The 288,358-nt window shown below is 41.5% G+C and overlaps 5 protein-coding genes across 21 annotated transcripts; 4 read left to right on the forward strand and 1 right to left on the reverse strand.

Moving 5' to 3' along the window:
* Positions 1-9,888: 9,888 nt before the first annotated feature.
* tnr (tenascin R (restrictin, janusin)) lies at positions 9,889-154,486 on the forward strand. 4 transcript variants are annotated; one of them, XM_035788072.2, is made up of 23 exons: positions 9,889-10,179; positions 74,995-75,042; positions 95,899-96,502; positions 96,804-97,280; positions 102,244-102,507; positions 103,607-103,722; positions 106,833-106,983; positions 109,254-109,523; positions 111,146-111,349; positions 112,086-112,175; positions 114,302-114,565; positions 117,047-117,313; positions 119,523-119,642; positions 120,107-120,250; positions 126,062-126,181; positions 126,818-126,961; positions 133,158-133,288; positions 135,513-135,645; positions 135,938-136,089; positions 136,249-136,345; positions 144,536-144,697; positions 145,096-145,259; positions 146,548-154,486. In XM_035788072.2, exons 3-23 carry the CDS (start codon positions 95,986-95,988, stop codon positions 146,668-146,670), a joined length of 4,110 nt encoding a protein of 1,369 aa, XP_035643965.1. In that variant the 5' UTR covers positions 9,889-10,179; positions 74,995-75,042; positions 95,899-95,985; the 3' UTR covers positions 146,671-154,486. The 4 variants fall into 4 exon arrangements, with proteins under 4 accessions (XP_035643965.1, XP_035643967.1, XP_035643968.1 ...); XM_035788074.2 differs by having other exon boundaries at positions 111,164-111,349; XM_035788075.2 differs by lacking the exon at positions 117,047-117,313.
* A 29,097-nt stretch (positions 154,487-183,583) lies between these two features.
* Positions 183,584-222,018, reverse strand: LOC118394644 (tenascin-N-like). 14 transcript variants are annotated; one of them, XM_052463731.1, is made up of 21 exons: positions 221,780-222,017; positions 214,228-214,285; positions 210,040-210,465; positions 209,452-209,823; positions 205,361-205,624; positions 204,365-204,547; positions 204,001-204,090; positions 197,600-197,863; positions 196,052-196,315; positions 194,875-195,138; positions 193,620-193,883; positions 192,442-192,705; positions 191,078-191,341; positions 189,999-190,262; positions 189,513-189,643; positions 187,116-187,254; positions 186,674-186,825; positions 186,424-186,520; positions 186,038-186,202; positions 185,585-185,748; positions 183,584-184,387 (listed from the first exon to the last, which is right to left on the reverse strand). In XM_052463731.1, exons 3-21 carry the CDS (start codon positions 210,461-210,463, stop codon positions 184,262-184,264), a joined length of 4,155 nt encoding a protein of 1,384 aa, XP_052319691.1. In that variant the 5' UTR covers positions 210,464-210,465; positions 214,228-214,285; positions 221,780-222,017; the 3' UTR covers positions 183,584-184,261. The 14 variants fall into 14 exon arrangements, with proteins under 14 accessions (XP_052319691.1, XP_052319690.1, XP_052319695.1 ...); XM_052463730.1 differs by lacking the exon at positions 214,228-214,285; XM_052463735.1 differs by lacking the exons at positions 194,875-195,138; positions 214,228-214,285 and having other exon boundaries at positions 221,780-222,018.
* A 15,577-nt stretch (positions 222,019-237,595) lies between these two features.
* mrps14 (mitochondrial ribosomal protein S14) lies at positions 237,596-241,058 on the forward strand. The gene is made up of 3 exons (XM_035788077.2): positions 237,596-237,738; positions 239,625-239,789; positions 240,551-241,058. Exons 1-3 carry the CDS (start codon positions 237,667-237,669, stop codon positions 240,731-240,733), a joined length of 420 nt encoding a protein of 139 aa, XP_035643970.1. The 5' UTR covers positions 237,596-237,666; the 3' UTR covers positions 240,734-241,058.
* A 4,420-nt stretch (positions 241,059-245,478) lies between these two features.
* cacybp (calcyclin binding protein) lies at positions 245,479-247,902 on the forward strand. The gene is made up of 6 exons (XM_035788078.2): positions 245,479-245,643; positions 246,081-246,288; positions 246,410-246,506; positions 246,634-246,733; positions 246,833-246,927; positions 247,103-247,902. The coding sequence occupies exons 1-6, from the start codon at positions 245,626-245,628 to the stop codon at positions 247,281-247,283; spliced, it is 699 nt and encodes a 232-aa protein (XP_035643971.1). The 5' UTR covers positions 245,479-245,625; the 3' UTR covers positions 247,284-247,902.
* Positions 247,903-249,900: 1,998 nt separating this feature from the next.
* LOC118394648 (serine/threonine-protein kinase PLK3-like) lies at positions 249,901-259,441 on the forward strand. Its single transcript, XM_035788079.2, has 15 exons — positions 249,901-250,222; positions 250,991-251,098; positions 251,212-251,328; positions 251,430-251,559; positions 251,770-251,857; positions 251,962-252,057; positions 253,996-254,194; positions 254,532-254,658; positions 254,761-254,870; positions 255,316-255,439; positions 255,671-255,754; positions 255,877-256,039; positions 256,194-256,323; positions 257,775-257,885; positions 258,025-259,441. The coding sequence occupies exons 1-15, from the start codon at positions 250,013-250,015 to the stop codon at positions 258,217-258,219; spliced, it is 1,992 nt and encodes a 663-aa protein (XP_035643972.1). The 5' UTR covers positions 249,901-250,012; the 3' UTR covers positions 258,220-259,441.
* The last annotated feature ends 28,917 nt before the right edge of the window (positions 259,442-288,358 follow it).

A 288,358-nucleotide genomic window follows, 5' to 3' on the forward strand; every position in this document is an offset into this window, starting at 1 on the left:
GATGTCATCGATGCACTTATTGATGAAGCCAATGACAGATGTGGTGTACTCCTCAATACCATTGGAGGAATCCCGTGAACATATTCCAGTCTGTGCTAGCAAAACAGTCCTGTAGCTTAGCATCTGCTTCATCTGACTACTTTTTCATTGATCTAGTCACGGGTGCTTCCTGCTGTCACGTTCTGACCTTAGTTCCTTTGTTTTGTCTTTGTTTTAGTATGGTCAGGGTGTGAGTTGGGGTGGGCAGTCTATGTTTGTTTTTCTATGTGGTATTTTGCGTTTGGCCTGGTATGGTTCTCAATCAGAGGCAGGTGTCGTTAGTTGTCTCTAATTGAGAATCATACTTAGGTAGGCTTTTCCAACCAGTGTTTCGTGGTTGATTATTTTCTGTTCTGTGTTTTGTATTTCACCGTTCAGGACTGTTTCGTTTAGTTCTCGTTGTTTTTGTTTTGTGTTCATATAATAAATACAATATGGACACTTACCACGCTGCGCGTTGGTCCTCCGATCCTTCTTACTATTCCTCCTCAGAAGAGGAGGACGGGAATCGTTACAGAATCACCCACCACCAAAGGACCAAGCAGCGTGGTAAAGGGCAGCAGCAGCAGCGATCTCAGGACATGGGAGGAGATCCTGGACGGCAAAGGACCCTGGGCACAGGCTGGGGAATAGCGCCACCCCAAGGCAGAGCTGGAGGCAGCGAAAGCTGAGAGGCGGTGGTATGATGAGGCAGCACGGGAGCGTGGCTGGAAGCCCGAGAGGCAGCCCCAAATATTTATTGGGGGCACACTGGGAGTGTGGCAAAGTCAGGTAGGAGACCTGTGCCAACTCCCGTGCTTACCGTGTAGAGAGAGGGACCAGGCAGGCACCGTGTTATGCCGTGAGGCTCACGTTGTCCCCGGTGCGCATGCGTAGCCCGGTGCGGTACATTGCAGCGCCTCGTGTCGGCCGGACTAGAGTGGGCATCGAGCCAGGTGCCATGAATCCGGCTCAGTGCATCTGGTCTCCAGTGCGTCTCCTCGGGCCGGGGTAAATAGCACCAGCCCTACGCATGGTGTCCCCAGTTCGCCAGCACAGCCCAGTGCGGGCTATTCCACCGCACCGCAATGGCCTGGCTACGGGGAGCATTCAGCCAGGTAGGGTTGGGCAGGCTCGGTGCTCAAGACCTCCAGTGCGCCTTCACGGTCCGGTCTATCCGGTGCCACCTCCACGCTCCAGCCCTCTGGCAGCTCTTGACAGACGGGCGACTCTGGCAGCTCAGGACAGACGGGTCACTCTAGCAGCTCAGGACAGATGGGAGACTCTGGCAGCTCAGGACAGACGGGAGACTCTGGCAGCTCAGGACAGACGGGAGCACCTGTAGGAAGGAGAAGGAGAGACAGCCAGGACCAGGCTGCCAGAGTCGCCCGTCTTTCCTGAGCTGCCAGAGTCGCCCGTCTGTCCTGAGCTGCCAGAGTCGCCCGTCTGTCCTGAGCTGCCAGAGTCGCCCGTCTGTCCTGAGCTGCCAGAGTCGCCGGTCTGCCAGGAGCTGCCAGAGCCGTCAGTCAGCCAGGAGCTGCCAGAGCCGTCAGGGGGGTAATGTCACGATCTGATCTTAGTTCCTTTGTTTTGTCTTTGAGTTGGGGTGGGAAGTCTATGTTTGTTTTTCTATGTGGTATTTTGCGTTTGGCATGGTATGGTTCTCAATCAGACTCAGGTGTCGCTAGTTGTCTCTAATTGAGAATCATATTTAGGTAGCCTTTTCCCACCAGTGTTTCGTGGGTGATTATTTTCTGTTCTGTGTTTTGTATTTCACCGTTCAGGACTGTTTCGTTTCGTTCTCTTTGTTTTTGATTTGTGTTCATATGATAAATACAATATGGACACTTACCACGCAGCGCACTGGTCCTCCGATCCTTCTTATTACTCCTCCTCAGAAGAGGAGGACGAGAATCGTTACACCTGCTTACATTTTTGCTTGGTCATGGGTGAACAGGGAGTACAGGAGAGGGCTGAGAACACACCCTTGTGGGGTCCCAGTGTTGATGATCAGAGGGGTGGAGATGTTGTTTCCTACCCTCACAACCTGGAGACGGCCCGTCAGAAAGTCCAGGACCCAGTTGCACAGGGTGGGGTTAGGACCCGGTGTCTCGAGCTTAATGACGTTTGGAGGGTACTATGGTGTTAAATGCTGAGCAATAGTCAATAAACAGCATTCTTCCATAGGTATCCCTATTGTCCAGATGGGATACGACAGTGTGCAGTGTGATGGCGATTGGACCTATTTGGGCGGTAAGCAAATTGGAATGTGTCGAGGGTATCAGGTAGAGTGGAGGTGGTATGATCCTTGACTAGTCTCTCAAAGCACTTCATGATGACAGAACTGAGTAATTTAGTTCAGTTATGTTTGCTTTCTTAGGAACAGGAATAAATTGTGGGCATCTTGAAGCATGTGGGCACAGTGGACTGGAATAGGGATTGATTGAATATGTCAGTAAACACACCAGCCAGCTGGTCTGTGCATCGTCTGAGGATGTGGCTAGGGATGCCATCTGGGCCGGCAGCCTTGCGAGGGTTAACACGTTTAAATGTTTTACTCACGTTGGCCTTGGTTAAGGAGAGCCCGCAGGCTTTGGCAGCTGGTCGTGGCACTGTATTGTCCTCAAAGCGAGCAAAGAAGCTCTTCAATTTGTCTGGGAGCAAGACGTCAATGTCCGCGACGGGGCTGGTTTTCTTTTTGTAATCGGTGATTGACTGTAGACCCTGTAACATAAGTCTCGTGTATGAGCTGTTAAATTGCGACTCTACTTTGTCTCTATTCTGACCCTTTGCTTGTTTGATTACCTTGCGGAGGGAATAGCTACGATGTTTGTATTCGGGCATGTTTCCAGTCGCCTTGCCATGATTAAAAGCGGTGGTTAGCGCCTTCAGTTTTGCGTGAATGCTGCCATCAAGCCACGGTTTCTGGTTAGGGAAGGTTTTAATAGTCACAGTGGGTACAACATCACCGATGCACTTGCTAATAAACTCGCTCACAGAGTCAGCGTATACATCAATGTTATTGTCTGAGGCTATCCGTAACATATACCAGTCCGTCCACGTTATCAAAGCAATCTTGAAGCGTGGAATCCGATTGGTCAGACCAGTTTTGGATAGACCTGAGCATGGGTGTTTCCTGTTTTAGTTTCTGTCTATAGGCTGGGAGAAACAAAATGGAGTCATGGTCAGATTTGCCGAAGGGATGGCGGGGGACGGCTTTGTATGCATCGCGGAAGTTAGAGAAAAAATGGTCCAGAATGCTACCAGCTCCTGTCGCACATTCGATATGCTGGTAGAATTTAGGAAGCCTTGTTCTCAGATTAGCTTTGTTAAAATCCCCAGCTACAATAAATGCAGTCTCAGGATATATGGTTTCCAGTTTACGTAGAGTCCAGTGAAGTTCTTTCAGGGCCGTCGAGGTATCTGCTTAGGGGGGATATACACAGCTGTGACTATAATCAAAGAGAATTCTCTTGGTAGATAATGCGGTTGTCATTTGATTGTAAGGAGTTCTAGGTCAGGTGAACAAAAGGACAAAAGGAGTTCCTTGTTTGTTGTTATGATTACACCATGAGTTGTTAATCATAAGCCCTTCTTCTTACCAGAGAGATGTTTGTTTCTGTCGGTACGATGCGTGAAGAAACCAGATGGCTGTACCAACTCTGACAACATATCCCGAGTGAGTCATATTTCCATAAAACAGAGAATGTTACAATCTCTGATGTCTCTCCGGAAGGCAACTCGTGCCCTAATTTCGTCCATCTTGCTGCCTGGAGATTAGACATTGGCGAGTAATATGCTTGGAAGCGGTGGATGTTATGCTCGCCTTCTAAGTCTGACCAGAAGGCCTCTCTGTCTGCCTCTCCTGTGGCAACCGCATTGTTTTGGGTCGGCCTCTGGGATAAACACCCATGTCCAGGGTGGAGGTTCAAACAGCGGACCCGCTTCAGGAAAGTTGTATTCCTGGCCGTAATGTTGGTAAGTTGACATCGCTTTTATATCCAATAGTTCTTCCAGACTGTATGTAATAACACTTGAGATTTACTGGCATAACAATGTAAGAAATGATACATTAAAAAAACAAATTACTGCATAGTTTCCTAAGGACCTGAAGCGAGGCGACCATCTCTGTCGGCGCCATTCTCCAGTGCATGAATTGCCGTTGATAATGCCTCGTGTTCACTCCCAGATGAGAGCATGTGCCAGGGATGAGATGGTAGTTTTATATTATACAAAATATATTGGATTCTTTTGTGTGTTGTATTAGAATTTTTCCCAAGTACAACATATAGGCCCGTGGTGTGTTCTGGGAGCTGTTTTTCTGTGTGAAAGCCTTTGATCTCCTCATATTGATGCATTTTCTGTTTAAACAGTTTCTTTGTTAGGTTTATGTATATCCAGGTGTGGATGAAACATAAGAGATATTAATGTGAAAAATGTATATTCATTAGAATGAAAACTATGATTTCACTACTCTATACATATCTTGAGGGACTGTGTGGCTGTGATTTATTTGATCTATTCATATGCATTGTTAATTAGCCTGACATGGTGATCCTGTGAGTGGAATGTGATGCAGTAATACAGTAATAATAACCAAAGGTCTTCTCGTTGTTTCAAACATTACTATAATGTTTTCTTTATATCTCAAGGATTATTGCTACAGTACTGATACTCTATGCATCTCTTTATCTGCATCTGTAAGAGCTGTTTAGTTTCTGCACAAATATCATGCTGTTTAGGAATATGATTTTCCTCTCTGTAGGAAACACTATAGTATTTTGATTGTGTTCCAACTAAAATGCTTATGAAATGTACAGCACTCAGTGATTTTTGTTGCTTTTAATAGTATGTTTCTGCCCTGGAAAATATCCTCTATGTTTTGAATCACACTTCATTCACTGCTATTAAAATGACTGTCCTGTTCAAAGCAAGATACAACACTATGGTTGCTCAGTTGCATCACAACACCAGCTTCAAATACTTGAAAAGTATTTCAAATCAAATCAAATCAAATGTTATTTGTCACATACACATGGTTAGCAGATGTTAATGCGAGTGTAGCGAAATGCTTGTGCTTCTAGTTCCGACAATGCAGTAATAACCAACAAGTAATCTAACTAACAATTCCAAAACTACTGTCTTATACACAGTGTAAGGGGATAAAGAATATGTACATAAGGATATATGAATGAGTCATGGTACAGAGCAGCATAGGCAAGATACAGTAGATGGTATAGAGTACAGTATATACATATGAGATGAGTATGTAAACAAAGTGGCATAGTTAAAGTGGCTAGTGATACATGTATTACATAAGGATGCAGTCGATGATATAGAGTACAGTATATACGTATGCATATGAGATGAATAATGTAGGTTAAGTAACATTATATAAGGTAGCATTGTTTAAAGTGGCTAGTGATATATTTACATCATTTCCCATCAATTCCCATTATTAAAGTGGCTGGAGTTGAGTCAGTGTCAGTGTCAGTGTGTTGGCAGCAGCCACTCAATGTTAGTGGTGGCTGTTTAACAGTCTGATGGCCTTGAGGTAGAAGCTGTTTTTCAGTCTCTCGGTCCCAGCTTTGATGCACCTGTACTGACCTCGCCTTATGGATGATAGCGGGGTGAACAGGCAGTGGCTCGGGAGGTTGATGTCCTTGATGAGCTTTATGACCTTCCTGTAACATCGGGTGGTGTAGGTGTCCTGGAGGGCAGGTAGTTTGCCCCCGGTGATGCGTTGTGCAGTCCTCACTACCCTCTGGAGAGCCTTACAGTTGTGGGCGGACCAGTTGCTGTACCAGGCGGTGATACAGCCCGCCAGGATGCTCTCGATTGTGCATCTGTAGAAGTTTGTGAGTGCTTTTGGCGACAAGCCAAATTTCTTCAGCCTCCTGAGGTTGAAGAGGCGCTGCTGCGCCTTCTTCACGATGCTGTCTGTGTGAGTGGACCAATTCAGTTTGTCTGTGATGTGTATGCCGAGGAACTTAAAACTTGCTACCCTCTCCACTACTGTTCCATCGATGTGGATAGGGGGGTGTTCCCTCTGCTGTTTCCTGAAGTCCACAATCATCTCCTTTGTTTTGTTGACGTTGAGTGTGAGGTTATTTTCCTGACACCACACTCCGAGGGCCCTCACCTCCTCCCTGTACTGTAGATCTGTCTTACTGAGAGATAGGTCTATTAAAGGCCCAGTGCAGTCAAAAATGTGATTATCCTATGTTTTATATATATTTCCACACTATAAGGTTGGAGTAATACTGTGAAATTGTGAAAATTATGATAATGCCCACTTAGTCTAAGAGCTGTTTGAAAATATTGCCTGAAATTTAAGCCTGTTTTGGTGGGATGTAGTTTTGACCTGTCTGGTGACATGCTTCAATCTATAGCTAAAGGAATCCTGAGAGTATAAGAGTATAGTTTTTGGTCTTTACATGTTGTGGTCTAGTGCTGTCTTTTTTTATATATATAATGTCTTGAAACAGGAACAGTAGATAATTGTGAATGTAAATCATGTACTTTGCGCACCTGCATGCTAAAGGCCTATGCATGGCTTTGCTCCTCCCTCTGCACATATTAACTTTTACATTTTAGTAATTTAGTAAGACACTCTTATCCAAGAGCAATTAGGGTTAAGTGCCTTGCTCAAGGCCACATCAACATACTTTTCACCTAGTAGGCTCAGGGATTCAAACCAAAAACCTTACGGTTACTGGTCCAACGCTCTTAACCTTTAGGCTACCTGCTGTGTTCAAACTGGCGGTTTGAAGTGACTCAAATCCTATCTATTTGCATATCCAATTCCAATCTGTTATTTTTCCTGCAGTTTGAACAGTCAAATCTTATTTATTTGCCCTCAAGTGGTTTTTAGACAGTTATTTGGCATATCTTGTTGCTTGCTAGCTACTCTGTTAATTGTTTACAAACATTAGTGAATGTGCTACAATGCTAAACAGCTACCTAGCTAGCTAGTTGACTGCTGTGGCTAGCCAATAAGGACTCGTTTTGAAGGTTGGATCGATCGTCTTATCCTTTGAGGCTTTAAAAGTGATCTTACCCAATGATTTTGTACATTCAAAGCAACTGGAAAACGTCCATGACAGCCATTGTTGTCGCCATAGCTTTCTACATAACTTCTGAGTGATAGGAAGCACAAGCACCACCGCCAGTCAGCCTACACCACTGCACACACACCCGTTGTTACTAGTGTATTTTTGTCAGCAAATGACTGTCTGAACACATACAAATCTGATTGTATTGTTATTTGTTATTTCTATGTTTCTTTATTTCTATGTTTTCTGTTTTGTGTCTGCATCAGACAGAACTGTTTCGTTTTGCTTCACTTTGTTATTATGTTTCAGTGTTCAGTTTTAATAAATAATCATGAACACGTACCACGCTGCACCTTGGTCCTCTTCTTCAGACGAGCGTTACATAGGGTAAGTTTGGTGGCGTGAGTGAGGGAGGCTTTGTTGCGAAATAGAAAGCCGATTCTAGATTTGATTTAGGATTGGAGGTGTTTGATATGAGTGGAAGGAGAGTTTACAGTCTAGCCAGACACCTAGGTATTTGTAGTTGTCCATGTTTTCTAGGTCAGAACTGTCCTGAGTAGTGATGCTAGTCAGGCGGGTGCGGGCAGCGATCAGTTGAAAAGAGTGCATTTGGTTTTGCTAGTGTTTAAGAGCAGTTGGAGGCCACGGAAGGAGTGTTTTATGGCATTGAAGCTCGTTTGGAAGTTAGCTAACACAGTGTCCAAAGAAGCGCCAGATGTATACATAATGGTGTTGTTTGAGTAGAGGTGGATCAGGGAATCACCCGCAACAAGAGAATGAAAACATTTGGAATTATATTGGAATCAATTACACTTACTGGAGTATCTGACAATGGCTTTGAAAAAGCACATGTGAATAAGCTAACAGTAAAGCAAGTGCCAAAAGCTGCAAGGAACCCTTCTTGACTTGGACAGTTTGGGCACACCTTCTCATTCAAAGGTTTTTCTTTATATTTACTATTTTCTACATTGTGGAATAATAGTGAAGACATCAAAACTACGAAATACCACATATGAGATCATGTAGTAAAAAAGTGTTAAACAAATCCAAATATATTCTATATTTGACATTCTTCAAACATTCTTTGCCTTGATAACAGCTTTTAACACTCTTGGCATTCCCTCAACCAGCTTCATGAGGTAGTCACCTGGAATGCATTTCAATTAAAAGGTGTGACTTGTTAAAAGCTAATTTGTGGAATTTCTTTCCTTCTTAATATGTTTGAGTCAATCAGTTATGTGGTGACAAGGTATGGGTGGTATATAGAAGATAGCCCTATTTGGTAACGTCCATATTATGGCAAGAACAGATAAAATAAGTAAAGAGAAACGAAAGTCCATAATTACTTTAAGACATGAACGTCAGTCAATTTGGAAAATTTCAAGAACTTTGAACGTTTCTTCAAATGCAGTCGCAAAAAACCATCAAGCGCTATGATAAAACTGGTTCTTATGAGGACCGCCACAGGAAAGGAAGACCCAGAGTTACCTCTGCTGCAGAGGACAAGTTCATTAGAGTTAACTGCATGTCAGATTGCAGCCCAAATAAATCCTTCACAGACTTCAAGTAACAGACACATCTTAACATAAACTGTTCAGAGGAGACTACGCGAATCAGGCCTTCATGTTTGAATTGCTGCAAGGAACAACACTAAAGGACATCAATAAGAAGAAGATACTTGCTTGGGCCAAGAAACACCAGCAATAGACATTAGACTGGTGGAAATCTATCCTTTGGTCTAATGAGTCCAAATTAGATTTTTTTCCAATCGCCGTGTCTTTGTGAGATGCAGAGTAGGTGAACGGATGATCTCTGCATGTGTGGTTCCCACTTTGAAGCATGGAGGAGGAGGGGTGTGATGGTGTGGGGGTGCTTTGCTGGAAACGCCATCCCATCTGGTTTGTGCTTAGTGGGACTATACTTTTGTATAGGGTCAATGACCCAAAACACAACTCTTCACTATTATTCTACGGTGTAGAAAGATACTTACAAAATAAAGAAAAAACCTTGAATGAGTAAGTGTGTTCAAACTTTTGACTGATACTGAACATTTTTGCCAACACAACCAGCTAAACAGCCTCTTTCAGCAAAAATGGTTTTGGAATTACATTTCTAGCTAATAGACTATGAGTTTTATATTTCCTCTTCCAATTATAATGTAGGGAGGTCAGAATAATGAATAACTATCTACCAAATCTATTATTTTTAGAATGTTGTTTACTTCTTTCCATTATAATACACCTGATGATAGGACAATACGTGTTTTTGTTTTAAAAAGTAGACTAACTTACTGTGAGATAAATCCTAACCTTTTCAAAAAGTGTGACTATCTATGATCCCCTGCTACCAACTGGATTATTCTAGATGATAAGTGGAGTTTTCCTTTAAACCTCGTCACATTCAGATACTATCAGAATTGTGTAAAACCAGTCAGGTAGAAGCATCAATGAGTGCTTGTTCACCTTCATGTGTGTATAGTTATTTGGTTATGATTGTCTGCTGAAACATTAATTCACATCTCTGTTACATACAGTATATATTCTTGAAGGTAGGGGTCCTGCTGCCTGCTGACCGCCCAGGTTGCACCTTGTTCTTCAGAGGCATCATGCACTTGCCCAGGCACCCTCCTCCCTCCTGCCTCCTGCCTCCCCTCCCCAACTCGATGTGTACTGAGCTGGGTCAATCACAGTGAGATTGCTACAAGTAGTGTCTGGAATGCCCACTAGGGGCTGCACTAGTAGAGGAACAGCACAGAGAGATCAATACAGCACAACAAGAGAGAGAGCGAGTCAGAGAGCGAGAGGCAGAGAGCGAGTCAGTGAGCGAGAGGCAGAGAGCGAGTCAGAGAGCGAGCGGGGGAGAGAGAGCAAAAGCGAGAAGCACACGTTGCTTCCCCATTGCAGCTGTGAGAGGCAGGGAGAGAGGAGAGCTCTCATCTGATCAGCAGTAGTAACAATACAGGGCTACATACATACTTGGCTGAAAGATCAATACAGTCGGCAAAAGATGCTAGGAGAGTGAGAGAGAAGCCTCTTGGAGATCAGTGTACAGCGAGAGAAAGGGACCGGCACCAGAGGGAAGAGAGAGATAAAGCGAGGGAAATTGGGTAAGTTAGACTGCATGTTTTAAATTTTTTTTGATTGATGTCAGGTATAGCTTTGTTCCTGATGGGGGTTTGGTTGACGGGGGCAATATAACAAATATATCAATCGAAACATTATCCTGCTGAGCAGAGGGGCCACAACAATATCCAGCTAATGACTCCTCAGCAGGGACTAAACAGCAGACAACATCAGGAAACTAAACCCCTCTAATATTGTTAGAAACAGTTTCATCAAGCGCTAGAGCAATTTCATGTTACATTAATTGATACTGATACAATTTACAGGACAATGAGTACTCCAAAAGTAATGCAAAAGTACTGCAGACTTTAATGGCAAGCACATTCCATATCACAACAAAATCAGTACTCTTAAAAACTGTTTTTTTTTTTTTATGTACACCTAGTATATGGTTCCGTATCTAGTTACTCTGTATTTCACTGGAAAAATTTAATAAAAACAAAATAATAATCTTTATCATTACTTAACCTTTTCTAACAATAAATGACATGTTCAATTGATCACATAATGTAGCATGCATTGTATAGATGTCTAGATTTATTCCGTGTGCCGAGTATACAACATGAAACAAACCCATAACTGACTTGTTTTGGAGGAGCACTATCAGTGTCCCTAATTTCCCCCACATATTCAAGTGTCTCAACTAGCCAATGTCACACTGGGTTCTGAGGCTTGTGAATGGGTCACTTAGCAAGCAAATCTGGGGTTGTCATTAATTAATGTCAACAACAAGAAATATCAAAGGAACTTACTGTTTCACCTGCTGTGTACGTGTGAAAAGTGGTGGCGTGTCATATCAAACAACTCCGTTCTTTTAAGTTCTGTTTTTACTGCAGACCCCTTAACCACCAGGTCACTGAGTCTTGATCACATTGTTGTCTGAAACTAAACCACTGCTATCATTGTATTTTAGTTTTATTTCCCCAGATCAAATCTAAGCTAAGTATTATTGCTGTTGACTAAGAAAATGAATGTTTATACATCCAATCATTTGTTTAATGTTGTGTCAGATAAGGATGATATAGTGTGGTTTATATCTCCAGAAATAATATGTTTATCTCATGGTATTATTTTTTGGGAAACATTTAGCTATATATCTGGTGTTCTTCTAGACAGCATCACCCAGTGAAGGTTACTGTCATATATATCTCATGTGTCTAATTGGTCAAAGTGAGCTGAACATATTGTCCATGGACCAGAGAGTCAGAGGTTTGCTGTCAGATATTAGCATGATGTTAACATCTGGTGAGGGGGTGTCCTAGGGCATACTCTTTTGGATGATTTACAGTCTGTACAGAAATCTCACACCATTGCAAAATAACTCTGTTGGTCCATTCTGTGTTGTGACTGTGAGATATAATTTGGTTAATTTTAGGCACCACCTTTGAGTTGTGTTTGATGTGGATGTATGCTGAAAGAGTCTGGCGGTATCGAGTAGTATTCTTCTGTTCTGAGATATCGTTTGGTTAATTTTAGGCACCACCTTCATGCTGTGTGCGATGTGGATATAGGCTGTCTGTGAGTCTGGGGGTAGAAAGGAATCAGTCTAAGGATTCATCATACCTCCCAGCCTCTCAATTCCCTTCTCCCCTGTGACCCTGTGTCATTAGCATGAGCCATGCTTTCAAAGGTTCGCTAAGTCTGAAAATGTAGATAACATTCTCTCTATTTCATCTACTAAGTAGATCCATCCATCCATAAAGTGTGACTTAGAAGCTAGCTTGCTAACCATACAGTGATCAATGAATGTGTGTAAAATGGCTGAAAATCACAAGGCATAATATGTCTGTGCTATATGTTAAGAGAATTGATAGAAAAACATTGTAACCTATTCCTTGTGGACTTTTGTTCATTAATAACGCTTAGAAATAGACTCATTCATTAGGTTAGGTTAAAAATATTGACATCATTAAGTGGTGCTCTTTCTCTTTTTTTTGCCTCAGCTTGATTCATTACTCTATAGCTCAGGACGGTTTCTTTTTGTTCTCTATGTGAATAATTAATATTTACCAGTGTGCCAATGGGTAGCCAAACAACAAGATGATGTTAGTCTATGTGGTCATTAATCATTTACATAATGTTTAAATCCTGGGGATTTAGTTCCCTGTTGCGCCCAGTGGTGATTTTGTTAGAGAAGTTTCCCCATTACTCCTCATTATTCTGCATTCAAATGGAGGTATTTCATTCATTTGCATCATCAATCAAATAATGTATTCAGACAAACAGAGCTGCCAAAACACTGTTCAGGTGTACATAATACCAATAGCCAGATCCACCTAAATCTGTACCATTGTGTTTCTCTCGGGCCACTGTAATAAAGAAACTGACAGTGTGATGAACAGCTTCTTGCAAAAAAAATGCAACTGAGGACTTCTGAACAGTCTCTGGTTTCCTCCATCATGCTATCCCATTTCAAGCTTATTTTAGGACAATATTATTATACTTACAATCAAAGGTCATTAGCTAATGACAGTGGATGCATGCAATGCACAATGATGATACAGTATAGAGATGGTGCTATGTGGTTGCTCTAGATTATTCTACCAGTCTTCCACACATCCCTTTGGGGTCACCATGGTCCGTTCTGTCATATTCTCAATCTGTTTGATGAATGCTCTGTAGACCCTGCACTGATTTGTCTGCACCACACACAGAAAAAGCCACACAAGCATTTCCATTTCCCAAAATCAAAGTATAGAAAACAGAAAATAATGAAACACACAAACTCATGCTCATGCAAATCTTCCTACCTATGCAACCCTGTTTCCCTGGCGAGAGATAGAGTAAGAGCCCATTTGAAATGTACAATGTTACTTATTATCATGCACCCGTGGAAGCATGGCTTTTTTCTCATCACCAGTGGGGGAGTTAAAGTGCATTGGCTTGCAGTGGTGCCAGGCTTCTATTCTGGCCTGTGGAGAAAAGCTCTGGAGACAATCCTCTGGCACAACAAAGCACTAGTGTTGAACTTAGACCATGCCTGTCTTCATTAATGTTTATGATGAATATATTAACTATGAAGATCTTATTACACTATTTCAGTTTGGCTGCCCAAGGCAGGCTGCATACAGAAGTAGCGTTCTCTGTGCATCCTCTATTCGAAAGTCTGCATGCTCTTTGAGCACCGAAATGATACCAGACTCAGATAAATGTTAAGTGACAGTGGGCGAGCAACAAGTCAGCAGTTTGGTGGTCAGGAGTCTTATCCGGCAAGATAGATTCCGACTACCTACAGTTTGCTTTGAATTGCAGTGCTGGGCAGAGAAAATCAGCAATCGATGGAGGGCTAAAAAATCCCAGTTATATACTGCTCAGTGACAAAGAACGTTTGTCTTATCAGCTCTGTTTGATCATGCCTGAGCTAACCAGGCGATTGATTGTGCCATAAACCTGAAGGAAATGGGGAGAAAAAAAAAGCATAAATCAAATATGATTTCCAATAGCTGGACAGGAGCTTTGGATTAGCTTTAATTCTCCTCGGATTCACAACAGTATATTACTGCTTGTGTCGACAGAAAACCCAGAGAACACTTAAACTGAACCGCAATAAAAAGTTAAGAAGGATGAGGATGAATGAAGACCATCCATCTTTCAGCTAATAATAATTTGAAACATAGGCCCTCTTTAATTATTTTCGCTATTTCGTTAGGACCCTTCTTAGACCAGATCACTAAAAGTATAGTATGTGGACTTGTTCTCTTTATATTTGTTAAGGTGTTTTGTTTTATTTGATCTTCACAACAGTCATGGGATTTGTTCATCATCCCTAGTTGGGTATAATTTCTGCTTCTCTGATCCAGGTGTAGCAGTATACTATAGGGCGCTTCAAATAAATCATTTTGTAAGGAAGAAACAGTACAGTATCTCTTTAACAAGCATTTGCCTTACGGGTCTCTGAGGTTATTTTTATCCACATTTTCTCCTCCCAACGTTAGGGAACGAGGAGGGCCATGCTAATGACTTCTTATTAGTGGGATGAGAGCAGTAGCGTAATGCAGTGTCTCTGGTCAGAGTTCGCCCCCCCCCCACCACCTTACCCTAAAATCAAAATGAATTGAATGCGTCAGCCAGCCAGCCACTCACAAAATATAGACTTCCGATTGCTGTCCAAATTGCGACATGACTATGCATCTGCCTATCGAATTGATGATGGACTTTCTGTGGTGCCAGGGCATGTAGCCTATAGCTTTGCTTTAGCTAATAGACCAATGTTTATTGGTATGCATATTTGGTCGTGATTTTCTCATGTTAAGCCTAACATTTCACAATGCTATACAGTGCATTCGAAAAGTATTCAGATCTCTTAACTTAAAAAATAAAATAAAAATCTTTATAGCTTTATTCTAAAATGTAATAAATAAAAATGCTCCCTCATCAATCTACACGTAATACCCCATAATGACATAGCGAAAATAGGTTTTTAGAAAACATTTATTACAAATAAAAAACAGAAATACCTTATTTACATAAGCATGACCCTTTGCCATGAGACTTGAAATTGAGCTCAGGTGCAGCCTGTTTCCATTGATCATCCTTGAGATGTTTCTACAACTTGAGTGGAGTCCACCTGTGGTAAATTCAATTGATTGGACATGATTTGGAAAGACTCACACCTGTTTATATCAGGTCTCACAGTGCATGTCAGAGCAGAAACCAAGCCATGAGATCAAAAGAATCGTCCATAGAGTTCTGAGACAGAATTGTGTCGGGGCACAAATCTGGGGAAAGGTACCAAAACATTTCTGCAGCATTGAAGGTCCCCAAGGACCTCCATTCTTAAATGGAACAAGTTTGGAACCACCAAGACTCTTCCTAGAACTGACCACATGGCCAAACTGAGCAATCGGCATAGAAGGGCCTTGGTCATGGAGGTGACCAAGAACCTGACAGTCAATCTGACAGAGCTCCAGAGTACCTCGGGAGAGATGGGAGAACCATCCAGAAGGACAACCATTTCTGCAGCACTCCACCAATCAGGCCTTTATGGTAGAGCCACTCCTCAGTAAAAGGAGTTTTCCAAAAGGAACCTAAAGGACTCTCAGACCATGACAAACAAGATTCTGTGGTCTGATGAAACCAAGATTGAACTCTTAGGCCTGAATGCCAAGCGTCACGTCTGGAGGAAACCAGGCACCACTCATCACCTGGCCAATACCATCCCGACAATAAAGCATTGTGGTGGCAGCATCATGCTGCGTGGCTGTTTTTCAGCGGAAGGGACTGGGAGAATAGTCAGGATCGAGGGTAAAGATGAACGGAGCAAAGTACAGAGAGATCCTCGACGAAAACCTTCTCCAGAGCACTCAGGACCTCAGACTGGGGCAACGGTTCACCTTCCAACAGGACAATGACCCTAAGAACACAGCCAAGACAACGCAGGAGTCACTGAGAACAAGTCACTGAGTTTGAAGGTAGGCTTTGAAATACATCCACAGGTACACCTCCAATTGACTCAAATGATGTAATTTAGCCTATCAGAAGCTTCTAAAGCCATGACATCATTTTCTGGAATTTTCCAAGCTGTTTAAAGGCACAGTCAACTTAGTGTATGTAAACTTCTGACCCACTGGAATTGTGATACAGTGAATTCTAAGTGAAATAATCTGTCTATAAACAATTGTTGTAAAAATGTATTCTGTCATGCACAAAGTGGATGTCCTAACCGACTCGTCAAAACTATAGTTTGTTAACCAGAAATTTGTGGAGTGGTTAAAAACGTTTTTAAAAAAGTTTTTAAAAAAGTTTAAAAAAAAGTTTTAATGACTACAACCTAAGTGTATGTAAACTTCCAACTTCAACTATAAATGTGATTAGTTAAAAAAAATGTGTAATGCATTTGAAAACATTTCTAAAATACTGTTTTTGTTTTGTCGTTGTGGGGTATTGTGTGTAGATTGATTAGAGAAAAAACGATTTAATAAATTATTTAATAAGGCTGTAATGTTAAAAAAAGTAAAGTATTCTGAATTATTTTAGTGCACTGTACAGTACATGGTGTTGCAGGGTGTCCATTTAGACTCCTGGCTGGCCTCAATAATGTAATTACTTGTTCAGTAATTGAAGTTTGAAATTCAAACATTTTGGATAAAAAAATATATTTTCTATTCAACAGCATACTAATCAGCAGCCATTTAAAAAAATAATAATATACAACTGTCCTGTATAGCCTACCTGAATCGGCATGACAAGAGCTCCCCTTGTGCTATCATCTCCTAGCTTGGATAGAAGGTTGTTGTGTGCAAAACCAATCAATTAATGCCAATCTCAATTTGTTTTCTATGGAAAGGCCTATAGTAGGTACAGTAAGGCGCCGTCTTGCATTTTTGTGTCAAATGTTTTCACTACGGCCTATTGGTCTATATTGCAGGCCGACTATTTTCTATACTGAGTATTGTCATTTATCTCAATCTCTTTATTCATAGACTCATTAACGGACACTCTTACTGACAGTTGTGGCTGCTTTGCGTGATGTATTGTTGTCTCTACTTTCTTGCCCTTTGTACTGTTATCTGTGCCCAATAATGTTTGTACCATGTTTTGTGCTGCTACCATGTTGTTGTCATGTTGTGTTGCTACCATGCTGTGTTGTCATATGTTGCTGCCATGCTATGTTGTCTTTAGGTCTCTCTTTATGTAGTGTTGTCTCTCTTGTCGTGATGTGTGTTTTGTCCTATATTTTTATTTAATTTATTTTTCATTTTAATCCCAGCCCCCATCCCTGCAGGAGGCCTTTTGCCTTTTGGTAGGCCGTCATTGTAAATAAGAATTTGTTCTTAACTGACTTGCCTAGTTAAATAAAGGTTCAATAAATAATAACAAAAAACAATATTGACAACCCAGACTGTCTTCCCTGAGACATTGTGCATCATGTGTCCATTGCGCTGCACATAATTTAAACTTAGTCTTGAATGATGCATTATATTGCAACCACACAACTAAACCGCCAGTTCACCAGTATGAACCAAATCACAAACTGCTTTTTTTTGTTTGAGCCCTCAAGAACTGTTGTCCACTTAAGATGATCATCTGTTTGCATCTGCTGTCCAGTATCAGTACGACCTGTCCCAGAGCTTCCTATACAGTTAATCTCTTTCCTTAACGTGTTGAAGGCAGCAATTAAGGAGAATGTGAGAGGCTTAGTTAAAGATGTTGCAGAACTTCGGTATTTGAAGCACCACTCCCGTCTGTCTGGTTTCCCTGATGTTGCTACAGCAATCAAGCTGTTTTTAACCATCCCTTTAACTGTCACATTTGCAGAGAGGATCATTTTCTAAATAAATCTCATAAAGAACTACCTAAGAAGTATTAGGCTCTCGTTCTGATATGCGCTTTTGAACACCTGAGTAAGGTAAACTCATTGCACTGGTGGTGTCTTAGTCTTTACCACAGCATTTGTTCACAGATATTCTCCTACTTTCAATGATTTCATTTTCAAGGCCTGAAGCACTTCGACCAGTCACATTGAAGCTCAAGAAACAAGTACTTAGCTTGCTAGTAGATTTGGAAATTAAAAAGGGTTATGAATGACTTTTTTGAGGGTTACTGTCAAAATTATTTACTAAATGAAGAAAAAATATACCGATGTCAGACAGGCGCATGGGGCCCCAAGAGCTTGTTTGTCCATAGCATCATTATGCTGGTCTATTCTGTGTATAGCTTCTGACAAGAGTTTCCAACTCTTACACTTCTCTGAATCAAACCCATCTTTAAAAAGTTCTTAGGGATAGCCTCTTTTCTTTTCAATTTTATCCTAAAATTAAAAACCCAAATCTAACTGCCTGTAGCTCAGGCCCTTGAAGCAAGGATATGCATTTTCTTGGTACCATTTGAAAGGAAACACTTTAAAGTTTGTGGAAATGTGAATTGAGTTTCGGAGAATATAACACAATAGATCTGGTAGGAGAAAATACAAAGAGAAACAACTTTATTTCCCTACCACCATCTTTGAAATGCAACAAAGGTCCCACATCTAGCCATCACTCTGTTTGTAATTTTGATTTTCTTAGATGCAATTTTCTTAGATGCAAGAGACACCTGAGCCAAAGGGTAAATATGTTTTGGGTGTATAGTATCTTTACATTCATATCTGTATTGCAGTTTCAGATGCTGCTTCCTAATAGTGTGTAAATAAAACGCCTTCATTAAGTATTCACACCCCTTAACATTTTCCACATTTTGTTTTGCTCTACAACCTGAATGTAAAATGGATTCAATTCAGGGTGTGTCGCTACTCTACACACAATACACTATAATATCAAAGTGGAATTATGTTTTTACAAGTGAATAGAAAATGAAAGCTGAAAATGTTTTGAGTCAATAAGTATGTAACCCCTTTATTATGGCAAGCCTAAATACGTTCAGGAGTAAACATTTGCTTAACAAGTCAAATAATAAGTTGCAATAATAGTGTTGACTACCTCATGAAATGACGACCTCATATCTGTACCCCACACATACAAGTGAAGTTACAAGTGAACGTATTAATTACTCTTTGGAAGGTGTATCAATACACCCAGTCACCACAAAGATACAGGCGTCTTTCCTAACTCAGTTGCCGGAGAGGAACAAAACCACTCAGGGATTTCCACCAAACACCAGGAGATTAATTTACCTTTTAGCAGGACAATAACCTGAAACACAAGGCCAAATCTACACTGGTTGCTTGCTTACTAAGAAGTATGAGGATTCCGTGTTATGCACTATAGCACGTTACCATATATGTGATTTAATATGATCTGCTATTGGCTTGTGTGGATGTATGTGTTATGCAACATAGCTGACTTGAGACATTGTTAACAGTTTCAGGGCCATGGGCCTTTCTCATGATGGAGAAATACAGAATAACATGAAGACAGGAACTGTGCAATGAGTTGGGGGACACATTCAGAACGTAGTGTTGCGAGCACAAACGGTCTTTTGTTCGATAACAGAAGCCAGGTGCCTGATAACTGTATATTCTACACAACTACAACACTGACTGATGGAGCGCCAGGGGGCTGGGACCAGCTCTGCGCCAACAATCAACGATAGGCTGGGTGAGTCTAAACCACGCCCAGTTTCAACTCTGACAGGCCGGCTAGGAACCAGGAACTACTTCTGTCAAGAGTATATTATAATATCTTTGTCAGGAACAAGTCAGTTCTCTGTTTGCCCTGCGAGGTGGGACAGAGAGCCCGTATATATGAAAATTGCATTTACCAGGTATTGCTTAGCTAATAAAAAGTACATAGTTTACAATCGGTGACTCATTGTCATATTTATCCTGATACCAGATTCAATTGACGCAACCCTAACAGAAGACAATGGCTGAGTGGCAGCGTTTTGACTTTAATCTACTTCAAAATCTATGGCAAGACCTGAAAATGGTTGTCTAGAAATGACAACCAATTTGACAAAGATTGACACATTATTTTAAGAATAATAGGCAAATGTTGCACAATCCAGGTGTGGAAAGCTCTTAGAGACTTACCCGGAAAGACTCACAGCTGTAATCGCTGCCTGTCACTCCCTGACCTTAGAGAGCCTGTTTATGTCTCTATTTGGTTAGGTCAGGGTGTGATTTGGGTGGGCATTCTAGTTTGTCTATTTCTTTGTTGGCCTAGTATGGTTCCCAATCAGAGGCAGCTGTTTATCGTTCTCTGATTGGGGATCATACTTAGGCAGCCCCTTTTCCCACCTTCAGTTGTGGGATCTTGTTTTCTGTAGTTTATTTTGCCTTACAGAACTGTGCGCCTTCGTTTTTGTCGTTATTTTGCTTTTGGTGTCATCAATAAAAAGTATGATGTACACCTAATACGCTGCACCTTGGTCCAGTCATTCCACAAACGAGAGCTGTAACACTGCCAAATGTGCTTCTGCAAAGTATTGACTCAGGGTGTGAATACTTACAGTACCAGTCAAAAGTTTGGACACATCTACTCATTCAATGGTTTTTCTTTATTTCTACTATGGTAGAATAATAGTGAAGACATCAGAACTATGAAATAACACACATGGAATCATGTAGAGTGTTGAGGGGGGATATTTAATCTGAAAATGAACTGTTATTGTCAGAAAGGTCTGGAACTCTTTGTTATTGGTCTATATTATCTTATACCGCCTGGTGATGTCACCATCAAGCCACAACTCCACCCATCCAGAAGGTCCTGTGTATATTGTATTTTCAACCAGCAACTCTCAGGAAATTACATTTGGTCCACATTTCTTCACAGTTTTACAGTTTTTGTTTTATCAACTTTTCTAAGATATAATATAGAAAATTGGAAAAATATAATTTTGACCACACTGGGCCTCAAAGACATTTTTAGTCAGTCCAATGGCCTTGCTTATTTGTGCCAAATACGATCTAAATAGTTCCTGTAAACAAACCTTTTGTCACACCCTGATCTGTTTCACATTTTGTGATTATCTCCACCCCCCTCCAGGTGTCGCCCATCTTCCCCATTATCCCCTGTGTAGTTATACCTGTGTTCTCTGTTTGTCTGTTGCCAGTTCGTTTTGTTTTGTCAAACCTACCCATTCCCTATACTCTCGATACTATATACTTCCCTATACTTCCCTATACTCTCGATTGTTCCTGTTTCCTAGTTTTACCGGTGTTGACCATTCTGCCTGCCTGCCATCCTGTACCTTTGCCCCACCTTTCTGGATTACTGACCCTTGCTTGCCCTGACCCTGAGCCTACCTGCCGTCCTGTACATTGCCACACCTATCTGGATTACTGACCTCTGCCTGCCCTTGACCCGCCTATCCCTTTTCGATTTAATAAACTGTTGTTATTCGACGTTGCCTGCATTTGGGTCTTACCTGAAACGTGTTACCTTTATTTAACCAGGTTATTCTCTTGAGAGACCTGGACCAAGACAGCAGCATCAACACATTCGTTTCAGACAATTTTAATATAAAAAGCAGCATGGTTGTACACGACACAGGTTCGAGAAATAAAAGCATTGAAGTGCAATATGTCAATCACAGGGCCATTATAGTATCAAATATGAAATAGTATCAAATACTTCAACATGCTTTCTTACATAAGGCAACACCGACTAGTGACAGGGTGACAACCAGAAACAACTACATGCCTCAACAACCTGTTCTTCTATTTGTTGTTTGAACTCCTCTAGGGACACCAGGTCCTGTGGCTTTAGGTTGACTTGGAGGGAATTCCAACACCAGGGGGCTGAGTAATGAAAATACTTTTTTCCATGCTCTGTTCTAATGTTCAGGACTGTTAGCATACTCAGATTTGTGTTTCCAGTTTCCAGTCAATGATTCAATATTTCAGGTGGTCCTAGGCTATATAATTGTACATATTTGAGCCAATCGTTATAAAAAGTACTTGAGTAGATGTCACGACTTCCGCCGAAGATGGTCCCTCTCCTTGTTCAAACGGCGTTCGGCGGTCGAAGTCGCCGACCTTCTAGCCATCGGATCCTTCTAGCCTCTCTGGGATATGTGGGATGGTAGCATCCCACATCGACAACAGCCAGTGAAAGTGCAGGGCGCCAAATTCAAAACGTCAAAAATCTCATAATTAAAAATCCTCAAGCATACAAGTATTTTACACCATTTTAAAGATAAAATTCTCGTTAATCCAGCCACAGTGTCTGATTTCAAAAAGGCTTTACAGCGAAACAAAACGATTATGTTAGGTCACCACCAAGTCACAGAAAAACACAGCCATTTTCCCAGCCAAAGAGAGGAGTCACAAAAAGCAGAAATAGAGATAAAATTAATCACTAACCTTTGATGATCTTCATCGCTAAAGTGCATATTTATATGAAAAAAATCTCATTTTACATTGGCGCGTCACATTCAGTAGTTCTAAAACATGTGGTGATTTTGCAGAGAGCCACATCAATTTACAGAAATACTCATCATAAATGTTGATTGAAAATACAAGTGCTATACATGGAATAAGAGATATACTTCACCTTAATGCAACCGCTGTGTACAGCGTTCAGACAACAAAGCAGCCAAAAAGATATCCGCCATATTGTGTAGTCAACATTAGTCAGAAATAGCATTATAAATATTCACTTACCTTTGATGAGCTTCATCAGAATGCATTCCCAGGAATCCCACCATCTGTGGCCGCAGAGGTCACACTGACGGTCGGTGTCGGGTTGGTTCCTCTGGGGATCGAGGCAGCAGACCCATATTCCCAGCATAAGGAGCTTGTCGTTTCAGGCGCGGCTGTGAATTTTATTGACAGAGCTTTAGCCCATAGTTTAGGGATCCCCATTGTTCCCATGGATGTGCCTTTCCCCGTTCACGCCTTAGATAGTCGACCATTAGGGTCAGGGTTGATTAGGGAGGTCACCGCTCCTTTGGGCATGGTGACGCAGGGGGGTCATACGGAGAGAATTAGTCTCTTCCTTATTGACTCTCCTGCGTTTCCCGTGGTGCTGTGCCTACCCTGGTTAGCTTCTCATAACCCTTCTCTTTCTTGGCCACAGAGTGCTCTCACGGGGTGGTCGCGAGTGTGCTCAGGTAGGTGTTTAGGGGTTTTTGTTGGTGCTACTACGGTGGAGAGTCCAGACCACCGTGCGCATTCCCCCTGAATACGATTTTGCTCTCACCTTCTCCAAAAAGAACGCGACTCAATTACCACCTCATTGACGGGGCGATTGCGCGATAGATCTCCTAGTAGACACTGCACTTCCCAGGAGTCACGTGTATCTCCTCTCACAGGCGGAGATGGAGGCTATGGAAACATATGTCTCTGAATCCCTGCGTCAGGGGTACATTCGGTCCTCCACTTCAGCCGCCTCCTCGAGTTTTGTTTTTGTGAAGAAGCAGGAGGGAGGTCTGCGCCCGTGTATTGACTATCGGGTCTGAATCAGATCACTGTGAGGTATAGTTACCCGCTACCGCTCATAGCCACAGCGACAGAGTCAATGCACGGGGTGCGCTTCTTCACCAAATTAGATCTCAGGAGAGCTTACAACCTGGTCCGTATCCGAGAGGGAGACAAGTGGAAGACTGTTTTCAGTACCACCTCTGGGCACTATGAGTACCTCGTCATGCCATACGAGTTGATTAACGCGCCATCAGTCTTCCAAGCCTTTGTAGACAAGATTTTCAGGGACCTGCACGGGCAGGGTGTAGTGGTGTATATTGATGACATTTTGATATACTCCGCTACACATGCCGAGCATGTGTCCCTGGTGCGCAGAGTGCTTGGTCGCCTGTTGGAGCATGACCTGTAGGTCAAGGCTGAGAAATGCCTGTTCTTCCAACAGTCCGTCTCCTTCCTAGGGTATCGCATTTCCACCTCAGGGGTGGAGATGGAGAGTGACCGCATTGCAGCCGTGCGTAATTGGCCGACTCCCACCAAGGTAAAGGAGGTGTAGCGGTTCTTAGGGTTTGCCAACTACTACTAGGGGTTTTGGTCAGGTAGCGGCTCCCATTACCTCACTGCTGAAGGGGGGCCTGGTGCGCTTGCAGTGGACAGCTGAGGCGGACAGGGCTTTTAGTCACCTGAGAGCTCTGTTTACCTCGGCTCCCGTGCTGGCCCATCCGGATCCCTCTTTGGCATTCATAGTGGAGGTGGATGCGTCCGAGGCTGGGATAGGAGCTGTGTTCTCTCAGCGCTCAGGTACGCCACCGAAGCTCCCTGTCCCTGTGCCTTCTTCTCAAAGAAGCTCAGCCCAGCAGAGCGAAACTATGATGTGGGGGACCGGGAGTTGTTGGATGTCGTCAAAGCTTTGATGGTGTGGACACATTGGCTTAAGGGGGCTAGACACCCCTCTCTCATCTGGACTGACCACCGCAATCTGGAGTACATCCGGGCAGCGAGGAGACTGAACCCTCGCCAGGCAAGGTGGGCCATGTTTTTCACGCGTTTGTGTTTACCCTTTCAGATCAGGCTCCCAGAACACGAAGGCAGACGCATTGTCCCTGCTGTATGACACAGAGGAGTGGCCCATGGATCCCACTCCCATAGTGTGGGAGCTGGACACGGACATTGAGCAGGCATTACGTGCGGAGCCCGCTCCCGTCCAGTGTCCCGCTGGGCATCTGTACGTCCCGTCTGCTGTCCGTGACTGGTTGATCTATTGGACACACACGTCACCCTCCTCTGGTCATCCTGGGATCGGTCGGACAGTGCGCTGTTTGAGCGGGATGTACTGGTGGCCTACCTTGGCTAAGGACGTGAGAGTTTTTTTCCTCTTGCTCGGTGTGCGCCCAGTGTAAGGCTCCTAGGCAGCTGCCCAGAGGTAAGCTACACCCCTTACCTGTTCCACAGCGGCCAGGTTTCTGCGGTCCTATTGCCAGGACCAGCCGGGGGAGTGGGCGGAGTTCATGCCCTAGGCTGAGATGGCACAGAACTCGCTCCTCCACTTCTCCACTAACATCTCTCCCTTCCAGTGCGTACTGGGGTACCAGCCGGTTCTGGCGCCTTGGCATCAGGGTCAGACCGAGGTTCCTGCGGTGGACTACTGGTTCAGGCGCGCGGAGGAGACATGGGAAGCTGTCCGTGTCTACCTCAGCAGGCCGTGATGTGCCAGAAGGTTAATGCAGATTGCCACCGTAGTGAGACCCCTGTGTTCGCACCGGGGGACCGGGCCTGGCTCTCGACCTGAAACCTGCCCCCCCGCCTGCCCTGCCGGAAGCTGGGTCCATCTATTGGACCCATCTATGCTGCAGGAGTTCCACCGTCATTGTCCGGATCGCCCTGCGCCTCGCCCTCCGGGTCGTCCCCGAGGCCGGTGTTGACGCGCTGCTGGAGCCGTGCGTCGGGGGGTACTGTCACGACAGAGTTGGTCCCTCTCTATGTGCGGGCGGAGTTCGGGGGTCGAAGTCACCGACCTTCTAGCCATCGCTGATCCTCTTTTAATTTTCCTTTGGTTTTGTCTGGTCTTGTATCACACCTGATTCCAATCCCATTCATTATTATTTTTTATTTTTTAACTCTCCGTTCCCCCTTATTGTCCTTGTTGGTGATTGTTTGTTTGTAAGCTATGTGCAAGATATGTTCTGGCGACAGGTTTTGTACCCACTTGTATTATTTTGTATATTTTGGTTTTCTGAGGTTTTGAGCACTTATTAAACTGCTCCGTTTTATACTAAGTTCGATCTCCTGCGCCTGACTTCCCTGCCACCAGCACGCACCCTTACAGTAGACGCTAAAAGGCTTTTTTTTTTTTATCTCATAATGCCATTCGGGCTGCTGTAATATTTGGTAACATTTTACTTGACACCTAGTGTCATAAAATGTTACGAAACTGTCATAACCATGTCATAATATGTCATATGTTTGGTGTTCCTAATATTTGGTATACTCTGTGTATATAAAACATAGGAAAGTACATTTTTGATTGCACTGGGCCTTTAAGAAAAGGTCAAGGTCACAGTGATTCAACATGTTCAGTAGGTCCCATATACCCTTATAGTTAAGTAGGTTCTGAGGGAATATAGGGCTGAGAGAACAGATGTTTGAGGAAACATAAGGGTGAAGGATCATATTGTTGATGGAACATAGGGCTGAAGGATCATAGAGTTGAGGGAACATAGGGCTGAAGGATCATAGAGTTGAGGGAACATAGGGCTGAAGGATCATAGAGTTGAGGGAACATAGGGCTGGAGGATCATAGAGTTGAGGGAACATAGGGCTGAAGGATCATAGAGTTGAGGGAACATAGGGCAGAGTGAACATAGCGCTGAGGGAAAATAGGGCTGAAGGAACATGGGGGAACATGGGGCTGAGAGAACATAGGGTGGACCCTATTTAAATCTATATGAGCTTTAATCCTAAATCATTTGGAAACAAATCAGGATTGCACTGCCACTGCCACTCTCAAGTTAATTGACATGTGATTAAGGACTAAAACAATTGTTTGTTCCAGTGAAGATTCCATATGTCTGCAATTAGAGAGAATGGTATCATTAACCTAATAATGATCTTATTGCTCACAAATGGAGGCCTCATTCCCATTCTGAGTGCATGTACGCACACACACACACACCACTATTGTAACTGCTGTTCCATTTATCACACTAGCCACGGTATGAAAGCATGCAGGACACTAAAATATGCTTGCATAATTTGAGTTGTTTCAATTTTTAGTTACGTAAAGCTAAAGGTTTCAAGTTTCAAAGTTTATTCACCATGTGCACAGGATACAGCAGGTGTAAACATCTTAATAACAGAAGTATCTTAACAAATCAGATGTAGAAGAATAAATAATTGGCTAAATACACCAGAGTACAGTCTTTGTTGTCTGCAGTATTCTGTTTCAAACTTATTTTGTGGCTGTTATCCACCCTTTCAAACAGCCTCTGAGTGCCATTGGGCTTTCGTTGTCAGTGTCAAACCTTATTGCCAAAGAACCGAGTGAACCAATGTCCGTGTTGTTTACTGTGCCTGCATCAGAACTGACAATGAAAGCCAATGGGAAATAGAGTTTTCATTCTCCCCTGTCCAGTGTTCATGTTTTTATTGTGTCCACAGCTATCTTTCTACTGTGTCTTCTGTGTTGTTTCTACCGTTTCTCTTGTATCTACAGTAGGCGACTGGACCAATTAAAAGGTGTTGTATTAATTATTTTGGGTTTCAGCATTATCAGAATGGCTTAAAATGACTTCCTGATGGCTCCTGGGCAGTGGTATTAATGACAGCTGTGGCACTGATTTAAATTCACCCAGTAATTAAACAAACATCATTGATTTCCCAATTACACTTTTCTCTTGGCTCCCTCACTCGCAGGGGCCTTCATGCCTGCCTGGCTCACTGGCTTCCCAGCCCCCTGCAGCTGTAGGCCAATCAGATAATTGTAATTTGTGAAATGAGCAACAGTCAATTCCAGTTAGACAGTGGTCAGACACATTGATATTCCGTGCGCTGTTGAAAACCTTTCCTTCCTCTTGCTAATTGACAGTGGAAACAGGGGCATTTTTGCTTGAAACCAAGTTTGGTTTATCATAATGTCTGTGTCAAAGAGGAATACAACTGTTTTGAACAAAGAATACAACTCTCTTGAGCGCTTTATCAAGAGAATCTTACTATGTGGCAAAAAATGTATCTGAATCTATATTTGAACTACTCAGTTCTATTTTTCAACATGAGGATAAGTAGATGGGGTTAGGGCTTCACGATATGGGAAAAACATTTTATTAAGATTTCTCCCCCCAAATATTGCAATTTCAATTCTTCGCGCTATATACATCAAAATTGGGGAAACTGTTGGAATCATAGAAATAGAATGATTTATTTTAAGAAGCGAAGAGGAAAGCAGCGTTGTTCTTGTTTGAAACAATTTGTTGACAGTATTTCACCTAACAGAACAGCATGCAAGCTTATTGTGAATCTAACGAGGAGGTGGAACTGTGTTGCTTGAGTGACAGGGGGAGGGCTTGGTTTGTGCGGGAAAGCGAGAAATAAAAGTATATCATCAAAACGGATATTACACGTGGCTGAGATGCGTTTCAAAATATTGCATGTGATATGGATTTCTTGCGATATGACTACAGCACATGTCAATATTGCAATTTCGATGTGAATTTGATGAATTTTGCAGACATAGATGAGGTTTTCTTGTGTTGGTGGTCTTTTAGCAGTTAAGAGGATAAATGAGGTTTGCTTGTGTTGGTGGTCTTTCAGCTGCTAGTTCTCCCCATCTGTGCGGGCAGATGGAGGACAGCTCCCACATAGCTATGTCTGCTGCCAAGTCTTCTCTATCCTGCTCTGTAGTTAAAAGGAAAGGACTCGGCTCCTGCTCAGCATCATGGCTTCACCAGTATCCGTGTTTTGTGGTGTGGTGATTGTTCTGCTGAGGGTAGTGTAAAAAAATCTTAGTGCTATGTTAAGAGCCCAATCCTGGAGGTGAAAGTTATACCCCTGTGGGGGAAGTTGTAGACCTAGGGAGAGGGTGTCAGAGTCTAGGGTTGGATTCTCTTTCTTTTCGTTGGAGCCTCCAAGTTGCCTCATTGATGCTCAAAGAAGCTTGTGGCAAGAAATGCTTAGTGTTGCCATGCCAATCAGTTTGTGGCCTTTTAATATATAGTTGATGTCGGACGTTAACATACACTTAGGTTGGAGTCATTAAAACTTGTTTGTCTACTTTGTGCATGAAACAATACATTTTTATTTTCCAACAATTGTTTATAGACAGATTATTTCACTTATAATTCACTGTATCACAATTTCAGTGGATCAGAAGTTTACATACACTAAAATCACTGTGCCTTTAAACAGCTTGGAAAATGCCAGAAAATGATGTCATGATTTTAGAAGCCTCTAATTGACATAATTTCAGTCAATTGGAGGTGCACATGTGGATGTATTTCAAGGCCTACCTTCAAACTAGTGCCTCTTTGCTGGACATCATGAGCAAATCAAAAGATATCAGCAGCAAACAATTGTAGACCTCCACAATCTGGTTCATCCTTGGGAGCAATTTCCAAATGCTTGAAGGTACCATGTTCATCTGTACAAACAGAAGTACGAAGGTATAAACACCATGGGATCACTCAGCCGTCATACCACTCAGGAAGGAGACGGGTTCTGTCTCCTAGAGATGAACATACTTTTTTTGCGAAAAGTGCAAATCAATCCCAGAACCACAGCAAAGGACCTTGTGAAGATGCTGGCGAAAACAGGTACAAAAGTATCTATATCCACAGTAAAACGAGTCCTATCTTGACATAACCTGAAAGGCCGCTCAGCAAGGAAGAAGCCACTGCTCAAAAACCGCAAAAAAAAGCCAGACTACGGGTTTGCTACTGCATATGGGGACAAAGATTGTACTTTTTGGAGAAATGTCCTCTAGTCTGATGAAACAAATATAGAACTGTTTGGACATAATGACCATCGTTATGTTTGGAGGAAAAAGGGGGAGGCTTGCAAGTTGAAAACACCATCCCAATCGTGAATCACGGGGGTGGCAGCATCATGTTGTGGGGGTGGCAGCATCATGTTGTGGGGGTGCTTTGCTGCAGGAGGGACTGGTGCACTTCACAAAATAGATGGCGTCATGAGGAAGGAATATTTGGTGGATATATTGAAGCAACATCTCAAGACATCAGTCAGGAAGTAAAAGCTTGTTCACAAATAGGTCTTCCAAATGAACAAATACCCCAAGCATACTTCCAAAGTTGTGGCAAAATGGCTTAAGGACAACAAAGTCAAGGTATTGGAATGGCCATCACAAAGCCCTGACCTCCATCCTATTGAAAATGTGTGGGCAGAACTGAAAAAGCATGGGCGAGCAAGGAGGCCTACAAACCTGACTCAGTTACACCATCTCTGTCAGGAGGAATGGGCCAAAATTCACCCAATTTATTGTGGGAAGCTTGTGGAAGGCTACCTGAAACATTTGACCCAAGTTAAATTACTTTAAAGGCAATGCCACCAAATACCAAAATTGATTGTATGTACATTTCTGACCCAGTGGGAAAGTGACAAAATAAATAAACGCTGAAATAAATTATTCTCTCTACTATTATTCTGACATTTCACATGCTTCAAATAAAGTGGTGATCCTAGCTGACCTAAGATAGGGAATTTTTACTAGGATTAAATGTCTGGAATTGTGAAACCATTTGACGTGCACTCATCACAGAGGAGAGCTTCTGTGGCTGAAGTTTTCACATTGAGATTAAACAAATGTTGGTTGGTATACTATTTTAATAGATGTTATTTGTGGAGGGATGCCAACAATTGCTTAAAAACTTGATAAATGTTACCACAGGTATTTTTATTCTCTTGGTGACACAGGAGCAAAGTTGTCTTTATTGCTTGAACACATTTCATGTTCCATGATATTCAACATCTATTGCTGAAAACAGCAGGTATTTGTATAAAACCTGCAATGGTAATCACTGAAACATTTTAGATAACTGACCTTAGACTAGTTTGTCAAAAATAATTGTCCACGGAACAATATGTAGGTGTTTTGTGTATGCCGTTGCGTCCCCAACTTACAAATAATATCATACTGAAGTGGTTGTTATTATCTAGGAAATCTAACAAATAAACCTCACATTAGTTTGTTACTGTGAATGTGTGAATGTTACTAAAGCACCACCCTCTGCTCCATAACCAAAAACATGCAGTTGTGGTTCTTTATAAAGCAGATCCAGAGCCTGGATGGCTTTAATAAATTACACCTCCCACTCTGATCATCACCATTTAGAACCAGTCACACCTCTAGTCAGTCTGTGTTCATATTTCTCATTACATAAGCCAGTCCACCCAGAGAGATCACACAATGAGCTATTCTTCCCCTCAGCCCAGCACTCAGTCAATGGTGCACTCAAAGGGCTTTAATAGAGGAGAGGAGGACATTGGGACTGGCATGGAGCTTTGCTCCAATTAAGCTATTTGAACAAAAATCTGACCGGCCTCAGTGAGAGATGACGTCTTTCACAGATACAGTAAGACCAGCTTCGGTGTAGAGAGGATATAGCAGTCCACTGGTAAAAGACATAGATATTGAATATATTGATCAAAGACATTCTCCGGTGCCATTAAGTATTTTTTTAAACCTCCTGTTTTGGGCTGGATGTGTCAATGTGTAGTTATACATACATAATCTATGAGCAGAATTAGTGTCTTATCTCAATTAGCCATGAAATCCCTACTTTGAAAGAGTCTGTTTACTGTAAGCTGTGCAGCACCATAGCAATTCGAGCTCCAGCCAATGAGGCTCAACACCTTGCCATTTGAGTGACAGCTAGCAAGATGCATATATTATACAGCAGAGTGAGAGAACAATGATGTGAGGCACATATCTGCACATGTGACGTGGTATGCAATTTTCACGGACCACTTTTGGCTCGTGAGAGCTACTTACAGAAGAAGCATTGGCTAAAAAGTACACGAAAGAACCAGAGAGTTCTTGGGAGCTGGTGAAATAACATGGCATTTCCACTGATTTCATTTGATATCTGCTTGACCTCAATATGTATTGACTTTGTAGACGGAAGCGAGATGGAATTAGGGCACATGAAAAAGCATTGACCTTTACATTATATACTTAGACATCATGACACACACTAGGCAGTTCAATTCCAAAACTTCTCAAATCCTTCCCAAAGGAAAGCTCTGTGCTGTTCTCAATTAGTGTCTCTTCATGCATTGAGGTAGCACTGCTCAAAAAACATGAAGTAATGAAGCAGTACTGTTGAATAATTGACCGAGCAGTTCCCTCAAATTTAGACATACTCAAATTATAATATTTTAATTCATGGGTGTTTGTTTATATTGGCCTACTTATTATTTGTGGAATAGGCTTATGGAATAAGTGAATGTTACTAACCAAACAGTGAAATCAGCTTGCTGAATGAGAGAAGTCTGTCTGTGGTGATAAGACAGTAACATTTCATAGTAGGATGGCTGCCATTACTTCTCACTAGCTTGGGATGGCTTAAAATGCGAATCCCTTAGAAGTTTGATAATTCAAATTGGAATTGTCATGGGGAAAGCAAAAACAAAGGCATACTAAGACATAAAAAAACATTGTATGGGGAGAACATTTTATCTTAGACAATAAGACAAGGTGGTTAATTGGCTTTTTAATTTACAATTATCAGCATGAGCAGTTCAAATAATACAACACAACAATAGCTAGTCTACATTATTTGCTTAATATTGCATATTGTATGGTGCTTCATGTGATACTCCCTGTTTGCCTACCATAGTCACTCTAGCCATCAATACTAACCATGTCCAACTGCATGTCCATTGCTCGGTGAATGTTCCAGAGAGGATGTGGAAGCAAGGAGCCATGAAGCAAATTAGATAAATGTTTTCTGGGAATATTTAAAAAGGAATGTATGAATCTTATTGAGGCAGTCTTGCTTGAAATTGGGTAAGATCACATATTCAGAGGTACATGTAAGATCCCATACACTCCTATTGTTAACTCTGGAACACTTACCTTTGTCCTCATTCCTCTCTTGTAAGACCTGTATAAGGAAGAGTCTGGGGCTGCGTCCCAAATGACACACTAGTCCATACAGTACAGCAGTGCACTACTTTTGACCAGGGCCCATAGGGCTCGGAATAGGATGACATCTGGGACGAGACACTCCGCTGCATTCTAAAGCTATTCAAAGGTCAGCGATTTTGATTTTCCCCAACTGTCTGTAATTTTCGATACACCTGTGTTTCACAGCAATAATAGAATATAGAAAGCTATTGGAGTGTGGAGACAATAGTATAAGGATTGAATGGGATGGGAGGGAAAAAGCTTCTTGGTTTCAATCTATTTCATCCCCTCACAGCAGAACGGCTGTGTTGTATAGCTGTGATGTAGAGGGAGTGTTCGTGTCATTCATCTGACTGTTCAGTTTCTCTTGTAACTATGTCACATTAAAGAGATGTCACACCTTCATATTGTACATATACAGATTTGATGAATTCAAAAATGTCTACAGGCCATATAACTCCATCATTCTGTCCTCATAAGATTGAATTTGAAATCTTAGTAGTGAAATAATTCAATGTGACAAATGAACAGTGTCAAATGATAGTAACGCAGCATACACATGGTACAATATAGCCTGAGGAGTAGAACTTGCCAGGTTGGGTCTTTGTAATGCTGGAGTAGTAGCTAAATAAAATGGTAACGCTTTACCCAGAATGCAAGTAAAACATTGTTACTACAGCAATCACATTGTTATTACACAGGTAACTAAGCGACGTCATGTAAAACATTAAAAACACAATACCTTAAATGAAATAGTGTAATGTTTATTTGAAACTGTCCGTTTTATTGTTACGTTCCCAAAAACATAACATTATTGTCTGACAGTGATCAAGTAAAAACTCTCACTTCACAAGTCTAGCTTGATGAAATAAACTTCAGACAGCTCAACAAGGTAGCGGAGCTATCCCTCACTGAGATGTAACAGTATGATAATGGCACACTATTTCTTCACTTCATCACTACCACGACTTAATTAAATTCGTATTTGCATTTTCAAACTCTTGAGAGACGTAGGTAAAAGTCTATCTTCAAATCACTGCGTTTGTAGCAGCTCTCACTCATCCAAAAGGTTTAACTTCACAAGTTTAACAGGAATTCATGTCCACTTTCAAATACTAATTCACTTGTTATTTTGTGTGACGCGGCTGTTAGTCACAGCATGTTTGACGCCACCGCTCCTCTCGCTGACCTGCCAGACCTACAAGTGCCAAGAGTCAGTCGCTGAGGCACGCCTTAACATCCCTGGGCTAAAAACAAGCCAATCCATGTTTTTGTCCACCTTACCCGATGGCCAGATGGTCCCATGTATCGCTTTGTGTGGTTAATACTCTTATCACTTTTGTATCTCATGCAGCTCTTGTCATTTTTGGCCAACTAAATAGGGTGTTTTTTGTATACTTCCACTGCGCTAGTTACTAGTTACCTTCTTTATTTTCGGGCCACTGACTGCTCCAGTCCAAAGTTGGCCCATACTCAGTGGTGGAAAAAGGACCCAATTGTCATACTTGAGTAAAAGTAAAGATAACTTACTAGAAAATGACTCAAGTAAAAGTCAAAGTCACCCAGTAAAACGCTAATTGAGTAAAAGTCCTAAAAGTATTTGGTTTTAAATATATACTTCAGTATCAAAAGTAAATGTAATTGCTAAAATATACTTAAGTATCAAAGTAACAAAAATATGTATTAAGCAAACCAAACAGCACCAATTAATGTTTTTATTTTAATTTTACGGATAGCCAGGGATAGCCATTTACAAACAAAACATGTGTGTTTCACAAGTACGCCAGATCAGAGGCAGTAGGGGTGACCGGGGATGTTCTCTTGATAAGTGAGTGAATTGGACAATTATCCTATTCTGCTAAGCATTCAAAATATAAGTATTCAGACCCTTTGCTATGAGACTTGAAATTGAGCTCAGGTGCATCCTGTTTCCATTGACCATCCTTTAGATGTTTCTAAAAACTTGATTGTAGTCCACCTGTGGTAAATTCAATTGATTGGACATGATTTGGTACCATAGTTGAAAGTGGATGTCTGAGCAAAAACTAAGCCATGAGGTCGAAGGAATTGTCCATAGAGCTCCGAGACTGGATTTTGTGGAAACACAAAACTGGGGAAGGGTACCAAAAAATGTATGCAACATTGAAGGTGCCCAAGAACCCAGTGGCCTCCTTTCTTAAACGTTTGGAACCAAGACTCTTCCTAGAGCTGGCTGCCCGGCTAAACTGAGCAATCGGGGTAGAAGGGCCTTGGTCATGGAGGTGACCAAGAACCCGATGGACACTGACAGAGCGCCAGAGTTACTCTGTGGAGATGGAAGAACCTTCCAGAAGGACAACTATCTCTGCAGCACTACACCAATCAGCCCTTTATGGTAGAGTGGCCAGACGGAAGCCACTTTTCAGTAAAAGGCACATGACAGCCCGCTTGGAGTTTGTTTAAAGGCACCTAAAGGACTCTCAGACCATGAGAAACAAGATTCTCTGGTCTTATTACATCATGATTGAACTTTTTGGCTTGAATGCCAAGCGTCACGTCTGGAGGAAACCTGGCACCATGTGAATTTTTTGTTTTTACTACAATTGCAAAAATGGCTAAAAACCTGTTTTTGCTTTGTTGTTATAGAGTATTGTGTGTAGATCGATGAGGGATTAAAAACAATTAATCAATTTTAGAATAAGGCTGTAACATAACAAAATGTGGAAAAAGTCAAGGGGTCTGAATACTTTTTGAATGCACTGTATGTATTGTATGTGCCAGTGTGGGGGATGGGGGTGATACAGTAGCATCCCCATGGTAATACCAGTGTCCTACTTCTCCTCTAGCTCAAAGGGGTTTCCAAAGCATGATTTGACAGTTCCCATAGTGTCACTTTCTTACCTTTATTTCCTGTGTTTTGTAATTAGTTAGTATGGTCAGGGCGTGAGTTGGGTGGGCAGTCTAGGTTTGTTTTTCTAGGTTTTGGGATTTTCTATGTTTCGGCCTAGTATGGTTCTCAATCAGAGGCAGGTGTCATTAGTTGTCTCTGATTGAGAATCATACTTAGGTGGCCTGGGTTTCACTGTGTGTTTGTGGGTGATTGTTCCTGTCTCTGTCTTTGCACCAGATAGGACTGTTTTGAGTTTTCACATTTCTTGTTTTTGTTAGTTTGTTCATGTGTACCTTTACGCATTAAAAAAGAACCATGGACAATTACCACGCCGCGTATTGGTCCTCTGATCCGTTTCGCCTCTCCTCTTCGGAAGAAGAGGAGGAAATTCATTACACATAGTCATCAGTCAATTCCCCAGTGGATAATTAAGATTGGAAAATATGTGTTTTAGGTCAATAATACAGTCAATAGACAAGAACACATCAGTGACATTTTGAATTCAGAATAATAGTGGTTTAACTTGTAGGCACTGTAAAAGGTCAGCATTAAGGTTACATCAGTGTCCCCCTGGTCTGACTCTGAGAAGGTAAGTGATTGGCCCAGATGTCCCTGTTTATAGTGACACCATAGGACTCACCATTGAGGATGCTGATGTAGTGAATGAGTGGCTGCATTCCGTCGCAAATTATTATTCAATTAAAGCTTCTCTGTTTCGTAACATTTTCCATGCCACATTTACAATAGTAAAATGCAAAGTCACATTCAAGAATTTGACTAGCGCCATTAACAGCTGCAGTGAAAAATGAAACAATATTGACTTCATATGGCTGGCAGTAGGGTGAGAAGTTAATGCATATGGTATACATTGCATCCCTATGGTTGTAAAACCTTCAGTGCATCTGTCACTGGATGGGATGCGAGATATGATTAAGTACTAACACAATCTGAGTGTCTTGGGCACTCAACACCTCCCCTGGCAGAAAGCAGGTGGCAGAAAGGATTGGTATTCAGTGCAACACAATATGCTCGTCCTTTTGGGAATAGAAATGTGTTCCTGTACTCCTGTGGACTACATTATAAGGCTCGTCAGCATGTAGCCTGTAGCTCGCCTCCCCTGTATGGGAAAATGACTTATACATCTTCTCCCAAATGTCATGCGTTGCTTCGATTGTTTTTATGAAGGGCGACAAAAACAGAACCCTGAGGCCAAGACATTTATAGTAATGAAGTACATTTTACATCAAACATTGAATGTAGTTTAAAAGCGATGCAGTTACTAGCACACAGCAAGTGACCCAGCAATGAAGAAAGGCTCTCATGGAAAGTGTTATTTTGTTGTGTGATAATAAATGGTAACTTTATTCACTAGGTTTTGCATAAAAATGAAGAATTGAGAAAACCATCAGAAATAATGATATGATAAATGATTTAAAATTGCGAATTAATTGAAGAGCATTGTCTCTTAAAAATCCAATAAACCATTGTTATAATTTCTTAATGATGTCCATCTCGTTTATTCCACCATGTCATTTAAATAACGTCCGGTTCCACGTCCTAAATCCCTTACAATGCCCCTAAGTGCCTTTCTTGCGCTGTACTGTAGCTAGTTGGCATTTAAATATTTCTGGCATGAATTAATAATATAAGGACAGAAAGGCATGATTATGGATGTGTTGAATAACGTTTTTAGACCCTGTGGATATTGTATGGGATTTAATTAGCAATTGTTGTCACTGGACAATCCAAACACAGAAGAAAATAAAATGACCAATTTGCATAAACTCTCGTTTTCCATTACCCGTGACATCAAGAGTAAACAAAGCTGTAGATGTTATAGATGTCGCGATCTGTATAACTAGCTCCCATTCTTGCCTCAGATGTTAAGACTTTGTGACCACCCCACCCCCGATGCAGTTGCCATGGGAACTGATGTCAGGCCCAGATGAAGGGCACATGGGGTGGAGGGCCTCTGGAGTCTGCTGGACTCATCGGCTGTGACTCCAGCTCTGTAAATGAAGTGTGGTCAGCACTGTTAACACTGGTGTGTGGTGGACTCGGGTCATTGCCACAAAGCCATGGATTTGAATGTGGGGGATGCCTGGGGACTCATGCTGTCGTACCTTTGAGCAAGGCACTAAACCTCTGAACCTTTGGTTAGTGGCACCTCAGAAAGAATCCTCCATACAGTAATAAAAATTCAACCTGCATTTGAATGAGTCTGTGGTACAGTTCAGCCAAATCATACACTGCCAAGTGATCTGTCCAATTTGCTGGTTCATAGGGCCTGGGACAGCTGCACTAACTGAGTGACCAGCCTTAGCCTCTTGCTGGCTGTGGAACAGTCCATTGGCATTATAGACGCTGTGTCCAGACCTTACCACCTGGTCTGGGGTGCTTTAATAATAATAATAATATATGCCATTTAGCAGACGCTTTTATCCAAAGCGACTTACAGTCATGTGTGCATACATTCTACGTATGGGTGGTCCCGGGGATTGAACCCACTACCCTGGCGTTACAAGCGCCATGCTCTACCAACTGAGCTACAGAAGGACCATTACCTGGGCAGGCTGCAGTGGCATTACTGGGCCCAGACCATGCCACCTGCTCTAGTACCAGGTTTGGGGTCAGTGGAGGAGTGTTACCTGAGCATTATGTAGGCTGGGCCCAGACCTTTAGCCAGGTTTACACACACTGTCCTGATAATCCCATGTGGTGCTGGGAGTTACTGCCCCAGTTACTGCCCCAGACCTTACCATCTGCTCTAGTACCAGGTCTAGGGTCAGTGGAGGAGTGTTACCTGGGCATTATGTAGGCTGGGCCCAGGCCTTACCATCTGCTCTAGTACCAGGTATGGGGTAGGTGGCACTTTACCTTGGCTGGCTGAAGACATTTACATGTTTATGCGTAAAAAGAACCAAGTGTATCATGTTATAAAGAGAAATCTTACCTTGTGGTTCAGCTGTTTCCTTGGTCATCCATTGTGAGAAATGGTGACCTCCCGCGTACATGTGGAAGGCGGTGGGCTGGCTACATGGCCACTTTGCAGCAGCGCCCCGCCATAACGGAGGTTGATGCCAATAGAAATGAAAGATGTCCTCCATTTGGATGCCGCTGTGTCGGTTTATGACTTTTCGGTAGATGACGTCGGGGCTCCTAGAGACAAATGGTGGCACTCAAAGTATATTCCTGCTCAACGGGTAAATCATTCCACCTGAGTTACCCCATTCTCTGGCCTGCCTGGGGATTCAATCTGGCGGCGAGGTACTACAGTTTGACAGGCTAGGGATTGATCTTATCTTAGGAAATGGCTATTGTCTAGGCAACATTTAGCTAAAGCATCTCTTAATGGCTCTAACTCTATTATACTGATGGTGTCATCTGAGAATCCCATTTACTCCTGGATGTTAGGCTAAATCATGTTGCAGTGCGGGTCTCTCACTGTTTTATGAGGTCATAAGGTGTATGCACCAATTTGTAAGTCGCTCTGGATAAGAGCGTCTGCTAAATGACTTAAATGTAAATGTAAATGTATATCTTTTTAAAATGAGTTTACCAACATAAATGTAGACTTCTTTGCTGTTAAAGTAAGCCTCGTGTAATACAGACAAGTCCAAACAAACAAACAAACAAAAAGACAGCCTATTTATCCGTTTTAATTATGTATGGCTTCTCCAACAACAATCCTTTCTTTTTGAATCTAGCCAGCCTTCACTGCCAAGCAGCTGAATCTTTTGCACAGTCATGGAAGTGTTGTCCATAGACAGTGTCACTGCAGAAGCAGAAGCCAACAGTAGAAGCCTCATCCGTGTCAAAAAGTCATCCACCTTCCTGAATACAGCTGTTTCTAGCCTTGGACAGAGTCTATGGAGAGATACTTAGAGAAAGGTTAGCCGTTTCTAGCCTCTCCCCCTCGCCTTGGTCAGATTCTGTGGAGAGATAGCGAAAGGTTAGCTGTTTCTAGCCTCTCGCCTCCAAGCGTCTGTGGAGAGATAGAGAGGGGGGACTTGGCTACAGGACAGGTACTGGTTTTCATCTATTTTTGTTGGGTGAACACTTGGGGCATGTGTGCAGATGGGTCCGTTCTATTACCCTGTCTGCACCCCATTGCGTTGTAAGAGTTGTAAGAGGCTCCCAGGAGAGAATGTCCAGAGCCCCAGTCTCGCTACAGTCAATCTCCTCAGCTTTCTGGTTCTGGGGTGTCCCAAATGGCACCGTATTCCCTGTACAATACACTACTTTTGACCAGGTCCCATAGAGCTCTGATCAAAATTAATGCAGGGCCCATCAGGCTCCGGTCAAAAGTAGTGCACTATGTAGGGAATTGGGTGTTATTTGGGACTCAGCCTGGGTCTGGCTCTGGGTCTGTCCCTAGCAGGTGCTGGATGTCGTCACAGCTCCCATGTTCCCTTTAGTATCCCATAAGAGTGTCATATGGTCTTTCTCTCTCCCAAGATACGTCAGATACTTTGTGCTGTGGGAGGGTTTCATGGTATCATGTGATTTTATTCCTCATATTAGGGGCGCTAAGCTCTGCAATTAACTTCAATTAAGACAGTGTGTTTTTACACAGGCAGGTGGTAAAGAATCAAAAAGCATTTCAGAATTTCAACATATAGGCCCCTGTGGGAGTAGGGATGTTGTTGGTGAGGGGATGTAGTGAATGACACCACAGAGCTGTGAGTTGTGAGGGACGGAATCGTAGCTACACTCTTAGAAAAATAAAAAATACTATATAAAAATACTATATAGAACCTAAAAGGATTCTTCGGCTGTCCCCATGGGAGAACCCTTTGAAGAACCCTTTTTGTTTCCAGGTAGAACCCTTTTGAGTTCCCTTTACACAGAGGGTTCTACATGGAACCCAAAATAGTTCTAACTGGAACCAAAAAGGGTTCCACCTGGAACCAAATAGAGTTATCCTATAGTGACAGCTGAAGAACCCTTTTGGAAGAGGACAGGGCCATTTTGGTTATAAGCCCTGAATGAAAGTTTGCCTCCGCGAGAGAGTTTAACTGCCCTGGGTTATAACTGAACTGAATACTGTTTACAATGTACTTCTCAAAACAATTAAGGATACCCATTAATACTCCTAACTGGCACTGAAATTAATCAAACCCCTCAGGTTTAGGAATATTATGGAACTAATTTTGTGCATGCTCAAAGATTATACATTTCTGCATCCTCCCAGATCACTCTATAATTCTGATTCTCCTTATTTTGTTTTAATGGAATGGGAATAAATTGTTGCCATAAACTTGGTTACATAAACATAATTTAAACGTGATATAATTTAATTCAAAATGGGAGATTTAAACAAAAGGTTAAAACTAACCCCATACAGATGAGTCAGAATTACTTTTGCAATGTTTAGCATATCTTATTTTAGCATTGCTGTAATGAGAGAGGCAATATAGTGAGAGCTGAGATGGTGAATTAAGCAAAACACCCTCAGGATCTCGTTTAGAGTTTTATTTCATATCTTTCCGAGAAATGTTCAGTTTTCATATGCATCCCGCTGGTATACACTGTCTGCTTATTGATGACATAACACAAATGAATTAGAGAAGTAAGAAGTTCACTCTAAACCACCGTTCTATAGCCTACAGAGTAACATACACTCCTACCAAATCCTTCCCCTCCACATTCCCCACCACAAAATATTTCATATTTTTCTCTCAACCTATTTTTAAATGCTTTGCTTAGCTGCTGGTAAGGTTCATATTTATACAGTAAGATTTTCCTTGTTGGATCTTAGGAGAGTTAAATCCATCTCCTTTCTCCAGTATGTTTCAGTGACCTTTCCCCTCCTCTCTGAGCCACTGTGATTAATTACACGGTCTCTGCCATAAACAAAAAGGAACAGTTGTTCTGATGCTTGTATATATTATTGGCCAGCTTAATTTCTACAGTAACCTTTCATTTATCACTGGCCCGGCCCGGTGCCTGCCACGTACGTAAGCCTCTCTAATTAATATAATGGACTCTGGTTTTAATGCCGGAGCCATAAAGCAGTCATTTATATGCTGATTTGCCATTTTTCATCGTTGCCGGAAGCGACCCTGAAATCTCAGGGTCACTTCACCAAGCCCACAAAGCATATCTCATCGGGCATGTTTCACGCTGAGCCTAAACAATGCTGAGCTATTGACATTGAAGGTTGTGTTTAGTTTACGGAACACCAGTCAATCCCCTCGGCTCAGATTACTACCTTCCCCTGTATCATGAGGCCAAACCTGTAATCATATGAGGAACAGGCAGTGAGCTATAAACATCACTGGACAAAAGTGTAGATGTGTTTGTGAATAAACATTGATCAGAATAATATAGATGGTATTTGTCTTGGTATGAATGACAATATTTAACCTTTGAAATTATAAGTTATGAAAATGAGGAGATACATATTGAATTTGCGTTCTCTCTTCTGGTCCATGGCTTGTTTTCCCTATAGTGCAGTCCATTTGACTCTGATCGCTTATTTAGAGGATTATGAAAGAGACATGTTCATTTGGAGCAAGGTTAGAAAAGTGACCACCGAGTGCAGCTTGTCTCTCTCTGGAAAGGAAATTACGTGCACAATCAGAGTGCTACACCCATCCAACTATGAAAAGGGCCCAGGGTCCTTAATAGGGAGCTCTAACATACTCTGTTGTCAGTTTGCCATCTCAACAAGATGGGTCATTTATACGCTTGTATAGATTAAATGTCCAATACCACATATGTCCTTTATTACAGGAAGTACCCAGAGTCACAGACTAATGTTTTGATGTCCTTAATTTGTAGATTTGAACACTGTATTCCTCCGGCTTATGGTAACTAACAGGAGCTAATACAGAGTTACTTCAGCTCAGCATGAAACTAATGAACTAATTACCTAGTATTAAACATCTAGCTCTGATAAAGGTGCAATATGTAGAAATCACTCTGCCATTTCCTGGTTGCTAAAATTGGAATAGTTCGCCTAATTTCAATTTATGTGACAAAAGAAGCAATGTAGAGAATCATTGTACCATATAAATTGCTGTGAAATATATTTTCAATAACACAAAATATAGCATTTTCAGTTGTTAAAAGCTGGTGTACAAAACAGAAAGCAAAAACAAAACTTAAGTTTAGAATATAATAGATGTACAGCGTCTTAGATTTGTTTTCATTGAGAATGACTAATACACAGATATAACTCTGATTTCTATGTGAATTTGGTGTGGTCGCCCAAAAAGTTACATATTGCAGCTTTAACAGCATGCTTGTTGTTGCAACGGGTTCTAATGGTTTATATTGTATGGATTGCTTGCTTTCTTTCCTGTGTTGTAGTATTGTGCAGGGTGAAATATCCCCCCCCCCCCCGTCTTCTTTCAGTTAAGTCTTGCCAGATACTGTAACTAACTGTCTGTCATTGGCAAAACACCGGAACCATCTTATATTCTCTAAACCTCTCGAGACATGAGCTCTATGAAGAGTGTGTCAAGAAGCTACTCTTAGATTTTCTAAAAAGTATTGATGCATGCTGTACTTAGAATGGAGTAGGACAATTCTACGATAAACAGAATTAAGCTGAGAATCCGATTTTGGATGGCAAACAAAAACCATTGATTTCAAAGTTGAACAAATCATGCAACTCTATGCACAATGATTACTTTGAACAATTTACACAGTAAAATAAAAATGATTTACTGGAAAAACTGTGCAGATACAAAGTTTGGTATCAAAATTGAAAATGACCTACTCAGTCAAGGATATGTATTTATTTGTATTTATTTGGACTGAACACTCTTGGCATTCTCTCAACCAGCTTAACCTGGAATGCTTTTCCAACAGTCTTGAAGGAGTTGCCACATATGCTGAGTACTTGTTGGCTGCTTTTCCTTCACTATGCGGTCCAACTCATCCCAAACCATCTCAATTGAGTTGAGATCAGGTGATCGTGGAGGCCAGGTCATCTGATGCAGCACCTCATCACTCTCCTTCTGGGTCAAATAGCCCTTACACAGCCTGGAGGTTTGTTGGGTCATTGTCCTGTTGAAAAACAAATGATAGTCCTAATAAGTGCAAACCAGATGGGATGGCATATTGCTGCAGAATACTGTCGTAGAGCCACGCTGGTTAAGTGTGCCTTGAATTCTTAATAAATCACAGACAGTGTCACCAGCAAATCACACCCACACCGTCACACCTCCCCCTCCATGCTTGGCTGGTACCAAAAATAAAAAATGTGGACTCGTCAGATCAAAGGACAGATTTCCACCTGTCTAATGTCCACTACTTGTGTTTCTTAGCCCAAGCAAGTCTCTTCTTCTTATTGGCGTCCTCTAGTAGTGGTTTCTTTGCAGCAATTTGACCATGAAGGCCCGATTCATGCAGTCTCCTCTAAACAGTTGATGTTGAAATGTGTCTGTTACTTGAACTCGGTGAAGCAATAATTTGGCTGCAATTTCTGAGGCTGGTAACTTTAATGAACTTATCCTGTGCAGCAGAGGTAACTCTGGGTCTTCCTTTCCTGTGGCGGTCCTCATGAGAGCCTGTTTCATCATAGCGCTTGATGGTTTTTGAAACTGCACTTGAAAAAACTTTCAAAGTTCTTGAAATGTTCCGTATTGACTGACCTTCATGTCTTTAATTAATGATGGACTGTTGTTTCTCTTTGCTTATTTAATATGGATGTATTATTTTACCAAATAGGGCTGTCTTTTGTATACCACCCCCACCATTTCACTACACAACTGACTGGCTCAAACGCATTAAGAAGGAAATAAATTCCACAAATTAACGTTTAACAAGGCACACCTGTTAATTGAAATGTATTCCACATGAAGTTGGTTGAGGGAATGGGAAGAGTGTGAAAATCTGTCATCAAGGCAAAGGGTGGCTACTTTAAAGATGTTATGTTCTTTTATTTTTATAAAAAATGACAATCCTTGGGCATAATATCATCTCTGCAGCTCCCCAACAGGCTAGGGAGAGGCAAAGGTCGACTCATGCATCCTCTGAAACATGACCAGCCAACTGTGCTTCTTAACACCTGCCCGCACCAATGTGTCAGAGGAAACACTGTTCAAATGATGTCAGCCTGAAGGTGGCCGGCCTGCCACAAGGAGTCCCTAGAGCGCTATGAGCCAAGGAAAGCCCCCCGGTCAAACCCTCCCCCAACCCAGATGACGCTGGGCCAATTGTGCACTGCCCTATGGGACCCCTGGTTACAGCCTGTTGTGACACAGTCTGGGATTGAACCCGGGTCTATAGTGATGCTGCACCACTCAGGAGGCCTCATATACATTTTAAAGTGAAAAATCTGAGTCTTGGTGTAATTCCCTAACCATAGATTTTCCCAGTACCATTGGAATTACGCAACAAAAAGTGATGAAGTTATTTCAGTGGCTAAGACTTTGTAATAACACTCCTCGTTGTTGTCATTGGGATATGGAGGCCATTAATATATCATAGCCTTTGCAGTCCACCCAACCTCCACTTCTAATAAGCAAGCAGTATATCACTCTACTATTGCATGTCAACCGAGACAGGAATCTCTGTGACTATACATGTGAATGGTTTCATAAAATGCACTTCTAATCTACTTTATAGCCTGACTATAAATCACGAAGCCCATCTCCCTGCAACAATACCATATCGTGTATGCTGAGGTTTGCAAATGTTGAATTGTATTCTCGAAGACTGGCTGAGAACAAATCTTACATAAAGTAGGCCTATGTAAAATGTCATTTTTGGGCAAAACAACAAACACAGCAGGAGTTGGCTAAAGCACAAACTGATCTGCTACTAATCCAGTAAGGAGTTTTACAGGCTTTTATTAATGAATGATGCCCTCTTATCTTTAATTATTTGTGGAATATTTTCCTATAAAATTAAACATTGGTTATGGAGTCTTGCATCTATAGCAACTGAAACTAGTTTTCCTTTTTTTTTTAGAAACTATAACACCAACAAACATTCCAAGGATCTTGAGAGCTGTCACGTTCGTCATATGAGTGAGGCCAAGGCACAGCATGGTATAGGTACATTCTCTTTCAATGAATGAAACACTGAAGAAAAACTAAATCAACAAACGAAACATGACGCTATACAAACTAGTGCTGACAGGCAACTACACATAGTCAAGATCCCACAACACAAATGAGGAAAATGGCTACCTAAATATGATCCCCAATCAGAGACAACGATAAACAGCTGTCTCTGATTGGGAACCATATCAGGCCAACATAGACATACAAAAACCATAGACATACAAAAACTAGAGTACCCACCCTAGTCACACCCTGACCAAACCAAAATATATAGAAAAACAGACATATCTAAGGTCAGGGCGTGACGAGAGCAGAAAATATTCTTAAATATTTTGCATGATGTTACACAAACTCTCTTGGCTACGGTGCTATCACAACTCGAAAATGGTGCTTCTTTCATGAAATAGTTAATTATTTTTCATTTGGGGCTTTCAGTTCCCAAACGTGATTTTTTAAAAGGACAACATGAATAGATCAAGCTCTGGGCCTTCCACCCAAAAAAAGCATTTCCACAGTAACATATAACCTTGACATTTTACGGTCCCTAAGTAGACATTCAGGGGAAACCTTGGATGCCACTAAAGCATGGATGACATGCAAATTAAGGAAACGCTTACAACAGGGTAAGACAAAGCGATAGCTAGCAACCATGTAGAAAGCCCACCTTAGGACGAGTGTATTTGTATTATAATAACACTTGAACAGCTAATAAGCCATTCCCCAAGTGGGAATAGGGGAGAGTATTGACCTGTTAAGAATATGAGTATATCCCAAATGACACCCTATTCCCTACATAGTGCACTACTTTTGACCAGAGCCCATGGGGAATAGGGTGCCATTTGGGACACATCCCTGTTAAGAATATGGCCCCTCTCACAGTGAGGAAGTTGGATCAATGAGCAGAGAGCTCCTGGGTCCTTCCCATCAAGTTGGTAGCACAGTAGCAGTGAGTAAGATGAATGGGACACAAGCGCTCAATCAATAATTATCTGGACTACCGAACGAGGAGAGAAAGTGGGAAGGTAAACGGGGGTAAGGTAACATCTGTGTTTGTCGGGAGGAATTAATTGAAAGGCTTGTTGTAATGGCTGACATTCAGTGTCTTGCCATCTCCTCCCTCTTTCCCTCAACTTTTCCATCCCAGATAATGTAGAATTAATCTTTTAAATGTCCTGGATATAATAGGACTGAAAGGTTCTTAGTCATTAAAATCCCATCATCCAAGATGACATTGTCTCAGAATATTGTGAATGTCACTTTTTATGTATTTCACAAACTCCAAGCACTAAGTGACCATTCACCCATGCAGCATGAACCAATGTAATTGTAGCACTTTCTGAATTTGCATGGCCAACGAAATGGCACCACTGATCACCAACGATAGACACCAAGTAGCAATTAATAATGAGACATATTTAGTACATAAAATGCTAAAAAATATCATTTTGGCAGTTCAAAATAATGTAAAACCTTGCTGTGTTCATTGCTGATAGATTCTGATATGGCAGTGACCTGTCTTTGAAATAGTTTTACAATTTTTGAGAAAGGCTAGCAGATGGAAATGTTAAACAGGATCATTTCAGAAGAAAATATGTCAGTCCATTTGTTCCTAAACAGAGCTCCAAAGGTCATGTCAAGAACTCTGTCTGCTTGCCAAATGGCACCCTATTCCCTACATAGTGCACTACTTTTGACCAGAGCCCATAGGGAATAGGGCCATTTGGGATGCACATGAACTTTCTACAGACAACCATTAATCACTGCAGCATACGTCTGTCATCATGGGGGGCTAATGAGATATACACAGATCATTTCATCCTTTAGCCGCAGGGCACTGCTTCTCTTTAAAAACACTCCATTAAATTCTGATTTCAATGGTTCACGTACAATGTCCAGACCAGACACCATGTTTACTGTGTTAATTTCTAGTCCCTCTTTTTCTTTTCTTTCAATTGTTTTCATTTGTGTGTGTTAGAACAGTACCCCTCATTCATCAAATGTTCATGTATGTAATTGTGAGAAATATCTAATACAGTATAAGTATATCACTCAAACTGCACTTATTTTGAGTTTTAGCAGAAATCCTGTTTCAAAGTTTAAATATATCTACCTATGCTGTGGTCACTGGGAGATCTGTACTACTCTGTGACAGGTCATTGACATTTTGTCCCCCAAACCTTCAATCAGGAGGCTTGGGTATAACAGAATAAACAGCCACATTAATAAATCATCCAGTCAGTCAATCTGTAGATCAATAGAACTCTCATCGAACATTGTCAGCAAAGCAATTCGTCAAGATCTCAGACTGATTTCTCTTGGAAATAGACTTAGGGCTATACAAAATGACATATAGTAGGTAGATGGTCGCTTCTCTCAGCTGACCACTGGATGTGGTTAGATGTTTGTTGGTCAGAGGTCCCATTGACTTTTTGGGAATTTGCTGAGTAAATCTTGAAACCTGATGGTAGTTTAACCTTCACCTGTTTTTTTGTAAAGTTGATGTGCCAAACTAGATGCATCTACTATGATGAACCTGAATAATACCCAAAAGCAGCGGAGGCTGGTGAGGGGAGCACAGCTCATAATTATGGCTGGAACAGAGCGAATGGAATGGCATCAAACAAATGTAATCCATGTGTTTGATGTGTTTGATACCATTACACCTATTCCGCTCCAGCCACGACCATGAGCCCGTCCTCCTCAATTAAGGTGCCACCAACCTCTTGTGCTCAAGAGACAACTTCAATGTTTTGTCACAAAGATGATGCGCTAGTCATGCTAAAATGAATATGGTAACAGCCGGCCAAAAGTAAATAAAATATGTACCTTAGGAGTCGGTGATGTCCATCTGGTTATATAAACTGTTTTTGAAAATATATTGTGTCTGTCTCCATCACAGGTAATGATACCGTATACTCAGATGATTAAATAGCAGTCATCCTGGATAGGTGGGCCTAAGTGCTATTTCAATAGGCTTTGAGATGTTTTTCTTAATGGCAGTTCATTTGTGTTGGATGCTGAAACATAGCATTGTAGCAGCACGTGGTCTTTTATAGCTCAGTTGGTTGAGCATCGTGCTTGTAACGTCTGAATAGTGGGTTCGAATTCCAGGGACCTCCCCTATGTAAAATGTACCCATGCATGAATGTAAATGCTATCGATAAAAGTGCTTGCTAAATGCCATATTATATATATAGATGCATGGTTTAGGACTATTATGTGTACCACAAGATATGTTTCCATCAAATAAGCAAATATTATGAAAACAATTAAGCATTTGTCATCAAATTGTTGCCAGATAAATAGTCTGTGCGTGATGACAGTGCAGATAAATGACCATGTACAGAATAAAAAAGACACGTTAAATGGGTTTCCATCGCGTTTTCAACTAACTAATGGTTTTGTCACAAATGAATGTTGCTTTATATAGCGAATGTGTAACGATTATCGTCCTCGTCTGATGAGGAATATGAAGGATCGGACCAAAATGCAGCAAGGTACATGTCCATGTTAACTTTATTCATCTGAACACAAAATAACAAAGGTGAAACAATGAAAAAAACAAAACAGTCCTATCAGGTTACAAAACAACAAAACAGGAAACAACTACCCACAAACACAGGTGGGAACAGGCGACCTAAGTATGGTTCTCAATCAGAGACATCGATAGACAGCTGCCTCTGATTGGGAACCATACTAGGCCAAACCCAGAAATACAAAACATAGAACAAAAACATAAAATGCCCACCCCAACTCACGCCCTGACCAAACCAAAAATAGAGACATAAAAATAGGAACTAAGGTCAGAACGTGACAGAATGTGCCCACTCTGGTCTTGGCACATGCTCTCTAGCCAACAGCTCGCGGATACAGTGTGCCCCCACTACTTTTTAAAATGTAACCTTTATTTAACTAGGCAAGTCTGTTTAAGAACACATTGTTATTTACAATGACGCCAAACGGGGAACAGTGGGTTAACTGTTTACAGACAAACTAGCTGTTTCTATCAGGCCTGTCATGACATTGTTTTATCCGACATGTACTTTACTTGCATAAAAAGGTTGGAAACACAATTAGTAATTAGGTTTCCATCCAATTGGTGACAGATTGTCAAGCGAATATTCAAAAGTCTGCATAAAGAAATTATGTGAATTTCCCCACTGGTGGTGTTTCCACCAAAATGACTTGTTGGGGATAAAACTAACTGCGTGATGAGGTAGCACACAGCATTTACTTTTTTGGTAGCATACAACATTTACTCTTTTGGTTAAGTTTCCATATAAATAGAATACAAATCTAAAATGATATGTGTTTCCATGGCTTTTTCAACTCTACCAATAGTTTTGTCACAAAAACGGTCACAAAAACTGCTTATTCTGGTCTTGGCACAATGCGCTGTAGCCAACAGCTCGTTGATACAGTGAGGGTAAACTGTGCTGGTTGGGTAGTCTACATGATGAGATTATTATGGAAAGAGCAAGAATATTTTCAAAAGGCAGTCAAGCATCGATCATCATTTCACCAGAATCAGAGCCTCAATATTTATTGGAAAGGAGCATCAATGTCAGTGTACTTTTACCACCCTGTGAAGTTCATTGCAGGTTATTTCATCTGTAGCCTAATGAACTGCATGCTTTCCCGAGTCTTAGTGGGAGGACCACACACCATATTATCGCGTCACTTCAACTTCGATATGATGGTTATACTAATATTTGCGCATAAAGGTGTTTCCACCGCCATTTCTGGCATAATTCATTTTTTCCGACACAAAAGATCCCACCATGTCGAACGAACAAATGATCTGTCGGCATTTATAAAATTGTACCGAAACTTCCTGTTTCCATCACAACTGTCCTGAATTTTTGTTTTATAGGTTATGACTTTACTTGCATAAAAACTGTGGATGAAAACTTGGATACAGACAGCGGAGGCCTTTGTCCTCATGAAAGGACCTGATAGGGAGTAGCTAGTGCATTATCCCCCATCCTTTTGTTGACTTCTGAGAATGTTCGTATTTTCTTGTTTTAGACTAACTTAAAGCAAAGACATTACAGTGATTGCAGTTGTACTATTACAGGACATAAAGGTCTGTGCTGATCTAATGCTTATGCTGTTAGAACATTGGGTTTATTTGGTCCAAAGGCTTTGAACAACATTTTCGAGAGGTAGGCCTACTACGGCCAACTTTAAAGCCAAAGAACATTTCATTGTTTAATTAAATTGTTTGATTTTTGATTTCATTTGGATCTCTTTTAGTCCTAATTCGGACTAATTTTCCAATAGTCCTGTTGTCCTTTGGAATATAATATTTTGACATATTTAAGAAATATTTCCTAAGAAACAACTGTTTGTATTATTCATATTTCTTATACAATTAGTACATCAACACAGATGCTAAGTGAAGGTCTGTTAGTCAGTTTAACAGGTGCTTGCCTGGCCACAGCTGGGTAATGGCTGCTTTCCAGGATCATTGATTATATTGCACTAGGACTAAAGGGCAGTTCAAAAGGCAACCAACACAATCAAAGTTACATCAACTTGATACATATTTTTTCTAGCATATAGTTGAATAGAACTTGATGGTATAATGCTGCTTTCCATCATCCAACACTGCGTTTCTCTTGCCTCCTTGTGTGTCCTCTGTAGAACAATATGCTAACTTGGGGTAGCTGTCCAGGGTGCTGAAGCAGTGTGTTGCACAGATGCTTTGAATGTGATTTGTGCTCTTTGACCCCTCTGCCGCTCTAGCTGTAATCGACAGCCTATAACATATAGCTGAAGTGCGGTGTCAACAAGAGAAAGAACAGGGCATAAGAAAAGAAAGTTGGAGATGGATTCTGCTGCTGGCCCATAGCACTGTAGCCACTCCCTCACATACAGTATGTCAGTTACACTTAGTGGAACATCTCTCAAAGAATAAGGGCCATCAGTGAGTTGTGCATGGCAGAACAATAGTACCCTGTCTGAGATGTAATAGATTAGTGGAAGTAGTGTAAATACTGTGAACTATCCATGAAATCAATGGGCACCCGTGTCTGTTCTGTCTATTCTGTCTGCCGTGGCTCTACAAAGTAGACTTGGACACATAAAGGATGTGTATTAGTCTGACAAGGATACACTGGGGCCCTCTGTCATCTTCTGATAATAGTTCTGGGTTCCACCAATGGAAGTTCTATCAGCTGGTGAAGACACACTCGGGGAGAGGAGAGGGGAGGTAGTTAGTGCCTGTCTCGGGGGGCTTTCGTTCTATTTCGACATCACGCCCAGTGTTCTCAATTGGTGGTCGTCTTGTTTTTCCTTTTAGCACAAATCATTTAAAAAAACACTCTCACATCTCTCAGGGTAATTGTTTTTCCAAATACAAGTGGGGCTGGCTGATAAGTATGTTTTTGTATGGCATGAATACCACACTGTGAAGTGTATAGTTTGCATGTAGAAACATTTATAACAACATATATTTTAAGATGCACCTTATAGTTTACCATGTGATTTGACTCTAAACTCATAATGCCTTCCAGATGTATGATATAAATCAGTTTATCAATAAAGGTCAATGTGAGCCTTCAGACAATTTGCAAAGAAACGTATATGAATCGTGTTGTTATTATCTATATAATGGACAAGAGACCTTGCAGGAGGATATATATATATATATTGGGGGGTGGGGGCATTTTGGAAGGAAAACACCTTATTCATAGAGACACGTTGTAGAGTGTGCAGATGCATTATGTGTAAAAAATAATATCTTGTGATTTTAGTTTATACAAACGTAATTATTAATGTAATCAGTATTGGTATAATTGAATTCAGAATTACAATAAAATCAGTTCAAACCTCTTCCTCATTCTTAACTTTACAAACCAGGTCAAGGAAATCTATATATTTTTAAGCACGTCATAAAGCCTGCCTCCATATCTCTGAGGGTCAGTCCTTTGAATGAGCTCGCTGGAAGATTTGGGATCGTTATGTCATGGAGGACAAAAAGTAAAGACACTATTTTAATTCAAGCTGGCAGATTTACTTGTCGGTCAGTCCGGGCTGATCGAGGCCAGAATTCCGGCCATGAAAATGACTTTTCCCAGTCACTCCAGGAAAGGATCCCCTGAGGGATTGGTGCTAAAATTAGTGGAGGCATTTGGAGGCTGTTCTGTAATGAGGAAAAATACCACTCAGTTCATCTTCTGACAAATGGCAGAGTTGCCAGACAATCTTTCTTTTTTAAAATATATATATACCATGGTGACACTCAATTTCACCCAGTGAGCTTGGTATAGTATTGTAGGTGGCACATTGAGATTAGAACGGAGCAGAGAAGGACAAAATGAGCATTGCGCTCAGGGGGCTTTGTTAAGGCCTTCAGCTCTCCTTATCTGTGATCTAGGGCCCACTTTCACAATCTGTTTTTGTGATAACGATTCAGTGTACCAGCATGTTAAACAAGTGAATAATGGTCATGCCCACCGTTTTAGGTACATTGACATCCAGGGTTGAATTAAAATAAAACCTACAGTGCAGAAAATCTCATTTGACTTTTCTTGCGATGTGGATTTCCCTTCCCCTGTGCATGTTCGATTGAATTCCAGGTCCAGCCTCATACAATAACACCCTTACAGGTTTTTGGGGGGGGATCAAAAAGGGCTTAGGTGGTGGGCGTGGCAGGGAGGTGTGACAGGGGGCTTGGCAGTGGGCGCAGCCGGCTCGTCGTCGCAGCTGAATTTTAGATAACTTTTTAGAGGCCCCCATCTTGGAGGTGTAGAGAAATTTTTTCATTTTTAAGCCAATTTCCTACAATTCTACACATTTCTCCATGGAGCTGAGAGAAGATGTTGCAGTTTAAAGCTATTTGCCTGCAATTCTATACATTTGTCAATACTTAATGCTGTTCCTTTGCTGAAACATAATAACCAACTTAATACTGCTAAATGCATTGTTTTTGGAATTGTCAATTCTCCCTGACTGTCTAGCTTTTATTATGGTGATTGTTCTCAAATATTATATTATTTATAAATATACAGGTACATTATATTTTCTACATACTCTATATCTGGTTTGAATTGTTTAAGTTTACACTGAAAGTGTTTTTCCATCCCGAACATGTATTTCTAAAAAACGATACCGTGTTGGATGAATTAGTATTACCCAGGGTCATCATTAAGACATAAGTGTTCCAATAAGTGCAGGGGCATGTCTTGGTTCTGTTCTGTTCTGTTCTGCTCTGTTCTGTACTGTTCGGTGGCCTAGATTTCATTAATACATGTGGGTGGTTTCTCAGAGTCTCTAAGTGTTGCTGTTCTTCCTTTTGCTGGTACCCAGCAGTGGCACGTCTTCTTCTTCCAATGCAGGCTGTATGATTAACGTCATGCCTCCTTCAGCCCACCCACTCCAATAAACTGAGCTTCATTAATATGCTGTTCTTCACAAGAGTGGAGCAAAAGGAGTGTGATACCGAGAGGCGCGTGGCATGCCGACAAACAGGCATGGGGTTTGGAGAAGCACAGGTTTAATGTGCCATTGGCAGCCCTCAAACACACAAGTGTACTCGTGTGAAGTGCAACCCATGCAGCATCTGCTGATTGCCTCGCTGCCAGATTCCATGACAATCATCTGACAAGGACCCTCAAAAACAGCCTGTTCTTTGTTTCACTATTGTCAAGGATAAAGATGATATCAATGCTTTTATATGTATTGGTGTCCCTACCCTCTTGCTTCCAAAATAGTTATTTGGCTGTCCCCATAGGAGAACCCTTTATGGTTCCAGGTAAAACCCTTTTGGGTTACATGTAGAACCCTCTGTGGAAAGGTTTTTACATGAAATCCAAAAGTGGTTCTTCAAAGGTTTATCCTTTTGGGACAGCCAAAGAACCCTTTTAGGTTCTAGATAGCACCTTTATTTCTAAGAGTGTATGAAAGAGTCATAAATTGATTCCTGTGAAAATAATAATAATCCTATTATCTTCTCTCCCGCTGTCTGTGGGACAAGCTGCTGTGAGGTGTGATCGTATCTCAGAATCTGCATTGTGCTTTTTCAGTGATGAAATTTGTAATTAATTACCACCGGATGCCTTCCTATGACTTATTTTGCGTGAGAAACTTGCAGCAAACAGACTTCCTAGGCATCCTGCCATCATGAGGGTTTCAAACAATGATGGTACTGAACGATGATAGAGTGCCTTTTCACTCTGAGTTTAAAAAAAATAAAAAAAACACCACTCAAATTTGACGGAAAGACGAAGAAAATGCCTTCTGCAGAATGATGATCTTTCTTAATCTGTGTTTTGAACCATCACTCCAGCTGTCATGTGCTCTGTTGCTTTCTCATTTGAGCTCTGTTGTTTATGTTTGTAGTTTTGCGTTTGAACTCCAGAAAAGCAGTCAGAATGGATTCAAATGAGGTTTATTGATTTAAGCATGTATTTGTTCCCAGGTTAGGAGGGCCATTTCATGTAATAGGCATATGGGAATTTGCTGAAATGTATGATAGTGCCTTCAGAAAGTATTCACATCGTTTGATTTATTCCACATTTTGTTGTTACAGACTGAATTCAAAATGGATTAAATATATATTGTTTCTCACCCATATACATACAATACCCGATAATGACAAATCTCATTTACATATTTAATCACACCCCTGAGTCAATACATGTTAGAATCACCTTTGGCAGCCTTTACAGCTGTGAGTCTTTCTGGGTAAGTATCTAAGAGCTTGGCACACCTAGATTGTACAATTTTGCACGTTATTTTTTATTTATTTTCTTCAAGCCGATATAAGTCAAACTGTAACAAGGCCACTCAGGAATATTCAATGTCATCTTGGTAAGCACATCCAGAGTATATTTGGCCTTGTCTTGTAGCTTATTGTCCTGCTGAAAGGTGAATTTGTCTCCCGGTGTCTGTTGGAAAGCACATTGAACCAGGGTTTCTTCTAGGATTTGCCTGTGCTTAGCTCTACTCTGTTTCTTTTTATTAAAAAAACTCCCTAGTCCTTGACTATGACAAGCATACCATAACACGATGCAGCCACCCCAATGCTTGAAAATATGAAATGTGGTACTCAGTGATGCTTTGTATTCAGGTCATAAAGTGTATTTATTCGCCACATTGTATGCACATTTTACTTTAGTGCTTTATTGCAAACAGGATGCATGTTCTGGAATATTTGTATGCTGTACAAGCGTTCTTCTTTTCACTCTGTAAATTAGGTTAGTATTGTGGAGTAACTACAATGTTGTGGATCCATCCTCAGTTTTATTCCTATCACAGCCATAACACTCTGTAACTGTTTTAAAGTCACCATTGGCCTCATGGTGAAATCCTTGAGTGATTTCCTTTCTCTCTGGCAACTGAGTAAGGAAGGATGCCTGTATCTTTTTAGTGTCTGCGTGTATTGATACACAGTCCAAAGTGTAATTAATAACTTCCATTCTCAAAGGGATTGTGATGAGGCAGCCTTAGACTGGCCTCTTCACCATTTGTGTGTGGTTTGTATAAAGTGCACTAGTCCATTGCCATGCATAGCTATTTACCAGTTTAGGTGTTTCTGACCTTAATTGTTTGCTAAGGAGTTGGTTGCTCAGGTTTAAGCCATATGTGGTGAATTAGATAATTAGTGTGTAGTTCACCCATGCTTTCAGTCTCCCTGAGTAGTAATTCTAAACATGTTTTCTTTGTCTTTGTCTCTGTCTTTTTAACTAAAGTGTACATGACCAAACATGGTCATTTAAACTAATGAATGCAATTCACATAAATCATGTTTTCCAGAGTGTTACCTGGTCTAATTAACAAAGTAAAGTTATTCTAATTAAAGGCTCATTCTTATTGGTTAATCAGTGTGGGCAGGGTTGAGGTGCAAAGGGATAAATGCTGTCCTTTTCTCTCAGCTCATGTTGAACACCATTTAAAATGTGCTCCATAGCAGTTTGTTTGTTGTGTCCTGTATGTACAAGCAGTTGGTTTAGGCTGTTCTGGTAGACTCTCTTTAGTCCATGTAAGGGTAGAATTAGACTTGGTTTAGATCTGGAAAAGGGGTAATCCATAGTCATGCTGTTTTGCATTTAGGCCTAGTCTTAGCTGCAGAAGAAACCAGTGGCAGTCGGTGACGTTTAAAATGAGGGAGGACAATGTTTTTTTTATGAGCATGGCCTTATTTTTATTATAGCATATTGGATGACTGTCATTTATATCCCATTCACCCAGGTCAATGTAACATCTATAGTTTTAGGCCAATACATGGTACTCAAATGTTCCCTATACCCACCATGAGGTTGTTACAACCTAGCCTATGAATTAAAGTTTTCAATATAGGTACACAGTTCGAGAGAAACAGGTGACAGTCAGTGACACATTCAATACCGCCTTGCACACTCTTGCTGATCTAGGATGTAATCATTAGTTGAACAGTTGCAAATTAGTTTATCCCTGTTTAGTTCCGTTTGTTTCTATTTAAGAAACGTTTTTCAACAGAATTGGCAGAATGAAAACACCCAGTTCACTTTCACAGCAGCCGCATGCAAACAGCATGCACATTTTGCTTGTTGTATAATTCCTTCTTGCATCTGCGCATGTTCGTCCTCTCACCTTTTCCCTTAGCTTGTGGACTTCAGTGGATACACATCAGCTGTCTGTGACCAGGTGAAAAACAACTTTCCAAGCGAAATCTTCATATCATAACCGCTAACAATGTCATTAGCTAACGATGCTAGTGATGTCATAGTCAACATATATAGTAGAACTAATGTGTTAGTAAACCCACTACAATCATGCAGTAAAGTGTACAATCAGCAAGCAGTTTAGCAGTTATACCAGCAGACCCTGGTGGCAAAACAACAGTCTCAACGTCAACAGTGTAGAAGCAACTCCGGGATGCTGGCCTTGTAGGCAGATTTCCTCTGTCCAGTGTCTGTGTTCTTTTGCCCATCTTAATATTTTCATTTTTATTGGCCAGTCTGAGATATGGCTTTTTCTTTGTAACTCTGCCTAGAAGGCAAGCATCCCGGAGTCGCCTCTTCACTGTTGACGTTGAGACTAGTGTTTTGCGGGTCCTCTTTAATGAAGCTGTCAGTTGAGGACTTGTGAGGCATCTGTTTCTCAAACTAGACACTCTAATGTACTTGTCCTCTTGCTCAGTTGTGCACCGGGGCCTCCCACTCCTCTTTCTATTCTGGTTAGAGCCAGTTTGAACTGTTCTGTGAAGGGAGTAGTACACAGCGTTGTACGTGATCTTCCGTTTCTTGGCAATTTCTCATATGGAATAGCCTTCATTTCTCAGAACAAGAATAGACTGACGAAATTCGGAGGAAAGATCTTTGTTTCTAGCCATTTTGAGCCTGTAAGCGAACCTACAAATGCTGATACTCCAGATACTCAACTAGTCTAAAGAAGGCCAGTTTTATTGCTTCTTTAATCAGGACAACAGTTTTCAGCTGTGCTAACATAATTGCAAAAGATTTTCTAATGATCAATTAGCCTTTTAAACTGATAAACTTAGATTAGCTAACACAATGCGCTATTGGAACACAGGAGGGATGTATTGCTGATAATGGGCCTCTGTACGCCTCTGTAGATATTCCATACAAAATCTGCTGTTTCTAGCTACAATAGTCATTTACAACATTAACAATGTCTACACTGCATTTCTATTCAATTTGATGTTATTTTAATGGACAAAAATATATTTTCTTTAAAAAACAAGGACATTTCTAAGTGAGCCCAAACTTTTGAACGGTACTGTACATGCTTTGACATCACCGTATCTCTCTTCACTCCTTCACTCCACTCTGAAAGCACTTGTTTGACTGTGTTGTGTGTTGTGCTATCCGTTTTAGTGTTAAATAAATATTTCATTCAAGCTGAGAACTGACCTTGTAAAAGAGGAGGGAGGGAAATATATCATCACTCAAAGAGAAATGTGATCACAGATCTTTGTGACTTCAAGAGCAGGTTAAAGCACTCAGGAGGATTGGCAGCACATACTGTAGATGGAGGCTCTCAGGATCTCAGCACTGACTGAGGCAAGGCTGGTCTTCTATGTTCTACAAAAACCTTGTTTTTGACTTCTTTCCATTCCTTTCTGTTTCCCTGTTGTTCCTGTTGTCACTAATTGCTAGTAGCAGTAGCAGATTCATTTCAGTTGATGATCGTGTAATTTACACTGATGACTAGCTTAGCTCAATGTAGCCAAACACTTGTAATGTTAGTCGTGAATGGGGAAAATAACTTGTTTGAAACTGATATTAGCAGATGATTTATTGGCTCTGTCATCATCGGCTACATTTGAGAGGAGGTAAACATGATCAACTCTCAGTGAATGCATGGATTCAAATAAAATAAATATATGCCATTTAGCAGACGCTTTTATCCAAAGCGACTTACAGTCATGTGTGCATACATTCTACGTATGGGTGGTCCCGGGAATCGAACCCACTACCCTGGCGTTACAAGCACCATGCTCTACCAACTGAGCTACAGAAGGACATAGCATCTGACTATATGACCTGTAAAATTCACTTCTGACTATATGACCTGTAAAACCTATGGACCATAACCAGATATTTTGTCTCAGGCATGGCTAGCCAGCACAAAACTGACCAGTATTATTAGTCCACTCCCCCATTGTAGTGGGTACCTCACTCTCAGCGGTAGCACAATGGGTGGTATTAACCTTGAAAAGACATTGGTCCTCTGTAACACATATTCATGGCTACAGTGACTCCAAGAAGGATTAGTGTGCTCTTTTATCCAATCTGTTCAAAGAATGTTGAGCAATTTGATTCAATACTGTATGGCTAGTGCACAGAACTAATTTCAAGTAAGCGCAGTAGTAGATTCTGTTCTCCATTGTGATGGAAACTGATTCTAAAACACTCTCCCAATAATAAAAGTGTTAGCCCGAGGCAGGCAAGGTTTCTCACACAATGGATTGTACAGACACAGACATTACACCGAGCACAGTGCCCACATAGGTATTGCCTTGCAGCCATTCCAGCTATTGCTATTACCAATGGTATGTTTGATACGGTCATCAGTAGGTTGACACTAAAATCAATTATTATTCCCTGTACAGTGCACTACTTTTGCCCATAATACTGTACATGCCATTTATCAGACACTTTTATCCAAAGCGACTTACAGCCATGCATGCATATATTTTGAGCACAGGTGGTCCCGGGAATAAAACCCACTATCCTGGCATTGCAAGCACCATTCTCTACCAACTGAGCCACAGAGGAGTAGAGAGTCCAGGGGGGCTAGTGTTAGTGGAGAGGAGTGACTAGCCATCCAAGCTAACTATCACCAGCTCAGAGGACATGAGGGGGCACCCAGATGTACTGCTGAGGCTATGGGCCTGACTGGCTCTCTACTCTGACCGGCTCCCTTCTCCGCTCATTTGATAATCAGACCACCAATGCTTCTTCTGGTCTCATTGCCATCAGAGCTGCTTCCCTGTTCCTCCATCTTCCCTTCCAGTTCCATTACTCTCACCATTTATGATTTGTTTGTTTTTTGTTTGTACATGTATAAGCAATTGAGCTTTTCGCTAAATTAAAACATTTTAATAAGCCAATTAACTTGGGACACATCCCTGTTCTCCCTCCCTCCATCCATGTTTGCCTTTCTAATTTATATTTGATTTATTTTTATTTAACTAGGCAAGTCTAATTACTCCAGATAGGAATCGGCCCTTGATTGTTAAAAATGTGAATAGATTTGGGGTATTCTAAAGACGGATGACTCGAATGCCACTGATCCTGGTGCACTGCGAAGGAACCCTGTGCTTTTTGCTTGGGCCATGTCCCAGATTGTGAGTGTACATCCCAAATAACACCCTCTTCTTTATATTGTGCACTACTTTCGACCAGGTACAATAGGGCTCTGGTCAGAATTAGTGCACTATGAAGGGAGTAGGGTGCCATTTGGGACCTACACTGAGACATTGATCTGCCATGCAACTATGTGTGTGCTTGCCTTGCACATCCAGATAGCTCGATGGCTCAGGCCAGAATTGGTAAAGTGCTTGTTGTCATCTGGAAAAATCACAGTGATTTCCTCTAGTCCAAACAAATCCCTGGGAAAGGTTATGGTTGTGATGGCACGGCATCTGGTCCATTACCAATGACCAATTAGCCACTTTTGGATCAAACATTGCATCAATGCATCATACTGTACATACTTGAGATATAATTTGTTTTGATCGCTATTATTGCATTTGTATCTTGAGCTAACAGAGCTGGCTGGAAGAATTCATCAGAGGCGAGTGCCACTCTGGCTGTTTGTGAGAGTGATAGATCACATGTTAAAAGTGCAGAGGGTGAAGTTTCCTCAGCTCAATCCCAGTATGGTCGACAGCAGGATGGTTAGTCATTGGACGAATAGATGAATTGGCTTCCTCCAATCATTGATACACGATTGTGAATCAAGTCAGTGTGACTCGCAATTGTCCTTTTCCTAGAGGATGTATTCTTAGATGAATGCATTATTCTTGAATGTGTTGTTTTTTATTTTGAAAGATTGTTAATTTTTCGTAGGTTGTGGATCCTGTGTAGGGTGTATTTTGATAATAGTCATGTATTATTGTTTTCCAGGACCTGCAGTATGTGTAGCTACAATAGAAAACTGTATACATACATGAGTGTAGACGTGAATAATACCATAACAAAGTATTTGTTCCGACCCCTCTCTCTGGGTGGTTTTGAATAACGGAATACCTTCGATGACTGAGATTCTAATGTGACTGACTGTCAGCTCCACATAACCTGGAGAAGGAGTGTACAACAACTGAATATGGTTGCAAATCAAATCAAAGCGGATTTGTCACTCGCCCTGAGTACAACAGGTGTAGACTACCGTGAAATGCTTACTTACCATTTCTCAACGATGCAAATATAAAATTAATAAAAATAAAAATAACACTATGTTGGAATAAAATAGACAAGAATGATGATATACACAGTGAGTACCAACACCATAACAATGTGCAGGGATACAAGGTAATTGAGGTAGATATGTACATATAGGAAGAGGTAAAGACGAGATTGTATGTGATTTGCCTGCCTAATGAGACAGAGGCATTTGTCATTTCAGCTGGAGCTCTCTGCTCATCATTGTCTACTGCATTGTGTACCTACATCTCCTGCTTGATTGGTGGTTTATTTTTAGTTGTCTGGGAATGTCAGGGTGGCCTTTATGAATGAGACCTTTTTCCCATTGTGACAGGGGAGAAACCCACTGCTGCCTAGTTGGCAATGTTAAATAGTGGGACACAGTCAGAGAGGGATAGCCCTTTGTGTTTGGGTACTTTTGAGACTCTAGCATGGGCCAAGGTACAATTGACTCCGTAACTACCCTACATACAGCACAGATATACTGTATCTTTCCTTACAGTACTTACAGTACTGTACCTCACAGAGGCCTACACCTAGAGTGTGATGTCCACTGAATCAGATAACTACCCTATATATAGCACTTACATATTATAACTTAATATACAGTATTAAAGAGGCCTCCATCTAGAGTGGAAAATACTCTGAGAGGACACATTTGAGTACCTATAATTTCCTTGTAGGATCCCCATTCCTTCCTTAGTGAAAGTGATGCAGTCCGTGGCCCTGGTGAGAGGTACTTCATCAGCTCCAATTTCACAGGAACTGTCACAGTCTTTAATTCTCCATCTCCATTTCAAAGCAGAGCGACTAGGGGTCTCTGCTCTGAGACAAAGAAGGCATCCCAAATGGAACCCTATTCTCTATGTAGTGCGCAACGTTTGACCAGAGCCAGGTCCTTGGTCAAAAGTTGTGCACTGCATAGGGAATAGGATGCCATTTGGGGCTTAGCCAAAGTAGAATGGGCCAATAGCATTTAATTGCCTGGTTTTATGAGGGCTGCTGAGGAGTAATAGCCACTCAGCACTTCTGTCTACATGATAGATGCTGTTGATGGTTGTCTGGGTTGGTGGCGTTGTAGAGGGTGTAGAGTCAGAAGCACTGGGTTGAGGAAGAGCAGGTAGTGGAGTAATAAGAAGCTGTGGTTCACACAAGCCCAAAGCAGTCCCAATTGGAACGCACTCAAGCTTGGGTCAAAGTACAGAACTTTCTGTGATCAGTCTCACGATGCATTCCTATCAATGCAATGAGTAGTAGTCACAACATGCATACCGGTATGTCTCCATGCTGTATTGTGAGGGAAAGGTGTCTACACAATATGTGCAATCCATTTTAGTTGAATTACATCACATTTTCTGATTTTCTTTTACTTTTAATCTTAGTTGATATGACCTTTGCCTAACTGTTTAGACCAGCAAACAACACACAGTACAGACCATATTAGCACTTCAATTCAGTTGTTGCCACAGTCTCTTCCCCATAGTTATTAAATGGCTTGCAGAGGTCACCAGCCTGAAATACAATTCCTCTGCCATTGAATAGACAGAAAAAGCTCACAGTTACCACGGAATGTCTATGTTAGCCCGTAAAAATGTGAACTTGTGAAAGAGAACTGGGGATACTGCTGAACGTTAAGCACTCTCCATTCAAATGGAATCCTAATCTCTTCAAATGAAGGAGGAACACTGTAGACTAGACTACTTCTGTAGAATTAGAGAACATTGTACACATTTTCCGCCGTCCTGGCACTGCATATATTTCATTTGTCATCGTGATGCCACCATAGGTTATTATAGGATATTGTGAATGCTGTGATTGTATAAAAAATGATTTATGTGAATCCAAGACGTTATCATTGAAAAAGTGAAAAATGTAATCATATAACTAAAATGCACAGTCATGATTCTTGTTGTGGAAAGTAAAACATTTTAATACATATTTAATAATCCGTAGAAGGAAATTATGAATAGATCACATTGAATAAAGTGATTGAATGTTGACATGGTTGAATTCCAATCCAGCCATGAGACTAATTATTCTCCACGTCATTGCATTTTGTTAGTCTCTTCCTCGTGATAAAGTAAATTCAAAGTCTCAGTCCATGAAAACCAATTACCTACTTTGCTGCACGACATTGAGGAAGCTATCATTATCTAGTTAAGAACATTAATGAACGTTTTTCACATGATGGACTTTCATTGACTTATTTAATTAATGTCACACTGAACAGAGCATTTATCAGAATGTGTTTACTTCTCTTGGTTAAGTTTCACATTAAACCAATGTGATATGTTTCAGTCCATCAGCTGCAATGTACCAGTGAATTATGCGTATAATGTTTTAGACAAATAATTTTCCTGTTAGTGGTATACAAGTAAACCACTTAGTTCATCTATCATATTCTATTTTCTCCCCTTTTCCCTCTATCCTCTCAAACATCATTTAGATTATCATGCTGTAAAGGCACTTCAATCTAGAACACTCATTTGTAAACTTTCACATAGGCATATTGTTCTCATAACAAAATGAAATGTATAATGTTGAGTTTTCTTAGACTTTCAATTATGATTGCACGATTAGGTTGACAGGTGTGCATAAGAGCATATGAACATTAGAGAATAGCTGACAGAGTACATAGTAGCGTAGAGACAAAACACTATTTATATTCAAACTGAAGATACTTATCATAGGGTTAACTAGCATAGTGTGAATTATGGTCATTTATATGTATATTCTATCCTAACACCCTTAAAGCAATTGATGTGACTTGTTGGGTATTATCTTTTACTTCATGTCTTAGTGACAAAACAAAACAAAATGTATTAAAAGTGATCCGTTCTTTGTACTGTAATAAGAAAATGAATCAAGCGTTTTCATAGACATAACATATTCCTCTTGATCACATACATAGGAGCACCTCAGAAGTAGTGACAATGCAGACATTACACACTAACAGTGTCAACTAAGGTCACTGTTTTTACACTGTTACAGTCCCTGTGAGAAATGTGTTGATTTCTATGCAATGGATTACACATGTTTCTAACCCTTGTGTAGTCTTAACATTCGGTATACTCTCCTTGTCCTAAGGGTAAAGAAATGACCCGTCTTCACTAAACCCCTAATATAAAGTAGCTTAATTGAAGAAACAACCTGTCATTCATCACAAATGTTGTGAATATCTGGGTTTTCACTGTTCACAGTGCAGAAAGACTGCATTTAATCAGTGGACCACTCGTTTTTATTACAACACACCTGTCCTAATTGTTGTCTTTACTAAAGTAGAGGTTTATTATTATTATTATTAAATGCAGTCTTTATTATTATTATTGCTAAAGGTACTCGTACAAAAGGTACATTGGTGTAAACATGATTTCTTTAGCCAGGTATAGCACTTCTATAGCCTAAGATAGTAGCAGAAATGCGCAGAAAGTAGTTTGAATGCATTCTATTGAAGAGAAACAATAACAGTCTTGAACGTTTTTGGAAACATAGTGATACATTCTTATATACTGTACAATGAGGAATTCAACTACAAAATACTAGTCTTCTCCCATTTTCTTAACCATTGCCCCCACCCACAAGGTGTACAAACAACAAAAATAAATCATTATAAAATAAGATAATAGATACAAAACAAAAATGTGAAGAACATAAATCAATCAACTCTAATTAGCACATGTAGGACAGTATGCAAGTGTGTGTCCATGGACTTTGCAGATGTATTTCTTACATGTTTAGCACATAGTATTGTCTTACAGTACTTCTTTGGGGGGCAGAACTGGCATCTCCTCCTCTTGCCTGCCGCTGCAGACTCAGGTGGATCAGGACAAGAATCAGTCCACTGAACAGCTTTCACTCGCTCTCTTCCCTTCTTTGAATGTGTGGGGTTACAATTGACTTTCCCAGCTGCTCCATGAACACACTGGTTGATCTTGTTCCATATCACGACAGCATTGTATGAGGACACACCAATGATGTTATGCGCAGTCATCCTCCTGCAGCTGTAAGTTCCAATCACCTTGTCCAGGTAATCCACGCCTCCTTTGTTGTGGTTGTAGTCCAGGATGATGGCTGGCTTCCTGTCCTCACGATCACTGATCTCAGCCGTTTTGTGCAGTGTGCTCAGGAGGAACACATTTTTGTTCCTCTTTGGGAGGTAAGAAACTAGAGTGGTGGTGGGGGTGAAGGCAAACTTTGATGAGATGCCCTCTCTCTTGCTGGGAATATACTGCCAGAAAGGACAGCGACCTATCAGTAATTAGTATCAGTGTCACAGAAAGTCACATAAATCAATGATATTACAGCAATATATAATACAATTAACAGTGAAAATCACTTACATTACAGATATGAAAATAAAAATGTACCTCTGAATGGAACCATTCTCCACTGTTACTTCAGTTCCAGGGTTGTAGAGGAATGGCAGAATGGCTCCACCCACTTATCCCAGACCTCTCTTATGGCCGCCAGTTTGTCTCTCACATGTCTTGCCGGTCTTGACTCACGGTTATCAAATCGTAGCATTCTTGAGAAAGTGTGAAAGACTTTCAGTGGCATCATGGCACGGAAAAATGGCCCTTCTACTCTCTGCATCCCAGAGACTACATGTCGGGATCTATACACACCCACTAAGATTAGCAGCCCTATGTAGGCATGCAGGTCAATCTCATCCACCCTTTTCCAGTTGGCAAGTGCCATGGACATCTGAAAAATCTTATCTACGACCTGTTGGGCACTGAAAAAGTGTACTCATGGCTTCAGCAAAGAGAGAACTGGGGGACTGTCATCTTTTTATACATATTTACGGACACCCTCCAAATTTGTCATCTCCAGGATGATTTTTTCGATGGCTGGTGTGATGTCTTTGTGTGTGTGTGTGTCTTTGTGTGTGTGTGTGTTTGTGTGTGTGTGTCTTTGTGTGTGTGTGTGTCTTTGTGTGTGTGTGTGTCTTTGTGTGTGTGTGTGTGTCTTTGTGTGTGTGTGTCTTTGTGTGTGTGTGTCTTTGTGTGTGTGTGTGTGTGTGTGTGTCTTTGTGTGTGTCTTTGTGTGTGTATGTGTGTGTGTCTTTGTGTGTCTTTGTGGTGTGTAAATTATTTTATAACTGCCGGGTCAAAAATGACCCCAAGACAATCTTTGTACCCTGGTGGTGTACAGCTTTCATGGGAATATGAACAAAGGAGATGCTTCACTTTTTCTAATGTTTGGGTCACTCTTGGAAAGGTAATAACATTTCAAGTTGAAAAGATATAATTTAGGGGGTTTTCTCTGCTGTTAAACATAGTGGCGGGTCATTTCTGACTGTTAAGACCACATAAGGGTTAAGACAACATAAGGGTTAAGACCACATAAGGGTTAAGACCACATAAGGGTTAAGACAACATAAGGGTTAAGACAACATAAGGGTTAAGACCACATAAGGGTTAAGACCACATAAGTGTTAAGACAACATAAGGGTTAAGACCACATAAGGGTTAAGACAACATAAGGGTTAAGATTAGATAGTCCATTGAGTATCTCTTTTGGAAATAGCTTTGTATTACATTATATATTATTATATTATTATTATTATTATAAAATTATAGAAATTTGCCATGACTACGAAAATATAGTGTTCTGGATAAAATGGGTGCACACTAATCTAGAAAAGGCAAAACTATTTAGTTTTAACTATTTAGTCCCCAGAAGGCCATTTTGAAAGAGGGTTGATAGACACAGGACAACAGCTGAATGGATGCTTCGATGCTTTATGTGTGGTCCTTCTGTAGCTCAGATGGTAGAGCATGGCGCTTGTAACGCCAGGGTAGTGGGGTCGATCCCCGGGACCACCCATACGTAGAATGTATGCACACATGACTGTACGTCGCTTTGGATAAAAGCGTCTGCTAAATGGCATATATTATTATTATTATTATGTAGCTGTGGTATGGAGTTGATTGTCCAAACAAGCTTGTTTTCTCTGGTGAATGTGAGAAAGGGATGATGGCTTTTTACCCTTTTGTTCCCTGGCTTTGTGAACTTTATTATGGTTGTAGTCTACTCCCTCTGCTGGTGACAGTTGCCCAGAGTTCTTGTCATCCCTTGAACGTTTCTAAAGCCTGGATGCCAGTCTGTTTCTGCTCTCATACCAACTCCTAATGGAATTGCCATGCCATGGCAAGAGATATGGGACCAGGCTAAGTTTCTACCTGAAGTACATGTAGCACTCTCAGATTATTTGCATTCATTAAAGCAACATAGAATGTGGAAATTAAAGCAATGATTTACAATGCAGCATGTTGGAGTATCTAATGAGTCAGCAGATCTCTTTTGATATATTCGCATATAACATTCAGGCAAAGTTTGAGGGCTCAGAGTTTCCATGGTCATTCGGGTGAGTATTTCACACTGTATGGAAAACAGCCCCCAGTGAAAATGACTTTCGATCACTTTTGACCTTAGCAGTAACTGACTCGCAAATGGAATAATCCATTGATTTAAAAATCAACTGTGCCAACAAATTTGGTTGTGCGATAACAAAGTATCATCCTCCCCATGTAAAATCCTAATTCTCACTGTCAACTTTGCAGATGATAGTCTTGTCTACAACAGAGCCATATGCTTACAGGGTCCATCTGTGGGATCTTTTACATACAGTACAAAGCCAGCTTCTCATTTTCGCCAACGTGACTTATTCTTATGATTTGGTTCTCTGTGTGCCTATTTGAGCCCTCATTCTAAGCAGGGAGTGCAGGGAGTCAAAAGAAAACGTATATTTAAAAGCAAATAATATATCCTCTGTGGCTGTCTTGAATTAGAAGTTTAATGAACACTGATTTTAAAGATGATTTCATTACTGTGACTTTGCCAGTAGTTTGGAGGACAGCATCTTCCCAATAAACTGGAGTATTGTTGTTGGGTCTCACCATGTAAGTACTACTCGTTAAATGTGAAGAAAGCTAAATATCCAATAGAACTACAGGTGTCCATGTTTCCTTTAGTTTGTATCCAACAGAAGGTAACTTGTAACATATTTTTACCAAGGTAAAAATAAACACCATGAGATACTAGATGAAAAAATACTTCTTTCATCACATGATTCTTAATGAAACAAGCATAGTTTCAATGAGCAATTTCCGTTATACCAAGTGATGCTCTCTGAGTTGTTAGTTATATGGTATTGCTCATTCACAAGTGCACGTTGGTGATCCGTGAGGTGGAATTCTCATCTGATAACACATTTTAAAAAACAAATCAATGAAAAATAGACAGTCTAGTTCATAGTGTTTTTTCATTAACAGAGAACGTGTTATGGTACAAGGCCAGAGTACATAAAGTAAAATTTTAAGTTTCATTGGTCGTATGAATGGGATACACATGGTATACACCGTCCAACGAAATACTTACTTGCCTGTTTCTTTTCCACAATGCAAATTCCTGGTGTTCCAGTGTTCATCTCCCCCTTTGAGGAATGAGGCTGATGTTAGGACTGATTCACCAGCAGTTCCCCTGATACACATCCGTTCTCTGCGCTACATCCACAGACAAAACTGGGCCAACTGATCTCTGTTTAGAGACAGCATGTGTTCAAGGGCAGGCAACACCATCAATGCTTCCCATGCTCCCCCTCCACACAGCCCAACGGCCCAATGAATCCCAATGCATTGATCAGATCCTAGCCAGTTCTACAAGCTAGTCCAATATGCCAATCCAGATGTGACAGCCAGGCCAGCACAGTCGACTTCGTCACCCACTTTGACATCACAGCCAATAGCCTTGTCCTGGACGCTGATTAAGTGGAATACTGCCTGTGGGGAGGCATACAGAACATACATCTATAAAGCTCTATCACATCTATCTATTGCTGCCTCGTCCCAGCAGAAATCAAGATAAACCTCTTTGAGCTGCCTTGGTTTATACACTGTAATCCAAAGGTCAGATATTTGCGGGCTAACACATTGTCGGTCAGAACTCTCTCTATGAGCATACAGAAATCAATTTGGTTTTGCGCCATACTGCCTCCAGAGAGGCAATGTCGTCTCTGAAGTGATAGGAGCGCGTGTGACAGTTGTGACAGGAGCCTTCAGAAGTCTGCCTGTGCCATTGTCATGCCACTACCAAGCTGACTGGCAGAAGAAAGCCCTGATGTGAGTGTAGCTGCATAGGTCCCAACTGGGGAAGCCTGCTCAGCAGAATATTGAGAGATTATTTTCTCAGCAAATCATCTTGTTAAAAAATAGGTTTATTTAAGCGTGCAAACTTTTCAACACACTTTAAGAACATATCCTAACCAGAACTTCCTATACAGCTTCACCACAGGAAATGGTCTGTTGCATTTGCATTTCCATCCCAGATGCATAAGTTATATATAGAACGCAGAGAGCTTGTAATGCCAGAGCTGATTTGCTTAATTAATTGAGTGAGTCATGCAGGGAATATTCTGAAGCACAGGAAGGAATCACTTTCGGCATATTGGTTGTGGATCTTGAACACTACACGTGAATCCACCTGATTTCCTCTAATGTCCTCCACATGTACCTCCTCCAACCCTCAGGTCGGTGGCTACTGATCTTTGTAACTCACAAATCTAAAAATGAGTTTGGCAAAGAATGTCATGTATGCCTGTGTTTGGTCATTTGAGACTTGACTATTTGAACAAGACAGTAGAACTGGGAACCGAATCCATGAAGATTGTATGACAGCATCCGATCTGAAATCAATTGCTAAATATCTATGGAAGACAACAAAAAAGGCATTTGAAATTAATCAGAGATTTGAGGTGCCTTTGTGGGTTAAGAAAGCTGTACAAATAAATATTAAAGGCTAAATTGATTGTGTTAAGAGTTTCCAATTATCTTACCCAATCACTCATTCCTAAGGCTACTCAAGTAATGAACTGGCCAATTGCTGACCCAAACAATTCTCACAATGTTAATTGACAGGACATCTTACTTGTTTACAGAGGGTAGAAATGTGTAATAACACAGATGGTACAGTATAACAGACAGGGGTCAGCAACAACAACAACAAAAATACTTGTTTTTATATCAGAGGAAGGCATATTCATAATCCCTTCCCTACTGCAATAAGGGTCAATAGCAATTGATTGAGGAGTGCAATTTCACTCTCTCTCACACTCTCACCCTTTCTGTGTCAATCTGGAGGAAATATAAGACTGGCCTCCTGTCCTCACCTCCCAACCCAAACCTCTCTGCTCCCCACACCTCTCTGCTCCCTACACCTCTCTGCTCCCTACACCTCTCTGCTCCCTACACCTCTCTGCTCCCTACACCTCTCTGCTCTCCACACCTCTCTGCTCCCCACACGTCTCTGCTCCCTACACCTCTCTGCTCCCTACACCTCTCTGCTCCCTACACCTCCCTGCTCCCTACACCTCTCTGCTCCCTACACCTCTCTGCTCCCTACACCTCTCTGCTCCCTACACCTCTCTGCTCCCTACACCTCTCTGCTCCCTACACCTCTCTGCTCTCCACACCTCTCTGCTCCCTACACCTCTCTGCTCCCTACACCTCCCTGCTCCCTACACCTCTCTGCTCCCTACACCTCTCTGCTCCCTACACCTCTCTGCTCCCTACACCTCTCTGCTCCCTACACCTCTCTGCTCCCTACACCTCTCTGCTCCCTACACCTCTCTGCTCTCCACACCTCTCTGCTCCCCACACGTCTCTGCTGCAGTTCGAGGAGAGAGTGGGGGCTGAGGGGTCAGTGTTTTCTCATATATTCATGTAATCGTTGCTGCCACTGCAAAAAAATATATAATAGTATACATATATTTTTAAATGACTGCTGAGACGTGCTTTTAAGATCAGTGACAAGTTACAACAAATTACATATCTTCCTCAGATTCTTATCAGGTCATCTGAGAAACCTCCAAGGTAACTAACTATCTAGCTGGCTTGTAATCCTGGAAGTGTAGCCAATCTTATATATAGATGTATGTAGTAATTATTAGCTAAAATACAGTAATTTTATGCTAGTAAAATTATTATGGGGGTTAATATATAATTATTATGATGTATGTATATATATATAATTATATATAATTACTGATGTCAGTGAGAATTCAAATAAAACTGTCCTCGATTTTCAGAAGAGTTTCAAAGGAAGATAACATAATTTAAGTTGCAATAGAATGTTCTTTAAAGAATTCACCAGGAATGGGAGATACCTAGTCAGTTGCACAACTGAATGCATTCAACTGAAATGTGTCTTCCGCATTTAACACAACGCCTCTGAATCAGAGAGGTGCAGGGGACTGCATTAATCGACGCCACCGGCACCTGTGGAGAAGTTGTTGTTGCGGGTTAACTGCCTTGCTCAAAGACAGAACGGCAGATTTTGACACCTTGCCGGCTTGAATCAGTGAACTTTCGGTTATTTGCCCAATGCTCTTAACTACTAGGCTTAGTAACCTTCTCACGCCCCCAACCCCGCTCCAGGAATACCCCACATGCTCCCCTTAATTTCCAACAATTCTATAAACCTTTTTCTTGAGTATTGTAGATTGAGGTTGCAAGCAGGGAAACATTCTCAAAACCAAACCAATCTCTGATGTGCAGAAAAAGAAAATAAATTCAGGTGCATCGCTTGGTGGGTGTATACAGATATGGGATCTTAATTTGAGCCAGTTGGGGAAATTATCCTGCAACAACATGAAATGTGAATTATTATGTGGTTTATAATTAATTGACATTTCTATTAGTTGATGTATTTCTCGTAAGGGAAAATCAAGTCTGAAATGTCAAACCTTTTTTAAACCTCAAATACTCTACAAGTTTAAAATGTCCTGTTCTTCTGCAACAGTGTGATACAAATAAGATCCTACCTCTGTAGCATTTGGGATTTTTCCAGTGAGGGAATGGGTCTTGTATGCCTCCAGAAGGCTGTTGTTGTGCTTGCCACGGTCCATAAAGCCATTAAAAACCTCTTAATCAGATGTGGCTTGCCCACAGCACATTACTTGAACTGTCAGTTCTTTTACGCTGACTTTGATGGATACATTTACTAGTTGAAAGCATGGGAAAAACACTGCTCGTAGCGCCCAGCATGGAGTGCATGGGCTTATTTTAAGGTGTTGCTAATGTGGTGCATTTTAAGAAAATAAATAACTAACTGAATGGACTTGGCAGGTCAAACATTTACCTTTAGGATGGGTTTTAGGGTATACATTCTTGGGTTTTGATATGTAGCCCATTGCTAGTTCACTATTTGCTGCTTTCTGACAAATGAACTGTGCTTCATTGAAACCTGCCACTCAATGAAATGCAAGAGATAAAAGCACTTAGAAGATCCTTGAGTATAGCAGGAAGGTAAAAATAAAAGTCTCTGCTCCTGGGGTGAAGACTCCTTTAAAAGCTGAAACATGTCTGCTTTTTGTTCACCTCTAAAGTTAGAACAAGTGTAAAATGTCATTGTGCAGATACATTTTTCATCAATTATGTCATGCCCTGGCCTTAGTATTTTGTGTTTTCTTTATTATTTTGGTCAGGCCAGGGTGTGACATGGGTGATTATGTGTTTGTCTTGTCTAGGGGTTTGGTAGATTGATGGGGTTGTGTTTAGTATAGTATTCTAGGTAAGTCTATGGTTGCCTAGGTTCTCTATCAGAGGCAGGTGTTTATCGTTGTCTCTGATTGGGAACCATATTTAGGCAGCCATATTCTTTGGGTATTTGGTGGGTGATTGTTCCTCTGTTCCTCTGTGTTTTGCCCCAGTTAGGACTGTTGTTGGGTTTCACGTTATGTTTTTGTAAATTGTTTGTATTTTTCATCTTTCATTAAAGATGTATAAAGATAACCATGCTGCATTTTGGTCCTCCTCTCTTTCACCAGAAGAAAACTGTAATTATTATTTTTTTGTTCCCTATCACTCTGCTAGAAATTGGCTTATGTTGTTGCCTCTAACTCCAGGGCTCTAATTTGAAGAGGCCTGTGCTAAGATATTGATTTATGGATTTTAATCAGTTGTCTTATTTGGCATGCAGGAATGTCAGATAGTTGTAGATATGCACAGCCAATTTTTCTCGCACCCTTGGCCTGTCCTGCTGGGAACTGGCAAAGTCCAGATTAATGACTGTGGAAAGGGCCTGTGGTCTGCTGGGTTCAGGTTAATCATACCTGGTACTGCTCTGTGAGAGTTGGCATCCTGATTAACTGAGGATTCGCTTAACTAGCTTAGCTCTGTAAACACCCTTCAGCAACTATTTTGTTTCCTTCCATATCTCATGGACTAGGCTAATAGCTACATAAAATTAATTACTAAAACATGTCTAACAAGAAATACTTGGCCTGGCCTTGCATAAAACATGTATTTGTATCCCTGTGACATTTTTGTATGCAGTGATAGCTAGCGTATAGCCTGTTGCACACAGCAATAAACCAAGAAAACGTCAAAGACGATTGAAAGATCAAATGACAAAATAGCAAGTTTATGTAAATAAAGCCGATATATTAAGCCTATTCTTGGACTAAAATGTTTTTCTTCTATGGTTCAATAGACTGGGTTTTTCCTCCTACTGTAATGCTTAGAATACAACACACTGCTGCTGTACTGTGCAGTCTCCTAATTCAGCAAGCAAGTTGGTGAGTGTAATGGATTTTGCAACCAGTGTTGAATTCATTATTTCAGTTAGTAGTTTCTGAAATAAAAGCTTGTGTCAAAAGTCTAAGATACTCAGAGAGCTTTGAACCGCTAACAATGGCTCTTTCAGCTTGCAATTATCCCATCAGCCAGCCCAAAAGATCCTTTGTTTCTAGGATGAAAAATGTATCTTAAATTAAAATGCTCCATTTATCCAGTAAATTATTATGCATATAATCATTTGTGTATTGAGGCATGACGCATTTTCATTATCTAAAAAATAGTTTTCCACTAGCATGAGAAGTTGTCACATTGAGTGGCTTTTCATTTTCATTTCGTTATGCATTCTGAGGTTGAACTTGATATGTCATAGTCAAGGTTTTAAAACTCCAGTTGTGGAACTAATGGTTTCGATATTGTTTGAGGAAACCTTTAAAAAATACAGTTAATAACAGCTTTTATCCCCCCCCCCCCACCCCCTCCCGCTACCCGTTTTTTTGTTGGTAGAAACCGACAAAACAGGTTTTCCATGACAGGTGATAAATGGATGCTGTGGGGGAATCTATCTGCTGCATCAACAAATTGAAAATGGGATCTCCAAAAGATAACAAATTACAAGAAGCCAGCAATGATTCACACAGAGACCAGCCACAAGTAGTATGGTAGAGATCCCATTTACCTTCTCCTTACAGTCATACTGCTGGGAAAGTGACAAATTTCCCCCCAAAACAATCTGTTATGTATGATAGTTTGAAGTGTAATGCATTTGGTGTTTGAATTAATACTATGCATTTCTGTTTGCTCAAAATGACTATCATTATTATTAGCTTTGCTGACCTGCTCAATGAACACCAGGAAGCAGTATGAATTACATTTCGAATCCCTTTCTCTCACAACCATATATAAAACAGAATGACCTAAAACAGGATTATCTGCATCGTTCTCCTCCTCCAGGACTGGGACAGCAGAGAAATAGTAAACAGCGTGTGTGCCTGTGTCTGTGGGTTTGCTTTTGTTCATGTGTGTGTGTGGAGCACAATAGTACAAAGTGGACGGATGCCCTTGTGGCCAAGGGCCTTTCTTTTAGGAACACTGAGAAAGGTATCATCAGCACCATGTCGTATTTCAGATCTAACCCTGCTGCCGTCCTCAGTGTATAATAAAACTGAATAGCTGTCGGAGAGCGAAAATGAAGCAATTTTGGCATATTTGCAATTCCTTACAGCTGACAACACAAGTTGCAAAGGCTGTCGCTTCATCTCCCAGTAGGTGAGGAAAGGCCCTGAGGATGAGACAAGGTGAGGAAAGTAAATGAGGATTTCTCTTTTCATGTTGAGAGAAGGATTGTCTTCACTACTTTGTTTATTCCAACAGCAGGAGGGTGCTGGCGTAGTATGCATGTTCTTTACCCTGGCTGACAGAGAGCTCATGTGTAGCGGGATAGGCTATGTGTGTGTGTATGTGTGTGTGTGTGTGTTTTGTCTGACTATAACACCTCTCCTCTCTTTGTGTGTTGACAGGTGCAAGATTAGACATCGAACACAGGAGAACCACCACTTGAATTTAGGGTAAAACAGCATAATCCATAAAGCTATGGTTTATCATTCAGTATTTATGGTTTGGAAGTCGGCATGTATATTGTGTTGACACGCACAGTATTGACTTTTCAATGCATCCCTCAGTTAAGGAGATGAGTGAAAAAGCACTGGTTTGTTATTTTTTTTTAAATATGTATTTCACCCTTTCACCCTTCACACTTTATTTAACCAGGTAGGCTAGTTGAGAACAAGTTCTCATTTACAACTGCGACCTGGCCAAGATAAAGCAAAGCAGAGCGACACAAACAAAAACACAGAGTTACACATGGAATGAACAAGCGTACAGTCAATAACACAATTTAAAAAAGAAAGTCTGAAGAAATGGCATGAGGTAAGACAATAAATAGGCTATAGCAGCAAGTAATTACAATTTAGCAAATTAACACTGGAGTGATAGATGTGCAGATGATGATGTGCAAGTAGAAATACTGGTGTGTAAAAGAGCATAAAAGTAAATAAAAAACAATATGGGGATGAGGTAGGTAGTTGGATGGGCTATTTACAGATGGGCTATGTACAGCTGCAGCGATCGGTTAGCTGTTCGGATAGCTGATGTTTAAAGTTAGTGAGGGAAATATAAGTCTCCAGCTTCAGCAATTTGTGCAATTCGTTCCAGTCATTGGCAGCAGAGAACTGGAAGTACAGGCGGCCAAAGGAGGTGTTGACTTTTGGGATGACCAGTGATATATACCTGCTGGAACACATGCTACGGGCGGGTGTTGTTATCGTCACTAGTGAGCTGAGATATGGCGGAGCTTTACCTAGTTATAAAGCTATCATCCCTACTACTATACATTCGATGAAGCATTTAGAGACCAGTTTTCTTTCATCTTCAATTAAACCTCTAACTTTTCTAAACTGGTTGTAAAGTTATTACTTGTTGCATGCTGCAAAGTATCCTGGTGCTCAAGAGGCCAGAGTAACTGTCTGACTGACCTGGCCACGTTTAATTGTTACTAATGTGATCACAGCATCACGGCTGTAGACATTAATTGATTCGTTCCACACAATAGCAGATTAGGATTTTTTCTATGTATGACGGGAGGTAGCCGGCTCAGAGACTCTAGATGCCTCTGGGATATGGCATCTTTAACTTCTTAATGAAATACTTAGAGGGATTTGTTATTGTGACGGGGCGGCAGACATGAGATGAAATGGAAGTAAGCCACTGGAAGCCTTAGATCATGATGCATGCACCAGTCACACACACGCACACGCACACGCACACGCACACACACAGCCCCTAATGCTGATGAGTTGTCCTCCCAGGACAAGGTACACTAGACCTGGCAGTCTAATGGGTGGCTGCCTGTTAATGAATTAGACCTGGAGTCACCTCTCTGGGATATGTTGGGAACTGAACCGATCAGAATTCAATGCCCCTGGTACAGGCAGTGGTGATACATGAATAATCTAGCCAAATGTTACCGTGGCTTGATCAATAATGGATGATTGGGAATGGATTGGTTTCACTTTCTACACGTTCCGCTTCCTACACTGTATCATAAAGCTTGTTTCCAAACGAGTAGAGGTGTATCCAAATATCTTATTAATCATAACCAGTCAATGGAGGGATTGTGTCGCTGGAGCCAAGAGAATCCCAATATCACAGGAACCCGTGGAGACTCAACCAGCAGGAACTGGATGGCCTCGCTGTGGTTCCCAGACACACATAGGCTGACGGGGGTGGTCTGGTGGGTGACACGGTCTATAAAGCGCCCATCCAGCGATCTAACACCCATGAGAATGGAGAGGGGTTGAGTGGGGATGCCCAGCTCAAACGCCATGGTAACTTCCATGAGACTCACATCGGCCCCCGAGTCGATGAGTACCTGGAGAGACTTAGACTGGTTGCCCCACAGCAGGGTGGCATAGAGAGTGGGGTGAGTAAGGGGAGTAGAACGATTATATTTCAGACCCACCAGTGTACTCACTCCAACGAATGAGCTAGCTCTCTTGAAGGGACAGGTAAGACACAAAATGACCGGCAGTACCGCATTACAGGAAACTCTGGGTCTCAAGTCTGCGTATGCGATCGGCTGGTGGCAGCCTAGCCCTGCCGAGCTGCCTTGGATCGGGAAGAGGTGAATCGGCAGTCTACGGAGGCTCTTGAAGGGACTCGATTAAGCACGGATCCTTTCGGGGACTTCTGGAGTTTATTAGCTGCAAGGTGAGATTCCTGAGTGAGCGATACGAACCGCAATCGAACCTCTTCTCCCTCCTACCTTCCCGTAGCCGACCATCGATCCAGATGGTTAAAGCGATGAGTGAGTCGAGATCTGTCGGTAGTTCTCAGGCTGCCAGCTCATCCTTTACCACCGCCGATAATTCATATAGGACCGTGTCGAACAGCGCTTCCGGTGCCAGGTACCCTCCACAGCTAGCGTGCGGAACTCCTCCTCATAGTCTGCCACACTGAGGGTGTCCTGCCGAAGCTGGAGTAACTTCCGGGCAGCCTCTCTCCCGGGTCGTTCAAACTTGGCATACTTGAATTAGTCAGTAAATATGTAAAGGAGTTGAAGGCAGGCCTCGAAATGACTGACGATAAAGCTGTGACAATGGATAAAGAAACAAGCTAAAAGTGACAGTCAATACAATTGAAACAGACATTCATGAACTTAAAAAGAAGAACATCTTTCAGAGAGAAGCATTCCTTGATATACAGACCAGATCTATGACAGAAAATCTTACACTTTCTTCAGGAAAGAGAACGAGAAGTTCCTGAAATATTAGTGAATGAATTCTTTCTTCCAGCGCTTCAAATCCCAATCGATGCTGTCGATAAAATCCTACTCGAACATGTACACTCTTTCGGACAACGAGGACAGAGTTATGAGCGCCCAATCGTTGCCAAATTTGCTTTCTTTAAAGATAAATAATGGTTAAAAGCCTGTGTAAAATACTCGCTGGCACGAAAATAGGCATGAATGATCAGTTCCCGAGGGAGATTGCAGAACGGGGAAAATTTCTGTATCCAATCTTCAAGCAGAATAGATTAAAAGGGAAGCGTGTAGCTCTCGTAGTCGATCAACTGTATATTGACAACCAAATGTTCCGAGACACAAAGACTACTCCATTGCTATTCTAAAAATGTAAAAGTTCTCATAGATGAGTCGAATAATGGAACACCAAATTCTAGTCATGGTAGGGATTGTAATATATATTTATTTTTAAATAGATAAAAAAGCAATACAATTAAACAAATGTTAAATAAACTACAACTACACTATACCATTCAAGATAGGGCATGTTGTACAATAATAATTATTTAACTTTCCATTTAAAGCATTTTATAAGTGGATAAGACAGGATTAGAAGAAAGGAAATCTAGCAAAATAATATATCTTCAAATATAATGTATTGGAACACAAAAGTACTCAATCAACATGGTGGAGATGTGTGGATGTATTGTGATGGAAGGTGTGGTGTGTGTTTTTGTGTTTGGAAAAGCATGGCATTAAGTGAGTGAGTAAGGAAACTGTTGCATATCCCAGAACCAATGTGTATCTGTGAGCAGGGTTTGCGAGAGAGAGCTTTCAATGTTGTTCAGATGAGGGTTATACATCTTAAAATATTAATGTATTTATTGTCCTATCATGATGGAACGGTCCCCAACCCTATACCCCAGACACCCATACACTAAAGAGAAGTCCTTATCTGTTTTATGGGCTTACTGTAAATTGCCTATATGCAGCCAAAACAGAGAGAGGAATGTGGACAGAGACCTATTAGAGCAGCACAGGCCCCTCAAGATTCGGAGCATGCCTGGCAGGGTTGGTCCTATAAAGCCAGAGCACCCTGATGGGAGGGCATAATATACAAAGAAATTCTCAAAGCTGCTAATGAGAACCTTGACGACCTTGTACCTAGCCAGTGGGGATTCCGGTGGGGTATCCCCTCCCAGGTAGTGCCAGTGCTGGCAATACTTGCTGGAGTAACCCATGGGGAAGGGGTCACAGTCGGACAATCAGAGAGGGGGCATATTATTGTGACCCCTGTGGCACAAAATAATCAAAAGGTCTGACTCCACAGAAATGCTTGGGAAAGTGGTCACAACAGGGGACCAGTGTGTGTGTGTTTCAGGGAAAGGGGGTGTTTCTGATCTCTAGGACTTAGGATCTAGGACTTGACATTGGTCAATCAAATCACCCCATTTTTGCCAATTTTGCTCAATCTTGCATGCTTTCTCAAACAGCTGTAACTGTATATGCATTCTTAAATCAAGTCCTTTCTTGAGTTGACCGGAAAAAAACGGAAGGTTACTAGATTGAATCCATGAGCTGACAAGGTAAAAAAGCTGTCGTTCTACCCCTGAACAAGGCAGTTAGCCCACTGTTCTTAGGCAGTCATTGTTAATAAGAATTTGTTCTTAACTGACTTGCCTAGTTAAATAATAATCATATCTATTGTTTACAGGAAACTAATTTTACAATTTTAGATTAAGTTGTGTGGAAAAAGGACTGGGGGGGGGGTCCATATACTTCTCCCATGAGCAAAGGAACTCAAAAAGGGTGATGATATTAATTAACAGTAATTTTGATCCGGATGTGCAAATCGTCCAAACTGATCTGTAAGGTAGACGGATGATTTTAAATATGCTATTGGACCATTAACAGATTTATCTCATTAACCTTTACGGACCAAATAATGATCCACGTTTCTTTGAAAATATATAGAATAAATGATCAACCCTACAAGCAATACAATACTCTATTATTATGGGGGGAGATAATGATACTGTTTTAAATACCTCAATGGACTGTAAAGGAAATCACACTACAAACTATCACCCTCATGTTCTTAAGGAAATCATTAATGTCATGGATATATTGTAACTAGTGGATATATGGAGGCTTACATATCCTGACCTAGTGAGATATACATGGCGGAGGCTCAATCAAGCTAGTCGTCTTGACTACTATGTCATTCTCGTTGGCACCAATAGCTAAATAAGTGTTGATAGGGGGCAGAATTTGGTCGGACCATCAGATAAATTGGCATACACATTACACTTACTGAATTTCCACCTGTGATATTGGAGATTTAATCAAAGCCTATTGGATGATAACTTGTTTTTAACTAGGACAGAGGAATTTATAACTGAATTTTTCCGACATAACATAGGTACAGCAGATCCCCTTATTATATGGGACACTTTTAAATGTGCCTTTAGAGGCCATGCAATTCAGTACTCAGCTCTAAAACAAAAGCAATTTAGGTCAAAAGAGTCATATTAGCAAAGGAAATAGACGGTCTAACAGAACAGATAGATAGCAATAAAAACTGTACAATAGAGGCTCAGAATAAGTTAGAAGAAAAACAAAAATAAATGTATGAACTTATTCAAGAAATAGCACGTGTAATAATAAAGTAAACTGGATGGAATATGGGGAGAAATGCAGAAATAGCAAATATTTACTGAAACGTGTCACCCATGATTCACCAAATTATATTTTGAAAGAGGAAGCAAAATACTTCAAGCATATTTTTTAATTTCAGTCTCCTCCATCTCCTCTAACTTAGCTAATTGTCTGGATTTTTATTTATTAATAATGTAAAGTTAACAGCTGTACATAAAGACTCATGTGAAGGACAAATAACATAGGAGGAGATTCTTGATGCAATTAAAGCCTTTATTAAGTCCGGTAAAACTCCATGGCTGGATGGCATGCCAGTTGAGGTATACCAAACTTTTTTGATATACATACCGTTATTAGCATGTAAATGGTAGATTATCGGACAGTAAACAGATTTTTCACTTTTTACTGATCCAAGTGGTATATATAGAGATCCAGTCCATTAAAAAAATTGGAGGCCCTTTACATTTTAGTGTAATGATGCAAAAATTCTAGCAAAATGTATAGCACATAGAATTAAAGTAGTATTGTTGGATATTATTCATTCTAATCAGACAGATTTTTTACATGGAAGATACATTGACTGACCAGCTCAAATCGGTCTTACTGTAAGAAAATTTAAAAGTAGAGACTCAGAGCTACAAAACGATATATCATACACTACAGTTGAGGAACAATGGGAAAGTAATATTGCTTTGAAAGTTGATTAACTTGAAAAATCACTTTTGAGAAAATGGCCTTTGAATGTTTTGGGACTACGACTGGAGAGCCCTTCTGTGTCTACACCCATTCAGCATCATACACCCATTCAGCATCACACCCTCTTAAGCGTTAAATCAAATCAAATCAAATGTATTTATATAGCCCTTTGTACATCAGCTGATATCTCAAAGTGCTGTACAGAAACCCAGCCTAAAACCCCAAACAGCAAGCAATGCAGGTGTAGAAGCACGGTCGCTAGGAAAAACTCCCTAGAAAGGCCAAAACCTAGGAAGAAACCTAGAGAGGAACCAGGCTATGTGGGGTGGCCAGTCCTCTTCTGGCTGTGCCGGGTGGAGATTATAACTGAACATGGCCAAGATGTTCAAATGTTCATAAATGACCAGCATGGTCATATAATAATAAGGCAGAACAGTTGAAACTGGAGCAGCAGCACGGTCATATGGACTGGGGACAGCAAGGAGTCATTATGTCAGGTAGTCCTGGGGCATGGTCCTAGGGCTCAGGTCCTCCGAGAGAGAGAAACAGTTCTTTAACCAATTATGTGCACATTTCATTCCATCATGGAGACTGTGCACATTCTATGTGACAAATTTACCTGAATAGAATCAAAGTTAACCTTATCTGTTCCGTCTACAGTGTTATTGAAGAATCAAGTAAAACATTTTAGCAGGCATGACATAGGAAGGCGGTGGGCATTCTATAATATGGGAGGATCATTGTATAAATACATAATTATTGTATACATTACATACAGTATATACAGTAGACAGTGTGGGCATGTGGGCTGAGTAGACATTTATCAAAAAAAACAAAAAAATAAACACATAAAGCAAAATACGTGTACTTGAGATGCTATGCCTTTTTAGGGCTTTTAAAACCTGTTAGGGATGATGCGAATTTTCGCAGCTTTTTGTTAAAAATCGCGCAACATTTCAAAGTCCTGCTACTCATGCCAGGAATATAGTATATGCATATGATAAGTATGTGTGTATAGAAAACACTCTGAAGTCTCTAAAACTGGTTAAATCGTGTCTATGGCTATAACATAACGTGTTTAGGAGTAAAATTCTCTCGAAAAACTGTTCACCAAAAACACAAAAAAAATATCAATCCGCCAGTCAATGTATTGTCTAAGGCAACAGAAAATAAATGAGGATGCCCTGTAAACCCCTACAGCTTCCACACGATGTCGCCAGTACTGGCATTTCCAGTCAGCTTTATCCTTGGTTATATGACGTTTTGGCGCTTCCTGTTTTAGGCTCACCACAGGATGTTGTGAAATTGAAAACAATAGACGATGATTTCAAGACTTGCTGCTATCGAATACAGATCGCCCCGTGATCAATTTGATAGATTATTAACGTTTATTAATACCTAAAGTTGGTTTAGAAAAGTAGTTTGAAGTGATTTGTAAAAGTTTATAGGCAACTTTTGTAATTTTAAAAGTGACGTTGCGTCTTGTAAAATGGAATATTCCTGGATCAGACCGGTCTAAGGAAAACGACATTTTGGCTATACAATGACGGATTTAATCGGGAAAAAGACCCAATTGTGATGTTTATGGGATATATAGGAGTGCCAAGAAAGAAGCTCGTCAAAGGTAATGAATGTTTTATATTTTATTTCTGCGTTTTGGGTAGCGCCGGCTACCTCAAAATCTGTTGTTTTGTTGACGGTCTGGTATTCTGGGGGGTGCATGCTATCAGATAATAGCTTCTCATGCTTTCGCCGAAAAGCATTTTACAAATCTGACTTGGTGGCTAGATTCACAACGAGTGTAGCTTTAATTCAGTACCTTGCATGTGTATTTTAATGAAAGTTTGAGTTTTATCGAAAACTATAGGTGGCGCTCTTGAAATTTCCGCTGATTTGGTCCTGCCAGCGGAACCAAATCCCTAACAAGTTTTAAGCAACGACTCCTCTCTGTTTTAGTATGATATGTTGGATACAGGAATAAAGACAGACACCAATGTCAAGTTCAATAGCCTTGTTCAAGCATTGTACAAATCCCTACACGCGGAGTCCGGGGAACAGTCCGGCTAGTCGATTACCTATCAACTAGATTCCGTAACACTCTCCTAATGAGCCCCCCAAAATAACTGTGGATACATTGTACATACATTTGATTAAAGACTGCCACTTAAGTACTGTGGTTAGTTTGTATAGCCCTGAAATTAAATTATAGTAGAGTGGCTGGTGGGGGTCTACTTGGGGTGAGTGGGTCCTCCGAGAGACTGAAATGGGATGATTGGAGGCCCCACACACACCTCAGAGAAGTGTCTTATGTCCTCCCAGTCACCCCATCCCAATCCCCTGGACATAGCCCTTCTCCATTCTCACCAATAACCACCATTAAATTTAGTTGTAATAACAAACACAGAATAATAATGATTCAACATCCTTTTCTAATCTGGCCAGAAATCTTATTAATTTTAAAACAGGTTTACATTGTAATATTATTAAGTCCTTCTCTCTCTCTCCCAAACTAAATATATCTTTCTCCACCACCCCCTCCCAGTTTTCCTCCCTTTACCCCACCCAAGCAAAGCTTATCCCCCCTCCCATCTTTACTCACCCTTGCCCTTACAAACCAAACTTGTCCAAACCTTGCCCCCCCAACCAAGCTTATCACTTCCTTTCATCCTTGCCCTCCTTTACCCACCCAGACCAAGTTTATCTCAACCTCCATCTACCCCCTCCATTCTTCTCAGACACATTTACACCCCTCTATACATCGATTATTCATCCATTCTCATTCATTCACACACAACATACACCCTATTCCTCCGCACACCCATTCTCTCCCGCCCTCCTGTACATATACATATTCACGTTGTTCACAGACCCACACTTGCCAACATACACACACATCCATAGAACAATTATTCACAATTATTGACTTACATGCTATATTTCCTCTTATATTGTATTTTCAGTGACATGTATCTCATTGGCTAATTCTATTGTTACTTCCTGGAGAAGAACAATTGCATGGGTAATAGATTGTATTGGGGTGAGAGGGAAAGAATATTGTCTCAATTTACAATAAGCTGAGTTTGGGCATCACTGTATGTAGCCTAGTGTGCTTTTCTCTTTTTTTCTGCTTCTACCTCTCCTCAGGGAATTGAGCTTTCTTTCAATTGGAAAGGTTTTCTACAGCCTGTTCAGGGCTTCATCGGCGCTTGTGAACTCCATTCTCTGTGCTCTCATCCATACCCACAGTACTGCCGGGAATCAGAGTTGAGACTTGATTCCTTTTTTCCTCTGGTGAATCCGAATGCATTTCTTGCATTTTTTCCACAGTTTAGCAGACAGGTTCTGGACCAATCAAATGCACTTGCCATGGATTTTGATTTCCTTTCCCCCCTATGCCTTCAGAATGTTGACTTTGTACTGATAGTTCCACAGCTTAATTATTACCACATAAGGTTATGTAGAGTTCTTCTGTTTCAGATTCTCAACTAGTCTAAAGAAGGCCAATTGTATTGCTTCTTTAATCAGAACAACAATTTTCAGCTGTGCTAACATAATTGCAAAAGGGTTTTCTAATGATCAATTAGCCTTTTAAAATTATACATTTGGATTAGCTCACACAGGAGTGTGGAACACAGGAGTGAAGGTTGCTGAAAATGGGCCTCTGTACACCTATGTAGATATTCCATAAAATATCTGCCGTTTCCAGCTACAGTAGTCATTTACAACATTACAATGTCTACAATGTATTCCTGATCATTTTGATGTTATTTTAATGGACAAAAAATGTGCTTTTCTTCCAAATAAAAGGACATTTCTAAGTGACCCCAAACCTTTGAATGTTAGTGTACCTGCCAAGCTTCTCCGATATCAGCTTGAATACTTAGCTGGAAAGGTCTACTTTTTTTTCATCTTCCAGTAAAGACAATATTCTCATATTATTTTGTGTCATTCTGTTTTCTAACTGGTCAAGTTCATCTTCTAAAGTTTGCACATTTGTTTCCAGAGGCCAATTTAGTTGTCTTATTTCTCCACTTTTTTCTGTACTCTACTTTCCCTTCGAGCAAATCTACTTTTTTAACAATAGATTTTGACAGTTTGTTTTGGTGAGCATTGAGAGCATTGAGAGCATTTAGCAATGTTTTCCTGGATATCTTTCAGCTGTTCGTTGCTCTCATTTGCATCTCCAAGTAGTTTTTTCCTCTAAGGGAATCCATGTCTTGTTGGGTTCGAATCGCAGCATTGCTTTACCCACAGATTAGTACATAATACGTACATAATATATGTTTAAATGAACCTTTATTTAACTAGGCAAGTCAGTTATTAAGAACAAATTATTACTTACAGTGATGGCCTACCCCGGCCAAACCCGGATGACGCTGGGCCAATTGTGCTGCACCATATGGGACTCCCAATCACGGCCAGATGTGAAACAGCCTATAACTGACCACTCACTCTCTCCTGGTTGCTTGGGGATATATTGATCTATTGATTTTAAAGGATTAATTTCAACTATGTTGTCTGGCTGTTACATACAGTTGAAGTCAGAAGTTTACATACACTTAGGTTGGAGTCATTAAAACTAGTTTTTCAACCACTTCACTAATTTCTTGTTAACAAACTATCGTTTTGGCAAGTAAGTTATGACAACTACTTTTTGCATGACACAATACATTTTTCCAACAATTGTTTACATAAAGATGATTTGACTTATAATTCACTGTATCACAGTTCCAGTGAGTCAGACGTTTACATATACTATGTTGACTGTGCCTTTAAACAGCTTGAGAAATTCCAGAAAATTATGTCATGGCTTTAGAAGCTTCTGATAGGCTAATTTACATAATTTGAGGTAATTGGAGGTGTACCTGTGGATGTATTTCAAGGCCTACCTTCAAACTCAGTGCCTCTTTGTTTGACATAATGGGAAAATCAAAATAAATCAGCCAAGACCTCAGGAAAAAAAACTGACCTCCACAAGTCTGGTTCATCCTTGGGAGCAATTTCCAAACGCCTGAAGGTACCACGTTCAATCTGTACCAACAATAATACACAAGTATAAACATCATAGGACCACGCAGCCGTCATACTACTCAGGAAGGAGACACGTTGTGTCTCCTATAGATGAGCATACTTTGGTGCAAAAAGTGCAAATCAATCCCAGAACAATAGCAAGAGACCTTGTGAAGATGCTGGAGGAAACAGGTGCAAAAGTATCCACAGTAAAACGGATCCTATATCGACATAACTTGAAAGGCTGCTCAGCAAGGAAGAAGCCACTGCTCCAAAACCGCCATAAAAAAGCCAGACTACGGTTTGCAACTGCACATGGGGACAAAAAATGTTACTTTTGGAGAAATGTCCTCTGGTCTGATGAAACAAAAATAGAACTGTTTGGCCATAATGACCATCGTTATGTTTGTTACGACAGGGAATTTATACTAAGATTAAATGTCAGGAATTGTGAAAGACTGAGTTTAAATGTACTTTCTAAGGTGTATGTAAACTTCCGACTTCAATTTTATAATCACAGTTTTGATGGCACAAAACAGAGCTACTCCCTCCCCATGCATCCTATCGGTACACGCATGCTCCTCTGACCATTGTTGCATCCCATCAGGAAGTGTTCGATATTTATAACAGTCGACTCAATGTCCAACTTTTCTCGGAGCATGTAGACAGACTTTTTTCCCTTCTTCTTGCACTGTGTTATTTTTAACCCTATCTGAGTTGACATGTAACTTACTTTCAGTGGATCTTCACAAGGTGATTCTGAGTAGTTCTCACAGACAAATTTCCATTTACAAGTGTGAAAGAAAAGAGGCTTAAACATTGCTGGTTGCATACAGGAAGTTTGCACTTTAGGTCATCCTGGGACCTTCCCTTAGTCTCTTAAAACTTCATATAAAAACTGTTATTTAGCATTTTATTGATATCATTCCATAAAATATCATGTTACACCTTCCAAGTAAAATCAGTGTATCACTGTGATGTGTATAGAAAACTATTTTGATGATTGAATGAAATCCTAACCAGGTAAAATGATTTATGATTTCCTCTGGTTTGGCACCAACAACAAAACACATTTATCCCGTCTTGATTCCTGTATTTATTTGATCATGTCTCTGACACTTTGTGGTATCATGTTGTTGTGTTGCGCCCTCATTTCTAACTACCTTAATCCCTGACTCTTTCTCGTAGCACAAAGGCAGAGAGAAGACATTTCAAATTATAATGAAAGGAAGAACAATAACAGCCAGTTCTGGCCCACAGGAAACAGCGTCTTCTGAAAGGAGAGGGGGTTATGGAGACCGGGCTGTTTGGGTTGGATCAGAACAGTGATGTAGCGTAAGAGGGAGGAGGAGGATATTAGTGGTTGTCAGGCCACAGCATTGACAGATTATTTTATGCTTTGTATAAGTGAGATTCACTTTTTGCAAAGAAAGAGGAGTTACACAAACATGGGTTCATTGGAATGCCATAGTGTCTGACTCATTGGCAGTCATTGGCTTTACATATACTAAATGGGGATTCCCTTATCAAATACTTGAGGACTACACGTAGCTGGTTAAGGCCCAGCAAACTGCTGCAGGACGCAAGGGACAGAATTCCGTCTTTTAGTTAAATAACATACATCCACTCAAAAAGCCACCCTCTAGATAACACATTCATTATTTTTGCATCCATATTTCCTCGTACTGTAAATGTGTTATTTTAGGCTCGGGCAAAACAAACTTACATCACATCAAAATTAGCATAAAAAGAAAACAATACATAGCCATATATTTAGACATATCCTAAATATATGGCTCTGAAACAATAGATCACAATAGAAGAAGTAGTTCATCTAAAAGCCATCACCATGGCGCCCAGCCCCAGTATGCCTGCAGCCTCTGACCTGAGATAATACAGCCTTGTTCTGGTGATACAAATATGAAATTCAATTCATCCTGAATGATAGCGTCATAAACTCAGTGATTCTTCATTTAAATGCACCGTGGCTGTTTCCTACATGACACCATGTTCCCTATAAAGTGTACTACTTTTGACCACAGAGCCCTATGGGCTCTGGTTAAAAGTAGTGCACTGTATAAGGAAGAGGGTGTCAGTTGGGACACAGCCTGTGTTAGGTAACAAGGTAACATTTTTGTTGAGGCTATTGAGGACTGATAAGGTCCTTACTTCATTTGGAAATATAGAATTTCCATCATTTGTAGACAGAAAACTTCTCCAAATATAATTTGTTAAGCTATACTTTTTTTAAACAATGTGAGTAGTATTGGTATGTATACTTATGCAAAAAAGGCCTAAGGAGTGAGGAGAAGAAGAAACCTTCAACCCCTATAGGTCACAGGTGCTGACAATGAACAGTGGCCAATGATCCTGAAATACAAGGCAATTTGCCAAGTGCAGCTGGAGTAATGAGAATACACTCCTAACACCTTCCTAATATTGAGTTGCACCCTCCCTTTTGCCCCTAGGAACAGCCTCAATTCATCGTGGCATGGACTCTACAAGGTGTCAAAAGTGTTCCACAGGGATGAAGGCCTATATTGACTCCAATGCTTCCCACGGTTGTGTCAAGTTGGATGGCCTTTGGGTGATGGACCATTCTTGATACACACGTAAAACTGTTGAGCGTGAAAAACCCAGCAGATTTGCAATTTTCTACTCAAACCGGTGTGCCTGGCACCTACTACCATACCCTGTTCAAAGGCACTTAAATATGTTGTCTTGCCTATTCACCCTCTGAAAGGAACTTATACACAATCCATGTCTCAATTGTCTCAAGGCTTAAAATCTTCTTCTTCTTTAACCAGTCTCCTTCCCTTCATCTGTACCGATTGAGGTGACTTTAACAAGTGACATCAATAAAGGATCATAGCTTTCATCTGGATTCACTTGACTATGTCATGGAAAGAGCAGGTGTTCTTAATCTTTTGTAAACTCAGTGTAGAATCGTAATGTTGCTAGAGAGAGATTTACAAGGTAGAGGGGCAGAGTGCCGGTGGAGGCTGGCTATTGGTATAGTGAACATGTCAGGGTGTTTGCACATTAACCTGTGCAAATAGGGGTTACAGATTCACTTCCCAGGGCCTGGGTCTGTCTGCGGTTAGCCAGAGCCTGACAGAGCTCTGTAGCAACCCAGCTCCATTAGGGATTCAGCACCATACATGCAGACATCTCTTTATTCAGCAGCTCTGGTCTGGACAGATACTGTATACTGTGAGAAATAAAGGAGGACAGTTAGAGAGATCTCAAGAGATAGATGGAGTTGAACAGAACCAGGGGGGAAAGGAACAGGTATAGGATCGATCTTATTGTGGCAGCAAATGAATCCTTTAGCAACAGGATTTGAATGTTTAGTCCATAATGTTGCTTGATTGGTGGTTAGGCTAGTAGCTGGCCAATATTAGGCTACATGAAAAGTGCAATACTGTTAATACAACTGTGTGTTAGTGTGGGGTTTTCAGTGAATTTATGTAAATCACGAAGCTTATCTGCGTTTCCTGCGGTACAGGAAAATGTTCAGCAACAAAATGAAGATCCTACATATGTAGCAGAATTACAGAATTGCTCTGGTGCTTTGCCCCCCCACATGTTCTATTGTGACACAGGACACTGGGTATGAGGAAATACTGACACTTCATTCCCCTAGTACAGTATGTTAAACAGGCAATTTGACCTGAAAGATCCAGGCAGCCACTAAGCCACCAAGGCTGGCTTATTTTTTGTAGATAGAAAGTCCTCAAGGGGAAAGAGATACACATGTGGATTTTAAAACATCTCACAATGTTCAGTACTGGGAAAAGAGGGGGGGGGGGCAGGAAAAGTCAACAGGCTTTAGGCCTCTGTCCCACTCAGATAAGCTTATAAAGTGTATAAAGATATGCAGAGCGTCGCCTCAGTGTTACAACAAGGATGCTATTCCCTGAGGGTGCCGGGTGACACTGTGATCTAGCACGGCACCAGGGAGGGAAGGAACATCAATGTCGCTCTCATATATAATGCAGCATGTGCTGTAATAGCTTGTGTAACCCCTCTTTAAGAACCTCTCAGTGTAATGGCAGCTGAATGAGAAATGAGAGCAAGGTGTTGTATAGACACATTTGACAAAGAGTATATTCCCGTCAGATGAAAGTTTTGAAGTTTATTAGAAGTATATATAAAACAAGAGGTAGCCTAGTAACATGATTTCTTTCTAACAATTATCCGGTCCTGGCTTTGTGGTGTATCCCAGCCTTCATATTCTTCTTCAATTTCTGAGACATTGATCTTTGTGCCTTTTTGTCTAATATCAAACCTTACTGCAGGTAATTCAGAATGTCACTCATTGCACACTGAAAGGTTGCAATTGCAGCATCTCTGCTATCTCTTTATTACATTATGATTTGGGCTTCTCAAGTTTTAATAAATAGGATTCTGTGTTATGTTAAGGGAAAGGTTCATGTATTTCTTGACCTACACTAGTTGTAACACCATGTAGTTTTCAGCAAATTACTGTACATTTTCTTTTAATACTTCCCTACGGTGTTTCTCTATTGATGACGCATTAGATGGTACATACACTCAGAGTCAGTGTCATAGGACAATTTCACAAAAACACAAGAACACCCCAGGGTTTTGATTATGATTACTGTTGATCAGATCAGACACTGATGTACATTTTCCATTGGCATCATAACCATAAACATCATATTTTTTATTTATTTTTATTTTACCTTTATTTAACTAGGCAAGTCAGTTAAGAACAAATTCTTATTTTCAATGTCGGCCTAGGAACAGTGGGTTAACTGCCTGTTCAGGGGCAGAACGACAGATTTGTACCTTGTCAGCTCGGGGGTTTGAACTTGCAACCTTCCAAATCAATCAAATCAAATCATATTGTATTTGTCACACACATGGTTAGCAGATGTTAATGCGAGTGTAGTGAAATGCTTGTGCTTCTAGTTCCGACAATGCAGTAATAACCAACAAGTAATCTAGGTAACAATTCCAAAACTACTACCTTATAGACACAAGTGTAAGGGGATAAAGAATATGTACATAAAGATATATAAATGAGTGATGGTACAGAGCGGCATAGGCAAGATACAGTAGATGGTATTGAGTGCAGTATATACATATGAGATGAGCATTTAAACAAAGTGGCATAGTTAAAGTGGCTAGTGATACATGTAATACATAAGGATGCAGTAGATGATATAGAGTACAGTATATACGTATACATATGAGATGAATAATGTAGGGCATGTAAACATTATATTAGGTAGCATTGTTTAAAGTGTCTAGTGATATATTTTACATCATTTCCCATCAATTCCCATTATTAAAGTGGCTTGAGTTGAGTCAGTGTGTTGGCCAATTAGTGGTGGCTGTTTAACAGTCTGATGGCCTTGAGATAGAAGCTGTTTTTCAGTCTCTCGGTCCCAGCTTTGATGCACCTGTACTGACCTCGCCTTCTGGATGATAGCGGGTTGAACAGACAGTGGCTCGGGTGGTTGTTGTCCTTGATGATCTTTATGGCCTTCCTGTGACATCGGGTGGTGTAGGTGTCCTGGAGGGCAGGTTGTTTGCCCCTGGTGATGCGTTGTGCAGACCTCACTACCCTCTGGAGAGCCTTACGGTTGTGGGCGGAGCAGTTGCCGTACCAGGCGGTGATACAGCCCGACAGGATGCTCTCGATTGTGCATCTGTAGAAGTTTGTGAGTGCTTTTGGTGACAAGCCGAATTTCTTCAGCCTCCTGAGGTTGAAGAGGCGCTGCTGCGCCTTCTTCACGATGCTGTCTGTGTGGGTGGACCAATTCAGTTTGTCTGTGATGTGTACGCAGAGGAACTTAAAACTTACTACCCTCTCCACTACTGTTCCATCGATGTGGATAGGTGGGTGTTCCCTCTGCTGTTTCCAGTTACTAGTCCAACGCTCTAACCACTAGGCTACACACATAAACAAATGTTTGCATATATTTAACAACATACAACAGTTGTACCAACCTACAACAGAACAATGGTGTTACTTGTGTAATTTCACCATTACTACACAGGTATAAAATAACTGTAATAGAATTAAATATATTTTTTGTTACATACGGTATATATTTGTACATTTTTATTTAGACAGTTGGAAACAGATGGGGAAGACAGTCAAGTTGGAGAACAGTAGGAAAGGTGGACACAGCGATTGAACCCCGTTCTGCAGTGTGACTGACCAGCAACGTTACGGCTAGCCCACAGGCTCAGCACAGAATTCTATTTTTCAAACGTCCAGACATGCTATTTATTCCACTTGAGCTTTTGTCATACATGCTCCTTGTCCTGACATTTCAATCAAGCCCCAGGCGTCCTGGTACCTGTTCTCTGTGAGACTGAAAAGTGCTATTGGCCGTCAACGGACAGGAGTTATTTCATGGTCTAGCTTGATTGTAATGTTATGTTCAAGGTGAAAGTAGATGGTCGGGACACAGGGGAGGCTCAGTACATTTGTTATTGGAATGGCTGCTTAAAATGCATGACAAGATTTGTGTTTTCATTATTGCCTGTGCTGATACTCTGCTTTTGTTCCTCTGTGATCTGTGATGAGGAGTGGAGCATTTGTCTCCAGTGAAAGTGAAGCACTCTACTGTCGACTCTCGTGAGTCATCCCTCTTCACTGCCTTCAATGCAACTTTATAAGAAAAGTTCTCTTTTTAGACCTCTCTCTCTACATCGTTAAGACAAAACCTGAAATCTTTGCATAATTGGAGTATGCATATTTCAACTCTTCTCTTGTATCATCTCCAGCCTGAGCCATAAAAAGAAAGCTTTGGATGAAAGGGATATTCAGCTTATGGCTCTGAAAGAAAATACGTATCTGACTAAAATCTAGGCTTTTCAACTCTTTTTAAAACACACTTTGAAGCATGCTTTTGGGTGCACGGTGAAATTAAAATGACTTTCTTTTGGTGAATTATTTGCCTGCTCAGGTCACTTATTGATTTTTGTGTAGTGCTTGACAATGGCGTCCCAAAGCTGTCGGTGCTTACTGAGTGTCCTGTCAGAGTGTGTTGTCAGAGGGTGTACCCAAATGTGTATTATTTTAAAGTACAGTTTGTATATTTGATATTGTTTCTGGCAGCCAGTTTTATAGGGTTCATGATCATAAACTTTGAGCAGAATTGCTTTATGCCTCAGTGTTTTTTTGTATCATTCCAGCTAGCAGGGGGTTGAACTGGGAGAACCAATTCACATTCAATTTCCAGAGAAAATGACCACTTCCAGGAAAACTGACACTATTGTTTTCTGGTCATCTACCTTAGAAGGTTCTCTACTCACTTTCACACTACTAGTCATTACAAGATATAGCCTAAAATAGCAATATGCCATAGTAGTGCCAAAATAATTTCCTTACTTGTCAACGTGCTCCCAGCTCCCACAGTGCCTCCTCACTTCCACCCGTTCAGCAGTAGGCAGCCCGGAGGCCGTAGGATTGTGAGTTGCCATGCTGTCAGTTCTCATTACGGTCAAGTCAGGAGGATGACCATTAAGTGCATCCAGGGCGGAAATGCGTGATAAAACACCTTGCTCTTGAAGAGTAAATTGAGATAGTCAATGGTGTTGCCCCGAGCCGTTGATCCTCATCCTCCTCTTTGTCGCTTCTAATTGAGAGGCATCCTAATTGAGGCCTGACAACAGGCCTTGATGAAACCCAATTGTCACCCAAACGATGTGGGCCCACTGCAAATGTAGAGACCTAAATACCTGAGGAAAACGTCCTATGACTCTGTAGTCTCTCTATACAACTTCAATACATTTAGCCCATATGATGCCTGAGCTGGAGAGCAGGGCAATGAGGGCATCAAATCAAATCAAAGTGTATTGTCACGTACACAGATTTTCAGATGTTATCGCGGGTGCAGTGAAATGCTTATGTTTCAACAGTAAAAAAGTAAAAAATAAATTAAGAAACATCAGAACATGCAATATATAGCATATGGTGTGTATAGAGAATATTGGCAGTATATGAATAGAAAAGGTGTGTACAGAGTAGTTATGTAGGATGATCCATGACTAGAATACAGTATGTACATATAAAGTAGTATGTTTTTTACTCACAGTATGCATATTTGTGCAAATAAACTAAACTAAACTTGGTGTATCTCAGTTGCTGTGGCATAGAGGAGCAAGACCATTATGCAAGTCCCATGTGTGTGGCTGAGAGTGAGTCAGAGAGCCATTCAGGGCCTTTATTGAATATGTCAATTTGACTATAGAACTGCATGTAACACGTTTCACTTTAATCAAAGGGACCCTGTACTAGTTAATGGATATGAAAATAATTTTGTCCATTTGATTTATTTCTCATCTTTCTGGTTCTCATTCATTTGGTGGATTCGCTGGTTAGATGGCTTGGGTTTTTCACATGAGGACATTTCCTACTATCTACGGGGGGGGGGGTAAAAATGTACCTGTCCCAAGGGCAAAGTCATATATGATCATATAGCAGCTGAACCTAATATGTTACAGTATATCACAAAGTATATTTAAGCAATAAGGCACGAGGGGGTGTGGTATATGGCCAATATACCACGACTAAGAGCTGTTCATATGCACAACGCAGCGCGGAGTGCCTGGATACAGCCCTCAGCCGTGGAATATTGGCCATATACCACAAACCCCCGAGGTGCCTTATTGCTATTATAAACTGGTTACCAATGTAATTAGAGCAGTAAAAATAAATGTTTTGTGATACCCGTGGTATAGGGTCTGATATACCATGGCTGTCAGCCAATCAGCATTCAGGGCTCGAACCACCCAGTTTATAATTGAACATATCTCCCAACTCTCAAATACCTGGAGTGACTTACACACCGTCTCGTCTTCAATTTTATAATGACTGTTTCAGTTCAGCACACATGCTCCAAGTCAGTTGTATGTTCTCACCCTGAGGGTGCAGTGCTCATAAGTAACCTTTAAAGATTAGCAGTAATGACATGAACTGCAAACCTCATGCCTGTGGTTGGTTTCAAATATGCAGTCTAGGGGAATTGCCCTGTTTTGTGATAAAAAACAAGAGAATAATATGAAAGGTTGACTTCCCTTTTCAGTTTAAAAAAATAAGCAGATTTTCAATCTGATATATTCTTTTGAATAAGGCTTTAAGTATTCAGACTCCGCAGGCTTCTTGGCATGCTGTGTTTGACTTCCTAAAGATACATCTGAGAGACACAACCTTATACACAGTTCAATTTGTGTCCTCTAAAAAATGAATTGTTCTCCCATGAACAGAGAGCATGTGTCATTTAGTGTAAGTCTCACTTTTATTCTGCTGATTGAGCTTTGATAAAATACTTCATCGTTTTAGAAAAGCCCTCTGTCTAGTCTGTCTAACAGAGATGGTAAAATGTCATCGCAGATAATCACTTTCTGACCAGGGGCTTTTCTAGTTGGGAAGCAGTCCCTCAATGTGATTCATTCTGCGGTTTGTTCCTGTGAGAGGATTACAGTAGAAGGAAAAATCACTAAAGCCATGGCTCTATTGAATCCCTGTATCAACATGTTCTATGTGCTCAATATTTCGACATCCCTATCCTGTGGGAAAGATCAAATATTTGGTATTGTGTGCAGAAATATATCTAGGGGTTCTGAACATCGCAGAAGCATCCAGTTCTTTTCCACAGCCAATTATTCTTTCACAATAGATCAAAGACTATTTTCAATTTTTGGAACAGAGGCAAACCCCAACACCCTACTCAACCACCCACCACAGTTTTTCACTGTTATCTCTTCCCTGTAGATCCTATCGGAAGTCTGCCGGTAAGCACGGTGGTGTCAGGAGAGCCCTATCTCTAGGTACGAGGCTCTAACACCGTGGTGGTTCACCATGAGCCCTGTACGAGGCTGGCTGCTGGGCCAGGTTCTACTCCTCCTGGGGACCCAGGCTGCTCTATCCCAGTCCGGCGAGGAGGGGAAGCTGGTCCGGACCATCAGGGTCAGACGACAGGCACCTTCAGATGGCCCCACCAGCCAATCTAACAACCAGACCATCAAGGAGCAGCCAATGGTCTTCAACCATGTGTACAACATCAACGTGCCCCTAGAGTCTCTGTGCTCAGTGGATCTGGACTCAGCAGTGCCTCTACCTAGCCAGGCCACCAGAGGGGCTGTGTCCAGTGGGAGTGGGGAGGATGCCACAGAGTTCACAGAGCAGACAGTGGACGCAGACAGCCAGGTCACCTTCACCCACCGCATCAACATCCCCAAACAGGCCTGCGCCTGTCCTACAGCCAACATCGTGCAGCAGCTGGCCATCCGCATCGAGATGCTGGAGAGAGAGGTGTTGCTGCTGAGAGCCCAGTGCAGCTCTGGCAACTGTGGCTGTGGGGAGAGTTCAGCCATGGGTAAGTGCGGAATAATAGTACAGTTTGACAGTATTATTAGAGCTACTGTACCCTGGTCATAGGCTAATTTGAGGCCAATGTGGAATGTCGGGGTTTCATTTCATTCAGTTACTGAGCGTCTTGGTTTGAGTAGATAGCACCAGGATATGAAAGCCTGGCGATTCATAGGTTTATTTTAGACTGTTATTTTGTTTAAAAAAGTAAACAATAAATGTACACTGTTACAACAGATGATGTTGACATTAGGAAGCCATACGGTATCTTTAGTGATGTTGTTTTATGTCCTCCTTTCTTCCACTAGGTCACCTGGACTTTATTCCCCAGTGCAGTGGTCATGGCAGCTTCAAAATGGACCTGTGTGGCTGTGTGTGTGAGGACGGCTGGACGGGCAAGAACTGCTCTGAGCCGCGCTGCCCAGACAACTGCTCCGGACAGGGAGTGTGTATGGAGGGTGAGTGTGTGTGTGACCGTGACTTCGGGGGGGACAACTGCTCAGAGCCCCGCTGCCCGGCGGACTGCTCCGGTCGAGGGCTGTGCATGGATGGGGAGTGTATCTGTGAGGAGAACTTCACTGGAGAGGACTGTACACTGGGTCGCTGCCTCAATGACTGTTCTGACCAGGGCCTGTGCACCAACGGAACCTGCCAGTGTCGCCCGGGATACGTAGGAGAAGACTGCTCCTTGGCCTACTGCGCCAACAACTGTAGTCAGAAGGGCATTTGTAAAGAAGGCTTCTGTGTCTGCCAAGATGGCTTCGCTGGAGAAGACTGCTCTGCAGGTGAGAGAAAAAGGAAACCGTAGGAAAACATACAGTAGCTCCTCTGAGAGAGGTATTCATTTACTTACATACTTTTTGCTATTGTAGTTTCCAAGAGTGGATATATATGGGTGGATATTTGGTTATTTGAGACAAGCCTCATTCACATAAACTATAAGCACTCGGTTACGCTGCGCCGGATGTCATTCACTTGAATGGTGATGGTCCTCAATGGAGTGGAATCGCAATGACCCCTTGCGGGGGGTCAAGGCTCCGTTGTGAGACGGATGCCGCATACATCATTTTTTCTAACTCTGCGTCTTCTTCAGTCCGGCCAGAGTAAGAGCAACTTGAAAAATAATAAAGTACTATTTTAATAATGGCTGATGAGCCAATTACTTTATGACTGTTGCCTCCCATTTTAGTTCATTTTAATGGTAATGACGTTTGTTTTGAGTATAATTATTTGGTGGAGGTCACTAGCTACAGTATAGCCTAGCTCAGGGTTCTCCAACCCCGTTCCTGGAGAGCTACCGTCCTGGTTTTCACTCCAACCCTAATCTAGCAAACCTGATTCTAATAATTAGCTGGTTGATAAGTGGAATCAGGTTAGTAACAACTGGGGTTGCAGTGGAAATCTACAGGACAGTAGCTTTCAAGGAATTAGATGGGAGAGCCCTGTCCTAGCTTTAGCTGCACTGTAAGATAGCTTGCCTTGCTAGAAGGTTATAGAAACAAGTTGAGGAGAAAGTAACTAAATAAAACAATATGTTTCTCCTGTTGTCACGCCCTGTTTATTTCTCTATTTGGTTAGGTTCTTGTTTTCTGTTTCTTTGTTGGCCGGGTATGGTTCCCAATCAGAGGCAGCTGTCTATCGTTGTCTCTGATTGGGAATCATACTTAGGCAGCCTGTTTTCCACTTGAGTTCGTGGGATCTTGTTTTTGCACCGTTACTAGGTAGCCTGCAGAACGTTACGTTTGGGTATTCTTTTGTTGTTTTGTTGGTGTTCATCAAAAAATAAAGAAAGATGTACACTTTCCATGCTGCGCTTTGGTCTCATTCCGACGACGGACGTACCGGTCCCACGCATCAGGCCTCCAGTGCGCATCCACAGTCCAGAGCTTCCGGCGACAGTTTCCAGTCCAGAGCTTCCGGCGACGTTTCACATTCCGGAACCTCCAACAATGTTTCACAGTCCGGAACCTCCTGAGACGGTCCACGGTCCGGAACCTCCTGAGACGGTCCACGGCCCGAAGCCTCCAGTGATGATCCATGGCACGAAGCCTGCAGTGATGATCCATGGCCCAGAGCCTGGAGTGATGGTCCATGGCCCGGAGCCTCCAGTGATGATCCATGGCCCGAAGCCTCCAGTGATGATCCATGGCACAAAGCCTCCAGCCCAGAGTCTCCAGCGACGATCCATTTGGTTAGGTAAGGGTGTGATTTGGGTGGGCATTCTAGTTTTCTATTTCTTTGTTGGCCGAGTATGGTTCCCAATCAGAGGCAGCTGTCTATCGTTGTCTCTGATTGGGAATCATACTTAGGCAGCCTGTTTTCCACCTGAGTTTGCGGGATCTTGTGGGATCTTGTGGGATCTTGTTTTTGCACAGTTACTAGGTAGCCTGCAGAACGTTACGTTTGTGTATTCTTTTGTTGCTTTGTTGGTGTTCATCAAAAAATAAAGAAAGATGTACACTTTCCACGCTGCGCTTTGGTCTCATTCCGACAACGAACGTAACACCTGTCTTGAATAAGAAGGTCATATTTTGCCATCTTCCAAAATCTCTGACGAGAGACTCTCCTCCACATTGTCTTGCGTTGTGGAACCCTATGCTCTCAATCCAGTAGGGGAGAATGTAGGAAGATAAGATATTTTGTCACAATGTAAATGGGGCATAAGGCTCTGCATCCCATCATATCTAGAGATAGTGAATTTTCACAGAGGTTATGGTAAGCAGTCTTTTTTTAAAGAAAAGTTTATTTAACAAGTCAGTTACAAACAAATTCTTATTTACAATGATGGCCTAACGCAGCCGACGCTGGGCCAATTGTGCGCCACCCTATGGACCTCGCAATCACAGACAGATGTGATACAGTTTAGATTTGAACCAGGGCCTCTGGCGACATCTTTTGCACTGAGATGCAGTGCCTTAGACCACTGCGCCACTCAGATCCCATTGGGTCTTTGGGGATATGTAAGCTTTTATTTTCTGGAAAATACTTCCAAGAACGGAATATTTCCAAATAATAGAAATGCTCTCCATGCAATAGCAGTTGAATCCACAGCGCTTGACCAAAAACAGGACTCCTGGAGTCAAACCCCTCATGCAAATACCCTGTGCTTCTAACAGTAGCTATACAATTGGTGACGGCTCGCCGGTGTAACAGCATTCATTTGTCAAAAGTCACATTCACTGGTGAAGATGTGTCACATTAACCTATGCTGAGACAATATCTGAATCAAGCTAGCTTGGGTTCACAGCTAGTTCTCAGTAAGGCTTCTGATCCCCCCCCCCCCATTGCTGTAGACAGCTGTCATCTCACACGGGAAAGGAAAAAAATAACAAATCATATTACCTATCTACTACCTCGCTCCCTCTCATTTTCAGCAGGACCTGCCGAAGCCAAAATTGCTTATTTCTTTGCAATTAGATTTAAGTAGCAGAGGCACGTTTGGGGGAGGTAGCAGAATACAAAAATAGGCCATTCAATTACCAGGGCCTATTCAGGGCTCATAGGGTGGCAGGCATTGTATGTGTTTCATATTAGCAAAGTAGAAAAATCAGGATATGCTTTTGTGGCCCCGTTTTCTCCTGCTATGAGAATAATGAGACTATGGAATTGAAACAAATCAGCAGCATTCACATGATGAGTTTACCATTCAAAGTGCTATTCATCATTACTCCACCACTTTTGCAAATGATCCTATTGGAAAATAATTATGCGTGACTAAAAGGTTTTCAAAATAGTTTTTACCCCCCCCCCAAAAAAAATTGTTTGAAGTTTATGCCAGAGAAATGCAGTTCTCACTAGTAGTCCGGTTGTATGTTAGCCTGTCCATCCTGTCACCTGTTGTTAACAGAGTTGTTCACTGACTGACAGCCACTTTCAGCCAGAGAGAACATATCAATGACCTTGACATCCAGAATACCAACAATATTGAATTAAACATATTTTTTGACAACCTTGACTTCATACAATAGCTCAGCTGCATTAAATGACAATAGATTTTTATTTTTTTATATACACTCTTCATGACATCTGCATTTTGTATCACACTTTTCAATTATTACTCAACTTAACTGAGTGATGGTGGAGAGTATGAATGTGTAATCAATAGCTCAATCCAGCAAATATAGAAGTAGCTTTGCTTACCCTCCTCCAGAGCCATATGACATCACTGTGTCCTCATTAATGCTTTCACTCCAAAAAGTATATCTAACTCAACATTAGCTTCAATGTTATGGATCATTTTTAGGATAACCACATTTTTGTTGTTTATACAACTCTGTTTATTAGTGCTGTTTATTACCTTGCATAATGTTAGCCTAATACAATGACCTATGACCTATTTATAATCCCATCTCTGGTAAACAGTCCCTAAAGATTAAACTCCAATCACGCTTCTATAAGTACTCACATTATCAGTCTAAACCCAATGCAACAATATGAGATGAGTTGAGGGAGTTCACCCCTTCTACTAATTGTGTTTTGTCCTAATGTACAATATTGGAGGGCCAACCGCTGCCCCGTAAACAGAAGATCAGTCAAGCAGCGAAGGCTGTATCCTGTGAGCAATAACAAGTTAAGTGGATGGAAACAAAAAACAGCGATGTGATGTGGTCCTCAGCTGTGCTGTGGGGCCTTGGCCTCATCATGCCAGCATCCTGACCCTCATGACCCCAGTGTAACACAGTGCAGCGGTGCAGTGGTTCACTCCCCTCCTCTCTCTGTTGATCCAGGATGGATCATCCATCCCAATGAAAGTCTGATTAATGAGAGGCAGACATAGCACTGGAGGGAGGGCCTGTCCTGGCTCAAATAATGCATCCTAAATGGCACCCTATTCCCTTTATAGTGCACTTGTTTTGACCATGGTCCACAGTAGTGCACTATTAAGAGAATAGGGTGCCTATTGGGATGTACCCAAAGCCCTTCAGCAGGACCGCTGTTCTAAGCATCTAGACACTGCTTCACGTGGGCACTCTCTCGTGGGTGTCCTTCATTCTGTTGGAAGGCTTAGTTACAGTGCTCACTCCCTATAACCCATATCAATCACTTTACCACTGGTTCACTTTTTTGTGTCTTACTTAAGACTGAATCTGGTCCATGCGATTAATCTTCCTAAGTGAATGCCGCAGGAGTTTTCCTCACTCCAGGGTCAGTCTTGAGGAGGAGGCAGGCTCGGTTCCATCTGTCGTGTTCGTGTGGAAGTAACTCAAACGCTTCCTCGAGTCCCTCAACGGCTCCCCTAGGAGGGCTTAATGCTCCACCACCACCACTACCACTGAGCCCAATCTACAGAGTAAAGTCCCACACCACTAGCTGCCTTCAGGACAAGATCTGTTACTCACTCTCTCTGATTGAGCTATAAACGTATCCACTCTTGTTGATACAGGGCTTCATTTGCATTCTACACTCAAACCCTCTCAGGTTTATGGCCTGGCTCTGTCTCCGTTGCCCACAAGAACATCAAAGCCTTCCACAAATCCAAACTCATATGCAAGCTTAGTTGTGGTGGTGGCCCCACTGGTGTATTGTAAGTTAAAATGAACACTGTTTGTTTTCTCTGCATGTTGAGTGATGTTATTCCAACACGAAATTGGAAGTCAAGTGCAAATCAGAATCTGTTGTTTTTGTAGGTGGGTCAAGTGGGACTGAACAATAATGAATAAGATCACCTGCTGCATGTAATGTAATGCATGTTCCTGCAAGGTTGCAAGGTTTTGATTTCACGCTATGCAAATTACATCTCACCCACAGTGGCTCCGGCTCTGAACCTGCGCATGCGGGGAGTGACGGAGCATACCATTGACCTGGAGTGGGAGGGGTCAGTGTTGATGACAGACTACCTGGTCACCTACGTGGCCACCAGCCCAGGTGTGGTCCAGCTGGAGATCAGGATCCCTGGGAACACCACCACCTGCAGTATCCCAGACCTGGAGCCTGGCATCGAGTACAACATCAACGTCTACGCTGTGCTCAACAACGTCATCAGTGCCCCTACCAACATTCAGGTGTCAACCTGTGAGTACAACAGGCAGCCATTTTGTATAATTATATTCAGGCCTCATCATGCCAAGTGGACCTCTGCTTAAAGGGGGAATCTGGTGATTTATAATTGGCATTCTTCAAGAATCAAAGGGTAGGCCTGTATATAAATAATAACACATGATCTAAATGTATGTACCAAATGCAAATTAGTCCTTTATGTCCTCCACAATGTATTCATTTTCTGCTTAGTTTTCCTGGATACTGTGAAATATCCATGCACTTAAAGTCCACCTTCAAACAAAGCAACCATATCATACATTATCCTAGGTATACATCTTGTCCTCACTTAAAATGTTTAAACGTTTTTGACAACAACAATACAAAAACTCCCATATACGTTCACAGCCACATCTTGAGTGAAATCTTGTTGGAAGGAGGACAGACATTTTTGCCTTCAGGATGTGACTAGACTCCTGCCACCTGCTGGGTATAAATGTCAGATGGGCAAATTGCTGCAGTCTCTTAGTTTCCATTCAATGCTTCTCAGACATATGCAAAACTCTCACTCCGGCCCAGAATAGAAAGTGCTTTTTAAAACAGTAAACATTCAATTATCTGTCATGGAATGATTGGGCCTTCGCTAAAAATTACAATTCCCATCGGCAGGCAGCACTCCTAGTTCTGATATGATCCCACATTTTGAGTATGTTCATGCAATTCTGCTCAAGCTTTTTTCTCCCTATAATACAATATATTTGCAAAGCTTTACATAGTTAGTTCTTTGGATATCTATTTTAGTCCTTCTGATTAAGACTGATCTAGTGTATTTGGAAATGTTGTTTTCATGATGATGTGTTTATAGATCAAAGCTTACCCAATGAGGAAAATGTTTACATAGGGGCTATGCTAACTACCACAGTATTCAACAGTTTGTTTAAAAGCAATGGATGTGCACCTGCTGCCTGGCCTGCCCTCCACTATGAAAGACACATGGTTTAATCACAGGGTGGGTGGGGTATTCTTCCCCCTGCACCTATTCCCAGAGAGGAATTGTCTCTGCCTTTGTAAAGAGGGTGATTTATTGAGCCTACAGAAGATGGATGCCTATAATACATCTCTCCTTGCCTCCTAGATCTCTCAAATCCAGACGGTTTACTCTTCAAATTCATCACAGAGACGTCAGTGGAGGTGCAGTGGCAACCTTTCTACTACTCCTTTGATGGCTGGGAAATAAGCTTCATTCCCAAGGTAAGGTTTCACAGGCAGAGAGGACAGATGTGGATGAATATTCATCTTTAGCCACATACTGTAAATAAAGCATTTGAACGAATGCAGAGTAAATAGTACAGGGTAGATATGATTTGTTACTTTGTACCTACAATCGCCGGAATCCCCTATCATGCAAATAATCTGTTTCTGTCTACGGATTTGGGTAAACATATTTCAGGGTTTGGAACCAGTTCAGGTAACAAAACCTGAAAAGACGAATCAAAACCAGGAACCAAAGTGATCTATACTGTTCCGGAACAGAACCGTTATTTTCAAATCATCTGAACTTTTTTACATTTTACATTCCAAGCATTTTACCCCCACAAAAAACCCTACAGTGCAAAGTCCTCACTCTGTCACTCAGAAATGTATTCCAGTGTGTGTGCGTGTACCCAGATAGCAATGAAGAATCGGCCCAGAAGCGGCCTTCTTCCGGGTGGCAGGAAATTATTGAATCGGCCCGGAATCGGGTGTCGGACTCGGCCGTAATCAAAATGAATGACTGCCCAGAATAGGCCCAAGTATATCGGGCCGATTCTGTCTACCGGAATTCAGCCAACTTTGACTGCATCTTACCAGAATCCCAGAATATACAAAATTACTGGTTAGAGCCAGTTTGCTCTGTTCTGTGAAGGGAGTAGTACACAGTGTTGTACGAGATCTTCCGTTTCTTGGCAATTTCTCGGATGGAATAGCCTTCATTTCTCAGAACAAGAATAGACTGATGAGTTTCGGAGGAAAGGTCTTTGTTTTCTAGCCATTTTGAACCTGTAATCAAATCCACAAATACTGATGCTCCAGATACTCAACTAGTCTAAAGAATGCCAGTTTTATTGCTTCTTTAATCAGGACAACAGTTTTCAGCTGTACTAACCTAATTGCAAAAGGGTTTTCTAATGATCAATTAGCCTTATAAAACTTGAATTAGCTAACCCAACATGCCATTGGAACATAGGAGCAATGGTTGCTGATAATGGGCCTCTGTACAGTAGATATTCCATAAAGAAATCTGCCGTTTCCAGCTACAATAGTCATTTACAACATTAACAATGTCTACACTGTCTGTCTGATCAATTTGATGTTATTTTAATGGCCAACAAATGTGCTTTTCTTTCAAAAACAAGGACATTTCTAATTGACCCCAAACTTTTGAAAGGTAGTGTACATATGCAGCTTCCCCATGGAGATGAAAACATTCAGTCACTCTGGCTTCAAAACATTCAGAACATGGTTGGCAATGTTCTGGGAAGAGCAGCGTGACTCTGTACACGGGCTTCAAAACATTCAGAACATGGTTGGCGATGTTCTGGGAAGAGCAACGTAACTCTGTACACGGCAGTATGCTGAAGAGCAACGTAACTCTGTACACGGCAGTATGCTGAAGAGCAACGTAACTCTGTACACGGCAGTATGCTGAAGAGCAACGTAACTCTGTACACGGCAGTATGCTGAAGAGCAACGTAACTCTGTACACGGCAGTATGCCGAAGAGCAACGTAAACTCTGTACACGGCAGTATGCTGACAAGCAACAAATACAAAAACAACAACAAACTGTACAATAAAACCTGTCTTTGTCAGCTCAGGTGAGTTCTATCTCAGGAAGCTTTTTTTTTAATACCAACATTATATTGCCAAACCAAATTTAACATGCACTTTTGATATGCCCATCCTTGGCTAGAATTTGACTCTCGGATTGTTGAAAAAAGTGGAACATTTTGGGAGGGGGATTGATTTCTCACCGTTCAACTTAAAGTCTCTGTCAAATTAGATGATGGATTGCCCAAGGCTTATTGACGATTAGGTGGGTCAGCAAGCAGGAGCCGTCTTCAAACTCATAACCATAATAGCTACAGGTTCAAAGTTAGGAGAGCTTTCACTTTAAATCCCTCTATAAACACAAGGTACTCTAATCCTCAGTACCTCTCTCCATAATTGGCTTTCTCATTTAGGTGTTCCCGGCTAGGAAGGATAGAAGTTTGGCTGGGCTCAAAGACTTTAAGCCTGGGGCTTTTAGATGAAAAGCATAAATGCCATGGACATTAACTTGGAAAGCTTTTTTGGAGGTGACAGGCTATGAATACCAAATGGCATGGGAGTAGTTGGGTCACAGTGCACTTCAATCTACATCATTTGGTGTGATTCTGTCTAAGAGACTGTCTGCTATCTATCTCCTTCCCCATAAGGGTTTGAGGGGTTCAAGCTCAGCGTCAACACTTGGGAAATCATATTAGAAGTCAGAGTCTCAACCTCTGTGGGTTTAATCCAAAGCGCCCTGAAACTTGACAATATCGTAATGGATGTGAGCAGAAAAGCAGCGACTAGTGACAAACAAGAGTTCACAGTGCCAAAAGCAATGAGAGATGAGGGCTCACCCACACTACACCAACAGCAGTTATCTGAGACAAGGTAGCCTGGCAATATTACATATTCACAGTTGTTTACACAATATACCATACCAATGTACTTATCAGGGTTGTTCACTTTTCAATCATCCAGTCAGGGAGTCAGTCAGTTAGTCAATCAATCAACCAATCAACCAATCAATCAATCAATCAATCAATCAATCAATCTATCAATCTATCTATCTATCTATCATCAACCTCTCAATCAAATATTATGTGGATCACCCTTTTTACAATGTAATTTATCACAGAACTCTTAACAAGACCTCGAGCTTAACTGCCAAAAGAACAACTAACTCGAGCTGAATTTATCATAGTCAGTCACAATATTATATTTATGGATGCCATAGCTTGGTGCTCGTCAGAGCAGTGAGGGTTGAGGTTTGTTCAGATCCTTCCCCTGCACTACCGTCTGTCCAGGAGTAGCCCAGGTGTAACCATAAATCACTCCTGCACGGGCAGCAGGTGGGGTTGTTTACCTGTGTATGTATATTATAGTGAAGACACAATGTGTGTCCCAAATTGCACCCTGTTCCTTTTATAGCGCACTACTTTTGACCAGAGCCTATGATAAGTAGTGCACTATATAGGGAATAGGATTCCATTTGGAAACCATACTATGTACTGTATGACAAGAGGAGCCCAAGTGAAGCCAAAGCGTTATGCCCGTTTGTGTTCTCTGACAGGACAATGATGGAGGGATGACAGCCCAGCTACCCAGCACCATCACTTCGTTCCACCAGACAGGCCTGAGGCCAGGGGAGGAGTACACCGTCAACCTGGTAGCTCTGAGGGACCAAGGCCGCAGCCAGCCTGTATCCGCCACCGTCACCACATGTATGTATGGTTCTGTGATTTCTCAAATCTCACCAAACCATAATTCACAAACTTCTATCTATCTAATATGTCCATAAACATTTGGTTGTTGAAATAGCCCTGCTGGTAGGTTTTTGAGGGCGTAGACCTGTGGGTGTCTTGTGTATGGCATCCATATTAGGAAGTCCCACAGTTTTCAGACTTAACTCCCGCAGTTGGTCCACATTTTCCATATACCTACTGCAGCTTTTGTTTCTGTATTATCCCCATGTCACTGAAAATGAGTCTCTTTGCCACTGTTGTCTCCACAGGATGTGTTCCCTACCCTGCTCTTTCCATGTGATAGTCTTCAGGCTAATCAGTGGAGCTCAGAAAAAGACCACTCAAGATGTGGGGGACTCACACATACACATCTCACATACACTACATGCATCACACGGCTGAGAGTAATGGGAAATGTCACCTTGACGAATGACTTGGTCTGCCAGCAATTATGCACTTAATGTAAACTTCACCCGGGAATTCCTCAGACTGACAGTTCCAGACAGTGGGATTAGATTCAATTGAACTTTTCCATAACAATTCAAATTACGTGTCCGCAGTGAAAACACCATTAATTTTCCAACCCAGGCCCACTGTCGGTTGTAATTAAGGCATTCATAATTCATGAGCCTTCATACATTTTTCACCATGTCCACCCACAGATACCTTATTGGATAAATAAAGACAAATTTTAAGTCACTCAATTATTTATAGGTGTAAAGATTTAGCCATCCTTCTTTGAGGAGAGAAAAAAAAGAGAGAAAGATACCAAACTTCTGGTGAGGGAATGAGGGAATTCATTCTTGGCCAAGAATCTTGAAACCCCTAGTGTGATCTTCGAGAAAACAGCAAACAGTTTTCTGTCTGGTTTATCACATTAATAGTTTAGCAGTCAATTACAGTAGGTGTTTCAGGTGTTAATCTTCAGGTCAGAAGAAATGGATGCGGTTTAGCTTAGTTACAAGGCCTTTTGAAGCAGCAGATGTTCGCTGCAGACTCAGTGAAAAACTAGTAAATTACAAGGACAGCCAATTAGCACTCTGAGAGAAACGTGACCAATCAGAGGGCACCACTTTGACATTGGTCCCTCACAGAATGACAACGCTATAAAAGTAGTGTACTGTTCAATCGAGCTAACTACACTGCAGCAAATGTTCCTCCACCTCCAATAACATTTAGTTGTTTATGCTTGTATAACCAACAGCATCATTTGTTTTCTCAGATGTAATCAAATTATTTAACAATCCACACAATTGCCATGGAAACTATTTGATTATTGGGTTTATTTTTGCAGTTATTTTAGTAATGCCCCAAGTCTCTTGATTTGTTTTACATGGTCAGCAATTACTAAACTGCATTCCCTGCCTATCATGACACAAGTCGAGACCCAGATGCAGACACAGGAGGCAGATGGTTGGAGTCTTACAATATTTATTCATCCAGTAGGGTAAGGCAAGAGAATGGTCTTGGACAAGCAAAAGGGTCAAAACCAGTTCAGAGTCCAAAAGGTACCAAAGGGCAAGCAGAATCAAGGTCAGGGCAGGCAGGATGATCAGGCAGGCGGAAAAGTAGTCCATAGTCAGGCAGGGGTCAAAACCGGGTCAAAACCGGGAAGACTATCAAAAAGAGAATGGCAAAAGGAAAAACACGCAGGAAAGACACACGGAAAAACACGCTGGTTGACTTGACTAACATACAAGACGAACTGGCACAGAAAGACAGGAACCACAGGGATAAATACACTGGGGAAAATAAGCCACTCATGTAGGTGGTAGAGACACAGGAACAGGTGAAACAGATCAGGGCGTGACACTGCCAGCACCTCCATTTTACTTCTCTAAATGTGATTCAATTTTCAAAAAGGCACTCAGGCGAACATCTGATATACTGTACATGTATCTTGTTGCGGGTGCATCATGGGAACAGCAATAATTTCAAAGAAAAGAGAAACCCACACACTGCTCTTGCTTGTATAACTTATTTTTTATTGAAGCTTATGTTTCTAAATGTGCAAAGCAATAGTTTTAATTCATTCTGGTGCTACTTGGTACAACAATAGTCATGTAGAACGTGCCTCTTGCAGTATTAGTGTGAACTGTATAGGTGCTTAAATGGCACCCTATCCCTTATATAGAACCCTATGTGTCTGGGTCAAAAGTAGCACACTACATAGGGAATAGGGTATGATTTTGGAATCACATTAGATCATGAACCTTGTCATGTAGATTTACCTCTCCTGTCCCCTACAGTGATTGATGGGCCGACACAGCTGATAGTGCGTGATGTCTCGGACTCGGTGGCCTTCGTGGAGTGGACCAATCCCAAGGCCAAGATGGACCAGATAGTGCTGCGTTATGGCCTGGTAGGAGGGGACAGTCCCAAGAGCACTTTCCGTCTTCAGCCCACCCTCAGCCAGTACTCCCTGCAGATGCTGAGGCCAGGCTCGCGCTATGAGGTGTCCATCAGTGGTGTTCGCAAGGGCAATGAGAGTGGAACCATCTCCACAGAATTCAGCACCGGTGAGGCCCGTACAACAATAGGACTGTACTGTACAAGCAGCTGCTTCCACATTATTGTGTTTGATGGAATAAGATGTTTTCTTGTGAATACATACAGCACTGTAGACACAGCCATCACTATAGACACATCCATCGAATATACACTACCGTTCAAAAGTTTGGGGTCATTTAGAAATGTCCTTGTTTTTGAAAGAAAAATAACATTGAATTGAACAGAAATACAGTCTAGACATTCAATTTTAAGTGGAATATCTGAATAGGCGTACAGAGGCCCATTATCAGCAACCATCACTCCTGTGTTCCAATGGCACGTTGTGTTAGCTAATCCAAGTTTATAATTTTAAAAGGCTAATTGATCATTAGAAAACCTTTTGCAATTATGTTAGCACAACTGAAAACTGTTGTGCTGATTAAAGAAGCAATACAACTGGCCTTATTTAGACGAGTTGAGTATCTGGAGCATCAGCATTTGTGCGTTTGATTAAAGGCTCAAAATGACCCGAAACAAAGGACTTTCTTCTGAAACTCATCAGTCTATTCTTTTTCTGAGAAATGGAGGCTATTCCATGTGAGAAATTGCCAAGAAACTTAAGATATCGTACAACGGCGTGTACTACTCCCTTCACAGAACAGCGCAAACTGGCAATAACCAGAATAGAAAGAGGAGTGGGAAGCCCCGGTGCACAACTGATCAAGAGGACAAGTATTTTAGAGGGTCTAGTTTGAGAAACAGACGCCTCACAAGTCCTCAACTGGCAGATTCATTAAATAGTACCGGCAAAACACCCGTCTCAATATCATCAGCGAAGTGGCGACTCCGGGATGCTGGCCTTTTAGGCAGAGTTGCAAAGAAAAAGCCATATCTCAGACTGGCCAATAAAAAGAAAAAGATTAAGATGGGCAAAAGAACACAGACATTGAACAGAGGAACTTTGCATCTAAGAGTCTCCTCTTCACTGTTTACGTTGAGACTGGTGTTTCCCACTCCTTTTTCTATCCTGGTTAGAGACAGTTTGCGCTGTTCTGTGAATGGAGTAGTACGCAGTGTTGTACGAGATCTTCAGTTTCTTGGCAATTTCTCGCATGGAAAAACTTTAATCTCTCAGAATAAGAATGTACTGACGAGTTTCAGAAGAAAGTCCTTTGTTTCTGGCCATTATCCATGTAAAAGGATAAACTTGGATTAGCTAACACAACGTGCCATTGGAACACAGGGGTGATGGTTGCTGATAATGAGCCACTGTACGCCTATGTAAAAATCTGCCATTTCCAACTACAATAGTCATTTACAACATTAACAATGTCTACATTGTATTTATGATCAATTTGATGTTATTTTAATGGACAAGAAATGTGTTTTTCTTTCAAAAACAAGGACATTTCTAAGTGACCCCAAACTTTTGAACAGTAGTGTAGCACCTACTGTACTCTTGTCCCTTGACCTTTTCACAATGTCTTCTCTTACAAATACAGTAAAGAATGGCATAGAAATAAATATTCATTAGTAATTTTATTTCTATGTTCATATCATCCTTTTTTACGATCTGACTTGCTTATGAAACTGCACGTGGAAACAATGTCTCACTTCTGATGATTGGTCTCAGTGGCCCCAACATTGTCAGTTCTGGTGTTCCTCTCAGAGATCGACGCGCCCAAGAACTTGCGAGTGCTGTCCAAGTTCTCCACCACCCTGGAGCTGGAGTGGGACAACAGCGAGGCGGAGGTAGAGGGGTACCAGGTGGTCTACAGCACCCTAGCAGGAGACCAATACGAAAAAGTCATTGTCCCACTCAACGATGGACCCACCAGCAAGACCACACTCACAAGTGGGGATAATTTGAGTTTTTGTTACACCTCTGTTTTTAGGACAAAATGTTGCTTACTCATGATTCACTATAGTGGCATTGTGTAGTATGATAAGGATGTCTGTTGAACGACCGAGTGAGATTCAAGAGTCGTACAATTTATTGAAACATTTTAAGTAGACAGTATTAACAAGTTGCCAACATGAACAGTTTTCAGATATGTGGGAAATGGTATGGTGTCTGTCTTAGGTAAAGGGCATATCAGAATAAGGGAAGGCCTTGTCTGTGCGGGATGAAAGCAATCAATGCTATCCTCTCTCCATTTCTGTAACCTGATAAGCTTACTGTTGTAATATCGAATGTCTCTGATTAATTATGCTTTTGGAAAAAGGTTAGCAGAATTTTAAAGAAAACATATAGATAGACATGGTTTGTTGCAAGCCCTTCATTATTAATGCAGATTTTAATAGGCAGTTCTGAAAGGCTCCATCTGCCTGCTCATTTTTCCTCTTTAATATCATCATACTGTATTGTCTGCCGGGGTATTGTATGGAGATATTCATTCACATAACCAGCTTGTGTTTATGGTTTTCTATTCATATACAAATTCAAATCAATAGTTTTTGAGGTATTGTCTATGTTTTGTCTCTGTCGTTGTCAATCTGTCATATTCTTCTCATCCTCATCCTCATCCTCATCCTCATCCTATCCTCTCCTCTCCTCTCCTCTCCTCTCCTCCTCTCCTCTCCTCTCACAGACTTGTTGCCAGGTACAGAGTATGGCATTGGCATATCGGCTATGCTTGGCACCAACCAGAGTTTTCCTGCCACAATGAACGCCAGAACTGGTAAGTGAGTTAATCGCCTGGCTCATCTGTGCAAATCAGTGATCTGACATAGAAAATCACAACTACCAGTATCAGCAAATAGAAATTCACCACCCTGTTCTCTTTTGTTTCTTACATGTTTTGTTTGTTTGAATTTCATTGAAGCATGAAAGAAAATCATGTCAAAATACCGATTTGCAGTGCCTTCAGAAAGTATTCATATCCCTTTACTAATTCCACATTTTGTTGTGATACAACCTGAATTGTCTCAACCATCTACACACATTACCTCATAATGGCAAAGTGAAAACATGTTTTTAGAAATGTTAGCAAATATATTGAAAATGAAATACAGCAATATCTCATTTACATATGTTTTCACACCCCTGAGTCAATACATTTTAGAATCACATTTGGCAGCCATTACAGCTGTGAGTCTTTCTGGGTAAGTCTCTAAGAGCTTAAGAGCTTTGCACACCTGGATTGTACAATATTTGCACATTATTCTTGAAAAATTCTTCAATCTCTGTCAAGTTGGTTGACGAGCATTGCTATACAGCCATTTTCGTGTCTTACCATAGATTTCTACGCCGATTTAAGTCAAAACTGTAACTAGGCCACTCAGGAACATACAATGTTGTCTTGGTAAGCAACCAGTGTATATTTGTGCCTTTGTTTTAGGTTATTGTCCTGCTGAAAGGTCAATTGGTATCCCAGTGTCTGTTGGAAAGCAGACTTAACCAGGCTTTCCTCTATGATTTTGCCTGTGCTTAGCTCCATTTAGTTTATTTTTATCCTAAGAAAGTCCCTAGTCCTTGCCGATGACAAACATACCCATGACATGATGCAGCCACCACCATACTTGAAAATATGAAGAGTAGTACTCAGTGATGTGTTGTGTTGGATTTGCCCCAAACATAATGCTTTGTAACCAGGACATCAAATACATTTCTTTACTTCATACATTTTTTGCAGTTTTAATTTAGTGCCTTATTTCTAACATGATGCATGTTTTGGAATGTTTTCTTCTTTGCAGGCTTCCTTCTTTTTACTGTTTCATTTAGGTTAGTATTGGTGGAGTAACTATAATGTCATTGATCCATCCTCAGTTTTCTCCTATCACAGCAATTAAATTCTGTAACTGTTTCAAATCCACCAAATTCACCATCATGGTGAAATCCCTGAGTGTTTTTCTCCCTCGCCGGCAACTGAGTTAGGAAGGATGCCTGTATCTTGTAGTGTCTGGGTGTATTAATACACCATCCAAAGTGTAATTAATATCTGCACCATGCTCAAAGGGATATTCAATGCCTGCTTTTTTTACCCTTCTACCAATAGGTGCCCTTTGTGAGACATTGGAAAACCTCCCAGGTCTTTGTGGTTGAATCTGTGTTTGAAATTCACTGCTCGACTGAGGGACCTTACAGATAATTGTTTTTATGGGGTTCAGCAATGAGGTAGTCATTCAAAAATCATGCTAAAATCTATTATTGCACACAGAGGGAATGGGAATACCTAGTCAGTAGCACAACTGAATACATTCAATTGCAATGTGTCTTCCGCGTTTAACCTAACCTTTCTGAATCATTGTTGTTGGGGGTTAACTGACTTGCTCAATGGCAGAACGGCAGAGTTTTCCAACTTGCTAGCTCAGGGATTCGAACCAGCGACCTTTTAGTTTCTCACCCAATGCTCTTAGTCCATGCAACTTATTATGTGACTTGCTTTTACTTATTTTTACTCCTGAACTTATTTATGCTTTCCATAACAAAGGGGTTGAATACTTATTGACTCAAGACATTTCACCTTATATTTTTTTATTCATTTGTTTAAAAAAATCTAAAAAGATAGTTCCACTTCGATGTTATGTGTAGGCCAGTGACAAGAAATCTCAATTTAATCCAATTTAGATTCAGGCTGTAACACAACAAAATGTGGAATAAGTCAAGAGGTGTGAATACTTTCTGAAGGCACCTGTATACTGTATGTGTATTTTTGTCTTTGTTTTAATTAGCTGCACTAAATCAAATTCTTTACAACTTTGGTTGGTATGGCAATCAAGAATTGAATCTTAAATATAAATTGTTTTATTGGTCTGTTCACTATATGTTGATTATACTTGAACTACTCATTACTGTGCGTTTCAGGTCTAGATGTCCCCATGGACCTAACTGTGACAGCGTCCACAGACAACACCATCACCCTGCTGTGGGGGGTGGTCCAGGGGCCTATTGACCACTACATGGTCACCTACACCTCCTCATCTGGCCTGACCACGGAGGTGACCATCCCCAAGGACGTGACCACCACCACGCTCAATGACCTGGAGCCAGGCACAGAATACACCATCACTGTAGCTGCCCAGAGGGGAAGGCAGCAGAGCACTGCAGCCACCATCGATGGCTTCACAGGTACTGGAAGTGTACTGTACCAGGACCAAGTAACTGACACAACTGACATTACATTATACTATTATGAATAGCAGAGGTGGAAGTAGTCTAAACATAGCAATAGCATTTACCCAGTGGTGGAAAAAGTACCCAATTGTAATACTTGAGTAAAAGTATAGATACCTTAATAGAAAGTTACTGAAATAAAAGTGGAAGTCACCCAGTGAAATACTACTTGAGTAAAAGTCAAAAAGTATTTGGTTCTAAATATACTTAAGTATCAAAAGTAAAACTATAAATCATTTCAAATTACTTATATTGAGAAAAACAGATGGCACCATTTTGTTATTTTTAAAATGTATGGATAGCCAGGGGCACACTCCAACACTCAGACATAATTTATAAAAGATGCATTTGTGTTTAGTAAGTCTGCCAGATCAGAAGCAGTAGGGAGGACCAGGGATGTTCTCTTGATAAGTGTGTGAATTGGACCATTTTCCTGTCCCGTTAAGCATTCAAAATGTAACAAGTGCTTCTGGATGTCATGGAAAATAGAACATTATTTTCTTTAGGAATGTAGTGAAGTAAAAGTAAAAGTTGCCCAAAATATAAATAGTAAAGTAAAGTACAGATACTCCAAAAAATGATTTAAGTAGTTCTGTTTTCACACCACTGCATTTACCCCATGAGTTAACCATGGTCAGAGGTCAGAGGTTATTTTCCCCTTCTAGGGATTCTACTGGGCTCTGGTCAAGATTAGTGCCCTATGCCATTTAGGATGCAGTTTGGACTGTAACTGCACCTGTATCAGTTCCATTTAGGATGCAGACTGGACTGGAACTGCACCTGTAGCAGTTCCATTTAGGATGCAGACTGGACTGGAACTACACCTGTAGCAGTTCCATTTAGGATGCAGACTGGACTGGAACTGCACCTGTATCAGTTTCAGCGGCAGGTAGCTTAGCTAGTAACCCGAAAAGTTGTTAGTTCGAATCCCTGAGCTGACAAGGTAAAATTAACATGTTGATGTGCCCTTGACCAAGGCACTAAATCAATTGTGTTTATCACATGCTTTGTAAAACAACAGGTGTAGACTAACAGTGAAATGCTAATGGGCCCTTCCCAACAATGCAGAGAGAAAAAACATTTTATTATAAAAAATAATAACACAAGGAATAAATACACAAAGAGTAACTATAACTTGGCTAAATACACAGGGTACCAGTACCGAGTCAATGCAGTGGTGCGAGGTCATTGAGATCGACATGTACATATAGGTATGGATAGAGTGACTAGGCAACAGGATAGATAATAAACAGTAACAGCAGCATATGTAATGAGTCAAAAGAGTTAGTGAGTTAGTGCAAAAGGGGTCATATAATCCACTTAGCTATTGGTTAACTACTGTATTTACGTAGCAGTCTTATAACTTACTTGGGGGTTGTTTAGGGTCCTGTTGGTTCCAGACTTGGTGCATCGGTACCCTAATTGCTCCAGGGTTGCCTTTGATAATGGCTAACCCTGGCCATGACCCCACTCTCCGAGTGTGTCTCAGGGGGGGTTGGGATATGCAAAAACACATTTCCAATTCACACATGCTTTTAATACACACTTGTACATGAAAAATAGGACAAATTGGCATCCACCAAATTAATCGATTAGATGAATAGATGATGTACAGTAGTCTATAAATAACGGCTTATTTTCAAATAAACTGGATAAAGGTGAGCTTTTTCAGTGAAGCTCTCACATCCCTAAATAAGCAATTATGTCGCTGAAAAGTAGAGATTATTGCTGTACTAGAGAATAGGCTTGACATTGCATGTCATGTGGAACTACTTTGGGAAGGAGACTACAAATCGAGCTACTAGATAGTGTCAAGCTTTGATGCAACAATTCATGTTAATAAGCTATTACATGAGGTTGTTAATCACATAACTGTCCTTCATCAAATTGACCCATCCAATGATATCAATGTTTATTTGCGTTCACTCCATTAATCTTTCCTGTCCCTCTTTCTTTCACACTCATCTACATCAGACAACAAACTTTCCTGGCAGTCTTTATATTTCCTATTGCATCTTCTTATTCTCACAACACACTTCAACCAGTGTCTTTTATTGGTGAATCTTTCAAAAATGGCCATGCCTCGTTGACAGACATGTTTTCATCCGGTCTCTGCTGTCAACTTTGACATTCGTCCTTTGCTCAGCATTCAGCCTCCTTCCATTGTCACGGGCCTTCCACGCTGTGTGTATTCCATTTGCAGCTCTTCACTTCCACGCTCCCCTGTCATGCTCATTACTTGACTGCCAGTCTCACTGAGAAGGAGAGAACCTCCAGAGAGATCTGCCAATGAATAACCAGCCATGCCATCCACTGACTGACTGACTGACTGACTGACTGACTGAGAACCTCAGCACCTTCAACCATATTGACAGCAGCTGTCCCTTACAGTCCTTCATGACCATGCAGCCAGTATCTTTGACCTTTGACTTTCAGGCTTCCGCCCCATCATAGCACTCTACTTGTCTGATGTCACATGGGACTCGGTGGCGGTGGCATGGAGTGCCCCTGCCCCACCCGCAGACCTCTACATCCTCACCTATAGCTCTGAGGACGGCACTGACACGTCCAAGGTTACCCTGGATGGATCCAAGACCCGGTCCTCTATCAAGGGACTCCTGCCCTCCACAGAGTACACCGTCAGCCTTATCACCATACATGGAGAGGTGAAGTCTGAGGCTGTCACAGCCACGCTCACCACAGGTAGGCTATTTATCTCTGCAAGGGGAAACAAGGTTGTATTCATTAGGCACCAAATGGAAGAAAACAGACTGAAACAATGATAAACAAACAAAAAAGTTAAGTCCTGCTGCAAAACGTTTTGCTACGGTGTGCCCTAATGCATACGACCCAGAGCTACGCTGGAGGTTCCCATGGTTCATGGAGGGTCACACAGGAACGACAACAAGGCTAAATAACTACTGACTAATACAAAACTGCTGAAACATCTTATGCATTGATTGTCCACAGGGTGCATTGATGTCTGATTTTGGCTGATGGTTTGCTGACACAAGACAGTTGCTAACGAAGGACTACATTTTAGAATATATAAAACTTCCTGTACTTAGGATACACATCACATTATACATGCAGTACGTGCTTGGAGTTTATTGTGGTATTCAAATGGCGTTCTGTTTGTCAGCAAGTAGTCTAGCCCCAGAACAGAACAACATCTTGACACTTTTATGGCATGTCTCCTCTTGCTCATTAAGATTCTTACACACACAGCTGCACTCACTGCAGAACAATGTTCCCCTCCACCTTTCATTTCTTTATTAATGCTTGGGTGTGTAATCCTCCCATAATTACCCCTGCCTAAACCTGGAGGTGTCAGGAATATTCAGCTGTCGCATCAGCAGGCTGTTACTCACAGTTACAGCTGCCAAGCCCAAGGGAAGATCTATTGTCTGAGGAGGACAGGACAGCTCTCTAAACACTCTGATATTAACTCTGCGGAAAGCCACCTGCATACTGCTGTCTGATTACTGCTCTGTCTGATTACTGCTCCAGTCACTGTCTGCCAGAGTGCCAGCCATTTTCTCTTTGTCTGGTGACATACAGATTTCTGGAACAAAGGCTAGGGGTATCGTAGATTTAGAAGGATGCATTTGTTGCAGCTCTTTGGCATCTGTGTGTTTTGTTATTTAGTTGCTATTTTCAGCTTGTTATCACACTATGTTATTATATGCTAATTTAACCACAGGGTTGGTGGGCTTGCTGTGGCACCTGACCGTCTTTGTAGGTTGAATGTATTTCTTTATGTTTAAGTGGTAGTTCTTATGGTAAATCTGAATAAAGTGATGACAACATGTTTACTGTACCATATGTTGTAATGCCTCAGGTGAATGCAGGTTAGACTTGGGGTGCGTCCCAAGTGGCCCCTATTCCCCATTCAGTGCACTACTTTTGACCAGGGCCCAAAGGGCTCTGATCGAAAGTAATGTACTCTGTAGGTAATAGGTATCATTTGGGACGCACCGTGGATCAGCAGAGCACATTGATGCAGTCTGTCAGTTTGCACAAATGATCTCATGTCACATGAATACTGAGTCTAAATTCAGAGCGATTACAGCAGCCTGCACTGCTGAATGGGAAATAATTAAAGATAGGCATACATGAATAATCACAACTTATTTACACCACTCTTTCCTACTAGCAGAATTTAAATGAGGCTGAAGCCTAACTTATGAATCGTCATCAGCGCTGCTGGATAATATTCATTATTGTAATGGAAATTGGAGGGTGGTGGCGTTGGTTTTTACAAGCATTTCTATAGCTTCATTCCACAACAATAGAGAGAACCAATCTCTCTATCCCTTCCCTCCATAATGGATGCCGACCTTATAAGTCACTTTAATTGTTTGCTCACATTGTCTCTGGTAACCTTTGCTGTCGCAGCGGTAAGAGCTCTGGGGACACATAAACAAATCATGAACTAATCCCTTATGGGCAACCACACTCGATCACAATGCAAATATCCCTCTCTGTTCTCCTGGCTCTGGCCAGAGAAGCATGCTATTTTAGTACATATTTTATGATGTACCTAATATGCAGGATAAACACAGGGCTTTTTACACTATGGTAGGAAAATGTGTCCAGAAATGCATTGTTTTTTTTTATCAATAAAGAAACATTTTTATCTACGCTTTAACTTCCAGTGCCTTGAGTGTCCTCCAAGAGTAGCTGAATTTCCTCTTCGCTTCTGTTTGTTCCCTAATTCATGCACCTTGATTGGAGACAGAGATAGTGTCAGTGTCCCCTTCCCTTTCATATACATGGAGACATGGAGCTAGCCGTTTTCATGAAAAGGTTATGTTACATTTCAAGAACATCTTGTATTAGTGTATAGTGTGTGTCTCAATAGCAAGGACATCTCTTCGTTCTTAACATGTACTATGATTCTCTATTGGAGGAATGGATCCACCTAAAGAGATGACTGTGTCATATGCCACTGAAGACTCCGTCATCATATCATGGTTGAGACCATTTGCTCCCTTCGACTACTACAAGATGTCCTATCAATCAGCAAGAGGTAAGAAAAAACATCTGGCATGTTTTCATTGAAAAGTTCATTTAAAAAAATGATGGGTAACACTTTATTTGGATCGACCCAAGTAGATGGTTTGTAGATATTCCGTAGATGTTCAATAACTGTCAATAACATTTCAACAAACGATCCACTAACACCATAACCCAAACCCTAACCTTAACCCTCATCCTACTCTAAACTTAAACTTTACCATAAAGTTTACCCTTAATCTAATCATTATTCTGAACCTAACCCTAACCGTAACCTTAGTAAGCAGTTGCTTATCAACCTATAGTTTGTTGAAAGTATAACAGTTTGTAGATATTCTATATGGGACGATCCAAATCCAAGTGTGGCCAAATCATGTTTTTCCATTGTTTGGCATTGGAGGAGAAAGTTCAACTTCTTATAAAAGAAAGGCTGCATACTGTAACAGTGCAACATTAAATGAATACAATGTTCTTCAGGGACAGTGGACAGCGTGGTAATTGACAATGACGTCACTAACTACACCCTATCCAGCCTCCACCCAGCAACAGAGTATGAGATCAACCTGAACGTTGTGCGAGGCAGCCAGGAGAGCAAGTCCATCACCACCAGTGTCTTCACAGGTCTGAGCTCTGACCCCTTACTATCTTTTCTGACCCCTTACGATCCTGTACTGCTTCAGCTATAATGCCACTATAGAGAGGATCTAAACATGTATATCATTATATAATCTTTGTCTCCACATCCTATACAACTTCTGCAAACATGCTGTGGTACCCCTAAACCCTTAACATCTCAGCCACCATGCCACTATAGAAAGGGATGGACAATGTACCATCCGTATAGGTCCAAAGGTAAATGTACACATTATATTGATGGAATCTTCGTCTCCACATCCTGCACAACTATCAAAGAACAACCAATACAATTCTGTTTTGGTATTTTTTCTAGTGAGTCAATGTTTTCTTGACTGACAAGTGAGTTAGCTTGTTTGCTAAAATGAAAGCTAGAGTTATTATTATATGTGCTCCTCGGAGTATGAGATTGGGGAACAAAATGTTCTGGAGTCAGACATAGCGTCTTTCCAAGATAAATGGGACGTTCTGTCTTTTCAGGGAAATGTATTATTAGTACCCACTCTGTGGATCTCTCACATGGCCACCTGCACACTAAGAAATTATGTTCAGACAGTAGAATAACCTGCCTCTCATTGCTGCTGCAGCGAGTGTAACTACCATTACCCCCTTGGCCTTATAATTGTTAGCCTCACCTTATTTCTATCTCTGCTTCTCCTCTGTCAGACAGGCAGTCAGGCAGTTTGTCAGTCAGATAGACAGACCTCCGCAGCATTGAGCTGTGTGAGATGTGAGATATATTTGACATCTAGTGAACCACCAGAGAGAGATGTGTAGGCTGCAGTAGCTCCTCTGGGTGTGAAGTGAACTCCGCTAACATGGGCTTAACCAGCTCACCACTGCATGCAAAGGGAGTGCACCACTGCATACTGATGAGCCAGGTAGAGATGTCTTTCCAAAACCAAAAGGTTCAGGACTCCACACACACAAAGACAGAGAGACAGAGAGAGACAAAGCCCTTAAATTGAAATTGAATTGAGGGAGGGAGGGAGGGAGGGAGGGAGGGAGGGAGGGAGGGAGGGAGGGAGGGAGGGAGGGAGGGAGGGAGGGACAGAGAGACAGAGAGACAGAGAGACAGAGAGACAGAGAGAGACAAAGCCCTTAAATTGAAATTGAATTGAATTGAATTGAATGGAGGGAGGGAGGGGGAGGGAGGGAGGGAGGGAGGGAGGGAGGGAGGGAGGGAGGGAGGGAGGGAGGGAGGGAGGGAGGGAGGGAGGGAGGGAAAGCCCTTAAATTAAAATTGAATTGAATTTAATTGAATGGAGGGAGACAGACAGACAGACAGACAGACAGACAGACAGACAGACAGACAGACAGACAGACAGACAGACAGACAGACAGACAGACAGACAGACAGACAGACAGACAGACAGACAGACAGACAGACAGACAGACAGACAATATGAGAGTATGACAGATGGACGATGACAGAGAAAAAACATAGAGAATACCATACCAACTATTGATTTTAATTTGTATGTGAATAGAAAGTGTTAGACATCCCCCTTTAAAGCAGAAGGAATCTCTGCATTTTGACATGCCAACTCTTCTTCTAATGAAGCACCTGGGGTGCTCCAGTGAGCACATTTGCTGCTACACATCACCGCCAAATAAACAAAAAAGGGAAAACATTATTCAGGTAATTCAAAACCAGAAAACACACTTTTTATTCATGTAATTCAAACGTTTACTTTGCTATTAACTTATTTTCAGAGAAACATATGAACACTAGCCTTCTGCTAATGCTGCAGAGTTGCAGGCAGTGTTTCAAAAAACTATGGTGTGGTTCAGAAAGAAAGAGGTAAAACCGTTACGGAAAGAGGAGCTCGCTGTGCCTAAAAGTGTCTCAAAATCCAACGTGTCAGATGAGAAGCTCTGCCACGAACGGAGCTGGGCTTGTGCTCCACTTACAGGCCAGAAACAAAAACACAGACAGCTTATTAAGACCCTTGGCGCTAAGGAAGAGTTTTTGTGCGGTCGCTGGAGAGTCCTGCCGGCTGGGTAGCTACTGTTGTAAGGCACTGAGGCACTAGCAGCAATTCCAAAGGTAATGACTGTCCAGGATTCACTCAATCTGAGTCAACTGTCCAGCTAATGGCCTTGGCTGGGGCGGACAGGTACTGTGGTTCAGCAGATTCTGGTGTTTTTACAACGTTGCATTTAATATTAGCTATTAAAAATATTGCCTAGTCAGACCATCACTACTGTTCCAGCTGGCGGATAGGCGTTATTTCTTAGGTAGTGTAAAGCGTAGCACAGATAATTTTTGAATCACCTTTACTTGGCGATACTTCTTCAATTCCCGACTTGGAAGACAACGCATGTCATTTAAACTTCCATGGCTAGTTGCAGGTTGTTTGTTTGAATTTACAAAATGCTCTGTTATTAGAAAAAAAATGTTTCCACACTATGAGGCTGAAATAACATGAAATAAAATGGCCGTTAGTGTAAGAGCTTTTTGAAAACAACGCCTGGATTTTCAGCCTGTTCAGGTGGGATGGTTTTTGGCCCACAGCATGACATCACAATCTGATCTGATTATTCTGACCAATGACCAGACAACTTTTATTTGAATATGTATCCTCATACTTTGAAGGGGTACGCGGGGGTAGGCCTAGACGATCCTATCTGCCAATCAGGGCCATGGGTATGTAAATATATTACAACTTGTGCATCACGCCCACATGGCCAGAATGATAATTTCAATGGCAAAAGGAGGCTCAGTCAAAACATACTCATTCAAGGGTGTTTCTTTATTTTACTATTTTCTACATTGTAGAATAATAGTGAAGACATCAAAACTATGAAATGTAGTAACCAAAAAAGTGTTATATTTGAGATTATTCAAAGTAGCCACCCTTTTCCTTGATGACAGCATTGGACACTCTTGGCATTCTCTCAACCGGCTTCACCTGGAATGCTTTTCCAACAGTCTTGAAGGAGTTCCCACATATTCTGAGCACTTGTTGGCTGCTTTTCCTTCACTCTGAGGTCCAGTTCATCCCAAACCATCTCAATTGGGTAGAGGTTGGGTGATTGTGGAGGCCAGGTCATCAGATGCATCACTCCATCACTCTCTTTCTTGGTCAAATAGCCCTTACACAGCCTAGAGGTGTGTTGGGTCATTGTCCTGTTGAAAAACAAATGATAGTCCCACTAAGCGAAAACCAGATGGGATGGCGTATCGCTGCAGAAACCTGTGGTAGCTATGCCTTGAATTCTAAATAAATCACTGACAGTGTCACCAGCAATGCACCCCCACGCTTCACGTGGGAATCACACATGCGTAGATCATCAGTTCACATACTCTGCACCTCAGAAAGACAGAGCGGTTGGAAGGAAAACTCACCAATTTGGACTCTTCTTATTGATGTCTTTTAACTAGGAAAGTCAGTTAAGAACAAACTCTTATTTTCAATAATGGCCTAGAAACAGTGTGTTAATTGCCTTGTTCAGAGGAATAACGACAGATTTTTACCTTATCAGCTCAGGGATTCGATCTTGCAACCTTTTGGTTAATAGTCAAATGCTCTAACCACTAGGCTACAATCTGCCCAATTTATTTGCAGAAATTCAACCATGAAAGCCTGATTCACACAGTCGCCTCAGAATAGTTGATGTTAAGATGTGTCTGTTACTTGACCCCTGTGAAGCATTTATTTGGGTAGAATTTCTGAGGCTGGTAACTCCAATGACCTTATTCTCTGCAGCAGAGAGAGGTAACTCAGGGTCTTCCTTTCCAGTGGCGGTCCTGATGAGAGCCAGTTCCATCATAGCGTTTGATGGTTTTTGTGGCTGCACATGAAGAAATGTCTTGAAACTTTCCAGATTGACTGACCTTCATGTCTTGAATAAATGATGGACTGTCGTTTCTCTTTGCTTATTTGAGCTGTTCTTGCCTTTTAATATGGACTTGGTATTTTACCAAATAGGGCTATCTTCTGTATACCAACCCTACCTTGTCATAACAACTGAGACACCTCAGTGTTGATGTCTTCACTATTATTCTACAATGTAGAAAATAGTAAAAAATAACAAAATACCCTGGAATGAGTAGGTGTGCCCAAACTTGTGACTTATACTGTGTATTTGGAGTTATTTTCATGAAATATACACACAGAGTGATTTATTAGACATACAGTGATGATTTAATAAATAAAATGCAAATTATCCATGGGGCTTTAAGACAGCATCATAATTCCATACAGAAGGGTTCTGAAATAAACACATTTGGGAAAAACGAGAATGTCTTGATGTGAATTTTATCAGTACAGAAAGTTTGCCATCAAAGTGGAAAATAAATCAACACAAATTACCTTACTGTGATCGTTTTCAATTAAAATGGTCAAAAAGAAACAAAATAGCTTCTTAGCAAAGAGCAATTTCTAAAATAAGAATTTTGCTAAGACTGTGTGGTAGTGGTCTAGGAGAAAACTGAAAACTAGCTGTTATTGGCAGAAAGGTTTGGAACTCTCTTTCTTATTAGCCTATTAACTGATTTACCGCCTGGTGACAGGCAGAACAAACTCCATACCACCAAAACAGGTGGAAATTTAATGCGGTCTTTTCAAACATCTCTTACGCTAAAGGGCACTATCATCACAATTTCACAGTATTATTCCAACCTCATAGTTGGAAAAAGCATTTACTCTATACTTCCGGTTGTTTAACCTACCCTCTACTTACCGGCAGAAATGGTTCAGTCCAAGCAGGGCAGGGCTCTGTGAAAGTATATAGCTGGGCGTTGAGCTCAGACTCTTGGTTGGTGAACAGCTTGCCCTGAGACTGTGGAAACTTTTGAGTAAGTTTATTTGTACTTTATTCAAATTAAGCTTTCTCTTGTCATTTTCATTTTCCCGGGAATACATTTATTTATACATCTTATGCATGAATTATTTATTATTTTTGTAACAATTTTTGTTTATAAATCTACCACCTCTTTTGCACCCGATTTCTGGCATTCCGCTTCCATCCTTCTCCATCGTCTTTAAAGGTTCATCCAGTACCAACTAGTCACAAACACATCCCTACTCAGTAGTGGTGCTACTGACATCCCCACACATCATTACACGCTTTATTCAATCTAATATATATATATTTATTTTTATTTTTTATTCTGACATATATTCATTAGTTTCAAATAGGACAATCAACAGTTACAGAAATACAATTATTGTTTTTTTTCAATCTAACCTAATTCAATTTGATTTCACTTCAAATTGGCAGCTTTTATTAGATTCAATTAAATATTATTGTAATTTAAGTAATGAGTGTAATCAAACACCTTTCATTCACAAGCAGTGTGATTAAAGTTCCTAGATATAATCATAGACATTTCCCAGACATGGGGGTATGGTGAATTAACGGTTGATTCAAGTCCTTTCAAGGCAAGCTGTTTACTTCTGTATTCTCTATACTTTTTCTGTTAAGCCAAAAATCCATATGAAAACTTGGAGGTTAAAACACTAAGTGAAACATGTAATTACATTTCTACTCTCTCTTGGTTCTTCCGGTAAGTAGGGGGTGTGAAATAAAAGCTTTTAAGAACTGTTCTTCTGTGTACTGTACAGAATATTTGACTGTATAATTTGCCTTTGATTTCAGTTATACTAGCAAGAATTGTGATCTCAACTGGAGAAAAGAGTCATTATAAATTAGCCTCAATCTGCAGAGTATATAGTCCACATGGTGGTCTGCAAATTGGAACATACAGTTGATTACATTTTGGAAAGTGATGGGGCCATCTTGGTACCCTCTCTGAGTCATACATTGCTTTCATCTCTTTCTTGGATATAGCGATGGACATGCCAATGGAACTAACAGCCCTCAACATTACCCCACAAGGAGCTTTACTCCGGTGGAACCCTCCTCTGTCCAGCGTTGACAACTACGTGTTCACCCTCACCTGCTACCAGGGTAGGCGGATTGATTGTCTTCTCACAGCCACGTTTCTCCGCTACAGGGGTGGAGCTGTAGAGTGAGACCAGCTGGACTGGACTCCTGCCAAGTCGGCTCTCAGAGGAAAGTGTCGCACAGCTACATGGAAATCAGCTCAGACATCCGCTTGCTAGTCGATGCAGCTTTCATCAATGTGGCCACAAATTATGGTTCTTCAGCAATGTGTTCTATTGACTCTTTGGTGTGTTCATTAGGTTGTACTTTTTAATTTACTCAGCCAGGCAATGAAAACATTGGCTGAACATTTCTGTTAACCTATTATTTTTCACCATCGACATGGATCCTGGTATTTCTGAGGCTACAGCAAACCATTTATTACAGGCAATTTATTTAGATGTATTGTACAAAGTTTAGTCATGCAAACAAATAAGGAATCATGAATTTGAGCTAAATGGATTTAAACTTGATTTATGTAACACCCATAGGAACCGCAATCTACCAACCCTGACCGTGTACATGCATATCCAAGGCAGCCGCTATACATGAATAATTAAGACTCCAAATTGTTTAATGTAATCATAAAAATCAGGTTTGTTTGCTATCTCATGTATTCTCCTCATCTAATATGTATTTGTGTTCCTCCTACTCTTGTAGTGACAGCTAATACCTTCCTGGTGGAAGGTGTGAAACAGGAGCACCAGCTTAGTAAACTCAAGCCCAGCACCACTTACTCTGTAGCCCTCTACGCCACCAAGGGACCCTTGACCAGTGGAACCGTCATCGCAAACTTTGAAACACGTATGTTGGTTACTTTACTTGCTTAGTTACTTACCTGAGAACTTGTTCTCAACTAGCCTACCTGGTTAAATAAAGGTGAAATAAAAAAATACCTCCCAGCTGTTCAGAAGCAACCCAGACAGACTGAGAGCAGGTCCAGTACATATACAGGGCCTTCAGAAAATATTCATACCCCTTGACTTATTCCACATTTTATTGTGTTACAGCCTGAATACAACTCATAACACTCATAATACCCCATAATGAAGAAGTGAAAACATTTCTGCAAATGTATTTCAAATTCAAAACAGAAATATTCCATTTACATACAGTTGAAGTCGGAAGTTTACATACACCTTATATTATATTTAAACTCAGTTTTTCACAATTCCAGACATTTAATTCTAGTAAAAATGACCTGTCTTAGGTCAGTTAGGATCACCACTTTATTTTAAGAATGTGAAATGTCAGAATAAAAGAAAAGAGAATGATTTCTTTCAGATTTTATTTCTTTCATCACCTTCCCAGCGGGTCAGAAGTTTACATACACTCAATTAGTATTTGGTAGCATTGCCTTTAAATTGTTTAACTTCAAATGTTTCGGGTAGCCTTCCACAAATTTTCCACAATAAATTAGGTGAATTTTGGCCCATTCCTCCTGACAAAGCTGGTGGAACTGAGTCATGTTTGTAGGCCTCCTTGCTCGCACATGCTTTTTCAATTCTGCCCACAAATATTCTATGGGATTAAGGTCAGGGCTCTGTGATGGCCACTCCAATACCTTGACTTTGTTGCCATTTTGCCACAACTTTGGAAGTATGCTTGGGGTCATTGTCCATTTGGAAGACCCATTTACGACCAAGCTTTAAACTTCCTGACTGATGTCTTGAGATGTTGCTTCAATATATCTACATTATTTTCCTCCCTCATGATGCCATCTATTTTGTGAAGTGCACTAGTCCCTCCTGCAACAAAGCACCACCACAACATGATGCTGCCACCCCCGTGATTCACGGTTGCGATGGTGTTCTTCGGCTTGCAAGCCTCCCCTTTTTACTCCAAACATTACAATGGTCATTATGGCAAAACAGTTAAATTTTTCTTTCATCAGAACAGAGGACATTTCTCCAAAAAAGTACGATCTTTGTCCCCATGTGCAGTCGAAAACTGTAGTCTGGATTTTTTTATGGTGGTTTTGGAGCAGTGGCTTCTTACTTGCTGAGCAGCATTTCAGGTTATGTCAATATAGGACTCGTTTTACTGTGGATATACAGTAGATACTTTTGTACCTGTTTCCTCCAGCATCGTCACAAGGTCCTTTGCTGTTCTGGGATTGATTTGCACTTTCCCCACCAAAGTACGTTCATCTCTAGGAGACAGAACGCTTTTCCTTCCTGAGCGGTATGACTGCTGCGAGGTCCCATGGTGTTTATACGTGGGTACTATTGTTGTGTACTTGTGTACAGATTAAAGTGGTACCTTCAGGCGTTTGGAAATTGCTCCTTGTGGAGGTCTACATTTTCTTTTCTGAGGTCTCAGCTGATTTCTTTTGATTTCCCCATGATGTCAAGCAAAGAGGCACTGAGTTTGAAGGTAGGCCTCGAAATACATCCACAGGTACACCTCCAATTGACTCAAATGTTGTCAATTAGCCTATCAGAAGCTTCTAAAGCCATGACATAATTTTCTGGAATTTTCCAAGCTCTTTAAGGGCACAGTCAACTTAGTGTATGTAAACTTAGTAGATGTCCTAACCGACTTGCCAAAAATATAGTGTGTTACCAAGACCTTTGTGGAATGGTTGAAAAACAAGTTTTAATGACTCCAACCTAAGTTTATGTAAACTTCGACTTCAACTGCAAGTATTCAATACAATACAAGTATCTAAGAGCTTTCCACACCTGGATTGTACAATATTTAAACATTATTCTTGTTTACGTCGATCAAGCTCTGTCAAGATAGTTGTTGATCATTGCTATACAGCCATTTTCAAGTCTTACCATAGATTTTCCAGCCGATTTTATTTAAATCTGTAACTACGCCACTCAGGAACATTCAATGTTGTCTTTGTAAGCAACTCCAGTGTATATTTGGCCTTGTGTTTTAAGTCATTGTCCTGCTGAAAGGTGAATTTGTCTCCCAGTGTCTGTTGGAAAGCAGACTGATGTCACGTTCTGACCTTAGTTCTTTTGTTATGTCTTTGTTTTAGTATGGTCAGGGCGTGAGTTGGGTGGGTTGTCTATGTTCCTTTTTCTATGATTTGGGATTTCTGTGTTTTGCCTGGTATGGTTCTCAATCAGAGGCAGCTGTCATTCGTTGTCCCTGATTGAGAACCATACTTAGGTAGCCTGGTTTCCTGTGTTTGTACCATACGGGACTGTTTCGATTTTCGTTTTCGTTTGTTCATTTGTTCATTCACATTGTTATTTTAAAATGGACACTTACCATGCTGCACATTGGTCCAACATCTCTTACTCCTCGTCAGAAGAAGAGGACAATTGTTACAACTGAACCACATTTTCCTCTAGGATTTTGCCTGTGCTTAGCTCTATTTATTTGTGTATAAAAAATAAGTACATCCCTATTCCTTTCCAATGACAAGCATACTCATGACATGATGCAGCCACCACCATACTTGAAAATATGAAGAGTAGTACTCAGTGGTGTGTTGAGTTCGATTTGCCCCAAACATAACGCTTTGCATTCAGGACATGAAGTTCATTTCTTTGCCACATTTTTTGCAGTTTTCCTTTAGTGTCTTATTGCAAACAGGATGCATGTTTTGGAATATTATTATCATGTACAGGCTAACTTCTTTTCACCCTGTCATGTAAGTTAGTTTTGTGGAGTAACTAGAATGTTGTTGATCCATCCTCAGTTTTCTCCTGTCAAAGCCATTAAACTCTGTTACTGTTTTAAAATAACCATTAGCTTAACTGATTCCATATGTGTTATTTCATAGTTGTGATGGCTTCACTATTATTCTACAATGTAGAAAATAATACAAATAAAGCAAAATCCTGGAATGAGAAGTTGTTTCCAAACTTTTAACTTGTACTTGCTTAATTAATTTGATTAATATTATGGTGTTTATATTACAAGAAAAACAAAAATCCCTCTGGGTTTCCATTAGGATGGAACGGAAAATATGTCACTGTATAACGTGACAGTCGGAAGTACATTACTGGGCTATTTAGCAAAATAATACCTGTGTCTTGCAGGCAGGGCACGTGGGAGACCGGGGTTCAATTCCCCAATGGGGAGGAAGAAGTAGGCTGTCCTTGTAAATAAAAATGTGTTCTTAACTGACTTGCCTAGTTAAATAAAGGTTACACTAAGAGCATAATATTTCTGCACCCTAATTTTCTAATTCTAGTCTAACCAATACCCAAACGGAGATTAAGTGAAAATAAAAATATTATTGATTTGTCAAGACTAGTCCCCATGCTTGTCTCAGAGCAGCGTAAAATGGTGCTAAAATAGTTGCAAGCTATTGCTTCAAATCCTAGCTTCTAACTTCAATATGCTCTTTAAAGAAATTAGACCTACACCACTTTTAACAGCACATTACTCAACACTAGTGAGACTCATTTCACCTATGGTGGTCCTACAGTATATCTAAAAATATATATTTTTCAATGACGTGTCTCTCTGCCAATAATTACATTTAGAGGATTGGAGGATTCTAAATTAATATCTAAGGGGCATTTTCTGTTAGGATCTTTTAGAATATCTGAGAATATCTAAAGGACTTTTATATCATTCTAAATTCATTAATTATAATAATAATAATAATCTCTTTGTTTAAAAAGTAACAATATTTTGGAGATTTCGTTTTTATTTAACCTAGAGTGAGTGAGAAAAAGCCTATTCTTGAACATGGGATGTGACATCTTTACTCCTGAACTTGTTTAGGCTTGCCATAACAAAGGTGTTGAATACTCATTGACTCAAGAAATTTCAGCTTTTCATTTTAAATGAATTTGTAATAACATAATTCCACTTCAATATGGGTTATTGTGTGTATGCCAGAGACACAACATCTAAATATAATACATTTTAAATCCAGACTATAACACATCAAAATGTGGAATTTCTGAATCACATGTTCAAGAAGCTGTACAAACAGACTACTCAGAGAAAGGCAGGCTACCTGGAGCTACTTGAAACTTGCTCCTATTCAATTAACGGGTGCCCTTTTACACCTCCCAGATAGTGTGTCTAATTAGCAACAGGAATCATTGCCCCTCTTACTGAGGCCCTTGCAGTGGCTGACCATGTTTCTACTCCTGCTATACAGTGTCCATATTAGGACAGCCTCTGTCTCAGCAAGATTTTTTTCAATCTCCGCAGGACTTGCCGAGACTGAGGCTGTCCTAATATACCACCTTACTCCTAGCTAACGACCTCCACAAGCCAATGAGATCATACCTACTCTACGGCAGGGGAGGGAGAAGACGAGGGGAGAAAATGGTCTAGTTTAGTTTAGTTGGGGCTCTAAACTTATTTTTGAGACAAAAATTCTCTGTCAGCAGCAGGCCATTAATATCCCCAAGGGAGCAGAGCGGCAGAGTTTTATCCAGTCTGCACAGTGCTGGAGCTGCATGAACATTTTCAGAACACGTGGGCTGTTGCTCTGCCTCTGTAGAGTACAAAAACTTATTCCCAGAAAAAACAACAACCAGTACTTTTTTCTGGCTTTATTTTGGTCTTGTGTCTTGCAGTAAAAGTCTCCCTAGAATGAGGGGAAATTCCCCAATGTTTAATCAAACAGTGGCCTTTGCAAAACTTAATTTATTGACACTGTTTTTGGCTAAATGAATTTGTCTAAAGTGTCACAGGCCATTGGCTTTGCTACTCCAGTCCCAGCCTTGTTGTCTGATGTTGACACATAATCACTGGATGGGATGGCGAAATTCACCAGACTTTATTGGGCTTCTTTGCTCTTAATTTGCATCTCATTAAATGTTTTTGATGTGCTTATGCTTTGTTTCACTGGCTGTTATGCTCTGATAAATAGTTCCAGTGTTGATGACCTCTTATGAGCATGAAGTTATTGGTTGACTCACTTTCTAAAAGACTTGACCAGTGAGAGATGTTATTCACAGAAGTTTTTGTTTCTTCCAAATAACTAAAGCTTGGTTTAGTATCCACCTGAACCAGTGCATTGGGATGAACTTTATAATTGTTTCTTGAAGGAAACATGTTTATTTTGTCTCAGTACAATGCAAACAGGAGTAATAGTAATAATAATTCATTACTGCCCTTGCCATCTGTTTGTCTATTGAGACACCTCTACATTTGCATGTGGCAAAACTATAGAACATTAGAATGTTACAGAACGTCCTATTGTAAAGAGTGTTAACACGCCTCAGAGTGCAGGTATACTGTAATTAAAGAGAGGGAATGAGAGAGAGAGAGTCGAGAAAGAATTGACTGAGATCAGAGAGTGAGAGAGTGAGCGAGAGAGAAAAGAAACAAGAGAGAAGTGTAGGCATTGTGATGACTGAAAAAGCTTCTGAGATGTGCCCTCGGACGACATGAAAATGTTGAATCAGTGTCCATCACGATGAAAGGGGGATGAAAGGGAAAGGAAAGATAAACACTCTCTCAGGCATTGCAGTCATGTTGAGGAGAGTGACAGTCTCTCCTGGAAGAGGCAGTCAGGTCAGTGTGGACATCCACATTGTAATTTCCTCTCGTCGGCACTACTGCAGTGTTGAGATGTCATTGCATCTCATGTAGAAAATCCTTCAGTCCCGAGGCTATCAGTGGTAGAACACGCTGTTGATTACTGAACTGTCATAGATCCCCCCTAAAAACACCTGAGGACAACAGGAGGAGGGAGATATGAAAATGAGAGAGATAGGAAAAGGAGTGCATGTATCAGCTATCTAGATGTGAGAGGAGGATAGGGTCTTGGGTAAAAATCTTCTGTTTGGAATGGCTAATTCTTTTTTTAGCGTGAATTTTCAGCAGATAAAACATTTTGCAGTTATGGATGCTGGGTAAAGGACATGAGAATGCATGTTCAGAAGGGTTACTTCAACTAAGGTCCGCTAGAGGGGGGTCATCTTATTAGGAGATAGACCATAATTGGGCAATATTTACAATTTAAGTACAGTATATGGATTTTTAAAGATTGACCACCAGACATAATGATTTGACTCAATGGAACTGTTATGTAATAATCTGCTATTTGATTGGTCCCCTGTAGCCATGGACGCTCCTCTGAACCTGACGGCTAGCGAGGTGAACCACCGCAGTGCCCTCATCTCCTGGCAACCGCCCATCGCAGACATCGACAACTACATGCTCACATACAAGTCAGTGGACGGCAACAGAAAGGTAAGTAGAATACAGTAGGTCGTATAACTTCATCATGAAGAGTTTCCAATCACTCTCACACAGACACACACTGAACTGTATAATCAGGCCAAAGAAGCTCACATGGGGAATTGAGATGTAGGGCTGTGACGGTCATGGAATTTTGGATGATGGTAATTGGCCTGCCAAATGACCACGGTCACCATATATACTTTTTTAAACAGTAGACCATTTTACATTTCAGCTAGGATCAATAACCATACAAATTCCCGTCTGTCCCTGTTCATTCCACCCAAAACATTTTTGACTTATTTTATTTTCATGAGGGTTTTCATCCACATCTGTCAGTAATGTTTTTAATGTTTTTATTTTTATTTTACACGGTTATACTGTAATTGTGCCAGCCCTATTGATATGAGCCATAAGTGTTATGTGTAGTGTTTTCAAGCTGCCAAAATACTGCCTTGTCTTTGTCTATGAATTTCCAATCTAAATCACACACTGTAGCCTGCTGTATCAAGCCAAACGTGCTCACAGGAGATATGATTGATAATATATGAGCCGTAATGTGAATGTTACCGGTAGCGTTTTGAAGCTACCAAAACAGTGGACATCCTGTATCTCCCAGACAAATTGCCTCTTAATACAGGCCCATGCAGCTCTACTCCACAGTGGATGCCCAGGCAATAGAGCCATTTAGATCTTTTAATTTGCCTCCTGGAACATTTTTCATTTTAATAAAATTCTTTGATGTAGCTGGGTAATAATAATAAAGTAGATTAACCGGTCTATTCTGATGCAATACCTCTATTAATGACTCACCAGGAACAATTCCCCTGATATTCTGCAGCAGATCTCTCTCTCAACTAATTACATCATACAGACAGAGCCCAAGGATACGTCCCAAATGGCAACCTATTCCCATAGGGCTCTGGTCAAATGTAGTACACTATAAAGGGAATAGAGTGCCATTTGGTACGAAGTCACAGAAAGAGCTCAAGACTGTACTGTACTCACTGTCTTCGTCTTTTCTATATCTTTCAACACACACACACACACACACACACACACACACACACACACACACACACACACACACACACACACACACACACACACACACACACACACACACACACACACACACATCTGTTAAGATGCATGTGTTTTACTATATTGACCTTCTTTGGTGCTTGTGTTTGTCCAGTGGGTGTCAGTCATGCACAGAGGAGTTGGTTTAAGTCACAGACTATGTTTCTCTGTTTGAGTTCATTTCTGTCCGCATAAATTATTCCCAACCTCCTCTCTCTGTTAATATAATGTTCATATTCAACACAGCAATCTGTTTTAGTTTGGTTATGAATTATATGTTGACCTTCCAGATCAGAGCAATACTAGATTATATACAGTAATTAGGCAACCTCTATTGTAAATGATTCCTTGTACATGATCAACAATTACAAACATGCAAATATTTCTATTACTAACAAGTCTTTCTAACAAAAAATAATAATCTTTACACAAAAACGACAGCGAAACAGTGTAAGGTGTAAACATTGTGAGAGAAACATCAATTAAAGAGCGGCTTTAACTGCATAATTCATCCAACAAATTGCCTTAAAATGTGTGACTTTTTACAAAATGGCTGAATATTTCATCCAGTTCTTCATAGATATTTCATGTGGCTCAAAGCCCCATTAAATTCACAGTTCACTCTGCTGTCACGGCAGGCTCCTAGAGAGCTTATCAAAGATCTCTTTTTCATCTGCCAGAAAAAGAGATCTCTGAGAGAAACATGATGCCATCAGAAGATCCGCGTGATAAAAGTCGGTTTGTCAAAAGCAACGAAAGGGAATTGAGCCATCTTGAGATTTAGATAGAAATATAAATTCTTCTTCTTCCTGGCAGCTCCTTATAGCACCAGTGTCTGATAAGGTCCTTTCCTCTCCTCAATCTGTGATTTAAGTTCTACTTTTTAACTGTAAGAAAAACACAGGACAGAGTTGTATAAGGACCAACAACACTGAATAATGAATTCAACATGTAAATTGGCCTCACCTACATTTTTCATTTCTGTAGATGTGCCTGGGTGCTTTTGTTGTTTGTTGGTACAGTAGGAGTCAGAGTCCCCTCTTTGGGCTACTGTCTGCGGTACAATTGTTCAGATTGTATCTAGATAAAACAGTTTGCTGTACCATATCCACTCATAGTTCCTGTGTGTGTGTGTGTGTGGGGGGTACTACAGGAGCTGATCCTGGATGCCGAGGACACTTGGATCCGTCTGGAGGGGCTGGCAGAAACCACAGAATACACTGTGAGGTTGCAGGCTGCCAGGGGATTAGAGACCAGCGGAATCGTCTCTACGGCCTTCACAACAGGTAAACACACACACGCATGCAAGCACACAGATATACACACACATTTACCATTTATCCCCATATCCACAATCTCTATCTAAAGTCCAATCCCATATTCAATAAGCATCTCAGAGTAGGATAGCTAATCTAGGATCAGATCTCCCCTGTCTATATAATCATATTCACTATGATCCTGTATCAGCAGTCCTATATAAGCAGTCCTACTATGACACACTTTATGAATACGGCCCCGTCCTGGTGATTCTCCATTGTGTTGAGCTGATCTCATGTGCTCTGTTCTCCTCCTCTCCAGGAAATCGTCTGTTTGCCACCCCCCAGAACTGTGCCCAGCATCTGTTGAACGGGGAGTCCCTCAATGGCGTCTACACCATCTACATCAACAGAGATGCCAATCAGGGAGTGCAGGTCTACTGTGATATGACCTCAGATGAAGGAGGCTGGATTGTAAGTGTCTCATAGCAAGACATATACCTTGCAGACAAAAACCCAACAACACCCAACACTTCAGTGAAAAGGGTGCCATTTGGGACTGTACTTTATCAAAATGTTGGTAGAATAAAGTTTTGTCACCTGGTCTTATCTGTATCTGTATCTGTGTTTCAGGTGTTCCAACGTCGTCAGAACGGCCTGACAGACTTCTCCAGGAAGTGGAGTGACTACAGGGTCGGCTTTGGAAACCTAGAGGATGAATTCTGGCTCGGTAAGACTGTTTTCTTGATGACTCATCTCAACCCCATAACACTTTTTCGGAGGTACTTTGTATCTAGCTCTCTAGAGAGGTACCCCCACTTCTGGGATAGAGAATGTAGTTTGAATTGTACACTACTTAAATACATGCTCCAGTACTTTGGTGACTAAGAATTTTTTTTTAAATACCTGGGCTGGATGTGTCAATGTGTAGTTCATGCATAAGCTATGAAAATAATTACTGTCACACCTCAATTTGCCACGAAATCCATAGTTTGTAAGCGACTGTTTTCCTGAAGTTGGGCCTTTTAATTTTAACATTTTTATTTCACCTTTATATAACCAGGTAGGCCAGTTGATAACAAGTTCTCATTTACAACTGCGACCTGGCCAAGATAATGCAAAGCAGTGTGACAAAAACAACAACACAGAGTTACTCATAAACAAACGTACAGTCAAAAACACAAAATAAAATAAAAATTGAAAAATCTATGTACAGTGTGTGCAAATGTAGAAGAATAGGGAGGTAGGCAATAAATAGGCCACAGAGGTGAAAATAATTACAATTTAGCATTACTACTGGAGTGATAGATGTGCATATAATGATGTGCAAGTAGAGATACTGGGGTGCAAAAGAGCAAGAGGGTAAGTAATAATGTGGGGATAAGGTAGTCGAGTGTGCTATTCACAGATTGGCTGTGTACAGGTACAGTGATCGGTAAGCTGCTCTGACAGCTGATGCTTAAAGTTAGAGAGGGAGATTTAAGACTCCAGCTTCAGAGATTTTTGCAATTCGTACCAGTCATTGGAAGCAGAGAACTGGAAGGAAAGGCGACCAAAGTAAGTGCTGGCTTTGGAGATGACCAGTGCAATATACCTGCTGGAGCGCAATTTGAGTTGTAGCCAATGAGCTTCAGCACTTGGCATTTGAGTGACAGCTAGCAAGAGGTCTGCCCAGCGTTATCCAATAAGGTTGCAGGGTGGGCCCTCATTTACACATTTGTTTGTAGTCTCTCTCTCTCTCTCTCTCTCTCGCTCTCTCTCGCTCTCTCTCGCTCTCTCTCGCTCTCTCTCGCTCTCTCTCGCTCTCTCTCGCTCTCTCTCTCTCTCTCGCTCTCTCTCTCTCTCTCTCTCTCTCTCTCTCTCTCTCTCTCTCTCATATATATATATATTACTTCACGACACTAGTTCTGTGATTTATTAATGGATATATTCTGCTCTCATTTCTCACTGCATGTTAATTGTTTTTCATAAATTCTCTGATTCTGAAACAAAACAAAAGGCTCGCTCCTTTGATGCACTGTGAAACATTTCTGCAAATCTCATTATAATAGCCATAATTATATTCATTAGAAAAGCTGTTTCTTCATGGGCCAGTTTTCATGTTATTGTTTTGGAAATAGATAAAAGATTGTACCCATGAATACTTCATAACAGAGATTCCGACCTTGAGAAATACTTTTGGTACTTTTAATTAGAAAAATAGAATGACAAGACAGTACACTTTCAGAACCCAAATCTGTCTGTTTGATAAAAGGATTGTTAATTAATTTAACCTTTAGAACATTAGAGTCTTGATGACCCTGCATTTACATCAGAGCGTTCATCCATGCCTCTTTCTATATCAGCAAATGCCACTAAGACCCTAACCAGGCTGTACCACATTTACTAGTGACACACAGATCCTGGTAAACGACTATGATTCATGACTCATTCCTGATTGGTAAAAGCACTTCTCATCCAGTAAATATTCCTTATGACTTCATTGGTTTCATTTCCCCTGACTCAGTTCTGTGTTCACTCCTGCTGGCAGACCCATTCTGCGCCCCAAATGGCTGATCAGGGGTGCATTCATTCTGCCGATTCTGTTCAAAAAAAGTTTCTTAAACGGTAGTAAACAGAACAAAACTGGGATAAACATACCTGAATTTGTCCAGTAGAAACTCTCGCGTGCATCTATTGGACTAATGATTACACCCTATATCAGCTAGATGCAAGCAAGAGTGTGAAAGGCGTTAATGAATGTCACTCTCTGTCCATGTGTCCAAATTTGTCTTTCGACCTGTGTGCACCTACATTGTAAACTTTCATTCATAGGCTAGGTAGTAGCAACCTCATGATGGGTATAGCGAACAATTTGAGCATCTTGTAGTAGCCTAAACCTATCAGTGTTACATTGAACTGGGTGAATGGAATATGAATGAGAGTCATCCAATATACTGTCATAGAAGTCAGGCCCTCAAAAAATCCTCTTCCCTCATCTTAAACGGCAGTGACCGCCACTGGTATAGATAGATATGACCATGAGAGGAGAATAGTGGTGCTCCCGGAGGACAGCATAGTGGAGCTTCAGATGATGTAAGCACACAGCACCTGACCTTATCTACAACATCCTGCAGTACAGGGAGACACAGTAGCATTTGGTATTGCTCATATGGAAGAGCTCTATCTACTGGGACACTTAAGATAACGATTTGCTCACACGGAAGAAACGGGAATTAGCGGATTATATTATCAGAGGCCGTTTTTTTTTTAAAAGCCCATTTTTATTACAGTTGGGGCGCTATCCATTAATCGGACTCATTGACCTGTGACCCTGGCCAAATATATTGTCCATTTGAGGTCGTAATATAAAGAAATTGATGCAGTTGTGCAATATGCAATTATTATTGCACTTTTTAATTTGCCCCCTCATTTCTGTGGAAGTGTAGGAGTAAGATGGCTAATAAAATTATAAGAGATGTTAATTTAGGAGATAAAATTTGAACAGAATACAGCCTCTGAGTGCATTTTTAATCCTGCTGGCAATTTGTAATGAAGAACTAAGCTATCTAAGCGATGAAGAGCAGATGATTCTGCGATGGCAAATCTGAGTTCACTCAATGTTTAACACATCTTATTACAGCAATTGCTTTTCCCCTGTCACCACCAAGTGCCTTCTTTGCTTTCTAATGCCGACTGTATCTTTTGCTGACATATCGAAGACCAAGCCCAGTTTTGCTCTGGTTCAGCCCAATGCTTATCATCGGAAGCTTGACAGCTTCAAAAAACTGCCATCTGCTATCATGAGGCATCTACAACATCATATGATTTTCAGCTTGAGGTTAAACAGGAAACATCCATGCCAAGCAGGAAGGTTTGTTATCTTGGGAAAGATGGGTATAATCTCGCTGGTCCTTATCATCACAGCCTGGCTAGGCTCTGGGCTGGCAGTAGCAGCAAGGCCAAATCCGCCACAGACTGTTGACTGGAAGATATGGACACTTTTCACCATCTGACCACTTCCTGTTATCTCTACATGTAATTTGCTGTGTGCATCAGTTTTAACCATGTCAAGGTGCAGGTAGAAGTTAATTTTAGACTTGAGTAAGTGACCGTTATCATTTGAAATGAGAAATGATTTTATATACATACAGTACCAGTCAAAAGTTTGGACACACCTACTCCAATGTTTTTTCTTTGTTTTTACTATTTTCTACATCGTAGGACGAAAGTGTAGACATCAAAACTATGAAATAACACATATGGAATCATGTAGTGACCAAAAAGTGTTAAACAAATCAAAATGTATTTTATATTAGCCACTCTTTGCCTTGATGACAGCTTTACACACTCTTGGCATACTCTCAACCAGCTTCAATTAACAGGTGACCCTTGTTAAAAGTTTATTTGTGGAATTTCTTTCCTTAATGCAAATCAGTTGTATAGTGACAAGGTAGGGGTGATATACAGAATATAGCCCTATTTGGTAAAAGGCCAAGTCCATATTATGGAAAGAACAGCTCAAATAAGCAAAGACAAATGACAGGCCATCATTATTTCAAGACATAAAGGTCAGTCAATCCGGAAAATGAAAAGGACTTTGAAGATTCTTCAAGTGCAGTCGCAAGCGCTATGGTGAAACTGGCTCTCATAAAAACCGCCACAGGAAAGGAGGACCCAGAGTTACCTCTGCTGCAGAGGATAAGTTCATCAGAGTTACCTGCCTCAGAAATTGCAGCCCAAATAAGTGCTTCACAGAGTTCAAGCAAGACACATCTCAGCATCAACTGTTCAGAGACTGTGAAACATGCCTTCATGGCCGAATCGCTGCAAAGAAACCACTACTAAAGGACACCAATCAGAAGAGGAGACTTGCCTGGGCTAAGTAACACGAGCAATGGACATTAGACAGGCAGAAATCTGTCCTTTGGTCTGATGAGTCCAAATTTGAGATTTTTGGTTCCAAACACCATGTCTTTGTGAGAAGCAGAGTAGGTGAACGGATGATCTCTGCATGTATGGTTCCTGCCTTGAAGCATGGAGGAGGAGGTGTGTTGGTGTAGGGGTGCTTTGCTGGTGACACTGTGGTCAATTTATTAAGAATTCAAGGCATTCTTAACCAGCATTCTGCAGTGATACGCCATCCCATCTGGTTTCCGCTTAGTGTGACTATCATTTGTTTTTCAACAGGAGAATGACCCAACACACATCCAGGCTGTGTAAGGGCTATTTGACCAAGAAGAAGAGTGATGGAGTGCTGCATCAGATGGTCTGTCCTCCACAATCACCCGACCTCAACCCAATTGAGATAGTTTGGGATGAATTGGACCGCAGAGTGAAGGAAAAGCAGCCAAAAAAGTGCTCAGCATATGTGGGAACTCCTTCAAGACAGTTGGAAAAGCATTCCAGGTGAAGCTGGTTGAGAGAATGTCAAGAGTGTGCAAAGCTGTCTTCAAGGCAAAGGGTGGTTTCTTTGAATAATTACTACATGATTCCACATGTGTTATTTAATAATGTTGATGTCTTTACTATTATTCTACAATGTAGAAAAAAGTAAATATAAAGATTAACCTTTGAATGAGTAGGTGTGCCCAAACGTTTGACTTGTTATATATATATATACATATACATATACATATACACATACATACATACATACATACATACATACATACATACATACATACATACATACATACATACATACATACATACATACATACATACATACATACATACATACACACACACAGTGCACTCGGAAAGTATTAAGACCAATTTCCTTTTTCCACATTTTGTTAGGTTACAGCCTTATTGTAAAATGTTTGAAAACATTTTTTCCCCTCATCAATCTACACACAATACCCCATAATGCTGAAGCAAAAATCAGTTTATATAATATAATATAACATTTACATAATTATTCAGACCCTTTACTCAGTACTTTGTTGAAGTACCTACGATTACAGCCTCGAGTCGTCTTTGGTATGACACTACATGCTTAACACACCTGTATTTGGGGAGTTTTTCCCTTCTCTGCATATCCTCTGAAGCTCTGTCAGGTTGGATGGGGAGCGTCTCTGCACAGCTATTTTCAGGTCTCTCCAAAGATGTTGGATCGGGTTCAAGTCCAGGCTCTGCTGGGTCACTCAAGGAAATTCAGACTTGTCCCGAAGCCATTCCTTCGTTGTCTTAGCTGTGTGCTTAGGATCATTGTCCTTTTGGAAGGTGAACCTTCGCCTCAGTCTGAGGTCCTGAGCGTTCTGGAGCAGGTTTTCATCAAGGATCTCTTTCTACTTTAATCAGTTCATCTTTCCCTCGATCCTGATTAGTCTCCCAGTCCCTGCAGCTGAAAAACATCCCCACAGCATGATGCTGCAAACACCATGCTTCACCGTAGGGATGGTGCCAGCTTTCCTCCAGACGTGACAATAAGGCCATAGAGTTCAATCTTGGTTTCATCGGACCAGAGAATCTTGTTTCTCATGCATTGAGTCTTTTAGATGCCTTTTGGCGAACTCCAAGCGGGCTGTCATGTACCTTTTACTGAGGAGTGGCTTCCATCTGGCCACTCTACCATAATGACCTGATTGGTGGAGTGCTGCAGATATGGTTGAACTTCTGGAACATTCTCCCATCTCCACAGAGGAACTGTAGAGGTCTGAGTGACTGAGGTTTTTGGTCACCTCCCTGATCAAGGCGCTTTTCCCTGGATTTGTTCATTTTGGCTGGGAAAGCTCTAGGAAGAGTCTTGGTGGTTCCAAGACCACCATTTATGGTGGTTCCAAGATGGTGGTTCCAAGACCACCATTTAAGAATGATGGAGGCCACTGTGCTCTTGGGGACCTTCAAGGCTGCATAAATGTTTTGGTACCCTTCCCCAGATCTGTGCCTGGACACAATCCTGTGTCGGAGCTCAAAGGACAATTCCTTCAACCTCATGGCCTGTCAACTGGGACACCTTATATAGACAGGCGGTGTGCCTTTCAAATCATGTCCAATCAATTGAATTTACCACAGATGGACTCCACTCAAGTTTTAGAAACATCTCAAGGATGATCAATGGAAACAGGATGCACCTGAGCTCAATCTCGAGTCTCATAGCAAAGGTTCTGAATGCTTATACAATAAAGGTATTTATTTTTTTTATTTTTTCTAAAAACCTGTTTCCACTTTGTCATTTTGGGGTAATGTGTGTAGATTTATGAGGAAAACATTTATTCAGTTAATTTTAGAATAAGGCTGTAATGTAACAAAATGTGGAAAAAGTCAAGGGGTCTGAATACTGTCCGAATGCACCATATATACTACATGACCAAAAGAATGTGGACACCTGCTTGTCGAACATCTCATTCCAAAATTATGGGCATTAATACGCAGTTGGTCTCCCCTTTGCTGATATAACAACCTCCACTCTTGTTGGAAGGCTTTCCACTAGATTTTTGAACATTGCCGCAGGGACTTGCTTCCATTCAGCCACAAGAGCATTCGTGAGGTCGGCACCGATATTAGCCGATTAGGCCTGGCTCACAGTCGGCGTTCCAATACATCCCAAAGGTCTTCGATGGGGCTGAGGTCAGGGCTCTGTGCTCTGTGCAGGCCAGTCAAGTTCTTCCACACCAATCTCGACAAACCATTTCTGTATAGACCTTGCTTTGTGCACGGGGCATTGTCATGCTGAAACAGGAAAGGGCCTTCCACAAACTGTTGCCACAGAGTTGGAAGTACAGAATAGTCTAGAATGTCATTGTATGCTGTAGCGTTAAGATTTCCCTTCACTGGAACTAAAGGACCTAGCCCATGAAAAGTCCCAAACCATTATTCCTCCTTGACCAAACTTTACAGTTGACACTATGCATTGGGGCTGGTAGCGAACTCCTGGCATCCGCCAAACCCAGATTTGTCCGTCGGACAACCAGATGGTGAAGCGTGATTCATCACTCCAGAGTCCAATGGCAGCGAGCTATACACCACTCCAGCTGATGCTTGGCATTGCGCATGGTGATCTTAGGCTTGTGTGCGCCTGCTCGGCCATGGAAACCCATTTCACGAAGCTCCCGAGAAAATAGTTATTGTGCTGATGTTGCTTCCAGAAGCAGTTTGGAACTCAGTTGTGAGTACATTATGCACTTCAGCACACGGCGGTCCCATTCTGTGAGCTTGTGTGGCCAATCACTTCACGGCTGAGCCATTCATAGACATTTTCACTTCACAATAACAGCACTTAAAGTTGACTGGGGCAGCTCTAACAGGGCAGAAATTTGACGAACTGCCTTGTTGGAAAGGTGGCATCCTATGACAGTGCCACATTGAATGTAACTGAGCTCTTCAGTACTGGCCGTTCTACTACCAATGTTTGTCTATGGATATTGCATGGCTGTGTGCTCGATTTTATACACCCGTTAGCAACAGTATGGCTGAAATAGACAAATCCACTAATTTGAAGGGGTGTCCACATACTTGTGTATATAGTGTGTATACACAGTACCAGTCAAATGTTTGGACACTTATTCATTCAAGGGTTTTTCTTTATTTTACTATTTTATAGTATAATAATATGATAGTGAAGACCCCAGTGTGACGGAAAAGCAGCCAACAGGTGCTCAGTGTATGTGGGAACTCCTTCAAGACTGTTTGAAATGCATTCCAGGTGAAGCTGGTTGAGAGAATGCCAAGAGTGGTGCAAATCTGTCATCAAGGCAAAGGGTTGCTACTTTGAAGAATCTCAAATATAAAATGTATTTTGATTTGTTTAACACTTTTTTGCTTACTACATGATTCCATATGTGTTATTTCATAGTTTTGATGTCTTCACTATTATTCTACAATGTAGAAAATAGTAAAAAATAAAGAAAAAACCTTGAATGAGTAGGTGTGTCCAAACTTTTGACTGGTGTGTATGTGCAATATTTGTGTGTTTTTGTCTCTTCTTCTTCTTCAGGTTTGGACAACATACAGAAGCTCTCAGCTCAAGGTCGCTATGAGCTCCGGATCGACATGAAGGATGGCCAGGAGTCTGTCTACGCCAGCTATGACAAGTTTGCCATTGGAGACGTCAGGAATCTGTACAAACTCAGGATAGGAGAGTACAATGGCACAGCTGGTGAGCGCTTATGTACACTCTATTCTATGTGGTGCTGATTTAAGACCAATCAACTGATCTATTAAACATATATGATCTCTATCTCTATTTATGTTACCAGGCAAGTCAGTTAAGAACAAATTCTTATTTACAATGACGGCCCAGGAACAGTAGGTGAACTGCATTGTTCAGGGGCAGAACGTCAGATTTTTACCTTGTCAGCTCGGGGATTTGATCTAGCAACCTTTTGGTTACTGGCCAACGATCTAACCACTAGGCTACCTGCCGCCCCACTGAACAATAAAAGCCTTATCCCCCATCCCTCAACACTTGGCTCTAGCCCTGTAGTATTATACGCTTCAGACTGCCAGTCATTTGCTGGTTCCGTCAGTTCAATTCATTTTTATTCCCTGTCACAGGGGACTCGCTGAGCTATCACCAAGGCCGTCCCTTCTCCACCAAGGACAGAGACAATGACATCGCCGTGACCAACTGTGCTCTGTCCTACAAAGGAGCCTGGTGGTACAAAAATTGCCATCGGGCCAACCTGAACGGGAAATACGGCGAGTCGAGACACAGTCAGGTTGGTGTCCCTGTTATCATCCGCACTGGGACTGAGCAGTGGGACTGAACAGCTGCCTCAGCTTACCACTGTGATGACTGGAATTAAAGGCCACACTCTGTGAGATTCACAGTCATTTCCATTAAAGATGTAAAGACAACTTTAAATCTCTTACTGCTTTCCCAACAGTGTGATATTTGTCACAAGTAAGAGTCTTGTAAAGAGCTTTTGATGAGACTACTACAGAAGCCTTGCAACATTACACAGATCAGCAGTTTCCAATATAACCTTTTGATGACATGAAATGATCTCAGACATAAAAAGAGGAACTAGCTACAGATAACTACAAAAATAAAGGAAACACCAACATAGTGTCTTAATAGGGCATGGGACCACGAGCTGCCAGAACAGCTTCAATGTGCTTTGGCATAGATTCTACAAGTGTCTGGAACTCTATTGGAGGGATGCAACACCATTCTTGCATAAGAAATTCCCTAATTTGGTGTTTTATTGATGGTGGTGGAAAACGCTGTTTCAAGGGCCGCTCCAGAATCTCCCAATGGTGCTCAATTGAGATCTGGTGACTGAGACACACACACGTACTCACTCACACACGCTCACACACACACACACACTTTAAACCCCCTATACTCCTTTGAGAATCTTCTTTCAAAGTCACTGAGATCTCCTCTTCTAGCCATGGTAGCCAAAATAATGGGCAACTGGACTTATTTATACATGACCCTAAGCATGATGGGATGTTAATTGTTTAATTAAACTCAGGAACCACACCTGTGTGGAAGCACCTGCTTTCAATATACTTTGTATCCCTAATTTAATCAAGTGTTTCCTTTATTTTGGCAGTTACCTGTGCATTGTACTGTAGGTAAGATAAGAATGTCTGAATTCGTTTTTATCCACTAATTGAATTATGGTCTACAATGACCATAGTGAGTTCAAACCACAAATAGCATTGAAAATGTCCACACATTTTTCTGAACAGCACAATGGGCAATTTTAGAAATACCACTAAGGTTGGTCTGAGACAGCTGAGGAGACAGGAGACAGCTCAGGAGACAGCTGAGGATGTCACATTTGAATTAGAAGTGAACTGAACATTGAGGACAATATCCATATTAGACATACTGTATAAGTCATATAGTAAAGTTTGTAGCGTACGCACATCCTTGATAAATGAAGTGCACTGTACATATTCTAAGAAAACCACGTTGTGTAATATCAGATATCTTTGTTTCTGAACACGGTTCTCTCTTGATCCTACATTTTGTCCTCTCTTCATCCTATACAGGGTATCAACTGGTACCACTGGAAGGGCCATGAGTTCTCTGTCCCCTTTGTGGAGATGAAAATGAGGCCGTTCAACTACCGCAGCATCAGTGGCAAGCGAAGGAGGTCCACTCCTCCAGAATAAACCCCTACACCTTACCCCTCAACCCCAATCCAGCTTGCTGTTCCTACTTTTACATAAGGCTGAAAGACAAAAGGAGGAGCTATGCAATTTATACAAAATTTGAATGACAATGGTTCTGTTAGCTAGCCTAGATATCCAGACTGAACTCAGCTCTGTTTCATGTTTGTTTCACAATCCATTCAGTCTGGATTTTAAGGCTATCTATTTGCTAAAATTGGGGGGTAAACCATAACGTTTTTGTGTTTAGTTATTTGCCCTGTCCTGGAAGGTGAAGAGATGAACTCAGAGTAGCTGTCATGATCTTCTCTCTATCTATACAATATAAGTACATGAGAGCTAGGATTATTTTCCCCATTTAAAAAAAGTAATTTTAACAAAATTCTATATGCCCGTAAACAAGTAAGATATCTCTATTTTTATAACTGATATTGTAACAAAGTTAATTTATTACATGATATAATTTGATGCCTTGTTAATGATATTTTTTTGTTGAAATAGCAACCCTCCATGAGTTTCATAGTCAAATGCCTGCATGGAGAAATTCATTGGACATTGACAAAAACATTGGCACTCATAATGAGCCAATCATCATTAGCAATCACCAAGCTACACACCAGCCTGTAGCAGTGGATTCAACATCAGCTATTGATTTATTTATTTATGTCCATTTGTCCAATTTGCTTTTGAATATACAATAAAATCCCAAATCCACACCCTTGTTGGAATGGAAGAAACAGGATCATCAAACAATAGCTGCTCAACTTGAAATGTATAGGCCTAGACTCCAGTGCCCATTTAGTAAGAAAATAACAGTGAGCAAGTTATTTGCGCTGAGGTAATACATAGTATGACCATTGTCATTCAATACTTGTCTTTACACTGCCCTGCATAACTCAAATATATAACATTGTTGACCAATATTCACATACAGTATTCTCCATGAGGAGATTCCAACTGAAGATCCTGTTTAGGAATTAGCACTCTCAAATGTTTCCCCGCTATGTTACTTGCATTGATGGTGCTAATAGTTCTGACATGAAACCAAAGATTTGCTGAAGAGAAAATGCGCTGTCGACAGAGCTCTCTTTCTTTGTAGCCTCATCATCACCTTAGCAGATGTTTTTGTGATCCTCGGTTTTAGGCCCAGCAACAATTCTAATGGTTACTTTGTGAACATTAGTTCTTTGTCAGTATTTTAGCAAATTATTTAAAATTGATAAGCTCATTTACTGTATGTTGGTGTTCGATAGTCGTCCTGTACGTTATACAATCCTCCTGTCTCACCCGTATTTAATGTTTAACTATGTTATGCCACCAGTGCAAGTAACACTTGGCCTGCTGTAGAGAACCCCTCATGTCCTCGATGTACATTTGATGGATACACTGTAATCCTACTTATCCAATACTTTTCATCAAATCGTTTAACTGTATTGTTCTCCTTAGTTGTTTTTATTGACTAATTGACAAATATTTTCATTCAGAATGGCTTAAATACCCTCACCCAATCTCTACAAACTGTAACAACCACACAGTGGGTCATAATCATTTTGTACATTTTATGTCGTTCATTGTCCTTTAGACTTGATGACTTGAAACAATGGTGATTCTCCATCCTATAGACTACTGGTACTAATATATCCATATAAGAATTAGGAGGAGGAGACATATTTCAGTATTTACCCTTGTAGATGCAGAGTAATATAGAAGCATTAAGAAACGCTGATACTACTTCCCCTATTGTTCTAACCATAGTTGTTAACACAGACTTGTTTTGAAAAGGGGTGAGCCTACTGCATGCTAACAATCATGATCAACACCTCCATGGTAACAACAAACGTGTCATCAGAATCTGCATCGTTGGGAAGGGCTCTTAAGCAAGCATTTCACAGTAAATGCCATACCCTTTGTATTCAGCGCATGTGACAAATAAAATGTGATTTGATTTTGATTTACTTTTGAATTTAAATGTAGAAATTCTCCTCTGAATTCTGCTTGTCAAGTGACTGTTTCAGATCTGTTAATGCAATGCATCTCCCAGAGAAAGACATAGTGTTTTCCTTTTTACTAGAATAGGATGTGTACTTATTTATTAACTACTTAGACTAACTTTGCTTCATGGCACTTTGTGCAAGGAATGAGAGTGATGAAGCTCTGTAGATAACAGATGGAATGTATGTAACATAAGAGATATCACTTTTGTCAAAAGCTGGTGTGCCCGAATTGTAATCCAAATGCTTACTGATTCCTGCTCTCTTTCACAGAAATCTGAAATTAATGAATTGTCAATCAATCAATCAGAATGACACAGTCTTATTTTGCAAAGCCTCAAGCTTGGTCAAGTGAAGTGTTCTGATTATCCAGAAGATTATCCAGAAGTTGTTGCAGGCCTATTCCAAGCTGTAGGACAGGTATACTGTAGTTCTTATTTATGTTATGATTGTTTCAGTAACTTAACCTTTTCCTTCACACCCCTGGTTTAGCAGGGCTGTGTGCAATGTCCACACACATTAAGCTAGTTGTCACTATTTAAACCCCCAGAATCTCTTCCAAGAATTCAAGTTGAGGTCTGAGCTGGAAAAGTATTGAAAATGCAGTGATTAAATACCCTTACCTGTTTTGTTATGGTTTCAGGGGAGCCTAAAGAGAGAATATCTACAAAGAACTACAATTTTGATTGAAAGGTATTAGAGTATTAAGATACTGTTATCTTGTGTTTGGCTTACGATGTAAAAGCACATCTAACTATTGAAGGGAACCTCAAGTGCAAATGCATATAATCAATGGTGGCTGAGAAAATGCTGAGTGCTAAAGATTATAAACAGATTGAGGGATACCGAGGAGGAAAATAAATGCTCACTAAAAATGTATTGTCTGTAAGAAAGGTAATAGAATTTAAATATGCTGAATATAAAGTTGTTTAATCATGCCTTTACACTCCAGGACAACACTTTGCACATGCACTAAATTGTCAAAAGTATGTGGACACCCCTTCAAATGAGTGGATTCAGCTACTTCAGCCACACCCATTGATGACAGTTGTATACAATCGGGCACACCGCCATGCAATCTCCATAGACAAACATTGGCTGTACAATGAAGATCTCAGTGACTTTCAACTTGGCACCAACAAGTCAGTTTGTCAAATATCTGCCTTGCTACAGCTGCCCCGGTCAACTGTAAGTGCTGTTATTGTGAAGTGGAAACGTCTAGGAGCAATAACGGCTCAGCTGCAAAGTGGTAGGCCATACAAGCTTACAGAACAGGACCGCCGAGTGCTGAAGCGCATAGCGTGTAAACATTTTCAACCTTCCAAATTGTTCAACCTTCCAAACTGCCTCCGGAAGCGACGTCAGCACAGCTTTAGCACAACTTCATGAATTGGGTTTCCGTGGCCGAGCAGCCGCACACAAGCCTAAGATCACCATGCGCAATGCCAAGTGTCAGCTGGAGTGGTGTACAGTCCGCCAACATTGGACTCTGGATCAGTGGAAATGCGTTCTATGGAGTGATAAATTAGGCTTCCCCATCTGGTAGTCCGACGGACAATTCTGGGTTTGGCAGATGCCATGAGAACGCTCCCTGTCTGACTGCATAGTGACAACTGTAAAGTTTGGTGGAGGAGGAATAACGATCTGGGGCTGTTTTTCATGGTTCAGGCTAGGCCCTTTAGTTCCAGTAAAGGGAAATCTTAACGCCACAGCATGCAATGACATTCTAGACAATTCTGTACTCCGAACTTTGTGGCAACAGTTTGAGGAAGGCTCTTTCCTGTTTCAGCATGATTTCAGGTCCATACAGAAATGGTTTGTCGAGATTGTTGTGGAAGAACTTGACTGGAACTGCACAGAGCCCTGACCTTAAACCTTAGGGATTAATTTGAACGCAGACTGCGACTAATGCCTAATCGACTAACATCAGTGCCCGACTTCTGTAATGCTATTGTGGCTGAATGGAAGCCCTGCAGCAATGTTCCGACATCTAACGGAAAGCCTTCACAGAAGAATGAAGGCTGTTAGAGCAGCAAAGGGGGACCAACTTCATATTAATGCCCATGATTTTGAAACGATATGTTTGACAAGCAAGTGTCCATATACTTTTGGCCATGTAGTGTACGTAACAGGAGTATTTGCGATGCTGGAACTAATTCCATAAACTGTGGAAACTGAACCGTGTAAATAAAGTATACATCTACCAGGCATTGTCAGACCTCTACTAGACAGCAACTGTGAAGCGGAATAATAGACAGTACCATTCAAAAGTTTGGACACACCTACTCATTGCAGGGGTTTCTTTATTTATCCTATTTTTTACATTATAGAATAATAGTGAAGACATCAAAACTATTTTAAAAAACACATACGGAATCATGTAGTAACCAATTTTTTGGGGAGATACTTCAAAGTAGCCACCCTGAGCATGGATTCCACCTTTGCACAGTCTTGACATTCTCTCAACCAGCTTCACCTGGAATGTTTTGCCAACAGTCTTGATGGAGTTTCCACGTATAATGAGCACTTATTTGCTGCTTTTGATTCACTTTGTGGCCCAACTCATCCCAAACCATCTCAATTGGATAGAGGTCAGGTGATTATGGAGGCCAGGTCATTTGATGTAGCACTCCATCCTTCTTGGTCAAGTAGCCCTTAAACAGCATGGAGGTGTGATGGGTCATTGTCCTGTTGAAAACAAATGATAGTCACTAAGTGCAAACCAGATGGGATGGTGTATCACTGCAGAATGCTGTGGTAGACATGCTGGTTATGTGTGCCTTGAAATCTAAATAAATCACTGGCGGTGTCACAGCAAAGCACCCCCACACCATCACACCTCACCCTCCATGCTTCATGGTGGGAACCATACATGCAGAGATCATCTGTTCACCTACTCTGGGTCTCACAAAGACACGACGGTTGGGACCAAAAATCAGACCATAGGACAGATTTCCACCGGTCTAATGTCCATTGCTAGTGTTTCTTGGCCCAATCAAGTCTATTCTTCTTTTTGGTGTCCTTTACTGGTGGTTACTTTTCAGCAATTTGACCATGAAGGCCTGTTTCACACAGTTTCCTCTGAACAGTTGATGTTGAGATGTGTCTGTTGCTTGAACTCTGTGAAGCACTTATTTGGGCTGCAATTTCTGAGGCTGGTTACTCTAATTAACTTATCCCCTGCGGCAGAGGTAACTCTGGGTCTTCCTTTCCTGTGGCGGTCCTCATGAGAGCCAGTTTATCATAGCGCTTGATGGTTTTTGCGACTGCACTTGAAGAAACTTTAAAAGTTCTTGAAATTTTCCAGATTGATTGAACTTCATGTCTGAAAGTAATGATGGACTGTCATTTCTCTTTGCTTTTTTTTGATTCCTGCAATGATATTGACTTGGTCTTTTACCAATTAGGGCTATCTTCTGTATACCACCCCTACCTTGCCACAACACAACTGATTGACGCATTTCAGAAGGAAAGAAAATCCACAAATTAACTTTTAACAAGGCACACCTTTTCATTGAAATGCTTTCCAGGCAAATACTTCATGATACTGGTTGAGAGAATGCCAAGCGTGTGCAAAGCTGTAATCAAGGCAAAGAGTGGCTAGTTTGAAGAATATACATTTAAAATATATTTTGATTTGTTTAACACCTTTTTTTGGTTATTTACTGATTCCCATATGTGTTATTTCATAGTTTTGCTGTCTTCAATATTATCTTACAATGTAGAAAATAGTAAAAATAAACAAAAACCTTTGAATGAGTAGGTGAGTCCAAACTTTTGACTGGAACTGTATAGATGTTTTTATTTTATTTAACTAGGCAAGTCAGTTAAGAACAAATTCTTACTTTGGCCTAACCCGGAGGACGCTGAGCAAATTGTGTGCCACCCTATGGGACTCTCAATCACAGCTGGTTGTGATACAGCCCAGGATCAAACCAGGGTTTGTAGTGACACCTCTAGCACTGAAATGCAGTGCCTTAGTCCACTGCGCCACTCGGGAAGAATGTGGTTAATTCTTACATTTTCGGGGGAAAAAATGTATTTCCCCTTAGGGCCAACTCGATCTGTCCTACTATTGCTCCATTGCCATCACTTTCATCATAAAGGAGAAGGAATAGTTCTGATCATAGAAATATAATCACTAGAATGGGTCTAACACACACCGTTGTGATTCCATTTCTATGGTTCTGATAATAGGACTGCACATAATCAACCTCACAGAAAAGACTAATGCTTTAGTCACAGTTTATCACAGAGCCTATGTAAATTAAATGACGGACAATTGCATGGCAGTATAAAACATCATGCAGATTATGGGTGAATTATCTCATCACTTTAGGATGATTATATCACTGACAGAAGAAGGAGCTAGATTCAACTGAAGCATTGGTTTAGAATTTCCACTCACCATCAAATACATCAAATACAAAGGTCCAGTGGTGGGAAGTGGGAGAAAATTGAGCTAGAAGAAACCTGGCCGACATTCTGCTAATTATCTTTGCTCTCAATACAGTTTTCTGCTCCCAAAACTAGAATCTGTTACGAACAGAGTGCAAATAATGTGTTGGTAGTAGGAGTACAAGGGCGAATTGAGTTATTGCACACACGTACTTCACAGAGAAGGCGTTCCCTAACGGAAATATGCAAATACATGCTAAAAAGCACCAGTAGGATCTCACTAGCTCGTGCTTGGCTCTGCCCACGTCCTTGCTTGTTCTGCCACTGTGTTTCATTTGGTCCTATTGGAAACAATGCCAATTAGGTACCTTGGTTTGTTTACCCGTGTCTTTGATTATATTGCCCTAGAATCATTAGTGCTTAGTGCTCAGAAATATAGATTTGACCTTTTTTGATATGCTGTGGAAATAACATTGCTGTTACTCTGTTAGTAGGCATTCTAAATTAATGTTGTTGCCCTCTCTACCCAGGAGCTGATGTAGGAGGATCAGGACAATAGTCAGATTGGACCTGCATCCCAAATGGTACCCTATTCCCTGACCAGGGTCAAAAGTAGTGCACTATATACATAATAGTGTGCCATTTGGGATGCAGTTAGAGTTTTGAATGTGGCCTGAGGCCAAGTTAGCATCTCGACCTTAAAGGATTTATGAGCGGTGACTTGTATGAGAAGCTTCTCTTCTATTTGAATAGATTAGATACTGTGAAGCGTCTTTCTCTGTTTTATCTGGAACACACACAGCAGATCTTTGTATTTATATCTGAGAGAGGTCTGAAGATTTTTCTGTCTCAGCATGGGAGTGAAATTAAGACTGCATTTTTCTAACAATGTCGAGGGCAGACTTTACTCTATTATTCATTTGCATAACAGATGGTAGCAGCTCATCTAGTGCTTCAGAATGTTCCATATTTCCCCATTACTTAACCAATCACAGCTTCACAATTTACTGGAACAACAACTCGCACTGGCTCACTACTCAAAACCACAATCTGTTCCTCTGTTGTGTGATTTAATCAGGCTTAGAGTAAGTGTGTGGAATATTTTCCGGTCATTTATTTATATTGTGGTATTTATGACTACTAGACACAGCTATGTTATTAATTGTTCCATTGATGCAACACTGTTGTATAGCTGAAAAGAGCCCCAAGGAATGTTAAAAGGTGTACTTTACCTGTTTGGCTTAAGATCCCATGAAGAATGTTGAGGAAGATTGAGAACGTGGAAAAGCTACTTTGATTAGTATCTGGATTGTGTTGTATAATCTTGGATATTACTGATCAGATTAGTTCTAGTTTGACTTAAAACATGTACTGTATAGTAAATTTTTTAATACATTTTCTACATATTAATAAAATATTCCAATAGTCAATTTTGCTGTTTACAAGTGCGGTTATTTCAGATGTTATTTTCTGTTTCAAGACCATTTACATGCTTTATAAATAAACACAACAATCTAACAGTAATTTCACTCAAACTAATAGTTGTTTTTTGCTTGAATTTCATTCAATACTCCTATCTCTTGGCCTATTTGTTTTTACAGAGAATGTATTCTCAGTAACTCACATGTACAACATGTTGTGAGTTCATGAAAGTGATTGACTGAAAGTTAAATAAATATGTGGGTGATTTTGTGTTGTGTTGGGTCATGCAATGATGGGATTCTCTGTGATGGCTGCAGCAAAGGGGCTGCCATCATACTCAACACTAACTGACCCAAAGAGGAAGAGCCTGACGGAGACATTAGTCTGTGCCCCAAATAGCAACGTCCCGGGGAGAGTCTTCTTTTCTTTGTGAAGGGCAGGGCACCCTGGAATGGGTTTGCCCCGGGATAGGGGCCCAAGCCCTTGAAAGTGTTGCGGTTCCGGCGGCGTTCTCGCTGGCCCTTGAAAATCCGGGGGATAAGGTGTAAATCTCGCGCCACCCTATTCCCTATTTAGTGCACTTATTTTGATCAAGTAGTGCATTACATAGGGACACAACCTCAGAGTCTGACAGAGACTCACACATTACATTACATTTACATTTAAGTCATTTAGCAGACGCTCTTATCCAGAGCGACTTACAAATTGGTGCATTCACCTTATGACATCCAGTGGAACAGCCACTTTACAATAGTGCATCTAAATCTTTACACAACCTGGACATCATGCTTAAGCATTAAAAATCTAATCAAACTTTATTTGTCACATGCGACAAATACAACAAGTGTAGACCTTACCGTGAAATGCTTACTTACAAGCCCTTAACCAACAGTAAAGTTCAAGAAGATATTTACCAAATAACTAAAGTAAAACATAAAAAAATATTAAAAAGTAACACAATAACGAGGCTATATACAGGGGGTACCGGTACCAAATCAGTGTGCGGGGGTACAGGTTAGAGGTCATTTGTACATGTAGGTAGGGGTGAAGTGACAATGCATAGATAACAAACAGTGAGAAGCTGCAGTGTACAAAACAAATGGAGGGGGGGATCAATGTAATAGTCCGGTGGCCATTTGATTAATTGTTCAGCAGTCTTATGGCTTGGGGGTAGAAGTTGTTACAGAGCATTTTGGTCATAGACTTGGCGTTCCAGTATCGCTTGCCGTGCGGTAGCAGAGAAAACAGTCTACGACTTGGGTGACTGGAGATTCTGACAATTTTAATGGGCTTTCCTCTGCCTAGTATATAGGTCCTGGATGGCAGGAAGCTTAGCCCCAGTGATGTACTGGGCTGTACGCATTATCCTCTGTAGCGCATTACGGTCAGACGCCGAGCAGCTGCCATAATGCTCTCGATGGTGCAGCTGTAGAACTTTTTGAGGAGGAGGGGGAAAAGGTGTTCTGCCCTCTAAATGACTGTCTTGGTGTGTTTGGACCATGATAGTTTGTTGGTGATGTGGACACTCTTGACCCGCTCCACTACAGCCCCGTTGATGTTAATGGTGGCCTGTCAGCCCACCTTTTCCTGTAGTCCACGATTAGCTCCTTTGTCTTGCTCACATTGAGGGAGAGGTTTTTGTCCTGGCACCACACTGCCAGTTCTCTGACCTCCTCCCTATGGGCTGTGTCGTTGTTGTCGGTGATCAGTCCTACCACAGTTGTGTCATCAGCAACTTAAGGATGGTGTTAAAGTTGTGTTTGGCCACACAGTTGTGGATGAAAAGGGAGTACAGGAGGGGAGAAAGTAAACACCTCTGAGGGGCCCCCGTGTTGAGGATTAGCGTGGCAGACGTGTTGTTGCCTATCCTTACCACTTGGGGGCGGCCCGTCAGGAAGTCCAGGATCCAGTTTCAGAAAGGGGTGTTTAGTCCCAGGGTCCTTAGCCTAGTTTTGAGCTTCGTCGGCACTATGGTGTTGAACGTTGAGCTGTAGTTAATGAACAGCATTCTCACATAGGTGTTCCTTTTGTCCAGGTAGGAAAAGGGCACTCCACACTGCCCATCTGTGGATCTGGGTCATCTGTGGATCTGTTGGGGCGGTATGCGAATTGGAGTGGGTATAGAAGCCCGATGATCCGTCGGAGATGGAACAGTCTAACGAGCCAGCTGGGCGAACAAGACCTGACGATCCGGGCTGAGGCCCAACTTGGGATGGGCGCCCTCCGAGCCAAACCCGGGGCAAGGAAACCTCTCGAGCCAGCGAGGGCATGGAACTCCGACGAGCTGCCTAGGCAACCCCAGTTCCATCGGCCGCGACCCAGGACCGGCGTCACCACCAACCGGAACACCAGTACTCTCCAATGCTTCGTGTGATGGCTTCGGGATTCTGTAAGGGCCAATGTCGGAAAGGGGAAGCAGGTACAGGGAGTCAGACATTTATTCAGGAACAGACAAGGAAACAAGACAGGAACACCGTCAGAACACGGGTAACACAGACATGAGACAATTAATCCCAAAGCAGGGAACAGAGCTTGGGAACAGACAGATATAGGGAAGGTAATGACACAAGTAATTGAGTTCACGTGAGTTCAATGATTGCTGATGCGCGTGACAGGGGAATGGCAGGTGTGCGTACTGATGGTGGCTTGAGCGCATAATGCTGGGGATCCTGGCGCCCTTGAGTGCCAGGGGGAGGAAGAGCGGGAGCTGGCGTGACAATAATGGAATGTCTTAATTAGTCATTAATTAAATAAAAATGTCTAGCGAGCAGAAATGATGGACTAAATAATGAACAACACAATTACTGCCGGAAGTAGTTATGTTAAAAACAGAACAGCATACTGCGGGAAAGACCAAAGATTAGGCCCAAGTCATGGCTATCTATATTCTGTCCTTAACCAAATACAACATGGACAGCGCTGCTTTTGAAAAACATAATTCTTTCTCCCTTAATTGAAAAAACATGTCACTGACTCCAGGTTGTCACGAGGTATTGCAATATACTGTGGTAAAACAATAATGAACCTATAACAAACAGTAACATAGGATAAATGTCCACACCTGATGTTTGGTGTCTGTAGCCAGCTTGAGCTTAACACCAGAATAGGACTCTTGGTATTCTTCACTGTGCTCGTAATAACGTGTGTGTACTCCTGCTTAACTGCACAATTGTCTCACACATACTGTATAAGGATGACAACCATTAATGGGTCCTGAGGTCCCTCTGCCCCTCTTCCAACACACCAGTCATTTCACAGATCACTGGGAGGAATGTGATGAAAGGCGACACTGTAAAGTCCCAAACCTCAGCCTGGTTGGGCGGCTTGCGTTGGTTTCACAACTCACTGAGCCCTGGAAGCAGATTGGGTATGACAAGTGCCGCTCTTCGCTGGACTGTGTAATAGTGCCGTAAACGCGTTGGCTTAATTGAGAATTGAGGGACCGAGAACGGATTGATGGGCAGCAATGATACTTCTGACATAGCTAACATTTAGTAAACCAGTGGGGCTACGCAACATGAATGTTTCCAGGCCATGAAGAAGAGGAGTGACAACTCCATTGGAGGCAGGAAAATAAGAGGTATGAGTTTTTGTCTACATGTTGTGCTGTCTCTCTCTTGCTTTTTCTCTTCTTGTAGGGCGTGATTTAGTCAGTGATCTAGTGTTGTGTACGTTTGTGTGCAAGGTGACGATGTCGTTATCTGAACTGATCACATAGAGTTTTGCCAAGGTTACCAGAATTGTGCTTTACCAGCAAATCACTGATAACTCATCAATAGTGAATAGCCATGATTACAAAGGCAAACTGTCAGCATTGTGCAGTTATTGAAATGGGCTTGTATGTTATAATTAAGGAATCATAAGATATCAGTCTTCGTGTATTGTTAAACAGTCCATGACGAGGACTATGACAAATGAGGACTATGACAAATGAGGACTATGACAAATGAGGACTATGACAAATGAGGACCATGACAAATGAGGACTATGACAAATGAGGACTATGACAAATGAGGACTATGACAAATGAGGACCATGACAAATGAGGACTATGACAAATGGACTATGCAATATTTGCATGTGGCGACCTGCTTACAAAGCATAATTTCTGGAGTGTACATATTCTGGTCAGAGTTGACTACTATCACATGCTGAGATAATACAGGAAAGAGATCGTCTGTGTATAAGTCAACATGGCCAGAAGGTATAGAATTACTCTACAATGTTCAATCTTTTGTTGGAATTGATGCTCAAAGGCATCATCTCTGTACAAATCCCCTCCTCCTTCCATCCATGGGTCTATTCAAACCACTCTCTTTTGTCCCATTTATTAATGTGCCACAGCATAGACAATCACAAAAGTGCCTCTTAAGGCTGTGGACTGGGCGAGCATTGTTAAAGCTTTGCTTCTTCGTCTCCAAAATAAGTAATGTTTTGTCCTGGAGACCTTATTCCTGCCCCTCTGGATGTAGTCCAAGTAAGCACTTCCTGGTCCATGTGAATGTGAAGTCTCAGGCCCACTTTATCGTTCTGCCTCAGGGCTCCTTGGCTCTGTTCTATATCTGTCCAGCTCAGAGCTGTTACAGGCCGTTCAGGGTGAAAAATTATAGAAATGCGCCCCAAATAGCACCCTATTCCCCAAAGCACTATAAGTAGTGCACTATAAAGGGAATATGGTTCCGTTTGGGAAGCAGACTGGAAGTAATAGAATTGAAATCTCAGGACATGCAAGTGAAAACATTCAAGACACAGCAGCATTTCATTTTGTGTAGCATGTGCTTCTTCTAGACTCTAGCTTGGAGCTAGAGCTATTATTATGTTTGTATTATTTTTAGTGAGCTCATTGCTCTTGAAGAATTTTAGGCCAGGATTGAACATGAGGTCAATCCACTGCCTGGTGGGAAACTCTCTACAATGTGTCTGTTCTGTTAGAGGAGGGGAAATTATGCCTATTTATTTAACCAGGCAAGTCAGTTAAGAACAAATTCTTATTTACAAGGATGGCCTGCCACGGCCAAACCCAGATAACGCTGGGCCAATTGTGCACCGCCCTATGAGACTCCTAATCACGACTGGATATGATACAGCCTGGATTGAAAACAGAGACTGTAGTGATGCCTTTTGCACTAAGATGCAGTGGCTTAAACCACTGGGTGCCACTCGGGAGCCCGAAATATAAAGTTAGGAAACATCCAGTTACATATGTTGTGGCAGGTATCCTTATGGGAACTGCATAGATCATTACCAGCAATTCAGTTATTGATTATTTGAGTTGCTAATATAACGAAGGTAAGGTACCTACTTTAATATATTGATTAATGACAGTTACCTGAAAAATAGATGTCACTGGCATTCATAATTTAAAAAACGAATTCGAGATTAACCAAGCTTTTCAAATGAAAAAGTATCTCCAGAATTATTGGCACAATTGATGAAGATAATAACTATAAAATATGTACAGTGCATTCGGAAAGTATTCAGACCCCTTGACTTTTTCCACATTTTATTATTATTCTAAAATGGATTACATGTTTTTTAAATCCTCAGCAATCTACACTAATGCCCCATAATGGCAAAGCAATGGGGCGGCAGCGTAGCCTAGTGGTTAGAGCGTTGGACTAGAAACCGTAAGGTTGCGAGTTCAAACCCCCGAGCTGACAAGGTACAAATCTGTCGTTCTGCCCCTGAACAGGCAGTTAACCCACTGTTCCCAGGCCGTCATTGAAAATAAGAATATGTTCTTAACTGACTTGCCTGGTTAAATAATGGTAAAAACAAAAACAGGTTTTTAGAAATGTTTGCTAATTTATTTAAATAGAAATGAAACAGAAATACCTTATTTACATAAATATTCAGACCCTTTGATATGATACTCGAAATTTAGCTGAGGTGCCTCCTGTATCCATTAATCATCCTTGAGATGTTTCTTGATTGGAGACCACCTGTGGTAAATTCAATTGATTGAACATGATTTGGAAAGGCACACACCTGTCTATATTAGGTCCCACAGTCGACAGTGCATGTCAGAGCAAAAATCAAGCCATGAGGGTGAAGGAATTGTCCGTAGAGATCAGAGACAGGATTGTGTCGAGGCAGAGATCTGGAGAAGGGTACAAAAAAATGTCTGCAGCATTGAAGGTCCCCAAGAACACAGTGGCCTCCATCATTCTTAATTGGAAGAAGTTTGGAACCACCAAGACTCTTCCTAGAACTGGTCACCCGGCCAAACTGAGCAATCAGGGGAGAAGGTCCTTCATCAGGGAGGTGACCAAAAACCAGATTGTCACTCTAACAGAGCTCTAGAGTTCTTGTGTGGAGATGGGAGAACCTTCCAGAAGGACAACCATCTCTGTAGCACTCCACCAATCAGGCCTTTATGGTACAGTGGCCAGATGGAAGCCACTCCTCGGTAAAAGGCACATGACAGCCCGCTTGGAGTTTGCCAAAAGGCACCTAAAGACTCTCAGACCATGAAAAACAAGATTCTCTGGTCTGATGAAACCAAGGTTGAACTTTTTGGCCTGAATGCCAAGCATCACATCTGGAGGAAAACTGTCACCATCCCAGGACTCCCGAGTGGTGCAGTGGTCAAAGGCACTGCATCTCTGTGCAAGACGCATCACTATAGTCTCTGGTTCAAATGCAGGCTCAATCACATCCGGCCATGATAGGGAGTCCCATAGGGCGGTGCACAACTGGCCTGGGTTTGGCCAGGGTAAACTGGCATTATAAATAAGAATTTGTTCTTTAATGACTTGCCTAGTTAAATAAAGGATAAATAAAAATCCTTATGGTGAAGCATAGTGGTGGTTGCATCATGCTGTGGGCATGTTTTTCAGAGGCAAAGACTGGGAGACTAGTCAGGATTCAGATAAAAAATGAACGGAGCAAAGTACAGAGATATCCTTGAGAGGTTAATTAAAACTTTCTCCAGAGCGCTCAGGACCTCAGACTGCGGCAAATATTCACCTTCCAACAGGACAATGACCCTAAGCACACAGCCAAGACAATGCAGGAGTGGCTTCGGGGCAAGTCTCTGAATGTCCTTGAGTGGCCCAGCCAGAGATCGGACTTCAACCCGATCAAACATCTCTGGAGAGACCTGAAAATAGCTCCCCATGCAACCTGACAGAGCTTGAGAGGATTGAAGAGAACAATGGGAGAAACTCCCCAAATAAAGGTGTGCCAAGCTTGTAGCGTCATACTCAAGAATAATCGAGGCTGTATTCACTGCCAAAGGTGCTTCAACAGAGTACTGAGTAAAGGGTCTGAATAGAGCTGACGCTTTCAAGGAGCGGGACTCTAATCCGAACACTTAAGAAATCCCGCTATGCCATCTGACGAACCATCAATCGTACAACACCGGCTCCGACGCTCGTCGGATATGGCAGGTCTTGCCAACTATTATGGACTACAAAGTGGCAAGCAACATCGAAGCATGCATGAGAGCATAAGCTGTTCCAGACAAACTTGTGATCACGCTCTCCGTAGCCAATATGAGTAAGATTTTTAAACAGGTCAACATTCACAAGGCCGCAGGGCCAGATGGATTACCAGGACGTGTACTCCGAGCATGCGCTGACTAACTGGCAAGTGTCTTCACTGACATGTGCCTGACCAAGTCTGTAATACCAACATGTTTCAAGCAGACCACCATAATCCCTGTGCCCAAGAACACCAAGGTAACCTGCTTAAATTACCACTGACACGTAGCACTCACATCTATAGCCATGAAGTGACTTGAAAGCCTGGTCATGGCTCACATTAACACCATCATCCCAGAAACCCTAGACCCACTCGCATACCGCCCCAATAGATCCACAGATGACGCTATCTCAATCACACTCCAAACTGCCCTTTCCCACCTGGACAAAAGGAACACCTTTATGAGAATGCTGTTCATTGACTTAAGCTCAGTGTTCAACAGCATAGTCTCCACAAAGCTCATCACTAAGCTATGGACCCTGGGACAAAACACTTCCCTCTGCAACTGCATCCTGGACTTCCTAACGGGCCGCACCCAGGTGGTAAGGGTAGGCAACAACCCATCTGCCACTCTGATCCTCAACACTGGGGCCCCTCAGGGGTGTGTGCTTTGTCCCCCCCTGTACTCCCTTTTCACCCATGACTGCGTGGCCAAACATGACTCTAACACCATCATTAAGTTTGCTGACGACACAACAGTGGTAGGACTGATCACCTACAACGATGTGACAGCCTATAAGGAGGAGGTCAGAGACCTGGTAATGTGGTGCCAGGACAAAAACCTCTCCCTCAATGTGAGCGAGACAAAGGAGCTGATCGTGGACTACAGGAAAAGGCGGCTGACAGGCCACAATTAACATCAACGGGGCTGTAGTGGAGCGGGTCGAGAGTTTCAAGTTCCTTGGTGTCCACATCACCAACAAACTATCATGGTCCAAACACACCAAGACAGTCATTAAGAGAGCACGACAACATATTTTCCCCCTCAGGAGACTGAAAATGATTTGTCATGGGTCCCCAGATCCTCATAAAGTTCTATAGCAGCACCATCGAGAGCATCCTTACTGGTTGCATCACTTTCTGGAATGGCAACTGCTCAGCATCTGAACGTAAGACACTACAGAGAGTAGTGCGTACGGCCCAGTACATCACTGGGGCATAGCTTCCTGCCACCCAGGACCTGTGTCAGAGGGAGGCCCAAACATTTTTTCAAGTCTCCAGTCACCCAAGTCATGGACTGGCTCCTCAACAGCTTCTACCCCCAAGCCTTAAGACCGCTGAACATATAATCAAATGGCCTCCCGGACTATTTACACTATTACATGTTTCAGTATAATAATACACAAACCCATATCACAAGGCTCTGTACACAATTCCTGGAAGCTGAAAATGTTACAGTTGTTCCATGGCCTGCATACTCACCAGACATGTCACCCATTGAGCATGCAAATGGTGGTCACACTTAATACTGACTGGTTTTCTGATCCACGCCTCTACTTTTTTTAAGGTATCTGTGACTAACAGATGCATATCTGTATTCCCAGTCATGTGAAATCCATAGATTAGGGCCAAATAAATGTATTTAAATTGGCTGATTTCCTTATGAACTGTAATTCAGGAAAATCTTTATGTTATTGCAAATACAATCACGTAACAACCCACTAGGCTGTTATGTTGTTGTTTCCACATAGTTTCAACAAAAATAAATAAATGTGATGACGTTGAATCAACATGGAAAATGGATTGAATTTGCAAAAAGTCATCAACAGAAGGGATTTTAATCTATTTTTCATCCAACTTTTATCCTAAAACCAATAACAGTGATTTTTTTGGTTGAATTCACATTGAATTCACATTACTTGACAGCGTTGGGCCAGTAACCGAAAGGTTGCTAGATCGAATCCCAGAGCTGACAAGGTAAAAATCTGTCAACCCACTGTTCCTAGGCCATCATTGTAAATAAAAATTTGTTCTAAACTGACTTGCCTAGTTAAATAAAGCAACAACAACAAAAAGTATATACTATTTTAAAACTCAACCAAATGTCATTCAAAACTAGACATTGAAAGGATGTCTGTGCCAAGTGGGTAAAGTTACTCCCTCCCCCAAAATATACACTTCTTTAGGAGTTTCTGTGGAATGTATTCCTTTCTATGTACATACCACATGGTGATACTGGGTAATTTACTGAGAAATGCAACAGAACAATGCAGACAGAGAAACAGAAAGTAAGTTGCCAGACCACACAAGTTCATGTCTCCATCTTGCTGATTTCCTCCTGAAAATCAGATACTTCTGTTTATACTATAGATGTTGTCTGATTTACTGGACTGTATGTACCAGACAGTATACCCTAGTAGTCAACTACTGAGAATAACAAGTCCAAGCATTGGTAGGGTCTCTTAATCCATGTTCAGACAGGTTGACAAGGTGCCTACTTTATTCTGCCTTTTAACATACTTGAATAACGGGAAGGAAGAGATGAGTCACTTGGGAAAAACCAACCGGTTTAAACAGTGTGTCCAGTATATCATGTTGTCAAATGTACCTTGAGTCAGTGGTGTAATTTCAGCTAATCTGTGTCATTTTTATAAAGTTGAATCTTATTTACTGCATTTCTACACAATTTAAAACCATTCAGAGAACACCTTGGCAGCTGTAGCTTCATTCACCTCAGCTGACAAGGGACATACATTTTGACGACAACAATTCATACAGCACGTCATACAGCACGTCGTACAGCACGTCATACAGCGATTGGTTTCTATGCACTGAGATTAAAAAAGTGTTGTTTCGTTTCATATCAAGTCAAAAAGGATTTACGTAGTCATCTACAGCCATCTTCCACCTCTGCATTCCTTAGAGCTGTTCACTGCAGCGAGGCAAACAGCATCCCCGCCCACTCTGAGCTGTCCGCATGGTCTTAAAACCAGCCCTCTAAGTTTGAAGTTTTAATATTGCATGCAAAAGTACAGTGAAATGCCTTTCTTGCAAACCTAATTTCCTTTTAATCGGGATTGGAATGATTTTTGTAGCCTATTTTAAATTGTTGGTGTTGAGCTAGGGTATGGTGTCTGCCATACTCTGCCATAGCCAATTGACGCCCCTGCCTCAAGTTCTCGACCTTTAGCCTGGAATTGATTGGCTACTTATTGATGTGCTTTCAAAATCAGTAGTCTCTTTATCATGAATCTGATACCATAGACACAGTCAAATTACTTTCATCCAGTCACATTTACACAAGCTGTATGTTGGACCAGTCAGTCAGAAAGTGGATTGGAAAGTTCCTAAACAGAGCTAATAACTACTTTTTCTTTACAATGCCATCACTGAAAATACAGGAGAGCTACTTCCATATATAGAGTAATCTCCATCAAATCAACTTTGTGTGTTCTTCAGATCCCTCCTCCTGTTTTCATTGCACTGGGCCAAAACATTTTGCAGGAGTGACTCATGGCCTGCTTTGCTTTTGGGACCTGTTAGCAACGGAACAGCCGAGCCTATTTTTGGCCTCCGCATCCTTCTGATTTACTTTTCATTAGCACACGAGCTCATAAAATGTGCAGAGTAACGTTTCAAAGGCACCCTAATGCTGATGTGCAGGGCAATGCAGGGCTTACCCCCAAAGATACCGAAGAAGAGCCACTTCTTTATGAGAATGTTTTCTGCTGAGCAGTGTTCTTGGTTTCTGCCACAAAATTGAGAATAGATTTTCCAAACAGGAAATTAGGAGAGATAATGGGTTGATTTAGCAGCACAAATAGGGGAATCCTAGCTTTGAGCAATGACTGCAGTAGTGCTAGTCTTTACATCTTGATTACAGTTCCTTTACCTCTTTACACTCTTTGAAAAAGGAGTTCCAAAAGGGTTCTTTGGCTGTCCCCATAGTAGCACCTTTTTTGGATCAAGGTAGAATGAATCCTCTGTGGAAAGTGTTCTACATGGAACCCAAAAAGGTTATACCTGGAACCAAAAAAGGTTATTCAAAGGTTTAACCTATGGGGACAGACAAATAACCCTTTTAGGTTCTAGCTAGCGCCTTTTTTCTAAGAGTGTACGATTCAGTCCTCACCCCTCAATGTGAATTACGACAGTATATAGCCTACAGTCAGGTAACTGGGTGTAGCTTATCCCAATAAACTCCACGTTATAACAAAGCCTGGAGCAAACAGAATAAATCTCACATTCTTATTGCAAAATGAGGATTACTGTGATCATGAAACACATATACTCACATGGCCACAGCCAGTATATTCATGGTTCAGTAGGAGGTTAACAAAATAATACAGTCAGTCAGACAGTCGGAGCACCTATTTGGTTTAAAATAACATATTTCAGTGGGTATTTTCCCTCTCTCTGTCCTCATCTCTCTCTGTGAATTACAGTACAAGGGTCAAAGTGTGTATGTTGTGGGATGTGACAGTCTCTTACCAGTGAGTGCATGCTGTTTGCCACAGGCATGGATGAGTTCCATTCTCCTCACGAACAGGGTCACATGATCTCTCACAGATTTCTACAGAGCAGTCACACATCAGTGCATCTCTCTCTGCTTCACCTGTTTCCCTGCTCTGTCCACACCCTGAGCATACAGGACACACACGCACACGCCCACACACACCCACGCATGCACACACACTTTAATTTCCTCTTTCCAATTAGAGTTAGTGAGGTAGCGCTGAAATGGGTGATGTGTTTTGGTTAATTTTAGGTTTATAACACTTAAAATTATGCGCATTAATGTTGTGGTAAAGCGTTCAAACACTAAAGTCAGCAGCTCTTTAGAATACGAATTTGAAAACATCAAGTTACAAACTGCAGACAAATCCAATTAATTATGAGCAGTGGGATTCTCAGGGGAGCTCTCTGTCCTCTCTCTTTTTTTTCTCTCTCGCTCTCTCTCTGACATCACTGGGAACTTGTGTGTATAAAGTAACCACAAGAATGCAGCGTGTCAGGCAAGGGAATGCGAGTACAGAGGGCCCTTTCTTTCACAGGATATGCAGGTCAGGGAGAAGGGACGCTGCACTGAGAGAGTGACACACACGGGCAGAGAGAGGTAAAGAGATACAGGCACAAAGAGCACAGTTCAATACATACCAAGTATGGGGCAACATTGAGAGCTTAGAGAAAATCAACAAAAAGCAGGATTTACAAGGAAGACGAGATGGAAAAAACAGCTTTACTGGCCCGGACTTCTAAAACGTTTTGCCGGTAAGGTGTACATTTCAAAAGACTGTTGAGAAATGATGAATGGGAAGCTGTTGATCTTGAATGCTGTTGATCTTATTTGGTTGAGTATCTGTGGCTAAGGAGTCAATGTATATACTTATAATACTATGTGTGAACTGGAAGTCTGTTGTTTTGGAAAGTCCCCTCCGTCAGTTAAACAGGTATTGTGATGTACCAGGTGATATGTTGCTGTTCAGTCACTACTCAGTGCCATTCTATAGCATATCTCTCTGAGGAAATGTACATCTTAAATACAGCATTGGGCCTTTGCACAATGCTTTGCACATTGTCTATGACTAGTGACATTATGGTTTCGATGATTGAAACCTAAGGTTCACCTAAGATCTTAAATGTCTGAGATTTCTATCATTTGATTTGAAACTTTGCCTCGTTATGCTCTCTCCTCTACTTATACTATTTGACTCTCCCTGACTCAAAGGTTACCTTTCATCTTGAACTGTAACGCTTTGAGAGAATGTCCTCTCTTATACTATGTGGAGATATGGGCATGTTCCCAACTGTTCCCATCAAAAATATGCAATCTTGTGTTTCTTACCACGACACTGATTTTGAGTAAAGATATGAATTTGGTACACTAACACATGACTTTTGCTGTCTCTAAACTTTTGACTATCTCTGCAAAAGACTGTTGACTGACTCTTATTATTAAGATAATAAGAATTTAACATTCGCCAGTTCTTCTTCATGATTACCGTGGGCCATTCATTAAATATTCCTGTTTTGCCTTGTGTTGCCTGCTGTCATTCAGGCTTTTAGGTTGGGCAGAACAGAGTTCCAAGTTCCATAAATAGCTGTAGCTCACTAATGCAGTCATAAGAGTTTTTCCCATCCTGGCTTTGTGAGCCACTGATAGTATCTTCCTGTTCACAGCTGATCATAGGCCAAGACAATGTTACGTCATTTTGTTACGTTGTTGTTATTTTACATTAATTCCCACGGCCTGACCAGAGTGCAAAGGCCATCTGATGGCATGACACTATGGAGTGGGGATGTTGTGATAGAGAATTAGATCTTGATAGATTTTTCAATGCATTGAGCTTTCATTGATTCTCTTCGTTCTCAATTTCGGCTTGAGAACTACCTCATCATCTGTAAATGTATGTGGTGTGCACTACAACAGACCTCTGACCATTTTCTACTCTGGCGAGGAAGACGATTCTTACACCTTGCTGGACAATGCTAATGAGTGATATCCCACTGGGATAAGATGTAAACTCCACATCTATTCTACGTTGAACCAGCATTCCATTGAAATGACGTGGCATTGATTCAACCAGTGCGTGCCCAATGGGATTGTTACTCATTCCTTCCAGTCATCATACCTTGTATGTCTCAACTTTAGACTCAGCATCACCATAAAACAAACGCATAGACCTACATACATGAATAATGGTGAAGCTTACATTCAATGGATTTGGTGAACAAAATGTGTTTAGCTGAAATGGGACCTTAATGTTGACAAACTGCAAGTAGGTGCAGCCTTCTTAACTCAATGCAACAAAGTAGCAGCAGTGCACAGTTTCCTGTTTTGTTATGCTGGGAAGGAAGTGAAGCTGACTATGGGTAAGCCAATTTCACACATGGGCTGTGAGACAAACACAAACTTTTTTTTCTGTTCACTTGCAGTCAGAAACATTTGGCTTAGAAAATGGAGCAGGAAATATAATATATATTTTTTTTTCCCTCACAGGGCCATAATCCTAGTCAACATAAACCTATAAACTACCCTTTGACCTCCTGGATACCCATAACGGTTACCATTGATCCAAGTTACAGTGGAGTGCTACACTCAGTCAATGTTAAAGTCAAAACCATCGAAGCTAGGCCGCCATTAGCCGGTGCATTGAAATGTATTTCCCTCCATGGTACATTCAGGCAGCCAGAGCCATGACATTTCCCTCCATGGTGCATTCAGGCAGCCAGAGCCATGACATTCCCCTCCATGGTGCATTCAGGCAGCCAGAGCCATGACATTCCCCTCCATGGTGCATTCAGGCAGCCAGAGCCATGACATTCCCCTCCATGGTGCATTCAGGCAGCCAGAGCCATGACATTTCCCTCCATGGTGCATTCAGGCAGCCAGAGCCATGACATTTCCCTCCATGGTGCATTCAGGCAGCCAGAGCCATGACATTTCCCTCCATGGTGCATTCAGGCAGCCAGAGCCATGACATTTCCCTCCATGGTGCATTCAGGCAGCCAGAGCCATGACATTTCCCTCCAACTTTAATGAGAGTAAAGCTGAATAAGATACTTGAGCAGGGGAGGGAAGAGAGCGAAAAGGCACCAGTGGGACTGGGGTTCACTCTGCTCACCTTCTTCTCTCTAATTCTCTCCACAGAAAGTGTCCTCATTCCATCACTTCTCCCAGAGGAGAATGGATTAAAATAGAGAGGAGACTCCAGAGGACGTGAGGTGGGATCCCATATCCCAAAAGAGGAAACAAACAAACAACACAAACAGGCAGACTTCATAGACCTTCCCATCAAGGCAAGGAGAGATCGGAATCATTACAGCAACTGAAGGATTACAAAGGAAAACCCCCCCCTCTCTCATAAACAATTGATCTTTGGACTTCAAACTTTCATAAAAAATGGGTTGGTCTTCAAACCCCCAGATAAGGCGGTTAAGGAAGGAGGGGAGGATAAAGAGATTCTCCCTGCATCAAGAATTTTTCTAGTCTGTCCCATCCTCCCTTTCCTTCATCAGATATTCATTGTGACTGGGATGTCCTACTATATCAGCGAAATCTTCAATGTCATGAGTTCACCAGGAAACTGAAACCAGCACTAGATCAGGGTCAAATCACCACAAGAACAATCCCCTGATAACAGCAACACCCTTGCTGACTACTTCAATCACAACGTGTTCACTACTGTAATTGTTTTATTCTTCAAAGATTACCCTCAAGAGGAATTGTTAAGACACTGTCAGTGAACAATGAAGGAAGACATCTTGGATTTTCTCAGTGACTTGTGGAAGGTGGCCACCACTAAGCATGACCAGGGGATCTATAACACAGTCTGCCTGGTGGTGCTGCTAGCCCTGCCTATGGTGGTGCTCTTCACTTCTCTGGTGGTGTGCTGCCACTGCTGCTGCTGTCGCCACGCCAACTGCGCTGGTTGCTGTGCAGTCAGCCCCAGCTCAGCCACAGCAAAATCAGACAAAAATAAGAAGAGTCCGAAAGATGAGGACTTGTGGATCTCGGTCAAAACAGGACCTATGACACCAGACAGGGTTGCCCTGACGATGGTGTAAGGTTCAGATAAGGTTATATTTGTATTCATATGAAGCTCTTTTTTTACTGCAAGGTACAGGTACATGATGCCGAGCACTGGTGTTCAATATGACAGAAACGGTTGAAACACAGTAAAAGAGCCTACGGTGTGTGTGTGTGTGTGTGTGTGTGTGTGTGTGTGTGTGTGTGTGTGTGTGTGTGTGTGTGTGTGTGTGTGTGTGTGTGTGTGTGTGTGTGTGTGTGTGTGTGTGTGTGTGTGTGTGTGTGTGTGTGTGTGTGTGTGTGTGTGTTCTTCTATCCATGTTGGGACCTAAAGTCCCCACAACAATAGTAAAACAAGTCAAATTCCCATGTCCTCATGAGGACAAAGACTATTGGGTTAGGTTTAGGGTAAGGGATTAGGTTTAGGAGTAAGGTTTAGGGTTTGGGTCAGGGTTACAGGTTAAGGTTAGGGAAAATAGGATTTTGAATGGAAATCAAATTTTAGGTCCCCACAAGAATAGAAGGACAAAACGTGTGTGTGTGTGCATGTGTGCGCGTGTGCTTGCATACGTGGGTGTGTGCGTGTGCATGAGCAAATGTGTGTATGTGCAAGGAAGAGTGATAGATGACACATGGTTTATGTGTTAGTGTGCACTTCTGTGTGAAATTCACTGTCTTCACATTTGGGGACTATTTATATTTCCAATGCTGGAGGCCAGCAATCTAGTATTGGGATTCAGTTAGAAGACTATTTTTAATAGGTTAGACCATTTTAAGTTCAAAGCACTTGCAGTTATTGCACTTACAACAGAAATGTGTGTAACTACTTTGAAATATTTTGCTGTACTTGTTATACCCACTGCATGGAGATCTTAATTCCATTTATGAGTTAATTATCAAACACAGAATTTAATAGAACCAAGTGAAGCACTCAGATCTTTCAATTGCATTGCTCAATGTATACGTTTCTTTCCCCGTAGAGTATCCTACATACAGCAGCTAGTATTGTGGATCAAAAAATGTATCTAACAGTTCCGTGTTTTACGCTGCCTTATGCTCAGATTGATGACACAGATTCATGTTTACTGTCTTGCACTATCCCTATTGGTTCATAATATCATTATGCATTAGACACCAGGTTCTCAGATGTATGGGGCACTGAGTGGATCCTTCTTATATCCTCCATCCCTCAGTGCCAATGTGGCCCTCTGACTTAAAATAATAGTTATTCTATCTCAAAACTGGGATTCCTAAAAAATGTGTCCGAGGATTTGGTCAACTTCCGTCAGATGTTTAAAATCCTAAATGAATCAGGAGTGGGCAGGGTCAGCTATACCATAAGGACCCCTTTTATTCATGTCCTCATTACATGTAGCGTAGCAAGACCACTCATGGTCTGTAAAGTTCTCTACTTTTGATAGATTTAAACATAGAATTTTTAAATCCTAATGGTCACAACCATAAACTGTCAAGAAAAGGGCAATTCAACTCTGTCAGATTTTTGTCTGACGTCAAGTCCATCAGAGTGCTGTAAGATCTGAGAATTGTTGTGTTTTTATTGGGGATTTTCAAATGAATAATTTTCTATATTTTACAAATGTTTGTATTTTTGAAACAAAAGTAGAGATTGTTCCGTCTTTCAAGAATCTCTGAATTGATTTGCAATTTACAAATCCGGTGACAAATCTTTTTTATTTGTTATCTATTCATGATCCTTATTTTGAGATTAAAGACTTCTGCGTTAGTTATTCATATGTAAAAAGTCTGAGGGTGGAAAAATACTGAGGGGGGATTTGCCGTTTGTTTGAACAGGAAGTCTGCCATAGACGATAGTTTCACATTCTATCACTGAAGCTGTGATCTGTCCCAATTATGCATGAGAACATACTGTATATTTTGGCTGTTTTGTTATTACACAAGAAAAAGCTGATGTAATCATTCAAATTATGAGCTCAGGCCACAGTGGATACTGCATGCATAATTTATCCTGTCATTTGATTTTACATAACAGCTATATGGAGAAAAGGGGGACAAAAAAATAAAGTATTTTTTATGCTTTGTTAATTCTTTGTTGATTGGCTAATGTTTGGCTCAGGCTCACAATATGTGTGATTAGATTAGGGCTCTATTCAGTCTGTATCGCTGAAGCGGTACAGATTGCACAATATAAATGTGAAGGCAATTTCCGATTGTGTATCACAATCTCACCTAACGTGGGAAAATGTCAATGACGCTGTAACGCTGAGCTTCTGCGATACGAATTGAATAGAGCCCTAACAATATATGATACATGTTATAACGGAAAATGTAGGCCTTTACCTTTAGAGCTATTTCCATGTTGTTATTAATCATGTTCTGACCTCGAAAGGAGTTTATGGACACCAACTAGTCGCTGCAATCCAGTGATTATGCCCATTCACATATCAGACCCATCTTCACTTGGAGATCATCATACATCATGTCTGTCATCTTTGTTGTACATGTTGACTTCATCCCTACGGGGTTTGGGCAATTTTATCATCATTTTATCTGATGTTTGGTAACTGACAAAGCATTAGCATCCACACACACTGGATGTTTGAGCTTGTTATTTCGAATTGATACGTAGTGATACATAGTCTGACTCTGGAGCAATGACTAGGTAATGGTGTGTCAAGTGTATGGTGTGGGGGTTTCCCACTCTCTGTCACACATGCTGTGTAGCTGAGTCCTACAGCACTGACAGACCCAACCATCCAGAGGCAGAACACAGCCATGCAGTGGAAAGTGTCTGCGAGCTGATGGCAGCTTGCCTGCCATGACACACCCCTCCCACTAACTACTCCACCTCTGAACAAACAAGCCTTGTTAGAATATTACACTACCACGCATGGGGAAAAAATACATCATCCCTACGCTTAGCCGTCTCAACTGTGATTCGGTTCATGTTCACGGGTACTCGGTTGTTTGAAAGTCCTCGTCAGATGACACATGCTTTGGAATCTGTTGAAGTCCAAACTTGTGCTCGTGTTAAACTTGTTCCCTGGGAATGAGACAAAAATAGACACATATAAAATCAAACACTGCTGCAATTATAGGCAACAATGTAAGTGTAACATGGAATTTAACATAAAATTGTATACTCGAGGTGAGGTCCTCGGGATTTATCTAAAATACACAGGTTCTTTACATCCGGGAGTGGAGCATGGGAATGATCAGGCCAGAAATATACGTTTTATTCACAATCACAATTATTCAAGCAACTCAATGAAATCTTCTCATGGACATCTTCTGCACCTAGTTCTCTGTACAATCACTGCTGACAAGCACAACGGGGTGAAAATCATCCTCAGAGTTCCATTAGCACACAGACATACATACATCAATATGTGTATTACATTACAATCAATATTCTTATTGTTTCTGGCCAACACACAAAATACATATTGTATCTAGGGAGTCGTGCCATGGGAGAAGGGGAACAGGTACCAGTGGCTATGGGCAACCTTGCCATGAACATGCTGACAATTCATTGTCATCACTTTGGTCTTGGCCACAGTCTCCACACCCATCCTCCCAAGGCACGCTAATCTGCACATAGTAAGGGGGTCCCCTGAATGAATGAAACAGACAAGTATGTATACCTTTTGCCACACAGTTGGCAATTACAGACTCCTGGTGCTGAGAGAGGCTGCATTCAACACTTCAACAGTTTCACACTGTTACATAGGGATGACAAAATAAGCTTAGACTTTCTATATTTTAATTGACAATAGACGTAACCAGGTACAGACTTCAGAAAACATTTAGAGTCGGCCTATGCAGCACGAATAAGACTTTAAAAGAGTCATGCTCAGGGTTAAGCTGTTTATTTATTTTCCTACGGGAGGATTAATGTGATTTGTCTAACTGAATAAAAATGTGTGAAGAATTGTGAGGCATTTCTTTATCTTTCCATCACTATTATATACATCTCAGCACTAAGAGGCCACTTGCCCCGCAGTGCTGTTATAGGAACCAATCTTATTTACCAAAATTTGACATCGGTGTGGCTCAAATGGGCTATTGCATCAACTGGCTCCCGTGAGCCATCTCAAAAGCTTAACTACCATATTCCAGGATGGGTCTCTTCCTCTTCTTCTTGTCATTCTTGCTTAACTCTGTGTGAATAGCAATGAAAGAAAAGATATTCACAGAGTGATGTACACAAATCATTTCTCAGCAGTGGATTGAAACGACAGCTGAGAAACCAGTGGAAGTTGAGAAGCCTCAAGTTCAGACAGGAAACGTCACATATCCGTTTAACCATTTATTAGAAAAGATTACAACTGTAGACCTTACAGTACCCGCAAAACTACAGCATCCCGGAGTCGCCTCTTCACTGTTGTCGTGTCTTTGGCTATGCCGGATTAAGTGATACGACATGCTATTCTATAAAATAATTTCTCCGTAATTAATATTACCTGATTGAGCTAATCATGTAAATGTAATTAACTAGAGAGTCGGGCACCACATAATAATATTTATAGAGCTGTTATCTTCTGAATAAACTCTTAAAGACCTAGTAATATTTTACATCAATAGCAGTCAATATTAATCGTCATCTTAATTCAGTCTCATCTGAAAGTTGTACATTCTTGGTTATCTGCACGAACCCTGGCTCACAAGTTGAATCAGCAATACAAAATTGGGTTTAATTATTTATTTACTAAATACCTATCTAATCACACAGAATTACACATACACATAATTATATCATAACTTGATTACAAATTACGTCATAAAGGAAAACGTCCCTAGCGGGCAGAACAGATATGACAACTTGTTACACAAAAGAAAAGGGGCTGGGTTTGAGTGAAAGTGCGGGAAGACTGAGGAACAAAGGGAAGAAGCTGTGCTATCGTAAATACAGTATCTGATGCATTCTAAATTACAGGCCATTTGGAAAAGGAAAATGCAATAAATATTTACTCTGAGCTGCGCTTCGGTAGGTTGGTGGAAGATGGAAGGCCGTGTTGCCCAACTGAGTCCTTTGAAGAATGTCTCTGTTTGTCAATTGGATACATTGTAGTAACGTTGTTGGGTGATAGACGGGATAGTCTGTCTGTACCTTCCTAACCCTCATTTGCATCTGCTGTTGCTAACTCAACGGCTAGGAGGTATCACTTCTGTAGTGAATAAGAGTTCATACCATTCGCAACCAAAACTCACACTGATGTTGGCTTAGTTATGTAGTTATTATCTGAACCATTCTGACATAGGACCGTCGTCCTCGGAACAGGAGGTTATATTGTCATCAAGGCATTATTTAGGAAGGGAGAGGAGGGCGTGTTTAAAACGTTTTATAGCCCATGTCCCTTCACAGGGGGAAGGGACACTGATTGAGCAGAGCCCTATCTTATGAAAACCCAAATCTCACATTTTAGAAGCTAAAATCACATTTCATCCCATCACGAATAATTTCATATTCAAACACTTAAATTGAACAACAATTCCATGTAAATCCGATAACTCTGATGTGTAGACTTTCCACTGTAGAATTTATGTCATCTTATCATTGATGAGAATGTCTCAGATGACAACCGAACTGACATCATATTCATTAAGTAACACCGCATACAGTGGGTAGAACAAGTATTTGATACACTGCAGATTTTGCAGGTTTTCCTACTTACAAAGCATGTAGAGGTCTGTAATTTTTATCATAGGTACACTTCAACCGTGAGAGACGGAATCTACAACAAAAATCCAGAAAATCACATTGAATGATTTTTAAGTAATTAATTTGCATTTTATTGCATGACATAAGTATTTGATACATCAAAAAAGCAGAACTTAATATTTGGTACAGAAACCTTTGTTTGCAATTACAGAGATCATACGTTTCCTGTAGTTCTTGACCAGGTTTGTACACACTGCAGCAGGGATTTTGGCCCACTCCTCCATACAGACCTTCTCCAGATCCTTCAGGTTTCGGGGCTGTCGCTGGGCAATATGGACTTTCAGCTCCCTGCAAAGATTTTCTATTGGGTTCAGGTCTGGAGACTGGCAAGGCCACTCCGGGAACTTGAGATGCTTCTTACGGAGCCAATCCTTGTGTTTCGGGTCGTTGTCATGCTGGAAGACCAAGCCACGACCCATCTTCAATTGGGGAAGGAGGTTGTTGGCCAAGATCTCGCGATACATGGCCTCATCCATCCTCCCCTCAATACGCTGCCGTCGTCCTGTCCCCTTTGCAGAAAAGCATCCCCAAAGAATGATGTTTCCACCTCCATGCTTCACGGTTGGGATGGTGTTCTTGGGGTTGTACTCATCCTTCTTCTTCCTCCAAACACAACGAGTGGAGTTCAGACCAAAAGGCTCTATTTCTGTCTCATCAGACCACATGACCTTCTCCCATTCCTCCTCTGGATCATCGAGATGGTCATTGGCAAACTTTAGACGGGCCTGGACATGTGCTGGCTTGAGCAGGGGGACCTTGCGTGCGCTGCAGGATTTTAATCCATGACTGCATAATGTGTTACTAATGGTTTTCTTTGAGACTGTGTTCCCAGCTCTCTTCAGGTCATTGACCAGGTCCTGCCGTGTAGTTCTGGGCTGATCCCTCACCTTCCTCATGATCACTGATGCCCCACGAGGTGAGATCTTGCATGGAGCCCCAGACCGGGGGTGATTGACCGTCAGCTTGAACTTCTTCCATTTTCTAATAATTGCGCCAACAGTTGTTGCCTTCTCACCAAGCTGCTTGCCTATTGCCCTGTAGCCCATCCCAGCCTTGTGCAGGTCTACAATTTTATCCCTGATGTAATTACACCCTCTCTGGTCTTGGCCATTGTGGAGAGATTGGGGTCTGTTTGATTGAGTGTGTGGGCCGGTGTCTTTTATACAGGTAACGAGTTCAAACAGGTGCAGTTAATACAGGTAATGAGTGGAGAACAGGAGGGCTTCTTAAAGAAAAACTAACAGGTCTGTGAGAGCAGGAATTTTTACTGGTTGTTAGGTGATCAAATACTTATGTCATGCAATAAAATGTTAATTAATGACTTAAAAATCATACAATGTGACTTTCTGGATTTGTTTTAGATTCCGTCTCTCACAGTTGAATTGTACCTATGATAAAAATTACAGACCTATAAATGCTTTGTAAGTAGGAAAACCTGCAAAATCGGCAGTGTATCAAATACTTGTTCTCCCCACTGTATGTTCCATTGGTCGGATTACCAGAATATAGTTAATTTCCCCCCATCTTCTGATGTTCCCAGAATCTCTATGTGAACCAGGGGTTTTGCAAATGTAACCTCAGTAGGGTAGAGAGAGGAAAAAGGGGGGAAGAGGTATTTATGACAGTCATACACCTACCCCCCAGGCCAACGTCATGACACTATTGACGTTGAGACTGGTGTTTTGCGGGTAATATTTAATGAAGCTGCAAGTTGAGGACTTGTGAGGCGTCTGTTTCTCAAACTAGACACTCTAATGTACTTGTCCTCTTGCTCAGTTGTGCACCTGGGCCTCTCACTCCTCTTTGGTTAGAGCCCATTTGCGCTGTTCTGTGAAGGGAGTAGTACACAGCGTTGTACGAGATCTTCAGTTTCTTGGCAACATCTCGCATGGAATACCCTTCATTTTTCAGATAATGAATAGACTGACGAGTTTCTGGACATTTTAAGACTGTAAGCGAACCCACAAATGCTGATGCTCCAGATACTCAATTAGCACAACAGTTTTCAGCTGTGCTAACATAATTGCAAAAGGGTTTTCTAATGATCAATTAGCCTTTTAAAATTAGAAACTTGGATTCGTTAACACAACGTGCCATTGGAACACAGGAGTGATGATTGCTTATAATGGGCCTTTGTACGCCTACATAGATATTCCATAAAATATCAGCCATTTCCAGCTACAATAGTCATTTACAGCATTAACAATGTCTACACTGTATTTCTGATAAATTTGATGTTATTTTAATAAAATTGTAATTTTCATTCAAGTGGTACAACGCTTGATAGCCAACAGCTAATCACCATGTGGGTGATTAACAAGCCCTCCGCATGTTAGATAATGCTCGTATCAACAGCCATACAACACAGCCGGAAGCTACAGTATAACAAGCCTGATTGGTCATCACACCACAATATAGTGTCAGCTTCCCCACTAAGGTCAAAGGTGATCAATGGAAATCTGAGAAAAATCCAATTTTAGGATTCTAGGATTTTAGGATTTTTTTAATGAGCTGTGAATATGCTTATTGACGGAAACCCAGTAATAATATTTGGAGATATCATGCTGCTCGGCTGCTGAAAGGCGCATATGGCAGTCCACAGCATTTGGACAGCACTATGGTACTAGATGTGAGTCATGCCCAGCTACTGTGCATGAAGCTCGTGACCTACAGCATGATAAAAAAAAATACTATAGCCGAGTGAGCTGTATAAGACTATAAGATACTTTGCATATACACAATGTACAAGCATGCACAAAACAGCTTACTGCTATGCTAGAACAAAGACACTCCAAGATACTGCTTTACCTAAATGTTTCATGTGCACGACAGCAAGAATGAAGATGACCACAGAAATTAAAATACTTAATAATGCATATCATTATCCCAGATTATCCAAGGGTCAATCTGTGATAAAACCAACACGATTATCCCTCCACTATTTGATACTAGTTGGGGAAAGACCGGAGAAGTGACAACTAATTTAATGAACAGCTATGGATGACAGTAAAACTATGGTTGAATTACAGGGTTTGTGTGCAAGCATATGTTTACAACAATCAAATAAAACACACTACAAGCAAGTGCCCAGATGTCCAACGTTTTTGGGCAGAAAGGCTCAGGCCAGTGCATTGATGGGGCAATAGTGGAACAACAAAACATTAGTAGCCTAAATATATCACCATGCCCTAAACGTGTCCTCTTGCCAGCGATACAAGCAACATGCTATGACAATTATGTGCATATGATGAATAAATAACATACAGTGCATTCGGAAACTATTCAGACCGCTTTGACTTATGTTACAGCTATCAGGATAAGGTAAGAATCAGATGCAGACCGTGTTGAAGTAACAATGTTTATTACAGCAACAGAGGCAAAGATACAGGACGACAGGCAGGCTCAGGGTCAAGCAGAGCGATCAGCCAGGCGGGTTCAGGGTCAGGACAGGCAAGGGTCAAAAACCAGGAGGGCGAGAAAAAGCGAGGCTGTGAAAAGACAGGAGCTGATAGGACAAACGCTTGTAAGCTTGACAAACAAGACAAACTGGCAACAGACAAACAGAAAACACAAGTATAAGTACAAAGGGGATAATGGGGAAGAAAGGCGACACCTGGAGGGGGGTGGAAACGATCACAAAGACAGGTGATACAGATCAGGGTCATCTTATTCTAAGATGTATTAAATTATATTGTTTTTCTCATCAATCTACAAACGATACCCCATAATGACAAAGCAAAAATTGTTTCCTATAAATGTTTGTAAATGTATTAAAATTAAAAACATAAATACCTTATTTACTTAACTATTCAGACCCTTTCAGCTCAGGTGCGTCCTCTTTCTATTGATCATCCTTGAGATGGAGTCCACCTGCGGTAAATTCAATTGATTGGACATGATTTGGAAAGGTACACACCTGTCTACAGTATATACGGTCACACAGTTGACAGTGCATGTCAGAGCAAAAGCCATGCCATGAGGTCAAAGGAATTATCTGTAGAGCTCCGAGACAGGATTGTGTCGAGGCACAGATCTGGGGAAGGGTACCAAAACATTTCTGCAGCATTGAAGATCCCCAAGAACACAGTGGCCTCCATTATTCTTGAATGGAAGTTTGGAACCACCAGGACTCTTCCCAGAGCTGGCCGCACGGCCAAACTGAGCAATCGGGGGAGAAGAGCCTTGGTCATGGAGGTGACCAAGAACCAGATGGTCACTCTGACGGAGCTCCAGAGTTCCTCTGTTGAGATGGGATAACCTTCCAAAAGGACAACCATCTCTGCAGCACTCCACCAATCAGGCTTTTATGGTAGAATGGCCAAACGGAAGCCACTCCTTAGTAAAAGGCACATGACAACCCACTTGGAGTTTACCAAAAGGCACCTGAAGGACTCGCATACCATGAGAAACAAGATTCTCTGGTCTGATGAAACCAAGATCGAACTCTTTGGCCTGAATGCCAAGCATCACGTCTGGAGGAAATCTGGTAGAAGCATCATGCTGTGGGGATGTTTTTCAGAGACTGGGAGACTAGTCAGGATTGAGGGAATGATGAATGGAGCAAAGTACAGAGAGATCCTTGATGAAAACCTGCTCTAAGGACCTAAGACTGGGGGTGAAGGTTTACCTTCCAACAGGACAACGTCTGAAGTTCACAGAAGAGCATCTGGATGTTGCCAGCGCTACTGGCAAAATATTCTGTGGACAGATAAACTGAAGTTGAGTTGTTTGGAAGGACCACACAATATGTGTGGAGAAAAAGAGGCACAGCACACCAACATAAAAACCTCATCCCAACTCTAAAGTATGGTAGAGGGAGCATCATGGTTTGGAGCTGCTTTGCTGCCTCAGGGCCTGGACAGCTTGCCATAATCGATTGAAAAATGAATTCCCAAGTTTATCAAGACATTTTCCGTGAGAATGTAAGGTTAACTGTCTTCCAATTGAAGCTCAACAGAAGTTGGGTGATGCAACAGGACAACAACCCAAAACACAGAAGTAAATCAACAACAAAATGGCTTCAACAGAAGAAAATACGCCTTCTGGAGTGGCCCAGTCAGAATCCTGACCTGAACCCGATTGAGATGCAGTGGCATGACCTCAAGAGAGCGGTTCACACCAGACATACATCCCAAGAATATTGCTGAACTGAAAAAGTTTCCTAAAAAGGAATGGTCCAAAATTCCTCCTGACCATTGTGCAGGTCTGATCTGCAACTACAGAAATTGTTTGGTTGAGGTTATTGCTGCCAAAGGATTATCAGCCAGTTATTAAATCCAAGGGTTCACATACTATTTCCACCCTCAATAAAGACATGAAAACATATAATTGTTTGTGTGTTATTAGTTTAAGCAGGCTGTGTTTGTCTATTGTTGTGACTTAGATGAAGATTAGATCAAATGTTATGACCAATTCATTCAAAAGTCCAGGTAATTCTAAAGGGTTCAAATACTTTTTCTAGCCACTATATGTTCATGTGATATTTCATTTTATTTTATTTGAAGAAATTGGCCAACATTTCTTAAAGAAAATTATTGCTTTGTCATCATGGGGTATTGTGTGTAGATTGTTGAGTGGAAAAAATGATTGAATCCATTTTAGTATAAGGCTGTAACATAACAAAATGTGGAAAAAGTCAAGGTGTGAACACTTTCCAAATGCACTGTAAACTAATGCATGACTAGAAGGTAGCAATAATACAATTAGTGTAAGTGTAAATACTGCCTCTTAGTGGAGAGTAAAAGAGTGTGTTAAAACAGAAAATAATATTAAGGGAACTTCTGAGTTCAGTGTTGTTATCCGTCTGGCTGCTAGCTAAATCACTGACAAATGGCAAAATAACCCAGACATGCACACCCTCTGCACCGAATAGCAGGCAGGGGAAGCAAAATAGTGTTTGCTTTAAGACACTCGCAGTTAGCCACTGATTCTTTTCAAACCACTCATTGTTAAATTTGCAATTTACGACTTGTTGTGTAATGTTTATGCCCAATGGCCAATGAGCACCAACACGTTTTATCTCTGATTTCTCTTCATATGACAAAGATTGAATAGGATTTGCCAGTAGATTGTCGACGTGATTCAGGACGATCACTGCTTATCTAGCTTGCTAGCTACGATTTTAAAGTATGATGTTGACATGATCAGTCCAATCAAATCTACGTGATTTGACATATTTCATCTGTGACCAATGACCTTGAGCCTTCTTGGACGGGCACTTCTCCTGTAAATCTATGAGAACACCCAAGGGGGCATGAACTGCCTTGCTCTCCCATAGATTCTGCTGTGATGTCGTGTCCCCATGAGTGACAGAATCCTGAGCCAATCATGGCGCAACCAGAGAAGATGAACAACCCCTATGCTCTGTGCTTTTGCTGGCTGCCCCTCCACCACAGAAAGCACTGCGCCAGGCCGAAACAGCTGCATTTTGGAGCTGCCTTACTCAAAGAAATAGACCAAGTTTGCATGCTGCTTTATTAAGTCAAGGATCTTTTTTTTCACATTGTTTGCTAAACGGATATGTCACATGAATGGATGCCAGAATTACAGATATGGCTCAAAACAGGTGAGGCTCTAAATGACGAGTCACCACTGGTGACAGAGCATAAGCAAAGAATGATCTAGCTAGCAGAACACAGACATACATGGTGAGTATGCCTGTTACAACATTAGCATGTCACCAAGAACACCAGCGCTCACCAGAAAATGCAACCGCATGGTATCGAACGACCAACAGCAGTAGAGGCTGCGGAGAATGAATTAATATAAGGATACCTAGTCAGTTGTATAACTGAATGCATTCAACTGAAATGTGTCTTCCGCATTTAACCCAACCACTCTGAATCAGAGAGGTGCTGGAGGCTGCCTTAATCAACATCCATGTCATCGGCGCCTGGGGAACAGTGGGTTAACTGCCTTGCTCAGGGGCAGAACAACAGATTTTTACCTTGTCAGCTCGTAGAATGTGTTTGTAGAATATGACTGGTGCGATGTCAGCTGATGCATCACCGGAGCCAATACTCAGGTTCCCTGTCTGAACTTGCTGCGCTTAATTTGTGGTAGATGATACATGACTCAAGTGTAGGCTACCCTAGACTGTGTCTGACAAAGAATAAACCATAGTAGTCAATTCGAAATTGAGATAAATGGGGACCATTTTCAAATATCCTGTATGAAGATCGGGTTAACCCTGCAGTTATGTCACAACGTGACATGAATGGTAAAAAGCAAGTCAAACCTTTTTTAGGGGGGGAAGAGAGCAACTGCACATGGAAAAAATCTAATGAAATCAAATATATTCCACTTTGTTTCTCTTCTTAGAATTTGAGTGAGCATGTAGCATTCAAGTATGAATCAAATTTCTTGGTTAATCTCAAATACATCTATTTGATAACTTTGCAAAGCCATGTCCCATTCAAATAACAATCTCACACACTGCAGGCAATACTGTAGATGCTAGAGCTACAAAGCAACTTTTTTGAGGGGACTTTATTTCTCTGAGAATGTGTGGCATGAATATAATACAACAACTACAATACACATTTGAAAATACAATCTTACAAGCACAGGAGCATATCATCCATTCTATTTCCTATGCATGACATCTGAAATGTGATGTCTAGCTAACACAGAGTAGGCTGGGTAGGCAGGGGACCAAACCTTAGAAGAGAGGGTCAGGGTCTATGCTATGTTATGAATGTGAACAAGAGCGGTATAACTATTCTAAAAACATGGTGTCAATGGGTCATCTAGCTCAGGGATTCTTAAAGTGGGGTCCACAAGGGGTCCGTGGCCAGATAAAAAAAAAGTCAAACAATATACATTTTTAAAATGATGTTTAACATTCCTTTCCAGGGCCTGAGACTTGGTTCGTCTGGCCATGCACTGCGGAAGTCATAGTAAAACTCCTTGAATGCTATTTTTATCTCACTCGAGTTGTGTTCTGATTATGAGGGGGTCCCTGATGAATTTGCTATCACAAAGGGGACCTCTATTCATAATAAAGACAGTCATGTGATACGTTACAGAGGTAAGTTATACAGTAATCCTGTGATAGAGTTGAGGCTCTAGCTACTCTGCCTGGTTTGTAATGAGGTTCCCATTGAATATTTTAGTTAGTGAGCGGGACTATTTTCTGGGAGCTGTTCTGCTGCTAAGTGACCTCCTCTTCCTGGCGGCGCCCACTGGCCGGATCTTCATCTCAGTGAAATCAAGAGACATGAGGTGGCCTTTCCATGGCTCCCAGTTCACACCCTGGTAGAGGTTAGGGGGACACATGACAACACATTAGATTACACAGTCAGGCAGTTTTTCATTCTGCTTCAGTCTTTAATAGGTCTACACTCTTAGGGGGAAAAAAGTGGTTTTCTAGAACCTAAAAGGGTTCTTTGGCTGTTCCAATAGGAGAACCATTTGAAGAACCCTTTTTGGATCCAGGTAGAACCCTATTGAGTTCCATGTGGAGCCCTTTACACAGAGGGTTGTATATGGGACCAAATTGTAATTACTTCGCTACTGTGGCCTATTTATTTCCTTCCTCCTCATGCCATTTGCACACACTGTATATATACTTTCTTTTTTTCTATTGTGTTATTGACTGTACACTTGTTTATTCCATGTGTAACTCTGTGTTTTTGTATGTTGTTTGTGTCGCACTTGGCCAGGTCTCAGATGTAAATGAGAACTTGTTCTCAACTGGCCTACTTGGTTAAATAAAGGTGGAATAAAAATGGATGTTATAGGCATGATATAAATCCAGTCTCCGGTAAAGAGAGGCACAGCCACACATTAGATTAGCCAGTCAGGCAGTTGTTTCATGATACTGACTGACACATGCTGATGAGCATTTTGGAACTATTTTAAATCTATCAACATTAGGTAAACGGATGGATTTATCCACTTTGCAAACTTCTATTAACTCTGTTTGTGTTGCCTACACCAAGACAGACGTAAAATTATTAAACATATTATTAAGAGAAACATGGTATAATGTGACAGGACAAAATGATACCCTTCCATTTTCTACCAACATTCTTCTTTGCAGAGACACAAACAAACAGTTCTTGTGAGACAACAACAGTTCTTGTTAGACTTTCTGAGAATGAAAGTTATCTATTAGCCCCTGCTATTTATAAGGCTTTTTGAGAAGAAAAATAAATAGTTCATAGATGTAGGACATAGCCATTTCAAACTAAGATTGGAAAGCCCCTACAGGACGCTCATGTACAGCCCCCATAGATTCTATATTATTCTATTACTGCCATCTGCTGGAACAATCTCCCACTAGATCCAAAATACTAAAGAGCACACTTCAAGTTTCAAGTTTTGAATGTACAGTGAAATGCCTTTCTTGCCAGCTCTAAATCCAACACCGCAGTAATCAATATCAACGTAGTACTACAAAACAATAACACACGAGAATAAGAAATAAGAAATAAGAACACTCCTTACCATGCTGTGTCTGTTGTCTCCGAATTTGCCGTTCAGGTTGGCAAGGTGACAGTTCTTGTACCACCAAGCGCCACGATGAGTCAGGGCGCAGTTACCAAGAGCAATGTCATTGTCATTGTCAACAGTAGAGAAAGGGCGACCTTGATGGTAGTTCATGGCATCACCTGGAAAACAATCATATACCACATTCACAGAATTGTTGTACGCAATCCAAGTCAGAGAAGGACAGTAGTAAAAGACCCCTAAATGGCAGGTAGACGTCAAACTGCCAGCTTTTATGTATTTTTAGCAAACCATTGTAAAAATAGAAGGTATTCAAGGTATTCAAGGTATTGTGTGATAATAGGTATGTTTGTTGGTTGGAGCCTTGGGTTTGTGTGGTGTGTATTGTGTAGAGTATTTATGCATGTATGCTTTAACAAATTGTTAGAAAGATACAAAGAGCTGGTCCACCTGCTGTTCCTCTGTATTTGCCGATGGTCAGCTTGAACTTCTGCTTTGCCGGGGCTATCTTGAAGTTGTCATAGACGGCATAGGCCTTCTCTGAACCCACTCCCAGGTCCACTCGCAACTCATACTGGGTAGGAGTATTGGTCAGCTCATAGATATTGTCCAGACCTATGGGTGAGAGTAACAGAATTGTGATGATGATTTACTTCATCATCGTGGTTGTCATCATCACCATCGTTGTGGTCGTCATCATCATCATCATCAGAGCAGCAGCATCATCTTCATCATCATCAGCATCATCAAATTTCAATTCCATGAGAGGAACTACTAGGGACATAACAGTCCTATTTAGATACAAGAGATTAAAAGGATGCCTTTACAGTACTAACCGAGCCAGAACTCATCAGTCATGTTCCCAAAGCCGGCCATGTACTGTCTCCAGCGCTTCATGAAGTCCATCTGTCCATTGTTGCGTCTTTGTAACACCTGTGGAGTGATGTACCGTAGATCTCAGTCTCTGCTCACACACAGAGTTGATTGACAGTTTATATTGATGAGAGTAATGTTCAATCTATCCTGACATGTTTTTCTTTCAGCCATCAATAACATGAATCCTAATGTACGTTAGCTTGACCATACCACCCATCCACCGCCATCAGTGTCCATGTCACAGTACACGTCCATGGGCTTGGTGCGATCACTGTTGATATAAATCGTGTAGATTCCACTTGCCATGTTACCATTCGTCTTAATCTGAGTACAGTCCATGGGGAACGGGTGCAACAAACCCACTGTTAAAGGTACAAGTACAGTGATGTCAGTAAGCTTTCATTTTCAGGGGGGAAAAAGTAAGTTGTGTTAACTAATTTACTCTGATAAAGCAATAAACAAATTGACCAGAAGGTTGGCTGTCCAATTAACCAATGTGACCAATTAAAAGATGAGAAAGGAATGAGACATTACTAATTACACTACATTAATAGCACAAGAGCTTAGTGAAATGCAAACGTCTCCACACTGACATGTGAATAAATCAGACTAGTTTGGTCTAGGGAGGAAGTTCATAGAGGGCACATCATACCTGTTTTGAATGTGGTCTCTATCACTCTGCTCTTCTTTGCTCCTCTGTAAGCGAGGAGGGTAACAATATAGTTCTTTCCCATCTCCAGGCCTGACATGGCAAACCTGCTCTCTCCTTCCCTCAGCTTCTTCTCAAAAGTCTATTCAGAACACAGAGGAATTATAATCCTTGGCTGGGACAAAGAAGAGTCACTGACACAGAATTCAAGACCATTTATGTTGATTTTACAATATTTTGCTACTAGAGGTCAGGGGTATATACACAGTATTTCTTTTTTGCACAAGATGCACACCTTGTATAAAATCAGGCCCGGTGTTATGGACGGGCCTTAGGGGGCCTGGTCCACCCTACAGTACCTCCTTGCCCTTAAAATATAGATCATTTATTTGCCGGAGATGCGTGCTGACAGAAAGACATCAATCTCAGATAAAAGATCTAAGCGAGTGAAACAGCGCCGCTCTGTCTCATAAAAGGCGCTGCATGGTCAATCCTAAGTCTTCATTGTAATACGGCCTCTGCAGAAGTCAGGTTATTCATACTTCTTGCGCTTCACGGAGCAGAGCAGAGCTGTTGTTACGTAAATTGTCATGGAAGTGAGTTCGTGTTTATACAGGACCTCCCGCCCTCACCTACCTTCAACCAATCATGTCAATGCAGAACTCTACAGAGCACACCGCATTGTTACAAAATGTGGCAGACGCACAGCAATGCGGTGCCCCGCACAATTTGGCCTCAATTTGGTCAGGGAGGTGACCAAGAACCCAGTCGGAAGCTACTCCTCAATAAAAGGCACATGACAGCTCGCTTGGACTTTGCCAAAAGGCACCTAAAGACTTTCAGAACAGGTCTGATGAAACCAAGATTGAACTCTTTGGCCTGAATGCCAAGCGTCACATCTGGAGGAAACCTGGCACCATCCCTATGGGTAAGCATGGTGGTGGCAGCATCATGCTGTGGGGATGTTTTTCAAAGGCAGGGACTGGAAGACTAGTCAGAATCAAGGAAAAGATCAATGGAGCAAAGTGCAGAAAATTCCTTAATGAAAACCTGCTCCAGAGCACTCAGAACCTCAGACTGGGGCGAAGGTTCACCTTCCAACCGGACAACGACCCTAAGCACAAAGCCAAGACAATGCAAGAGTGGCTTCAGGACATGTCTGAATGTCCTTGAGTGACCCAATCGGAGACCGGACTTGAACCTAGTCGAACATCTCTGAAGAGATGAAGAGAACCTGATAGCGCCTTGAGAGGATCTGCAGAAATGAATGGGAGAAACTTCCTAAATACAGGTGTGCCAAGCTTGTCGCGTCATAGCCAGGAAGACTCACGTCTGTAATCGCTGCCAAAGGTGCTTCAACAAAATACTGAGTAAAAGGTCTGAATACTTATGTAAATGTAATATTTCAGTTGTTTTATTTTGAATAAATTGGCTAAAATGTCTAAAAACCTGTGCATGCGTTGTCTTTATGGGGTATCGTGTGTAGATTGATGAGGGAAAAAACATTTTAATCAATTTTAAAATAAGGCTGTAACCTAACAAACAAAAAAGGGGTCTGAATACTTTCCGAAGGCACTGTACATGTCAGCAACCACAGCTAAGTCACTGAAACCCTTAAGGAGTTGCAGTCAGTTTTGGAATGGCTGGCCAGTAATAAACTGGTATTGAACATCTCTAAAACTAAGAGCATTGTATTTGGTAAAAATGATTCCATAAGCTCTAGACCTCAGCTGGATCTGGTAATGCATGGTGTGGCTGTTGAACAAGTTGAGGAGACTAAACTGTCATGGTCAAAACACATAGATTCAATGGTTGTACAGATGGGAAGAGGCATGTCCATTATAAAGAGATGCTCTGCTTCTCTGACACCACACTCCAGAAAGTATATCCTGTGGGCTCTAGTTTTGTCTTATCTTGATTATTGTCCAGCCACATGGTCAAGTGCTGCATGGAACTCCCATCTCATATTGCTCAAATGAACAGTAAACATTGTTAAAAAAAACAGTTAAAGCAACACCTCACCGCTCAACGCCTCTCCCCTATTTGACCTAAATATTGTGTGTATGTATTGATATGTAGGTTATGTGTGCCGGTTTTTAAATGTATGTAGTTCTGTCCTTGAGCTGTTTTTTGTTTATTAATGTTCTGTATTATGTCATGTTTCATGTTTTGTGTGGTCTCCAGGAAGAGTAGCTGCTGATTTCGCAATAGCTACTGGGGATCCTAATAAAATACCAAATAGCAAAAGGATGAAAGGTCATTGTGATCGCCAATACTAAAAGATAAAAAAATATAACTGACAATGATAATAGATTTATATAGCTATGCACAGATGTCATAACATTGGATACATCACTGTTTACAACTACTAGAGGGTGAACCATGTGAGAATCAAAGTACCTTCAATGTGCCATCCTCAGCTCTGAATGTGAGGATGTAGCCATCGATTCTGGCTAAGGGAGCAGTCCAGGTCAGGGTCGCAGCGTCCAGCTTAACATCTGACGCTTTTAGGTTCTTAGGCGAATCAATTTCTATGAAGAGAAGATCCAAAACATAAGCATTTCAGTCAAATGAAAACGGGAATATGTTCAGTTGCAGTCATTGAATAAGATTCTGTATAATTTATCATGCCTTTCATTCCTCCATCTCTATTCTCCAAAAAAGGTCACTGTATATGTCTCACATAATGAGCAGATCCTTGAACTGTTAGTCAGAGTTGACCAGCATTCCAGTAAGAGTGGAGGAACCTGCAGCTCCTCAATGATTATGCCTCCACAAGATAAGCTCCTGTTCAGTAATGACTATCTGCCTCATTGGACAATGAATGCGTGGAATTATCATGAAAAGACTTGGCTGTCGACTGGAGCCCCAGGGCAAATAGATAACCTGTCTCAGCTGGTGTGGAGCTCTTCCTGCTGACCCGGGAGCCCTTGACAGCCCAAATGTAGACTGTGTAGATGACTCCAGGCCTCAGCCCAGTCAGCCTGTAGGAGCTGCTGTCTGCCCCCACAGGGATCTCCCCACTGGAGCCCTCAGCAGAGCTGTAGCTGATCATGTAGCCGTCGATGTCCGCTAGAGGTCTGTCCCACGACACATCGGCTGTATCCTCGGTCACTTCTCTGGTCAAGAGGTTAGTAGGAGCATCCAGATCTGGAGAACCATTGATATAAGGGTTAATGCTCTTCTGTGTCATGTCATGAAGTCAGTTTACACACCAATATCAAAGTTTGTCAGAGATTATCAGGCCTCATAAATGGTTTAATATTGATATAAGTCCATGTGCCTTGCCATTTGTTGTGTAGATCTACTGTACCCATTTGCCATCATCCCAAATCCCAAAATAATGTAAAATGTATGCACTATCTTAAATTATGAATTAGGGCAGTTTTTCTTTTCTATTCATTTGGGATTTAGGCACATAGTTGAACATGAACAAATACTACAGTTTCCTATAGAATACTACATTACTTACTATAGAATTCTGTAGTATACTGCAGTATATTGTACTACACAATGGAGTACCCTCGGTCATGTGTGGTACTTACTATATAATTCTGTAGTATATTGTAAAATAATATAGTAAATACAACAGTATATTACAGACTGCAAAACTACAGTAAATACTACAGTAATGTCAATAAAACACTACACTCCGCAAAAACACTAAAATAATTAATATAGTATATTAAATTACAGTATTGCATTTGTAAATACATTGCCCATTCCAGTCCCCCATATCCCAATTTGTGTCACCCATAAGTAGCAAACCCACATGACAAGTATAGACCATATATTGTGTTCTCTACAGGTTATAAAAAGGAGCAGAAGCTGTAAACTGTCTGTTCAGACCTCAGTCCTACCTACCTACAGGTTATGGAAACTTGAACAAAGATGACTCATTAACATCTCTACAGTGTGTGGGATCTCACTCCTCACACTCAAAAAGTATGAGACTAGTAAGTGACCTGTTTCAGCTACAGTGGAGCTCTTCCTGCTGACCCGGGAGCCCTTGACAGCCCAGATGTAGACTGTGTAGATGACTCCAGGCCTCAGCCCAGTCAGCCTGTAGGAGCTGCTGTCTGCCCCCACAGGGATCTCCCCACTGGAGCCCTCAACAGAGCTGTAGCTGATCATGTAGCCGTCGATGTCCGCTAGAGGTCTGTCCCATGACACATCAGCTGTATCCTCGGCCACTTCTCTGGTCAAGAGGTTAGTAGGAGCATCCAGATCTGGAGAACCATTGATATAAGGGTTAATGCTCTTCTGTGTCATGTCATGAAGGTTGTGACATTTAATTAATTTACTGTTTCAAGACCTGCTGTACATAAGAGAGCTGTAAATCACTCTCATTGTATAAGAGAGATTTTAAAGGGACATTTCATACACCAAAATCAAAGTTTGTCAGAGGTTTTCAGGCCAAATAAATTGTCTAATATTGATATTTAAGTCCATGTGCCTTGCAATTGTTGTGTAGATCTAGCCATGTGCACTCATCCCAAATCCAAAAAGAATGCTAAATATAGGCACTATCTTAAATTATAAATGTACAGTTATTTTCTTTTCCATTCATTTGGGATTTAGGCACATAGTTGGACATGAACAAATACTAAAGTTTACTGTAGAATACTACATTATATACAATGGAATTCTGATGTAAACTGTAGTATACTGTAGTATATTATACTACACAATGTAGTATCCCTTGGTCATTTGTAGTACTTACTATATCATTTTTTACAATAATATAGTAAATAATACAGTATACTACATGCCACAAAACTACAGTAAATACTACAGTAATGTCAATAAAACACTACAGTCCGCAAAAACACTAAAGTAATTACTATAGTATTATACGACTTCGACTTAGGCCAAACAACACCCGTGGCACTATATCCTCCAAACACCGGCTTCTCGGGCCTTATCAAATCAAATCAAATGTATTTATATAGCCCTTCTTACATCAGCTGATATCTCAAAGGGCTGTACAGAAACCCAGCCTAAAACCCCAAACAGCAAGCAATGCAGGTGTAGACGCACGTTGGCTTTAATATTATACTACATTATTTCATTTGCATATACCCTGCCCATTCACATATCCCAATTTGTGCCACACATAAGTGACAAACCTACATGACAAGTATAGACCATATATTGTGTTCCCTACAGGTTATAAAAAGGAGCAGAAGCTGTAAACTGTCTGTTCAGACCTCAGTCCGACCTACCTACAGGTATGGAAACTTGAACAAAGACAAACCCTAAACTAACATCTCAACAGTGTGTGGGATCTCACTCCTCACACTCAAAAAGTATGAGACTCGTTAGTGACCTGTCTCAGCTACAGCGGAGCTCTTCCTGCTGACCCTGGAGCCCTTGACAGCCCAGATGTAGACTGTGTAGATGACTCCAGGCCTCAGCCCAGTCAGCCTGTAGGAGCTGCTGTCTGCCCCCACAGGGATCTCCCCACTGGAGCCCTCAGCAGAGCTGTAGCTGATCATGTAGCCGTCAATGTCCGCTAAAGGTCTGTCCCACGACACATCGGCTGTGTCCTCGGTCACTTCTCTGGTCAAGAGGTTAGTAGGAGCATCCAGATCTGGAGAACCATTGATATAAGGGTTAATGCTCTTCTGTGTCATGTCATGAAGTTTGTGACATTTAAATTATTTCCTGTATCAAGACCTGATGTACCTGAGAGAGCTGTAAATCACTGTAATTGTGTAAGAGAGATTTTAAAGGGTCAGTTCACACATCAAAATCAAAGTTTGTCAGAGATTATCAGGCCTCATAAATGGTTTAATATTGATATAAGTCCATGTGCCTTGCCATTTGTTGTGTAGATCTACTGTACCAATGTGCCATCATCCCAAATCCCAAAATAATGTAAAATGTAGGCACTATCTTAAATTATGAATTTAGACAGTTTTTATTTTCCATTCATTTGGAATTTAGGCACATAGTTGAACATGAACAAATACTACAGTTTCCTATAGAATACTACATTACTTACTATATAATTCTGTAGTATACTGTAGTATATTGTACTACACAATGTAGTATCCCTCAGTCATGTGTGGTATTTACTATATAATTCTGTAGTATATTGTAGAATAATATAGTAAATACAACAGTATATTACAGACTGCAAAACTACAGTAAATACTACAGTAATGTCAATAAAACACTACACTCCGCAAAAACACTAAAGTAATTAATATAGTATATTAAATTACAGTATTGCATTTGCAAATACATTGCCCATTCCAGTCCCCCATATCCCAATTTGTGTCACCCATAAGTAACAAACCTACATGACAAGTATAGACCATACCTGTATATTGTGTTCCCTACAGGTTATAAAAAGGAGCAGAAGCTGTAAACTGTCTGTTCAGACCTCAGTCCTACCTACCTACAGGTTATGGAAACTTGAACAAAGATGACTCATTAACATCTCTACAGTGTGTGGGATCTCACTCCTCACACTCAAAAAGTATGAGACTAGTTAGTGACCTGTTTCAGCTACAGTGGAGCTCTTCCTGCTGACCCTGGAGCCCTTGACAGCCCAGATGTAGACTGTGTAGATGACTCCAGGCCTCAGCCCAGTCAGCCTGTAGGAGCTGCTGTCTGCCCCCACAGGGATCTCCCCACTGGAGCCCTCAGCAGAGCTGTAGCTGATCACGTAGCCGTCGATGTCCGCTAAAGGTCTGTCCCACGACACATCGGCTGTGTCCTCGGTCACTTCTCTGGTCAAGAGGTTAGTAGGAGCATCCAGATCTGGAGAACCATTGATATAAGGGTTAATGCTCTTCTGTGTCATGTCATGAAGATTGTGACATTTAATTGACTTACTGTATCAAGACCTGCTATACCTGAGAGAGCTGTAAATCACTGAAATTGTATAAGAGAGACTTAAAAGGAACAGACTACACACCAAAATAAAAGTTTGTCAGAGGTTTTCAGGCCGAATAAATGGTCTAATATTGATATATAAGTCCATGTGCCTTGCCATCTGTTATGTAGATCTAGCCATGTGCCCTCATCCCAAATCCCAAAAGAATGAAAATATAGTCACTATCTTAAATTATGAATTTAGACAGTTATTTTCTTTTTCATTAATTTTGAATTTAGGCATGTAGTTGGACATGAACAAATACTACAGTTTACTATAGAATACTACATTATATACAATGGAATTCTGTAGTGAACTGTAATATACTGTAGCATATTATACTACACAATGTAGTATCCCTTGGTCATTTGTAGTACTTACTATATAATTTTGGAGAATAATGTAGTAAATAATAGGGTATACTACACACCACAAAACTACAGTAAATACTACAGTAATGTCAATAAAACACTACAGTCCGCAAAAACACTAAAGTAATTACTATAGTATTACACGACTTCGACTTAGGCCTAACAACACCCGTGGTAATATATCCTCCAAACATCGGCTTCTCTGGCATTATAACTTAAATATTATAATACAGTATTTCATTTGCATATACCCTGCACATTCCACTTCCCCATATCCCAATTTGTGCCACCCATAAGAAACAAACCTACATGACAAGTATAGACCATATATTGTGTTCCCTACAGGTTATAAAAAGGAGCAGAAGCTCTGAACTGTCTACTCAGACCTCAGTCCGACCTACCTACACGTATGGAAACTTGAACAAAGACAAACCCTAAACTAACATCTCAACAGTGTGTGGGATCTCACCCCTCACACTCAAAAAGTATGAGACTACTTAGTGACCTGTCTCAGCTATAGCGGAGCTCTTCCTGCTGACCCTGGATCCCTTGACAGCCCAGATGTCGACTGTGTAGATGACTCCAGGCCTCAGCCCAGTCAGCCTGTAGGAGCTGCTGTCTGCCCCCACAGGAATCTCCCCACTGGAGCCCTCAGCAGAGCTGTAGCTGATCATGTAGCCGTCGATGTCCCCTAGAGGTCTGTCCCACGACACATCGGCTGTATTCTCGGTCACTTCTCTGGTCAAGAGGTTAGTAGGAGCATCCAGATCTGGAGAGACATTAGTAAATGGGTCAAATATCATATTAGTGTTCCATGCTGTTATTTTTTATCCCTCTAGGAGAAATAATGTTATGTTGCACATTTTCACAAGTGCAAAAAAAATGACTTTGTGACAGGCAAAATATTTCTCTAGTAAAGATTTGTTTCGAAGTATCACAAGTATTTTGCATACAATTTACAGTCTTATATTTGAGGAATTATTCTCCAAAATCAGATTTTGTCTTGTGTTTTTAGACCTCAAAAGTGGTCTTCTGTTGAGATAAGTTCCCATCCCAGGCCATCAGTTTTGTAATTCTAGCTATATGCCAAACCTCTAAATGACTAGGAAAGATAAGCACCATGTCATTTCCAGCTTTGCAGTGCTTATCTTATCTTTTCATTTGGGGTTAAGGAATTTAACTTGCTGGATCTACGCAACCAATGGCGTGGGATGTGGACTCATCTTGACATTCTTTTTATGTCTAAAAAGCATCTGACAAACCTACATTTTGGAGTGGAATGTCCCTTTATGTATAACATATTGTTTGAAAACACAATTATCTGTGATGGTCAGTTGAGCTATGACTAAGGACGAGTGAAACAAGTTTGAGTGATAATTTGTTGTGGTACACACTCCTTTTTATAGTCCCAGATCTATTACAAATGTGTCCTATTCTAAGTAACTGCCATATCCACCACAGGAGGTTGGTGACACCTTAATTGGGGAGGACAGGCTTGTGGTAATGGCTGGAGCGGAATCACTGCAATGGTATCAAATACATCAAACTCATGATTTCCATGTGTTTGATGCCAGTCTATTCACTCCACTCCAGACGTTATTATAAGCCGTCCTCCCCTCAGCAGCCCCCTGTGATATCCACATGTTTTTTTGACCCTTTAAATTACAAGACAAGTTTGTGACCTGTCTCAGCTTCTGTGGAGCTCTTCCTGCTGACCCGGGAGCCCTTGACAGCCCAGATGTAGACTGTGTAGATGACTCCAGGCCTCAGCCCAGTCAGCCTGTAGGAGCTGCTGTCTGCCCCCACAGGGATCTCCCCACTGGAGCCCTCAGCAGAGCTGTAGCTGATCACATAGCTGTCAATTTCAGCTTGGACTTTTTCCCATGTTACTGTCGTTGTGTCCTCTGTCACTTCTCTGGTCAACAGGTTAGCAGGAGCATCCAGATCTGAAAAGGTATCAGTATAAGTAAGTAGGTAATTAGTTTCAGTATATACTATGTAAGTATCAGGCACTAAAGGCTATATGTGTTCGGGATTATGTTACTTTCTTTCTTTTTCAAAGTAAAACCAACGCGTGTCGGCTTTTGGCTTTCGCCAATACATTTTCAGACATTTTTAAATCAAATATCAGTGTCCACTTTAGACTCAATTTAGCCTCTTGTTTGAGAGCAGAAAGCTTCCCACAGTCCGGTATCACAGTTCATATACGTTCGCTGATCCAGAAATCCTACCCTGCCCCAACCTACCCCGAACCAGTCAGCAGAGGAAACAGGGGGAGCGCTGCCTGCCGACGTGGTCGTGCCTGTATTTCACCCCTCTTGGATGTTTGTATTCATGTGGAATCCCGTTATTTGACTTATGGGACAGGTTAGTGTACTATGTCTGTTTCAGTCGTTTTCTCACTGAAACAGGTGTCCATAACTAGGCAGCTATAGGCTTCCATTAACACAATGTCCCACACCAACAGTCCCTGAAGGCCAGACAACGCCACGTCACCTACAACCTAATGTAGCGTATTGTTCACTTTGGGTATCAATGGGATTGTGGGGGAGAAAACATACATTGATTTAGAAAGTACAGTAGCACTGGGTGATGATATGTCTGCGATGTGAGAGCCAAGAGGGCATTTACTACGCAGCGCTTTTCTATAGCCTCTATTTCCTGACAGCAGGCGTCATCTGGTATTGCACTTGATAATTAAATGAGAAAAATAAATACTTGCTAGTTCCCTTTGAGTTAAATATCCTCTGTTGTCGCCAAAACTTTCTCACAAACATGTTCCACAATGCTAGGCTAAGCTAAACTCATGTCAAAAGAAGTATCTACCCGAATTACTTAAAATAGCTTCCCAGTACAGGTCTGAGTGAGAGTGTCCCTCTTGGCAAAGATGTGAGGAAGAGAAATATGCACAAAAGATCGGAGGGTGAAAGTCTGCCTAACAGTTGTTGTTTTTTTTTACCATGTTGCCATTGTGTAAAGTCCATCCTTTAAAAAGTGAAAATACAGCCCGAAGAACTATCCACAATAGCCCAAAAGAAAAGGATTGTCAAAGGACCTACAGAAAGCATAGGATGAGAAGATCTCTCCTATTCATCCATAAGCCATCAGAATCAAAACATAAAGACAGACGTCACTTAAGACTATTTCTAGAACGGAAACAAAAACAACGTGATCGCTATTAAATTATTTAATTGTTTAATTATTATGCTATCAGAGTCACAACAGTTTACCTGTCTCAGCTTCTGTGGAGCTCTTCCTGCTGACCCGGGAGCCCTTGACAGCCCAGATGTAGACTGTGTAGATGACTCCAGGCCTCAGCCCAGTCAGCCTGTAGGAGCTGCTGTCTGCCCCCACAGGGATTTCCCCACTGGAGCCCTCAGCAGAGCTGTAGCTGATCACGTAGCCGTCGATCTCTGCCTGTACCTTCTGCCATTCCACGGTAGCAGTGTCCTCTGTCACTTCTTTGGTCAAGAGGTTCGTAGGAGCGTCAAGATCTGTTGATATAATGAGGATGGAGGCAGGCGAGATGCTGTGTAAAGCGTAATTATTTTCCACATGGACACTCATATGGTTTATAAAACATAATTGAAGCATTGACTTTTTTTCAAGTCGGTCATTCAAATGAGGAAAAATAAATTATTATGGGCAGACAGAGGTCCTAGTAGCAGGCTGGATGAGGAACACAGACAGGCTCTTTCTCATCCTCAGGAGGAGGTCAGTGGGCTTAAGGTATGAGAGGACAGAGAAGAAATATGGCGGATGTGAGCGCACTGACAGGGGGGGATCCAGACCGGAGCACAGAGCAGAGCAGGATGAGTGAGGGGAATGGGGTTGCAGTTATATGGTGGTCGCTGGAGTAAGGAAAGCGTGACATCGAGAGAGAGAGAGAGAGAGAGAGAGAGAGAGAGAGAGAGAGAGAGAGAGAGAGAGAGAGAGAGAGAGAGGAAGAGAGGAAGTGAGAAAACATGTAAAAGAAATCATCATTGGGCTTTTCCTCCATGACTCCGCCAAGGTCAGCTCTATGTCACCGCACTATCCGCATCATGAAAACTGATTCATGATGCATCCAAAGACAAAGTTCTGGGAATGGGAGCCACATATAGGGTTTAGCTGTTGTCTTTTTGCCACTGTATGTGGGTACATTGCTCGTCAAGCTCAAAGAGATTAGTCGCAAGACAATGCCAACAAGTTAATTAACAAAGTAGCAGTAGAAATGAGAAAAGCATGTGTACAGTGTATGAGTTAAGCCTTTTCTCTGTTGTCCCAAGCTGAGACCTTAATTTCCCTGCAAAAGGGAGCACTTGTCAGAAATATCTTTCTTACTTATCAAACAAAAATGCAGACAGACACATATGCTACAGCTTTATCATCCTCTCCAATGCATGGTTGTTCATGCTTGAACAGATCAGCACTTTGGTAGGTGTTTTATTTCCGTGGGAGAGGCTGAAGACAGCCTGGTGAGGCCGTGGCGTATGACGGATTGGGTTAGCTCAAGGTTCTGCCGCCACAGTGGCTGAGTGGAAGACTACAAAACACTGGTTGTGGTTTACCATGTGGAAAACAGCTATTCCATCATAGGCCTCCTTACAGGCCTTACCGCCTGGGGAACGAGCTGCATTTACACGATAGTCTTACTTAAACGGGCAGTGACGGCAGAAAGTTGAGTGCTCGAGGAGCCCAAGGGAGAGCTGCGTCAGAAGGTAGGGCCGGACGATACCAGTATCGCAATATTCTTTCCATGGCGAAAATGAAAACCCGGAGCAGATCAAACTCTTTGGTATGTAAAATATTGCGTGCTATACTTCGCCACCGTGGCCTATTTATTTCCTTAACTTACCTAATTTGCACTCACTGTATATGGACTTTTTGTTTTCTTTTGTTCTACTGTACTATTGACTGTATGTTTTGTTTATTCCATGTGTAACTGTGTTTTTGTATGTGTCGAATTGCTACGCTTTATCTTGGCCAGGTCGCAGTTGCAAATGAGAACTTGTTCTCAACTAGCCTACCTGGTTAAATAAAGGTCAAATAAAATAAAATAAATACTGTAGCTTGGAAAATAAATACATGTGAATCTGGTTGACAACATAATTATGTTTGTTTCCTACATTAGGACTGTTTTCCTAAAGGATTTAATCTGCTTCGTGTTTTGTTTCCTTGCCACGATACTAACGAGTATCGCTAATTGGTATCGTCCTGGCCCTATCAAAAGGGTGCCATTTTTCTTAACAGCAGTGTACAGGGTTATGTACAGGTATGTATAGACCTAAAGTCCACCCACACTGAAATTAGCAGCTCATAACTATTTCTGAAGAGGTTTATTAGGGGAAGAAGAGATTAGTAACTTCAGCACCTCAGAATAACTCTGAAGAATAAGGACTAAGGGCGCCAGAGTCCGCCTCCACTTATTGTACGTACCAACTGCAGCCCGGCTGTACTCCACAGCTCCACAGGACCTTCGAGTCCAGGGACCATATAGCATGATGGCTAAACACATTCCCTGGTTTTCACCTAGCTATGCAGCTGCTTCTGGTTATACGACCGCTCCTGTGTAAACTTGATTGAATCTGATTAGGTAACACCAGCAGACTACTATGTTGTGTTTATTAGCCTTACAATCCTCTGGCAGGTCACTATGACAGGTAGCGATTCAATCGATTTTGGCTTGTTCAGATGCTGTAATAGCTCGCTATAATTCATGTCTCCTTACTGCGCCCTGGGAAACGTGTCAAGGTCTAGCACTGTACTCCACTGTTTCATTGTCTATGAAATAAGGATTTATGTTGACCACACAGGAGAAGAGAGAGCCCTTTGTAGCCATTGAATAAAATGGCATGATAGTATTTGCATGCTTAAAATGCATGCACGCATGACTGTAAGTTGCTTTGGATAAAAATGTCTGATAAATGGCATATATATATATATATATATATATATATATATATATATATATATATATACACACACACAGTGGGGCAAACAAGTATTTGATACACTGCCGATTTTGCAGGTTTTCCTACTTACAAAGCATGTAGAGGTCTGTCATTTTTATCATAGGTACACTTCAACTGTGAGAGACGGAATCTAAAACAAAAATCTAGAAAATCACATTGTATGATTTTTAAGTGATTAATTTGCATTTTATTGCATGACATAAGTATTTGATACATCAGAAAAGCAGAACTTAGAACTGCAGCAGGGCTTTTGACCCACTCCTCCCTGCAGACCTTCTCCAGATCCTTCAGGTTTCGGGGCTGTCGCTGGGCAATAAGGACTTTCAGCTCCCTCCAAAGAATTTCTATTGGATTCAGGTCTGGAGACTGGCTAGGCCACTCCAGGACCTTGAGATGCTTCTTACTTAGTTGCCCTGGCTGTGTGTTTCGGGTCATTGTCGTGCTGGAAGACCCAGCCACGATCCATCTTCAATGCTCTTACTGAAGGAAAGAGGTTGTTGGCCAAGATCTCACAATACATGGCCTCATCCATCCTCCCCTCAATACGGTGTAGAAAAGCATCCCCAAAGAATGATGTTTCCACCTCCATGCTTTACGGTTGGCATGGTGTTCTTGGGGTTGTACTCATCCTCATCCTCCAAACACGGCGAGTTGAGTTTAGACCAAAAAGCTCTATTTTTGTCTCATCAGACCACATGACCTTCTCCCATTCCTCCTCTGGATCATCCAGATGGTCATTGGCAAACTTCAGACGGGCCTGGACATGCGCTGGCTTGAGCAGGGGGACCTTGCGTGCGCTGCAGGATTTTAATCCATGATGGCATGGTGTGTTACTAATGGTTCTTTGAGACTGTGGTCCCAGCTCTCTTCAGGTCATTGACCAGGTCCTGCCGTGTAGTTCTGGGCTGATCCCTCACCTTCCTCATGATCATTGATGCCCCACAAGGTGAGATCTTGCATGGAGCCCCAGACCAAGGGTGATTGACCCTCATCTTGAACTTCTTCCATTTTCTAATAATTGCGCCAACAGTTGTTGCCTTCTCACCAAGCTGCTTGCCTATTGTCCTGTAACCCATCCCAGCCTTGTGCAGGTCTACAATTTTAACCCTGATGTCCTTACACAGCTCTCTGGTCTTGGCCATTGTGGAGAGGTTGGAGTCTGTTTGATTGAGTGTGTGGGCAGGTGTCTTTTATACAGGTAACGAGTTCAAACGGGTGCAGTTAATACAGGTAATGAGTGGAGAACAGGAGGGTTTCTTAAAGAAAAACTAACAGGTCTGTGAGAGCTGGATTTTTTACTGGTTGGTAGGTGATCAAATACTTATGTCATGCAATAAAATGCAAATTAATTACTTAAAAATCATACAATGAGTTGAAGTGTACCTATGATAAAAAATTACAGACCTCTACATGCTTTGTAAGTAGGAAAACCTGCTAAATCGGCAGTGTATCAAATACTATATGTGTGTGTAATGCACTCTAGCTGCAATTTTTATAGTAAATAAATACTGAGTCTGTCCTAAAAGAGAGAGGTATTGAAAACCCCTTTTCCTCTCTTGTAAGTGGAGGACCGGCCACTTGTGTGAGAGAACATTCTGTAATGTATAACTTGCTGAGAGGAGAGGAAAATGCTCCTATAATTGAGGCTTCCATACTGTAATGTGATTTATTTCTATTTGCCAAAAATGTGTCAACTGTGCTGTGATGTTTCACAAAACTTCTGAACCTTTCTATTCTCATAGTTTCAACAGATTATAAATTAAAGATAAACATTTTTGCTAAAAGTATTATTATGTTATTGATCGATTGACGATGGCTTTTAAAATCCCCCAGTAGTGCTATCTGCAGAGTTAGCTCCAGGTAAATGTTGCAATTATTCGGTCATTCCTGAATCTGCTACCAAAAAGCTACATATGAACAGTACCAAAACAAATTATCGAATGATTCGGTCTCTTCGCAGCAAAATCTGCAGAGCTGTGATGGTTGTATCCCCCATATTTATAATATTCTAGTGGTTGCAAGAATTGTGTATAATACATGTATTTTTTAAATGATACGTCTTTAATCTGGCGTTGTTTTGTGTGTCAGTTCATAAACCATGTGCCATGGAATCGGTACATTAAAAATCTCTTCCTAACTATTTTACAATCAATACTGCACAGCTGCCAATTTTTTGGCCGTTAAGTTAAACTGGTATCCTTTTTTATTTAACACAATTTTCTTTAACCAATTTTGGTCTTTAATGCAGGGTCAACAGACAAGTTCCTTACTTTTTCCCCCTTCCACGTGCCTCTTCCATTCTTGCGCAAACCACTCTTACCTCAATTATTAGAACCTGTCCAAATGATTAGACTGTCATTTCTGACCCATAATCACTAGCCATAATTATTAGACTGTCATTTCTGACCCATAATCACTAGCCATAATTATTAGACTGTCATTTCTGACCCATAATCACGAGCCATAATTATTAGACTGTCATTTCTGACCCATAATCACTAGCCATAATTATTAGACTGTCATTTCTGACCCATAATCACTAGCCATAATTATTAGACTGTCATTTCTGACCCATAATCACTAGCCATAATTATTAGACTGTCATTTCTGACCCATAATCACGAGCCATAATTATTAGACTGTCATTTCTGACCCATAATCACTAGCCATAATTATTAGACTGTCATTTCTGACCCATAATCACTAGCCATAATTATTAGACTGTCATTTCTGACCCATAATCACTAGCCATAATTATTAGACTGTCATTTCTGACCCATAATCACTAGCCATAATTATTAGACTGTCATTTCTGACCCATAATCACTAGTCATAATTATTAGACTGTCATTTCTGACCCATAATCACTAGCCATAATTATTAGACTGTCATTTCTGACCCATAATCACTAGCCATAATTATTAGACTGTCATTTCTGACCCATAATCACTAGCCATAATTATTAGACTGTCATTTCTGACCCATAATCACTAGCCATAATTATTAGACTGTCATTTCTGACCCATAATCACTAGCCATAATTATTAGACTGTCATTTCTGACCCATAATCACTAGCCATAATTATTAGACTGTAATTTCTGACCCATAATCACTAGCCATAATTATTAGACTGTCCTTTCTGACCCATAATCACTAGCCATAATTATTAGACTGTCATTTCTGACCCATAATCACTAGCCATAATTATTAGACTGTCATTTCTGACCCATAATCACTAGCCATAATTATTAGACTGTCATTTCTGACCCATAATCACCAGCCATAATTATTAGTATTCCTGACCACGTTCATTATTCTATTATCATCGTCTGTTATAGTAAGAACTAATATCAGGGTACAGTACTGTATGTTATCATTCTATGCTTTATAGCACATTCTGTGCCTGTCCGCTGTTCCCACAGTAGAGTTGGGAAGGATTTAGAGTTAGACTATGGTCCAATGGGCTACAGAGGGTGGTTACAGCAGGCTGATGTTGGATATGGTATCCGTGTCCCAAATGGCACCCTATTCCCTATGATGTGCACTTGTTTCTGACCAGGTCCCATAGGGCTATTCTATACATGAAACAGGGTGCCATTTGGGACACAGCCATAGTGTCTCCCCACTCCCTGAAACCCCCAGATATCCCGTGTTGTCTAGAATCAGCAGCATTCACCTGTGACCCCGGTGACGAAGGAGGCTTTCCCCTCGATGGTGCCTTTGATGCCTTGCACTGTGATGAGGTACTCAGTGCCAGGTTGCAGTCCTGTATAACACATACAGAGAAAGTAAGCTGCAAAACCTCACAGTGGTTCAAGGTTCTTAATCTACCACAATACATTTGAACACTGTTCAATGATTATAGCCATTTATGTACATAGAAAACAAAATGGATGATCTGTGAATGCTCAAAGGGTTATGAGTGTGGGGAGGTGGAGAACATTAAAACAGACGGTTACACAGGAAACAGTTTTAAAATATGACGTACTATTGTATTTTAAAATATTCCAGACAGTGTTCTCCTTGTTTAAATGACGTACCTACGATGGTGTTGGTGGTCCTGGCCTCTGCATTCATAGGTACGAGCTGCTCCTCCTCCTGCCCGTCAGGGTTAGCATGGGTTAGTCTGAAGTGGTCCAGAGGTGCTGCAGGGTTCTGCCAGTCCACCTGGATAGAGTCCTCAGTCTGGCCCAATACCCTGATACCATCAATACCAGACACCACTGTGTAGGTTCAACATGGTCTCATTAGAATATGTCAAAATAGTGACACTTAACCATTGTATTTATACAACACCGAAGCTGACAATCATTCATGTCACAATAATGATCTATTCGTTATATGGTTTGATTGGGGACAAGTTATAATACAGGCCCATTAGGGTACCAAAGAGTGTCATAACTGAAGTACAGAACCACAGCATGTTTCCTGTGAGGCTCTTCCTGTACGTGATCTTGCATACGAGCCCATTAAAGGACAGGAAAAACTAATTAAATACCAGAAAGGGGCTGACTAATGTCCTTTAAATGTTCTTTCTCAGGGGGGAAAAAGATTGAAACCATTTGGAAGGGATAATGTTTTGAAGTTAAAGCGTCTTGTGTGGCTAGAGTCTTCGTCATAGCCAGATGATCAGGCCTTTTCTCATGCCCAGAGAGGAATGTCATGCACTGAGATGTTTCCCACAGCCCAAGGCTCTGTGCTCAGTTCCTGTCTTCGCCACATCTGTGAACTAGCCTCATTTCCATAAAATGTGTCCACAACTTAATTTCCTTGTAATTAGGCTGCCTAGTGTAATTACCTTTAACCTAATGGTAAACAAACTATCACTAAGTGAATAGTTTAGTACAAACAGACTTCAGGGTTATTTGGGTCAACTGTACATACGGTACACAGTGAATTATATGTCATGACAGAAAATTAAAATTGGCATCCAGAATCACTTACTACAAACGAAAGCAGCTGCACTTGTGAGAGAAAAGGACAAAGTACAAATCAATGCTGTGAGAAACATACTGTGGTTCACTTCACATCTTTACCTGTGGTCGCCTCTATCCTGTCCCCCTCGCTCTGGATCTCCTTGATGACAGCGTACACCTGCACTATGTAGGTGACCCCCGGCCTAAGACCGGTGATCAGGTAGGAGGTGTCTGTGTTGGGAACGGTGACCCGCTCCAGCTCTGCCTCGTTGCCCTCAGGGTGCCAGGCCAAGACGTAGTACTCTGCTGCTGTCACCGCCTGCCACTCTACCAGCAGCGAGACATCAGTCATCCTGACCAGACGCAGGCCGTTAGGGCTAAACACTAAGGGGGAACATAGGTATGGTTGGTTAAGGGACAGCTCAAAACTCTGTCTATGTTATTTTCATGAATTCAAGGGGTAACCCCAACCAGGATAAACCTGGTGGCCTGTCAGTTCAAAACGTCAGCTGTTATGCCAAGAGATCAAACCCTCTTGAAGAGATCAGAAGCTATTGTATTAAGGTCGCTATGTTATTGCTTTCTCTCTTTTTCACTCTTTTCACACTTCACTCGATGTTACTCTGACAGAAATAACATATCTGGTTTAAGGAAAATAACATTTTTAACTTTTAGTGGTTTTTCAAAAACCTGAGATGGAAATTGGTGAAAATATATTGCTTTTCTGTGGTTACAGTGTTATATCTAGCCAGGATCCTTCAATTAAGATGGTGGAAAATATGGTCTGGCGAATCAGAGACTATAGGGGAATGTTTCAATAACATGAAAGTAAGCCTGGGAGACGGCCAGTCAACAGTGTACGGAGCAAACTTTCCACGCCAAGATATTCCTGCGGGTACAGGGAAATGCACAGGTGACCTAAGGTGGTGAATTTGAGGAATTCATGCGCAGAAAAAGCGTAACTGTACATTGGGGGAAATATGAAATGGGTGCTCAGGAGACCACATTTACCAGGAAAGAATGAACAGCAGGTTTGGACATTGCTCCACATGATGAAGGCAGGAAGCTTTCTCTTCAGCAGGGGCCTTTTCATACAGAGGCAGTTATTATGCCTGTTCCTGACATTTTCTAAAGCCACCGCCAGTAACAATTTTGCACTTAAATAATATTTCAGAAAGGCCAGAGGGACGAATAAATTAACATCTAGAGATTTGTAAAAAGCTAAAGGAAGGGAAATGTGTGTCCTGACGGAATTGTTAATGGGGGAAGCATATTTGGACAAAGAAAATTAATATCCTAACAGAAATTATGTTTGGACTTCATAAAGAAGGGAAGCATAAATCTACAGTGGCAGGTTCTGAACCAAGGAAAAATCTGTTTTCTGTTAAAAACATTTGGAGAAAACTGTAAATAAGCTTTTCACCAAGTGGTCTGAACGTGTGCTGCCCAGTGTTCTCTATGTCATAATTAATATGAGAAACAAGTGGGGAAGCTGTTTCCATGTTGTGCTGTGACCACACATCATTACAATGCAAATAATATTCAAGACCACCCGTTTGAGAATGTAATGTGATTCTGAAATGTGAAGCAAAAATGTGAATGAACAAGTCTGCTTGTAACTGCCATTTGTCTGTGAGTGATCCCACTTTTCAGTGATTCATATAAGGTCCTGTCTTTACTGAGTCTGCCATGGTGGAAAGAGCATTATGGGCCAACTCAGGAAGTGTACATGGAAAACAGACCAAATCCACATGCAGCATCTGTATGGCTGTGATCTTGCATTTAGAAATCCACAGAAATCATCCAAGGTCTTTTGTGGGGAGAATAAAATACACCCTCAATAAAACCCTTCAGGTTTTCTCTTGGTGATTTATTTGAAATGTGTGTCTAAGTTCTTTATCATTAAATAAACACCCCAAATCTCCAAAGGCCCACATTCTGATCCCAGACACAATCATAGTAGTGAGTTATAGAGGTTAGCATTGCTTTAAGTTGTTGCTAAAGGGAAATAGAATTAATGATAGTACACCTCAAGGTCTGATCATTTTCTGGACTCTAAAAAGCCAATGTTTGTGGAAAAGATCCCTATTTACCATATAGCGTAGCTTCAAATGCACTCCTCCACACAAAACAGAAAATGACTCAGTATACTATAGCTTTTGTCCCATACTCATAATATTTGTCCTCCAAATCCAACTCATAAACTCACATAGCCTCCCTCTTTCCCCTTCACATGTCCCCATTGTTGTTGGAGTTAAATCAACAGTTCCTATATGAAACTTGCTATAACTCCAAATATCTCTTGCGGCACTGCTTGAAAATCTGAATCTCAGTGATTGCAATAGCTCTACAATGCTCTACTTTCCGGCTACCCGGATAAAGCACTAAATAACCTTCAGTTAGTGCTAAATACGGCTGCTAGAATCCTGACTAGACATATAAGTGCTAGCCTCCCGACACTGGCTTCCTGTTAAGGCTAGGGCTGATTTCAAGGTTTTACTTCTAACCTACAAAGCATTACATGGGCTTGCTCCTACCTATCTTTCCGATTTGGTCCTGCCGTACATACCTACGTGTACGCTACGGTCACAAGACGCAGGCCTCCTAATTGTCCCTAGAATTTCTAAGCAAACAGCTGGAGGCAGGGCTTTCTCCTATAGAGCTCCATTTTTATGGAATGGTCTGCCTACCCATGTGAGAGACGCAGACTTGGTCTCTTGAGTGGGTTGAGTCACTAACGTGATCTTTCCTGTATGTGTTGGCGCCCCCCCCTTGGGTTGAGCCGTGGCGGAGATCTTTGTGGGCTATATTCGGCCTTGTCTCAGGATGGTAAGTTGGTGTTTGAAGATACCCCTCTAGTGGTGTGGGAGCTGTGCTTTGGCAAAGTGGGTGGGGTTACATCCTGCCTGTTTGGCCCTGTCCGGGGGGTATCATCGATGGGGCCACAGTGTCTCCTGACCCCTCCTGTCTCAGCCTCCAGTATTTATGCTGCAGTAGTTTATGTGTCGGGGGGCTAGGGTCAGTCTGTTATATCTGGAGTACTTCTCCTGTCTTATCCGGTGTCCTGTGTGAATTTAAGTATGCTCTCTCTAATTCTCTCTTTCTCTCTTTCTCACTCTCTCTCGGAGGACCAGAGCCCTAGGACCATGCCTCAGGACTACCTGGCATGATGACTACTTGCTGTCCCCAGTCCACCTGGCCGTGCTGCTGCTCCAGTTTCAACTGCTCTGCCTGCGGCTATGGAATCCTGACCTGTTCACCGGACGTGCTACCTGTCCCAGACCTGCTGTTTTCTACTCTCTAGAGACAGCAGGAGCGGTAGAGATACTCTTAATGATCGGCTATGAAAAGCCAACTGACATTTACTCCTGAGGTGCTGACTTGTTGCACCCTCGACAACTACTGTGATTGTTATTATTTGACCATGCTGGTCATTTATGAACATTTGAACATATTGGCCATGTTCTGTTATAAGCTCCACCCGGCACAGCCAGAAGAGGACTGGCCACCCCTCATAGCCTGGTTCCTCTCTAGGTTTCTTCCTAGGTTTTGGCCTTTCTAGGGAGTTTTTCCTAGCCACCGTGCTTCTACACCTGCATTGCTTGCTGTTTGGGGTTTTTGGCTGGGTTTCTGTACAGCACTTTGAGATATCAGCTGATGTAGGAAGGGCTATATAAATGAATTTGATTTAATTTGATTTGAATAGCTGACATGCTACCTTCGGTCTGTGCACAAGGCAAACTTGGTTTTAACAAAGTGAAATCATTACACAGTTGATTGGCAGACATGGCCTGAGGCTGCAGCAATTACTTCCACTTTCATAAGTGTGGAAGCAGTAAATTCATCTGTCAGAATGTTTTGACCGCAAATGTTCTGCTTCTCTGCACCTAAGTCAAATAACTGCTTTTTAATAACTTATAGTCAAATAACTGCAATACCTAACGCCAGGTTTAAAGTGTTTTACAGAACCCTTAGGCCTCTACAGCTGTAGATGTTCTACATTCTCTGTAGATGTTATGCATTCTCTGTATATTTTCTGCATTCCAGTTCTCAGAATCAACAACGGGTAGTTTGTAATGTAGACCTAGGCCATTTCAGAGTAGGAGTGCTGATCTTGGATCAGTTTCCCTTTTAGATTATAATGAATAAGACATTATGACCTGATTATCAGCACTTCTACTCTGAGACACTTTGTGAATATGGGCCCTTACCTGCAGAGCAGTCATCCCCGAAGAAGCCCTCGTCACAGATACACATTCCATTCACGCAGGTACCGTGGACGCAGTCAGGACTGCATTTCTGTTCGCTGCAGTCTTCGCCGGTGAAGTGGCTGAAGCACACACACTTCCCGTCCACGCAGTATCCCTTATCGTTGCAGTCACCTGGGCACATCAGCTGCCTGCAGTCACTCCCCATGTAGCCAGCAAGGCACACACACTTCCCGTCCACACAGCGCCCATGGTCGTTGCACTCATCAGGACAGGTGGAGATGGAGCAGTCTGGGCCTTCCCAGCCAGAGTTACATTGGCAGCTGCAGGTGTCGTGCTGGTAGGTCCCGTGGCCACTACAGCTAGTGTCCACACCTGTGGAAATTTAGAAGAAAAAAATCACATGATGTGATATTTGAATAGTCTTTACTGTAAGAGTAATGTCAGTGTCTGTAGACGAATCATTTTTCAAACAACAGTTTCCCGATTTTGAATGATTTCTTAGGTTATGTTCCTCAATAGTTTCAGATATATTGTAGCTATTGAATATAGATGCGCTGTCAGATCTTATGGTGATAAACTGTACTGTACCTCCTGCTCCACCACCTTTGCCACCACAGAAGCCCTGGGAGCACCGACTCTTCAGGTGTTCCACCTCCTCCTCCAGCCCGTTGACTCTGTACAGCAAAGACTTGAAGCGCTCCGACTCATCACAGTCACACTTTGAGGTCTTGAGGTTGATTTGGTGCCTGAATACTATGTCCTTGTCCCCCTCCAGAGTAGGGCCCCCCTCCAGCTCTTGCAGACCTAATCCCTGGTCCTGCTGGTGAGGAATGGTCTGCAAGGCCAATTTACAGCCAGGGCTCTTGGTCAGGTCTATCTTATAGATGTGGCTGAAGGTGACTCCTTTCTCAGCGGGGGCTGGAGAATCTTCTGTCACATATGTGGTAGTGACAGTGCACAGTATGCCTATCAGGCAGAGGGCTCTTAAGAGCCAGTGAAGTCTAGTAGTCATGGCTAGATGGAAAAATAAGTAGAATAATTGGGGAAGTTCATATTACACTCTTGACATGCACACAGAGCCCTTGGAACCTTTTTGATCTATTAAGGTTTTTTTTCCAGAGAGAACATCACTTTATTTTACAAGGTTGATAAAGACTGATGTTAAAGAAGTCACATTCATTATAGTGCCGGCAAGCTATGTTTTACAAAAGGGACATGAACAATGTCGTAATTTCCAGCAGAAAGCCAGCAGTCATCACTCCAACTAAGCACGTTTTTATCCCATGTTCCTAACCATGAATTGTGCTCATCCAGCCATAAGGGCTTCAAGGAGCATGGAACCCTGTCTTCCAAATTATGTCATGTTGACAGTGATGTCATCCAGCTTTTTGACTTTCTCGGAAAGAGAAATTATAGGCTATGATATCAAAATAACGGGCCAAATATATTTTTGAAACGACTTGGTTCAAACCTTTAGAGTGAATATAAGGGACCTCTATCTCAAGCATGTTAGATTTAACCACTGCCTCTTTGGCACACAGTCATTTGAAAATTGGTAGTGTAGAACTTATAGTCGGGGTCTGAACTTGTGTGGTCTGTGGAAACTGAAAACCAAAATGAAGTGACTGTCTGCTCTGCTCTACACAGAAAGCGAGGCCATGGTGCTTGACAACTGGAAAATCTGCACAGTAATAGCATGCATGCTTAATAAAAAGCTTGGGTTACTTTTAAAGAAATGGTGATTGGACAATGGAATATGCATGAAGTGCAAAAACACTAAAGGGATAGTTCATTTGGAGCACACAATGTAAGACTATCGAAGAAGATAAATGACTCAACCATTAACAAATACTAGGCTAATTTAACCTGAGCATAGATACTGTATATAGTATGTGCACTCCCCTACATATTTATTTGACCAGTAAAGCTAAAACTTTATATCTGTCTCTAGAATTCAGCATTTTGGATTTGAGATCTGTAACGTCTGCTTCCAACTCACACTTTCAAATACATAGATCCCCTGAACGCAGCTCACTCTCCAGATCCCAATCACCGGAATTCTGATCACCTGTTCACACACCTGTATGTCATTTACATACTGTATTTAGTTCAGTTCATTGCACCCCATCATTGTGAGGTATTGTTTGTTTTGATATACATTCTATTCGGAGCTCTGTTTATTTCTGTTTTAGTCCTCCTGTGTAGCGTAGTTTTTGGCAATCCTCACTAACGATGCCTTTTTGCCTATTCCCTGCCTGTACTTTTGCCTATCACATTTCCTGTCATCAACCTCTTGCCTGATCTCCCGGACTACGATATTAGCCTTTTCCCTGCCTGTACTGTTACTTTTTTGGAGTCCCTGTGTATGACCTTCTGCCTGCCTCTGGACACAGCTACCTGCTTCCTCCTGTGGTCCTAATAAACACCTGCTGCGCTTGAAACCAGCACTCTGTCTCCCATCGTACGCATTACAAGATCAAATGTTTTATATGAGAAGACAGAACAGAATATGAGCCTATTTTTACTTTATTTGAGGCTATTTTCATACATACAGTGGGGTAAAAAAGTATTTAGTCAGCCACCAATTGTGCAAGTTCTCCTACTTAAAAAGATGAGAGAGGCCTGTAATTTTCATCATAGGTACACTTCAACTATGACAGACAAAATTAGAAAAAAAAATCCACAAGATCACATTGTAGGATTTTTTATGAATTTATTTGCCAATTATGGTGGAAAATAAGTATTTGGTCAATAACAAATCTCAATACTTTGTTATATACCATTTGTTGGCAATGACAGAGGTCAAACGTTTTCTGTAAGTCTTCACAAGGTTTTCACACACTGTTGCTGGTATTTTGGCCCATTCCTCCATGCAGATCTCCTCTAGAGAAGTGATGTTTTGGGGTTGTTGCTGGGCAACACAGACTTTTAACTCCCTCCAAAGATTTTCTATGGGGTTGAGATCTGGAGACTGGCTAGGCCACTCCAGGACCTTGAAATGCTTTTTCCGAAGCCACTCCTTCGTTGTCCGGGCGGTGTGTTTGGGATCATTGTCATGCTGAAAGACCCAGCCACGTTTCATCTTCAAAGCCCTTGCTGATGGAAGGAGGTTTTCACTCAAAATCTCACAATACATGGCCCCATTCATTCCTTCCTTTACACGGATCAGTCGTCCTGGTTCCTTAGCAGAAAAACAGCCCCAAAGCATGATGTTTCCACCCCCATACTTCACAGTAGGTATGGTGTTCTTTGGATGCAACTCAGCATTCTTTGTCCTCCAAACACGACGAGTTGAGTTTTTGCCAAAAGGTTATATTTTGGTTTCATCTGACCATATAACAAACATTCTCCCAATCTTCTTCTGGATCATCCAAATGCTCTCTAGCAAACTTCAGACAGGCCTGGACATGTACTGGCTTAAGCAGGGGGACACGTATGGCACTGCAGGATTTGAGTCCCTGGCGGCGTGGTGTGTTACTGATGGTAGGCTTTGTTACTTTGGTCCCAGCTCTCTGCAGGTCATTCACTAGGTCCCCCTGTGTGGTTCTGGGATTTTTGCTCACCGTTCTTGTGATCATTTTGACCCCACGGGGTGAGATCTTGCGTGGAGCCCCAGATCGAGGGAGATTTTCAGTGGTCTTGCATGTCTTCCATTTCCTAATAATTGCTCCCACAGTTGATTTCTTCAAACCAAGCTGCTTACCTATTGCAGATTCATTCTTCCCATCCTGGTGGAGGTCTACAATTTTGTTTCTGGTGTCCTTTGACAGCTCTTTGGTCTTGGCCATAGTGGTGTTTGGAGTTGGACTGTTTGAGGTTGCGGACAGGTGTCTTTTATACTGATAACAAGTTTAAACAGGTGCCATTAATACAGGTAACGAGTGGAGGACAGAGGAGCCTCTTAAAGAAGAAGTTACAGGTCTGTGAGAGCCAGAAATCTTGCTTGTTTGTAGGTGACCAAATACTTATTTTCCACCATAATTTGCAAATAAATTCATTAAAAATCCTACAATGTGATTTTCTGGAAATTAAAATTACAGGCCTCTCTCATCTTTTTAAGTGGGAGAACTTGCACAATTGGTGGCTGACTAACTACTTTTTTGCCCCACTGTATCTGTCTTATTGTTTAGAAATGAAGGTACTTCATGTATCTCGTCCCCACATTTGAAGGTGTCACAAGTATTTGAACAAATTCACTTTGTATTAAAGTAGTAAAATTATTAGTATTTGGTCCCTTATTCATAGCACTTAATGACTACATCAATCTTGCGACTGTATACATTTGTTGAATGCATTTGCAGTTTGTTTTGATTGGGTTTCATGATTTATTTTTGATGAGACACTTTTTTGATGTTTAAACTGCATTTTTCAGTAGTTTCAATTGTTGATATGGAAATTTTGTTCGAACCTTACATATGTTTGTTGTGTGTTTCCACGCCCCGAGGATTAGAAGAAATGTAAATCCATTGTTAAAGGTTATGGAGTTTGCGTTGCAAATTATTTGGATGAAATGTGCCCCCTATAAGTTGCAAATGTGGATCTTACATAAATCTGAGCTGAGTTGAGCAGTGTCATTTGTTGGAAGATATGAAAAATGCGCCATTGAAGGCTATTGCTTGGCTACATTGGTATTTACATTTGGTGAAAATTGTTTGTCAATTTTGGTTAATAACGTATGTCACTCTGGTTGTTGGAGCTATCTGTTGTATGGTGAACTTGGGCTTCATCACTGTTTATTTCTGAGTAAATCTGGCTTTGATAATAGCCTGTGCTTACCCAGCCACCAACTTCACCGCAGGTCACTGTGTCATTCTGTAGGGGGGACCGGGGAAGGCTGTAACACGGGATAGTTGCAACACTTAATATCTCCAATCAGGAACAATCTAAAATCATGTGACTCACACTGCACATGCTCAGTTTAGACCTCAACCCCCATGTGAAGAAGCAAGACCCTGTGATAAACTTTGCACATTTTATTGCTAAAAGTCAGATTTTGAGGTAAGAAATTAATTTTTGGGGCCAAATTTGTTTTTGTGATGGCATCACCTGCTTTGTAATTCGATTCACCAAACTTATTTCATGTTTAATTTGATGTAAATTAGCAATGCTAAAGTTTTAACATGTAGCTAAAATTGGGTAAGCGAGAGTTTTAACATCTGGGTGCATCACTGGGAATACAAATGATGGGCCCACCAAGCCTCTACCCCAGCACTACCATACCATTGTCATAACTGTGACTCTGATTGAACATGTCCAACATTCACACACACACTACCGCTCTCTCTCAAATTCACTCACACACACACCACAAACCTTCAGTTGTTAAGTTCAGATGCTGCTATGTTGTCAGATGTTGTTTCGTTGAGAAGGGCTAGTCAATGGAGTGTAAAAATAATTCACATTTTTATGATTTATGTTATGACTATTATTTCTGCAAAACAAAATGCTAAACATTGCAATGTTGTTCTCATGTTTTCAATAAATCCTTTCAATATCTTGTTGCATGTTGTGATTTTTTCAAACGGTTATATTTCACCCCAAGGCCTGTTACAACTGACCCGGGAGATGTGGTAAATTGTAACATTTCACTCCTTGTCTGTTTGATTTAAAGACCTAATACTTGTACAAATTTGTAGCAGACAGATGGAAGTTGTTCCTATCACATTTTGAATGTAGTAGCTCAAACAATTTCTGAGAAATTTACAAAAAATGAAAAAAGTGTTACAACAATCCCCGGTTTCCCCTACTAGATATGAACATGGGTAACTGTCCCAGAAACAATCTTTACCCACCCTCAGAAAAAAAGACAAAACCAGGGAAATTATATTTTCCTCCAATGTCGCCATTAAAACAATTTCACAAAATACACAGCATCAGATTAACACAAAAAAATAGCACATTATCCAAACAGGATGTCACGTGGAAGCCTTTAGCCTAGCGTATTTTCTTCACACAAAGTTGCCATAAATTCAAAGCACACGTATAATTCACTGCCGGACTGCACACGCGACCCGAATGCAGTTTATAAACCCTACAGGAAACCCCTACAGCCTATAAAAGACCATGTGCCTCTTTGAGCTTTCATTGTGACTCTTCAGACATTTGATAGGCCCATGCACAATTCACTACATAGGCATCTCTGTCAGTGACATGAACTCTGTTAACAATTCAGAGGCATGAGGGAAAATTCTATCCTGTCCTAGAGCGTGGTCTATTTTCCTATCCAGTCGCAATCCCAATTAAACCCCAAATCCCAAATCATGCATAAAAATTCCTAACTCTTTTCTGTAATCCATAAATTGCATTATCAAAGCACGTTTCCTGCCTATCCATGCCAAAAGACCACTATAACATTTCCCCCACTTCTCTGTGCTGTCTCGTAGGGGAGACTGGAAACGAGAGTAGATATGGATATTTGTTCAACAGAGTTGGTCCCCATTAATATTTAAACTATTTCCACTCTTCATATTTCCATTATTCATGAGCTGACCTTCTATTTGTATAAATCAATTCAGTTTTGACAAATATAGGAGATACAGTGCCTTTGGAAAGTATTCAAACCCCTTGACTTTAAAGCCTTATTCTAAAATGGAATAACTAAAATACAAATTACATAACTATTCAGACCCTTTGCTATGAGACTCGAAATTGAGATGCATCCTGTGTCCATTGATCATCCTTGAGATATTTCTACAACTTGATTGGAGTCCACCTGAGGGTAAATTCAATTGATTTGACATGATTTGGAAAGGCACACACCTGTCTATATAAGGTCCCACAGTTGACAGTCCATCTCTGCAGCACTCCACCAATCAGGCCTTTATGGTAGAGTGGCCAGATGAAAACCACTCCTCAGTAAAACGCACATGACAGGCTGCTTGGATTTTGCCAAAAGGCAACCTAAAGACTCAGACCACAAGAAACAAGATTCTCTGGTCTAATGAAACCAAGATTGAACTCTTTGTAAAGGGAAAGGGAAAGGAGGATACCTAGTCAGTTGTACAACTGAATGCCTTCAACTGAAATGGGTCTTCCGAATTTAACCCCTCGCCTGAATGCCAAGCATCACATATGGAAGAAACCTGGTACCATCTCCATGGTGGTGCATGATGTTGTCAGCATCGTGCTGTGGGGATTTTTTTCAGTGGCAGGGACGTGGAAACTGGTCAGGATCGAGGCAAAGATTAAGGGAGGAAAGTACAGAGAGATCCTTGATGAAAACCTGCTCCAGAGGGCTCAGGACCTTCCAACAGGACAATGACCCTAAGCACACAGCCAAGACAACGCAGGAGTGGCTTCGGGACAATTCTCTGAATGTCCTTGAGTGGCCCAGCCAGAACTCGGACTTGAACCAGATCAACCATATCTGGAGAGACCTGTAAATAGCTGTGCAGCAACGCTCCCCATCTAACTTGACAGAGCTTGAGAGGATATGCAGAGAATAATGGGAGAAACTCCCCAAAATACAAGTGTGCCAAGTAGCATCATAACCAAGATGACTCGATGCTGTAATCTCTGCCAAAGGTGGTTCAACAAAATACTGAATAAAGGGTCTGAATGCTTATGTAAATATGATATTTCAGTTAGGGTTAGGGTTATCTTTTTTTATTTTTTGCTTGGTCATTATGGGGTATTGTGTGTAGATTGATGAATAAAAACTAAATTTGATACATTTTAGAATAAGGCTGTAACTTAACGAAATATGGAAAAAGTCAAGGGGGCTGAATACTTTCCGAAGGCATTGTAATTCTGTCATTTGTTGAAGGAGGTTATCTAGCATTTGACTTTTGTTTGACTGGCATTAAACACATTTTGTATGATTCGACGTGAGTCCTAAGTGCTCTGTGTCGAGAGAGCCTTACTGCTGAAATGCGCTGAATTAATTGAGGATCATAATAGTGCTCAGAATTAGTGCTCAGAATTTATGAATGACCTGTTTTGCAACTCACAACAATGTCATTGGCTATCAAAGATAGAGTAACTATCATTACAAAATAACAGTTTCATTTGCTCTGAAATCTTTACATAGTATCCTAACCAAGCCAACAAGGTGGCACAGCACCCCTCTTATTTTGGGAAAACCCTGGCAGAGTGACAATATCTTGGTTTTAAACGCTTTTAAATGTCACATTTATGCAGTATATCCTAGGATTCTCGGGATAACATGATTTATTCCCAGTATTGAAACTTGGTAGATTTTTGTAAAATATTCATCCCTATTCGGTACTGTCGCCTCATATGAAACAATTGATTTCGATCCAAAATTATGGTGTATAGATACAAATGAAGAGTTTTAGCTTCATTGTCCAAATAAATACGTAGCGTAGGGAAGTGTATGAGAGAACAAATTATGCTAATAGATGGTTCCTTTAACATTGTATACCAGTATAAAGAAATCTACATCAATGAATATATCAATCATACAACACGAACAACCTCATCTACAGGCTGAAGTAATTGCATTGGTGTCTGCTGTAACATGTGCTGCTATCTGAGGCTTGCCCATGTAGTCACCTGAGGGATCTTGAAAATAAGTAGCCTAACCAAAGAAGGCTGGTGGGAGGAGCAATAGGAGGACATGCTGGTTATAATGGCTGGAATGGAATCAATGGAACTGTATCATACACATCAAACATATGGAAACCATGTTTGACTCCGTTCCATTTATTCCATTCCAGCCATTACAATGAGCCCGTCCTCCTATAGCTCCTCCCACCAGCTTCTTCTGAACCTAACCTGAAAGTGATAAGCGCAATGGCATAGGTGTTATGGTATCATAAGCAGCCTACAACATCAGTGACTTTGTCAAGATGTTCAGAGATTGACATAACGGCTTAGATGCTGCTGGCTGTCAGACACAGGGTGAAGAGTTGATGTTTTTGATACTACAGGCTGCCTCAATGTTGCTGGACCTCAGGAAGAGTAGCTGCTGCCATCCTTAATAAATACAAATACAAACTGAACATTGCAACTGAAACTTCCTTAGACACTGCTTTGAACCGTATAGGAAAGCTTCCATCCAATAGTAGAGTTCTCAGTGGCTCACGATTTGTGAAAATTGAGTATCAGTAGGCTATGTGTTGGAAAAAATTATGTTGACTATGTTGCTAACGACTTACAGTAACTGTATAGAGAGAAATAACTCCGCCATGGCTCATTGGACAAAGCCTATGAGGAAAATTAATGTTGTTTTTGTAGGGTTTTGGGATAAATGCCGAAAATAAGGTCTATGGTAAACACAGGCTTAGGAGAACTTATATGTTTTGTGCCATGCGATAATCATCAGAATTTATGTAATGATAAAACACACATACATCGCATAAAGGCTTCATAATTCATAAAGGTAATGTTAACTGACTGCTATTATCTCATAGAACAAGACGTTTAAGGTCTCCTACAGCCTGTGTTAACCTTTATTACAAAACCCTATTCTTTCCCCATTTATTTTCCACATAGGGATGGCTGAACGAACCAGAGGTACCTTATTCCCGGGTTTTAGGACTACAAGCTGGCAAGCTCTGTTAGTGCCACTCCTAATTTCCACCATGTTTGCTGTGAGTCCTGTGTCTGCTATTAAACTCAGTGGGTGAAAAACTTGAGGTCAGAGTAGTCAGACCATAGAGATTCAGACAGACTATGACTTCACATCTATGGCCATTCAGCCCCATTGACTTTCTGGCAGTAATTACAGTAGTTGGCACTGTGTCAGCAACCAGGAAATACAGTAGATCAGACCAGGGGGAAAGACCAGCGAGTCAATGACAGCCTTACAATAACCCACATCACAGGAGCATTTTACAGCCCTGTGGTATGGCACAAGGCGCTGGCGCACACAGATCCTTAACAAGCTCCTTTATAGCTCACTGTCAAGGTTTTATTTGATGCTGGACATTTTCAGACTTTTATTTGTCTTGGAGAAGATTCCAATGTGGCCATCTTCCAGCTCAGCAAAATGGCTGCAAGGACATCTAAATCTCTGCAGGGCAGGAAAGGCAGGAACGATACACTTAGTAAGCCTGAGGATTCTCCTCAATGTCAATCCATGGTTGTGTCCCAAATGGCACCCTATAGGAAATAGGGTGCCATTTGGGATGCAATCCATGTGATGCGTGTCAGACATGGCAGAGCCGTAGCAGGCTCAAAAGTTTAAAGAAAACAGTATCCTCAGTTCCGCGCTCAAAGTTGGCATGGACACACAGGGGAATTACCTTCACATAACAAGGGATTCAAATAGTCAGACACAATGTCTGTCCTCTTTTCAGCCTCCATTTTCTTTACAGACTTGTCGACTAGCTGTGAAGTTTGATAGACTTCCAACCGGGATTGTCAGGAAAGTACCTGAACAATTCCAGCATGCGTTGCAGACTAGCAAGTAGTGCTCAGAGTAAACTTCAAACAGCTATTCAAATAGACTCTCTAACGGTTAACAATCCTTATTTAATTAACATGTCTCCATTCAGCTACACTGATTGAAGTGGATTTAACAAGTGAGAGATCAATAAGGGATAATAGCTTTCACCTGGATTCACCTATTCACTCAGTGTAGATGCTCAACAGTGTTCCACTGGTTGATAAAATTGAGCTTCCTCTACTCTTTGTTTAACCTTAAGCCTTGAGACAATTGAGACATGGATTGTATATGTGTACCATTCAGAGGGTGAATGGGCAGGACAACATATTTAAGTGCCTTTGAACAGGGTATGGTAGTAGGTGCCAGGCACACCAGTTTGTGTCAAGAACTGCAATGCTGCTGGGAAAGTGTCCTTAATGTTTTGTACACTCAGTGTACTCCTCGTATAAGAGGAGGTAGAAAGTGTCCCCTCACTCACTAACCAGAAATGCTTCAAACTGTGAATGCATTCAATCTCAGGTCCTCACAGTGACCTAATTTCCCTCCAACATAATTGTGCAGGGAAGAGAGAAAGGAAGGGAAGCAAGCAAGGACACATGGTGTGCAATGCCCCATCCTCTCCTGAGACACATTAACCAATAGACAGACAAAAGGCAGTCTGCTCTTTTACGTTTCAAGTGGAATTGAATTGGACCAACAAGCCTGGGATGAGCTCAGAGCTCATGGTCTTTATGTGGTTGCAAACTTGCAACGTTTGTTGAATTTCCCTTTGCTTGTAGGCAGAAAAACCTGAAAGCAATTAGAGTAAGTCTGAGCTAAAACTTATATCCCTCTGCTCTGTCTGTCGGTCCTGCCATCCAAACCACAAAAACCTTGATAAGGTTACAAGAGCCCAGAAGTCACTCCATTGGTCACATATTAGAAACCACCCCATTCATGGCTAGATGCAGGCAACGCTCTACATCTGTTGTTTATTTTATCACTGCTTCCATGTCAACTTTAAGCCAGTACAGTAGCATTTCATCAAGTTGTGTGACCTGCAAGGACCGTACATAATGTCTATGAAGCCTGCAACTGTTTATTTTCCTGGAAACTAAAATAGCACCTTCAATGAAAAGTTTTACATTAAAATAAAAACCTGTGTTAAGCCCATAGTAAGGACATCTAATAGCATTCTAAAATGTCAGTTATGTCCCTACTAGATATGTCTGGCTAGCTGAGGTATCACGTGTTAGTGGTTAGTCTCATGCTTGACTGCCCGGCAGTTCAGTCTGGTACCAGAGAGGCTGGAGTTTAGTCTGTGATGAGAAGGCAGGTTAATAGAAGGCCATGAATAGGAAAATGTATAATAAACACAGGTTATTTTCCTTAAAAACTGAAACTATTCAAGAACTTTGTAAAAATAAACAAGGAAATGGACCTTTAACCGTATTCGGTTTGATGCCTTAGTCACAACTCATGTCGTTTTTGGGGGGTTGATGCAAAATATGAAAATAAATCTATCAACAGATTGCTTTTTGTTTCTTTCATCCATTTATTTTACTGTGTACCTCCTACTGAAAGAACTTAGCTATGGAAGTTGTTATAATCATTTCATATCTTTGTTTAAAGGACTACTGTATGTTATTTGCTCTGATGAAAATCATGTTTCCTGATCATATGCTGTATCTTATGATGACTCCTGAAACAGGAGTAACATTGCAAATGATTTATTCTGTTGTGAGTATGACTTTTTCGTTGTAATTACTTATTTCAGCAGTAAGTGTGAATCTCGCCTATTGCTGCATTTGTTAGAAGAAAATTAAACAATATAATTGTGAAATGTCATCCTATGAACAAAAAATGTGTCAAATCAAATGCAATCACTTACCAACACAACTCACAATCACAACAAATGTGTATTCACATATTACAAAGCCTCTCAAAATGAATGCAGAATAATACAACAACGATAACAGAAAGCAGTGTTTAACTTACCGTCACAATTCCCTGGGACTCCGTCCTCTGAAAGCCTGAGAATCTGTCGCTCTATTGCTTCTCTCTCTAACACCTGTTGACAAGCTCAGAGCAGGAGTTTGAAAGGGCCCTTATAACCAATGCCTCCGTGGCTCCTGCAGCAACAGTCTTTCCTTCAAGTCGTTAAATTCCATCTCCGAAAGGCCTATGGCCAATGGGAAGTAGTTTGGGAGTGTCTCTTCTCTTGCTCCTCAATCATGGAATGGAGAGAGATAATGAGTCATTCCCTCTTCCTCCGTCTGGGGCTAATCAACCTACATCAACATGACCCTCACTCATGTTGCCTCTCACCCCTTCACTACCATTTTTTGGGTTTGAACTTTTTTGACATGTTTTCTGTTACAGTAGCAGCGGTGGAAGAAAATGAATCACTTTGAGCAGGAGTAATATGTGCTGCAAGGTAACCAGAGACTGTTTGGATTTAGTGTTGAGCTCATGCCAAGAAAAATCTGGAATTCATTTAAAAACTAATTGATCTAGTCATATCTGTGAAGTGAATTAAATGTCCCATCAGATTAGCCATCCTTTATTAGTCTATTTGAAGTGTGAATTTAAGAGATTATAGACTTTAGTTACAATATGATTTTATGCATCATCACATTAACTACTAAAACACGACATGTGGTCATCCTTACAAGGATGGATGGGTCTGAAATAAAACAAAAGAAAACACATGTAATTGTTTATACGTACTGTACATGGTTTGGCTTATGCATACAGCACCATTGTGAAATGTTCTTACCTTTTGAAGAACAAGGAAAGACAGATATCTTTGTGGGAAAACAGCAGGCTAACACTTCTCCTAAGCTAGTACAAAACCACAAACACCACCATCAGAAATAGCCTTCAGACCATATTGCGCAACACTTCAAGAGACAATAGCAAATGATGGATAAAGTGACATCTATTGTATGTACCAAAGTGTTTGGATTATCATGAATTGATTCCCTAAGTATTTAGATGAATTACATAAGAATATTTACACAAATACAATAGAAACCAATGCAATAACGTGAATTCACGCCCACACATTGACCCACCCTTCTCTAATGGACATGCAGCATCACCAAAGGCTCCAGGTGTCGAGGTTGTCATATTTTTCACCGGCATCTGTTTGTCTCTAAATATATAATATGGTATCACTTTACTGTGACATAGCGGCCATCTGTGAAATAGTTCAGTGAAACTGGAGCTGGAGCTGAGGCCAGGTGTGATGGTCTTCAAAGAACAAATGCTTACTACTGATTGAAATCACAGGGTGGTGAAGGGTTAAGTTGCCCCTAGAAACTGATCCTAGATCTGTACCTAAGGAACACTTTATCCCGGAGCTCACCGAGCTAGAGACTCACTGGTCTGCAGAAATGACTCAAATCAGATAATAGTTAGAAATGTCCCTTTTGGAACCATACTGTGTGAAGATTCTAGAACAACCGGATGGCACATGATAAAAGCCGGTAGAGGCAATTAACTCTTCCTCTGAGTTGAGAAATAACCTCGGAACATTGAACTGAATGTTCAATCTTATCAAGTTTTCATGGCCCTTGGCATTATATAGCATGGTCTAGCATTCGGTCATCTCCTCTGTAAAACATTGCTGAAACATTTGTGTTGGTGCATTCGGCCCTTAATGTCTGACGACCTATACCAGTTGCTACTCTTAAAGCCAACAGTTGGAGGTAGAAGGGAAGGGAATTTAGCTTGGAATTCAGGAATGCACTAAAGATGTTAACATGACGTAAAATTAAATTAAGACTTACTTCATTCTTGCTAATGAGTCTGAATTTTAGCGAGGGACTCAGCATGCACAGTGAAATTACAATGTTTTGATAAGGAAAGTGATGTGGGAGGTCTGGGAACAGAAAGCCAGGAAATAGCTGAAAGACTCACAAACATTGGCTCCATTTCTGTTTGGAGTAGGGGGATATCATCTGATAAAAGTACATACTAACGCCCCTCCCGAGTGGCACAGCGGTCTAAGGCACTGCATCGCAGTGCTAGAGGCGTCACTACACAGCCGGGTTCGATCCCGGGCTGTATCACAACCGGCCGTGATCATGAGTCCCATAGGGCGGTGCATAATTGGCCCAGCATTGTCCGGGTTAGGGGAGGGTTTGGCCGGTGGGGCTTTACTTGGCTCATCGTGCTCTAGAGACTCCCTGTGGCGGGCGGGGTGCCTGCAGGCTGACTTCAGGTGAACGGTGGTGCGGCTAGCGTCCGGGTTAAGCAGGTGGGTGTTAAGAAGCATGGTTTGGCGGGTCATGTTTCGGAAGACACATGACTCAACATTTACATTTACATTTACATTTAAGTCATTTAGCAGACGCTCTTATCCAGAGCGACTTACAAATTGGTGCATTCACCTTATAACATCCAGTGGAACAGCCACTTTACAATAGTGCATCTAAATCTTTTAAGGGGGGGGGGGTGAGAAGGATTACTTTATCCTATCCTAGGTATTCCTTAAAGAGGTGGGGTTTCAGGTGTCTCCGGAAGGTGGTGATTGACTCCGCTGTCCTGGCGTCGTGAGGGAGTTTGTTCCACCATTGGGGGGCCAGAGCAGCGAACAGTTTTGACTGGGCTGAGCGGGAACTGTACTTCCTCAGTGGTAGGGAGGCGAGCAGGCCAGAGGTGGATGAACGCAGTGCCCTTGTTTGGGTGTAGGGCCTGATCAGAGCCTGGAGGTACTGAGGTGCCATGGTTGGTTGCCACCTTTGCCTCCCGAGCCCATTAGGGAATTGCAGCGATGAGACAAGATTGAAATTGGGGGTAAAATAGAAAAATAAAATTGGTACTACTTTTTTAGTTACTATGTTCTTAAGATTGTTTTGAAAAAGTCTTTCATATGATGAGAATCCAATCGCATAAAACTTCTGTCCCTAATCATGAGCTCATATATATATATATATATATATATACCATTACATCTCCCTGCGCTCATAAGCAGGGTAACATAATAGGTAACAGGGTCACAATCAGGTAACATAATAGCCAGAGCTGCAGCTAGCTTTGCTGTTTGCTGTTTGACTATTTAACTTTCCTGTAAGATCAACTACATACTTAAAAATGGCAGCCCACCTTTCAGATGTTTAAAATAATGTCTTGGATTTAGGTAGTACTTCATAGCAGTTCATTTGAACAGTGTTAATGAGTCGCAGATGGCAGGATTCCCCCCATGGATTCTCCTATTGGAAGTAACCCAGTTCTGACATTATTAAACTCCTTCAGTGGGTGACGAGAGCCAATAACAGGCCCACTAAGCAAAACCTCCGTAACCCTGAAGAGTATAACGTGACGGAAAGGCATGTATTCCACAGAGAGGAACATTAACTGTCAATATGTAAATCTGGTTACAATGTACCCGGGGAAGAAGTAGAGTACACTACAAAAGGCTGCTGTGTTTTAATTTTGTTCAACAGTTTTCTACATTGATGAGTCCCAGTCAGTCACAGTTTGAATTTCATGAGGATATTCCCAAATTACCTTTTTGTTATTCACAGCCTCAAAGGAATGTTCATATCAGTGGCAGAATCTTGTTTCTAATCCTTTGCGCTTTTTTACCTCAATTTACACATTTTCCTCTCACAAGTACTGTATTTAATTTAAGCCATGTGAAATTCATTTTATCGTTGTTATTACTGTCACCCTTCCGCTAGCTGCTGTTCAGGTGGTTGGAATCAGCAGATAGGGTTGGCTGCTGTGTAAATACTGGGCATAATTTATGGAACACTTTTGTATGCTCTCCCTCGCACTTGTATTTCATCGTGTTATTTTCTCCCCAGAAACATAAATAGCAAATCTCTTGATGGCAATATATTTCTTGTTAGGACAACCACATGTGAAAAGCGGCAAGGACAGCTCAGAAAAATACAAAAGGCATACTGTCAGTCTTTGCAATTTCTCATGCAAATTATCCAGTAACAACACAGATGTACTCCCTTGTAAACCTCATAAATGTCATGAATTACAGTTGTGTGTCTCTAGTAGAGTTTCAATGATACAAACTGCACACTCAATGTTGATATATGATCATCTCTTGACGTTTCATGCATTTTCTGAGAAGTTTAACAAGAAATCCAGGCACTGTAATTCCAAAAGGATGTAACCTTGACTGACACTCAATGGGGAAATCCTCCCTTACACATTTTTAGGTTAGACTGGTCCTCCTTAGATTAATTATCTTGTCATTATCATCAGAGTGTGTAAATATGTCATCAAGACAAAGGGTGTCTACTTTGAAGAATCTCAAATACAAAGTATATTTTGATTTGTTTAACACTTTTTTTGGTTACTACATGATTCCATATGTGTTATTTCATAGATTGATGTAGAAAATAGTGAAAATAAAGAAAAACCCTTGAATGAGCAGGTGTGTCCACATTTTTGACTGGTACAGATCGAACGTTTCTTGCTTGAGCTTTAAGGATCTCACTTTGGTCCTGGTGGTCCCACCCTAAGTGAGTTAACAGACGCTGCTCTGAAACTATTCAGAAACGCAATGTTCCCCTTATCATTTTGTTTGGCATTTTGGATCAAATCAAATGAAAGTGTCTTTGTTCTCTGTGTTTTGATGGGATGAACAGTTACAGTGGGACATGGAGTAGCCTGGGTTTCATTATGATGCTTGGCTGTGAGCTTGCAGCTCACTGCTGTCTTTATATCCTTGTTAATGCCAAAAACAGTCATAATATGAGGAGGACAAAACATCCTTCGTCTAATGGCTATGCATGAAGTGTCAAACAAATTATTCAACATTATCAAACAAATTGAAAATGTGTCAATTTAACAATGAAAGCGTATAACCTAGGCTCCTACACAAAGCATGACTATAATGTAACCCCTCTTAGAAATTCAGATTAATCTGAACAGAACTACACCCTTTTACTTAGCTCAACAAAAGTTCCAGATCACATGATGTCTCCTCTCGATCATAGTTGACAACAACTGCACTACATTATGTTTGATCGGATAGTTATCTATAAGAGATATAGCATATGGTCCATAATGACTATTAAGTTGAGGAAATGGAGATGGCGAGAGACTCCTCTTTGGAACCCCTGAGTAATGACAGAGGGAGATATAGTCTCAGGACTCCTGATTGACACAGCCTCTCCAGGGCAATGCTGCACATTCCAAAGGTTCTGAAGTCAACTGCCCCCAAGGCAGACAGTGCATAACCTTAGGAAAAATGCACATGCGGTATAAATGGCTATTGAACACCCTCATTTGAAACACCTACATTGGCTCTGCCATTAAATGGTTGGTCTGAATTTATGTCATGTTGGTCTGTCAGTGGATGTTAAAGTAGGTGGACACGTTGTTAGATTACTTTCACAGTTTATGTATGATTGCTTTGTCAATGATTGATTCAAACCTAAAAATAGGCCTGCACTGTTCCTTTCATTTGGCAGTCTTTCAGGGACATTTGGATGTAAATAATGGGCCTCTTGAATTTGCAAAGTACAGTAGCCAGGTCTGAAGTCTGCCTCCATCCCTGGTACAACCTTGACGACATCCTGCAGAATCTAAGGGTAATTTGGTTAACTGTGGGGTAGAAATAAAGATATGTGTCATTGCTACATTCTTTCATATTCAGGTACGCCTGTTACAGATTCTCTGCAATGGTAATAATTATGGGATTATAACAAGCCATATGAATGAGCTGATTATAATACACTCCAGCTAAATTAATTATTACCACCACTATGGGCACAGTATGCAGGCATTAGGCATTATTAGACTATCCATTTGTTTTCCATTTAACGAAATGCTTATGCTTACGAAAGCGTATTTTAATTAGTACTACAGGATGGAATAGTATGCCCTTATTGTTTGGTAGCCCAAACTGACATCCCCATCACACTGTAGATAATGCAACATGATGTATAGTGTTCAGTTTCTAGTGCTCCATACACTTTTCTGTGGGAGGGGAATATGCCTAAGGAACGCTGGTGTATTTATTATTAACCCTTTGTTGACTGCCTATCACACAGCTGCATTTTGCTCAGTGATGTCACTGCATAGCAGCACCAAAGAAGGTAGAGTTCCAGTATGTAAAAACTGTGTGCTAGTAACATTCTACCTGCAGGGTGACTCTGTGTGGTCTGTCCTCTGCAGCCGAATACACTTTATGTGTTGACTCAGGTAGATGGACATTTCATTGTTTAGTCCTAATGATATATTTTCAATCACAGGATGATAGGTCCTATTTTATTACTGGTTTGATAGACGACTTTAATATATTCTATATTCTACTGAATCCTTATTAATGCAAAGGTGTGTAGGCTTCTGACTTCCCCACCAGCTGTTACACTGCCCTATTGTCAGGAGGACATAGAAACCTAAACAGTGTGGTTTAAACAACACGTTTTACCCTTCGATCCTGAACGTTTGCATTTTGTTTACACCTAAATCAGTCTGCTTTGTTCGATATCAGTGGAAAGAATGTCTAAACTCTTCTTGAGGAAGGTATTTGTGTTGAACTAGAGAGCTGGCTCTGACACTGATTAAGTCGATGTGGAGTGACGTAGTAGATGGGAGTGAATTGTGCTGCCTTTTACATCAGGTCTTATAAAAATACTACAACCATCTGAAACAAGGGAAACACATATTGTCTGAAAGTGTGTGGGTGAGGCAGGGTACTTTTAGGGGGCCTAAGTGAAAAAAAAATACCTTGCAGGTAAAACTTTTTATTGCCCTCCCATTTGATGGCCGAGGGGGCAAAATACGTTTTAGAGTTTGTTTCCTGCAATTCTACACATTTTGCCATGGGGCGGAGAAAATATTTCAGTTTTACAGCTAAATTGCCGCTATTCTACACATTTTGCCTTGGCTTATTGTTACGCCCTGACCTTAGAGAGCCTTTTTATTTCTCTATTTGGTTAGGTCAGGGTGTGATTTGGCTGTGCATTCTAGTTTTCTATTTCTTTGTTGGCCGGGTATGGTCCCCAATCAGACGCAGCTGTCTATCGTTTTCTCTGATTGGGAATCATACTTAGGCAGCCTGTTTTCCACCCTAGTTTGTGGGATCTTGTTTTTGCATAGTTTCTGTGGAGCCTGCAGAACTTTACGTTTGTTTGTATTTTGTTGTTTTTGGTGTCTCCGGTGTGCCTTCACAGCCCAGTGCGTCCTGTGCAAGCGCCCCGCAGTTGTCGGGCTAGGGTGAGCATCCAGCCAGGACGCGTTGTGCCAGCTCTACGCTCCAGACCTCCAGTCCTCCTCCACGGCACAGTATATCCTGCGCCGGCTCTGCACACTATGCCTCGAGTGCGCCTTCACAGCCCAGTGCGTCCTGACCCAGCGCCCCGCACTTGCCGGGCTAAAGTAAGCATCCAGCCAGGACGGGTTGTGCCAGCTCTGCGCTCCAGACCTCTGGTGCGTCTCCACTGCCCAGTATATCCTGTGCCCGGCTGCACGCACCATGCCTCCAGTGCGTCTCTCCAGCCCGGTGCATCCTGTGCCAGCTCTACAAAGCCTGCAGTGATGATCCATGGCACGAAGCCTCCAGTGATGATCCATGGCACGAAGCCTGCAGTGACGATCCCTGGTCCAGAGCCTCCTGCGACGATCCACGGTCCGGAGCCTCCTGCGACGATCCACGGTCCGGAGCCTCCGGCGACGATCCATGGTCCGGAGTCCCCAGCGACGATCTACAGTCTGGTTCCTTCGGAGACGATCTACGGTCCGGTTCCTCTGGCAATGAACTACAGTCCGGAGCCCCCGGCGACGATCCACCGTCCGGTTCCACTTCTGCCATGTTAATAGGATACCTTAGTGAGAGTGCCAAAGAAATTAAATGGGGGTCTGTCATGTCAAATAGTGTCCCCCTGCCAAAAAGTGTCCAGTCACTATGGGATTCGAGAAGCTATTATCGCACTTCGCTATATCAACGGTGTAATGAGCTAATGCGTTGAGATCATTACAGCCAAAATGAGAATATTTTCAGCCCAGCTATGTAAACAAAGCTCATTTCTGCGACAATTTTGCTGGTTAAGATGAAAACATTGCTTTGAATTACTTTTGGGCACCTAAACATTTGAACAATATTAAAAACTGTACTTAGTTTTCAAATTAGCAAAGGCGCATTAACTTACCTTGCAGATCACAAAGTGAGCTCCCATTAACACTTCATTCATGTGCAAATCAGTTCAATTCATACACTGGCTTCTCTGGCTGGCATATTTTGAATTTGAGCTTCCCTTCCCTTCCCTTGTCTTGCTATTAGTCCTTTTATGATTATGTCTCCCTACCTCCCCTACTCCACCACATGGCATAGGCATAGCTCAGTAATACAGCAGTACACTTGTAGTTGAATATAATGCAGGACACAACAGACAGTTGAATAATGTCAAACTCACGAATACCAGCAGGGATTTACAACAATTCATTAAATGAACAACCTGTGTAAAAAAAACAACAACCTGGCAATGTTTTGTGGAAGAGGTGTGTCATGAACTTGTTGATTTTATTGTATATACCCGCATGGCAGTCACAGACTGAAATACATGAGTATAGGCAAACATCAACACAAACAATAAAATACAATTTAGTTGTGAAAACAGGAGTATGAATGATAAGTAAAGTACATCATATGAGATGGGGACAGTCTTGGCGTGGGGACAGTTCTGGCGTGTGGGATAGAGAAAAGAGGTGGGTGCTACAAGTGGTTCTGACAGTCACTTTCCCTCGACAGGCAGCCAGTCTCAGAAGGTGGACTTGAAGAGGGAGACTGTAAAGTCCAGGCACAGCTGTTTGCAGTGCTAGCGTATGTAGTGCATCAGTGTATATCACTGTGCCCAGGATGATATGTCAAGGTCATGTCCATAGCAGTTTAGATCAAACCACATGACATTAACAGTAACTGTAGATAATGTACTGAAAAGTGGAATCTTGGAGGGTGGTTGATCATGGAGGACATCAAGTAGATCCAGGTCCGGGATGCGGTAGGCTTCTCAGAGCATGACAGAACCCCTAGAGGACATCAGGTAGATCCAGGTCTGGGGAAGGGATACAGTAGGTGTCTCAGAGCATGGCAGAGCTCCTAGAGGACATCAGGTGGGTCCAGGTCTGGGGAAGGGATATAGTAGGTGTCTCAGAGCAGGACAGAACCCCTAGAGGACATCAGGTGGGTCCAGGTCTGGGGAAGGGATACAGTAGGTGTCTCAGAGCATGACAGAACCCCTAAAGGACATCAGGTAGATCCAGGTCTGGGGAAGGGATACAGTAGGTGTCTCAGAGCATGACAGAGCTCCTAAAGGACATCAGGTAGATCCAGGTCTGGGGAAGGGATACAGTAGGTGTCTCAGAGCATGACAGAGCTCCTAGAGGACATCAGGTAGATCCAGGTCTGGGGAAGGGATATAGTAGGTGTCTTAGAGCATGACAGAGCCCCTAGAGGACATCAGGTAGATCCAGGTCTGGGGAAGGGATACAGTAGGTGTCTCAGAGCATGACAGAACCCCTAGAGGACATCAGGTAGATCCAGGTCTGGGGAAGGGATACAGTAGGTGTCTCAGAGCATGACAGAGCTCCTAGAGGACATCAGGTAGTTCCAGGTCTGGGGAATGGATACAGTAGGTGTCTCAGAGCATGACAGAACCCCTAGAGGACATTAGGTAGATCCAGGTCTGGGGAAGGGATACAGTAGGTGTCTCAGAGCATGACAGAGCTCCTAGAGGACATCAGGTGGGTCCAGGTCTGGGGAAGGGATACAGTAGGTGTCTCAGAGCATGACAGAACCCCTAGAGGACATCGGGTATATCCAGGTCCAGGATGCGGTAGGCTTCTCAGAGCATGACAGAACCCCTAGAGGACATCAGGTAGATCCAGGTCTGGGGAAGGGATACAGTAGGTGTCTCAGAGCATGACAGAGCTCCTAGAGGATATCAGGTGGGTCCAGGTCTGGGGAAGGGATATAGTAGGTGTCTCAGAGCAGGACAGAACCCCTAGAGGACATCAGGTAGATCCAGGTCTGGGGAAGGGATACAGTAGGTGTCTCAGAGCATGACAGAGCTCCTAGAGGACATCAGGTGGGTCCAGGTCTGGGGAAGGGATACAGTAGGTGTCTCAGAGCATGACAGAACCCCTAGAGGATATCAGGTGGGTCCAGGTCTGGGGAAGGGATACAGTAGGTGTCTCAGAGCATGACAGAACCCCTAGAGGATATCAGGTGGGTCCAGGTCTGGGGAAGGGATATAGTAGGTGTCTCAGAGCATGACAGAACCCCTAGAGGACATCAGGTAGATCCAGGTCTGGGGAAGGGATACAGTAGGTGTCTCAGAGCATGACAGAACCCCTAGAGGACATCAGGTAGATCCAGGTCCGGGATGCGGTAGGCTTCTCAGAGCATGACAGAACCCCTAGAGGACATCAGGTAGATCCAGGTCTGGGGAAGGGATACAGTAGGTGTCTCAGAGCATGACAGAGCTCCTAGAGGATATCAGGTGGGTCCAGGTCTGGGGAAGGGATACAGTAGGTGTCTCAGAGCATGACAGAACCCCTAGAGGACATCAGGTAGATCCAGGTCTGGGGAAGGGATACAGTAGGTGTCTCAGAGCATGACAGAACCCCTAGAGGACATCAGGTAGATCCAGGTCTGGGGAAGGGATACAGTAGGTGTCTCAGAGCATGACAGAGCTCCTAGAGGACATCAGGTAGATCCAGGTCTGGGGAAGGGATACAGTAGGTGTCTCAGTGCATGGCAGAACCCCTAGATCCTGAAGAACAGGAGCAAACCATCCGTGCGACTTATATACCGACCTAATATAATAATAATAATAATATATAATATATGCCATTTAGCTGACGCTTTTATCCAAAGCGACTTACAGTCATGTGTGCATACATTCTACGTATGGGTGGTCCCGGGAATCGAACCCACTACCCTGGCGTTACAAGCGCCATGCTCTACCAACTGAGCCACAGAAGGACCACAGAAGGACCTGTGTCTGTGCCGGTTTTGCTATATATTTACCATGTCGGAGGGTATATCTGTGGTCAGTGGATGGTTCTGAAAAGATATGCGTTGTTTGCATCACCAAGCAGTGTCCAGGAAATAATGAAATAAAACTGTTAGATGCTACCACCCCCTTTTCAAATCAAAACCAAACACGGATGTCAATGTTTGCGCTCACATGCGCCATTCTGCTTCCTGTCTGCGGTAACAAGAGTTGGCAACATGTAATTAACTCACATGACGGGTTAGTGTTATACTGCTAGATCGAAATACAAAATCTCGGTCTTGAAGGCGGGCTAAGTTCAAGATATAGCACAAATGAATTGTATGTTTAGTTAACAACTGAATCTGATTTGTTCAGTGCTGTTCCGACACAGTTTACAGATAGAAAAGAAAGAAATGATACCTGCTTGAGAAGTGTTTGTTTCTTGAGGAGGGGTACGACTGGCAGTCGAAGTTGGAGAGAAAGCAGCCAGTGGTCAGACCTAGGAGGGAGGAGGGGTTGGGGTCGGGTCGAGTGCGCAGGTTGTTGGGCAATTGGACATCACTAGACACAGGATTTCATCAGAAGGAAGAGGAGAGAACCACTAACAGGATGAGGACAGGAAGATGCAGAATCAGGAGACAGGTGGGAGAATTATTCAAACTGAAGGGAAAGATGATAGGTTTTACATCGTCCAGATATTTTTCATTAGTGCAGATGTAGAAGACACAGGGAGAGAAAGCCATTTGGACAATTGAGATGTTACCCTTGTTTGTTTGTCACTCGTCATTTACTGATAGATACATCTTGAGGGACAATCAAGGAAGAACAACATGGTTGTGGACGGAATTGCAGAATCTCCACATGAGACCTGGATGGAGTCTGAGGACAAAGTGAGAGAAATGATCTCTGAAAGATTGAAGATGGGCCACATGAAGATATAGGTGGAGCGCGCCCACAGGACTGGAAAACCCACCACCGGCCCAGCTGTTCTGGAAAGAGCCAAGAACTTGAGAGGAACATGTATCTTCCTCAACAAGGACTATCCTGAAGCTGTGCACCAGAAGGGGAAAGAACTGATCCCAGCCATGAAAGCTGACAGAGCGCATGGGGACATTGCTTACATCAGCTATGACAGGCTCATTGTCCACCCTGCCTCCCAGAAGCCTGGAGGGGATGAGAGACCCAAGTCTATGGGTTCGTAGCTTCAAGCCCGCAGCACACACACACACCAGTTGATTAATGGACTGCTGAATGTATATATTTTTTCTCTTGCTTTGTTTGCTCTTTTCAGTATTATGTGTATTTCTGATAAACTACCCAGGAAAGGCCTGAAAATAGTCCATTAATATTTGTAGCCTTAGAAAGATGGCTTATTCATCACAAAACCATTTGATGTTGCCAATTATTTTTATTATTATTTCATTGGCAAAGTGGGCAAACTTTGGAAGAAAATGCTAACAACAAACAGTGAGCAATTGTATTCATGCATAAAAAAACAAATAATGAAAGAAAAGCATTGCATGTTTGAATATTGTAAAGTTAGTGTGGGAGAGGTGGAAAAATAGTTATCGATCAATAATGACAAATCTCCTGGCATTGACAACTTAGATGGAAAGCTCCTGAGGATGGTAGCTGACTCTAATAGCCACTCCTATGTGTCATATTTTCAATTTGAGCCTAGAGGAAAGTATTTTTCCTCAGGCATGGAGGGAAGCCAAAGTAATTCCGCTACCCAAGAGTGGTAAAGCAACCTTTACTGGTTCTAACAGCAGCCCTATACGCTTGCTGCCAACTCTCAGTAAACTGTTGGAAAATATTGTGTTTGACCAAATACAATGCTATTTCTCTGTAAACAAATTAACAATAGACTTTCAGCATGCTTATAGAGAAATGAACTCAACAACACTGACATAAATGACTGATGATTGGCTAAAATGAATTGATAATAAGAAGATTGTGGGAACTGTACTGTTAGATTTCAGTGCAGCCTTTGATATTATTGACCATAACCTGTTGTTGAAAAAATGTGTGCTCTGGCTTTTCAACCTCTGCCATATTGTGGATTCAGAGCTTTCTATCTAACAGAACTCAAAGGGTTTTCTTCAATGGAAGCTTCTCTAATGTCAAACATGTAAAGTATGGTGTACTGCAGGGCAGCTCTCTAGGCCCTCTACTCTTTTCTATTTTTACCAATGACCTGCCACTGGCATTAAACAAAGCATGTGTGTTCATGTATGCTGATGATTCAACCATATACGCATCAGCAACCACAGCTAATGAAGTCACTGCAAATAGTTGCAGTCTGTTTTGGAATGGGTGGCCAGTAATAAACCGTCCCTGAACATCTCTAAAATGAAGAGCATTGTATTTGGTGCAAATCATTCCTTAAGTGCTAGACCTCAGCTGAATCTGGAAATGAATTGTGTGGCTGTTGAACAAGTTGAGGAGACTCAATTACTTAGCATTACCTTAGATTGTAAACTGTCATGGTCAAAACATATAGATTCAATGGTTGTAAAGATAGGAAGAGGTCTAGCCGTAATAAAGAGATGCTCTGCTTTTTTGAAACCACTCTCCAAAAAGCAAGTTCTGCAGGCTCTAGTTTTGTCTAATCTTGATTATTATCCAGTCATGTAGCTGCAGCTGGCCCAGAACAGAGTGGCACGTTTTGCTCTTAAATGTAATCAGAGGGATGATATAAATAATATGCATGCCAGTCTCTCTTGGCTAAGAGTTGAGGAGAAAATGACTACATCACTTATTTTTATAAGAAATATTAATGTGTTGAAAATCCCAAATTGTTTGCATAGTCAACTTACACACAGCTCTGACACACACACTTATCCCACCAGACATGCCACCAGGGGTCTTTTCACAGTCCCCAAATCCAGAGCAAATTCAAGAAAGCATACATTATTATATAGAGTCCTTATTGCATGGAATTTCCTTCCATCTCATATTGCTCAAATAAACAGCAAACCTGGTTTCAAAAAACAGATAAAGCAACAAATCAAATCAAATCAAATTTATTTATATAGCCCTTCGGCCTCAAAGTGCATGCCACGGTGGCTAGGAAAAACCCCTAGAAAGGCCAAAACCTAGGAAGAAACCTATTTGACCTCTTCTGGCTGTGATAGTTTGTGTGTATGAAACTGGATTGACAGCAAGGAGCCTATGTAGGCTACGGCAACACCTGGCCCCATGCCTTTTTTGACCTTAGTTTGTGTGTAGTTCTGTCCTTTTTTTTATGTAGTTCTGTCCTTGAGTTGTTCTTGTCTATTGATGTTCGGTATTATGAGTCCAAATTTGAGATTTTTGGTTCCAACCACGTGTCATCTGTGAGACGCAGAGTAGGTTAACGGATGATCTCCGCATGTGTGGTTCCCACCATAAAGCGAGGAGGAGGTGTGATGGTGTGGGGGTGCTTTTCTGGTGACACTGTCAGTGATTTATTTAGAATTCAAGGCACACTTAACCAACATGGCTACCACAGCATTCTGCAGCGATACGCCATCCCGTCTGGTTTGCGCTTAGTGGGACTATTATTTGTTTTTCAACAGGACAATGACCCTACACACCTCCAGGCTGTGTAAGGGCTATTTGACCAAGAAGAAGAGTGATGGAGTGCTGCATCAGATGATCTGTCCTCCACAATCACCCGACCTCAACCCAATTGAGATGGTTTGAGATGGCTTGGGATGAGTTGGACCACAGAGTGAAGGAAAAGCATACGTGGGAACACCGTCAGGACTGTTGGAAAAGGATTCCAGGTGAAGCTGGTTGAGAGAATGCCAAGAGTTTGCAAAGCTGTCATCAAGGCAAAGGGTGGCTACTTTGAATAATCTAAAATTAATTTTGATTTGTTCAACACTTTTTGGGTTACTACATGATTCCATATGTGTTATTTGTATTATATGTGTTATTTCATAGTTTTGATGTTTCCACTATTCTACAATATGGAAAATAGTACAAATAAAGAAAAACCCTTAAATGAGAAGGTGTGTCCAAACGTTTGACTGGTACTGTGTATATATATATATATATATATATATATATATATATATATATATATATATATATATAATTTTCATGTTTTTGTTGTTGTGGGTCCCCTATAGGCATGGGGTCCTAAGGGACCTCTTATGTCACTTATGCCTAGAGCCGGCCGGGGGAGGGTATCTCACATTATAACATATTGTATAATGTGAATTTGATGAGTTGAACTGTATTCAAAATTCTAACTTAGCTCCATATTGTGTATCTTTATTGTGAACACATTAGCAGTTAGTATTTATCCAGGAACACATCTTCAAGCAGCTACATTCGATGATGGTCTGGTGGAAAATTGTGAAAGAATTCACTTGTATTGTTTTATAAATGATTAAGGATTGCCCTCAACCAATTTGATGTGAAACTGATTAAATCCAAACATTATTCAGACTCAGATATCAAATCACTTCATCACTGAACAAATACTGCCATCCTTAGGTGAAAATGGGGTTCTGCAGGGAATCTCTCTCTTTTTCCCTTCTCGATCGAATCATTAAAGCATAATTTAATTGTATTTATTATTTCTATTCAATATATTTTGTGTTTATTGCATTTGCATTGCACCTGACCTGAATGAGTTCACACAGTGTAAAAGGTCATAACTAGTTACAATATCATTATGACTAAACTCTGCCTATTTCTACAATTTCTCTCAAAACCTGATGCCTAACCCTAGCCTTAAATTAAGACAAACATTTTTTGTTTTCATAAATTGTTGCGATAAAGACAATTTTACTTTGTGGCTGTAATAGTGACAACCAAGTAAAAACTACATGCAGGCCAACTCCCGCCTTGTCGCAAGGTGGTAGTATTGTGCACATCAACATTTTGAGCATTACAGAAGAAGACGCAATTGTCAAGATGGCGGCGGCCTGTAGGACTGCACTTGCGGGGTTAAATGTTTTTCACTCCTCCTTTTGTACACCTAAACAGGTATGACGTCGTTTGAATTATTGTTAAGGATTTCATCAAGGGTACATTTCAGTTGTGGACTTTATAGCCTGAAAGAGGAGGAGAAGACGGGATTGCTAGCTAGTATGCTAACGAAAGCCTAGCTCTGGTCCATCGCGCTACAACAACAAATTATTTGAACCTTCTTATTATGGGATCACGGTCAGGGAGTTGGTCAACCATAGTTTGCCAGTGCTGTGATACGATCATGTAAAATAATGACGTTATCTGCACTAGGCAAGACAGTCTGAGGAGTGATTCCATACATTTAGCCAATATTACATTCAGACCATGCAGTCAATCTACAGCCATGCACTGGCTGAAGTCAGTTGATGATAGGACTTAGACAATTTGATACAGGAACTGATATTGTATCATATCAGTACTCACAGCTTTCAAAAAAACAAAAATGGTGACATTCATGGTCTGTTTACATATGAGGCTATTTATACAGAAAATGTGTATAAAACCTCTATAAACTATTGATCATTTTTTGAAAATGTTTTAGATTGACTAATTCTATTAGACCATTTATAATATCACATTTTATTTTCCTGCACAAGTAAAATCAGGGTCATGCCTCTACTGCCATTAATTCCAATTAGACTGGTTTGGATTTCTCCCTGACCAATATGGCTGCCATATTCACCCCATTTTGGAACTTTGAGGGTTTATGACAATGCCACTCTAGTAATTTAACAGGATCACCATGGCCTCTATGCTCTGATGCTTTCCATTTATCCTTTCATAGAAAATGTTTGTTTCCCCAACTTTGTTAAGTGATTACTGGCTTCGATCTATTTTTGTAACTCGCCAAAGTAAAGATGTTGCTAGAATGCTGGATAGCTTTTCTCTACAAGCAAGGTCATTCTTCTGTAGCCCAAAGGCCGGCAGATGGCGATATTGAGTCATTTCAGCTTACCGTCCAAAGAGACTGCATTCAGCCGGTTATACACTCGTATCCACTGTGGACCGTTTCGTACATTCTCTATTCAGGCTGCAAAGGTGTTTCCTTTGTATGGTAAGATGAAATGACTATCGCCATCTCCCGGCCTTTGGGCTAAGTCTTCTAACTACGAAGGAAAACGTTTGAGCAGCACTTTGTGTTTTAAAAATATATATGTATATATTTCACCTTTATTTAACCAGGTAGGCTAGTTGAGAACAAGTTCTCATTTGCAACTGCGACCTGGCCAAGATAAAGCATAGCAATTTGACACATACAACCACACAAAGTTACACATGGAATAAACAAAACATATTCAATAATACAGTAGAACAAAAGAAAACAAAAAGTCTATATACAGTGAGTGGAAATGAGGTAAGATAAGGGAGTTAAGGCAATAAATAGGCCATGGTGGCGAAGTAATTACAATATAGCAATTAAACACTGGAATGGTAGATGTGCAGAAGATGAATGTGCAAGTAGAGATACTGGGGTGCAAAGGAGCAAGATAAATAAATACAGTATGAGGTAGGTAGATAGATGGGCTGTTTACAGATAGGCTATGCACTGCACCTGGCGCTTAAAGCTAGTGAGGGAGATATGAGTCTCCAGCTTCAGAGATTTTTGCAGTTCGTTCCAGTCATTGGCAGCAGAGAACTGTAAGGAAAGACAACCAAAGGAGGAATTGGCTTTGGGGGTGACAAGTGTGATATACCTGCAGTAGCGCGTGATACGAGTGGGTGCTGCTATGGTGACCAGTGAGCTGAGATAAGCCACCAGACTGGCTCTGCTTCTGATGCGCAAGCATGTGTTGGATCAACACTACGAGCTGTATGCGCATCCTACGCATGAATGTGGACCAGAGGTAGATCTCCTGTATGCTATCATCTGTGTATGGTTTCTCAACATGTCTGTGTTCCAGACTCTGAGAAGCTGCTGGAGTGTGGTGGAGCAAGTCAGAGGGTACTATGTTGACTGGAGAATGCTACGCGACGTGAAGAGAAGGCAGATGGCCTTTGACTATGCAGATGAAAGACTACGGATCAATGCACTAAGGAAGAACACTGTTCTCCCCAAGGAGCTTCAGGTAGCCCACAATTATGCATATTGTGCTTCAACTATCTTTTCTGTGGTTGTAATGTTCAGTATTTTGTGTTTTGTTAAATAGTTTGTTGGGATGTTCTTGCCCCAGTATCTGTGCGTTAGAGATGCCGACGATGAGTATGACATGGCTTCTCTAACGCCTAGGATGTTTTGATTCAAACTCCCATTAGACAGCAACAAAACTTATATTTTTTAATTACAAGCAACTGAAAAAATTTGGCACCTCCAATCACTCATTACTGCCATGCACAGGTCGTAAGTCTTACAACAGCTCCGTACACTGGAGGTGCCAAAGTGGCATTTTTTTTAGTTGCTTGTAAATTTGTGGACGTACATACTGGCCGTAAAGGGAGTAAATGAAGATCATTACCCAGTAAAACTCCATATTCGGTGAGTAAAGAATGTATTTTGACATTAACGCTAGCAGAGCTGCCATTAAGGAGAAAAGACACGTCATACTCATCGTCAACATCTCGAAAGCACAGATCATGTTCTTACCCCCCTATGTTGCTTTTAGTGCCACACTGATATTGATTACTGCGTTGTGGGGTTTAGAGCTTGCAAGAAAGGCATTTCACTGTACTTGTGCGCGTGACATTGAAACTTGAAACTACTGGGGCGGGGATGTCCTATGATAACATCAACTATAATTTCATTAATGGTAACGACAACTTGTTTGAGTAGCTTGTATTTGATGAATATTAAACCTCCACTGTTTTACATGACAAATAACTATCCTTGCAGGATGTTGCCGATAAAGAAATCGCCGCGCTACCACGTGACAGCTGCCCAGTACGAATCCGGAATAGATGTGTGATGACCTCACGGCCGCGTGGCGTCAAGCGCAGGTGGCGTCTCAGTCGCATAGTCTTCCGTCACCTGGCGGACCACAACCAGATGTCTGGAATACAGCGGGCCATGTGGTGATTTTATTTATCTCAATGATGTAGTGGTAAAAAATAATGATAATAGGTGGTCATCGTTTGCGGTGAGTAAAGTAATGGTCTCTAAACCTGCAGAAGATGGGTAAACACTCGTGCAAAATATAAAAGCATTTACGTGCATTTATCCTCTACTACACTACTGGTGATTAGGGTTAGTCATTGTCGGACGACCGGACCAACACAGTACACTATGCTGTGAACTCTGTTTTTCTTTTCCACACCACTTTGAATTATGTTAATTGAAGTTTGCAACTGACAGCTTAAAGGTGTCAACTGTATTAAAACAAATAAAAGGATGTATGTTTGAATCCCCTGATTGTCTTTTAATGAGAATCGGTACTTTGCTGTTGGCGTTGTAAAAAGCCTTATGTCAAGAATGCTCCTGAGATAACTTAGCATTTCCTATGTTCAATTAACCATTTGGTATGGCTGAGAGCTCACAGTGCTCAAATGAGGTTGTCCATTCACTTGTTATCACTCTAACAAAGTGCTTCCACTAGCAAAGTGTCTTTTCCATTATTGAATGTAAATATTCAATGGGAGCCCAATTCGTTAAAAAAAAAATTCACTAACTGGTCTTTTGAACAATGACATCAGGTCTTTTCACAGATCTCAGTTGCACATATCATGGGTGTTGTGATGTTTTCATCTATCAAACATATCACTTCAAAAAGTAGGCTACCTGAGCAGTTTGATCCACCATAATTTAGTCTACAATAAATAATTGACTACTGACTACTTTCACCCCTAATTTAGACATGTTTCTACTTATAATTTCTGACATTTGGTAGGCCATTTGTTTGTCAGCTATAGTTTGAACATGCAGCTTCTCTTCTGTTATAGGTTGTTGCCCCAGAAGACTAAAAGTAGTGCTCACTAGAATGACTTCCATAAACAAAATGAATACATTAGTAATCTATTTAACACCGGTAAAGTAGTCGGTTTCAATTAAGGACCGGGGAGAAAACACAATAACTCCAAAACAGTGGAAAGATTGGATCTGTGCAAAAAGCCAAATGTCATCAGTTTGACCAGTTTTAAAGAAATGAAAAGCTGAGAACTTCAAAACATGTTTCTGAAAAGACTTCAGTTGGTCTTGGGTGCATATGTTATGTGGTTGGAATACTGACTGCTTGCATAACAGTGTCAAGATAACATATTAAACATATTACACACATTATCTCAAGAGATGCTGAAATAAATATTTCTCCACTCCTGTTCCCGAGACAAAATTAACATTTGTCGAATATTTTCACTGCAAGAAATGCATAATTCTGTGAAGTTAATATAATTATGATTATATTATGCTACATGTGAGAGTTTATAGGCCTACAGTCAGTGTTCAGATTTCAGTTACCATTCAATTTAACCCATATACTTAAATTATGAATATTCTGTTTATTTATGGGTACAGGGATACCAAAGGTGTGTGTAAACAGCTTATCCCGAATAAGACCTTAAGCGGGATTGAGCTACTATCCAGAATACTGTGTGCATGTAAACATGGTCATTGCTGTAGACTCCTATTTGCTAAATCCTTGCAGAACTCCCAGTTTTCAGACTGGCTCACCTCAACTAGATGGCAAATTACTGGACGGGCAAACATCCACAAACTGAACACTCCCATGACACGCACAGGCCATTATCAGAACTCTCCCATTCACTAAACAGATCAATGCACACCCCAAATAGCCCAGGTCCTTAAAAATGCCTGCCTAAGAACTCTAAAGATGTATTTTCTAAAGCTGCCACCCCTAACCTTGTCATAGTATTGTTGTTTTGTATACGCAGTGTACAAAACATTAGGAACATCTGCTCTTTCCACGACAGACTGACCAGGTGAAGCTATGATCCCTTATTGATGTCACATTTTAAATCCACTTCAATCGGTTTTGATAAAGAGAAGGAGAGACCGGTTGAATAAGGATTTTCAAGCCTTGAGACATGGCTTTTAATCTTTTTAAATGTATTTATCTTATTAACACTTTGTTCTAGCTAGCTATTTGTGTAGGTAGCTATCAAGTAAACGCAATGATAGGCCGTTCTGAGGGTGAATGGGCAAGACAAAATATTTAAGTGCCTTTGAACAGGCTATGGTAGTAGGTGCCAGGTGCACTGATTTAAGTGTCTCAAGAACTGCAACGCTGCTGAGTTTTTCCACACTTAACCGTTTCCCTTGTGTATCAAGAATGGTCCACCACCCAACATCCAGCCAACTTGACACAACTGTGGAGTCAACATGGGCCAGCATCCCTGTGGAACGCTTTCGATGCCTTGTAGTCCATGCCCCGACGATTTGAGGCTGTCCTGAGGGCAAAAGGGGATGCAACTCAGTATTAGGAAGGCATATTTTAAAAATGTATTATATTAAAGCTGCAATATGTAATGTTTTGGGCGACCTGACCAAATTCACATAGAAATGTGAGCTAGAGATCTGTCATTCTCATTGAAAGAAAGTACTGAACAAAAATATCAACGCAACATGTCAAGTTGGCATGGGTCCCCAGATCCTCAAAAAGTTCTACAGCTGCACCATCGATAGCATCTTGACCGGTTGCATCACCGCCTGGTATGGCAACTGCTCGGCATCTGACTGTAAGGCGCTACAGAGGGTAGTGCGTAAGGCCCAGTACATCACTGGGGCCAAGCTTTCTGACATCCAGGACCTCTATACCAGGCCGTGTCAGAGGAAGGCCCTAAAAATTGTCTAAGACTCCAGTCCCCCAAGTCATAGACTTTTCTCTCTGCTACCGCACTGCAAGCGGTACCAGAGCGACAAGTCTAGGACCAAAAGGCTCCTAAACAGCTTCTACCCCCCAGCCATAAGACTTCTGAACAATGAATCAAATGGCCAACTGGACTATTTACATTGACCACCCCTTTGTTTTTGCACTGCTGCTACTCGCTGTTTATTATCGATGCAAAGTCACTTTACAAATTACCTCAACTAACCTGTACCCCTGCACATTGACTCGGTACCCGTATCTACATTTTCTTGTGTTACTTTTTGATTTTTATATTTTCTTTCTTCACTTTAGTTTATTTTGTTAATATTTTCTTAACTATATTTCTTGAACTGCATTTTTGATAAAGGGCTTGTAAGCACATGTGCATGTGACAAATACAATTTTATTTGATTTGTGTTGGTCCCATGTTTTCATGAGCTGAAATAAAATATATTGTATGTGTATGTATATTACTGTAAATGTTGATCACATTCACATTCCTTGTGTATGATCATATATTTTGATACATTGAATGTTAATATTGTGAACCTATGTTATACATTTTTTACTTCCTGTTTCAGGAAGTGATGTCACTGAGTACTGCCCCTATATATAGGACCTTCCACCCCCACCTGGGATATGGATGCATGATGAAGACCTAAGGGTCAAAACATTGTTATAAATAAATATCACCTGGGAGTATGAGCAGCAGTGTGTGGCGTTTTCCTTTCTGTTTTCCCTGAAATAAAAGATCCCAGAATTTTTCCATATGCACAGAAAGCTTATTTCTCTCATTTTGTGCAGAAGTTTGTTTACATCACTGTCAGTGAGCATTTCTCCTTTGCCAAGATAATCCATCCACATGACAGGTGTGGCATATCAAGATGCTGATTAAACAGTATGATCATTACACAGGTGTACCTTGTGCTGGGGACAATAAAAGGCCACTCTAAAATGTGCAGTTTTATCACACAACACATTGTCACAGATTTTGAGGGAGTGTGCAATTGGCATGCTGACTGCAGGAATGTTCACCAGAGCTGTTGCCAGATCATTTAATGTTAATTTCTCTACCATAAGCCACCCCAACGTCATTTTAGAGAACTTGGTATTAAGTCCAACTGGCCTCACAACCGCAGACCACGTGTAACCACACCAGCCCAGGACCACTTTAATAAAGCCCCTTTGTGGGGAAAAACTAATTCTGATTGGCTGGGCTCCTCAGTGGCCTGTGTGTAGGCCTGGCTGCCAAGTGGGTGGGTCTATGCCCTCCCAGGCCCACCCATGGCTGCGCCCCTGCCCGGTCATTTGAAATCCATAGATTAGGGCCTGATTCATTTATTTTATTTGACTGATTTCGTTATATATAACTCATTAAAATCGTTGAAATTGTTGCATGTTGCCTTTATATTTTTTTGTCAGTATATAAGAAGTGGTAGATCAGTTCTATGTGCACTATTTGTATACTTTCTGTTCTTATGTTTAGTTTTTGTGTCTTTACTTTCAGTTTTGTACACCAGCTTCAACCAGCTGAATATACAATGTTTTTGGTTATTGACATTATATTGTACAGCGGGTTAGATGGTACGTTGATTCTCAACACTAATGAATTGCTTGTTTTGTCACAAACTGAAATTAGGCTAACTATTAGGATTTTAGCAACCAGGAAATGGCAGAGCGATTTCGGCATATTGCACAAGTGTTTTGCTAGTTTAGGATTTTACTATTCGATAATTATATATGATTGATGTTATGATTGTAAATGTGTACAATTCGGTGTGACTGCGAGACACCGATAAAACGTACTACTCCTGCGTCTCAGAGCAAATATAGTGATTTCATCCAAATACACTGTCGATTTTTATTCTGATAGTAGTTGTACTTGTTTCCTTCAACTCGAGTAATGTGAAATAAATGTGGGAAAAAATGTGGGAAAAAATTATTAGTAGGCAAATTGATTTTCAGGTATCATTGGACATTGTACAGTGCACATTTTGACCGATAGCGAAAGGTGAAAATATTGGCGGAACTCAAGTGAAACATCAATCGCTCTAGACGGAGCATTTTCATTGTTACAAAGGAGCATTGAAACTTCGCTGTTAATCTATCCAAAACACACCCATATAAACCTTACAGAATAAACGACGAAATGGACCTCAGCGAACAGGTAATTAGCCATCATGTTATGGGACTGCTGAGGATTGCATGAAAATAGCCCGGTCAATGTCTTCTCAGCCTGGTTACTTGTCAGTTAGCTACCAATGCTTATCTGGGATGTTATCGTTAGCAAGCTAGCTGATGTTGCGCCATAGAATTAGGAATGAGCTAGAATACTTAATTCTAGTCATTTTTAATATGATCTAAATTGTACTCCGTAACGTTAACTAAATATTAAGTCAACCGTGGCATGTCAAGTAGCTAGTTCACTTTAGTTAGCGATGTGTGCTAGCTTAGTGTTGGCGTCTTAGTGTGACGGCTAATTTACTTGTTAGCTAGCTAACGAGTGAGTTGCTTACTAGCTAGCTGTTGCAAATCAATGTTTGCTAGCAAACGTTAGCTTTATTCTCGATGTAGAGGCATACATGTTTTTTTTTATATACTTAGATCAACCAGTTGGAGACAGACCTACTGGAGATCGACAGTCTTCTGAAGAAGTCTGAGAGAACACGTGTTCAGGATGTCCTCAAACTGGAACAGAAGAAGATTGAGAAGGAGATTTCAGTGAAGCGAAATCAGAAAGAGCAGCTGGCAAAAAGGGAGGCAGATCCAACCTCTGCCTCAAAAGCATACACAGTCAAAATAAACAACTATGGTACTAATTTTGTAATATCTAAAAGTATGAATTGCTTTCCTAGCAGCTTGGCTAGCAAACACTAATGTAGAAAATGTAGCAACCTGCTGTTTTTACAATGAATGCATGTTCTTTGACGCAGGGTGGGACCAATCAGAAAATTTTGTCAAAATCTACATCACCCTCAATGGCGTACACAAGATTGCACCAGAAAATGTCAAGGTCACTTTCACAGAGAGGTAGGCTATGTTTTAGTCATGTCACATTGATCAATTCTTCAATCCCTTTTGCTCTCTCTTAGTCAACACTTTTTCCTGTTTTATTTATTTTAAAAAATTTAACTGATCTATTGTTTCCTGCATACAGGTCTTTCGTTCTACTTGTGAACGATTTGGATGGGAAGAACCATCAAATGACGATCAACAATCTTCTTAATCCTGTTAATGTTCAGGACAGCTCTAAAAAGGTGTTTGATTCTTTTAGATTTACATCAACATTGTAAACTGCAATACTTATCTGGGCAAAGTGTAAATGACATCCCTTGTCATATCCTTATTTGTTATAGATTAAATCAGATATGGTCCTGGTAATGTGTAAGAAGAAGACTACCAAGAAGTGGGAATGCTTAACACAGGTGCAGAAACAGATCAAAGAAAAAGAGTAAGTCAAACACAATTTAGTGTGTTAAACCAAATAATTGAATAGTTGAAGATTAAATCACTCTTAATTGATTAGACTTGTATTGGATATTGAGCTGTAACTTTGACACTCTTCAAGATGTTTACTGCCAAACCTTTTTAGAGAAATACAAATAAACATTGTCGTTTTTGCACAGTAAGCCCAGTGTAAACCCAGAAGAGAATGCTGATCCTAGTGATGGACTAATGAGCATGCTGAAAAAGATGTACTCTGATGGGGACGATGAGATGAAGCGTACCATCAACAAGGCCTGGTCTGAGTCCCAGGACAAGAAAGCCAAAGGAGATGGAGACATTAACAACATGGGCATGTTTTGAACCTGATCCACCCACCCCCTCTAAAATCATGTGTCAAACTCATTGCACCTAGAGCCGAGCGTCTGCATGTTTTCGCTCCTCGTACTTAATTCATGAATTAATATCACTAATTAGTAAAGAGCTCCCCTCACCTGGTTGTCTAGGTCTTAATTGTAAGCAAAAACTTGCAGACACTAGGCCAGCGTTTCCCAAACTCTGTCCTCAGCTCATTCAAATTATCTAAACTTGGTGATTATTTGAATCAGCTCTAGTGCTAGGGCAAAAACCCAAACGTGTCCTCCTTGGGATCCCAGGGACTGAGTTTGGAAAACTCTGCACTAGGCCCTTCATGGAATGAGTTTGACACACCTGCTCTAAATCTACCAACCTTCCAGTCCTTCATTTGTTTGTTTTTTTGTACATTGATTTTGCATTCCAATGCCTTCTTAAGACTGGTTGAAAATGAAAGTTTGCAGTACTGTTCATCCTCAAATCACTCAAAAGGTGATAACTGTGTTAAAATACCACTTTATTAGGCAGATCACAAAGTATATTTGTGAAGGTAAAATTGCATTCATGTATGTATGTATGTATTCATTCATGCATTTCAGAATAAAATTTAAAAGTTATTCACTCTAAATGTTTCTTGTTGCATTCCATGGTTTGGTTCTGAAATGCAAGTGAAGTGATCAAGCTGCAGACCCCAGAGACATTTACATAAAAAGGAATTGCCATTGTTTGAATTACGGGGGGGCAATTATTAGCAGGAACCTTTATTAAAAATATTTATAATATTTATTTATTCGTAAAATGTATTTTATGCCTAAAACCAAGGACATTTAACATTTACATTTAAGTCATTTAGCAGACGCTCTTATCCAGAGCGACTTACAAATTGGTGCATTCACCTTATGACATCCAGTGGAACAGCCACTTTACAATAGTGAATCTAAATCTTTTAAGGGGGGTGAGAAGGATTACTTTATCCTATCCTAGGTATTCCTTAAAGAGGAGGCAGGTTTCCAATTGCTGAAAATACCATTTTTTTTCTCAACATGTAAAGCTTAGAAAGGGTTGACCTACTTACTGTATGTCCAGATCCTGAATGAACCCAGCCACTGATTATTTGCCATTATAAACCAGGTGGTTTGAGCCCTGATTACCTGAAATCTGTGATATATCAGACTACTGCAAGTGTGACATAAAAATAATTTAACTATGTTAACAAGTTTATAATATAAGGCACCTTAAGGGGTTGTGGTATATGACCAATATACCACGGCACAGACACTTTGCGTTGCTGTCCCCCCCTTTCAGCATCGGGGGAACACCGCTGTGCACCCCTCGACTATTTCTATGGTCACAAGCTGTTCACACCCCTCTTATTGGTGTAGAGAATTTAGCTTATTTCCTGTATTTCTACACATTTTCTCATGGGGTGCAAAGATTTGCACTTTGCATTCTATTACAACTTTCATGAGTACATTTAAAGCCGGACACCCGCACCCCCACTGCCGAATGTGGTATAGATCATGCTGAAATCATTCAATGTTTACTCCACTAGGTGGCATCTGGAATCACTTTCCATGCACTGTCAGAAGTGAAATGAGTAGACAGCCTCAATATGTTCAGCCAAGGGATAAGGTCAATGTGATATTACTGCCTCTTTTCTGAAGGACTCACTTCGTTTGTAAATTATGTCTGAGTGTTGGAGTGTGCAACTGGCTAGTTGTACATTTAAAAAACTAGAAAATGTGGCCGTCTGCTTTGCTTAGTATTAGGAATTTAAAACGATATATACCTGTAAAACGTGTTGTACCTGTACTTTTACTTTTGATACTTAAGTATATTTTAGCAATTACATTTACTTTGATACTTAAGTGTATTTAAAACCAAATACTTTTAGACTTTCACTCAATTAGTATTTTACTGGGTGACTTTTACTTTTACTTGAGTCATTTCCCATTAACGTATCTTTCTTTACCTTTACTCCAGTATGACAACTGGGTACATTTCCCACCACTGCTATTCTATCAGAACACGTCACACGTATTATTCTATGTCAACATGACATGGATATTCACGATTAAATATATATTTGCTCACGTATCTTGTTAGTATGATTTTGTCTTAAAAATTGCAATGTAACCAGTATCTTAGGAATTAAATTACAATAAAAACAGCAATCAACGAACAGCACTTTATCACAAGGATGACCAGGGATGTTCTCTTTGATAAGTATGTGAATTGAACCATTTTTCTCTCCTGCTAAGCATTCAAAATGTGACGAGTACCTCTGGCTGCCAGGAAAAATGTATGGAGTAAAAAGTACATCATTTTCTTTAGGAATGCAGTGAAGTAAAAGTTGTCTATTTTATATGACAGGTTTAAACCGTCTGTCTCTCAAAAAAAATCATATCATTCAACAGCAGTAGAATCAATACAGTCACGCGACTGGATAAATTGTTCATGAGGACCTTCAGTATTTCACACACACACATAAAAATCACATTTATTGTTTCAATCAGCTTTGATTGAAAAGTATTTCGAGCAAATATGGTTGGTTCATTTTACGAATGAGCCACCTATTCACCCGCCCACTTCTGTGACGTCAGGGACAGTTTATATAGCTGCGGAATTTTCAGCCCGGGCATGTCAGATGTATACGAGTTGGAGTTCAGGATACAACACAGCTAAAAGGATAAATTGTTAAATCTGAGGATTGTTGGAGAATATCTATTTTTGGATGAATGAATACTGCGTGTTTTACCACATCTCAGCGTACTTCACGTCTCACGATGAATCCGGATCTATTCAAACCTTGTCCAGAACATGGCCAAGTTATTCTTCCTACTAAACCGAACAAGACCAAATCGGAACAAATCAAACCAGATCTCGCCCAGGTGGTGACTGATTCCAATACAGGAAAATCTTACAGCAAAGGAAAGCTTCTGGGAAAGGTATATTATTATATCTATTTGATCTATGTGCTGCTATGTATCGCACACATCAATTATTTATTGACACCGTTCTGTTGACAATGTGGCTTGATGGTAGTATGAAGAGATTGTCTATTACTGCGTCAGTGTTACAACGTGGCAACTTTCATTCATTGGCATGATTTATTCCCGGTTGGTTCGCATGTTCTGCAAACCAGGGCTGGCTACACGAATGTGACTCAAATGTGATTGTTTCATTGCGGAATGATGACCACGTGCGGGGTATGACAAACTCTCTTCCAGCTTCATTAATTCTCTAGCTGGGTAGCGAGGTATAATCTAGGCTATCGAGATTTTCTCTTCTGGCTTTATTTTGAGGTCATTGGTAGGCTATCTCCCAGCCGCCTTTATTATTATTATTATTTTTTTTTTTAAATAAGCCGTCCATCATGAGGATAGTTAACGTTATTTTGCCAGTTGTAATGATGCGATCTAACGCCGGACGTGTCACTGATAATTCATTAGTTTATAAAATGTACATATTCTAAATGCATCTTGTATCGTGATACAATGTATCAACACAGCGCGGTGTCATAAAATCTTCGCCTGTCTGCTGCCGCATGAGGAGGAACATTTTTTTTGTTAAAATGCTGCAGTCGCCTTATCCGAATTCGAATTGCATTTCATTATAAACAAATGAAATGCATGGAAAGACATGTCGCTGTAAACAGCTATTTTTATGGTTCAGATTATGGCCGATACTGATTTGTAGTGTGTTTTACTTCAAAGGGTGGCTTTGCACGATGCTATGAAATGACAGACCTTTCCAGCAACAAAATGTATGCTGTGAAGGTGATACCACAGAGCAGGGTGTCAAAACCTCATCAGAGGGATAAGGTAAGGGACACATTTCATTGTCAATCATCTGCAGACTTAACTCCTTTCCAAAAATCATTAGTCTTTTATTCCTACTGATATTTTGGGTGCCTGTTTTATTACTCTTCTGACAGATAACAAATGAAATTGAACTTCACAAAACCCTACATCACAAACATGTGGTGAAGTTCTCCCATCACTTTGAAGACCAAGACAACATCTATATTTTCCTTGAGCTCTGCAGTAGAAAGGTGAGCTGTGCGCTTGCTTTGGTCTGTGGTGGTACAGCTTGTGCAGACATTCTGAAGGGTGTTCACTGGGTACTGACAGCACTCTGACCTTGTCTTTGTAGTCCCTGGCACACATTTGGAAAGCAAGACACACACTGACAGACCCAGAAGTGCGGTACTACCTCCGGCAGATCATATCTGGGCTGAAGTACCTTCACAACAGAGGCATCCTTCACAGGGATCTCAAATTAGGTGTGTAGGGTGATTTGTGGAATAAGATGTATCATTTGGATTATTTCACCACAATGGTGGTACTCTCTGAACTCTCATTCAGTTCAGACAGTTTGAAAATGGCATGTTTTGAATTTGTCATTATTTGGTTGTACTTTTATATCAAAGCACTTCAAACTATTCCTCGTGGGAGGCCTGGGAAAACTGACTTGACAAATGTTGCCCTTGCAGGCAATTTCTTTGTGAATGAGAACATGGAGTTGCGTTTGGGAGACTTTGGGCTTGCTGCGAAGTTGGAAACAGTCGAGCAGAGGAAGAAGTAAGTCACCTGGTGGAATGTGTCCCATTCCTTTGAATATTCAGGCTTCCGTCAAAGCCAATCAGAGGTGAACAACTGCTCTAATGCAAATGTATTCTCCTCAGAACAATCTGTGGAACGCCAAACTACCTTGCCCCCGAGGTGTTGAACAGGCAGGGCCATGGAACAGAGTCTGACATCTGGTCACTAGGTTGTGTAATGTAAGTATACTTGGAATGTTTGTCCTTTGGTGTCCATTGTATTTGACTAAGTGCGTACTTGTCACACTTCACTCTATGGTGCTACAGCTCCTACTTAAGCCTTGAATGTAAGTTATATACACAATTGAGTATTCAAATGGTTTAAGGTAGCGGTTGACCGAATAATCGGATTGGCCGATTAATTAGGGCCGATTTCAAGTTTTCAAAACAATAGGAAATCTGTATTTTTGGACACGGGATTTGGCCTCCCCCTTAACACATTTATTTCATCTTTATTTAACTAAGCAAATCAGTTAAGAACACATTCTTATTGTCAATGATTGCCTAGGAGCGGTGGGTTAACTGCCTCGTTCAGGGGCAGAACAACAGATTTTCACCTTGTCAGCTCGGGATTCAATCTTGCAACCTTACAGTTAACTAGTCCAACGCTCTAACCACACGCCTCTCATTGCACTCCACGAGGAGCCTGCCTTTTACGCGAATGCAGTAAGCCAAGGTAAGTTGCTAGCTAGCATTAAACTTATCTTATAAAAAACAATCAATCATAATCTCTAGTTAACTACACGTGGTTGATATTACTAGTTTTTCTAGCGTGTCCTGCGTTGCATATAATCGATGCGCTGTGTATCGTTGCTCCAATGTGTACCTAACCATGAACACCAATGCCTTAAAATTAATACACAGAAGTATATATTTTTAAACCTGCATATTTAGCTAAAATAAATCCAGGTTAGCAGGCAACATTAACCAGGTGAAATTGTGTCACTTCTCTTGCATTCATTGCACGCAGTCAGTGTATATGCAACAGTTTGGGCCGCCTAATTTGCCAGAATTTTACGTAATTATGACAACATTGAAGCTTGTGCAGTGTAACACGAATATTTAGACGAATGGATGCCACCCGTTAGATAAAATGCGTAACGGTTCTGTATTTCACTGAAATAATTAACGTCTTGTTTTTGAGAGTTTCTGGATTCGACCATATCAATGACCAAAAGGGCTCATATTTCTGTTATAACTAAGTCTATGATTTGTTAGAGCAGTCTGACTGAGCGATGGTAGCAGGCTCGTAAGCATTCATTCAAACAGCACTTTTGTGCGGTTTGCCAACAGCTCTTCGTTTTGCGTCAAGCATTGCGCTGTTTATGACTTCAAGCCTATCAACTCCTGAGATTAGGCTGGTGTAACTGATGTGAAATGGCTAGCCAGTTAGCGGGGTGCGCGCTAATAGATTTTCAAATGTCACTGAGACTTGGAGTAGTTGTTCCCTTTGCTCTGCATGGGTAACGCAGCTTCGAGGGTGGCTGTTTTCGTTGTGTTCCTGGTTCAGCTCAGGGAGGAGCGAGGAGAAAGACGGAAGCTATACTGTTACATTGGCAATACTAGTGTCTATAAGAACAGCCAATAGTCAAAGGTATATGAAATATACATGCTATAGAGGGAAATAGTCCTATAATAACTACAACCTAAAACTTCTTACTTGGGAATATTGAAGAATCATGTTAAAAGGAACCACCAGCTTTCATATGTTCTCATGTTCTGAGCAAGGAACTTAAGTTAGCTTCCTTACATGGCACATATTGCACTTTCACTCTTCTCCAACTTTGTTTTTGTGTTATTTAAACCAAATTGAACATGTTTCATTTATTTGAGGCTTAATTGATTTTATTAATACATTTTTAAATAAGTGTTCATTCAGTATTGTTGTAATTGTCATTATTACAAATTTGGCCGAATAATAGTTAAAAGCTTTTTTTGGTCCTCCAATAATCTTTATTAGCATTGAGATCTTAATCGGTCGACCTCTAGTTTAAGGCTGAGGTAGATCATGGATAAGCGTGTTTAGGCTTTTATAACATTCCTCAAATGGAGGAATGTGTAAACAGTTTAAATCAACTGGCTGTGCGGAGACTTAATATTTTGATTTGCTTCAACCAGGTACACACTGATGTGCGGGAACCCTCCCTTTGAAACCCTTGACCTGAAGGAGACATACAAGTGTATCAAGGAGGTAAAATACAACCTGCCCTCGACCCTGTCTCCTGCGGCTCAGAAGCTCATCTCTGGCATTTTGCAGAAGGACCCCAGTGACCGCTTCACACTAGACCAAATCCTGAACCACCAATTCTTCACCAAGGTATGTGGCCCATGCCCTGGAATTAGGCGTGACTTTACAGCACCAATTCCCAAAGCTTTTTACTTATTGGATTATATTTTTAGCCCCCTCCAATGCCTTGATTTGTACTTGTATTTTGAATAACATTCCAATTGCATTATGCTTAATCTTTAGATGCAATTTGGGTACAATTGGAGGGCTGAGCCTTGGCTATGAAGTGTACTTTCTAGAGCCACACTAGGAATAGCAGCACGTGCCCACTGACTAGTGACTCGAGAGGATGGCAGTATTAATTGCGCTAAGCGGTTGCTTGAATTGCCGACCTTGCAGTTTCCCTGACCTAAACTTTTTTTTTCAGGCTTTCACCCCGGATAAACTGCCTCCCAGCAGCTGTGTGACAGTGCCAGAGCTCAACCTTCCCAGCCCGGCCAAGAGGTTTTTCACAAAGATGGCCAAGAGTCTCTTTGGCAAGAGAAAATCCAAAGGTAAGCTTTGTGGCAAGTCATGACTGACCTTCAAAAGGCTGCAGTTTAATCCCAGGATTAACTCTTGAATCCGGGTATAATTTAACGTGTTTGGTTTTATAGTGGAGAAGAACCATTGTGAAGAGCGAGAGAGCATCTCCAAACTTGTGTCAGGAATCGTGAAATGTTCCATCAGTCGCCAGATGAGTTACAAAACAGTTTGCACCGATGAGGTATGTATTTTGAAGGATGGATTATTTTTAGCATAAGCTAAACTTTTCTATAGTGCAGGCTAGATTTAAGGTTAATTACTTTCAAACAATGCAGCAGTGTTGCTTGTTAGCTGAGATGAAGCAAGAGACCTAGACCATCAAGGTACTGTCAAAGGGCAGCCATAGTAGTGAATGTCTCAGAATAGTTTTGTACTGTACTTAGCAGAATCCCATTTCAGCCAGACAATCTATGGGGAGATTGTGGGTGATGGCTTGATCATCTTTTAAAAGGTTTGTGAATCAGGTCTGTGGAACAAAATGCAATTGCATATGCACTCTGTAAATCACAGTTCTCCCAGCCTCCTGGTGTCTGTAGCGGTCATTCAATACAACAAACTGCATTTGGCTCATGTGCCATTCTTTGTAAGGAAGGACAACTGCTCATGACAGCTGTTTCCTCTTTCAGGCTCCCCCTCCCACGGTAGGCCAGCAAGTCAGCTCTGGTCTGCTGGATACACCAGCTGAGGAGGAGTCCAGGAAGTCTGCAGCATCACGCTCTTTTAAAGGCTCGGTGGCCAGCAGCACAGAACGTAAGTCACTACTTGGTTTCAGTTTGATGAACCTCAATTGCTGAACGTGATGCTTTAAATGTGGTGATGTGCCAATAATGGACCACTAACAGATCATGATCTCTTCCAAATGTATAGCCGAGACAGCTTTTAATCTACGTGGATTATATTTAAGTGGCATTGAATCAGTTTGCCAGAATGTCACACTGTTGGTGGGAATTCCAACTAAACTTCACCCTCCCCTCTCTCAAGCGTGTGAAGATGGCCTTACCCCTGCGTCTATAGCTGAGTCGGCCATGAAGGTCCTCAACAGCTGTTTGTCTGCCATGCCTGCAGGTGAGCTTTAAGCCTCTCCACAAGCTATTCTAGTACAATACTTCAAATGGCATTTAAACAAGTTGATTATACTGAAATCTTCTATTACTGAGCCATTTCTAAATGAGTGTCTTCCTCTCCAGCTACAAGAAACCCGCCATGTCTTTCCAGGCCCAAATCCTTTATCTGGGTCACAAAGTGGGTTGATTATTCCAACAAATATGGCTTTGGCTACCAGCTCTCCAATCAAAACATTGGTGTGCTTTTCAATGAGGGGACACACTTGAGTCTGTGTGATCAACGCAAGTAAGAGTCCTTTTCAACTTGATAAATTATATTCAAGCAGTTATTAGCCTTAGTTTGTTGATTTGCCAACCTGTATTCTGCTGGTTTATTGTAGCCTTTTCAATGTCTCAAACCCTTGTCTCGTTTTATGCATCTCTGTATTCTTCCCCCACAGGACTGTGCACTACTGCTTGACCAACAACAAACACTTCACCTTCCAGGCCAGTGCTTTACCAGAGCAGCTCTGCAGTCAGAAGCAGATCGTGGAGCTGATGGCCAACTACATGGAACAGAACCTCATGGAGGTGAGGCATTGAAGGTTCTCTATTAACCACCTTATCGGGGTATGACTAATCAGGGTGTACAGTGCCTTGCAAAAGTATTCACCCCTATGCTTTTTTCCTATTTTGTTGCATTACAACAGTCTATAAAATTGATTTTTATTTGGATTTCATTGAACGGACATATACAAAATAGTCCAAATTGTCAAGTGAAATGAGAGAATGAACTTGTTTAAAATAAAAACAGAAGTGGTGTGCATATGTATTCACCCCCTAATAAGATCTGGTGGAAACAATTACCTTCAGAAATTGCATAATTAGTTAGATTGCACACAGGTGGACATGATTTAAGGGTCACATGATCTCAGTGTATATACACCTGTTCTGAAAGGCCCCAGAGTCTGCAAGGGGCACCACAAAGCCAGCGACACCATGAAGACCAAGGAGCTCTCAACAGGTCAGGGACAAAGTTGTGAAGTACAAATAAGGGTTGGGTTATAAAAATAACCTAAACTTTGAAAATTCCACAGAGCACAACTAAATCAGTATTAAAAAATAGAAAAAATATGGCACCACAACAAACCTGCCAAGAGGGCTGCCCACAAACTCATGGCTGCCCACCACATCTCACGGACCAGGCAAGGAGGGTATTAATCGGAGGCATCTATGAGACCAAAGATAACCCTGAAGGAGCTGCAAAGCTCCACAGCAGAGATTGGAGTATCTGTCCATAGGACACTGAGCCGTACACTTCATTACAGAGGGCATTACAGAAGTGGCCAGAAATTCAATTGAAAGACAAAAGGAACACGTTTTGTTCGCCGAAAGGTATGTGGGACACTCTCCAAACATACGGAAGAAGGTACTCTACTAAAATGTAGCTTTTGGCATGTCTGGTGCAAACCCAACACCTCAAGAACACATCACAACAGTGAAGAATGGTGGTAGCATCATGCTATGTGGATGTTTTTCATTGGCAGGGACGAGGAAACTGGTCAGAATTGAAGGAATAATGGATGCTAAATATAGGGAAATTCTTGAGGGAAACTTGTTTCAGTCTTCCAGACATTTGAGACTGGGATTGAGGTTCACCTTCCATAAGGACAATGACCCTAAGCATGCTGTTAAAGCAATAAGTTAAGGGGAAATATTTGTCTTGGAATGGCCCTGTCAAAGCCCAAACCTCAATCCAATTGAGAATCTGTGGTATGACTTAAAGAGAGCTGTACACCAGCAGAACCCATCCAACTTGAAGGAGCTGGAGCAGTTTTTCCTTGAACAATGTAAATGTTTTGCACCTTCAAACTGGTAGGCATGTGTAAATCAAATGTTACACTCTCCCAAAAATCAACTTTAATTCCAGGTTGTAAATCAGCAAAATAGGATAAATGCCAGGGGGTGAGTTCTTTCCCAAGCCACTGTAGTTGTATGATCTAAATGGGATTGTAATGTAACAAGTTTCTTGTCTCTTCCAGGGTGGCGACCTCCACTGTGAAGACCAGCCTCCCTCCCAGCCGCCACTCCTTCTGCAGTGGGTGAAGACCGACCATGCTCTGGTGATGCTCTTCAACAACGGTACCCTGCAGGTAAGGCCTTACAGCCACACTGTCACAACCGGTAGATATAAGGCTGTTTTTAGAGCACGATCCTAGTTCCAAAACCCTCTTGTGGTAGCTTAGCACTGTAATTATGCCCCGTGACTTTATTTAACTTCCTCCTCCCCAGGTGAATTTCTACACCGACCACACCAAGATCATCCTGTGCAAGTCCTCCGACTCTTACCTACTGACCTACATCAGCCGCGAACGCGTCTCCTACACATACCTCCTGAGCATGCTGTCAGAAATGGGCTGTTCTGCCGAGCTAAGGCACCGCATGCGCTACGTGGTACAGCTGCTCCAACATCACGGAGATTCATAATGGACCCACAGCTCAAGTAAGGTGATGGTTAGGATTGGGGGAGGGGATGCTGATCATGGCTCTGTACCTAGGGAAAACTTCACCCCCAGGGCCATGACTCTGGGCACCATCCCCAAGTCTCAACCAACCTGCTGCTTTCTGCTCTCACTGGGAGCAAATGACCAGGAGGCTCTGTTCATTCAGGGAGTCCTCCCCAATCTTAGGCTAGTGTCTGGCCTCTTTGGACTATGGTGCCCTTGTTTGTTTTTGAATTAACCTATATTCTGACTACAGTATCACACTACTGGCTTGATTCACTTCATGCACACAAACCTGACCCTGTTCTCTCAGCTCATGCTCAGACCTGATTCTGAAATGGCAGTGGGATCACAAGCTGCCAAGTGACCCCCCCCCCCCAATGTCAAAACTGAAGTTGGTCTTCGCGTTTTTTATGCTTTGACATTGCTTGCCTTTTTATGATAATTGCACTTCACTAATTGGTACACAACAGCATACGGAGGGCAATGGGTGTGACAACTTTCACTTTCTTTGGATTCGCAGTAATTTTCCCACTCGTTTTTAGCTATAGATACCAGAAGGTTATTTTTTTGACCTTAACTGGGTAATATAGCTTTTTAGTGTTCAGTTGAATAAGGCTGTGCTACACTGCATTGTTTGGCAAAGGGGATAAAGTGCCTTTGAGGGATGTCTGCCTGTATTGTGCAATAGCAGCCCTTTTTGAATGTGGATGTGGTGGCATGAGATGGTCTACGGAGGCAAGTACTTTTTACTTGGAATTGGTTAACTTCAAATGGCTGAATAGCACTAGTGTCACTACCTGGGTATAAGCTTTTGATAAAATGGTATATAACCCTGTAATATCTATGTAATAAAACAAATATATAAGTATTGTGTTTATCATACTGTACCATCCTTTGGTTTACATTGCCTTCTCTACCCAGAGTTGGATCCTTAAACTGTGATTCCTTCTCTACCCAGAGTTGGATCCTTAAACTGTGATTCCTGAGTGCAAGTATTATACAACTTCCAGGTAATGTCTTGTCAAATCCAACGTTTTGAAAGCATCTGCTTCAGAATCTTTATTTTTGTGCACAAAAATGTCCTGTATTTATTTTATTTATACATTTATTTATTGTGTAATTGTATGGTCTTGACACATGGGAAATGTTCAATATGATCACTTTTGTGCTATATTGGCGTAAAATAAAGTTTATGGAAATCACATTGGCCTTTCAGAATTATTTGACAATTTGCTTGACTTTAATCTGAAACTACAACTAAATGGTTGCTCCCCCCCCCCCAATGTCTATTCAAGAGTGTAACATTTGACAATGGTGTTGGTGATATACAAATCGCAAAAACAAATTGATCCACAAACAAGTGTTGGCCATACATTAGAAATTATTTTCTGGCCTTAGGAACTAGGAAAATACCAGCAAAATACCAGCATTCTTCCAGGTGAACTAGAATGGTTGTCACACTGTGCCTATTACTCACGCAAGATAAACCTATTTGACCAAGGAACAAATGAGGGGTTTTGGAACATGGCAACTGCAAAGTCATCAGGCTGCGAGTCCCACAGACTGCATGCAACTGGCCACCCATGGGTCCTGTCTCACGACCTGATGCACCAGCATGTACTGTGCAAGACACTGACTTTTCACTGTGTGACAAGATGGCTGCCGGAGTCTGTCCAGTTAATTATCCAGCATGGCTTGCAAATGCTTCTGGACCTTACTGGCTTTAAAAAGATGGCCCTTCCCTGGTCTTCTAGGTGTTCTCTAGCTGGATCTCCTGGACAAGCTAATGGAGAGGCAACCAAGAAGCTGGCCAGACTGCCCTGAAGCCAACCGCCAAAAAGTTTCAGGGTGATCGAGTCCCTGCATAAAAGGGTAGTTGCGGTTGCTGGCTCCTGGATATGAGGACTTTTTCTTTTTTTTTACCAGGTAGGTCAGTTGAACAAGTTAATTTACAACTGCGTCCTGGCCAAGATGAAGCAAAGCAGTGACCGTTACATGGAATAAACGAGCGTACAGTCAACGCAATAAAGTTTATATACAGTATGAGGGCAATAAATAGGCCATAGTAGTGACCTAATTAGTTTAGCAAATGAACACTGATGTGCAAGTAGGAATGTTGGTGTGCAAAAGAGCAGAAAAGTATAGAGCCGGGGGTGTTGTGTGTGGTGCTCCCGGACCCCCATGGTTCTGTGGCTTGCTGGTTAAACTGGGCCGGGGGCTGCTGGGTTATATCAAGCCAGACCTGAAAGTCAATGGAGCTGTACTGTACAGATGCTGGTGCAATCATTTCATCACATGAATTTACATCACTATTCTGTGCCAGAGGAATCAATCTGTCGTGAACTATTGATTTCACAGTGCTGCCCTAAGACTTGTCTATGGTATTAGCAGTCTCCCACGTGGAGCTTGAAAATGGTCTTTAGATAAAATGTAAATCGGACACGACCTTGTCACGAGTTCTTTCTCAATTTCCATAATCCACACCAAAGTAGTTTGGATTACTTTAACTCTGCTAGTTTTATCCCATTGGCTAAAACCGCCATGAATTCCTATCAGCATGTGTAAAATGCTGTCATTCAGTCAAATGTATCCTATTCAACAGTAGCTTTAAATAGCCTCTTCAAAGCTACGTACAGTATGTAAGAACATGCATACAATAGGTGAGAATTCGCTTTTTAAACAACATGACAGGGAAATGATGTTCACTTGAAAAACAAGTTGTTGCATGTGTGTCACACTATATACAATCATTCTGTGCAGTAGCTACTACCCTCCACTTCTCTTCAAATGAGTCAACCATGTAGCTGGTGGCATACCACACGCACCCTAAAAACAACGAATGGACTTACTGTCACTAGCCCGCTACAACCAATAACGACAGTAATATTATTGTGACTTTACCTTTTAAATGTACCTGAGAGACTATGATGATAAACTCGTAAAAGCAACAAAACATTTGAAAAAAATACTAAATCCCCTTACCTTGATGTCTTCTGCAAATCCAATCAGGTTTCTGCAAAGTCATCACATAGATACATTGTTTTAAATGACACGTTGGGTGGGTGACTTCCACGTCCTCTGCTGTTGTCATGGCAAATCATTTTATTTAACCTGAAAGGAGTGACTCTCTGAATCAATGGTGTTGTCTGTGTTTGCTGTCTTTGGAATCATTCGATTAAGAATTACATATACGAATGGATGAATATGACATTGTCAACTGGAATAGTGAACAGGATCCATCATGAGGGTATTTCATTGCTGAGTTTCTATTGCTTTGGTGTTGGAGACACTATTTACATTGGACTATTTAGTTTTGAGATTCATGCATGATTAACAGATGACCTTCCCTATCGTACTGATGGCTTTGTATTTATAAAGCACAAAAATCTGTGTTCACACAGGCAGCCCAATTTGGATATTTTCCCACTAATTGGTCTTGACCAATCAGATCAGCTCTTTTGCCAAAAATCTGGCAAAAGATCAGGATTGGTCTGCCTGTGTAAACACAGCTGAAATGTGCATGTGTCATGAGGTGAAAAATTGACAGGTTCTTTAGGATATGGGTTACGCAACCAGGGTGAAGTAGAGGCAGACAACAAAGGCATTTATCAAAGATTTAATAAACTAAAGAATGGTTTCGCAGGGTCACCTTTTCAGGATGGCCTATCACTCTGGCCTAGGAACACATTCACAAACCAATTTAAAACATACCATTTTCTTTCCCACATCTTCACTCATAAGACTCCATTACCCCCATGCTCCCAGGAACCACTATACCTCTGAACTGCATCACCACCTCTGAATTTTTAAAATGTGAAATAAAGATCAGAATTGTGCTGCCTGTGTAAATGCAGCCTAAGATCATTTGGGTAGGCAAGAATGGCCAGGTTATACATCTGAGTAACAGGCTTGGTTTATACACTTTTTTTGTTGTTGTTGTTGGTATTTTGACGAATCAGATTAGTTCTGAAAAAGAGCTGTTGTGAAAAGATCTGATGTGATTGGTCAAAAAACGAATTAGTGTGGGGGGCGGGGATCAGAATTGGGATGCCTGTGTAAACGCAGCCACAGAAACCACTGGAAGAGTGTGTATGATGTGGACTGGGGATCTAGCTAACTCCAGAGCATCTCTCACTTGATTGCATTAAAAAAAAGAATGGCCAAACCCAGACGACGCTGGGCCAATTGTGCGCCGCCCTATGGGACTCCCAATTACGCCGGATGGGATACACCCTGGAATCGAATCCGGGACTGTAGTGACACCTCTTGCACTGAGAGCCTTAGACCTCTGCGCCACTCAGCACACTGACAACATCCAGCAGGGGAACTGGGGCACCAGCGGGTGGTCATCAAAAGGCATCTGCCACCCATTGGGAGAGAGAGTGGGTTTACGCCTGCCTTACTCAAGCAAAATGTGCTATTCCAAATGCTTAATTGCAATGTCACTTTAGCTTTTAATTTCAGGGCATTTGTTTTACTCTAACCAAAAATACCCCCAAAGCATCTATGAGAGTAATTCTGACATCCGTCTGTTCAGTTTCTAGGCATTTAACATTGTTACATCAGAGGAAGAGAAGAAGGGCAGAAACACTGATGAGCAGAGGACCATATAATTAACTTGGCTAATTAACAATGTTATCTCCTCACGGTCACATGTACTGTACTGTACCAGGCATATACTGTACCTCCCTATTTTCAGGGCTACAGAATAGTTCTGAGGGCTTCTGAAGGGATGACTCAGGGATTTCCAAGGTCTTGCAGTATCATCTTCAGATGGAAACGGAGGGTTTCTGCTCGCTTTCATGTCTGTTCTGTTGAAGCTGATAGGGATCAATGACTTTGATGTTGAACAACAAAGAGGAGAGAGGTTGATGACTTGACTTCTCCTTTGAATGGAAAATATGTTTATATACTATAGCTAAGGGAACTTTTCTGTCAGACTTTGAAGACCTTGCAAGGTCGGGTTTTATTTGCTTTTGTCTAGATTAAAAATATTTTTATTTTTATTTTATCTATGTGATGGAGTGGGAGGAAAAATGTATTGACTCCAACCACTTCAGGAATGCCTTCTATTCATTTCTATAATTTCTATGGCCTATTGGCCAAACGATGCTAAAACCTGACATGGCATAGAAATACCAGCCAGTCCACAGTTTTAGTAACAACAGGTGATCATTAGACCCTTGTGACTCTTCAGAACTGAGGTTGAAGAACAACTGTAATGTCAGCCAAACCTACTTACTGTTTTTATCCATTATCAAACTCAAGGATTCTGTTGCCTTGAATTATTAATATTGATGATGCATATTTCATCTAATTTGATCATGGCTTCTATGTGACCTCTAAAGTATACAATAGGCACCATTAAAATGTGTTGAGAACCCACAGTGATTGGATGTTTGCATCCTGTATTTTGTAACTGAAAGGACATACATCCCTTTATCCAATGCTCTCTGTGTTTAAAACATAATCACATAATTTTGGTGATTCATGCATAGTAAGCCATGGAGAGACAAAACAGAGAGCTATGGGCACACTTTGTTATCAGGGATTGTAAATCCTTGTCTCGGTTTTGACCTTTCTGCAGCAAGCTGAAGGATTTCTTCGGAGTGCCACTCAGTTTTGGCAGAGAGTCTCTTTCTGGTAAAAGAAAATAACAAACACTCAAATATTTCCCTAAGGAGAACACAGTATCTTTTCCAAAGCTGCTTCAAAGCTTGATGTTCCAACTTCTCATCATTCCTTTCATACAGTACCAGTATGTGCCAATATGCTTTTGTATAATCATGGCATGCTACTTATTGTATGTTCAGGCAGGATCATTTGGATGCTAAATGCATTATTCTAAATGTGAGTTCAATGGATCTATTTGCATGTGTCCCAAAATGTATAACTTTGTAGAAGAGATGTAGTCAACTGACAACGACATAGTTCAGAACTGACCAACCTGGTCAGATAAAGGTTAAATAGAAGAACCCTTGGACTATGAACATTTATTAGAAACTGTTCTCTCGTGGGAAGACTATGTAACCATAAATGGTATCAATCATCTGACCAAATTACGTGAGATTTTAGTTCTGGATTAAGCAACATTTTAAGAGAAAGGAAGAGTAACTGAGAGTAACTGTACTGAACGACCAGTTGAAAAACGGTGCGATTATATTAGCCTAGAAGCTAGTTACCATATGGTGTCCTGCACAAGTTTTGCGATTTCAGATGGTCACACCCATATTGATCTAGCCACACCTACCAAACGGGAGCAAACATACCTCAAAGACTGTTGAAGTACGGTGCAAATCGTTTAGGGGAAACGTGTCGTTCAGTACAAACCGCCACATAATGTAGCAAGCGTTGAAGCAAACTGAACACACCCAGTTGATCATTTAAAGGGCTAGTTTTCCTCATGTACTACAAGTGAGACGCTCTCAAATACTGAACAGTGCAACTGAACTGGTAATATTAATCCTTATTTAATTTGTTATGATTTTTGCACATTTTTAGGGATTTCTAACTGTATTAAACATTTACTTTCATTGGAGGGAAAATACACAGTTTCCTTATTAAAACAGAGACTTGATTTAGCATTTTTATTTGCTTCAGAGACTGAGCCTATACATTTGATTTTATTTAGGGAAATGTTGGTTGGAATTTTGGTCAGTATTCCAGCTGATTTATATGTGAAAACACATAATTTTTTACATGACATTTGTGCCCTCCCTTGTATTTATATCAGTGGTGTTTGATTTAGTGCTAATTTACCATTATAATGAAATGCTCTTGAGCAGGGATTAAATTGCAATTTTGTTGTTAATAGAACTGTTTTCTCTACACTGTCCCACATCCTAGTAATTTCCACGTTTCCCTTTATGTGAACCCTGCTCAGCTCATGTGCCTGCAATCAATTTGTTCTAAATCGACCTGGGATTGACTGACTGATGTCATAGATGTACCATTAACGACTCTAGCAGCCCACGAGGACTGAATCACACATGGAGAGTAACGTCACTCTGGAAGCCCACAGCAGGATGTGCTCTGCCTTTCCTTCCTTACATCCTTCCCTCTGTTACTCATCAGAAAAACAGAGTAAATCCTAGCACCCCACTCCCATTTACATTTCTACTTTTTAGTCGTTTACCAGACGCTACCATCCAGAGTGACTTACAAGAAGTTACAGAGAGTAGTGAGGTTTGTGTTTATGTAAAGTATTAAAAGTTACCGACAATTTTACTCTCTGATGATAGTGTCTCCTCTGATCCTGTACCTGTGACTCTTTAGAATGTTCTATTTCTCCTCTGATTGGACTATTCTACTTCTGTTCCTATCACTATTCAGTCCTGTCTAGTGATTAGCATGGCTTCCTAGTATGACAGCAGCCACAGAATGGAAGGCTATGAACAATGGTCTAAAGTAACTAAGTAAAAATACTGTAAACTACTACATAAATGATTTTTGTGCGTGTATCTGTAATTTACTATTTCTTTTTTGACAATTTTCACTTCTAAAGTAATTCTACTGTAATTGTAATAATAACATACTTTTACCACCATATATTTTCCCTGACAGCCAAAAGTCATTGTTACATTTTGAATGCTTAGCAGGAGAGTAAAATGGTCCAGGGGTCCAACACGTGGTCATACCTACTGCCTATGATATGACTCAACTAAACACAAATGCTTAATTTTTAAATAATGTCTGAGTGTTGGCGTGTGCCCATGGCTATCCGTAAATTTAAAAAAACAAGAACCTTGTGCTTTAAAATTATTTATAGCATTTACTTTAACTTTTGATACTTAAGTATATTTAAAACCATATACTTTTAGACTTTTACTCAAATAGCATTTTACTGGGTGACTGTCACTTTTACTTTAAACATTTTCCATGACAGTATCTTTACTTTTACTCAAGAATGACATTTAGGTACTTTTTCCACCACTGACTATGAAAACCACCTCACCAGGAAGTGAAACATCTGGAAAAAGGCATTCAGAAATTCAGGTCTGTGGGTCGGAGAATGTTCCTAATTATTAACTTGTGTTTTCCCGGCCACATGGCAGTTCTGGGAGAGGCAGCCAGATCAGGGCCTATTGAGGTGTTGGCGGTGGGTGATTTCCTTATGAAGTCAGGGCTTGTGTGGGAGGTGGTCTGAGTGAACTGACTGACTGAGTAGGTGGATGGGCGGTGGGGGACTGACTGACTCTAGCTTCCTCTGAACAGAGGTGCTGCTGCTGTTGGGCAGGCTGATAAGCACCATTGCGATGAAGGTCAGAGTGGAAGATTTGGAATGCCATTTTCTCCTCACAGCAGACTAATAGAGGCCATGTTTTTTTAACAACATAGCGTATTTCTTCTGGAGGCATGGAGTTCATCATGTAAGGGTGGGAAATGGTAATGCATGACCTCATTCATTTATCATACGAGTCAGCAGAGAAACTTTAGTCTGTGTGTGTGTCCCAAATGGCACCATATTCCCTATATCGTGCACTACTTTTGACCAGGAAAAATGTTGGGAATAGGGTGCCATTTGGCACACACACCAATTCTGGTCTAGTGAGCTGTCTACTCTCAAAGACCTCACTCAAGATGGTTGGGGTGAAATTGACCACATTCACGTTATTGTCACATGTTAGGCCCCTTGCTTTTTTCAATTTTTACTAACGACATGCCACTGACTTTGAGTAAAGCCATAGTGTCTATGTATGTGGATGACTCAACATTATACACGTCAGCTACTACAGCGAATTAAATGAGTGCAACACTTAACAAAGTGCTGCAGTTAGTTTTAGAGTTGGGAGGCAAGGAATAAGTTAGTCCTAAATATTTCTAAAACTAAAAGCATTCTATTTGGAACAAAACACTCACTAAACCCTGAACCTCAACTAAAAATTATAATAAATAATGTGGAAATTGAGCAAGTTGAGATGACTAAACTGCTTGGAGTATTCCTAGATTGTATACTGTCATGGTCAAAACATATTAACGTAGTAGTAGCTGAGATGGGGAGAAGTCTGTCTATAATAAGGCAATGTTCTGCCTTCTTAACAACACTATCAACAAGGCAGGTCCTACAGGCCCTAGTTTTGTCGCACCTTGACTACTGTTCAGTCGTGTGGTCAGGTGCCACGAAAATTGAATTGGCTCAAAACAGGGCAGCACGGCTGGTCCTTGGATGTACACAGAGAGCTAATATGAATAATATGCATGTCAATCTCTCCTGGCTGAAAGTGGAGGAGAGATTGACTTCATCACTACTTTTATTTATGAGCGGTATTGACATGTTGAATGCACCGAGCTGTCTGTCTAAACTACTGGCACACTCATGCATGCCCCACAAGACATGCCACAGGAGGTCTCTTCACAGTCCCCAAGTCCAGAACAGACTATGGGAGGCACACAGTACTACATAGAGCCATGACTACATGGAACTCTATTCCACATCAAGTAACTGACGCAAGCAGTAAAATTAGATTTAAAAAATAGATGAAAAAACACCTTATGGAACAGCGGGGACTGTGAAGCAACACAAACATTGGCACAGACACATGCATACACATACACACACGCGCACACACACACACACACGCACACACACACACACACACACACACACGCACACACACACACACACACACACACACACACACACACACACACACACACACACACACACACACACACACACACACACACACACACACACACACACACACACACACACACACACACACACACACACACACACACACACACAGGGATTTAGTACTTTAGATATGTGGTAGTGGTGGAGTAGGGGCCTGAGGGCACACAGTGTGTTGTGAATGTATTGTAATGTTTTTAAAATTGTATTAACTGCCTTAATTTTGCTGGACCCCAGGAAGAGTAGGGGACAAAAGCAGCAGCTAATGGGGATTCATAATACATACAAATACAAATAATCCCTTGTTTTGACTGACTATCTGCATTATCCATTCTTGTCTTCATGGTGTGTAGAGCATTCAAGGCACGGTTTAAACTCTACCCCTCAATTTTTTGACTGTGTATTTTGATGTGTCAGCAGCAGCATTTGCCAAAGACATTAGGGGATTAGATCAGTATGTCAGACAAGGTGTCTCCACATTATTCAAGGGTGTGGACACACTGTTTCAGAAAGTCTTATTGTCTCTCTTATCAGGGAGAAAGTCATTCAAAGTGGTGTTCTCCCTGATAAACAAATATCCTCCTGGGCACAAACTGTTTGAATTAATGCTGTTTCAACTTAATTTTTTACGTATTTTGTGATATGGAATCAACAAGGAAAATACATTGGATTGAAAAAAGTAATTTTGAGGGTGAAATTTCAACCCCAGGATTATGTCATCATGGTAATCAAATTTCAACATAGACAAACTTTGTATAAAATATGTTGAATTTGTACCTTTAAAACAACATCAGATCTTCAACATTATATCCACGACCAGAAAACATATATAGGCTGGGCAGCACCTCCTACTGGAGAATTGATCTATCTACAGATAGAACAGCACACTCCGGTAAGACATTTGTAAACAACAGCTGATGCACGAAATCTAAGGAAGTCTCTAGATTTTGCTCACCTGAAGTGGAGTATATTGTGATAAATTGCAGGCCACACTACTTGCCTAGAGAGTTTTCAGCTATACTTTTCGTGGCTGTTTATTTACCACCACAGACAGATGCTGGCACTAAGAGCGCACTCAGGCAGCTGTATAAGGAAATAAGCAAATAGGAAACCACTCACCCGGAGACGGCGCTCCTAGTGGCCGGAGACTTTAATGATTTAATGGAAACTTAAATCAGTTCTACCAAATTTCCATCAACATGTTAAATGTGCAACCAGAGGGAAAAAATTCTAGATCACCTGTACTCCACACACAGAGACGCGTACAAAGCTCTCCCTCGCCCTCCATTTGGTAAATCCGACCGCATCTCTATCCTCCTGATTCCTGCTTACAAGCAATAATTTAAGCAGGAAGCACCAGTGACTCTGTCTATAAAAAGTGATCAGATGAAGCAGATGCTAAACTACAGGACTGTTTTGCTATCACAGGCTGGAACATGTTCCGAGATTCTTCCGATGGCATTGAGGAGTACACCACATCAGTCACTGGCTTTATCAATAAGTGCATCGAGGAAGTCGTCCCCACAGTGACTGTACGTACATACCCCAACCAGAAGCCATGGATTACAGGCAACATTCGCACTGAGCTAAAGGGTAGAGCTGCCGCTTTCAAGGTGCGGGACTCTAACCCGGAGGCTTACAAGAAATCCTGCTATGCCCTGCGACGAACCATCAAACAGGTGCGGCAGGGTAGCCTAGTGGTTGGAGTGTTGGACTAGTAACTGGAAGGTTGCAAGTTCAAACCCCTGAGCTGACAAGGTACAAATATGTCGTTCTGCCCCTGTTCCTAGGCTGTCATTGAACACTGTCATTGAAATTAAGAATTTGTTCTTAACTGACTTGCCTAGTAAAATAAATTAAAAGGCAAAGTGTCAATACAGGAAGTCATACTATGCTGGCTCTGACGCTTGTCTTATGTGGCAGGGCTTGCAAACTATTACAGACTACAAAGGGAAGCACAGCCGCGAGCTGCCCAGTGACACAAGCCTACCAGCTGAGCTAAATCACTCCTATCCTCGCTGTTCCAGGCGACTGTGTGATCACGCTCTCCGTGTCGGACGTGAGTAAGAACTTTAAACAGGACAACATTCACAAGGCTGCGGGGCCAGATGTGTGCTCTGGGCATGTGCTGACCATCTGGCAGGTGTCTTCACTGACATTTTCAACATGTCCCTGATTAAGTCTGTTTTCAAGCAGACCACCGTAGTCCCAGTGCCCAAGAACACAAAGGAAACCTGCCTAAATGACTACAGACCTGTAGCACTCACATCCGTAGCCATGAAGTGCTTTAAAAGGTTTGTAATGGCTCACATCACCACCATTATCCCAGAAACCCTAGACCCACTCCAATTTGCATACCGCCCAAACAGATCCACAGATGACACAATCTCTATTGCACTCCACACTGCCCTTTCCCACCCTGACAAAAGGAACACTTATGTGAGAATGCTATCCATTGACAACAGCTCAGTGTCTTTTTACGCCATAGTACCCTCAAAGCTCATCACTAAGCTAAGGATCCTGGGACTAAACACCTCCCTCTGCAACTGGATCCTGACAGGCTGCCCCCAGGTGGTGAGGGTAGGTAGCAACACATCTGCCACACTGATCCTCAACACTGGAGATCCCCAGGGGTGCATGCTCAGTCCCCCCCTGTACTCCCTGTTCACCCACGACTGCATGGCCAAGCACAACTCCAACACCATCATTAAGGTTGCAGACGACACAACAGTGGTAGGCCTCATCACCAACAACGAAGAGACAACCTATAGGGAGGAAGTCAGAGACCTGGACGGGTGGTGTCAGAATAACAACCTATCCCTCAACGTAACCAAGACTAAGGAGATGATTGTGGACTACAGGAAAAGGAGGACGGAGCACGCCCCCATTCTCATCGACGGGGCTGTGGTGGAGCAGGTTGAGAGCTTCAAGTTCCTTGGTGTCCACATCAACAACAATTAGAATGGTCCAAACACACCAAGACAGTAGTGAAGAGGGTACGACAAAGCCTATTCCCCCTCAGGAAACTAAAACGATTTGGCATGGGTCCTGAGACCCTCAAAAGGTTCTACAGCTGCAACATCGAGAGCATCCTGACTTGTTGCATCACTGCCTGGTAAGGCAACTGCTAGGCCTCTGACCGCAAGGCACTACAGAGGGTAGTGCGTAAGGCCCAGTACATTACTGGGGCTAAGCTGCCTGCCATCCAGGACCTTAACACCTGGCGGTGTCAGAGGAAGGCCCTAAAAATTGTCAAAGACCCCAGCCACCCCAGTCATAGACTGTTATCTCTACTACCGCTTGGCAAGCGGTACCGGAGTGCCAAGTCTAGGACAAAAAGGCTTCTCAACAGTTTTTACCCCCAAGCCATAAGACTCCTGAACAGGTAATCAAATGGCTACACGGACTATTTGCATTGTGTGCCTCGTCCCAGACACTCTTTTTACGCTGCTGCTACTCTCTGTTTCTCATATATGCATAGTCACTTTAACTATACATTCATGTACAGACTACCTCAATTGGGCCGACCAACCAGTGCTCCAGCACAGGTTGGCTAACCAGGCTATCTGCATTGTGTTACTACTATCGCTACTATTATAGCCTCACTACTGTATATAGTCTGTCTTTTTACTGTTGTTTTATTTCTTTACCTACCTAATGTTCACAAAATACCTTTTTTGCAATATTGGTTAGAGCCTGTAAGTAAGCATTTCACTGTAAGATCTACTACACCTGTTGTATTGAGCGCACAAGACAAATAAACTTTGATTTGATTCGAGCTACCCTTTGGTCTCCCATTCAGGGTTTAAACCAATCCCTGCCTAGCTAAACACATTCACTGTTGGTTATCGAAGTAATTTCAAAGGGTAGGTTTAACAGATAAAATTAAATGTGACCATACTTTATCACTCATATATCATCAATGATGCTATTTAGGCCTGCATAGCATTTGCAAAGTCATAAAAAGCCATTGTTTTAATTCAACCCAGAATTAAACTAAAAATAGAGATACAATAGGTCTAGGGTTTCAAGCTCTGGTTGAATTAAAATGTAATGATATTTAGTGATGTTGAATTGTGTTTCTATCTTCTGCTTGGATAGTTCCATCTGTGCCACTGACTTAGTCTGCCTTTACTTCCAGTTGAACTACAAATGAATAATTGATATGTTCAATTCAAGCCTCCATCTCAACCAAAATTCAAAGTTAAAGAATATAAATATATCAAACTTTATTAAAAGGGAATTTTCAAGGCAAAGGGTGATTTATTCCTATTCTTTAACTTATATTGTTGGTTGAGATGAAGAGGTGAATCCAACATATCAATTATTAATTTGTAGACAAACTAGAATTAAAGCCAGACGAAGTCAGTGGCACAGATGGAACTATTCAATCAGAAGATACATCTCCCTCAAATGTTGATATTTGGGTGTTGACAATCAAACACAATTCAATATCACTTTTGAAATGCAATAAATAGCCTACTAACTTGTCGACAAGTTAACAAATTAAAATGTTACATTCATGTCTCCAACTCAACCTCAAATAAAAGTTCAAGAATAGGATTAAGCGAGTGGCTTAGATGGAACTATCCAAGCAGCAGATACTGTACATCCCCTTTAAATGTTAATATTTGGTTGCATTGTTAATCAAACACAATTGAATATTTATTTTGTAATACAGTAAATAGAGGAAAGTTAAGGACATTTTACAAACTAATGTAGCATTCAACCTTAAAATGAGTAACACATCCATGGCCACATATTGAGATTACTGTATCCATACATTTCTTCTTATGTAATCATATAAAGTGTGCATGTTCAAGATAGCATGCATAGGTTGTCGCAGGTCTGTGGAGATCTTCACTATTGCTGTAATAATCTGCGCAGAATATCGAACTGCATCGATCACTTGCACCATGTACTTTGAATGTAATCTCAACTGCAATCAGGTAATCTGGTTGTGCTATTAGATGAAGAACAGTGATAACACATTGAACTGTTGTATAAATAAACAAAATATCTGACATTGTATTTCCCATTTGAACTTTACTGTGCTTTTTAATGGTCGAAAGCGAAGTGATAGTCATTTAGGTGACAACTAAACCAAAAATCAGACATTGTTTTTCCGTTGGAAATTGGTTGTGCTTTTAGATGGTTGAAGGAAAGTGATAACACATTGGAAATTCAACTAACTTTTGGCTATCTTTTTGAGTGGGTGAATATAGGTGGTAATCTCAATTATCAACATCCTAACCAAATATTACCTAATTATCCACGTTGAAATGAGATGATGTGCCCAGTGGGATAGGTCTAGACTCAGAGATATAGTGTATGCTGACAAAATGACATACTGTACAGTACACTTTCAAACAGAGTTAGAGGATGGCTGTATGATCTGCCTGATGATCTGTCTTCATTTATGATCTGTCTTATGATCTGTCTTCATGTATGATCTGCCTGATGATCTGTCTTCATGTATGATCTGCCTGATGATCTGTCTTCATGTATGATCTGCCTGATGATCTGTCTTCATGTATGATCTATCTGATGATCTGTCTTCATTTATGATCTGTCTTATGATCTGTCTTCATGTATGATCTGCCTGATGATCTGTCTTCATGTATGATCTGCCTGATGATCTGTCTTCATGTATGATCTGCCTGATGATCTGTCTTCATGTATGATCTGCCTGATGATCTGTCTTCATTTATGATCTGTCTTATGATCTGTCTTCATGTATGATCTGCCTGATGATCTGTCTTCATTTATGATCTGCCTGATGATCTGTCTTCATTTATGATCTGTCTTATGATCTGACTTCATGTATGTTCTATCTGATGATCTGTCTTCATTTATGATCTGCCTGATGATCTGTCTTCATTTATGATCTGTCTTATGATCTGACTTCATGTATGTTCTATCTGATGATCTGTCTTCATGTATGATCTGCCTGAAGATCTGTCTTCATGTATGATCTGTCTTCATTTATGATCTGTCTTATGATCTGACTTCATGTATGTTCTATCTGATGATCTGTCTTCATGTATGATCTGCCTGATGATCTGTCTTCATGTATGATCTGCCTGATGATCTGTCTTCATGTATGATCTGCCTGATGATCTGTCTTCATTTGTGATCTGTCTTATGATCTGTCTTCATGTATGATCTGTCTGAAGATCTGTCTTCATGTATGATCTGCCTGATGATCTGTCTTCATGTATGATCTGTCTGAAGATCTGTCCTAATTTATGATCTGTCTGAAGATCTGTCCTCATTTATGATCTGTGATGCTTGCTCATTTCCCAACCAAAGTAGGCTACAGTAAAACAATGCATCAGGTTGAAATAATATCAACACTAAAATGGCTTTCATCTGTATATGTATTTATGAGTGTCTACTGCATTCACCTTCAACTGCCAATAAAAGTGAGGTGTTGCAGAGCTGATGGAAAGCACTGCAACATATGATGGAAAGTACTGCACCAAATGCATCCCTCAGACTCTGTTATAATAATAATAATATTGTTGTTGTGTTGCTTTGTTTTACGTGGGTGCTGGTCATAAGCATGACTTCTGCTGTCAGTACATGACTTCCTATGCACCTGGTAAAGAGGATGTAAGCTGATAGTTCATTGATCTCCACAAGCAACTTCACACCCACAATATTTATTTTATATAATATCTTAAATATACAGTACCAGTCAAAAGTTTGGACACACCTTCTCATTGAAGGCTTTTTCTTTATTTAAAAAAAAAATAATTCTACATTGTAGAATAATAGTGAAGACATCAAAACTATGAAATAGTTTTATTTTATAAAAATAAAATAAATATATTTTATAATTGTGATTCTTCAAAGTAGCCACCCTTCGCCTTGATGACAGCTTTGCACACTCTCTCTCAACAGCTTCATGAGGAATGCTTTTCCAACAGTCTTGAAGGAGTTCCCACATATGCTGAGCACTTGTTGGCTGCTTTTCCTTCAGTCTGCACTCTGTATATATGTTATTGAATTATTGAATTGTTTCTTGCAGAAAGCCTGCATTATTATTTGCAATACTTACTTATCTCTGGCAGCTACAGTCTTGTGAAATGTAGAAATGTGACTGACATTCACCATCAGATATTATGTCTCCAGAGGTCTTGCATCTCAAATGGCACCCTATTCCCCATATAGTGCACTACTTTTGACCAGGGCCATAGGGCTCTGGTCAAAAGTAGTGCTTAGGATGCCATTTGGGATGCATTCGAGGACTATTTCCGGTTGAAGCACTGTTACTGACTATGAAAGAGGCTGTTAAGTGGATGGTCTCATGTCTGAATGCTACCCATTGTTTATTGTTTGTATTGTGGATTTTATTGGAAATCCCTAAAGGTTGTAACGTTTATTAGGCTCTAATTCAATTCTGCCTAAGGACATAACAGTTGAAAAGCAGTCTCAAACCAAAATATTGTAGGTTCTACATCAAAATGGGCTAATGTGGTGTAATGTGGAATAATGTCATGATGCTAAATATGAAAGTAGGCGTGTTTCTTTCCCAAATGTATTTTTAGAATGACTGTATTTATCTGTTTTTCTTTCTCTGAAACTCAAACAGTCATGTGCTGTGTGCCAGAGAAAGATTCCAGACACTAGATAAGGGGGAATTCCGACCCTCGCTGCACCGTTGATCATTCTGACAGTCTCTCCTCCCTCACTTCTTCCTAGCTCAACAAAGTTCAGCCCAGATCAGAACAGTTCACGTTACAACGATGTGTCTAGCCCTATTTCGGGCTTGGGAGAAACAGGCAGATTTATTTGTCTCTAACCCTTATATTTTGGGAAGCTACAAAGGGAATGTCATTTGATTTACAGTACAGCCGGGGAAGTTCCTGCCGTGCATTTCCCCTATACCTAAACCGTACATCAGGATTTATAGAAAGAGAAAATTTCTTGTGAATCTTGTGAGTCTTGGGATTTTTTTCCTTTTTGGTCTAGAGGAAGTTTCCAGAAAGAATTAAGATAAAGGACTGATGTCTGATGGATAGACTAAACACAAATAAAGCTTGAGTTACAGTGTGTTATTACATGACATGCCAGTAAGAATACAGGTCCAGACTAAGAAGATGAAGAAGAGGTCACCATATGGATGCTGTTATACTGCAGAGCGCCGAGTGAGAGCTTTAATTGATAGGAATAAATCACTTATACTAGGCCTATTAATCAATGACAGAGTACGATAAGGGGCATCAAATCATCTCCAATACTGATCTTATCAACAAGATTATTGATCATATGTTGTATGTAGAGCAGGCATATAATTATTGTTCCATATTTCAAGATGTGTGTGCACATGCCAACAGTACGATGCGGACTTGTTTCAAGCCTGTGTGCCAACTAATCTAGCAATATAGGTAACCGTGTTGAACTGATCTACTTGAAGACCCACAGGCATTGAGCAGGGTACAACAACTAACTGTAAAACACATGGTTGATAACCAAGGTACAGTCTGACACCGTTGCTGGGGATGACATAGAACATTCACTACAGGAGCCGATTTCGGTCTAGTGACGGAGCATGTTTTTAGTCACTGAATTAATTAGGGAAATTTGAGAAGGAACATGACATATAACCTAGATATAACAAACACAGCATACACATAAGAGAGAAGGAGAACTTGTGGGAGGTTGGGGACAACAAGGTTTAATTGACGCAGCAGAAAACCCACATAGTTGCTCATCCTGTGGCTCTCCCCACAATGTCCTCTTCCTCATATGTTCCTACTGGGCCTCTGTAGTCTCTCTAGTGATGAGATAGACAGGGGTGTCAGTCCACCTACTTACCTGGGGCTGTCCCAGGTGGACCTCCCCTCCCCGAGCCAGAACTCCCCACCACTTTTTCTTGGTAGATCAGACATACTGTGGGTTTATGCAGTTACTGTAATATGTTGGGGGTAAAATGACTGTCTTCCCTGGAATCACAAGGCAATGGGTCATAAGAGAGACCTAATCGTCACCGTAATATAGAAAGCACACTTTCTGAGGGCAATAGAAACCTCATAACTTTGTCGGTTAAACAACTACTGTACTAACATAAAACACCTGTTGAGAACGATTTATGAGAGTGGAGATAAGTTTGGTATTTACTGTCTAATTTTATGGAAACTTTGGACCTTTAATTGCACCTCTGGCTTGTGTACTGTATGCTAGTGTGTCTCCATGTTGATATATATTTTATACAAGCTGATAGTGTGAAGAAAGACTTGATGTGGCACGTGACTATCTATTTTTAAAATAGCTGTGACATTTAACACCTCTATTAGTAAGATTGCTGTTCATTTGCTTATTTCTTTCTGTTATTTCTCTTGGTTTGATTGGATGGTATATTTAGAAGACAGCAGAGCGTCAAGCCCACTCTATGTGTGTATACATTGCATTCGGAAAGTATACAGTCCTATTGACTTTCTCCACATTTTGTAACATTACAACCATATTCTAAAATTGATTAAAATGTTTATTCCCCTCATCAATCTATAAACAATATCCCATAATGACAAAGTAAAAACAGGTTTTTAGAAATGTTTGCACATTTATTAAAAATTAAAAACTTAAATAACACATTTACATAAGTATTCAGACCCTTTACTCAGTACTTTCTTGAAGAACCTTTGGCAGCGATTACAGCCTTGAGTCTTCATGGGTATGACACTACAAGCTTGACATACCTGTATTTGGGAAGTTTCTCCTACTCTTCTCTGCAGATCCTCTCAAGTTCTCTGAGGTTGGACGGGGAGCGTCGCTGCAATTTACATGTCTTTCCAGAGATGTTTGATTGATTTTAAGTCCGGGCTCTGGTGGGCCACTCAAAGACATTCAGAGACTTGTCCCGAAGCCACTCCCGCATTGTCTTGGCTGTGTGCTTAGGGTCAATGTCCTGTTGGAAGGTGAACCTTCGCCCTAATCTGAGGATCTGAGCTCTCTGGAGCAGGTTTTCATCAAGGATCTCTCTGTACTTCAAATCAAATCAAATTTTATTGGTCACATACACATGGTTAGCAGGTGTTAATGTGAGTGTGGCGAAATGCTTGTAACAAAATACTGCATAGTTTCCTAAGAACGCGAAGCGAGGCATCCTTCTCTGTCGGTGCCGGATGAATGTGCTTTGCTCCGTTCATCTTTCCCTCGATCCTAACTAGTCTCCCAGTCCCTGCCACTGAAAAACATTCCCACAGCATGATGCTGCAACTCCCATTTTTCACCGTAGAGATGGTGCCAAGTTTCCTCCAGACGTGACGCTTGGCATTCAGGCCAAAGAGTTCTGTCTTGGTTTAATCAGATCAGAAAATCTTGTTTCTCACGGTCTGAGTACTATAGGTGCCTTTTACTGAGGAGTGGCTTCCGTCTGGCCTCTCTAGCATTAAGGCCAGATTGGTGGAGTGCTGCAGAGATGGCTGTCCTTCTGGACGATTCTCCCATCTCCACAGAGGAACTCTGGAGCTCTGTCGGAGTGACCATTAGGTTCTTGGTCACCTCCCTGACCAAGGCCTTTCTCACCTGATTGCTCAGTTTGGCCGGACAGCCAACTCTAGGAAGAGTCTTGGTGGATCCACATTTCTTCCATTTAAGAATGATGGAGGCCACTGTGTTCATGGAGAGAGCAGAAATGTTTTCGTACCCTTCCCCAGATGTGTGCCACGACACAATCCTATCTCGAAGCCCTTCAAATCCTTCTACCTCATGGCTAGGTTTTAACTCTGACGTGCACTGTCAACTGTGGGACCTTGTATAGACAAGAGTGTGCCTTTCCAAGTCATGTCCAATCAATTGAATTTACCACAAGTAGACTTAAATCAAGTTGTAGAAACATCTCAAGAATGATCACTGTAAACAGGTTGCACCTGAGCTCAATTTCTAGTCTCATAGCAAAGGGACTAAATACTTATGTAAATATTTCTAAAAAACTGTTTTCACTTTGTCATTATGGGGTGTTGGGTGTAGATTGATGAGGAAAATGTTTTATTTAATCAATTTTAGAATAAGACTGTAACATAACAAAATGTGGAAAAAGGGAAGGGATATGGAATTGATGTCAGATGTTTACATAAACTTAGGTTGGAGTCAATAAAACTTGTTTTTCAACCACTCCAAAAATGTCATGTTAACAAACTATAGTTTTGGCAAGTCAGTTAGGACATCTACTTTGTGCATGAGACAAGTAATTTTTCCAACAATTGTTTACAGACAGATTATTTCACTTATAATTCACTGTATCACAATTCCAGTGGGTCAGAAGTTTACATACACTAAGTTGACTGTGCCTTTAAACAGCTTGGAAAATTCCAGAAAATTATGTCATGGCTTTAGAAGCTTCTGACAGGCTAATTGACATCATTTGAGTCAATTGGAGGAGTAATTGTGGATGTATTTCAAGGCCTACCTTCAAACTCAGTGCCTCTTTGCTTGACATCATGGGAAAATCCAAATAAATCAGTGAAGACCCCCCCAAAAAAAAAAAAAAAATTGTAGACCTCCACAAGTCTGGTTCATCCTTATGAGCAATTTCCGAACGCCTGAAGGTACCACGTTCGTCTGTACAAACAATTGTATGCAAGTATAAACACAATGGGACCCGCATCCGTCATACCGGGAAGGAGACATCTCCTAGAGATTAGCGTAATTTGGTGTGAAAAGCGCAAATCAATCCCAGAACAACAGCAAAGGACCTTGTGAAGATGCTGGAGGAAAAAGGTACAAAATAATCTATATCCACAGTAAAACGAGTCCTATATCGACATAACCTGAAAGGCCACCCATGTTGTGGGGGGGCTTTGCTGCAGGAGGGACTGGTGCACTTCACAAAATAGATGGCATTATGAGGAGGGGAAATTATGTGGATATGTTGAAGCAACATTTCAAGACATCAGTCAGGAAGTTAAAGCTTGGTCGCAAATGGGTCTTCCAAATGGACAATGACAATGGACAATGACCCCAAGCATAGCTCCAAAGTTGTGGCAAAATGGCTTCAGGACAACAAAGTCAAAGTATTGGAGTGGCCATCACAAAGCCCTGACTTCAAACCTCTTGAAAATGTGTGGGCAGAACTGAAAAAGCGTGTTCGAGCAAGGAGGCCTACAAACCTGACTCAGTTACACCAGCTTTGTCAGGAGGAATGGGCCAAAATTCACCCAACTTATTGTGGGAAGCTTGTGGAAGGCTACCTGAAACATTTTACCCAAGTTAAACAATGTGTGTCCCTTGGTGCTCTCATTTGTTGACTTCTTTAACCATAAAAGCCTTGGTTTTTATCTTTATTTAACTAGGCAAGTCAGTTAAGAACATATTCTTATTTTCAATGATGGCCTAGGAACATTGGGTTAACCACCTTGTTCAGGGGCAAAACGACAGATTATTATTATGATTTTTTTTTTCACCTTGTCAGCTCTGGGATTTGATCTTACAACCTTTCAGTTACAAGTCCAACGCTCTAACCACTAGGCTACCTACTGCATGTTAACATCAGAATCCTCCTTCCTAAGTTCTTTTAATCACTGCTTTAGCACACTCCACCAACCCTGATGTCCTAATTGAATGTATGCAAATACTAATTGAGTGTATGTACATTTTTGACCCACTAGGAATGTGATGAAAGAAATAAAAACTTAAATAAATCATTCTCTACTATTATTCTGACATTTCACATTCTTAAAATAAAGTGGTAATCCTAACTGACATCAGACAGGGAATTTTTACAAGGATTAAATGTCAGGAATTGTGAAAAACTGTGTTTACATGTATTTGGCTAAGGTGTATGTAAACTTCTGACTTCAACTGTACACTACCATTCAAAAGTTTGGGGTCACTTAGAAATGTCCTTGTTTTTGAAAGAAAAGCACATTTTTTGTCCATTAAAATAACATAAAATTGATCAGAAATACGGTGTAGACATTGTTCATGTTGTAAAATACTATTGTAGCTGGAAACGGCAGATTTGTTATGGAATATCTGCATAGGCGTACAGAGGCCCATTATCAGCAACCATTACTCCTGTGTTCCAATGGCACGTTGCGTCAGCTAATCCAAGTTTTTCATTTTAAAAGGCTAATTGATCATTAGAAAACCCTTTTGCAATTATGTTAGCACAGCTGAAAACTGTTGTTCTGATTAAAGAGGCAATAAAACTGGCCTTTAAACTCGTTGCGTATCTGCAGCATCAGCATTTGTGGGTTCGATGACCGGCTCAAAATGGCCAGAAACAAATAACTTTCTTCTGGAACTCATAAGTCTATACTTGTTCTGAGAAATGAAGGCTATTCCATGCGAGAAATTGCCAAGAAACTGAAGATCTCATACAACGCTGTGTATTACTCCCTTCACAGAACAGCACAAACTGGCCCTAACAAAAATAGAAAGAGGAGTGGGAGGCCCCGGTGCACAACTGAGCAAGAGGTCAAGTACATTAGAGTGTCTAGTTTGAGAAACAGACGCCTCAGAAGTCCTCAACTGGCAGCTTCATTAGTAGTAATTAGTAATAGTAACCCCAAAACACCAATCTCAACGTCAACAGTGAAGAGGCAACTCTGGGATGCTGGCAATATATGTTCTATACTGTAGATTTCTCACTCATGGTTGCCACAAACTGGGATATGAGAGAGGGGAATGGAGGAGTGTATTTTTTAAATTTGATTGAACCTTTATTTAACTAGGCAAGTCAGTTAAGAACAAAGTCTTATTTTTCAATGACGGCCTACCCCGGCCAAACCCTCCCCTAACCTGGACTACGCTGGGCCAATTGTGCGCCGCCCTATGGGACTACCAATCACGGCCGGTTGTGATACACCCTGGGATCAAACCAGGGTCTGTAGTGATGCCTCTAGCAGCACTGAGATGCAGTGCCTTAGACCGCTGTGTCACTCTATACAGTGTGCAGTATAGTGTATAGTGTTCTACAGTATACAACAGTTTACTATACAACACAATAGAATTCTTTAGTAAGTATTATAGTCTATAGTAAACTGTATTGTTTTATGTGCCTCCCTAAGTTTGTTTTACTCACTGCTTTAGCACACTCTGCCAACCCAGATGTCCTTGCCGTGTCTGAATCCTGGCTTAGGAAGGTCACCAAAAATTGGGAGATTTCCATCCCCAACTACAACATTTTCCATCAAGATAGAACTGCCAAAGAGGGAGGAGTTGCAATTTACTGCAGAGAGAACCTGCAAAGTTCTGTCATACTTTCCAGGTCTATGCCCAAACAGTTCGAGCTACTAATTTAAAAAATGAATCTCTCCAGAAATAAGTCTCTCACTATTGCTGCCTGTTATAGACCCCCCTCAGCTCCCAGCTGTGCCCTGGATACCATATGTGAATTGATTGCCCCCCATCTATTTTCAGAGTTCGTTCTGTTAGGTGACCTAAACTGGGATATGCTTAACACTCCGGCAGTCCTACAATCTAAGCTAGATGCCCTCAATCTCACACAAATTATCAAGGAACCCACCAGGTACAACCCTAAATCCATAAACATGGGCACCCTCATAGATATTATCCTGACCAACTTGCCCTCCAATACACCTCTGCTGTTTTCAATCAGGATCTCAGCAATCATTGCATCATTGCCTGCATCTGCAATGGGTACGCGGTCAAACAACCACCCCTCATCACTGTCAAACGCTCCCTAAAACACTTCTGCGAGCAGGCCTTTCTAATCGACCTGGCCTGGGTATCCCGTCATCCCGTCAGTAGAGGACGCCTGGTCATTCTTTAAAAGTAATTTCCTCACCATCTTAAATAAGCATGCCCCTTTCAACAAATGTAGAACTAAGGAAACATGTAGAACTTGTTATAATCTCCACCCGGCACAGCCAGAACAGGACTGGCCACCCCTCATAGCCTGGTTCCTCTATAGGTTTCTTTCTAGGTTTTCGCCTTTCTAGGGAGTTTTTCCTAGCCAACGTGCTTCAACACCTGCATTGCTTGCTGTTTGGGGTTTTAGGCTGGGTTTCTGTACAGCACTTTGAGATATCAGCTGATGTACGAAGTGCTATATAAATAAATTTGATTTGATGTATAATCCTGCAATATGATTCTGGCCTGCGATGGCAAAAATATATGCTAATGTGGCCCTCCATGGAAAATAATTACACAGGCCTCCCATAGACGCTCTGTCCATATTACCCCCTTAATAGGTTAGGCCGCCCAAGTGGTAATGGATGGAACTGAATGGTATTAAATACATCAAACACATGGTTTTCATGTTTGACAGCTTGTATTGGGTCTATATGAAATGAAGCTACTTTTGAAGCAAATCTTGTGTTCTAGAAACGAATGTCACACTTTAAAGACATTTGTTTATTATAAAAGCTAAAATGTTGATACAAATACCTGTCTGTAATGAATTTCCTCCTCCTCTTCCGAAGAGGAGAGGCGAAACGGATCAGAGGACCAATACGCGGCGTGGTAATTGTCCATGGTTCTTTTTAATGCGTTAAGGTACACATGAACAACTGACTACAACAAAACAAGAAATGTGAAAACTCAAAACAGTCCTATCTGGTGCAAAGACAGAGACAGGAACAATCACCCACAAACACACAGTGAAACCCAGGCTACCTAAGTATGATTCTCAATCAGAGACAACCAATGACACCTTCCTCTGATTGAGAACCATACTAGGCCGAAACATAGAAATTCCCAAAACCTAGAAAAACAAACATAGACTGCCCACCCAACTCACGCCCTGACCATACTAACTAAATACAAAACACAGGAAATAAAGGTCAGAACGTGACAGTACCCCCAAAGGTGCGGACTCGGCCGCAAAACCTTGACCTATAGGGGAGGGTCTGGGTGGGCGTCTGTCCGCGGTGGCGGTTCTGGCGCGGGACGCGGACCCCACTTTACCATTGTCTTAGTCGGCCTTATTGTCCGCCTCCGTGGCTTTCTCACCATGGCAACCCCTCTCAATGACCCCACGGGACAGAGGGGCAGAAGCTCTGGACAGAGGGGCAGGGGCTCTGGCGCCTCTGGACTGAGGGGCTCTGGCGCCTCTGGGCTGAGGGGCTCTGGCGCCTCTGGGCTGAGGGGCTCTGGGTTGAGGGGCTCCGGCAGCGGCGCCGGACAGGCGGGAGGCTCCGGCAGCGGCGCCGGACAGGCGGGAGGCTCCGGCAGCGGCGCCGGACAGGCGGAAGGCCCGGCAGCGGCGCCGGACAGGCGGGACGCTCCGGAAGCGGCGCCGGACAGGCGGGACGCTCCGGAAGCGGCGCCGGACAGGCGGGAGCACCTGCAGGGAGGAGACAGAGAGACAGCCTGGTGCGTGGAGCTGCCACAGGAGGCAGCGGCGCCAGACAGGCGGGACGCTCCGGCAGCGGCGCCGGACAGGCGGGAGGCTCCGGCAGTGGCGCCGGACAGGCGGGAGGCTCCGGCAGCGGCGCCGGACAGGCGGGAGGCTCCGGCAGCAGCGCCGGACAGGCGGGACGCTCCGGCAGGGAGGAGACTGAGAGACAGCCTGGTGCGTGGGGCTGCCACAGGAACCACCAGGCTGGGGAGACCTTCAGGAGGCTTGGTGTTAGGAGGAGCCTGAAAGACCGGGCTGTGGGGAGCACTGGAGCTCTGGTGCGCAACCTGGCACCACTTCCCCAGGCTGGACAACTACTCTAGCCCGGACCCTCCAGAGTGCAGGCACAGGTTGAACCGGGCTGTGGGTAAGCACGGGAGATCTAGTGCTTACTACACGCACCTCTCCCCTAGGCTCCACTCCCACAGTTGCCCGGCACGAGCGGAGCGCAGGCAGAGGACACACTGCACCCTCCCAGCGCCCCGGAGACACAGCACGCAGAGCCGGCGCAGGATAACCTGGACCAAGACTGCGTACCGGCGACCAGACCCGCTGAGCAGGCACCATACGCCCTGGCTCAATGCCCACACTCGCATGGCACTGTCGGGGGGCTGCCCTATAGCGCACCGGGCTATGGACACGCACTGGCGACACCGTGCGCTTAACCGCATAACACGGTGCCTGACCAGTAATGCGCTGCTTATCATAAGCACGAGGAGTGAGCTCAGGTCTGCTACCTGGCTTAGTACCACACCTCGTGTGCCCCCCCCCAAAAAAAATTTGGGGCTGCCTCTCGTACCTGTCGCACTGCCGTGCTGGCTTCGCCAACCTCATTCTCCTGTAACCTTCCTTGCATTGCTCCATCGAATCCCAGGCGGGCTCCGGCACTCTCCCTGGGTCGACCGCCCACCTATCTATCTCCTCCCAAGTTGTGTAGTCCAGATTCTGCTCTGATGCTGGCCGCTGTTGTTGCTGCTGCTGCTGCTGTCGTCGCTGTCCTTTACCACGCCGCTTGGTCCGATTTTGGTGGGTGATTCTGTAATGAATTTCCTCCTCCTCTTCCGAAGAGGAGAGGCGAAACGGATCAGAGGACCAATACGCGGCGTGGTAATTGTCCATGGTTCTTTTTAATGCGTTAAGGTACACATGAACAACTGACTACAACAAAACAAGAAATGTGAAAACTTAAAACAGTCCTATCTGGTGCAAAGACAGAGACAGGAACAATCACCCACAAACACACAGTGAAACCCAGGCTACCTAAGTATGATTCTCAATCAGAGACAACCAATGACACCTGCCTCTGATTGAGAACCATACTAGGCAGAAACATAGAAATTCCCAAAACCTAGAAAAACAAACATAGACTGCCCACCCAACTCACGCCCTGACCATACTAACTAAATACAAAACACAGGAAATAAAGGTCAGAACGTGACACTGTCCTTTAAATTACAGTCATTTTGTGAATATTAGGTTTCTACATTGTGTAAAAGCACTATTTTCCTATTGAGATGCATTACATTGAAAATTGTACACTGTCTCAAGATATGTATGAGATATGTCTCTCTTTCATTGCTTGAATCATTGATCTCCTGATTCCAAGAACACAGGATGAGATGTTACTATCCTTTGTGCAAGCACTTCCAAGAGTTAATGAACAGTGCGAGTGGTGAAATTTGGGGAGCGCATCGTCAGTAGTGTACCTTTGGTTCCTAGGGTGTTTCGGCCTTTCACACTATACACCCTCCCCAAAGGCGGCCAGCGACAGGGTGATCAATCCTACGCTTGCGTCCCATTCCCAATTAGTCATAGGAGTTGCCTTGTTGTTGATAGCCAACATTCCATGGGACTATGCATGGCAGGGGCGTCCTCCTCCCTGAGTCAAGCATTGTTGACCGCATACCTCCTGGCTCTCTCACTTCGGGGCCCAGCTGGGGTCTTTCCTCTTCATCCAGAGCCACTGACTGCTGCCTCTGATACAGCTTTGATTGCCGAACGCTGGCTCTGGCCCTTAATTCCCAGGTCTCTAAGCAGTCTGGTTGTAGATGTTGCCACAAAACCTCTGCAGCCCACCTCCACTGGTCGGACTTCTGTGTTCCAGCCATGATGCCGTGCTTCGGCAGCTAGATCAGCATAGGGCAGATGTTTTCGCTCATAAGCCTCATCTACTGAGTTTTCCCAGGGTACTGTGAGCTCAATGATGAAGACCTTATTGAGTGAACGGGACCAGAGCACCATGTCAAGTCTTAGGGTGGTGGTTGCGATCTCCGGAGGAAACACAAGTTGCCGGCCAATGTCAGCTAGCATTTTCCAGTCGCGGGCCAAGCGCAGCTGGTCTCGCTCTAATGGTGTAGAGCCGCTCTTCGGTGGTTTAGCCCCTTCGCGGACAAAGTTTGTCCGTAAGGAGTGTGATGCTGCTGTGGGTGGTAGGGAGTTGGTGGCAGCTCGCTTGTCCTCCAGGGCGGACGCAAGGTTTTTAAGGACTTGGTTGTGACGCCAAGTGTAGCGTCCTTGGGTGAGGCTTGTTTTACACCCTGTGAGAATGTGCCTGAGGTTGGCTGGCATGGAACAGAGGGCACAGTCCGGATCTTCACCATACCATTGGTGAAGATTAACTGGTGTTGGAAGGACGTCATATGTTGCTCTGATGGAAAAGCTCAACCGCCTCGCTTCCATGGCCCACAGATCCTTCCAGCTGATCTTCCTCTTCTCCACACTGTCCCATTGAGTCCACTATCCCTGTTTGGCAAGAGAGACTGCCTTGGCCCACCTTGCAGCCTCCTCCTGATGGCGTACTTCCTGCACTACCATCTTCCGCCGCTCTGGTGCGGTGGCCTTACTCCAAGCAGCAAGGCTAGTTAGCCCAAGGCCTCCTCTCCCTTGCTGAACATGACCCACAATGTCAGCATGTCTGAGGGCTGCTGTTGCCTCCTGGACTGCTTTTTTGTGTAAAAACACTATTTTCCTATTGAGATGCATTACATTGAAAATTGTACACTGTCTCAAGATATGTATGAGATATGTCTCTCATCCATTGCTTGAATCATTGATCTCCTGAAGAAGCTATCACAGAGTTTCTAAACCCAGAGGTGCAACATAGCGAGACTTCCGGGAACGCTTGTGAAACAGACCAAGCAGACCAGGCCGGGGTTTGAGATTTGAGAATTCAATGAGAGAAGTAAAGCATTCTTCCTTAGTTGTTAATTTTCTTGAAATCTAAAGGCACAACCTAGATTTGAGCCAATGTCTTAAGTAGTTGAACATGTTATTACTCCAACTTTGTGAAAGTGACGGCGTGAGACGACCGTTAGACCCCATGACGTGTTTCTGAGGATGAGCTTAGCTAGCCAATGTCACCATGACAGAGCCTACAAGCGAGATCTGGGATTTCTATTGGAGAAGCAGTTTCTGCCTATCTTCATACAGTACTGTCTTTGAAGTTTTCCCTTTCCCTTTCCCTTTCTTTTTCTGCCCCAAAATGTTTGGAAATACTGGTAAAGTTACCAGACTGCAAGCTGTTTTTGCTGTAGTAACGGTGCCATTACGCTATCGACTCTGCACTCACTTTTTTTCTAGAGCACTGGGAAACAACATTACAGCAAAGCCTTAACATTACAACAATTACTAGATGGGAGATTTTTTTCCCTAGTCGCACAGTGCTCCCAAATAAAGCTAAATATTTCGTAGCGACCAAATCGGTCACACTTTAGAGCCCTGATTCCATCACATGTTCAATCACTTGGGCTTCAGGCTGAGAAATCGAGTGGGAATGTGTTGGTCATAGGCGAATTACAAGGAAAGACTGTATGTACTGTGGTATTCTGTGATGCAGAGAAGCTGTCATGTGTTATTTTTGTTACTGAGTATATCCTAATAAAATATTAAAATACTAAGAGGAATACATATAAAAGCACTCTGTACTAAAAACTATATGTATAAAGAATGGGGGAAACTCATGACATATAGCATCAAATTAATGTGTTGACATGTACTACAAGTACCAAGTAAATGTATTTTGAATTAGGTCTGAATATATATTTGTATTTCTTATTTGATTTCACCTTTATTTAACCAGGTAGGCCAGTTGAGAGCAAGTTCTCATTTGCAACCGTGGCCTGGCCAAGATAAAGCAAAGCAGTGCGACAAAAAACAACACAGAGTTACAAGTGG

This window comes from Oncorhynchus keta, chromosome 15, assembly GCF_023373465.1.
Source record: "Oncorhynchus keta strain PuntledgeMale-10-30-2019 chromosome 15, Oket_V2, whole genome shotgun sequence".
Taxonomy (NCBI): domain Eukaryota; kingdom Metazoa; phylum Chordata; class Actinopteri; order Salmoniformes; family Salmonidae; genus Oncorhynchus; species Oncorhynchus keta.

What these genes read in the sequence shown, in the direction of transcription:
- tnr (XM_035788072.2), top strand. Translation starts at nt 95,986, where the DNA reads ATGAGCCCTGTACGAGGCTGGCTGCTGGGCCAGGTTCTACTCCTCCTG. An exon ending in CAGCAAGACCACACTCACAA is followed by an intron (nt 111,350 to 112,085) that starts GTGGGGATAATT and finishes CTCCTCTCACAG; the next exon opens with ACTTGTTGCCAGGTACAGAG. An exon ending in CACAATGAACGCCAGAACTG is followed by an intron (nt 112,176 to 114,301) that starts GTAAGTGAGTTA and finishes TGTGCGTTTCAG; the next exon opens with GTCTAGATGTCCCCATGGAC.
- cacybp (XM_035788078.2), top strand. An exon ending in AAGGTCACTTTCACAGAGAG is followed by an intron (nt 246,507 to 246,633) that starts GTAGGCTATGTT and finishes TCCTGCATACAG; the next exon opens with GTCTTTCGTTCTACTTGTGA. An exon ending in TTCAGGACAGCTCTAAAAAG is followed by an intron (nt 246,734 to 246,832) that starts GTGTTTGATTCT and finishes TATTTGTTATAG; the next exon opens with ATTAAATCAGATATGGTCCT.
- mrps14 (XM_035788077.2), top strand. Translation starts at nt 237,667, where the DNA reads ATGGCGGCGGCCTGTAGGACTGCACTTGCGGGGTTAAATGTTTTTCAC. An exon ending in CCTTTTGTACACCTAAACAG is followed by an intron (nt 237,739 to 239,624) that starts GTATGACGTCGT and finishes TCTGTGTTCCAG; the next exon opens with ACTCTGAGAAGCTGCTGGAG. An exon ending in TTCTCCCCAAGGAGCTTCAG is followed by an intron (nt 239,790 to 240,550) that starts GTAGCCCACAAT and finishes CTATCCTTGCAG; the next exon opens with GATGTTGCCGATAAAGAAAT.
- LOC118394644 (XM_052463730.1), bottom strand. Translation starts at nt 210,463, where the DNA reads ATGACTACTAGACTTCACTGGCTCTTAAGAGCCCTCTGCCTGATAGGC. An exon ending in CAGGATAGAGGCGACCACAG is followed by an intron (nt 204,548 to 205,360) that starts GTAAAGATGTGA and finishes GAACCTACACAG; the next exon opens with TGGTGTCTGGTATTGATGGT. An exon ending in GACCACCAACACCATCGTAG is followed by an intron (nt 204,091 to 204,364) that starts GTACGTCATTTA and finishes TGTGTTATACAG; the next exon opens with GACTGCAACCTGGCACTGAG.
- LOC118394648 (XM_035788079.2), top strand. Translation starts at nt 250,013, where the DNA reads ATGAATACTGCGTGTTTTACCACATCTCAGCGTACTTCACGTCTCACG. An exon ending in TTGAGCTCTGCAGTAGAAAG is followed by an intron (nt 251,329 to 251,429) that starts GTGAGCTGTGCG and finishes TTGTCTTTGTAG; the next exon opens with TCCCTGGCACACATTTGGAA. An exon ending in TGGTCACTAGGTTGTGTAAT is followed by an intron (nt 252,058 to 253,995) that starts GTAAGTATACTT and finishes TGCTTCAACCAG; the next exon opens with GTACACACTGATGTGCGGGA.